We start from the raw sequence: 277,513 nt of genomic DNA, 5'->3' as shown, positions 1-277,513 counted from the left end.
TATTTTCGTGTTTGTCCCTGGGAAGTAGGCAGCCTCAGATACAGCTGTCGCTGCAGCAGATTTATCCTTGTGAAAATTCCTGCTTTGGTTTTGCAAGTGTTTTAATTAACGTAAATTATTTTACTACACTTTACTACTGATAGCATGTAATTATCTCCCCACAGGTATATATTTAGCTAACCAGCAGGCTGATCAAAGACCTACAAAATAAGGTACTCTACAACTGACTCTAGATACAAGGAAAGGCCAACAGGATGGAATCAAAGGAGGAGGGAGGAATTCCACCTCCCCAGTCCTAAACACAGGGCTCAATTTTCTCTACTTGAAAAGATAATCATAACATTAACTTACACATTTTATCAGAGGAGCGAGAAGACACATGGATACTCAAGTGCTGCGAAGGAGAAAAGAACTGTGTACACGCTAAACTATTAATCATCGGTAAGCTATTTCCTTTGTAAAGTGTTTTGAGGTTGACTAAGGAAAATGGCTCTGTAATAACACAGAGCAAGCAATCCGCTTACAATCATAGGTTAATTCTCTCAGCTGGTTTTGCTGGGTCAATCCCTAGGTATTATTATCTGTGCAAGGCAATTCACCATTTTCCTGAGGAAGTCTGGCTATGGAAGAGATTCCAAACTCCACACCCCTTTCTCACCCTGTTCAACTCAGGAGCCTGATTTCCACTGCAAGCACATTTGCAGACACAAGAGGCTGAGATCCATGCTGAGCAGCTGCACTGCTCTCACCACATCAAACCATTCATACAATTCAAAAGTAACAGATAGGATCAAGCTACCTGGGACCATAACTTGTCTCCAAATTACTGGCTGATAAAACAGGCATCTCTCCTTTGAGCTTTTGGAGGTGCTGGCAGCCCATGATTTCTCTTTCTCCATGATGGCTGCAATTGCTTAACCTGTGCTGGTGGAGAGACATCAGATTGAAAGGAGTGTTTAGGAGCTAAGAAGCATCCTATGCCAAACTTCATGTTTCAGAACTGTTATCTGTCCACTTATGTAGGTTTGATCCTTTATTAAAAGCACTGGGTGCTTTGTCATCAGTTTCAGTGGGTGCAGGATCAGTTCAGTAAATCCTCGTCTCTTGACCTTCCTGAAGGCCGCTCTGTGCTACTTTCCACACCTGGAGACACTGGGACTGGATATTGCTGTAGCATCACTGACCTCCAGGCTGGGACACACCCTGAGTTTTCAAAGGGTGGCACAAAGAACAGAAAAAAATTATCCCAGCTTCTAAGAACATACAGTCAGGGGGATGTTGTGCTGTGCTTTTTACTTCTCCCTTTTGGCCACTTTAATGAAGTGTTACTTAACTTTTCAGTCCACAACTGAATCTTTGGTCCAAAAGCCGCAATATTATGTGTTATAGTTGCTACCAGAAAAAGGAAACCTCTTACGTATTTGTTGACATCCTTTGAAAAATACTCTGGGTTTTTTAAATTATGTACTCTCTATTATCTCCATGCCATTACTCATAAACTTCACAGTGTTTTCTAGAGTGGTCTTCAGGAAGGCGAAAACCTCAGGGCAGCACTCCATTAGGCTTTTCTTTTTATAGGTTGGGTTAAACCTTCTTCAGACTGGTAGGTTTAACTGTGTTCCTTTATTTAGGGTAGCGGAAGGAGGCATTAAGTCTATTTGCACCCACAATGCAAGATTGTTCCAGTACCTAAAGGCTCTGGGAGGACAGCTTTGGGTAGAATATTAAAAGGAAAGAAGGTTATGTGTGGATGGACAATTCAGTTCATGTAGAGGAAGAGGAGACAGAAAGACAGCATAAACTGAAACAGGCAGGGAACGGAAACTTCCAACAGCCTGAACAACCACTGATAGAAAACCCGGATGGAATACAAGAAACAGAGGGATTTGGGGTCACGTTGCTGCCTGGAGCAGGTCTGGAGTGATAAGCGAGGAAACAGGCTCTCAACTGCATGATTTCTTCTGTGTTCGGGAAAGAAGGGTGGTGAGCATTCTTGTAAGCAAACAGAAATACTTCTCTTCATCACTCCTCCTCTAATCCAGATCAACCAACAAGGCTCGAATTTTGGCCAGAACCACAGGTCAAAGGGAGGAAATGTGTGCTGCAAAACCTCTGGCACATCCGTACCATTTAACAAATCCTGCTTGCTTCAGAATGAAGGAGGCATAAAGAGAACAGCACGATTCCTCTATTACTCCACCAGAGCCAGCAGTTCGGGTCACTGCTGTCCCTAATTGCGTTGGAGATGTATCTGTGTTATGGACTTCCATTTCTACCCTAACAAACCAGACTTCCCCAGACTTTGCTGTAAGCGTTTTGAGCAACTCTATCTGCTCTTCTGCTCTGCAGGGAACTCCTCAAAATGAGGCACCCTGTAGGTGCTTCATTTTTATCCAGCAGGTGAATTAATCTGCCTTGCAAGAGTAATCCTATTTAAAACAATAGGTTGCCTTGCAAGAATGAGGGAGGCAAGTCTGAAGCATGCTTTTATGCAAGTACTGTAAAAGGGCCATATAGCAGTTCATCAGGGGACACTTCAGCAATAAAATGACAGCTACCGGTAAAGTCCAATAATAAAATAAAGGATAATTTAATAAGGAGATTTTAAACTCATTTAACAGGGACTACATTTGGAACCCTTCCTTCAAGCGATCAGGCACACTATACTGCCCTAATCCTACTTTCTCTTAACAAGTCAAAGAAAAAAAGCAGGCAGTAATCTATTCTTTCTGCTCTTGTTTTATGGCAGTGCACTTTCAATGTGAATAAATTAATTTCAGTAAAACAGTGGCTGAAGCGAGACATGTAGACCAGCTTCTGCATAATATGCATTACAGAGTACCGTATCTCTTGAGACAGCAAAGGTCCTGCACCTTGACTCATTTAACATCAGGTAACACAAACCCTACAGCTATAATGCAAGAGCCCTGCAGTGGCAGGAAGAAGGCTCTGCGATCTATGAGAAGCAAAAGCTGCAGACTTTAGCGTTTATGTAGGAGCTTTGTGGTCCCCCTCCAGCGTCCTTAATTTAGTCTTTATCACCTTTGATCTGTTCTAACAATCCTCTGTGGGACGCAGATTTAATATCCAGGAAATCGGAGGTCCCATCAGCAGCAGTGGACGGCTGCTCCCTGTTTACCACTGCATCACTTTGCTTTTCAGATTCAGCACGATAAACAACAAAAATCTAACACTGTTTTATGAACCTGGATGATACGACTGCAAACCTCTAGAGGTCAGGCTGATGGAGAGCATCTTCCCAGTATATGCATTCCGCTAACTGCGAGTGACACCTGCTGGGTCCCCACCCGTGTCCCACCACCACTGCCTCTCCAGGCGATTCATCTGCCTGGGTGGCCCCTCTAGGGGCTGCGTGCACAGGGTTCCCCACTTGTGAACGTGAAATAAATCTGTGTGGCTCTTCCCTATCACCAGAAGGCAAAAGTGTCCTCCTCTGCCCATCCTCGTTCGTCCCCTCTGACACCACTCTAGTGACGCAGGTTTGCTTCCACCATATACCCCCTCATATTGCCTTTGACATCCTTGCAGAGGAGCTGTAGTAAAACACAGCATATTCCTACGTGGAAAAATCGTGAGCAGGCACTGAAATGGTTCCACATAACACATTATTAATCTGTCGCATAATCCATGTGAAAAACAGCCTCCTCTTGTCTTGGGGCCACCTAAGAAGCTGCAGGAGAGGGCAGGAGACCCCTGGAAGAGGCCTGAGAAGCCCTCATTTCTTACAATATATGACTCCAATATAAAAACCCCCAAGACTGTACCTGTAACTCTTTTTATTTAACAAATTAAGAAAATCAACTATGATCACCTTCACAGCAGTTCCCTCCCAAGCTGACGTGCTGCTGCAAACACTGCTGCCGATGCTCAAAGCTGTTCCATGGATTGTTCTGTCGAGACTGTTGAGGATCTCCCATCACTTTTGCTTTCACATCTTCTGCTGATAAAAAAAAAATGGGTTTGAGTACCAACTGGATCTTTGTGATCACAGGCTCAGGATGGGGAAGTAAGGAAAGGGGCTCCAGGAAAGCTGGGGAAGGGCTTTTGATCAGGGAGTGCAGTGATAGGACGAGGGGGGAGGGTTTTAAGCTTTAAAAGGGGAGACTGAGATGAGACCTTAGTGAGAAAAGTTTTGCTGTGAGGGTGGGGAGGTCCTGGCCCAGGCTGCCCAACGAATTTGTGGCTGCCCCATCCCTGGAGGGGTTCAAGGCCAGACTGGACATCGCTTGGAGCCCCTGGGCCAGTGGGAGGTGTCCCTGCCCATGGCAGGGGGGGGACTGGGTGGGCTTTGAGGTCCCTTGCAACCCAAACCGTTCAAGCCTTTTGGGGAGCGGCTGAGGGAGCTGGGTTTGTTCAGCCTGGAGGAGGCTGAGGGGAGACCTCAGCGGCCTCTGCAGCTGCCTGAAATGAGGGTGCGGCCAGGGACAGGATCTAGTACAGGACAGGGGCAATTGGAATGCCCGATCCCTAAGGTCTTTTCCCACTTTTCGACTCCACGCTTTATACGGGACTCCAGCCAGGGGCTGCCCCGCCCAACATGGCGGCGGCCCCGCCCACATCCGGGTCCCTCCCCTCGCGCCCTCCCTCCCGGCGGCCCCCGCGCCCCTTCCCGGCGGCCCCCGCGGCGCCCCCGCAGCCAAGATGGCGCAGACGCCGGGTGAGTGCGGGGCTGCCAAGGTGACCGCGGCTCCCGGCCTTCCCCTCCCCTCTCCCTGACCGAGCTGCGTCTCTTTCTCTCTCTCTTTTTTCTGTGCCGCAGTTCCCCTCAAGGACATGAAGCTGCTGGACGTGAAGCTGGGCCAGCTGCCCACCTGGGTCGCCATGAGGGACTTCACCCCCGGCGGCATCGTGGGCGCGGTGCGCAGAGGTGAGGGCCGAGGGGGCCGGGGGGCCCGGTGTGAGCCCCTCCGGCGGCACCGGGGCCGCTGCAGGGCGAGGGTAGCTTTCCCCGATTGCAGCCTCCCGTAGCCGCCCCTTCTCCCCGTTGTAAACTTGTTTCTGGCGTGGCTGCATCCGCTAGAGGTTTGTTCTCAGCATTTCTTTTTGCCTAAGGAGAAAATCGGATGAGCTGGCTCCTGAGCCTCTTTGCTGAAAATCTTAAGGTTTTCCAGCATCGCACACAGAATCATAGAATAGTTTGGGTTGGAAGGGACCTTAAAGATCATCCAGTTCCAACCCCCTCGCAGTGGGCAGGAACACCTCCCACTGGACCAGGCTGCCCAAGCCCCATCCAGCGTGGCCTTGAACACCTCCAGGGATGGGGCAGCCACCACTGCTCTGGACAACCTGTTCCAGGGCCTCACCACTCTCATAGTGATGGATTTCCCCCTTATGTCCAGTCTAAATCTGCCCCTCTCCAGTTTATACCCATTGCCCATTGTCCTATCACTCCAAGCCTTTTCAAACAATCCCCCCCCATCTTTCTTGTAGGCCCTTCAGGTACTGGAAGGTCACTATAAGACCTTCTTGGAGCCTTCTGTTCTCCAGACTGAACAAGGCCAACTCTCTCCCATAGCACAACTTGAGGCCATTTTCTGCTGTTGTATTGCTTCTTGCTTGGGAGAAGAGGCCAGCAATCCCTCGCTACACCTTCCTTTGAGGCAGTTATAGAGATCTCCTCTCAGCCTCCTTTTCTCTAAGCTAAACAATCCCAGTTCCCTTGGCCGCTTCTCATAATCCCTGAGCTCCAGACCCTTCAATAGCTCCACTGCATTTCTCTGGATGTGCTTTCATGAGCTCATTAAAGTCACAGTAATGTTAAGGGAAAACTCATAAATGGTGCCTTTTTGCCCCTTTTGGTTTTTTTAAGGCTTAGCAATGTTGCCTTGAGCTCCCTCCCCTTCTTAACTGACAGACAGGTTCCCTCTCTCAGACTTGTTTCCAAGACTCTTGGATGTTTCATTAGAAACAATTTCCTGAGGTTCTGTGGAACGGGGGTGTTTTTTTCTGACACAGAAAAACAGTGCAACTCACTTGGCTGTTATGAAAACTTCTTTCCTGTGCAGGTTATGACAGATACTACAATAAATACATCAATGTCAGGAAAGGAGGCATTGGTGGCATCTCCATGGTGCTTGCAGGTTATGTTCTTATCAGCTACATCTGGAGCTACAGTCACCTGAGTAAGTAGCAACAGCACAGCTCTGTGTGTGTGTAGTGCAGCTTGGAAGGTTGCTTGGGGCAATTAAATCAGTTGATCTGCTGCTGTTATTAAAAATTAAATGAAAGACTGTGCTCGTTCTCTTTGACTCTGAGGCTGTGGGCAAGCAGACTTTTTTAGCCACAGAGAAGTTGGATGCTTTTAGTAAGTTACCAGACAGCCAATATTTTCTTGGTGATGAAGAAAGCTCTGATCTTGTTGCCTCTCTGACCTGATGATAGTACTTAGAAACTATGTACCTAGATATTTTTAGAGTGCTTTCTTTCCTATAATTTCAGGTGTGTGCATTTTACTTGTGACTTCAGTAAAATTAACTTCCTTTACTTTGAATGATGCAGAGCATGACCGCCGCAGGAAGTACCACTGAAGTGTGAATTTCAGAAAGGGAAGGGGCAGCTCTTGATCAGACTTGGCTACTGGAACCGTTATCCTGACAGAAGACATCGGAACTATTCACAGTAACATCTATACTGTTGTGACCAATAATAAAGTGCATTCACTTTACGCTTACTGAGGTGGCACATTCACTGACTCATTAATTTTGCTGTGTGGGTGCGTTTATCGTCTTAAGAGTCCTCAAGGAGTTCATAAACGGGGTTGGGAAGGTGCCTGCTGCTTGGGTTGCATTACAAATCGGGGAAACTGTTAAACTGATTCCTGTTCGATAAAAGTAAACAGCGTTGGGTTGCTTCTTAGCACTCCAAAGGGCTGTTCGGTGCAGGTTGGACAGAGATGGAAGGAGATATATTCTTGACCTGAGAGAAAATCTGAGCTGCAAGTGGCCTGGTGTGGCTTTGTGTTCCCAGTTCTCACCCAGGCTGGCCCCTGGAGACTGGGGTACTTTGGCAGTTTTCCATCACAGCAGAAAACTGCCTCGGATGAGATGGGTTTAGTCTGAAGGGGGCCTGCAACGCATCCCATCACTGGGATTCTAATGTGCCTTGCCTCTGACAACTCTCTATCAAAACACCAACTGTTTGTGTTACTAACAGAAGCTGGAGGGTTATTCTGAACAGGTGTAAGCTTAAAAGAACTCTAAACAAAGTTCCATGAAGCTAAATCAAAAGAAGGCTTTGCTTCATGACTTGAATGCAGTGGTGGGAATTTTAACAGGAGACACTGCAGTGTAAAGGAGCACAGGTGAGCTTGGTCCCCCAGGCACCATACAGACAAAATTCAACCTGCTGCCCCTCCAGCTGCAGGTAGAACCTATTCCTAATACAAGGGAAAACAAAAAAAAAAAAAACTCTTCAAAGGAATTTAAAGAAGCTTTCAGGAGCTTCAATGGGAAGGCTTTCACTTCTGGAAAACACCTGGTCAGGGAGGGAAGCCCATAAACTTCTGAACTATACAGAGAAGCAGCCAGGCAGCAGAGTGTTCTAGTTCCCTTTCCATAAGCCCACTTACACGCAGAGAGCACATCACGTAGTGTGTGTGCTAAAAAAAGAGTGTGTAATGTCTGTACCACAGCTGCTTAGATTTAAAACTTGTGTTTTGACCAACTCTTGACTATCCACAGTCCAATAACCAGGCATCCAGACCAACAGAGGTTCCGGGCACTTCTCTTAATCCAGTCATTACTTTGTTCTTAACAAAAATAAATTCATAGCCAGCTTTTTCCATCAGCACATTTCAATAAAAACAAAGTATAAAGACAGCCAGAAAACAAGAGAGGGGTTGGAAACAATAAGGCTCATACTACAGATGCAATTGTTTTTTAATTCACATTTTGTCATTGGCCCTCTTGAAAGTCGTCTCAGAAACGAATGGGGTTTGGCTTATAAAAACTGCTCTAAGAGGAACGCTCTACCACTTTGAAAAGCAGCGTTCCATGAGAACATACATCTCCACTTCTCAGTCTTCTCAAGGCTATGGAAAAACCTGCTCAGTATGAGCTGGACAACGGAGGGCGGGGGCAGAGACAGGGCTCCTCTATTCCTACATTTCAAGCCGCCTTCGTTTCCCTCCTCACTTTTTGCAAACTGAAAATGAGCACAGATTTCCTACAATCCTCACTGCTCAGCTAAGCACGGGGATGCTAATTTATTCTCCCCTTGATCGGTTCTCACCCAGAATATGTATTTCTAACCTTCAGTATAGCAAGAAAGACAGAAACAAAGCAAACAGATGAGAGTTTTACAGCCTGGTGTATGCACTGCGTTCCGTCAGCCACCAGAACAAGCTTACCAACTACAACAGGCTGCACCCAGGGACACGATTTTGCTTTTCAAGAGCTACAGGGCAGCAGAATCCCTGCTTCCTCACTGAAGGGAAGGCATTTCAAATGCAGTCTTCCTGCTTCCACAGGGAGGGCTGAAACGCTGCAGGTTCTCCAAAGTGGCAGAAGGAAAACACTTTAAAGAAACACTGGAGTAAGATGTGTTTACATAGAGTGCTGCACCGGTGAGGGGTCTGCATATCTATTGGCTTTTAGATCTACCTTTCAGCAGGGCTCAATGAAAACAGGAGGAGACCAAAATCTATTTTAAAAAGGTTAAAACATAAAAAAAAGTTGTGGACAATTACAAAAACGTTGCTTAGCAGCAGCCAGCCTCTGACCAGTTCTTTCAGTAACGGCATTAAAAAACAACCTGATTAATAGTTCCAGACATAGCGCTAGGCAGAACCCTTTTCTCAGTGTTAACAGCTCCCTTGCGCTCTTCCTTCTGCTCTTTCACTGCCCACTGAGAAAGGCCAGATGTCCTTTGGTGCATCTGTTGGCATAATGACCTTTTTCACCACACTGAAAGAGAAAGAGAGACAGGAATTATTATACAGTTACAGCTTTTTTTATCTCTTGCTGCCTTTATTAAGGCAGCTGGCAGCTGTTCCAATTGGGAAGCTTTTCCAGCTTTTCCCTGTATGGAAGATGTGGCATTTAGCAGGTGAAGTGAAACACGGTATCACAAGGGACATGATTTATGGGCTATTTTCTGCTCCTTGGAGCAAAATCTGCTTCTGTGCTGGAAGCAACCTGATGTCCTGTTATTATAACACAATACAAAGGAGAGAGCTCTCAGCGCACCACTACAAACAGCAAATTTCAGTGTTAGAGGTTCCCAAGACTCCTCCATCTGATACGGGGACTCTTCTGATCAGCTGTCCTAAATTAGACAAGGAAAAGCGTATCCGAACAAGAGATTCAAGACTTTGCACCTTGAAGCTCTTCAAACCTGGACAGAAACATCAGTATCTGATGCCACAGCATTCTCCAGGGAGGCAATTCATTTGCGGCTAAAATAACAAGCAGCTCTTCAAGGTTTTCAGTAAAACGGATTCAGCTACTGGATATCCCTGTCCAGTCACAATAATTTTTACCCAAATAGGCACCGATGGCACCGCGGTTGGCAGGTACCACGATATCTGTCCAAGCTGATGGGACAGGAAGATTCTTTGCCCTTTTCTAGTGGCAAGGGCTGGGGCTTTTGTGGAAACACAGAGATGGGAACTCAATTATATCGAAGTTTTACTGGTGCTCCTCAATGAGCAAATCAAGGTGAACAGCTCAAGCCTTGGTTTGAGAGCAGTGGGGTGCATTTACAGCTGAAACACCCAAGAGTCTCTGCATATTTAATTCCTGTTACTTGCAAGGACCTTCCATGCTAACAAAGAAGAAAATCTTTCCATAATTACCAAATATAAACAAATTAACTTGAGACAAAAGAAACGTTAACACTTATTTTGAAATGTATAGTTCAGCAGTCTCTTTCAGCTGCCATTGTGGTAGGCTCTCCTGTTGCATGAGCAGCACAAGCAGGAGCAAAGTCTGTCCCACAGCAGCCAAACCATTTGTGGGCAGGCAAACCATCGACCTAGAGGCCCCTGAACTACATGCCAATTCCCACAGCAGCATCCACATGCAAAACAGTGCGTTGAGTGTGCATTTTGTGAACCTGTTTACCCTGTGAAGAAACCTTTAGCAGAACCAACATCCCACATCCCAATGGTCCGTTCCTCTGTCTGTGACAAGCAGCCAGCAGCACAGCAGCGTGAGGCAGTCGAGAGGACTCTGTACTTCTCAAATCTGACACCCTCTGCTCTCCCTCCTCATCCCTCCCCTCCAAATTACCTTGTAGCAGGTGACCTGCTCCAACGGCCGGGGCCCTCTGTTCCCAGAGTTGTTATTTTGAGACTGCATGACTCCAATGACTTGAGGTGTCCTCTGTTGGTTAGGAGAAGAGTTCTGACTCATTAAGTGCATCGAGGATAAAGACCTTTATGGCTGTTATTTTATTAAGAAAGGAAAAGAGCACCCCATACATCAAATGATCAATTTTCCTCCAAATCTGTGCACGGATGCCCTGCCAGCTGGAGCACCAGAGAGAAAAAACTGAGCACCGAGGTTTACAAAGCCCAGTGATCCTGCTTTTCTCTGGAGAACAGATTTAAAGAGTAGTTCTAGGCTGCTAAAATATCATTGCCATCACCAAGAGATGTCACGCAGATTACAAAAACTGGCAGATAGCTGCACCACCACATATGATGTGCTTCTAGTAATGTGGGTGTGTTCTGTGACTACATCTCCATATAAAGCTGGAGCAATTGTGGGACTTTCATCACTATAATAGCACTCAGGGCTGCTCACTGCTTAATTCTTGCACTGCGCCCTCCGTTCCAGGCAGTGTCCCAAGCAACAGAACTGCCACTGCTGGTCTCTGAGCTGGAGGACAGTACCGACAACTGAGAAGGTCAACCAAGGCGAGGGGAGAAACAGAACAAAGGAAAACACCATGGTCCCAGGACGAAGGCAGCAGCAGTGTGTTGTGGTCAGAGGGTGAACATTAGAGGGCTGGGAGGAGGAGAGAGAAGGGACAGTGCTTGGCGGTTTATTAGGATTTGTTGCCAAGCTTCTAATTACAAAAGAATAACACACTCTGATGTAAAATTGGAAAGGCTTTCCCTCATTCAGTGAGTATGTCCCCAAGGCTTTTCAGGAAGCCAGATCCAAGAGCCCCGCTGTCCAATTCTGACCACTAGACAATACACCCTCTTCTAAAGCACTGTGGGAAATGCTTTTAAAGTGGACGTGTAGGGGAGGCAGGGGAACTGTGTACCTTTTGCTGTGTTTGTGTCGGTTGAGGCAGTGGTGGTTGCTCTGTGGTTCCCATTGGCAGTTCAAACCGAGGACTGGTTTAAATGGAAACAAGAAAATTGATTCTCAAATCACATGCCAACATCTTTCCATCAGCTCACTCAAGTAAGTCCAAACAGCAAAACAAACGTTCAGACAAATAAATTCGTCTGATGGGAATCAGACCTCCTCCTCCCCACTTCTCTTCACATCCTGACGCTCAGGAATTACATATAGAAAAATTACAATCCAGTAGGTATTATATCCTGCTACCTGTGAAGTCTTCTAGACTATAAACTCATCCAATCCCACTGCACTGATGGCAACTGATTGCCACTCCAGAATCTGACTGGTAACTCCCCAAGGAGGCCCTACCCCAGACCCTCAAATCAGTACGAAAAAGTAAACGTTGGCCAGATCTCCAAAGCCATTGGGAAGCACTGGAGCACCCTCATCGAATACAAGGGAAACACAAAATTACAGGACAAGCCTGGAAGCGTACTCACTGCATGAATTTACAGGTAGGCCCCTCTGGACAGAATCCTACCAGGTAATTCACACAAATGACTCTTCGAGTGTGCCGGTGTCTGCAGAGAGGACCTGCAACACAAAGCTCAGTAGTTCACATTCCACATCCACAGACCCCAGCACTCAGTAGCAACAAGTGCACGAGCAGATCATGCGCTGAAAGGATAGCAACACCCTACCCTTGATTTATAGCCAGAGAAGCTGCCGCTGTGCAACATACATACCATGTTTACAGAAGCCTCTGTCATACCAGGGACAGTCTTTGATCTTAGACTCCGGGTCGATGTGCAAGAATGGACATTCTTTGTTACTGCATTCCCCTGTACCAAAGGCAAACACACTTCTAAGTCAATTGTGCAGGTTTGAAATCAAAATGACTCTCAAACCATTACCTGGATGATGTAGCTCCCACAAAGCTGCTACCAACATTTATAAGTTCAGGCACAAGAGTCTTACTGCCTGTCTTAACCTAGATGAACAACACTAAGGACTCACTGGGGGTGAGTAAAGCTCTACCAGACTGGATTATTTATGTGTGCTTTTAAAAACAATGGGGAAACTAAATTGGAAAAAGCAGTCATGATAACAAAAACCAAACATTTAGTGCACCAGAAGAGTGGAGAAACTACAAATTGCGCACTAACCTCAATCCAAGGAAACCTACAAGACTGTAAGTTTCTGACAGCAAGTTGCCTCATTATGTTCAGATCTCCAGAGCTGGAAAGCAAGTGCATAAAAGTTTTGCACTCCCATGCCCTCTGCTGCTCGTTAAGTCCCCAAAATAAGAGTCATGCAAAGACCAACTCAGCTCAGCCTACTCATCTCATACCCAAACCAGAAAATTAGGCCTAACACCCAGTAAAAACTTGAACTTCCTCCCTCGTCCCCCAGGGAATAAGCTCCTGAGAGAGAAGACATCTACAACACGTCACAAATTTAAGGGGACAATAAGGTGAAGGACTAAGCAGATCTGGAAAATTAAGACTCTAATGATATCATCAGACATAGAAGAACTGAAAAGCTCTGAAGACGGATGGGAGGGATGTACCAGGATCCTCTTCACCACACTCCCACGCTAGCAAGAAACACTAAGCAGGAGTTATGACGCCCCTTACCGAATTTGGAGTAGAAGTAACACTCAGGCATCTTGGTCATGTCATACTCGTGCAGAAACTCGCACTGGTCTCCCTTTTTGCACAGTCCTCGTAGCCAGTGTTTGCAAACAACTGTCTTTTCCCCACTGATGTGTCGGAATGGGCACATGCCACCTGCAGAAGGATGGGGCGAGGAGAAGGGAGAAAAGAACAATTCAAATACATGGCGCAAGGTGGCATAGGGCGATGGCAACGCTTTGCTTCCCTCTGCAAGAGGGGTTCAGAATCCCTTTTTCTTATGAATTTAGCCTGTAGTGGCAACAGCAAATTGAGGAGTTCTACACAATCTGGTGTTACTCTCTAACGGGCTAAGCAATGTTGCCTTCAGCTGTTAATCCTGGCAACCACGAACCACAGCAACTAACACAGGCATATCCACAGTCAGGTCTGTGTGTGGCAAATTCAAGCTTTTCTTTACCGATACCTTTGCTTACTCACCCTCCAGCTTCTTACACAAATACCATTATGTCACAATTGCACTGCAATTACTCCAACATCCTTCAGTTTTACCCTCAGTCGAGGTTATCCCCTCGTCTTTAAGAAAACCAAAAGTACTGTAGGCAGTGCTAGAAAACCTGTTTCCCTGCCCCCTGCCCTGCGAGTGGAGCTGCGTTGGCAATACTGCTCACCTTTTCCACAAGCCGCTTTTAAAAAAAATTCACAGACTGCTGCGCCTGATTCTGGGGAGAGAACAAAGAAACAGAATTCATTTTAACAAAGTTCCATGGTAACTTTTAAAACATTTCCTTCTCCAGAAAGACAATCTGGTCCTTGACATCAGAAGAAAAGCAGTGGTTGGCTTTGGGGAATCTACCTTCCCTGCCTAAGTTCCTCATTGGCCCTCACAAATATCTGTGCTCTTCTCAGGGGACACCAAGGGAATTGCAGAGATTTGGTGGTGCTTGTTTTGCTTTTCAGATATTTAAGTTTAGTTGACTGCTTTTTCCTCTCCTGTTAAGTCACTTGTGTCAGCCAACCCTGCACTTGCAGTCCAGGCAATGGCAGCCTTTTATTTTTTTGAACATAACAGTCTGAGATAACCATTAGCATCCAATTTCCTGCTAATTCTGACCAACGGGAACCCCAGCTATTGAGGATTAAAACACAGATTTAGTAGCTTGGCCAGAAAATCTCAGCAAACTACAACTTTCCTGGGACTGCCTGCGTCAGGTTATCAGAATGGAGGAGAAGTTTAGAGACCAGGCCACAAGTACACCTAAGGACTCCATCTTCCTGCCATCAAAATGCCTCATTGCCCAAAGAAAAGAATAAAGTACTGTGCAGGACAGTAAAATTTATTCACAATAATGCCTCAGCTTTCATCTTCCAGCCTGGCTGGGTACTGACTGCAGCTTGCATTAAGTAGAAAAGAAATACACAGAGACAGAGAAATCTTCTAGGGAAAGCAAAAGTTGGGTGGATCTTAGGATGACGTCTGAGTGAGGCGCTCAGACCCCTGGAAACCAATCAACCCTCCCAACCAACTAACCAGCCCCCTTCAAGGCAAGGTTGGATGGGTTTTAATCAACCTGATGCAGTGGGAGGTGTTCCTGCCCATGGCAGGCGGGGTGGAACTGGATGGGCTGCTCTTCCAACCCAAACCATTCTGATTCTATGATTCCACCAACCAAGCCTCTTTCAAGCCCTACCAACTAACCAAGTGCCCCACCAACTAACCAAATCCTTAATCAACTAACCAACTCCTCTACCATCTAACTGAATCCCTAACTGTGTCCCCTGCCATCTATCTGACCCCCCTACCAGGTAACCACATCCCTATCCAACTCTGCTACTAGCTAACCACCCTGCCACCAACTAAACAACTCACCAAACAATTAAACTCCTTATCAATCAATTAACCCCCTAACCACCCCAACTATCTAACCCAATCCCCAACGCGCCCCCTACCATCTATCTGACCCCTACCGGCTAACCAGCCCTCTCCTCTATCAACCCCCTACCCACTACCCTACCAGCTAACCAGACCCCTAATTGATCTTCTAGCAGCTAACCACCCCCTTAAACAGCCCCCAAGCAGCTAACCGGCCCCCTAGCAGCTAATGAGCCCCCTAAGCAGCCCCCTAGCAACTAACCAGCCCTCTAACCGGCCCCCTAGCAGCTAACCAGCCCCCTAAGCGGCCCCCGAGCAGCTAACCAGCCCCCTAAGCGGCCCCCGAGCAGCTAACCAGCCCCCTAAGCGGCCCCCGAGCAGCTAACCAGCCCCCTAAGCGGCCCCCGAGCAGCTAACCAGCCCTCTAACCGGCCCCCTAGCAGCTAACCAGCCCCCTAACCGGCCCCCTAACCGGCCCCCAAGCAGCTAACCGGCCCCCAAGCAGCTAACCGGCCCCCAAGCAGCTAACCGGCCCCCAAGCAGCTAACCGGCCCCCAAGCAGCTAACCGGCACCCTAAGCGGCCCCCTAGCAGCTAACCAGCCCCCTAGCAGCTAACCGGCCCCCTAACTGGCCCCCAAGCAGCTAACCAGCCCCCTAGCAGCTAACCAGCCCCTAACTGGCCCCCTAGCAGCTAACCAGCCCCCTAACTGGCCCCCTAGCAGCTAACCAGCCCCCTAACTGGCCCCCTAGCAGCTAACCAGCCCCCTAGCAGCTAACCGGCCCCCTAACCGGCCCCCTAGCAGCTAACCAGCGCCCTAACCGGCCCCCAAGCAGCTAACCAGCCCCCTAACCGCCCCCCTAGCAGCCAACCGGCCCCCTAACCGCCCCCCCCACGCACTGTCCATGCCGGGGAAGGGCAGCGGCTGCGCCCCCAGCTGCTGCTCCACCGCCAGCTCCAGGTCGAAGGTGATGTGATCCACGCTGGCGATGAGCTCCTGCATGGTGGCGGCCGGGGGCCGGCGGCAGCGGGCGGCGGCCAGGGCGGCGGCGGCGGGGGTTGCTGCGGGCAGCGCGGCGGCGGCGGCGGCGGGCGGGGGGGGGTGCGGGGGCACGGCGGCGGCGGCGGCGGGCGGGCGGGCTCGGGCTGCCCCGGCCCGGCCCGGCCCGCTCCGCGCCGGCAGCGCCTGAGGCGACGGGAGGCGGCGGCGGCGGCAGCTCCCCGCCGCCCCGCGCCGCCCGCCCGCGGAATGCCGGGAGCCGGGCCCACCGCCGCCGCCGCCGCCAGCACCTCCTCCTCCTCCCCCTCCTCCTCCTCCTCCGCCTCCTCCCCGCGCTGCTGCCGCCGCCGCCGCCGCCCCTTCCGCCCGCGCAGGCGCCGCGCCCCGCGCCATGCGCTCCGCCGCGGCCCGGCTGGCCCCGGCCGTGCTGCGGCTCCTCCGCCGCGACTCCTCCGCCGCCGCCGCGCCGCCTCCTCCTCCTCCTCGTCCGCCGCCACGCGCGCCGCCCCGCCGCCCCGCCGGCACTGACGCTGCCGGGGCGGGGGAGGAGGAGGAAGAGGAAGAGGAGGAGGAGGAAGGCGTGGAGCTGGGCACGCTGTCCCGGCAGTTCTCCGGCAGGAAATATTATCGCAAAACCACGTCGCGCCTTCGGGATTTGGAGCTCGGCGAGGACGACGCGGAGCGCGGGCCCCGGCGCGGCCCCCGCAACACCCCGTACTGGTTCTTCCTCCGCTGCAAGGCGCTGCTCGCCCGGGGAGAGGTGCGGGAGGGGGCCCTGCCCACCGCAGGGGCTGGGATTGAGTGAATTTAATGATGCTTAAGGCCCCTTCCAGCCCCAACCCTTCCCTGAGGAGGCTGAGGGGAGACCTCATTGCTCTCTCCAACTCCCTGAGAGGAGGTTGTGGAGAGGAGGGTGCTGGCCTCTTCTCCCAAGTGACAGGGGACAGGACGAGAGGGAATGGCCTCAAGCTCCACCAGGGGAGGTTCAGGCTGGACATCAGGAAAAAATTCTTCACGGAAAGGGTCATTGGGCACTGGCAGAGGCTGCCCAGGGAGGGGGTTGAGTCACCTTCCCTGAGGGGTTTAAGGCACGGGTGGATGAGGCACTGAGGGACATGGTTTAGTATTTGATAGGAATGGTTGGACTCGATGATCCGGTGGGTCTTCTCCAACCTGGTGATTCTATGATTCCATGGTTTTCTTTATGCCAGCCCTGGTTGGGCTCAATGAGCCTGGGGGTCTTTTCCAACCTTGCGATTCTGTGCCCCAAACGTGAGGATTCTCGAGTTGGAAGGTTGGGAATGAAGCTTTGAATAGGGTAGAAGTGGCAGCGAGCTGTGAGAGGAGATGTTTCTCGAGTCCAGTCTGGGGTTCAGGTGCTGGAAACGTTTTCCCCTCTCCCTGTAGCATGGGGTGAGGTGGTTGTTTTGCACAACTACTGTGGTTTTAACGTTTTTAATATTCTGTGTGTTTGGGTATCTCCAGAGAGGAAGATTCCACAGCCTCCCCGGGCAGCCTGTTCCAGTGGTCCATCACCCTCACAGGAAAGAAGTTTTTCCTCAGGTTCCTAGACTCCGGTTTGTGCCCATTGCCCCTTGTCCTCTCACTGGGCACCACCGAAGAGTCTGTGTCATCCCCACCCCTCCCGATTGTTATCCTTCAGATACTCGTTAGCATTGGTGACATTCCCTCTCAATCTGCTCTTCTCCAGACTGAACAGACCCAGGTCACTCAGATGTTCCTCATAAGAGAGATCTTCCAGTCCCCTCATGGCCTCCATTGCCTCTGCTGGGGTCTCCCCAGTAGCTCCTTGTCTCAATATCTTTACGGAAAGAAAGAAATTAAGAATTTGTGAGGAATCCCGTGCTCTGTGGAAGTCCCATCAGGACCTGCCCACAGCTGCATGTGTTAACATCCATTATAATCGATCCTGTTGCTGCCTCATCATGGATTTTTCTCTCCTTGTAGTTGGCAGAGGCTCTGGAGCTGTTTGAGGTGCAGATGCTGAAGGAAGAGCGCGTGCGGCCAGAAGAAAGCAATTACACCGTTCTGATTGGTGGCTGTGGCAGGGCTGGCTACGTGAAAAAGGCATTCAAGCTCTACAATGACGTAGGTTTACGTTCTCTCTTAAACCTTCATCAGGTTTTCTAAGCAGAAACGGTCCCAAATATTCAGTCGCGCTACTGTTTCCAAAGTGCCTTTGAGTTATTTTTTGCATCTTCTTAGCCCGAAACTCTTAAACCAAACTATGAAATTCTAGAAGTGCTTTTGTAAAAAGCCAGTTCTAATTCTTCTCTTCCCTCAGATGAAAAAACGAGGCTTAACTCCCACTGAGGCCACTTACACAGCCCTGTTCAACGCCTGCGCCGAATCTCCATGGAAAGACTCGGGCTTGCAGAGCGCTCTCAAGTTACGGCAGCAGCTGAAGAGCAAAAACATCGAGCTGAACCTGATCACCTACCACGCGCTGCTGAAGGTCTGTGCCCTGTGCTCAGATCTCAGGATGTGCTTTGACGTACTGAAGGTAAAGATGTGACTTTTCTCCTATTCAGCTGGTCACAGCGCCTGAATTTTTCCCTGTTGCACAGAGTTTTTTATTTAATTTCCAGTGATTACAGGCCACAGGTTCATATTTCATTGATCTTTGGTCTTGTACAATTAAATTGTCTCAGCACCTACCGAACACTAAACTTAAGAACATGAGGAGGCTGCAGAGACTAGCTTTAAAATTCTGGCCAGGAGTATTAAAGACTTAACGAACAAAGCTTTTGTGGGGTTCACAGCTACTGTGTCTGCCTCATTTTGTTTTGTAAACCCACATCTTGATGCCTTGTTCCTTTGAGAGCTCTTACAGCAGCTTTCTGCAGAAGGGCCAGCCTGCGAGTAGCTAAAAGGATTGTTCCTGCTCTCAGATTCCTTGTAGCTCCCATCAGGGAGAAGCCAGGATCTGTGCAGGCATTTGGGGACTCTCTTTCTCCTGAAGCGACCGTTCTACTCGCAGCAGTGGGAGTTCACCCTGTGCTTCATTGCTGCTGTGTCCATAGAAGACAACAGCCGTATTTGAGCTTCACAGCCAGCTGGGACAGATGCTTGGGTAACAGAAGTTTAATGCTCTCTCTTCTCTCCTAGGAAATAGTGCACAAGGGCCATGTTCCCACAGTTGAGACCTTCAGCTTCCTTCTCATGAGCTGCATAAAGGACAGTGAAAATGGCTTCCGATATGCCTTACAGGTTTGTGAGTTCATTTACTACGTGGGGAGGAAAAAGCGCTTCTGTGTTGTAACTCATCTCTTGAACACAGAGAAGGCAGCAGGTTGGTCAGAACTGATGAAACAGGAGGAGCTCAGCTCCTCCTAGGACACATCTTGTAAACTAGAGTTCCATCAGGATGGATATAGTGATGGTACACTGATAAATTGCCCTCGATGATCTCACAGGACTGTGCTGGCTCAAGGTGACTCAGTGCCAGGTGGCATTTCACCTCCTTGTGCCATAAACCAGCTTCTTTTCTGCACAGATACTGTAACATTGGGACAGTAGATACGCTTACCACGTACTAGAACTGCTCCTGTTATTCAACATCGCCTACATCTGGTGTTCATCTTTCCCTTTTCAGATTTGGAAGCAAATGGCTAAACTTGGAATAAAGGCCAACAGCCACACTTACAATCTGATGCTGCGTGCTGCGAGGGACTGTGGAATAGGCGATCCAGTCCTGGCTTCTGAGCTCCTGCTCAAACCAAGCCGTGAGAGCTCACCTCAGCTAAGGCTTGCAGCCGGGCAGCAGAAGGAAAAGGTGAAAAGCCGGAAGAAGGAATCACAGAGTGCAGCTGCTGTCCAGCTGGATGTGGAAGCTATGGAAAAGCAGTTATTTCAGGAGAGTTTGGTGCAGCCTGAAGAAATCATCCAGCATCAAAATAAAGGTGTGAATCGGGCTGAAACAGAACCAGCTGGGCTTGACAGCCTCAGTGTGGATTGCAGCAGGACCAGAGCGTTGATGAGGAGAGGCCAGAATGAGCTGGAGCAGGCAGAAGCATGCCTGCACCAGAAGCAGCGTTCCTACAACATGCCCAACTTGCTGGATTCCGGGATGCCTGATGCTGCCATGGTTTCCTTGGGGACAGTGGCCACACCGTCCGACAGACTGGCTTTGATGGGGGACGTGGAGGGCTTCTTGAGGAAAATGAAAGAGGACAGTGCAGAACCCAACGTTAAAACATTTACATTACTGGCTGAGCTGGTGGAACCCCAGAGCCCCTCAGAGTCCTCTTTGCTGGCACTCCTGGATGAGCATAAAGTGAAAGTAGATGTGACCTTCTTTAACACTTTAATGAGGAAGAAGAGTAAACAGGGAGACCTAGAAGGTGCAAAGGTAAGGGAAGACTCAGAACCAGCCCTGTCACCATCTCCTTATCTTCCAGTGTTACCCATGTTTCACTGTGAGAGTGGTTTCTCTATCCGCAGTAGCAACTGGGAATCCCACTGCTCTCCGCAACCCACTTAGTTTCTAAATATTTCTGGATTCTGTTCCAGTATCTTTGGCTCTCTGAAATGCTACAGTGAGGCACTTTAGAACCCAGTGTTAACCCTTGTGTCTTGCAGAGCGTGCTGCCAGCTCTAGTGAGGAGGGGACTGTCGCCAAACCTCCAGACGTTCTGTAGCTTGGCAATTGCTTGCAACCACGAGAAGGATGGGCTGCAGCTACTCTCAGATTTAAAGGTAATAACAAAACCTCTGCTGCATGGGGTTCGCACTGCAGAAAGGGGCAAACTGAAGCGTTAATACTTCTGTAGAGACCTGCTGAGGTTTCTGTGGTGAGCAGTTGTGTTCTCGCTCCAAAACTCTTGAGCAGGCTCAGGGGGACAGGAGAGGAATCACTGGCACTATAGGAGTGGCTGCCTTGTGTAGGAAACGCCTGTGTGCCTTTTCCTTCTAGAAGCCCTGCACTACTCAGCAGATAAAACTCATTTTACTGTGGCATTTGTTGTTTGCAGAGGTCTGGAGTTACTCCCAACAAGTTTATCTACAGCACCCTCATTTCTGCCGCCGTAAAGCAGCTGGATTACAGTTACCTCATAGAGATCCTGCGAGACATGAGGAAAAACCAGGTGCCTCCCAATGAAGTTATCATACGGCAGCTGGAGTTTGCAGCGCAGTACCCTCCGAAATTTGACAGGGTAAGCAGCCACGACTGGTCACACTATGAGGGGATCAGGGAGAGCTCCATCAAGGGTTAGGAAATTCAGGTTCCTCAGTCCTTACTTGACAGCTGTTTGTTTAGCAGCAGCTTGTACCTATCGCATGCTGGTACTGAAGTAAACTGCCCTCTGATAGGAGCTTGTTCTGTTGGATTTCTCTTTGCAGTATAAGTCAAAGAACCCGTATCTGGAGAAAATCGATGGTTTCCGCAGCTACTACTATCGGTGGTTAAAAGTGATGGCAGCAGAGGAGACCCCGCACCCCTGGGCACAGTACAGAACAGTGCGGCGTACGGCAGGTGACAGTGAGGAAGAGGCTGGGCAGGAGCAGCCGGAGCAGAAGTAGCCGTGAGCAGGACGCTGGAGTCCAGCATCTCCCTTCCTTAAACTGTCTTGTAGTAAAGCTGCTTTGCATTTCCATGAATCCAAGTTCTTGTGACAACTACACAATAAAATACTTGTCCTTTGTTTTAAGGAAAAGCAAATATGTTTTCAGGGACTTTACTGTGGAGGATTTGAGAGGCTGTGGTGTAACAAACTCTGTGCTAAACAAGGGAGAAGCACTTCACATGTGACCAGCCAGTCTCTGTACTGCTGGCATTAACTGCATCTATTCACTAATTCCAGGTTACAAGCTAGCAGAGTTCTGGGGAAATTTGGCTTCCTTCTCCACAAAAGCAGGGGAGAGTTTAACTCAGACTGGAGTTTGAGAACGGTACCATTTCCTTTCCACACAGCCTCTTAAATTCAGTTTGTTGAGAGAGAGGGATAAGAGCTGGTTAAAAAGCCACCCACGCGTAGAGCACCTCATGTTCAGTGCCCTACAAGCAAACCGAAGCATATCCAACAGGAGGAGAGGGGCAGAAGATTCCACCATTGTTTCAGGAAGGCAGACTTTAATTTTAAAATAAATGGCTACACAAAAACTTACTCCAATCCAACCATCGTTGGATGTACAATCCAGGTGATTAAGTTGCTGTTGTAATTGCTATACAGAAATAATCAGGCAGAAAGCGGCTGTAACTGCCCCACCAGTCCATTGTGCAGGATGATACCCCTCAGTTCAACAAGCCGTCTTGCAGCTAAAGGCTTCACCCAGAGCAGCCTCTGCATCCACAGTGAGTGCATTCAATGATTCTCCCCTGCAAAAGAAAGAGGAAGAGGGTATTTCGGCCAGGCTATGTTGAGAAGACAGAGCAGGAGGGCCTCAAAGCAGAGAACGGGGCTGCCTGGAGAGGGTTTCTCTCGTCCAGTTTTCTGTTGCTTCCCGTTCTTCAAACAACCACATCACAAAGCAGACAGTAACTTTAGAACCAAGCAGATACCAACACTACCAGCAAAGACAGAAAATGTTAGAGCTAGAGAAAATTACCCAAAACATCAGCACCACCTCCTCTGCTGTTCCTGACCTGGGAGGAGTTAGACTGGGTACCACCAGGGTCCAGGGAAGCAGAGGAACAAGCTAAAAACTCTTACCACTTCCAGCTTGCTTTTGGGGACCCTGCAGATGCAGTTGGTTCCGAAGTTTGTGTCCCGTGTCTGGATACACCGCAGGCAGCAGAGGTTCTCGTAGCCCTGTTTCTTCCACTTTGCAATCAGGTTTTTGTCGGCATATCCTTCCTTGATGCAGTACTCATAGAGCTCTGCAGAGAAGCAAACATCATCACAAATAGCTCCCAGGAAGTGTTGGAAGACTCCGTATCAGGAATTACTCTAGTAATACACATAAAGCCAAGCAGCTGTCAGCCTTCCCTCCATTCCCCCTTCCCAGAAACCAGCCCCTTCCCACCAAAACCCAGTTCAGGCACATACAGAGGCAGACACCTTACTCTGTTCTGTTTTCCCCTGCCCACGGTAAAGCATTTGCATTCCTCACCTCTGCTGATAGCTTTTCTTTTATAGAAGAGATCAAAGATGTAACGTGTTTTCTGGTGATGAATTCTGAAGATAGGCCAAAGGGATTCCACTTTCCTCTTCCCTTCGTGAGGCTCAGTCTCCGCTGGCGGGGAACACAAACACCAGGTTTCAGCTGACCATTTCAAGTGGCTGATTTATTTCCTTAGTCACAGAATCATGGAATGGTTTGGGTTGAAAGTGACCTCAAAGCTCATCCAGTTCCAACTGCCTGCCCTGGGCAGGGACACCTCCCACTGGATCAGGTTGCTCAAAGCCTCATCCAACCTGGCCTCGAACATCTCCCGGGATGGTGCAACCACGACTTCCCTGGGTAACCTGGCCAGGGCCTTCCCCACCCTCACAGGAAAACATTTCTTCCAAAGATCTCATCTCAACCTCCCCTCTTTCAGCCTAAAACCATTCCCCCCTTGTCCTACCCCTGCACTCCCTGATCAAGAGACCCCCTCCAGCTTTCCTGTAGCCCCTTTAAGTACTAGAAAGTGCTCCTGGGAGGCCTTACAGCAACTCTCGAGGCCCAACTCTCTCAGCCTTCCCTCATATGGGAGGTGCTCCAGCCCTCGGATCATCTGTGTGGCCTCCTCTGGATTTGCTCTTTGCGACTTGGTCACGTAGTGATAAACGGTTCCAAGAACACTAATAACTTTAATACATTACAGAAATAAGACTGAGCTTAATGGGAGAAGATTCAAATGAAAGGAACCTGACTTGGAACACCTTCTTTAGGAAACAAAACCAGAATGACAGCAGGGATGACGTGACCCGCACTGCATGGCAGGTGACTTCATGGCTGCCCTGGTTCCTCAGACCAGAGCAACAGCACGGACGAGAACTCCAAGTCCCTCCACGCATGCCAGCAAGCCTCAACTGGGGCTGTGGCCTAGAACAATTGAACCCCAAACCTCTGTGCTCTGCAACCTGGCTACACCCACAGAAAAGCAACCAGTACTGGGCAAGTCCCAGTCACAGCAAGGCAGAGATATAAAAAGATCAATCTTTATTTGTGGGGAAAGCTGTGCTTCCTGAAGTAGTCGGGGATGAGCTTGTTTCAGGGTCACTTCCTTGAGAGTACCAAGCCCTGCCTTTTACCTTCTCTCATCTTCTGATCCAGCTCATCCAGCGTCGGCTCGATCAGCTCCCACCCATCCGGGGGAGGCTTCCTGCTCCTCTTCACCTTGGGCATCGCCTCGGAGAAGACGAACAGCGACCAAACAAAGGATGGGGCTTGCCTGCCCTCAACCACACAGATGCTGCAAATTCCGGAACACCACTGGAAAAAAAACAAAGGGAAAACAGTTAGTAGAGACATTTCTCCTCAGATTTTTGTGTCTTTTTGCTTTTTGATGATAAAATTAAGCTTCTTCAAGCTTGTGAAAGAGGCAAATGTAATGCAGCCTTGGGGACACTAGCAGGCCATGGGGATGTTGTCTGAAATACAGCTCCATTACCCAGTGTGCAATAAGCCAAACTCTTCATCACCGAGGGACACATTGTTTATTCAGAGTTTGCACCAATTCTGAACACTCATGGAGGGGACAGACTCTCTAAACTTGAGTATAAAGCCCCCAGTATAGACCCCACAATTTTATACACTATCAATAGATAAATAGTCATAGAATTACCACAAAAAGTCATACTTATTCATAACTAATCATACTATTCTAATCTTCTACCGCACACACACCCTGAAATCCAAAATGCATCATTCTACAATCTTCATGCAACCTCTAGCAGCTATTCCACAACCCTTCAGTGATGAACTTCCACTCGTTATCTTGCTGGTATTAAGTTAAGCCACTAGCCCTTGGTGTTTCTCAGCTATCACATCCTCGTTTGGCTCACTCTGTTTACCAGACTATTTTTGACCTTAGATTTGCCCCAGGGTGTCCAATTCAGGGTTAGTTTTGCTAAAAATATGTACATTTAATCAAGCACGTCATTTTTTTCATCGCAAACTGGGGAAAGCATCCCTCTCCCCCTTTTCCCATAAAAAACTGGGGAAAGCGCCCCTCCTTTTCCATTACAAATTGGGGAAAACGCCTCTTTTTCCACAACAAATCATGGAAAGCGCCTCCTTTTTCGCAGTTTTATAACTTGATGATTTTACCATCGTTACTTCCCACAGGGATCCCAGCAGGCTCTAGGAGTGAGCGCTGCACCCCCCCTCACCACAATAAACCCTATTTTCACCTCAGGGAAGTGAGGGAACGGCCGCCCCTCCCCCACCACCGGGAAGTAACAACGTCCCTCAGCTCCTACCGGGAGAACCCGCCCGGCCCGGCCCCGCCAGCCCCCCCGCGGCCCTGAGGGGCCGCGGGGGGGGCTGGTGGGGCCAGGCGGAGCGGGGAAAGTCTCATCCTAGCACTTTACTAACCCCCAAGGCCGCTCGGTCCCCTCCACCTTCGTCGCCGCCACCGTCACCGCCTCTGGGTCCTCACCCGCGGGCCGCCGTTTGGTCCCGCCCCTTTGTGGTGCCCTCGGCGGTGCCTGATTAAAATTCCCCACGCCGTGGGCGGATGTGGCGGGGCGGGCAGTAGTGCGGGTAGCCCCTCAGTGTGGGGAGTCCTCAGTGGCGGGGGGCCGCTTCCGGTTCCGGGTCGCCACTCGGGGCCGGGCCGGGGGGGGCCTCGCTGCAGCAGCCGCCATCGCGATGCCGAAAGGAGGTGGGGGCCCAGCTGGGGGGGGAGGGGGGTTCTACCCGGTAAAAGGAGGGGGGTGGGCGCCTTAGGAGCTGCGAGGAGAGTGAGGGGCGCGGGAGGAGCCTCGACTGTGGAGGCTCGAGAGGGGGTGAGCGCTGCCCTCCCCCTCCCTGCGGCTGTGGAGGGGCTGGCGGTGGTGGGGGGGTGGAACAGGCCTCGTTTCCCGCCTCCGGGTGTGAGGGGAGGTCTCTTTTCCTCTCTCCCCGGTGCAGGGTGCTTGGTGAGGGGGTCTCTTTTTTCCCTCTTCTTGGCTGTGGTCTCTTGCCGCCCCTCCCTCCCTGCGGCTGGGAGGGGGAGGGGGCGGGTGGGCCTCGTTTCCCGTTCTCCGGTCTGAGGGAAGGTCTATTTTCTCCTTTCCCTAGTGCAGGGCACTCAGTGGAGGGGGTTCTCCTTTCTCGGCTGTGGAGAGACTGGGAGGGGTCGCCGCCCCTCCCTCCCCGCCTGTGGAGGTGATGGGGGTGGGAGGGGAGGCTCGTTTCTCATTCTGTGGTGTGAAAGGAGGGAGGTCTCTTTCCTCCTCTCCACGGTGCAGAGTACTTGCTGTGGGAGCCTCCTTTTCACCTTCTTGGCCGTAGAGGGGTGGAGGTGTCCCTCCCCACCCCTCTCTCCCCTTCTCGGGGAGGTGGTGGTTTCTTCCCCCAGCCGAGGGCTTCAGGGGGGAACCTCCCCTCCCTAGGTGATGGTGGCTTCTCCTCGCTTCTCTGGGAGCTGCAGCTCCTACTCTGCCCCCCAGCAAATGCCATGGGGTGGCAGCAGCCCCTAGTGCTCCCCACCAAGCTGAAACCAGCAGTTGGTCCCCTGGGCAGAGCTGGGAGCTTACAGGCAGCCAAGGAGGAGCTTTTACAACTTCCAGGGACCCCGGGGCAGGGCTGAATGCCTTCCCCAACCCACGGCTCAGCAGAGGGAACTTGGGTGGTGGGTCCAGACTTGAGAGGTGGAAGTGGGGTGCGGAGGTGGCTTCGCTTCAGGGGCTCCTTTCCTGCAGCTCCAGCAGCTCCACATCTGGGTGTTACAGGGCGGGTACTGACTTGCTTGTATGATTAAGGAGATGTAAGGAGGGACTGACGGGCTTTCAGGGCTGAGCTGGATCCACCCAGAACCTTCGCCAGATGCACCATCTGCATAATTGGCTCTTGTGCGAGCGTCGGTGAAACCCCAGTCAGAGACGTTAATGTAAACCAGCCCTCATCATGCATCTTCTCTGTAGTTTGCTCGAATTTATTTCATCAGCACTTCCCAAGCATTAGTACCAAATCTGCCTCCATATTTAGATTTTCTTTGAGCACCTGATTTTCTTGTCCATTTGTACTGTGTTAGTAGGCAGGGCTGAAGGCTTTCTGTGGTTTTTGTAAAAGCAAAGAGCTGCAGTGGGGTATAGCCCACGTTTAAATGCCCCATAACTTGGGATTTCCTGCTTGGTATTTCATTGAATAGTTTTAAAGGTTGGTTGCAAACCTTTTGCTTCCTGGGAAAAGAGGGATTTTTGCTGCTTCCCCTCCTCCTGTCAGTACGAGTTACAGCATTGGTAGCAGAAAAGAGTATTTTTGCACTCCCTGCTTAATGTGAAATAGAGGGGTTTAACCAGCCAATAATGAACTTGGGTACAGGATTATTTCTGATTATTTTGGTGGAGATTTTTTTAATACTTTGATTTAAAAAAAAAAAAAAGAGTGATTCCTTCAATGTTCTTCTACTCTCTGTGAATTAAATCCCTGAATTATGCTATTAAAACCTGAAAACAAATGTATTTGAAATCCACAGATGCTTCTATTTTCAAAGTGCTTTGCAGATAAGGATAAGAACCATTGTCTCTGTGTTATAGGTGAGGAAACTGAGGTGCAGAGCTGAAGGAGCTGCACAGTAGGAGGCAATATAGGGCAGTGGCAGGTGTAGGACTGGCGCTCCGCTCATCTGAGTTGCAGTTTGATCTCCCTGGTAAGAGCAGAGCTGTGTCCCTGCTCCATGCTGAGCTTCCTGCAGCCTCTCCAGCCCCCAAGCTGGCAGCACTGCTGCTCCCACTCCACGGGGCCTTCTCTGTGTGCAGGCTAGAATGTAAATAAGATTGAATCAGTCTTCCTTTCGCCTCTTTTTAGGCATTTAAAATAAGATAATTTCTCTAGAGGTGCTTCCCTCCCCTTGTTGCTGCTGGTTAGTTGCAGTAGTAAGGTGTCTGTGTTCCTCAGTTCTGAGCCCTGCTGGATGAGAAGGTTGCCTGGCGTCAGCTGAGCGTGGCTTTGGGTTGTGTAGGTTTCCCTGGTGTGAGGCAGCGTGTCGGGGTTGTCACTGCTGTGCCATCTCACGTGATGTCATTTGCTGGGCAGTGTCTCTTGGGCCAGAATGCTCCGTGGCAGATCTCATTCCCAGAGAGGGTCTGTATTGCCATGTGGGATAGCTGGGAGCACAAAACCAGAAACCACGTGTCTTTGGGTGCAGCGAAGCTTTCAGTTTTGCTTATGGTTTGAGTGCCATGAGCTTCCACAGCTGAGTTAAGAAAGAAGGCTCTGATCTCTCTGTGTCCCCACTTCACATGAGAAAATATCTCGGTGTTCTCTGTAAGGCTTTGTGGTGGGTGGGCGTTTTGAGATGATTTATTCCATGGCTCTGCTTTTGCTGGGCTAAAACATGAGCGTTGGCTTCTGCTGAGCCAGGAGGACAGGATTTCAGAAGTGCGTGGCCCATGGGGGCTGCCTGTTCTGCTGCTCCCCGTCCCTGCAAGTCAAGCAGCACAGCCAGGCATGGTGTGTCACAGCAGTGCAGGAGTGACAGGTCTCTCCTACGCATCCTGCACCATCCCAAGGAAGGAGAGATAATTCCCTCGCCCCTCTCTGCCCTATAAGTTGTCAGTTGTCCTCTGCAGGTGAAGTGGGGAGGGAGGGAGAGAGAGTGGGAGTTTCTTGCTCCTTCTGTTGGGCAGCTGAGAGCTCCCTGGCCCAAGTTGTTTGCTTTTTGCCAGTCACGTGCACCACTTGTGCCTCAAGCTCCCCAGCTCAGGGCTAGAGTCTGGCTCTGTTCTCGTAGCTCTTTAAGCTATGAGAACGTAAACAGAATAGTCACCTGCAGGAAGCATTACTGGCCTCATCAATTTGTTAATCAATGGAGTTTTGAACTTGAGAGCAGTTCTTAGCCAGGCAGTCCAGCCAGCCAGGCTGACTCTCTCCTCTTCCTGATTCCTAGAACTTGTTATTGTTTTTCCTTATAAAGCAGCAAAATGTGGAGGCTCCTTTTAGGCGTTCTTCAGCTCTCGTTTTAATTCCCAAAGCTTTTGTCCAATTAGCTTCCTATTTTCTGTTGGCACAGCCTTGTGGAGGGGAGTGGTTAAGGAGGCAAGCTTCTCGGAGAGCTCTTTGTAAGTGTGGCTGCTGCAGGAACACCCTGTGATTCCTTCTGCACAGGAAACGCAGAGAGCGCTGCGGGACTGAGCATCCCTTGCCAGCTCAGGAAGTGCATCAGAGAGGCCACAGGCGTTGGCATGGGTGGACAGGGAAGGATGGTGTCACTGAGAGCCATTTGGAAGCTAGTAGCCTGATAAACAGTGTAACGACTCTACCGTTTCGAGGCATGGAAGTATCCCATTTAGGGACACCTTCCTGGCTTGCTTGGTTTGGAAAATGCTGTACAGCTGATAGGCTGCTCTCGATTCCGGTGTCTCCAAAACCAGCCCAAGGAAAAGAAAGAACTGATTCTTCCAGTGTCTTTCTATGGATCAATAATCCCAATTCTCTATGCAGTCTGTAACTTACCCAAAATCCTTGGAGTGTTTCACAGAGGCTGGTGAGTTCAGTGTGCCCTTTTCTTGTTGTTGTTTAGATTCTATGGTGAGTTCAGTGTGCCCTTTTCTTGTCATTGTTTAGATTCTATCAGAGGAGCTATTCTGGTTTGTCCTGTCTGCACCAAAAATCCAGAGTGGGCTGCAGGAGGAGCAGACCTTTCTGGAAGCTCATCACTAACACATTGATTAATGTTATTTTTTTCGTACAGGTAGAAAAGGAGGCCACAAAGGCCGAGCAAGACAGTACACAAGTCCTGAAGAGATTGATGCCCAGCTCCAAGCAGAAAAGCAAAAGGCAAGGGTATGTGTTTGCCAACATTATGGGCTTGCTGCTCTAAGTCTTGGCCTGTTCAGCACACTTAACGTGCAGTTCATGAGCAGTGGCAGCACACTCAGGAGTTGCAGCTCATCTTGTCAGCGATCGCTGTGTCAGTTCTCTGGCTGGGGAGCCTGCCAGATGTGATCCAATCTGGTTCCTCACAGGAGCGAGGCCAGGTAGACCAGCCAGCTTACAGTTTGAAGGTAAAAGGATAAGGAAGGTGATAACACGGCCAGACATCTTTTTCCCACCCTATTTCATCAGTGTAGTCTACAGTGCAGGTAGTTCTTTGATCCGTGCTCTGCAGGTTGCCTTCAGAAGGAAAGGGCTTACCTCTTAATGGATGTTGAAATTCTTATATATGCCCTATTTCTCCTTCATTTTCTCTAATTTCCTGTGGTTTTGTAGGAAGAAGAGGAGCAAGAAGAAGGAGGTGAAGGGGCAACGGGGGACCCCAAAAAAGAGAAGAAGTCTTTAGATTCAGATGAGAGTGATGAAGATGATGAGGATTATCAGGTACTGTCAGTCTCAGGGCACTTAATGCATTTGCACCAGCCAGATTCATGGGACAGGAGTGATGCACACTCTTGACTTGTGTTCTCTTTAAGAGCTCCCTATAGTAATGTGGGTTTTTTGTGGAAGGAGTATTTTTAGAAGCCAAAACCCCCTTACTTAATTGCCTTTTGTCCTCAGAATGAAAACTTGTGTATTTTTATAAGGGAAATGCAAAAAAGACTGAAGATGCCTGGTATGTAAATCTTATTTCCCAAATGGTTTTGCTGTCTGGTGAAAACATCTTGAATTCCACTCTTGGGGTGTGTTGTAGTGTGTTCGATGAGCTGTGATACAACACGGAGTTGGGTATGAGAAAGCTTCTTAACCTTCCTCTTGTTCTTAAACCTTAGCAAAAGCGCAAAGGAGTGGAAGGGTTGATAGACATAGAGAATCCCAATCGTGTAATTCAGACAACCAAAAAAGTAACTCAGCTGGACCTGGATGGACCTAAGGAACTGTCGCGACGAGAGCGGTGAGTCTTCCCTGCTGCCTCAGCAGGGGCTGGTGCATTCCTGGGATTTCACCTTTGCTGGTGGCAGCAGCTTAACATGGGGAGGTGTTTCGCTGCTGTGTATGGATTGGTGTTTCAGGGAAGCCCTTTAGGTGTGCCGCTCTCTGGAGTGGACACTGAGCAGAAGCAAACTTCAGTCAGGACTTGCTGTGGATCAGAATCTCTCTTCTTACAAACTTTGCAGAGTTTTCTGCTCTCTGGAAATAACTGTGGCCATCCTGGAGCCAGGCAGCTTGGCCAGGTGCGCTGAGAGAGTGAAGTTTGTTGCTGTGAAGTGGATAGAGGCCATTCCTTTTGTTTTAGTCAAAAATGAGACATAACTCAAATCCATTAACCAGAGGTCACCTTGGGGTCCGCTTTAATCTCACTGCAGAAGGTGCCCAGGTGACAGGTAGCAGCTTCCCGAAGGTCACAGTGATTTTTTTTGCCTGAGCAGATGAATATGATGAGAATCAAAGTTTAATCTTCTAGTTTCATTTAGCAATGGAGAGTTTTGGAGTGAAAGGTTTAAGCTTGCTTGTTTGGGATAGATTGCTTCAGCACAAGTACGCCTTTGAGGGTAGGGCTGGGGAAAACATGTTGCAGTGCTGTGCAGTTGGGCTAATTCACTCAACCTCATTGTGTGCCAGTGTCCTTATTTAGCCTAGTGCAGGTAGAAGTAATCTCTCTCATCATCCCTGTTCAGACCCTACAATAGATAAAACTAGTACTTGAAAACTGGTGACAGGGCCTCCTTGTCTGTCCTCGACGTCCCTTCCTCTCAGAAAGCCTCCCCTCTCTGTCTGTGCCTGTGTCCTTACATGGATACCCTGGTGACTGCTGTGTTTCCCTCAGAGAGGAAATAGAGAAGCAAAAGGCAAAAGAAAGATACATGAAAATGCACCTAGCTGGTAAAACAGAACAAGCGAAGGCAGATCTTGCCCGACTAGCCATCATTCGGAAGCAAAGGGAAGAGGCTGCCAGGAAGAAAGAAGAAGAAAGAAAAGGTTAGAGAATAATTAATCATATCTTCTGCTCTTTCCAATGGCTTTACCACCAGGAGGTGTGATTTTTTCCATGGCGTGCACAGTCCTCCCTAATATCCTGACACTGTGTGGTGTTGCTGAGTATCATTACAGCTCCTCCCATTAAAACCAAGTTGAGCTGTTCCATTCCTATAAAGTTCTAGGACATCTGGACAGGGAGCAAGGAAAGAGAAAAGGGAACTGCCCTTAATAATTAATTGTATTGTCTTCCGCCTCCCGGTCAGTGCTTGCTTCACTTTGGGGGTTTAGTGGGTTTCTTGTCCTGGGTTGATTTGTCCACTTGCATGCTGGGGATCCAGACTGCCAGGGGAATTTGCAGCACTCCTGCCTGCACGATCTCTCGGGCTCGGACAGCTGTGAACCACGAGTCTGATGGACTCAGTAGTGTCTGTGTCCTCAGTGCCTTCCACAGAGAAGCTTTTGCATCAGCACCAGAATAATTTGTGAGTGCCTGAAGAGAGACCAGAAGGGAGAGTGCAGGGGGTTGGCTCCTCTTAACTCTGGGATTGGTGGCGAGGGGCAGAATTTTTTCCCATGACCTCACTGGTTAAGACCGGCAGGATTTCAGTCCCTGGGGTCTTCAAGCCACCACCAGCCCCCGATGCATGCTGTGAAATGTTGAAACCTCTCTTTTCCTCCCCCAGCAAAAGACGAAGCGGCTATGGCAGGTAAAAGACTGCAGTCACTATCCCTTAACAAGTAAGCCCAGGACATGCAAGAGGAGGAAACGCCAGGGAACCGTGCCTGGTGCCTGCCGGGAACTCTGTCGTGTTGCGTACCATAGCTGCCACGTAGGGTGTGCTGCGGCATCGAAGTCACCTTCACCTCCAAGAGACACTGACGATGTGTTTGTCCTCATCCTGGCACAGATTTCCATTTGGGGTTAGGGGCAGCTGCTACCTTCGGTGCAGAACTGTGCTGAACAGCGATTCTCTGTAACAGTTTGGAAACCTGAATGTTTTTGCTGGTTTTAGGATTAAGAACTCATAGACGGGGCGGGGGGCAGGGTGGGAGGGAGCTGTGCGGGAGGGGAGATGCTTCAAATATTAGATTGCAAGACAATAGATCGTGGGGTCGTTGTGGGGTGGGGTGGGGCATGGGGCGGGGAGCTTTGACTTGCTAGTGAAAGCCCAAAGGGTAATGGATCCGAGGAATCCTTTGGGCCCATCAAAGTTTGCTGCAGGGTGGTGCAGTGTAATCTGGGAGACTGACTTCATGGACATCCGGAGTGCCGTTCCTTCCTGGCTTCATCCCTCCTTTCTTGCACCCAATCTCCCCTTTTCCCTCCTCTTCATTTTTTTTTTTTCTCCTTCTTCGGGATAGTGCCAGTTTTTAAAAACATCATCCTTTGTTTAAAGGGGAAAAAAAGCCCACATTAATTGGGTCTGACAAAGATGGAAAAAAAACTTGATAAAGCTTAAAAAGAAACAACAACAATCATATATTTGGCTGATTAAAATGTAAGTTATCAGAACTGCTCTGTCCTCCTCTTGCGCGTGTGTGAACGAACACCAGTGTACATGGTGCCATAGCAGTCTGGGCACGTGGCAACTTATGCGCCGGCTGCTTTGCCGCTTCTCTGTGTTTGTGATGTGGGATTTGACTCCAGATTCAGGAGCTCCATCCACAGATGCAGCCTGAAGGCAAAAAGCTTTTCTGGCTGTCTCCCTCTTGGGTTACCAGAGTGGAGGAAGCAGTTACCCTCAAGCTGCTGCCTAACCCCATCACTGTGCCCGGGAGATGGGACTGCTTGGCTCCCATGTCGGAGGTGGAGGTCGGTGGTGCTCTGATCCCCGTTGCCTGGCAGCCTGTGCTTTTAACAAGCTGGAAAGGAGGAGAATTGGTTCGGTAGCCCAGGGATTCCGAGCTGGCTCCCAGTGTGAGGGGTTGCACACATGACAGAACTGGACTGGTGTCCAGGAGGAGCTTATACGGGGAGCAATATGGGAAACCTGCACTGCCACGCCACCTCTGTCCTCTCCCCACCCTTTTCTCCAATCCCCATCCTGCTTTGAAACCGTGCTGAAGCAGAGAACGGGGCAGTGACATTCCCCTTATCCCTATGGCCCCACTTTACCCTCCAAGCTGACAGCAGAGTGGACGTGAGTACTCGTGGTGAGATGCTGCGACGTGCTCTGATCCCACACGTGTTGGCATTGAGCAAATTAAACCAAGAATCATTGCATTTATACAGGAAAATCCTTTATTGTTATTTAAGCGATGTATGACCAGCATCGAGTAGGATGGTAACAAAAATAGTAAAAAAAAAATGGTTTTCTTCATTTGAGAGCAGCTGCCGGGGCTGGCTGGCAGCTGAAGAAGCACGCTGGTGGCCTCGTGGCCGGCTCGTGTGGCACGGGGGCTCGCGGGGGAAAGCAGGCAGGCAGGGCAGGGGCAGGCTGGCAGCTGGGATGCCCTTCCCGGCTGGCTCCTTCATTTGATCTTGAGATCTTTCAGAGCTGACTCCAGGCTCTGAAATGAAACGGGAGGTCATTTGTCATCTGCTTTTTGCTTTCCAAGGCAACTGGAGGTGGTTGGGAAGCTACTGGGGAGCACAGTTTGGGGGGGAAGGTCTGCCCTGGGGTGTTAGTACACCCCACAAGGAGGACATCCTAAATTCAGCTGATTTTAGCTCATCTTTCAAGCCAGGAGAGGGTGCTGGATCCCAGAGCAAGACTGGCATCGACTCCCGCTCTGAGGGTGAGCTGTGAAAGGGCCACCCAGGGGTGTTCCTCCCCCAGCCCTGGGTTCAAAGAGATCCCACCCAGGACTACGGGACTCCCTGTGGGCAGGATGGAGCCCACCACCCCAGCCAAGAGCTGTGCAGCAGCACGAGGGGGGAATTGCAATTAGAACCATGGATAATGAGGATTCAATGCAAGGACACCTCACCTTGACGTCCCAGATGCTCATGCCGCCGTCCATCCCGGTGGTGCAGAACTGCGAGCAGTTGGCCTTCCCACCCTGCAGCACCGAGATCTGGCTGCGGGGCACGAAGAGGCAGGGGGATCAGCCCCAGGCTCCCAACAAGCTTTCGGGGCTGCCTGGGGGTGTGGGGGGCAGCAGGGCCACAACCCTCCCTCTTCCCAGCCACGTGCATGGATGCTCAGGGCTGTCCCAGCTCCTTGGGCTGGACTCCTCCATCTACCCCGGCCACGTGCAGGGATATTTAGAGATACCCTGCGATGCTTCAGGGATGCTCAGGGCTCTCCCAGCTGTCAGGGCTGGACTTCTCCATCTTCCCCACCCACGTATAGGGATGCTCCAGGGTTGTCCCAGTTCCCAAACCAGACAGCAACATAGCCAAGGGATGTTCTGGGCCAGAACCCTGAAGCAGCCCGTGGGTGACCCAACCGAGCCCGTCCCTCCACCGTTCTCCTCCCTCCAGTTCGTGCCTGATGCTGTTCTTGTGCACGGTGTCCAGCGTGGCATTGGCAGTGTCCGAGCTCGCTTTCTTGTCCAGGTTCTGGAAGCGCTCGCGGGCAGTGAGGCCGCGCTGGGAGCTCTGCTTGGGGACGTCCAGCTTCCCCCCAAAGGTCAGCACGCCCTGGCTCTCGTCGTAGGTGAACAGCATCGGGCAGCAGTCATGGCCCTGGGGAAGCACAGCCCTGCTCGGCACCATCCTCGGGCTCCCGGTGCGATGCCCGCCCCGTGTCCCCGGCCCGGACTCACCGCAGCCACCAGGCTGTTTTCGGTGATGAAGGTGACGGCCAGGAGGGGCAGGGTCTCGGTGCACAGGGTGGCCACGCTACGAGAGAGTTCAGAGCGTTAGCGGGAAGCTGAGCTTCAGCCTCTCTGCGCTGAGACTGGCACAGCTCGTGACACAGATGGGAGCCACGAGACCGCAAGGAGAGGACAATTTGCCTCCTCTGACCAAGTCTCCACCTGGATACCTCCATCCCCACATCATTTTGGGAGTGAACCCCCGCCGCCACCCTCAGCACGGCCACCCCCAGCTCCTCCAAGTCCCCTCCATTTCCCAGCCCTGCTTACGCCATCTTCTTGTTGGCGTCGGCGAGGCAGAGGGTGCTGTCGTGGCTCACCCAGGCCACACGGGCGCCGCTGGCTGAGAAGCAGATGCTGTGCACCCACCCGCAGCTGTTGCTCGACTCGAACATCAGCTCCCCGAAGGGCATCTTGGAGCCCCACGGCGTGGGGCTGGGCCGCTGCTCCTCCACCTCCTTGATGTAGGCTGAGAATATCCTGGGCGAGGCAAAAACCCTGCCATGTGTGCCAGGACACAGCACCGGAGCTACCTCCATTCCTCCCACTTCCATGCCTCAGTTTCCCTATCAGAGCCCACAGGGTGTCCCGTCACCTCCTGCTCTCCGCTGGATGCTGTAACACTGAAAGGAGGTTGTGGAGAGGAGGGAGCTGGGCTCTTCTCCCAAGTGACGGGACAGGACGAGAGGGAATGGCCTCAAGCTCCGCCAGGGGAGGTTCTGGCTGAACATCAGGAAAAAATTTTTCATGGAAAAGGTCATTGGGCACTGGCAAAGGCTGCCCAGGGAGGTGGTTGAGTCACCTTCCCTGGAGGTGTTTAAGGCACGGGTGGACGAGGTGCTGAGGGACATGGTTTAGTGATTGATGGGAATGGTTGGACTCGATGATCCAGTGGGTCTTTTCCAACCTGGTGATTTTATGATTCTATGATTGTCCCCAGGGCATCCCCCAGCCCGCCCTGTGCCCCATCCCCGGCTCCCAGCAGCACCCAGAGGGGTGAAGCGTTTCCCATGGCCAAGCCACGGTGCTGTGCCAGAGTGGGACCCCAACCCATCCTTGAGGGGATCCTCCCACATCACCCCCTCCCATTCATTTGCCCCCACCGCTCCCCACCGACACTTGAAGTCGCAGGAGCCGGCGGCCAGGAGGACGTTGTTGGGGTGCCAGTCGAGGCTGAGGACCGTTGAGCGGATGGGCTTCTTGATGTGCTTGCAAACCCACCTGTGGGGAGAGGAGCCAGCGTCAGTGGGGGAGCATCACCCCCCCGGGAACATCCCTGGCCTTTGGGAGAGCTGGCTGAGGGTGCTCGGGGTTACCAGCACCCCAGGAGCTACCCCAGCCTGCAGCAGCAGCCAGGGCTCGGGGACAGCGTGTCCCATCCCCAGCAGTTTGGAGCATCTCTCTCCATCTCCCCATCTGTCTCCTCTTCCACCTCCTTCTCTAGCTCCCATCTGTCACCCCTATCTCCTGTCCTACCTCCAACTCCTCTGGTTTCCTGTCTCCCAGTCTGTGTCCCTTCCACCCATCTCCCCCTTCCTTCCTCCCTCCCTCTTTTCTCCGTTTCCCAATCCACCTCTCCGAGAACAGACCCAGGGAGGCCAGGGCAGAGCCTCACCAGTCGTTCTCCTGCTCAAAGTAGCAGATGGAGATGAGCCGGGAGCCGCTGCCCACGGCAAACTTGTTCTCCTTGGGGGACCACTTGACGCAGCGGGCAGCCCGGTTGATCCGCAGGATGACCAGGGTGGGCTTCCAGACGTTGCCCTTCAGGGTCCAAACGTAGGCGTTGCGGTCGGTCCCGCATGTCACCAGCCGGTTGCTCTCAGGGGCCCAGTCGATGCCTGGAAGGCAAAGGAGGGTAGGGGATGCATCGCTCAGGGATGGAGATCATTCGGATACAGAGATGTTGTGGGTGGTCTCTGCTCCAGAGTCCCTCTTTGACCTACTCCCACGTCTACTCCAAATCATCCCATTCCATCCCAACACATCTCTTCCATCTATCCATCCATCCATCTCATCTTTCCTCATCCATCTCGTCCCACCTCATCCTTTTCCATGCCAACCCCCCCCACCCCATCTCTTCCCTCCATCCATTCCAACCTATCCATCCCACTACATTCTCCTCATCCCACCCACTCCCTCCCTCTTCATCTCTCCCATTCTACCCCTCGGTTCCTTCTGACGTGCTGGATCGGGGTCAGAAGAGACACAACCTGCTCGCTTTCCTCCACCCACTGCTCAACCCCCATCCAGAAGCTTCCAATACCACCAAGTGGGGCCAGGACCTTCTCCGGGGCAGGGCCACCTGCCACCCTCATCCCCGTCCCCTCCATCAGCTGGGACTCACCTGTCACCTGCCCATTGTGCTCCTTCAGCTCATGGATCTTGGTCCACTTGGCCCCATCCTTGCGGTAGATGTGGACCTCGTGGTTGTTGGGGCAGAGGGCAATCTCTGTGGGGTGAGAGCAGCAGGGCAGAGCCCTCCTTGGGTGATGGGCTCTGCTGAGGGGGCGCCGGGCTGGCCAGCATTGATCTGCGCCTTCCAGTGCTCCAGACTTGGTGGGACCTCGCTGCACAGTGGGGTCCCACCGAGCCCCCCAGCCCCGCGCTGCCCCAAAGCTGGGCCAGCTCCTGCAAACTGGCCCTACAGGGAAGCTCCCTCAGACCCTACAGCCTCTCTTCCCCAGCCCATGGTCCTGTGGGGCTGGTTGGATGGGATAAAACGGGATGGGAAGGGATGGGATGCATGGCTCGGGGTGCTCAGCTCCCATCCAGCCCCATCCTGCCAGCCCGGAACGCCAACCCCAGCAGATAAAGCCCTTTTTGTTCTCTCCCACATCCCCCGTGCCGAGGCTCGGAAATGCCATCGGAGGTTCCCCTCTCCTCCCAGTGCTGTGCCCGTCCCTCACCCACCGGCTGCCTCGGGGCTGGGTGCTGTGCTGGCACCGCGGGATGCGGGAGCACGAGCGCTGCCCCCAGCCCCACAATCTCCCTGTGGCAGCACCCGCTTCCCCGGATTCAGCCCCTGATTCAGCCCCAGCCCGGCTCTGTCCCATCCTGAGAGGCATCGCGTGCCACAGGGGCGCTCAGACCTGCTTCACGCCACCCCTGGGGATTTCAGGATGGGGGGTCCTGGCCGTACTTACGGGTCCGGTCCTTGTTCCAAGCGTGGCAGCTGATGGGCTCCAGCAGGAAGCTGTGATAAGCCATGGCTCGCGGGCTGGGGACGGGGAGAGACCCCACGGGCATCAGGACAAACTGCTTTGGCCACGGGGATGAGCTCCCACACTGAACATGCCCTCCCAGCACGTTTCCCCCCTTCAGCAATTTCCCAAAGGGTTTCCAGGCTCAGAGAGTGAGCCCGAGCAAGGCAGAAGAATGCCCTGGCAGGTCCATCTTGGGCAGGTGGAGCTGGAGGAGACACTCTCCACAGCGCTGCCCCACGGCTGGGCAGCCTGCACTGAGCGTTCTGGGTGCCTGTGGCCAGAAGATGCTCATGGTGAGGTATCCCATAGCCAGGTGGGAAGTAGGGACCACTTCCAGACCCTGCTGTCATCCTTCTTCAACTGCCTGGAGCCAACCGGGTGCATGAGGACCACGGTGTCAGCACTGTCAGCCCCACCAGGCATCCTGCAGGTCCAACCACAGGCAGCATCTCCTTGCTCCAGCTGCTCCCACCAGCCCCACAGGGCCAGATTCACTTGCTCCTTCCCTGTCTCTCACTTCGGAAGAACCAAAGCCCCATGAAGGCACCTCCATCCCGTCCCGTCCCGTCCCGTCCCATCCCATCCCTGCTCAGCCCCAGCGAGCGGGTGACTAATCCCTTCCCCTGGCTGAGCTCATCGCCACTCCTGCCAGAGCCTGCCAACCGCTCTGGTGCCGAAGGACACAGCAGCTTCCTGCAAGGCCCCTCTGGGTGCCACGGGAAAGGCTTGTAGCCCCTTGGCTACTCAGCTGAGGTAACACATGGATGCAGGGAAACACCTCACCAGGGTGTGACGGACAGGGATTACTCATAGTTTGCCTCTCAGCTATTTTGGGAACTCCCTGAACACTGCCCGTTTTCTTCGGTGGCTGAAAACGGTGCAGAGGAAAGGGAAAAAAACATCCCTCCTAGCAAACTTCAGGCCTTGGGCTGGTGAAAAGAAAATCCATGGAGCTCCATCACCTGCTTTCACACAGCGAGAAAGCCCAGTGCTGGTGCACAGCTCGACTCCAGCACAAGGACAGGCAGCTAAGGACCCCGATCCTGCTGGAGTTCAGCACCGAGTGACCCACGGGAAGGTACAAAGCCACTCTGGCTGCCAAATAAAACCAGCAGCAAGCAGGGGCACTGCTGGTGCTGTTGCAAAAGATGAGGAGCAGAAAAAATGTGTGAAACTGGCTGAAATGGGGACCCAGCTAAAACGGCTGGTGGGGAAGAGGGAGGGCAGGCAGCACGCTCGGTAATGCTTTCCACCTTCAAGTGTTCTCCAAGAAAACAGCAATATTTTCTTTTTTCACTCTGGTTCGGATGCTCAGAGGCTTGGAGCCTCCTCGCCACGGGTCTTGCTGCTCACCCCTTCAACCCCAGCCCGAAGGGACGGCTCGGCCGCCGCGCTGGGGAGCGGAAGCTGCCCTGTGCCTGCCCCGGGATGCTGGGTAAGAAGCAAGAGCCGTTGATCGCTCCCTGCAGCGGTTGAAGTCTCATTTCCCCAGCAGCTGGGTCAGGGCTAGTTCCCTGCTGCCGCCCCACGGGTGAGGAGCCCAGGGGTGACCCCAGGGAGCTCAGCAGCCCCTTGGCCACCAGTGAAGAGCATTGGAGAGGCTGCGGCTGTCGCCCCACTCGACAGGGAGCCTCTCGAGGGAGGAAAACAGGCATTTTTGAATGGCCAGACAGGGCGCGATTGGGAGCTGAGGCAGCTCCGTTATCTCCTGAGCCAGCCCTGAGGCGCCGAGCAGTTCGGAAATATCCTTGGAGGAGATAACCCAACCTTGGCAGGAGCCGAGCAGTGGGGAATAACCAAACCTTGGCAGGAGCCGAGCACCCGGGGCTCCTCCTGGTCCCAGGGAGGAAGCTGCGTGCTGAAGAACTCTAGTTTTGGTTTTGCTGAGCCTGGCGGGGCGGTGGGAGGTGGGTTTGCAGGAACATGGTGCTGCCCGAAGCCACAGGACCCCATGGAGCTGTGCCCAGCCACCCCGTCCTCTCACGCTGCTGAGACCCCAGCCCCGACCCCCGGGACCCCCCTGCTCCACGTGGGGACCTTAGGGTGTCACTCCCTATGCTCCTGCCAGCCAGGCTTGGGACAGCCAACCTCAGCCCCCAGCATTAGCGTGGGGTCCCCCAGGACCAGTTGGGCCGTGGGGGGACATCGCTGCCCCCAGGCAGATGGAAGGCAGCTCTGACCCTCCTCTTCCCCACGCTGGGTAAAGCAGGAGGCAGCCGATACCCGAGGAGGAGAGGGGAGACGGCAGCCAGCTCTGGCTCTGCCAGCACCAACCCCTGCCAGGGGACCCTTTCCAACACCCTCCAGCTGCCAGGCTTTGGGCAAGAGATTGAAACTCAAAACTTGCTCCCAAAGCTGGTGAAAAAAAAAAACCTGCCTGAAATTGCAGCAACAGCAAAGCCCACGAGCAAGGCACTGTCTGCACCCACCTCACACCCCAGCGCAGCCCCGGTGGGGGGACCCTCGCCTCCCCTCGAGCAGGGGCTGAGCACCAGGAGAGGCGACAGCCCCAGCTCCTCGCCCGGGGTGGCAGAGCTACCTCCTCGCTCCTTACCTTGCTGGGCAGCGCGGGCAGGGCTAGTTCATGGACTCTGGGCAGTCGACACGAACGGCAGCCCAGAGCGAGCGGCGGGAGCTGCTGGCTGCCCCGCCGAGGCAGACCGACTTCCCTTTTCCTCTCTGAGAAATGCAACCACTTCCTTACGTGGGCGTTGGGGGAGCGCAAAGCAGCGAGGCGGCCGCCCTGCCCCTGCGAGCCAGGCCTCTCTCTCTCCGCCATCGCCGCACGTGGATGGGCACCAGCCCCGGGATGCTCCCAGCAGCCCCCGCTGCTCAGCGGGATGCGGGCATCTCACCCTGGGTGCAGCGGGAAGGATGCAGCCAGGAGAGCGGAGATGAAGGAGCCCCCCGTTCTCTCCTTCTGGCTGTGCGAGGGTTGCTTGGCTCCCGCTCCCTGATGCGTTTTGGGGGGATGATGCAGCAGGGAGGCCCTGGCTGCCAGTGCCCACCCGGGGCGAGACGTGCGTCAACAACGCCTCTCGCTGCCAGGGAGATTCGCAGCTTGGCGGGACCTCACGGCGCTTGGATTTGGCCGCCCTGATCAGCAGCTGCTGCTGGTTCCTGCATCCCGCTGAGCCCAGGGTGGCTGCAGCCAGAGCTCTGCACCCTAACACCACCGCACATGTTCCCCCACCTACCAGACACGTACCTCTCTATTTTGTTCCCCCTCAAGCTTCATAGCAACTAATTTTTCTCTCTTTCCAGCCAGCCAGTGTAATTCCCAGGAGCTCAGCACTTGCTGGAAGTGCTGGGAAGGAGAGATGGGCTCCAGCTTCTCACTTCCCTGCTGCAAGCCGGCTGCAGCCACACATAAGGGGGATGCACTCACCCCTTCTTTCTCTGAGAAACATTGCAGAAGCAGGTCAGCAGCACATCAGGGTCTTGTACAGAGCCCCAGTGAGGCTTCTCAACTGCAGGACGCAGACTCAACCCCCAGCATCGCTGCTGCCCCGAGTGCAGCAAGAGGGATGCAGCTCCCAGGCAACTGAAAGTTGCAGCTCTGAAGTTGCTCCTCCTGCCTTCATGTTTTCTCTAGTCCTCCCTTCGCCATGAGCTGTTCTGCCTCTGCTCTTCCCCAGGAGGGTTCAGGCTTTCCAGGTGTCTGACTGCCCCACCAGCCCTGCACCAAGAGCAGCAGCTCTCATCTGTGTGCGATGGGAGGATGCAGGACAGGAGACAATCCCCCTCTGCCCATCTCTTCACAGCAGATCCCTTCCAGGCAGGCACGCGAATGACTGTTGGGTCAGTTCAACTTCTGCAGCAGGAGTCAGGGTACATTACGAACAGAAGGGAGAGGAGAGCATCATAGACAAGCTCACACTAGCAAGCCTGGTGCTACAGATAGCTGGAGGTGCTAGTAGATTCTCACTCACAGTGGACGCAAAGGACAGTGCTAGAGACAGGGGAGGTGATCAAGGAAAGGCAAACCCACCATCTCCTTCCACCAGGATGCACAGACACTGGAGATGGGATGGCAGCAGAACACAAGGTGCAGCTCTCTCCTACCTTTGCACCCACTGCCATTTTGACTTGAACAACACCTTGAGTGACGGCTCTGTGTGTGCTCCTTACTCAGTTCTTTCCTAATAATAGTTCCAGTCTGTTTTTAATCCCAGACCTCCAACATTCACACTTCTGTCACACAGTAACCCTGGACAGCTTCATCAAACCTCACTTTGTTGGCTTTCTGGAGTAAATGGGCTCATTTTACCTTCTCCATCTCTTTAATGGAGAAAAAGAACAAGGCATAAACATATAGAGATCCGTTATCCCCATACTCTCATTAAATGATTCTTTTCCACCCTTTTATGTTACTTGGTCATTATTTTAGAATCCTTTTTTTTTTAAATACTTTTTGGAAACAAACCACTCCACTTTCAAGTGACTTCAGAAACAAAATCATTACTGTCTGTGATATAAAAGCATCTAATAGGACATATCTATGAGATATAACACCTAATAAGAGAAGGCTCCAGATGAACCTTACAGCAGCCTTCCAGTACGGAAACTGGCTCCAGAAAAGCTGGGGAGGGGCTCCTGATCAGGGAGTGCAGGTAGAGGACAAGGGGGGACAGTTTTGTGAGGAGATTGAGATGAGATGTTAGGAAGGAATGTTTTCCTGTGAGGGTGGGGAGGCCCTGGCCCAGGGCTCCTCTGAGAAGCCGTGGCTGCCCCATCCCTGGAGGTGTTCAAGGCCAGATTGGATGAGGCTTTGATCAATCTCATCCAGTGAGAGGTGTCCCTGCCCATGGCAGGGTGTGGAACTAGATGTGCTTTGAGGTCATTTCCAACCCAAACCATTCTAGGATTCTATGAATAGTACATACAGAGATGGACAAAGCAAAAGCTATGGAGCTGGCAGGGTCACATCCATCCAGAAGGCACCTTTAGCAGCCGTGGTCTAGCTGATAAACCCAATCCCACAAGTCATCGCACACATCAGGTCACCAGAGTGCAAGAGGAGAGATTAAACAGTCATTATTTTATGTTTAGAAGGGAGAGGAAATTGCAGAGCCGCACTTGACTACCGGGGAGGAAGGTGGGAGAAATAAGAAAACCAGAAGGAACTGGAAAAAGTTTTCTCTGCATGCAACCAACAATGAACCCGAAAATGACCCAGTTCTGTGACGGACACAGTTCACTTGCAGCAGAACAACAGCAATTGTCAGCTTTGAGAGCTTATCTTCCACCCTCCCTTTTCAATCACTCAGAGCTGAGAAACCAGCAGTATACGAAGCAACTCTGGTTCTAAAGGAAGTGGTAAATTTAGTCATTGGGGCTTTTTAAGACACTTCTGCATTTTCAACAGAAATGACAACATCTTAAACCTTGTAAAGCAATGTTGTGAGCCAGCTAATCCCCTCCAGAGCGCAGCCTGCCTCAGGCCTCAACACAGCAACACAGTTAATCTGAACTAGACCATCTGAATGAAGTACATTATGTGCAGATGCCTCAGTGAGCTACCAAGGCTCAGAACTGAACCTCAAAGATACCCAGAGACAAAGGACCTGCACAGAAGCCTGACCACACCAATACCTCTGATAACTGCGCTTCATTCCTCCACCACTCCCTACAAATGCAGAAATTTATAGGCCGAGCACCTGGTTCTAACACAACACACAGGGCTGTGTAGCTCCATGGAGTTAAAAAGTGACTGGCTTTTAATTTGTTCTCCCATAATTTGGCTCAGCAGATTTTTGCCTCACTTTCTACATGAAGCCTTCCCTGTATTCTAGGTTCTGGGCTGTGAGAAGTCTTTGTACAAAACCTAAAAGGCAACTACAAATAATTCAGGTCGTTTGCCTTTGGAAAACTGTGACCCACCACAGGGACAATAAAAAAAGACATTCAGGTTAATTTGCTATTATTACCCGTTAAACGCCAGGCAGACAGAACTAAGAGTCAGCAGGAGGAATTCCCCATCCTCCAAAATCATTGCCTCAAGGGAACAATTCCCCTGAAAGAAGCCCAGCTGAATCCCCACACCCAGATCAGCAGAACTCCAGGTCTTCATCTGTCAACTTTAAGAAACTCTCAGTTAAGATGAACTCTTTCTGTTTTGAGGCCATAAGACATCAGCAAAGGGATTTCCCACTCTCTCTCTCTCTCAGAGTTAATTCCCTTAATATCCCTTTTTATCCACTGCTAACGAGCACAAAAGCAAATAATCAGTTTTTCTTTTTTTATTATTATTATTATTTCTAGCAGACAATTTACATAAAATTCCCCTTTTTAAGTTAGTGATTCATAACTTCCCGCAATAAACTACTTAAGGAGCAGCTTTGGTAAAGAATGGAATGAAACAACCAACCAAAAACAAATAAAAAAAGAACAATCACAGCTGATTTTGAAACCAACACAATTCACCAAATTTAGATTCAAAAGAAAAACCGCCAAGCTGTATTTTCTCAGTGTTTCCAAATATTCCACTTTCCTCCTCCCTTTTCGGGTTTGTGCAGATGTGGGAGCTGCATTCTGTCAAGCAGTTTGTCCTGCTAGATCACGGAAATCCATCTTTACATGATTCGTAGACCTTGAATAGAGGACTCTAAGGTCTTGAAAGAGAGAAAATCTTAATCACAATCTGCTATGGTATCCTGTGGCAAATAATTCAGTATAAACGCTGATGCTAAAAACAACTAGTGAAAACCCTGAATACCTGTGATTTAACTGCTACCTAGATGCAGAGACCACTACAGTCATTCCTTTCCAACTCCTGCATATACAGACCAAAGATTCCACCCCCATCCTCTGAAAACACATTAAAGCATCTATACATCACCTCAACTTCTTACTTGGTTCCTGTCCCCACTACATCTTTCTGGCATTATAGAGCACAAACTATTCTGCTCTTGAAGGGCAGCACACAGCCCCCGGCACCTTGGGGGGAGGCCAGCAGGGGCCTCTGCTGGCCAATCCTCAACAAAGCAAGCACAGAACTAAACCCTTCTAGGGTTGTCAATACGGTGCTTACTGTGTTTTCTACCTGAAGTGACCTCTTGCTCCTTTCATGAGTTAATTATGAGAGGGCAGGACCCTGTTCTGCAGAAGGACAGTGAGCAGAGTCCAAAGAGATGGAAGCAAGAGGCAGCGAGCCTTGTCCTACCCAATGATCGTTCCAGCCTGATTGTGGCGGCTAAGGTAGAGGTCAGAGGAGGAAAGAATTAGCAGGATTCCTACAGGGACATTAAGTGATTCCATTAAAATATTAAGTCTGGATTAGCACCATCTGCTAAGCAAATTATATCTGCATTTATGCTGAATCTTGGAACCATCTTCCTTAGGGAGTTCACTAATGGTCTTGAATATTCCAGTCTGGATTTCCAACTGCTGATAAAACCTGCCCCAGGGCTGGGTCCCAGGAGTGGATGCTAGAGATCAAAAAAACCCAAAAAAACCCTCCACCACACCCAGTTCACAAAAACATGGTAGTAAAAGCATACCTTGAAATCCCAGATGGTCATTGCTCCATCAATGCCGGTGGTGCAGAATTTACGACAATCTCGTTTGTCTATCTCATAAATAGACACTTGGCTGAAAACAGAGCGTGATAGCTGTAACACAGACACCCATTCCAGAGAGCCAAAAAGCTGGGAAATTTGGGTTGAATTCAACTCCTACTCTCTTAAAGGGAGACATAAGAGTAGTAGAGCTTATGCTCTATTTGGTACAATGCTTCAGAAAAATAAGCAAAGAACGAGGATGCTGAAAACTCTTTTCTCACTTGTTGGCTGTAGCCATGAATAAAGGCAAATTATTTCAGAAGTGTTAACATCCTCTAAGCTCACATATCGTAAGTGTAAGGATATTTTACTTGATTAACTTGAATCCATCCTATCGATGAATAAATACACATGAAAATAACATCTGAAATAGGAAGACAGTACGTGAATTCCTGTTTCAGATGAATTTTGCCAACTAGATCTTGCACAGTAATACCAGCCTCTTGCGAGCTATCCACATCTTTGATAAGATAAAGTGTGTCCAAGTTACAGAACACACTGAACATGAGCAAACAGCAGTAGCATGCCTGCCACGTTAATCATTAACTTTACCAGCTTCCATATAAGTCCCAGAAGTGGACACCTGTTAGTGAAAGACTAAAATGGAAATGGGATACTAAACCCATCTGGTACAGCAAATCTGAGCTCTCCTAAGTTTGCAGTACATCCTGGGAAACCAGAGTGATGTGGAGAGCATTCCTTCCCCTCACACTGGTGGCCAAGACACTCACGTTATACTGTTTTGGTGCAGTGTCTCCAGGGTAGTGTTACGATCTTCCGTAGTGGCTCTTTTATCCATGTTTCGGAAGCGTTCCATAGCGGAAATATTGCGCTGGATGCTCTGTTTTGGAATGTCTAGTTTAGAAACGAAGGTCAACAAGCCACGTTCATCACAGTTAAAGAGCATCGGGCAGCAGTCATGGCCCTGTAAACAGACATCATGAAAGCATGTTAAGAACCAGCACCAACATAACCCCCACTTCGCTTTTCTGCTACTGTTAACTGCAGAAATGAAAGACTCTCACTATGCAAGAGCTTGTTTATTACTAACTTCATAATGAATAGTGTTTCTCTCTCTCCAAAACACTACAAAACTCTACAAGGAGAAAATAATAGACACTTACAGCTGCCACCACACTGTTCTCAGAGACAAATGACACACTCAGGAGTGGGAGGAACTCTGTTTTCAGCTGTGAAACCCTGAACACAAGAACATTTGTTAGAGAACTTAATTGAAACCTCTCATCTTTGCTCCAACAAAAAACAGAGACCATTCCCACATAAAGCTTTATGGAAGTCAGTGCAGCTCAGCCATCCTGAGGTGACACCAAAAGTTTGTAATTCGTAATAAAAACTTTTAACCTAATGGAAGTGACCTAGAAGACAAATGTGAAGTTTTCCAGGCGAAACATTGAAATGATTCAGCATGACGTGTAAACAGGAACAAGTTTAAAGAACACGCCCCAAAAAGGTTCAAATTGATGAAGCCACTAACTTTAATCACAAGTTTTAGTGCTTGACATGATCTCTTCAGGAGGAATAAGCGTGCATGTTAAATTAAGTCAGGTTTTCTGATTTCATAAGAAATGAGAAAGGAATTCTAGAACACTTACTACTCAATTATATCCCCCGCCAGGTCCTTACACAGCTAAAAACTTGCAGGAAAAGCACACTTACATCATATTTTTTGAGGCATCAGCAACTGACACAGTGCTGTCATGACTGACCCAGGCTAGGCGGTTACCGCTGGCAGAAAAACTGACACTGTGCACCCATCCACCACTTCCAGCGCCCCCAAATTCTGACATCAGCTGCCCAAAGGGCATTTTGGAGCCCCATGGTGTACTGGCTGGTTTTTCATCCACTTCTTTAATGTAAGCAGAAAACACCCTGCAAATAAAAGATTTCAGCATGAACACAGACAGAAAAAAAACCTCCTAGGAGCTGCATATACATCTCATATTGGAAAGAACTGGATGCATTATAATTCTACTGAAATAAAATGCTATGGTATCATTAAACAAGGCACAAGCAACAGGGAAGCTTCAGTATAGAGAAAGCAATAGTACAAAGGTTGAATGCACACAGGCTTCTCAAAGACGTCCCGTATTGCCTTTTTCGCCTTTTCTCCAGAAGATGGCACAAAAGCACACGCTGTCATTGTAGCTTCCAATGTGCTAAGATTTCCCTTTCATCCTTTTGCAGTGCTAATAACTCCCAGCGTCAGTTCTTCAGCTAGAGAAAACCCACAAGCTGCACTGTGTAATTAGAAGCTAATACAAACACCTACAGAATTATCCACTTTTGAAGAACATTCACTTTTTAGTAGGATTTTAAAGAGAGAAAATCGATGTCCAAATACCAGCAAACCTCTGAGCCCCCTCATTCTGCTTCATTACTGAAAGAATGCCTTGAAAACCTGAGTTACCACATTGTTTTTCCAGTTTTTTTTTCCTCAGCACTACAATTTTCAAGTTATGTTTAAATAGAAAGCCTCCCCCTTTGATCAAATTCCTTCTGCATGATTCAGATGTGCCGCAATATGGTACTCCTGACTGTTACCATGGAAGTTACCAGGACGTCACACAGGATTTGAGTCCATTGAACAGGAGGAGCGAGTGAGCTACACCACGCTACCACCAGAGAAACATTTCAGTATGAAAGAAAAACTATTGTCAAATATTCACGGTTGCAGTCAAATGCAGAAAGGAATTATTTTATAGTGTATTTAAGGAAATGTTGCTCTCCCCTCATTTTTTAAATCTCTTACATGTGTGGGGTATGCACTTCAAAAGGTACCTACATTCAGCTTATTCAAATAAAGCTGATCATTTGAACAAGAAGGGCTTAACTGCAGCTATATTGGGTACAGATTTTCAGGGAATTAAGTATGAATTTATACTCGGCTCTATCACTTTAAATATAATCTAACAATAATCCTTCAACAAACTTAATTTTAGAGAGACATCTAAAAGGATGGTTCTTAATGTATGGAAATAGGACAAGATGGTTAAAGGAACAGAGTTTGACACAAGGCAGAAAATTTTTTCCTAAGCAGTGAAAGACCTTGAAGATAACTGTTAGTTAAAAAAAAAACCAGTCTTTTCCCTTACTAAAGTCTCCCTTTCTTTTAAAACCAAAACCATCTCAGCTTGAAGGTTTCAGCCTTCAAAGAATATTGGGAAATGACTTTCATTCCCACAGCAATGTTGTTCCAGACAGAATATAAAACTCATGCCTATGCGGTGCCATTAGCTATAAATGTTTCTAAAGACAAATGTAAGAGAAGCTCATCTAGGCCAGCCACCAAAAGACTCTGCTGAATGCCTATCAACTTAGAGCCTCTTCTGCCCTCCATTCCTTTTCCAAGACGCCTCCCACTTAGCCATTTATTACCTGGCAGTGGGTCTGGCAGATCCACCTCATAAATTTCTTCAGAACCACCTATCAGAACAGATGCACACTTCAGGGCTAGATATCTTAATTATCTTTAATATGCAACTAAATGTTCCCTAGAATGGGAATTCTAGAGATTTATGTTAATCCTTTAGCAAAGCGAATATTCTCTCACAGTTTTGGGGAAGAAACAGAAACATAAGCCCAGTACCAATCTTCACTACCTTTTCTTTCCTTTCTTCCTTTAATGTTTCCATGTGGGGGTGTTGGTTGACTGAGAGCAGAACATGAGCCAGCAGTGTGACCAGGTGGCCAAGGCTGCCAACAGCATCCTGGCTTGGATCAGCCATGGCGTGGCCAGCAGGAGTGGGGATGGGATCATCCCCCTGGTGAGGCTGCACCTCGAACCCCAGGTTCAGTTTTGGGCCCCTCATTACAAGAATGACACTGAGGGGCTGGAGCACGTCCGGAGAAGGGGAACAGAACTGGGGAAGGGTCTGGAGCACAGGGGTTACGGGGAGCGGCTGAGGGAACAACAAGCAGTGAATAAAGCCTGGAGACCAAAGAGCTGAAGTCCAGAGTAATGGGTATATGTAACTGTATCTATCAGCCAACCTCATGTCAGAGTCCTGAGATGCTTTATGAACACACATGAAAAAAATTCCACATGTGAAATACAGGTTCCCATTTAATGTCACTCCTTACCAAAAAAAAAAAATCTCAAAGGATCTAATTTAGATGCACGTGTTTCATTCTGAAATAAGGACTTTAATAATTGGGCCCACCTCCCCCTCCTTCTTAGACATTTTTAGTACACACTTTGAAGCTTAAAAATTACCCTATTACATAAAGAATATAAGAAAAGAAGCTTTCATTGTTATTCAAGGTACAAGTGATTAAGTAAAACATGAATTAAAGTCAACCACTCTGCACACAGATCCCCATGCAGATTCCATTGCAGGGACCCCAATAACTCAGCACAGAGCAACTTGCAGGACCTATCCTGCAAGTAACTTCATAAGCAGTCTGAAAGGCTTCCCCATACATCTCATGTGACAAACTCTTTTTACCAGCCTTTTCCTTATTGTTCTTCAAAAACATTACAGTGAGTTTCAGGTGGCTCAATTCCTTGACCCTGCTCACCACAGCACAGGTGAAGGGGAGAGAACAAGCGACTCGGGGAAGAAAAAGATGAGATATCAACGTGCCAAGTTACTCTGAATTTTGGAACCACACCATTAGGATATTGTTTTTTAAACTAGCTGTGCTGGTGTCCTACGACACAGCACCTGCCAGTCTTGTTTCAGCCTAAAAACTAGACCTCAGTGTGCACACAGTCTGTGTACTGCTAGTAAAGCAACCCCTAGTTCATTAAATTCAGGCATGTCCCTCAGCAGGTGAACAGTAGCCGTTCAAAGTCAGTAGCGCCGAAGCCAAAGCCTCTCAAGCTGGATACTTTATTTTGGTAACAAGGACAGCACACAATAAGCCATCTTCTATTCTGATGGCAAACGCGTTATCAACATGCTCATGCCACTGACTAACTTGAACTAGTAATCCAAACTGATTTACAGACATCTTATTTTTTCTCACCTGCACTTGAAGTCACAGGATCCAGCAGCCAGCAAGACATTGTTGGGGTGCCAGTCCAGGCTAAGGACAGTGGAACGAATGGGCTTTTTAATGTGTTTGCTCACCCACCTAAATTGAAACAGAGGTAAAATTTATATGTAAATATTTTACCTGACTCCCCCAAGCCCATGAAATACTCCTCCATGCCAATGATTAAACACCACAGTTTTGCACTACAACTCACATTCTGCCCCAATCTTTCTTATTGCCTCGTACACTCTGCAAACTTCAGATGGTATCTTTACTACAGTTATACAGATTATAAAAAATTCATGTTAAGTATGTATTTCTTCACCTGAATCCCATTCCCTTTCTTTATAATGCATCAGCCTGACCTCCTTAATGTGAATTTTGTACAGTAGCTACCTGGTCCCTTACATCCTATGAACAAAAGCGCAGTTTTACAGTGATTTGAGCTAAGAAGCGCTATTTTCTTGGGTCACGAAGCATGCTTCCTCTCTAGCTCCTTCCAGTGAGTTTTATAGTCATCTCCCTTACCTATCAACTTTTCTACTGATTAATAATACAATAACTACAAAATGCAACAAGTAAATGGGTGAACTGCCAACGATGTGACAAGTGTATACACCCCAGCCACTTGAAGCACAGTGAAAAGTGGTCCTGATGTTGAATGCATCAATATTAGCCTAAATATGCCTCAGCAGATTTAGTTTGTCTGAACTATTTACAAAACAGCGATGCAATCTGTTATTCTCTTGATGGCCTCTGGGATGATGGTGCTTTTTCTTTGAATTTACTTTCATCAGGCACAAGCAGTTTTAAGGATCGCATTAAATTATTTGTCTTCAACATATGGAATTTTGATTCTTCTGCGGACGAGTGGGGCAGAAAAAACATTAATAACAGAGTATGTTGGAAAGTTCAAACTGATATTTAAAAATGTATTTTGCAGATGGTCTCCTTGCTTACCATCTCCACATGGGGACTGCACACAGAATGGCACCTGTGTTTTTATGCCTGTTTATGCAACCCAAAGTAATAGATACTCAACATACTGATTTCACCTACAGATGGTATGGTAAATGTAGCTCAAACATGTACAGCTATAAATGTGGCTCCATTAAAAATCAGAAGCACTCAGTTTAGACCCAAAATATTTAAAAATGTTAATGGTAGAAATATTTGTGATAGCCCTGTCTGAAATCTAGAACTGTGACAAGAACACATGATGGAATAAAGAACAGGGAGGTGACAAGCTTGAACACCTTCTAACGTATGACTGCTTTGGAGATAAGCAAGATTTAATTCTTTAGTGACAAGAAACAGCCCAAAATAACCTGTACAGAAGGAAGACTCAAGCCTAGTTTTCTTCATTCATTCTGGAAGGAGGTGTGGGGGGAAACATTTCTCTTTTTCTAAACATACACTTGTGTGAAAGACATTTTTACTCTGCAGAGTAAATTCTTGCACTTTTACGAAAGCAACATATATTCATGGCAGTCAGCCAGAACACATCCACACCAACACATATAACGCCGAAACAGGCCAAGCCAAAGGCCTTCAGGTGCTACATCAGAGTAAAGAAAAAAAAAAGGGAACCTTTTCTTCAAGATGCAAAAAGCCCTTGAAAGAACTGATGAGGCCTATCCCTCTACAGTTCCTGAAGATTTTAACAATCAGGAAAACAGTAACCCAGTTGCCACCATTAAACTCGAGGCTTTAGCTTTCCTGTGCAGACCTTGGGGTTATAAATGGAAATTAAACTCAAACAGCTCACCAGTCATTTTCAGATTCAAAGTAGCACACAGATATAAGTCGAGCTCCACTTCCCACAGCAAATTTATTCTCCAAGGGAGACCATTTCACAAAGGTGGCCGCACGATTAATTCTCAAGATCACAAGGGTTGGTTTCCACACGCCATCTTTCTGACTCCAGACATAGGCATTACGGTCTGCACCGCAAGTTACAATGCGATCGCTTTTGGGAGCCCAGTCAATACCTGCAATTTAGAGTTCATATTAATAAACTTTTCCCTTTAGACCATTTGTTTTACAGTAAGCCAAACCAGAGAGAGTCTCACAGCCTTCTACTACAGAGACAGTTACGACTGTTATGTCAGTATTCCCCTTTTTCACTTATTCTCTAGGCACCATTTTAAACTGTTAGGGAGATCAGTTTCTCCCACCAACTTTCCTCAAAACCACAGGTCCCAAGTTTCCAGTTCCGCAGAGAATGCGCCTGCCCTGACAGCCGCCCTACAGGAGGAGCTCTGCAGACCGGCCAAGGCCTGTCCGCCCGCAGGCTTCAAACCGCCGGCTCCTGCAGGAGACCCATTTCAACAGCTGAAACCCAGCCCTTCCAAAGCTATGCACAAACCTCTAATGTAGTAATGTGAGTGTGTACTGACACAATCCTTATATTCTCCATGCCAGTTTAAGCTGTGCCAAGAGAAAGAAAAGTTTACCGAGCTAAGTTAACAAATTAAAAGAATAAAAAAAATCCTTCGATAAGTCTGCCATTGCTTCTTTCCCTTAGGATGGAACGAGGGACGTTCTCAACTGGGAAGCCTCACAGCAACGTTATTTTTCATCTTTTCTTTAGCCTCTCTGAGGTGCTGAGTGCAATCCTTAACTCTCTTGCCATGAAAGTGCAATTCAACAGTTTTCCATAATTGTATTCCGTATTAAAAAAATTTCTTAAGCAAACAAACTGGACAAAAAAAGGATAAAAGTCATGGAAAGAATTTGTACTAATTTTACCATATCATCACATATGATCTATTTCAAAACAAGCTTATGCTTAAAAAGTCCAATTTTGAGGAGGCTGGTAGTCTGAAACCACAGTTACATCAGTCAATCCAGCACTGCCTTTGAAAGGGTGACCATTCTGCCTCATTTTGCTTCTCTTCCCCATCACCTCTCTTGCATCACATCATGGGCCACACTCTGGCCCATGGTGAGTGCAGCTTTTAGCAAGGCAGAAAACTAAGCCAGCAAAATAGCCAGTAAATAATGCTCTTCCTGTCAGTGAACAAGAGCAGCTCACCACAAACATCTGAATCAAGACACAGGAAAGCAAAAGAAGAGACCTTGTCCCTTGTGATCCCCGGACCAGCTGAATCACTCCCATTAGAGGCAACAGGTTTTGATCAGTCTGTCTCCTGTTTCTAACCACAGTTTAAGCCTATGCTTTATGGCAATCACAGCATTTAGTATTCCAAAGGTATACATTGTGCAGGAAAGCACTGAGAACTCTTTTCCCAAGTCATGAATATTTGGCTTCTAATGCTAACAGGTACAAGAAAAACACAGAGAAATGTCTTTGGGGAACGGCATGTCATTTGTAAACTCAGCCCAAGTGACTCTTCACAGAAGAGCACATACAGTTGTGCTCTTTGACAGTGAGAATCAGATAAATTGAATAAAGTTCCTGCAAAACGCTGTTGGGCAGATATTTCTGCCCATTAGCGAGAACAGAATAAACAAAATTGCTGTTTTCGGCAAGTGCTTGTATTAATTACTTTTCTTTTCTTAGAGAATAAAGCCCTTATAAAACTATCACCACAATAATAAAGTAATAAAAAGAAATACTGCAGGACAATCACATTTTGAAAATAACACCTTGTGACTCATCATGGCAGCTCTTCATGTATTTTCACTGTGGAGCGACCGATACTCTGAGCCCGCAGTAAAATGCACTCACTGCCATAAGCCCAGGACTGACCACTTCAAGTGTTTATACAGCCCCTAGAAAAGGATAGTTATTGCTGTCTGAAACCACAATGCAACACAGCAGCTGTGCACTTGATGAAGTTTTAATATTAGCAGTTGAAAGGGAGCAGCATGTATCATCAGAGGATTTTGACACATAGCCAGATTGCTTCAGAAAACTGAAAATTTATTGTCACTATGGATGAAAAAAAAAAAAAACAATAGATGAGAAAAAGTTACTCTAACAAAATACCTAGAAACAAAATAGGGCTTTTCCTGCTAACATTGACAGCATGCAGATCAGAAAAATGCTGCAAAGCCCTCTAAATGGGAATGTCAACCTATATAAATATCAACTGAGGAAAACAGGGGGCAGACAAACCTGTCACCTGTCACAGCACAATCTTGTCTTACCTGTAATGTGTCCATTGTGTTCCTTTAGCTCATGAGCCTTTACCCACTGGTTCCCACTTTTCTTGTAGATGTGGACTTCATGATTGTTAGGGCTAATGGCAATCTCTAGAAGAAGAAACAGAACAATCCAATAGTAGAGAGGGCTTTTTAATACCAAATGCTTTACTTGGAAAAGCTTTCCAATCTAAAAAATGTACTGAGCATTTCAGAGCATTACATGGGTTTTGTAAACAAAGGGCCAACATCCATGGATTATCTCAATTACTTACGGTTGTAACAGGGTCATGACTATACCACACAAAGACAACCCATTTGGAACAGAACAATCCTCATCGCAGCAGAGAAGTAGGCAATTAACAGAAAGAGTGGATTTGGGGTATAGAAATAGAGGGTCAAAGAGGGCGAGGCCAGGTCATTCTCAGGAGGTGCAGACTAGGAGGCAAAGCTTTCTGGAACACCAGTAAAACTGGATATGGTCATACACCAGAGTTCCAATAACGGGCTTAGAGAAGTTCAGATTTAGAAGATGCGTGCTTTTGTGGATCAGAAGAGAAACATTTAACAGGTAGCACTATGTATTCAGCCATCCTTTCCCTAACTGTGATCCAGAAGATTACAAGATCATAAACTGACAGCAAAGAGAAAACAGCAATTGAGAAAAAATAAAAATTAAACCGAACATATTACTTACGGGTACGGTCTCTGTTCCATGCATGGCAGGTGATTGGCTCTAGTAAAAACTGATGTAGAGACATTCCGAGTTAAAGATATTCCTATGTTGTAAAAATTGAAAAAGCTGAAAGGTGTAAAATTGAAAATAAAACACTTCAAAATTAGATCACTATTAAAACAAATTAGCATTCAACATTCACCAAGGTTGTTCCGGTCCAGCATTACCATTTAGTTACAGAAAATCACCACTCGGTAGACACGTTAAGGCCACTGAAGAGCTGCTTTTGCCATACGCCCCAGTGTCTTCAGTAGGACAAAGAATTTTAGCTGTCCTGCTTACTACAGCTAATTGCAATTGCCCTAAAAGCTCTATGCACCTGCTTCTTAGCATATCCCCACAGCTGAGCAGGTTCTTGGAAATCTAACAAACCTAGTAATTCTACTCTGGAAACAGAATACTGGAAAAAAAAAATCTAGAGACATAGCTCAGTGAATTGATTAAAAATCCTGACCTGTCTCAAGGCTCACAGGCAGCACTACAACAAAATCTTTTCCTTCTTTTTCAGGCAGTTAAGTTGGTGTGCACAGAACACTGACACATAACCGTAATCTGCCAATGTGTTATTTAAGAAAGCCACCTATATGTATCCTAGGGAAAAATTATTAAGATTAGTAATTAGTTGATTTCTTCAAATTAATTCTAGCACTAAACTGTTTTATAGTTGGGCTATTGGCCCCATGAGATTCAAACATTGAAAGAACAAGCTAAATCCTTTCAGTTTGTAAGTATTATTATTTGTTTAAAAAAAATAGCTAGATACCTCACTTTTTCTGTAACTTAGGGCTGCTACAAGAGACAGAGCTCAACATCTGCACCTGGAGGCACACAAACTGGCAAATACAAAGCTGTTTAAAACATTGTATCTTGTTCTATGTCCTGTACTAACCAAGAGCAGCACAAATGCATGGAAGACAGCATCGTAAAAACTCGGTGCCACCTGTACTAATTAAAATCTGCATAGTTCAATACAGACAACATGGACTAGTCAATTCCTTCCATATGATTTTCATAGCAATTAATCATGGTTGATGGAACAAAGTCTTTTTAACACTACATATGTATCCAAAAAGAAACATCGATGTCATTCCAAGACATCCACACCCATGATAGCCTGAAATTACAACATACCCAATATGGCCATGTTAGCAGAGGGTGGAGACTTCAGGACAAGGTAGGAATTTGGAAGCAAACAGGAAATGAGTGGCAGGCTAACAGAAACTCCGGAGTGAATGAAAGATGAGCACATTCTTAGGGAGCTGAGCAATCACTATCACACCACTAGTTTAACAATACACTGAAAGTGCTGGATCTCAGAGCAGAGATGTAGTGTTTCATCAATGCAAACAGCTGGAGAGGATTTTAATTTTTTCCTTTTTTTTAAAAAAATAAAAAAATCAAGCACTGCTATTTTATTTCAAGTGATACAACTTAGAGTTACATTTCAAATGCACTTCAATATAAATTTTAAGTCCAGTTTATAATTTTAACCATCATCATTTTCACAGTCCTTCTAATAACAATTTTCTATCAATCAAATGAAGCTATTAAATACATGCAGTCCCAAGCAAAACAATTACTTTTTATTCATGTGAAAACATTGACCCAATCCAAGCTACCTTTGACCTTGGACAGCCATGATTTGAGATTCCATGTGTTAACATAAGCAAAACATAATGGCAAATTGCTTTTTCCACGATCTTGCTGTAGTACATGCCAACATTCGGTAGCAGGACATTTCCATATACAGCAAAAGTTGAAGAGCTGTTCTACCAACAAGGAATGCTCAGCCTTTTCTACTCTTTCCGAAATAAAATGTAAAAATATCCCATCTCCCCTCTCCAAGGAACGCAGCTATTTTGAAACAGTTTCTTCACAGACTGGTAACACTCAAAAATGATAAGGTCCCATCCTGACTTCTAGTTCAGAGATCTTTGCTGTCCTACATGCTGGTCCCAAAGACAGCCTAGACAAGAAATATGATCCATTCCTTCCCACTGACTGAGTTTCTTGAGCCCTGTAACTTGCAGCAAGCAACTGTTTTCTGTTCTGGTTTGGTAACAAACTCACAAAACCTAACAGTGATGATAATCTCAAAAAGCATTACATTTCTATCCTTGGATGGGTGCAGAACTATTTTCTTTGGGGAGATAAATCTTAGTGAAGTCTTACAGTTAGATTTATTCCCTCCTAACACACGGAAAAAATCAAGCTCACATTTCACAAGAGAAACCACAACTAGCTTTGTGATACTTGATATAATTCATCTGTAGCAAAGCCCTCAATGCCTTCCTGTCAGCCAACCTCAGAATCTCACCCAGTGCAGATCCTGCTACGATAACTTTGTTAGTAAAGTACTTAGCGCAGCTATCCCTGATCATCTTCTCAAACGCAAAGTAACCATCCTAGAGTCTCAATAAAACTTTAAAAAAGGAGAAAATAAAAGGAAATCTTGCGCCTTTGTATAGCAGAAGTTCTTTCAGTATGTACACTGAAAAGATCAAGGTTGGGAAGTACAGGACCTGGCTGCTGTCATCTCTCAATGGGATGATGTGAGATGAGAAATATGTAGTATAAAGCCATCCCTGGACAAGCAACTAGCAAGGAAACAGGCTCAGAAGCAGAAAGAGCAAACGCGGTGTGAAAGAAAAAGGGATCTTTCTAACCCTTGCCTATTTTCAGAACACCTACATCACTTTCAAACAGCTGGAAAAGAAGTGCCTATAATTAAGGGCTGCCTCCCACACTGTCACTCCCTTCCCTGCTGCCCAGCACAGTTGTCCCGGGAGGATGACTCCTCACAGGGCACCATCAATGTGCCAGTCTGGGATGGATCGCTGGCTGCAACCCCTAACACAGGCGCAGAGTGCTGCTGCAGAGGCCAAGCCAGGGCCCAGGTGCCTCCCCTGCCTCATCCATCGCCTGTGCTGTCCCATTCCTTCAGGGTAAAGAGTCTGAGGCATTCCACCTCCTCACCCTCAGAGAGGTGCCTCCAGCCTCATTGTGCAGCAATGGGGCAGAGCACAGTTTCCCCTCCTCCCTGTGTAGGCAAGGCTGGGGGTTAGGTGACCCACACACACATCCTCTCAGAATCTTAGGGCTGCGGGCTCCCCTGCACCCCACACCCCTCAGCCCTCTGAAGGATGCTCCCTCACCCGAAATTCCCTCAGCTCCCTGGAGGCTCCCACAGTTAGAGCAACAAAGCTGGTGAAGGGGCTGGAGAACAAGTCTTACAAGGAGCGGCTGAGAGAGCTGGGGGTGTTTAGACTGGAGAAGAGGAGGCTGAGGGGAGACCTCATTGCTCTCTACAACTACCTGAAAGGAGGTTGGGGAGAGGAGGGAGCTGGGCTCTTCTCCCAAGGGACAGGGGACAGGACGAGAGGGAAAGGCCTCAAGCTCCGCCAGGGGAGGTTCAGGCTTGACATCAGGAAGAAATATTCCACGGAAAGGGTCACTGGGCACTGGAACAAGCTGCCCAGGGAGGGGGTTGATTCACCTTCCCTAGAGGGGTTTAAACGACGGGTGGACGAGGTGCTGAGGGGCATGGATTAGTGATTGATGGGAACGGTTGGACTCGATGATCCAGTGGGACCTTTCCAACCCAGTGATTCTGTGATCCCCCCAGGTCCCTGCAGGCTCCCCCCGCCCCACAACCCACCCCTCTTGGGGCTGCAGCCTCCCCTCCCCGTCCCACATCCCCTCATCCCCTGCAGCCTCTCCCCTCCGGCTCCCTCCATTCCCCCCCCCCCCAGGCTCGGGCTGGGGCTGGGGCGGGGGGGGCCTCACCTGAGGCGGCGGGGGCGGAGCGGGACTCGCGGACTCTGGTCAGTCAACGCGACTCCGCTCCGGGCGGCGGCGGAGGCCGAGGCGCCGGCGCTGACAAGGGCAGCAGGAAGCGCGCTCTGCGCACGCGCGCCGGACCCGGCGACTGCGCATGCGTTGTGGGGGGGGGGTGTCGGGGGCGCGCACGCGGTCTGCGCGTGCGCACTTAGGGGGCGCGCGCCACTCCCCCCCCCCCACCCCGCCCGCCGCCAGGAGGCGGCGGGCGGGGTGGGGGGGGGAGTGGCGCGCGCCCCCTCGCGGCTGGGTGGGGGGGTGGATGGTGTCATGGAGTCGAGGGGGTGATAGAATCATTAAGGTTGGACCTCTAAGCACATCCAGTCCAAGCATAATCCCACAGCCACAGCCACATGCTTTTCTAAGAATCGTCGAATCACTAGGCTGGAAAAGACCCATCGGATCATCGAGTCCAAACCGTTCCCGTCAGTCAGTAAACCACGTACCTCAGCGCCTGGAGAAGTCTGGAGAAGAGCAGATCGAGAGGGAATGTCACCAATGCTAACGAGTATCTAAAGGATAACAATCGGGAGGGGTGGGGACGACACAGACTCTTCGGTGGTGCCCAGTGAGACGACAAGGGGCAATGGGCACAAACCGGAGTCTAGGAACCTGAGGAAAAACTTCTTTCCTGTGAGGGTGATGGACCACTGGAACAGGCTGCCCGGGGAGGCTGTGGAGTCTTCCTCTCTGGAGATACCCAAACACACAGAATATTAAAAACGTTAAAACCACAGTAGTTGTGCAAAACAACCACCTCACCCCATGCTACAGGGAGAGGGGAAAACGTTTCTAGCACCTGAACCCCAGACTGGACTCGAGAAACATCTCCTCTCACAGCTCGCTGCCACTTCTACCCTATTCAAAGCTTCATTCCCAACCTTCCAACTCGAGAATCCTCACGTTTGGGGCACAGAATCGCAAGGTTGGAAAAAACCCCCAGGCTCATTGAGCCCAACCAGGGCTGGCATGAAGAAAACCATGGAATCATAGAATCACCAGGTTGGAAAAGACCCACTGGATCATCAAGTCCAAGCATTCCCATCAGTCACTAAACCATGTCCCTCAGCACCTCGTCCACCCGTGCCTTAAACCCCTCCAGGGAAGGTGACTCAACCCCCTCCCTGGGCAGCCTCTGCCAGTGACCAATGACCCTTTTCGTGAAAAATTTTTTCCTAATGTTCAGCCTGAACCTCCCCTGGTGGAGCTTGAGGCCATTCCCTCTCGTCCTGTCCCCTGTCACTTGGGAGAAGAGCCCAGCTCCCTCCTCTTCACAACCTCCTTTCAGGTAGTTGTAGAGAGCAATGAGGTCTCCCCTCAGCCTCCTCTTCTCCAGGCTGAACACCCCCAGCTCTCTCAGCCGTTCCTCATAAGGCCTGTTCAAAAAAGTACAAAAAAAAAGGTTTTGCAGGCTCGAGTACAACAAAACACAAGTAGGGGGAGTGGGTAGAGATTAGTGACTCCCAGATATCCTGAGGAGCAATAGAGTGGTGAGTTTAATTTCAAGTCTGAGAGAAAATAAACAATTTATAAGCATCTAGAAGGAAACAAGAAGGTGAATGCAAGCCAGTATGGCTTTGTTGTGAATGAATTGAGTCAATTTAATTTCCTTTTCTAGCAGCACTACAGGGCTTGCAGACAAGGGAGAAGCAGTATAAGTCATATATCTTGATTTTTAGTAGAGCTTCTGATACTTGCTGGATATTCTAATAATAAACTGGGAAACCAGTTGAAATGATACTGCTCTAAGGGAGTTGCAAACCTGGTTGAAGAAAAATGATACCTGTGCTTGTACAGGGAATTACCCTGTAAGAGTGTAATTACTGCATTCGAAGATGAGATCAGATTTGAAAGCAGAATAAACACATAGAACTAGGATTCCAAATGGCAGCTCTATGGAAAAAATGGGATGTGTTTCAGTAGCAGGTGCCCTGCTGTACACATTAATGTAATCAACTTCAGAAATACAGGATTGTGAAGAACCAGGCAGCTGGCTGTGCTGCAGGAAAGGATGGAGGGCTTGTACGCTGATGAGAAGACCATAACATCTTGCTGTAGAAGAGGAGGCAAACACCACACAGGTCCCTATAGGTAAGAAAATAATAATAACACATACACAAGAATCCTGCTTTGCTGTGCTAGAAGAGGACGTCCCATCCTGGGCTCTGCACAAGCGAAATACAGATATTTGGAGAGAAAAAAGGGGGCAATAATGATCAGAGGCTTTGAACACATGACTTCTCCTGAGCCTGTTGAGAGGGCAGAAAACTGAGGAAAGATGTTGTAAGCCTTCAAATAGATAAAAGGCTGCTGCTATGAATAAAGGAACAATTTGTTCTCTCATGTCCTATGGGGGCAGGGCAAGAAGTCATAAGCTAAGATAACAGCAAGGCAGATCTAGGTTATGGTGAAAAAAAATCTCAGTGATTCCTTTGAAGTGGTTGAGCCCTGTGCTGGGCTGGCTCGGCAGGACGTAGGGCTGTTCTTGGAGTGTTTTAAGAATGGATCAGACAAATATTTGTCAGAATGGCAAAAGGGCAATATAGGTTCTTGCATTTGGGAAGGAGACTGGAGTCAATGGTCTCCTAAATCAGTGTTACTATGGTTCTGTAACTGCGAGATATGTAATTATTACAGCCCTTACTGGCTTAACGATAAAACTAGATCAGCTGCACAGATTAAAGAGACACAACTAGGCCAAGTAAAATTATGTAATGGGAATGAAATTACGTTTAAGTATGGGTTTATGTTTACAAAATTATTTGCACCAGATGGGATGAGAGTATCTAAATGAAGAACTCTGCGGAGCTTTTAAGCATTAAAAGCTAAGGCCTTGTCTTCGGTGAAGCTTTCCGGAGAATTTTCCACCTTTGTTCCTGCTGTATTGCTGATACAATTATACTGTGCTAATCCAGAAGGGATGCCAATGTTTTTGAGATTAAGGCCTCAGAAGCAAAGTTGAACTGATCTTGGTGAAAGTAGTTTAGATGCAGTCAAATCTTATGATGTGTATTTAAAAAATTTGAGCTGGAACATCCTTTGGGTTTACTTTTTAAGCAGTAAATGCATTGAGATGGGTAGTAGCTAGTAAGAAAGAGGTGTTTTGGAAGCAGGCTGTTGTATATACAAACAGGTGGTTGACTATGAAAATGCTTGCCTCGAGGAATTCATGATGTGTGGCGTTCACCCTAGTATTTGAAAATGTAGCAGTTCCCTGTCATATCATGCCTGATGCTTACAAGGAAGATGCAGCAGATGTAATTCGTTCCCCCTAATTGTATTCCTTGTTTCCCCAGAAGTCCTATCTAGATCCCAGGAGTTTATCAAAATTGGTTTTCATCAGTAATATTCTTGAATGATCAAGAATATTGCCTTTAGATTAGATGAAGTCACTGATGATCTAAATAACTGCAAATTGGGGCTTTTAAAGTGGGGAAAGATGATGTATCCCAATGTCTTGGTTTTTGCTACTTAACACTGTGTCCCCTTGCCAGCTCCTGTTTTTACTGTAATTGGTAAGTATGCAATGTCATAATACAGCATGAGAAAGAAGGAAGGCTGCTCCCATTGCATGCAGCTTGACCAAACTTTTACTGTGCAGGGTTTTTTTGCACACTGGCTTTCTAGGTAATGATGAGCTTGATACCTACTGCTTTCCCCCTGCCAGAGCAGATCTGAGGCGAAGCAGGTAGAAATCCACATGTTATGGCTGGCAGGACCCTAGGCTAAGGCTCTAAATGGCCACCTTCAGAGCAAAGAGCAGTGTGTGTGACATTTGGCAGCATCTGCACTCTGCCTGCTTTTCAAAGGTTGTGTGCCTAAATGTGTTTGTTTGGGTTGACCAAGCAGGGCTTAGTCGACAGCAGGAGGGTGTTTGGATGACAACAGTGTTTTGCTCTAGCTCCTACAGAAAAGAATCGCTAGAAAAGAAAGAGCAGCAGTGTTTATCACCATTTTTTAGATTATGACAACTTGGCATTGTTAACATTGGCTGATCCAAAGCATTCCCTAGGGCTCAGCCCTCCTGATTCCAGATTAATTCTCCCACAAGAATTTGCATCCATTTTCGAAGCAGAAGGATGCTGCTCTTTCCCCCTTTCTGAACTGTTAGCCATTTCAGAATTTACCTCTGCATGTAAAGATACTTATGGAATATCTCTTCCTTTTTGTAGGGAACTGCATGAGTCATCTGGTGTTGAGAACACACCTATGTTTTCCTCATCTCTATCCCACACCCTTTTCTGCTCTAATAAATTCATGGCAGCTGGGTACAAACATGTGAGCTCCAGCTCTGGTGCCTATTCCTGAGCCACTGACATGGAGGAAGAGGACTGAGATACTTGGATAATCTCCCCAGAAAGCAAGCCCTTTGCTTGCTGAGGCACAATGCCTGGTGTGCAGCTTGTTTAGAAACAATTCAGCCATCTCATCTCCCTCTCCTCTGCATCATCCAGTTCATGTACGGACTTTGTGTACTTGGCCAGGCTTTGGCTAGCCTGTTCCTGTACCAGAAAGGGTTTGTTTGAAGAAGAGAAATCTTTGCACTGGAAGTAAATGGCCTGGAATATGTCTTATGTGTTTCATCAGCATCATGACATCAAGGTGAAGAATACAGTCATGTCCCTAAAGAGTGGTGATTAATAGGTGGGTTTTTAATGGTGTGTTCATATCTATGCGCATATCAGAGCCTGTATTTGAGGGCAGGAAGTGGCTGCAAAGAAGGAAGAGGAGGAGAATCCATTGTAGAGAATGATGTATGATTTGGGATAACTGAGTGAATAAGTGCATGCAAGTCACAGTGGGCCACAATCCTAGGGATACTCTCAGTATACACTGAATATGTGCCGCCTACGGTATCTGGAGAGACAAACTGCCCCTGGTGCACGAGCTGCAGTTGTGTGATGAAGCAGGGAATATGTACTACCTTCTCAATTTGCTTCTTCTAAGTTTTCAGTGTGTTCTGCATCTTCTCCAGCTGTTCCTGCACTTGCTAGTTGATTTTGTGGCCATTGTTTGTGGAAGACTGGCTCTTTTTACAACCTTTTGTTCTTGTGCAGAATTTTTGGTCTCCATGTAGTGTTTTTGTTTGGAGTCCAGCTCTGTTTCCAGTTCCTTAATCTGAAAAGTAAAAGAAAGATAAATCATTATGGAAGGCATTTGAAGTGTTGATGTGGAATTATAAGGATCAGAAAAAGAAATAGGAAGATGGTATCTAGCCCAGGAACTTGAAACTGCTCATGCTGTAGAGTTTTGTAGCAGTTGAAAAATGAACAGCAAGTCATGCTACTGATGACACCTTGCAAATTCTCCTTCATGGGTGTAGATCAGCTGCTGATCCCAGTGGCTCGTTACCGCTGTACTCAAGCACCATAAAGATTCTGATCAATGATTTCTGCACGAGGTGCAAAATGCTGAAGTTCTCTTGTGCTCCAGTGGGCTGAGTGTCCTACATGCATCTTTTCTGCCTAGTCTGCTTTTCCTTAAATTAGTGCATTCCCTTTGGGACATGTTGGCTGTTAAATGAAAATGTTTCTTTTCAGGTATTTGTGCTGAATGTGAAAGCTGAGGTGCAGGAGAGAGTTTCATAGCTGCTCCATGGGAATGATCTTTCTGGTATATTTGTAGATGTTTCCTTGCCCTAGAGTTTCATGATAATGCTCGTTTCTCCTTTCAGGGTTAACTGCTCAGCCTATTCTATCTTGACTGACAGGTCTTTTATTGAATTTAATAGGTCTACTTAGTCTTTTCCAGGTGCACGTAATGATCCTGCTTCTGACACAGGTCTTTTGCCACACAGGAAGCCTGTGAGGAAGGTATGAAACAGATCGACAGCACAGCTATTTCTATGGATCATTGAGAGCTCAGATATCTGTATGTTACCTTCTGAGAAATTGTGCCTTATCTTTATTTTTATTGTGTATCATTGGCTTCCTTTCTAAAGACTGGATCCACAGTTCACTGAAATCAATGGAAGTAATCCCAGCTAACTTAGACAAATCTAGATTGGACCATAAACCAGGTGGTGGTACACTCGCCTAGTACTACCAGACCAGTCAAAAGTACTATCCCCAATTATTATTAAGTCAATAGCTTTAGTTCTAATGACACCCCTGGCCTTGATTTCTCCCCTTCAAAGGAGAAAGGGTGGCTGAGAGTGTGCTGTAGATGGGGGGGGGGGGTGAAGATGCAGTAGCTTAAAGCACAAAGGTGGCAGAAGGCTGAGCTTCACTCTGGGAGGAAATGCTGTGGGTTGAATCCAGAGCTAGCTATGATATTTTCAAAGTGCCAGTTGTCAGCACAGTGCCAAAGGAGCAATCTGCTCAGTGCTGGCAACTTTTCTCCCCTCTGTGCCAATTATGAATGCCATTGACTGGCTAGGGAGGGAAGCCGGCCTACTCTTTGTTGGAGGCTTGATAGGTGTGATGAGTGGAGTTGTGTAATAAGCGAAAGAAAGGACAAATTGAGAGGAAATGGAGGAATTCCTCAGGGTGCCATCTGTGATGTAGATTACCAGAGAGGCAGGGAGGAAGTGGATTTCTTCTTTTGTGGATTAATTTTGCCAGGCTGCAATCAGTGAGCTAACATGCATTCTGCTTTTCAGGGTCATAAAAAGCAATGCAAGCGCTAACATGTATTATTAACTCCATTTTTTTCAAATCGGCCCTGGAGAGAAATTATGGAATATATGCCTTAAGGATTCCAGCAACCAATGCAAAGGGCAGAAAGGTGAGGAGGTGATTTACGTCAGCCACAGCTTTCTTTGCTCTCTCATCAGCTGCTCAGTACTCACTGATTTCCTCATGCTCATTAGTATTGTGTTGAAGGTCAGGCTCCAGCTTTCATTTAATTGTAAGCAGAGTGATTCTAGAGGGTAGAAAGAAGCCTTAGAGACCTGGAATGTCTTATCTGCTGAGCGCTTCCCTTTGGCACACAAAGAAATTATTTGTGCATCGTGGTTTTCTGTAGAATTTGTTTCTCTATAAAATTGTGCACTGTTAAGCCAAGTGGGATTCATCCCTACTGGATCTGTATTACAGAACATTAGGACCTGTGTATTTACTTGCACGCTAAATGAGATTTAAAATGATGATACACCTCTGAGGCAGAAATAGACCCTGTTGTTTATGAATTCCTTGAGTCTGAGTCTGTTTTCTTGAATTTCTGTGCGCGTGCATGTGAGTTTGTATACCAGTATTATTTATTTCAAAGTTATGCTGCAGTAGCAGCAGCTGGCTTTGGACCCAACTGAAACTATTTGACTGCATTCTCAATAAGCAGTGTCTGCTCTGCAGTTTACAGTATGTATGTGTCTCTTTATCTCCTGGAAAATATGAGCCCTACAGCTCATTTAGTACTTACTGTTTACTGATATGAATCATTGGAGGGCTGTTGTTGTTGCTGCTGTAACAATAATAAATAAATAATTTTAAAAAACACTCTAAGGAAGGAGAACTGCAAAGGCTTTAATAGAAAACCTGCGTTCTAGCAACACAATCTGTTCTTCAGAAAAAAAAAAATCACATAAATGTGCATTGTATTCTAGAATGCTGCACAAGTTCTGTGCAATGTTGGCTTTGTATAACAAATAAGTTTAAAATATCAAATTTGTATGGAGATTGCAGTTCACCTGCTGGAAATTTATCCTTTTTATTATCAGTCAATTGGAAGTGAATGTGTTGGCTACATTTTTTAACCTATTTGAATAAAAGCCACATTTACAACTTAGTTTTTATAACTGATGTCCCATAATTGCAGCTGAGAAATGCTTCTTATATTATCAGTCCTTTCCAGAAGTTTTACTCTTCTGCTCAGAGGTGTTAGCGTGTGTGGTCTTTATGGAAAAGAACTGCAGACTGTAATGGCAAATGTTTAAGTAGCTTCTTAAATCTATGCACAAAATGAAGTGGCAGGTATGTTATTTCATACTGCAATCTGTAACGCAGGGATGCTTAAAATGTCACTGAAATGGATTACACTGTGGGTTACAGTCTATGGAAGAAATCTGAGCACCATGGAAACAACCAGTAAAACTATAGCTTCAATGGAGGCAGAATTTTACAGTGTCCCTTTTAAAGTAAGGGGGTCAAAAGCACTCAACGCTGTCTTAACTCTTCCACTAAATTTGCTAAAAGTGTTTTTGTAAGCCTTGCTAGGAGCAAAGCTGGGCCAAGAGGGTGTTTTTTGAAAAAATCCTGCTGTCAGTGTAATATCTCTGAAGACTGAGCTCTTCACGTTCCATGGAGTTACCAGATCTATCCTATAGTGTTATATTTGTCCATCATTGGCCTGATCCTGCACTTCTTACCCAGAGCTAAGATCATGTTAAACCATTTGTGCATAAACTCTCTGTCAAGACAACTGTTGCATAAATAGTTCTACTTTCTCTGGCATGGGTTTCATTTTGTCTTCTCCATGACCTCTGGCGGCTCCAGGAGTTTGTGAGAGTGCTCGCTGCTCTTCGGGCTGGACTGTACTTCTTCCAGCTCTGTGTGTAGCAGGCTGAGGAAGCATGTACTGCTCCAGCAGCTCCTCCTCATGCTGGCAAACATCTTCATCCATTTAGATCTGAAGATGAAAGATTAATGACAGAAAAGGAAGCTGAAAGGTCTAGGAGATCTCTCTGCAAAGCTGTTCTTTAAGGGGATGCCAGATTTAAAAATAATTTAAAAATCAACCTCTCCCAAAAAACCCATCCCTGGATCCCGGTATCATCTGCCTGTCTTACATCATTGTAGCCACACTGACTTTAAGAGAATTATTTCTGACTGAGGCTGATGTAACTGAGGAAAGTTACATTTGAGTGTGTGTGTGTGTGTATATATATATATACACATGTTAGAGAGAAATAATCTTTGCAGTTACTCTTTAAGTTACTAAAACTGGATTTTTGGCAGCAGTTGTATCACTTTATTCCAACAAAGAGATTAGCCTTTTACTTATTTACTTAGTTTTATTTTAGAAATGAAGACCCAAAGGAAGCTCCTTAGTTTTACATTTGCATTAGTTTCTAGTCCATTTCTTGGCTATCCTACTGAAACAGCAATTACAACTTCTCTTAAAAGCAGACCTTTATTGTTTTAATTACAAATAAATAGTTCTCTGGGTTTCTAGTTTGACAAAAGCTAATAGTAATGCTTGTCTTGTATAAGGTTTGCTGGAATTGCTTCAGATTGAAATTAGTATGAGTCGGGGAACCAGGGCTTTGGAATACAATCATAGAATAACCAGATTGGAAGAGACCCACTGGATCATCAAGTCCAACCATTCCTATCAAACACTAAACCATGTCCCTCAGCACCTCATCCACCCATGCCTTAAACCCCTCCAGGGAAGGTGACTCAACCCCCTCCCTGGGTAGCCTGTTCCAGTGCCCAATGACTTTTTCTGTGAAAAATTTTTTCCTAATGTCCAGCCTAAACCTCCCCTGGTGGAGCTTGAGGCCATTCCCTCCTGTCCTGTCCCCTGTCACTTGGGAGAAGAGGCCAGCCCCCTCTTCTCCACAACCTCCTTTCAGGTAGTTGTAGAGAGCAGTGAGTTGTAGAGAGCAATAATGTCTTAGTTTGTTCAAGATGTCTGTCTAAACAAGAGTACATAATCCACTGCTTTGTCGATGTGTTGGGTTTGTGTGACAAGGTTTTGGTAGTGGGGGCCCACAGGCGTGGCTTCTGTGAGAAGATCCTAGAGGCTAGAAAAGCATAAGCTCAGCTCTAATTGAAACTGGCCGGTGATGTCAAAAAATACAAGAAAGGGTTCTTCAGGTATCTAAACAACAGGCAGAAATACAAGGAAAATGTTGGCCTGCTGTGTTAAACAGGAGAGGTGAATTGGTCACCAAATCTCTGAAAAGGCAGAGGTTCTCAATACTTTCTTCACCTGCTTCCCCCCTCTCCAGTTTATTTTGACTTGTTGTGGTAGTTTATTCAGCGTCCTGACAAGCTCATTGTTGTTCTTGGTGTGATCCAGTTGTATTTACGTTCTGGTCAGGTCAGTGTCCGTCTTCTTGAGCCTGAGAGCTTCAGTGCTCTGCTTCAGTCTCCAGACTTGCCTGCAGAGACTCAGTTGCATGCTGGTAATTATTTCTGTAGAGTCCAGTGAAGCATATGATGCAGCATTCTGTTGTGTTGAGTCTGATCCAGCCTTTGTATCAAATGATTGCCCACCAAATAATAAAAATGCAGTAACTTTTCTAACCTGTTTAAAACTGAAATACCAGTATTTTGCACTGAGCTATTCATGAGTGCCTTCTTTTAAAACTTAGGGCCGGGAGAGGCTTTCAAGAGGTCATTTTAAAAATCTACTGTCTAAAATCTGGATCACTTCCTGCCAAAGCAGTCCCACCAGACAACGTGTGACCAGACTGCACTTAACTTCCAGTAATGGAGACTCCACAACCACCAGACAACCTAGTGTAAGGAGTAATTCCCTGTAAGATTATAGAACTTTCCTAGTGTCTAACTTAAAACCTCTGTGCTGCAGCCTTCTCCTGTGACTCAATGTCATATCATTGCTGTACGTGGTTGTTTCAATTGCTTCCTTCTCATCTTCTCCTGGCATCAGCTTTACTTGAGCCATTTTGAATTGAATGCAAATCAGTTTATTTTCTTCAGCCTGCAAGGAGGAGTGCAACAGGTGGACAAATAACTGCATGTAGCTCTCACATCTGTAGCATTGGTACCTCCAGGGAAGACTCCGCTTCCTCCAGTGCCACCTGCAGTTCATCCTTCTCAATCTCCAGTCTGTCTAGTGCAGCTTATGAATGTTCTTCCTTCCCTCCCCCAGCTGATTGATTAGATCCTTAATTTCCTCTAGGGAAGAAAACAGATATTTCATATGATAGGTTTATTTCAGGGCTATGAACTTTACCGAGTGCACCAGACAGATTTGTTGAATGGAAATGGCACAAAATTATTCCAGTCACTTTATATCAGCTGCCCTTTGCTTTTGTTGCTAAATATTATCCTGGATTTCTGAATGAGCCCAGCTCACTGCATGTGTTCATAGAGGTGGAAGAATGAAGCCTATTAAATCAAGAGAAATTTTTTCTAGTTTTTATCCACCCTTCCCCTCTCCCCCTTTCAGATGGTTGCTCTTACAAAATGAAAACAGGATGCTGCATCGTTTCTGTACAGCAGAATGGGGCTCTGTGCCAGCTGATGTGAGCCAGAGCTAAGAGTTGGGGGAGAGAGCCCAGAAAACCATGGGTCTGGGCCAGGGAGTCCATCACCGCTTTCTGTTGGCCGCAAGGGCAGCAGATTGTGGCATCTTCTAAATATTTACGGTGTCATCTTACAGCCTCCTGCAAGAGATCAATTTTTGCAATTTACAGAAGTGTTTTAATAAAAAAAAAAAAGAAGAAACCCAAGGCAAGGAGACCAGGACAGCCAGTGGGGAAAAGTGATGCAGCTCCTGAGCAGGAGTTTAACCAGCTTGCTCTGAAATGATTCCTGGAGATGCCTAATCCTCCCCACCAAGATTAAAGGGAACATCATCTTCCCAGGGTAAAGCTGACCGTTTTAATAGTCCCCTAAATGAACTGCTTAGAGTTAGAGAGGATGCTAGCAGCCAGAGCCGAGGATGCTGGCAGCCAGAGCTGAGGCTGCAGCCTGTGTCTCATTCAAGACCGATGCTGTAACCAATCCATTATCCCTGGATAATGCGATGGTCTAGTGATGATACCTGGCCCAGGCCTGGAGGGATGACCTCAGGGTACGGTAGTGAGTACATCCATGTTGCTATTGCGACTGCATTTTGAGGGTTCAGAAAGGACCTTGGTCCTGAACGTTATCCCCATTATCAGTTTCCTGGAAGCAGTATCCTGGTGCTAGTTACAGCCTTGGGTGATCCAGTAGGGGTGGCATGTGTATGGGTGCAGACCCTGTCCCAGGAGCAGAATCTGACCTGTGACTGCCTCAAATGGGTGTTTCCAGGGAGTGGAAGCACTGCTAGGAATAAGAAAAGTGGAATTGGTGCTGGAAAATGCAACAAGACATCATTTAGTAGGAATCAAAGGGCTTATGATTTGCTGAGATTTTTAACACCAAACCTGAATGGCCTTGTTCTCCTTTATCATAGATTCCAGGTGCTCCAAGAATTCTTCTTTGAGTCTTAAGCTCAAAATTCTCAGTTCTGTACGTTCCTTCTGGGAACTATCCACTTGCACCTGCAATGCTCTGTGGTTTTTGTTGCCATTCTGCCAGCATCTTATCAAAGGCCCTCTGCTTCTTGTCCAGGGCAGCACAAGCAGCATTGGCCTGGAAAGATAAAACCAAGCATTGACCGGACACAAGTTTTCTTTACACTTCACTTCTCTGCGTGTCCTGCCAGCTAAGCAGTTAAATTGGCAGCCAGTCTAATGACTGGCAGAGATTCTCTCGGTCACTCTGAATGGATGATTAAAATGTTTACAGGGCTTTCTTTCCTCACCATTAGGAATTTAACAAGATCACCCAGTTCCCATCAGTGTGATAGTCTTCCTTGCTCCTGCGGTTATAATGATGCTGCTGTGGAGCAAATGTTTTCCACTTCACATATTCCTTGTGCAGATGTGCTGTTAGTAATTGCCTGGGTTGATTAGTGTGACTCTTTCTATTTCAAAGATGGTTCAGTTACAAACAAGATGTTATTCAAGACTATTTTAGACTGTATTTAACTGCTTCTCATAAAGGGAAAGAATAAAGGTACATTTTTCTTTCCTAGGAGCTTTTAATCACAAATATTCTACATATCCTCATGATCCACACATGTGTTCAGATACCATGGTGACAAGCACACCACAGGAACCATAGAATAAAGAACTGCTTCATTAAAGAAAGCAATGGTGAAACAGATTTTCAGCCCAGTAATGTAATGATGTATGTGGGATTTTCAGCTCTTGAGACCCTGCTCTAAAGCCGACTGCAGTTATTGGCAGATACCCAAAGGCTTCAGTGGATTTGGAGCAGCCTTTGTGCCTATTTTAAGTAACATTTTTATTCAAATGTCCCACAGTTGCACTACATTCATGCTCCTAAACTAACACTAGCGAGATAGAAATACTAATTTAAATGAAGGAGCGTTTGTTGCTAGTGTTTAAGCTACATGTTGTTTAGATCTGCTTTGAGTGTGGTTGTTAATAACCAGTGGCCAACCCACTGGTACTGCAACACTGAAAAGTTCAAAGCAGGATATCATTATCCTTAAAAAGAAGATGAATACCTTGCCTTGCAGTAAAGGAGGGCATTTTGCTTTAGCTGTACTCTTGTTTCTGGAAGTCAGCTAATGAGCTTACCAGAAGCATGCATTCCTAGGAATTAGCTGCGGCTCTCATCTGGGTTTTCTCTTGATGTGGTAAATCTTAGCCTTGCTTCTCATGGTGATACAGATTATTTGACATTTAATAGAGAGATCTTAAAATATTAAGAAATAAGAGATCAGTCCCAAGCTGACCTGAGTTAACAGAAAGACTCCCAGGGCTTCCAGTACCAGGTTTTAGATCTTACTGATTAGGCTTGTGCTGGATGCAGTCTTGAATGGCTGCATTTTTTGCCTTCTCAAGGTCAACAGTGAGGTCCTCCACTTCTTTCTGCAGCCTGTGCCTAGTTTTCTCTGTGATGGCAACACAGGCTTGGATTGATTCAGCTGTCTCTTCTGTTGGAGCTTCACAGCCAACTTTTTCCTGAGGGAGGCAGGGCAGAAATATCCTGTAGAGTAAGTCATTCATGGAATGAGGAGTGGTTGGAGTCAGGAGCCCTCATTTTTAGCACCATCACTGTTTTCACCAGTGAAAAGGTGAAATCCTGTCACTAGTCTCAAGAAAGGGACTCTGAAAACATTAGTAGGATACGGCTGGTGCATATGGCATATTTGACTACAGCTCAGCTCTTCATTGCTAATTTGCTGGTGATAGACACTGGTACCTTCCCTATCTCAAGGACTGCAATAATATCTAAGAGCAAAGTAGCCTCCTTCCCTCGTGAACATCCCTGGGACTCAGCACAAAGTCATGCAGAGATGCACTGGCTTCTTCCATTTTTCTCAACTTATTCAGGCACACAGTGGAACCCCCCAGATGCCTTAACTTTTGGGCTATTACGTGAAAGGAGCTTTATGACAGCTCTGTCAGACTGCTACAAAGCTTGGCTCAACTTCTAGCCTGTAATACCAGGTCTCAAGGACCAAATTCTAAGGGGCTTAATCTGATTTGATGCTTGCTTTATTCTTAGGAACTGCTAGTGGCTTTTGTAGGGCTGCTGGAAGAGTAAAGTCCTTGGTGGAATAAAGAAAACTATACAAATTCAAGCCTTTATCAGAAAGGATCAGTGTCGGTTTCTGTTGCCAGCGTAAAAGTGTTAGGTCTCAATAGCCCCTGTTTATTATTGCAAGTATTATCTTCTTTCTTTTGGCTTTCTCTCTGTCTTAACGAATTGAGTCCTAACAGATCGCATCTATAAGCTGTGACTCAGCAGCCAAACTAAATAATGAGTCTGCTGTAAGTCCCATCCCAGACTCCCCGAAAGCTGAGTGCCCACTCGGTTTCTTCCAGCTCTTTGGTTATTTCAATGGCATCAGTCTTGTATTTAGTCCTCCAGATTATGACTTCAGCATTGTGTTTAGAGACCAGACACTGCAGTTCTCTCATGCTCCAGATGCTCCTTCATAGGGTCTAAATCATGCGTGGTGTTGGCCAGGCTCACTACAACAGCAGGATGCGACTAGATACAGCGACTAGATATGTGTCTGTCCTATTGGACCTATGAATACTCTGACCTCACTCCCCAGAGCTGGAGTGCTCCTCTTGAACAACTCAGTTCTGGATCAGCTAGAAACATCTCAGGCTGCAAAATACCTTCCTGGTCAGGGGCCAAGTCCCTGTTCTCTCTACTTGTTTTTTACTGTACTGCAGTGAATTAAATTGAGCTCATACAACTGAAAACAGAACTTGGCTTGTCATCATCACTGTTTTCTCTCAAACAGTGTTACAAAGGGATTATGACAGTACACCCATTTGGCGATTGTTCTGAACACAGAGAGAATTCCTGCCAGCATTTTGATATGCAGGTGCAGCACTGGAATTACTCTTCGGAGATAAGCAGAAATTTCCTAGACAGATGTGTCAGACAGAGACCTGAAATACTGGTATATTTTGAGCCAAACATGTGCGATCTGTGGAAATAAATTGCTCTACAGAATGGACAGTAGACTGAGAATTAAGAGGGGTGTGTTTTGCTCTTTGCTGCTGACTCATGGGAGATTCTATATCTTATTTTCATCTCCATACAAGGCTCACATCCCCCACACCACCACCAAGATCAGCTGGTAACAAACCCAGAGATTAATTTGGATGAGAAAGTTTTCATTTGTGAAAACTAGTACAGATTTGTTACTCCAAAGTGGACAGCGTGCAAAAGAGCAGGCGCTGCACGTTCCGTGACAGCAGCAACCTCTGTAGGCAGTTGGTGGTCTCCAGTACGTTGGACTCTTCACCCAGCTGGCCTTTGATGTCTGCTCACAAGTGGAGAGAAATCTTTATGTAGCCAATCTGGCTAAGCCTGCTCTGAGCTTCTTCCCGCTCCCAGTTCTGCTGGCTGTTTTCGGCTGTGGGAAAACTGCATAAAGAAGCAGGAAAGGAACTAATTCAATCTGACTGGAAGGAAAGAGCAGTGAAGGCTAGAAGGCTTGGGCAGATTTGCTAGAGGAGACAGGGCAGGGCTGCCAGGGTTAGATGAAATGTAGGGAAAGAGGAGGATCACAGGGAGGTAACATTGCACAAAGCTGTCAAGGAATTTACGTTGGAGCCTGACGGCATTAATTTCAGCTTGGCTCTTCTCCACTTCAGCCAGCTGGGCATTGGCTTCAGACAGGTTGCCTTCCAGCTTGTGAACATGAGCATCTGAGTTCAGCTGTAAGAGAGAAGTCAGTCATATGATGCCGAGTAAGGCTTGAAGGGCCAAACTATTCTCCCTCTCTTGCAAACCCAGTTCATTTTGGTTTATTGTAATTACAGTGGGATGACTGTAATAGCCAGTAGGAGTGGAGAGTGTCCTGATCTTTAGCAAGGGAGATGCCCAATCCATCAGCCAGGGCAGGCAATGTCCAGCACTACCTGCAAACGGGTGCATTGTGGTATCAGTTAACTCCCACTTTAGAGGGCTGAATTCTGCCTGGTACTGATGGCTGCGCCTGTGGCCGTGTTTGTTGAGGAATTCCCTGCTGGTCTCTTACCTTGGATTTCAGCGGAGAATCTATGCTTGCACTGAGGTCATCCATCTCTGCTTCCATGTTTGTCTGTCTCCACCTTTGCTTTCACTCCTTCTCCACAAGCTCTTCCTTCTCAGCCACAGCAGCCACGTGCTTCCTGCACAGGACAGAGCCTCGCTCTGCAGGGCTGCCTCCCCCAGCACAAGGAGAAGCTTCAGCAGCCCAGCAATTCCTTACAAATCTGTTAGATCTGAGAAGGGGCCAATACGTGTTGTCAGCTGGGATCTGGCAGCTTTGGAGTCTCAGTAAGACCCTCAGGGGTGCTTTATAAGAAAGGCTCCTAGAAGCCTTTTATTTAGCTTTAACAGTATCTTTATCTGCGACAAATCCCATCTTTGGTGTTCATCCATTTGAAGGTCAGTGGCTGGTATCTTCCAGAAAGATTAACCAACTCTAAACTTGCTTCCTAAGCTCAGAGTAATTCTCTGGACTGCAAGCTGTGTATTTTCCTTGCAAAGAAATAGAAAATACACCTGACAGTCCTGTCTCTTTTTTTTTTTTTTTTTTGGCTTCCTGCTTCTGAATTATCAGCTTTCTGATGAATCTCTGATCACCTTCCACTCCAACTGTGTAGAAACAACAAAACTATATATAGGTTTATATATATATATTCCAACTGTATAGGAATAAAAATTCACACTGAATTTTGTGGAGCCTGGAGTCTTTACCCTTTCCAAGGTCTGCTGTGTGAGGGGAAAGCTGGGTAAGGTCTGCAGGATCTGGCCTGCTTAAGAGCTCAGAGAAGCTGCTGAAGAAGCTTCTCCTTTGAAGGGTCCCAGTGACATTTCTCATTCTCCAAGGAAAGAGACACGATGCTCAGATGCGGGGAAGATGTCTGACCTGAGTAGTTGTTCCAACTTCTTCCAACCAATCTTTCTCCATCTAATAGGAAAGAAGGGAAGAAATTCTTATTTCATGCCAAAGCAACTGTATATGCTTAGAAGCATAACCATTTTGGAAACAACAGTAGCAAGTGTGAGGCATAATCAGAGAAGGAACAGGAATTCCCAAGTGCTGTGCTCAGCTTTAACTGACATAGATGCTTTTTGTGTCTCTGGACAAGTTTCTTTACTTCTGTTTTACAACCTGTGCAAGGTATCTAGCAATGCTGACCTGATATGATTGAGAATTAATTAGTTAGCATTTCTAAAGTGAATTGAAATGGAAATATTACTTATTGTTGATGCTATCAATTTGTATTAGTCATTAGAACGTGTTCAGAGCATTCTATTAAAATATAACCTTTTTGGGACTAAATTATCTTCAGGCTTTTCCATTATTAATGAATCTGACTATATATTTAACAACCACATCCTAGCAATTTACGTAAGATTTATTAGAATAGATCTATCCATCACTACAGAACTGAAACAAGTGGATGGGGGGATTTGGTAGCTGAAGCAGAGGACAGAGGATTGCTCATTTTCTCCAGCCTAGTACCATGTTGCTCCATGGGGGACTGCCCCAGCAGTAACTGGCTTTGTCAGAGGTTTCTATGAAAGCAGTGACACATGCAGTTTGCTTAGGCTAACACTAGAGTTCAAGGCTGTTGTCCATCTTATTAATGATGAATTTTGTTTTTTAAATTATTAGTTTAATGCCTTTAGGTCTTTTCAGAGGTGTAATCACTCCCCTGGGGAGTTTCATTCCTCCTTAGATACCGTTACCTGTGTTCTTACAGTGTGCTTGCCTTCCAGGCTTCTTCCAGTTCTTCAATATCCAGGCCTGGAGGGCACACATGAGCGCAGCAGTGTCAGTGAGCAAGAGATGTGAGAGAAGTGTGTGGAAATACAAACAAGAACCTTAATTTCTTCAGTCCTTTCTCTATAGATCTGTCAAGCTCTACTGGATTTTCTTTCCTAGGAGAGAACTACAGCTGGGAATGCTGAGCCAACAAAGCAGGAAAGACCCAGCCAGATGTGTCAGTAGATGACTGATACTGTCTGCAGCTGAGTCCTCCTTTACAGCTCTGAAGATCTAACACCAGCACTTAATTTTTCTCCTGTAACTTAAACATCCCAGTGGCCTTACTTGGAAGCACAAGTATCTTGTACTCCCTGCAGAGTGCTGTGTTAAAAGTTGAATTAGCAAAGCTTGGCGGTGTTTATTAACGATTGCACACATTGTCTTATACACTTAGCCCCTTAACTAGGTAAATTAGTGGTTTGGATAATATAGAGTTGGAAATTTACATTCTGGGAAGTTAATTTCTAAGTGGAGGTTTGTCACAGAAGTGCTGGCAGACCCATCAGTAAAGTAGTCAATAGTGATACTAAAATAATGTTCTAATTTGTGATAATATTTTGCATTTCTAAAACAGTTTTTATGTGAGGATCATAAGGCCTTACATAAATATGAATCATTTAAGCCTCCTATCTTCCCGGTGATTGTATACATTTTATATGTGGGTGAGTGTGGAAGATGAATTACAAATATCAGACAATGAGTCAGAGAAAGACGTAGGAAACAAAATCCTGTATTTCTTCAGATTCTCCTTGCCTGAACTACTGAACTGTACTTCTGCCTGCTATTAGGTCAATACTGAAGAGATCAGGGTACGGCTGTGGATTTTCCCAGTGACTTCATGATCAAGTGACTTTTCAGGTGTAGCTGATGCTGTCAGAGCTATGATTTAGCACGGCTGCACCCAGTAGGATCCTGTATGCTGGGAAATCCTGTTACAATTGGTACCTACTCACAACCTTGTCCAAGTTTGGCTCATTTCATCTCACTGACGTTAGCAGTTGTCATTTTGAGGTCACTGTCTCCTTTATGATGAGCCTTTCCCACCTTGCATGGGTCTTCTTTTCTTGTTCCCACTTGTCCTCCAGCTAGTTGAAAAAACTGGAATTGGTGTGAAAAAGAACTTTGTAACCCACATAGAGGTGGTGGTTATCAAAAGGGCCCTCGATATTGAAGACACACCAATGAGCTCCATCTAAAATACAGACTATACAACTGCACCTCAGCTCCTGCGACTGAGTGGTAGATTGGCTGTTGTTGACTTTTTAGCAAGGCCTGTTATGACAGGACAAGGAGTAATGGTTTTAAACTAAGGGAGGGAAAGTTTAGGCTGGATATAAGGAGGGATTTTTTTACAATGAGGGCGGTGAAACACTGGAACAGGTTGCCCAGGGAGGTAGTGAAGGCCCCATCCCTGGAAATGTTCAAGGTCAGGTTGGATGGGGCTCTGAGAAACCTGATTGAATCAGAGATGTCCCTGCTTCTGCAGGGAGGGTGGACTGGCTGACCTGTTAAGGTCCCTTCCAGCCCAAAGCATTCTGTGATTCTATGATTTTGTGTTCTTAGCGAGGTGGTTCACCTTGTTCTCCTCATCTTGCAATTTTCTAGGAAGGGAGGTGAGAAACTACCTACCCTGACCTGGCAACAGACTGCAAACCCAAAGAATAGACTTGTCTGAGGTGCTTCCTGAAAGCAGTATGCACTTTGTGGTTGCATTTTCAATAGGCCCACAGGAACTTGGTCCAGCATTGACTCTTACAGAAGGATCCTGTTCACCCTCAGCAATTCATGTAGCTCCTCTGGGCAGTAGCACAAATTGGCAACACTCCCCTGTGCTGCCATGAGTTAATATCTAGAAAAACACGGCCCCCTTCCTGTTTGTGCAGTGAACTGTGGTCTCACAGTCTTTAAGCAAGCAGACAATGGGTTTTTTCTCTCCTTTCTCCAGACTGGGAGAATGAAAATAGAAGAAAGCAAAAAAAAAAAAAAAAAAAGTAGCAGTTATTTCTGCCTGATGAACTTCCTCCAAAGCCCCCTTCTCCTTTTGGAATTTAGTGACTGAGTCATTCTGAGCGGAGAGATCTAAAGTCAGAGCTCGAACTCTGTGGTCTAATGCCTGTAGACAGAAAAGGGAACATCACACAGGTTTTGTGGATCACACAAGCCGTTAGCAGCACCAGGACAAAATGTCACTGGGAGCTTCTATTTCTTTAGAAGGAATCTGAGATTCAGTTAATAAATTCTGAGACATATGAAGCATCTGTGAGTTTAACATCCTGTGGATGTTAGCATTGCCTTCAGAAGAAGTAGCAAACAGCCACATGGCTGCTACAGTACAGATTTAAAACTTCTCCAATTATATTAAATAAAAAACAGTTGAGGTGCAGAAGAGGGAGAAGTATTCACCAAGACTAGGTGGAAAGGAGTTACATGTCTATGGAGGGGGGTATTTCGTAAGTGGAAGCCTACAAGCATTGCCATGTAAAAGTGGGTATAATTAATAAAGAATGTAGAAGACATGCAGATGTTCTTATGTAGAGAGAACCCTAGGAGTTGCTGTGAAATGACTATTACTGAATTAAATTACAGAATTAAATCATGAGATGCTGGAAGACAACTTTTGGAGCCCTGGGGAAGATCACCGGAGTGAATCTGAGCATGCCAAAGGGTGCTCTGACTGGACAAGCTGCAGTAGTTGTCGGGTTCATTTCCCTGAAGAATGAAGTAGAAAAAAATATCTCTCTCATGCTTCATACCTGCTTTTCCTTCTCAGTTTTATCCAAGGTAGTCTTCAGCCCTTTTAAGTCAAATTTCAAATCACTGAGCTAATGTCCACTTGTTGGCACTTTATGTCAGCTCCTTCATATCCAGGATCTGGCTCAGTAGGTCCATCTTTGTTTTCATCAAGTGGTCTGGCAATCCTCAGCATCCAAGAAGTTGTCTTGTTCCTAATGAAAGGGTAGGAATCCAGTGCTCATCCTATGACAGGCTGCTAGGACTCCTGCCTCTTACAGCAGCAAATTTCCATTAGCTAGAAATGCGAGATTTTGCCTTTCCTGCATAGATTGTTAGGATTTCTTTAACATACTTATTGTTATAGTTGATCTGAATCTCTATTTTTCAGACCATAACTTCTTAAAGTCAAGCATCAAAAAAGCTGTTTATTTATACACGCATAGATCCTTAGGAGTTTACATTTTAAAAACATGCCACCCTGATTTACTGTAGAATGTGCTGAGCATCAGTGGTTGACCAGGAGGACAATCTCGGACTTGTGACAACAGCTCCTTTTCTTTAGCTGTGAGGCCTCTCAGTCTTCTCTGTTTTCTAAGGACTTAACTGTATTTAAGATACAGCCAGGCTGTCTAAGAATCTCATGCATAATCCCCATATGCTCTTTAGTCATTCCATATTGTGAAAAGAAGCCTCATGAGTCATTTGAGAAAGCTGATGCCCTACCTAAAGAATACTAAACCTTTAACCATCCCCTGTTGTTAATGCTCAGCCTGCAGCTGGATGGGGAGTTTAACCTTCTCCTGGCTGAGGGTGGCTATCTGCTCCTCTGCTCTTTTGTGTGTCCTTTGAGTTCCCAAGTCTTTGGCACAATGCTTTGCAGTTCCTTCAGTTACATTTTCTTCTCCTGTTGGGCCACATTCAGCAAAGACTTCGCTAGGAAGCAAAGAGTTCAAGCAGTGAGGTTCCCAAAACAAGTTTTTTCTGTTATAATGGTCCTCAAGTGCCCTGAGGTCATCCTTTTACTATCAGATCCTAGTATTTTTTTCATTCCAGTGGGAGACTTGGTGTTTCCCCAAATGCCTGTTTAGAGCAGAGAGTTTCATATCTATAGTGTGAGTAATACAGCTGCTGGAAAAGGTTGTTATGGTGCAAAGCAGCAGATCTGTGTGCCAGCATAGAAAACAGGACTGTATTCCAGATTCTGATCTGATATAAATGCAGAATGAGTCTTATAATGATCTAGATTCATACCAGTCCAAATGGGACCAGAACCTTTTGAAAGCTCTTCCCTTCCAAGGCTATGGAAGTTGGTTTGGTTTACCCTGAGTTGGGAAGGCGTGTCCCTGGGTAAAAGGGCAGATTTTGTTTCCCCTATACATGAAAAATGGTTAGTTTTCTTTCACGTAAGCCTGAGTATCTTGGTCAACACTTTTTTCCTCTCTTACCAGAAAACCAACTGAATTCCTGGGACTAAATGAAGGGAATCTGAGATGGAACTGTCCCTGCATCCCAACGTCGTGGTCCTGCTTCAGAAAAGTCAACCAGGCAGCTTTGGTTTGGCTTTCCTGTGTTAATGAATAGTGAAATCCTGTACCCAGTGCTCAGAACCTCACCACTCCTCTCTGTTCTAGTTTAGAAATGTGAAGCCCAAGTCTTGAATTTTCAAGGCCCCGTATTTCTACTCCCCGAAGGTAGCAGGCTGAAACTCAGATTGCAAGACTTTCTCTGTTTACTAACTTTTCTGGCACTGATTTAGAAAGAAATCATTCAGACCTGTTGCCCTATTAATAATTAACAAGAAAGTCACTAGCATTCTCAGTGTCTTTACTTAAGTGAACATGGCTGTTGTTTTCTCTCCCAGCCCTTATCTTCTCTGCCCAGACGTCCCAAGCTTCTCAGTGCCTGTAATTGCCACAGATTAATTCTGCACAACAGGACAACCTCAGAGTGTTTTCTTCATCCTGCTGTACGATTTCCTCCCTCCCCAGAAAAGCAGCTGCAGAGACTTTGGGCATTCCTCTGAGTTGCCATCAAGCCTAGCATGTAACAAACAGAACACATGTGGCTTGGAAAGAATTCTGGTTCTGCGCAACATATGGAGAGAGACTCAGAAGTGTCCATGCACAATTGTACACATCAATATGCTGCAATCGGTATATCATCTCAGTCATGTGGGGTAGGCTCTGATGCCCCGTAATTTTTTGGCATGCAAGAAGAGTCATAGCAGTTTGCTGGCAGGACAAAGAATAATATAATTGAATTTGTTTTAAAAACGGTACTGTGAATGTAGAAATTGAAGTTTTCACGAACTGGAAGAAACAAATACTACTAATAAAATAGAAACTAATCAAAATGGTGGCTTTTGCCTCTCGTCTTTCCTCTCCTGTATCCTGCAGCTGCAGATGCCATAGGCAGTGACAGAAAAAGCAGACAGAATCGAACCCAAAATCTTGTGACTCTTAAATGTGTGCATTGTGGTTGGGTTCCAGGGACTCACAGCATCACCCAGTGACTTAGGGTTTCTTGGCAGGGATAACACTCACTGCCAAAATACAGAGATCCTCCAACTGTCAGTCTTTGGAGGGGATGCACAGGAGGTAATTGTCTAATTGCAATATTGTTCTACTGCACAAAGCCATATGGAAAAAGCAGGAAAGCTTTATTGCTTTGCTGTGTACTGAGATGTAGAACTTGGAAGTCCCAGATTCATTTTATGATTCTTGCTGGTAAATTAATTGCCTTCATGGTTGGTTTCTAATGCCACCTTGGATTCACAGAATAGTTTCTAGTTTCTTTCCCAAGGATACCTTCTTTCCAGTATCTTTTTGTACGCAATCCACATCAGGAAGCCATGACCATGACATTACAGCATGGTCATGATCTCTGTCAGAGGTTCATCTCTTGTGTCTTCCAGTGTGAATAGGATCCCAATGCAGAAAAATATGCTGGAAAACAGGAGATTGTTAGAACTTGGATTTCGAGGTAGCCTTTGGGACTATGAAACTCTGGACTCCTTGTGTATTAACACTCAGAAATGAGGATATATTTCTTCTTTGGTTGAGCTTTTTGATCTTTACATGTGATCTTGTCTGTTTCTCTGCTTACATTTACAAAAAGGATAAAGTTTAGCAACATTATGGGAATGAAAAACTAATATTTACTAATTGGGTTCCATTTACCTTTAGCATGGATTTGCCTGGAGTTCTCCTGCCTCTTCTGTGCCCAAGGTTTCTAGCTATAAGAAGTAACAGCAGGATCATCATCAGATCTAACTCAGTGGCATATAGTAAAGCAGGAGTGGAAGCCTTTTCCTTGATGAAACCCAAATATACGTTGTGCTTTCCTGTGCCAGGAAACATGCTAAGTAGTCTCACTGATGATTAAAAAATAATAGTCATAATCTTGTCTTTAAATTAAGATTGGGGCAGTAACCGGCCCACTTTAACCTCCATCTGTAAGTTGAAATTTAAGGGTAGAATAGGCTGGAGGAGTGATGAATATTGTGTAATTATGATAAAAGTTGGGAAACGCAGATTTTACATTTCATGCAAAGAACAGACTGCTCCCTTTTGCATGGCTGTTACACTAGATACTTTCATTATGTTGTGTCAAAAACATATGTGCACAATTAATGATATATGCTTCTAATATTAGACAGCTACAACTGTCTCTCTCCATTTTCCTTTCCAGTCTTAAACTGGATAAATGATCAGTTAGTAGGATTTTCGCCTGACTAAGGAGTACTAAAGAGCAAGTGAGATTTATTGCATAGCTTAAGGTGCACTTCATTTGCATTATATTAACTGAACTGTCTGATTAAAAGTCAGGTTTGGGAGCATGTGTAAGAGAGAACATTATATGCATGAGGAAGTGGGTTGCTGTAGAAACCCTAACTCTGCAGCTACATTTACACCAAAGGCATGCTGAGTCATAACTGCCATCAATTTATTTAGCTCAATTTGGTAGGAATAAACAGTACCTTGTTATATCCAATTCTGTACTTTTTCTCTCCCGGGTCAGTAGAGCCAAGCACCAACTCTGCTGCCTTCTTATTGTCCACAGACCCTGGAGGGATTATGCTGGGATTCAGGCTTTGGTATCAAAAATGAGAAAGACAGGTATAATGATGAACTTACAGATAGCAGTAGTGCAGAAAGGCTAATCACTGCTTAAGATCTTTGATTTAGCTTCCTAGCCCCACAGGCATGGCATCTTAATACTGGAGGTGAGGAAGCTTGTGGGCATTTCTATCTGTCTGTGCAATGTGGAAATTCTTGGAGAGAAGTGCAGAAGCATTGGAAGTAGGCATTCCTACTCACTTCCTCTGACCTCTCATGGACAGGATCGCTGCACGGGATGCTTACCTCCTCACCTGGAACTGGAATTAAAACAACATGAGTAACTGCCTATTTGTAACAGATTTGTTTGCTGTTCACCGCTTTCTGTTACTTGCCTTTCCATTTTATTATATACCATAGGTGAAAACTTGCGTTGCTTTTCAGCTCTGCAATTCACCTTTCCACTGCAGAGTCACGGGCTGGGCTGCTGACAGTCCTGGTAGGCAGCAAGTTTTTCTGGTTGATTGAAACCTGACATTTGTCTGGGCAGCAGAAGGCCAGTGACTGCCAGGAGGGGATTCTGTAGCCTGTCATTAAGCCTGGGCTGTGCTCACATTTCCATCTGTGCAAGCACATTTCTGCAGCGGTGCTTGGTAGCGCCTTCACTGAGCAAAGTGAACACGGTGCGGACCGTCTGCCTCTCAGGCACAGTTTTCAAGGATAAAGTTAGATTGTCTTTCAGAACAGCAGAGAGGTAAGTAGAGGCAGACACAGGCTGTTACCTGGATGAAGGGTGTGTTACAATGATGGCTTAATCCTTTCCACAAAAGAATGAGAGGGAAGCACTGGGCACCAGAACCAATGACATTTGCTTGCCGATGCATTGGGCTGACAGTATTGATTGTACTGGACGATGTTGACCCTACCTGCAGCCTCCTCCCCTTTAAAGAGGACCCACAGCAGGGGTGTGCTGGACTTCTGGAGCAAGCCCTCCACTGTGTCATTCAAAGGGTCCTCATTCTTCTGTAGCCACCCCATGATGCTGTGTCACAGCTGGAGAGAAGCCGGGGAGAAAAGGCATGATCGGTTCAGATACAGCAAGAGAAAAGCCCAGTAGCAGTGCATGAGAAAGCAGGTTTCTGATTGTTGACCTGTGCAGAGACAGGGAGAAAGCCTCTGTGGGTACAGGGAAAGGAGACGAATTAATGCTGGCAGGGAGTAGCATTAATGCACTCCGTGGAGTCCCAGGACTCGTGGGGGGCCTTTTCCATGGAAAGCCCATTTGCCCTGAATAAACTATTCTGCCAAAGGAAAGGATATTGTGGGAAGATTGTACTTTTACCTTTTAGGCTCATACTTTGATATGCTGACAGTGGGGACGATGTAGCTTATAACCAAGCACAATCAGAACATATTTTGGCACAGTCAAATGTCGCTTTCAAAAACCTGCTTGGTGGCAAAGAAAGGAAATAGTTGCTGAGTGTAAAAAAGATAGAGCAAAGGGCCTGTGATTCATGCTCTGATCATGTTCTGTCAGTATGTCTGTGCAGTGGAGTATGTGAATAACTGGTGGAGTTTGATAATATGCTTAAATACTGTTCCTGCTGCTAAGCATTAGCATGGCTGCTTGACAACACAGCAGAGAGGCGAGTCACATGCACCAGGAAAGGCGAGACAAGCTGCAGTGAGCTGCAGGACTCTGGCTGTTCCAGCAACATGTCAGCAACAGAAGCAAAAATGAATTTAATCCTTTGGCTGGTGTGCCTTTTGGGTAGCTTTCCTGCAGCTTTGTGTCAATAAAGACAAGCCTTGGCTTGAGTTTTGGGGGATTTGTTTCTTTTCAGAGTATCTGTAAGGATTGTATTGTTAATCAAGGCCAGTGGCAACATGTTGAAGAGTGATGAAACAGCCTTGCTGTTATTTGTACGTTAAAAAGCTCAACTGTTGCATCACTGGTCAGACGTTTGCACAATCAATGTTTCCAGTTAATTGTTCCTGAAAAGGATCTCTGAGATGCACACTTCTGTGTGGCAGGGCCGATCGGCTGCAGTACTTCTTTAAGGGAACAGAGACATGTGGATTTGCACCAATAAAGCACTATTCCCAGAGTTGCTGTACATTAAAGCCTATAGAAGTTTGATGTGATCTGTTCATGCAGAGGGCTTGGCTTCGGTGGCTTGGCCTCACATCTGACCCTGTTAAGTGCAGGAAAATGGTCACAGGCTCTGCTTCCACAGGCAGGCAAGCTCCCCAGCCCTGCTGGGAGCTCACTGGGAAGGACAGAAGGGATGCAGGCGTTGTCTCTGTCCCTGCACACACAAACCATGCAGCAGAGCTTGCCGGATGGAGCAGAGGCAATAACACACACCTCAAACAAGGTGTCTGGGCTCCCATATGCTCTGGGAGGTATGGGCTTGTGTGCTCCACCATGGTTCCAAACACCTGCAAGGCAGGGCTGTTCAACAAAGCAGGATCAAGTCCTCAGCTGACAGCTCGGCCATCTGGCTACCCTGCTGCCCTGTGGCAGCTCTGGATGCCAGCTCTGACTCTCAATAGCACATCTGTTCGTTTAAAAATAAAACAACAGTGTATAGTTTAAGGTTATTTTATACTGTCTTGAAACAAGAGTCTGTTTTTAGCAGTCCTTTCAATCTTAACAAACTGGCTGAGCTCTTAACACGCTGGTTTATCCTGGTTTATCACCAAGTGTAAGATCTTGACCTACCTCGGCTTTGTCCACCTCTGCCGGCTCCTCTCTTGGCTTCTGCTTGAAATCTGTGGTGCCCGAGTGCTTGATACCCCCCAGTCAGCTTGTAAACACAGATCTTCTTTTCTGGACCGGAGCCTAGGACATCAAAGGCCACCTGGCAGAAGGGACACAGAGCCTCGCAAGGGAATTCCTAATCTGCACCCTAAACTGGAAGGCAGCCCATAGTGCTAAACATCTAAAATAATGTTCCAGCCCATTGAAATTTGACCAGCTAGGTCCCTTCAGACTAGCACAGGACAGAGTAGCTTAGTCTTGCTATAAACCAGCACTCTGTTTTTCTCTCATATGCTCACTTATGCTATGTCAAACCATGTGCTTTGACAGCAGTTGTTCTAAAGGTCTCTGATACCATGAGGAAAATGCAACGGATCGTCAGGGTTATCAACTCATTCCACACTTCGCTATGCTTTTTAAAATCAGCAGGACGTGAGCAGCAACATCCCCTTATAGGAATTATCCCATCTCTCTGCTAGCACAGATACGGAGGCAATGGGGCTCCGCTGGGAACGTTGTGCTTTGCTCTCACAGCACGCCTGGAGAAGGGAGAGTGCGTGATGCTGAGCCTGCTGGAGAATCTTATAGACAGGGTATTACTTGTGAGCCATGATTTGGGACTGCCTGTCTTAGTGGCTATGAAAATCATATCTGCTTTGTACAAAAGGCTTGTTTGCAGTGTACAAATCCTGGAAGCCATAAAATACCAACAGCTGCTAGAAAGGGCATTGTGAGTTCAGCAGCTGGAGACTGTTTGATCTCTCTGTAGCTCAAGTCTTGCTCATAATAATAGTTTCAGGAGCCAGCAGATATTCCAAATAAGCTCTTGTCAGTAACAGATACTCTTCAAAATGATATTAAAAAAGAAAATGTGTGTCAAAACCAGACAAAGGGTCAAGTCTTCCTCCTACAGAAGCTGCTCCTTGAGATTACATATGTATGTGAGATGAGCAGGTTTTAACCCACGGTCTCTGCCACAGCTTTCAGGTATGTCAGTTTTCAGGCTTCAAACAAACCCTGTAACCAGCTCATTTGAAGTCCTGCAAACCCCAGGCCATTGAAAGTTAACCAGAAACTCCTGCATCAAGCTCATTTGCTCTGGAGCAGATCTTTTACGTTCAGGCTTCAGCTCTCATACAATTGAACAAATCTTTCGCTTATCCCTAGCTGCTCTTCCAGTGGCTTATTTATCCTTAGGTTGAAGAAGCTGAATTTTATTTTTATGGGAATCTTAGGCCTGGACAGCAGCATCCTGTTTACTGCATTTTCAGTTTCAGTGATGTTTCTCCTTACTTCAGTGAGAAGTGGTTCTTCTCATCATTTGTATTTTGCGCTGTAATCACACCTTGATGCACCCAGTGATAATGATTAGGATTGGGCACAAGAAGCAGCAAGAGACAGACCAAGAGGTGCTTACACTGATTGTCATCAGTACAGTCAAGGCATAACATGAGCGTTTTGACTGGAGATTGAGGGTTCTTCTAGGTTTCCATTCCTGAGCACATTTTGAGCCTATCACCTAAAAGAAGAGCCTTTTGTGGGTTGAGTTGCTTAGGCTACCTAGGAGATTTTCACATAGCAGCCGCATCCAAGTAAGCAGGATTGAACACCCAAACCTTTTCAGAAGTATTGAACAACTTATCCTGGCTGTCTTTCCTGTCTTGAGGAGATGGAAGCAATTGCCATGAAGCAGCTCAACACTTCAGTTTGATAATGATCATTTTTTCCTTCGTGGCAGCCCTGCCAGATCAAGCAGGACCTAACCAGGCATTGATCAAGATAGGGGAAGACAGCTTTCTTTTCTTACTCTGTCCGGCCTAAGGAAAAGTCACTTGCAATCCTCTTCTTCCTGGATAATTAGTAACAACCCCCCACTGCAGAGAACCTATTTCAGTCTCTAGCCAAGAACAGTTCTGGTGAGTAAGTTTCTTATTGTAGAAGCAGAGGATCATGCAGGGATGTGTGCATTAAAGGGAGTGAATGACACACAGCAAGTGCCATAGCAGCATTTTCAAATGTCTTTGGAGAGAATGTGGTGGAAGTATCTTCTCTGGTGGAGGATAATCTCTCTCAGCTCCTTCCTAGGAAATGACAAATGATTTCTCTAGCCCAGAAGGAAACACATCCAGGTGTAGGGAGCAGCCAGAGATTGAAAAATCATGACTCTCTGGATGTCAGTGAGGATTTTGCTTTTGATAACAATCAAACCCACATTTCAGCTGTGTCCTCTGAAAGTTCTGTGAGTGCGGCAAGAACCCTAGTGGTGCTCTAAGTTGCTTTCAGTGATATTCTCAGACCATGCTTTTAAGCTTCCCAACGTTCCCACTGGCATAAGTTTTAGTACAGCTATTTTGGCAGCTAGTGAAACGGAGGCTTGTCCAGTTCTGCCAGTGTTGGGTTCAGGAACAGATCTCCAGACTAACTCATCCTACTTCTAAGCATCCTCATCCTCTGAATTGCCAGGGTATGGTTTCTAAGGATGACCTGTGAAACATGTCCTTATACTACGTTTTCTTTTGAGCTATGGAAAAGATGTTTTGTACCTTGCAATCTCTGTGTCCATACCATCTGTCAGGCACTAACTTGCTTAATTTGGCTTCTGGTCTCCACAAAAAACATTCCCCTCTAGACCTCACTGTACCAATTCGCTCAGCTACACCAAATCACCAGTTCTTGGTGGCAGTGCAGGCTGGGTGTATTCATCCTTCCCTCTCAGCTGAAGTCTTCTGTCCATACAGCTCTGCTGGTGACCAGTGTCATGGGAGTTCTTGAGACAAATTTAGGTTGACTCAAACCACCTTTATTGTCACTTTTAGTTAGTCCGAGTGACTTCAGGGACCACTCACGCAATCCCGTCTATCAGCAGAGCTCCAGTGAGGGTGCAGAAAGACCTTGCACCAGTGCTGCTGTTCACACCGTGAAGTTCTGCTAATCCCTTGCTCTCTAGCCCAGGCTGGAAGAAGCTGCAGCCTGCCAGTAAACAACCTGGACTCGCCTTGGCCCGCTGTCCAGAGAGGCAAATCCAACATATGGTCTCTGTGTGTGAGGCAGACCTGGGATGAGTTGAAAGTAGGAGGGATGCAGACAATCCCACATTAAAGAATAACCGGTCCATATGTTTCCTCTCTCCTGCTGCTGCACGCTGAAGGGCTTTGGTCAGGAAACGTGGTGGGTCTCCACCTTGAGAGCTGGGAGTTGCGGTTCTCAATTTAGTCCTGGATGCAGGTGTGCAAACAAAGAACAATGCACCTTCCCTGGATAACTGTTTTAGGGTCTTGGTTGCAAGACAATTACAGTGTTGTACTGATGAATGTGAGTAATGGTTGCGATATAATTGTAGAATGAAAAGTGAACAGCTTTGAGGGAGGCATTGTATCTTTTACTGCTCACACAGTCTCATAGGCAACTCAAGAAAGATGAAATAACTTTGTCATCATTTAAAGCACGTAACATCACTGAGGAAGCAGGGGCAGATTGTGGTTTCATTTACAGCAGTGCAGATCCCTCAGGTTAACAGAATTCATTTCAGATTTGCACATGTCTGATGTAATCAGAACAGGGTCCATTCGAGACAAGAAAAAACCCAAAGCAAAATTAATATAGAGAATTACGTGCTTACTTACAGCTCTTATTGTTAGCCCCAGACAGTTTGCCTGTGCTACCAAAGTGAATTCAGATAAATTTGCTCTGGGTGAGAAAATAAAAGGTGAGTCTGTTAATCAAGATTGCAATATCTGTAAGAAAACAGAGAGTAGCTGAAAGGTTTGGAGCGTTCATCAGGGACAGACAGCATTGCCTGCAGGGGCAAATTTGCAAGTCAGTGAGAGGAAATTTAATCTTTTCAAAGATCAGATCTATAAAAAACCTCTTTCTTCTTGGATTCCGTATTAGAGCTTAAAGAAATCCTCCTTTCTCTGCAGCATATGGCAGAAGAATGTGGCACACAGAAACAGAGGAATGAGATGTCAGTTGGAAACCCCAATGTTTTACATTTTCACTGACAATTTCAAAATGAAAAATAATCTGCAAAAAATAAAAGCATTTTGAGTCTTTGCAGAAAGAAACTGTTGAAGGGACATTGATTGGGGGTTGGTCAAAATGATTTTTTTCTTTTGGCATGTAAAAAATTGAAGTCAAACAAAATCAGCTGGCAGTTTTAGTTCAAGAGATTGGAAATAATGCCTCATGTGAAACATTAGTAAATATAAACTGTGGTGTTTGGGGAAGCATTTAGAAATAATTTTTAGTTTTATTCCTTCTGAAGGGTTCTTTGCATGACCTACCAGTGGTTTATCACCAGCGAAGGGCTGGTTCTAAGAAAATGGGAGGAATTGTTTTCCCTCATAGTTTTAGCATTATCAAGGGTCTCCAGAACAGGATTCACCTGGATTATTTGACCTTCCAGGGATTCCTACAAAAAGAAGATAAAAGTCAGCGTCAGTGGGATGCTCAACACTGAATCATAGAATCATAAATTGGTTTGGGTTGGAAAAGACCTTTAAGATCATCGAGTCCAACTGTCTTTCCAGCCCTGCTAAATTAGCACAATTCCTCCTCACCATCCAAAGCCAGTTAAATACATTTGCTGTCAGTCGGCTCCCACAGAAAGCTGAATTACTGCTCTCAGCAGCAGTTCCTGTTGAGGTTCAGCCCTCCACAGAGGTCCAGCCACTCCTGGGCTGATGCCCCCGGTTCCAAGAAGTAACACCAAATGCAAGGTGTAATGCAGTTTTCAGTGCTCAATACTTCAGTCTTCCAGAAAAGAGTTTTGGGATGTTTCAGGATTGAGAGACCCACAGGGGAACAGCAAGACAATGCTCAGATGTGCAGGCAGAAAACGAGGAAAGAGGAGTGGGGTTTATTGCTTATGGGAAGAGGAAGGTTATGCCAAGGATAGAGGGCAGCATAAGACAAGCTGGGAGTGTGTAGGGATGGCCTCTGGGAGAGAAGTTGTGGAGGAGGAAACAGACACAGAGCTACAAGCTGGGACATGATAATCCCGAGCTCTAGTGGTGAGGAAGCTGGAAGGAGAAATAGGAAGCCTCTGAAGGAATGGAATCCTACAAGGCTGGAATAACAGGATTTTTGCTGCAAGGCCAAATGTAGCTGCTATTTATGTCTTTAAATTCTGAATTGTTTTACTGACCCTCATAGTAGAGTCAAAGGGGAGAGGAAAGGAAGAAAGGAAGAATGGAGAAGAGAAGAGAAGAGAAGAGAAGAGAAGAGAAGAGAAGAGAAGAGAAGAGAAGAGAAGAGAAGAGAAGAGAAGAGAAGAGAAGAGAAGAGAAGAGAAGAGAAGAGAAGAGAAGAGAAGAGAAGAGAAGAGAAGAGAAGAGAAGAGAAGAGAAGAGAAACCCACTGCTCAGCCGTAGAAGCTGCAATGCCTCCGCATGCTGAAGCAGCTGTTAGCATGGAGGGCTTCTCTCTATTTGCTACCAAAGAGCAGACTTCTTTCTATCATGAGAAAAAACACCAGGTCCCCCTCCCTGATTATTGATGCTTACATCTCTTTTATTCTTTGAATAACCTGCTCTTCACAATGTTTTACCCTGACAAACACTTTTTCCTATGTTTTGTTTTTGCAGGTGGCAGGAAATAAAGTGCAGGGAAATCCCACCTTGCTGAGGATCCCCGAGGCTGCTTTACAGCACTGTTCTCTCAGGAATCTCTATGCTGTCTGCAAACTCTATGATTATTCCTCCCACTGCTATTTATTTCAGTTTCCAGACCACCTGCAAGCCCCCAGAGCTCTGCGTGAGGCTGGGTTCATTGCAGCCGCAGATGAGTATCACCCTCTGTTTTATGAATGAGAAAAAAGAAATGCAGGGAATTCATTTGAAGAGAGGACAGAGCAAAGCAGAGAGTTCAAATGTTCTTGTGCTTTGCCATTTGCCTTTAACAAGTGAGACACAGGCAGGGAAAAGGGGCTTGGACGTGAGGTGACGCTGGAAGATTTAAGTCACACATGCTGTTTGCAGTGGCACAGGTTGGCCATCTAAGTCTGGACCGGTTCCTGTCCTGCCGTTGCCCCATGCTGCTTCGCTGTTCCTCTCTGCCCTTTCAAATCATGGATCCTCATGTGGATGTAGTGCCAACAGAGGTTGTCCAGGACACTGGTCTTGTTCAGGAAGGTCATATTTGCCATGCCATCAGTCTGATTGAACTTGGGTGGGTTCATCATCCGCTCTTGCATCACCTGCTGGACATTGTTCACTATGATGGTCTGCAGTGTTTGGGAAGAGGAAGTAGGTGATGTTATCCCAGACAAGTCTTCATGGGAAGACACTTTCTTGGACATGGTTCCACTTTGGATCTTGTTCTAGCTGCCATTGCTCCTGGCCGATGGCCTGGGGAAAGGAAACCTGGCTGACCCGCAGAGAAGATAGGTCTGGACTCAGTAGGCTACTGCTTTCCTGTTGAACCCATGAAGTAGAGCTTAGCTGGTTGGTTATGCATGACTTTGTCATGCTTTTCAGACTGCATCTCCCTAGCAAGGAAACTTCATTGCTCATCCTTCACCCAGCAAGGTGTCTTGATGTTCACATTCTCTGTTTTCACTTGCTCAGGCGGAGCCAGGAACTGCATGGGTCAGCGTCATCCACACACTCTTCCTAATAATTGGACATCTTGGCTTCTCTCAGGCAGAAGACAAAACTAGAAGGGAAGGGCAAGGGGAACAGTGCTTCCCACATTACTGAGAAAGCAGAGATTCATTAAGCCTGGAATTTCCCATGGTGCTGTCCTGTTCGCATCAGCAATACCTTCCAGTTCAATAGGAACCTGCAGCAGAAGGAACAGGCAAGTCGACATCCCAAACCTGGGTGGTAGTTTTCTGTGGTTCCCAGAGAAACCCGTGAAGTAGCTGTAAGTCAGCACAGCCACAGAGCGTCCCCCTCCCTCCCTGGGGTTAGGCAGCCCCCATGCAGGTGCCTCCTGTGCAGTGTGGGCGTAGACCCTCTGAGTGTGAAAGGCTAAAGCAGTGCACAAAACAGCACAGATGCAGGCACAGCTGTATGAAAGGGCTCAGAGGAACGTGGAAGGGAGCACCCGGTTCATCAGCTCCTGTCCTCAGCCATCAAAACCCACCAAGGTCATCCAGGAGAGTCCATGGCACATCCACGCCACATACCCCTTGGTGGTTTTCATCCTTGTCACAACCTGAGACCGTACCTGTGGCAAAGCCATTCCAGAGAAGGGAGCAGGGGAATTCATGGCCGTGATTCATGTCCCAGGGCTTTGCATTTTTTGTGACCTGTTCTGTGTTGGGAGCAGATTATGGCCCACACTCCCAGCAGTTTTCTTCCCCCACACGCGCATCTGAACTGGCTGTAATGTTGTCAAGGCAACAGTCAAACTGCTGGTGGTGAGTGGTCTTTGTTAGTGTCCAGATATCTAAAGACGTACCTCCTGGGGACCTACAATACCCGCTCGACTTGTTGCTCCCTGCAGAGGCAAAGCTGATTTCATCACTACTACGCATTACTTAGATTAAAGGGAACACAGGCTATGCTGTGGCTTTGTTTCGCTATGCGGACACACTGCCCAAGCCAAGGGCTGTTCTCTCCACCTCTGCAGCCCCGTGATGACAGCCCCGAGCAGTGCTTTGCGCCAGCCGTGTGAGTCACACAGGAGTTGGAGCAGTCGGTCTGGGTGAGAGGGAGAAGCCCCTGGGGTGGGTGGAGGACTCTGCCAGCAGGGTCTGGATTTAGAGGCTACTGCTGAAGTCAGAACAGCTTGGCACTGGTTAGAGCTTGTGATGGTGCTGACCCTTCTGGTGATCTCATTTTCGCCGCCATCCTCCTGAAAACCTTGGTAGTCTAAAAATATATGCATGCAAGGACTCCAGGGCAGCAGTGCTGCACCTTTGGAAACCAGTTTCAGGGCTCAAGAAGGTCCTGGGGTAACACTATCAACTGCAGCCTGCTGCTCTGGGATGAATTTCACCCACAAGGCAGGACAAAGAAACTTTCCCCTGTTTCCGCGTCTGATCAGGCAGAGAAAAGGAGCAGTAACATCCCAGCAATCATTTCTCCCCACAATCCATATGGTTAAATCTGTAGACTTGCTGGTTTTAGATGCCCATATTTGCACTTTATTTTTGTGACTCGGCTCTGTGGCCCCTTTCCACAGGAGGCTCAGGACTACCCTGTGTCTGTCATTGCTCTGCAAGACCTGGACTAGCGAGCTCCCTCAAACAGATCAATAGATGTTAACCCAAACACCTACAGAAGATAAATGCATGCAACTAAAACCAGTTCATATTTGCATCAAAGTTCCTTGGGTGCAGGTTTCAGACCTTTAAGGAACTTTAAATTCTTTACACCTCACCATCCTTTTGCAGCTGGGGAAACTGAGGCACAGCATGACTACAACTAGAATCTTCAGAGTTGTCCACCCATTGTCAGCCTGGTCTTTGGCAGATAAAGTACCTGCAAAAAGTCTGGTTTATTCTGGCCTCTCAGTCTGAATCAGTAGGAGTGACTTGGCACTTGGCAGCCCTCAGCTGTGTTCTTTAGGTACCCAAAGAAAATAGATGTTTTTAAAAGCTTAGGCTTACAAGTAGTCCCCAAAGCTGTAGGTCAAGGTAGCAAGGGAGGAGGGAAAATTCTGAAATTTAATTTCCCTGAAATCACGTGGAATTTAATAAACTTAGAGCTAAAATACCATGAGTTCGAGTCTACCTGTTATAAAACCCAGTGAATATAGATCCAAGCGGGCTTCATACAAACCTGCAGGCACCGTGTTTTTCTCTTTCTGCCTCTGCTTGCAATTTCTGCTACGCAGTCCTTCCTGATCCCCACCCCACACCTCCTCACAGCAATCACGCAGCGCGAGTACCTCCCAGGCTAAACCCACGGTCCCAGATGATGCGTGTTTACAAGGGCTGGCCAGGCTCTTTCATAGCTCTCCAAAGGGCCTGGGCCAGCACGCACTTAAAAGAGACAACACATTCCTTATCCATAAGTTCAGTGGGTGGTAGCGCTGGGAGCCGGATTGGGAAAGCTTTGGTCCTTCAGGAGAGATCAGATAGTGCTTCGTTTCGTGGGGATTCCTCCTGGTCTTTCCTTATCGGGTGTTTTATGCTGGAGGCTGGGGACAAGAGGCAGAAACAGAGAGACTGTCTAATGAAGGCTCTGTTCAAAGTCCTACCTTGGGCTGTGCCCTTCCTGCCGAGGGGGACTGGAGGATTTCATTGGTGAGAGGAGCTGATCTTCGGCAGCCAAACCTCACCCTGAATCCTTGGCAGGAGCAGCCACATGGGTGACCTCACTAGCTCTTGTTTTTTTCATTGCATTTTATGATAATTTCTAGGTCGTATGTTTATGGTTAATAAATTCCATGTTTGCCACAAGCAGGGGATAGAAGCTCTTGCTCTGTTGCAGCCTTGATCATTTTAGTTGCTTGGTGGGTATGAACTGCCCTGAAAGGCAACCCTTTCTGTATCAGGTTTGAGCATTTCTCTGCTTTATTTGCCTCAGCTGGAGTGTCTGGGATGTGGTTACTCTCCAAGTGTTGCCGCTGTGGGTGTTTCGGGTGAATACGCTTGGGGTAGAGTTTCCAAGCAGGAAGATTCAGATAAACAGCTGCTTTGAGGTGAAAATTAGAGAGTTCATTTTACACCCACCTCTTGAATTTGTAACTGACTATTCACCCTGAAAATCTGATTCTAAGAGCTCAGCATGTCCTGTCAGGAGCAGAATAATACCACAGAAACCGTGGCCACCTTCAGACTTGAATATTGAGAACTGTGATTAACTTCTCAGGAACGTGTCCGGAGCAAGTCATATTTTCTAGGTTTTTTAGGTCATTATTTCAAGCCTTAAATTTGTGAATGAAGTTTGTAAACAGTTCTCAGGCAAACAGCTCAGAGAAAGGCTGAAATGCATCAAACAGATAATGGGTTCTGTCCTGTTCACTCATGTGTAACATGCACAAACGTCTGTTCTGACCGCATAGGAGGAATAAGCCACAAAGGGAGCAATCAGATCTCTCCATGAAGTGACACAGGTCAAAATGGCAAACTTTAAATAGCTACAAGCCACTCGGCCCATGGACCGATCAGCAGCGGCTAGAACTCAGCCAAATTGCTCCCTGAGTAGCTAGGATGCCTCTTGCTGGGTTTAATGAAATGTCATTACAGTTTCCATAGCACAGGACCTGTCCTGATTCGTTGCTGGCCACGCTGTTCTCCTGCACATCACCGCGCTCCGTAAATCCCACTGCGACAGCTCAGCTTGGGCTGCAGCTGGTTCCCGCAGCCACATCCCGGCACACCGAGAGGAGGATTTTGAAGGTTCTTTTAGAAAATGAAGGAGACATTCTGCAGTGGCATGTCCTGGTAGCACTGCCCAGTGAGCTTTGGAGGCAATGGAGCATGGGGAGGGACTTGTCTGCTAAGCTGGTTGTTTGCCTTTGGTGTGGGTTCAATTTCTCACTCTGACACAGATTTCTTCATCACCTTAAAGTGAGACAAAGAGTCCAGCTTTCCTGCCTGAAGGGGCAATGGGGAGCATAACTATGTTTCAGATTGGAAAATGGTCTTCAGGTAAGAGTAAATCAGCTCATATAATACAGATCATACAGAAGAAAGGCTGTGATGCTCCTCTCAGCACTGCTGGGGATCTGAAGCATTGGAACAGGCTGCACAGCGAAGTGGTGGAGTCTCCATCACTGGAGATGTTCAAAATGCGTGTAGATGTGGCATTTCATTACATGTTTTAGGAGGCACAGTGGTGTTGGGCTGACAGTTGGATTTGATGGTCTTAGAGGCCTTTTCCAACCTTAATGATTCTGTGATTCTAAGATCCCAGGACAAACATGGTAGCCCGGGTGTCCATAATGACATTCCCAATTACAAAGCAGGAGGTTGTAAGTGGAGGAAGGCAGGGAGAAGAACAGGGAGTACAAAACCACTCGTGACATCTTGCTGCTGAGCCTCAGCCTTTGCGCTGTAGTGGTGAGGCTTAGAGTAACAAGGAACTCGGTTCAGATGCTACGGTTCAGGGTTGTGTTTCGGTGGCAGGAGCAGCAAACTGATCTCTGGTGGTTAGCGGGGTGAGCGGTACCCAGATCAGAAAGCCCTGCTGAAGGATCACGGGGTTATATAAAGACCTGACCCAGGCAAGATGTTTTGGCATTTATCAGTCCTTTAAAAAATAATGCGGGTTCTTTCCTGAAAGCTATATCTTCATTCCCAGCTGTTGTCTGTTCCTTGCTTGGGGAGGATCAGTGTATTCCTGCGAGGGCTGCACGGAGACACGACCGGGTTCTAACCAAACAAGGGCAGATCGCTGCTCAGGAGGCACAGAGGGGCTCGCAGGGAAGGTGCCAAGTGCTTTTGAATGCCACTAGGTGCCTGGTGAGTCACGGGCCCTGCAGGAGACAGTCTGCACTGTTACACAATCAAAAACTCCAAGTGTAGGCACACGGAAGCAAAGTTAAAGTCTTTCTAGCACCTGTCTCTTCAGTGCTCAGCTTTCCAGCTCTTATATGGATTCCATATGGACAGGTTGCCCAGGGAAGCTGTGGCTGCCCCATCCCTGGAGGTGTTCAAGGCCAGGTTGGATGGGGCTTGGGCAGCCTGATCTAGTGGGATGTGTCCCTGCCCATGGCAGGGGGGTTGGAACTGGATGATCTTTAAGGTCCCTTCCAACCCAAACTATTCTATGATTCTATAATTCTATTATTTTCTGGCATTCTCGTGGGATTTCTCTTCCATAAGTGATTTACTCCACTCCTTTAGAACGTAACATACCCTTTCACCTGCTAAGCGCCATGGAGCAAGGTCACACAGGATTCATGCAAAATTATGCATTTTTTTCAGTAATTCCAAGGTTTCTCCATCACTCTGCCGTGTCTTATCCACAAATTCACTGTAGATTTCTCTGCTTTGGTTCCTTGAGTTGCAGATTCAGGGACTAAAGGAATAATTATTACTGTGCCCCATTAGGAAAAAAAAAGTAAGATTATTGGCCATAGGTGATTATAGTCCCTGCAGCAGAATAAATCAGTGTCCCATAACTGACAGAGGATAATGGATTTAATAAATAGCTATGATTAAGTCTGATGTTATTTTTAAATAATTTCGAAAACTCTTCCTCTAATCCCTCCGTGGCTGGCAGAAAGGATGCGTTTAGAAGTTAAAATTAGTGCCTTCATGTTCAGCCTGGTGTGGAGTTACAGACTCACCAGGGCTCTGCTGGTTTTCTGGGACATCCACTTACACCGCCGGCAGAATGGACTTTAACAGCTGCATTTGGGCAGTGGGACAGGCTCTCACAGCTCACATTTAGCTGCTCTCCTTGCTGAGACTCTGTTACCTCGAAAGCAGCTCCCACCGACTCCAGCCCAGCTGAAGGGATAATCAGTGTTACACAGTGTTATCCACTTCACAAGCCATCTCCTCACACAGCAATTCCCTTCTCCTTAATTCCCAGTGAATTCCCAGCCATGCCAGGTCTCTCTATCAATAAATACAGATCTTTTCTGTATAATAGCAATGTGAGTTTGGTTTTGTTTTGTTTTGGTTTTTTTTCAGTGCCTGTATTTCTGAGTGAGTGATTCCATTTCTTGGAAAAAGGCATGGAAGAACACCTTATCTTGGAAAGCACTGCAGAGAGAGATAGGAATTCTGGTCCATATTACCTCATGGATGTGTTAGGCATGAACAATCTATTCATCAAACCAAATAAAAACTCCTAGCAAACTTGACCCAGGATCGTGGGAATAGAAATGATCCACAGTGCGACCACGGTACTTATCAAACCCTTTTTAATGGGCCAAATTCCCAGGTATTTGGGAGAAAATTAATCTGCCTTTAAGACAGGCTCCCCTCTTCCTGGTGCCATCCCAAACGCAAGGATGAGGCACTGGACTGGGGAGCTGTTTGCTCCGACCTGTCCTTACTGCTGGTAACACAAGATGCTGCTGCCCGTCCTTGGCGACACCTCTGCTCCCTGTCTACCAGCTCTAGTGATTGCGTGGCCACAGCAGGAGTTGTTTCAACCAACCTGGTGGAAAACCATCCTTCTTTCTCTATTTTCATGGATTGCTTTCCCTTCGAATGAGCTGTCTGAACTGACGCATCCCCGTGGTTTCCTGGCTGCAGAGGAGCAGAGGGAGAAAAGCAGAGAAGCGGGAGAAGAGCAGAGGATGGGAGAAAAGTGGGACCACTTTTTTTGAGGCTGCTACAGTAAATTAGGGGAAACAACAAGCTGCACCTTGAGCCTTGGAAAATCCAGCTGCGGTGCTCGGCTTTGCCTCTGGCTCAGCAGTGAGACAGGGATAACGCTAAATCCCTTCTCCCCCCTTCTGCATGTCCTGATTAGATAGACTGTAATGGAGGGGGGCTGCCACTTATTATGTGCTTGTTTAGCGCCTGGCACAATGCAGCTCTGATCTTGGCTCACACCCACAGCTGCTGCACGAACAATAGGACTGAGATGAAGCTCATGGCTGGTGGTGGGGAGGTCGCTGGCTGCCTGATGTCTGCCTTGTTGGAAGGACCCAATGCAGCCTGCAGAGCCAGCGCTGCCTCCCTCCGGGATCGTGCACTGGGAGGATGCATCCCAACTGAAAAAGGAGGAATTTGCATGCTCCATCCCTGCCACACTTGAGAATTGCCCCACGTGCACCTGCATTTACCTCAGCATCTTGTCCAAGAACCTACACGGGGAATTTCTTGGTGTTACAGTAACTAATAAGTAAAATTAATTTATTGATGTTAGCTTAATGGACTACATTAGAGCTGATGGAGAAAATCTGCTGGCTGAGAGCAGACGTTCACAGGGTTGGCAGGAATCCCTGCCTTTGCTCACTCTCTGCCAGGTGAGGTTCTCCTTTCACAGAAGGATTGCTCAGACCAGCTGCCGTGGCCACGCAACCTCCCGCAATGGAGCCCGGGCTGTTCCTGCCTCGTCTAGCCCTGCCGCGGAGACGCCACATGCTGACATTGCTCCTGGCCAGTGCCTTTCTCCACATACAGTGAGGGCAAACCTGCTAAATAAATATGAAAAAAAAATACATGAGGAGGAAAAATCCATGCTTTTGTCTCTGAGCTTAAAACTGGTATTTTCAAATCTGCCACCAGTCGTGGTCCAGGTCACCAGCAGTGCCCCGGCAAGAGCGGGGCGAAGGGCAGCAGGGTGAGAGCAGCCACATAAATGGGAACCACAGCTTTTCATACCTGTCACGATGTGGATTCTTCAGCCCGAGCGCACCCGGCTGAGCACAGGGGACACTGTCATGTAGATTTAGGGGTTTCTCTCCTTTCCTCTCCATTAGTTGTGATACCCTCTTCTCGTGCTGAAAACTGAAACATTTTCCCCCGCAGCAGTTGTCTGTCCCCTTTCCCATTCGGCAAATATCGATCTGCCCGTGTCCTCAGCACGGGGTCGAAACCAGCCGCACTCATCCTCACCCGCTCGTGGTGACACCTCTCCTGCCATCAGTGACTGAAGTGAAGGCTGGGAGAGGGGTTGCTAATCAATTGGCACGTGTTTTTCTCTCCCCATCCTCGCAGTGACAGCACATCTGAACAGGATGGGTCTGATTGCGCTTGGCAGGTGGGGAGGGGATGGAAAGGGAAGAAAGAGAAAGAGCAACCCAGGAGAACGATCAACTTCTCGCAGCCTGGCTGCACATCCGTGTCCTGCGGCACCTCGGGCGAGAGCGCTCTCCAGGCAGAGGAGCAGCTCCAGGGGACTGGCCTGTGCAGGAGGCTGCCCCCACTTATCTTGGGGCGTGATTTTAAGCCAATTTAATTAAATTGCTTGGCAAGGTTGCAAGGACTCATCTATTTCAGCTTGAGCCAGGCCTGGTTTGATTTAGTGTTGGCTGATTAGGAATTAGCTGCAACAAACCGCTCGGAAAACAAAATTAGAGGGTGCACGCTAACTTTTGCACCAGAGTAAGTTGAATTAAAAAGCAATTGAAATGTAATTTTCCTGTCTCAAGCAGCCGAGAAACAAGATAATGCGACCGGTGGCACTTGAAGCTTAAAAATATTTAATAGCATCTAGGATTAGCACAACCGGCTTCTTAATGCCCACAAACTACAGATTTATCTGAAGGTCTTCACTCAAACCTCCCCGCATCACCTTCTGCACAAAGGTTCGTACAACTCATTTCATTTGCCTTGAGAGGAGCATTGATGTGACCCTTGGGAGCTGAATCCATGTCTGAAAGCACCCTGGGTATTCCACAGTGGATTCCACACTGGAAACAGCCACACAGTGGACTCCTCCTTCTCTGGAACTCCTATAATTTAGTTTGCGATGGCTCCTGTGTGTGCGGCTGGCAGGGTCCAAAGGGCCAGGCTGTGCTCCTGGGGGCAGAGGGTGCAGATCCCAGCAGTGGATGCTGCTTCCACCTTACAGCAGCAGCCCCAGTGCCCGCTCTGAGCCCCTGTGCTCTCCATCTCCCTCATAGAAAAAGATGTCAAGTAATTTAAAATCAGGTTTTAATTAAATATTTTACTAGCTGCTCTCCCTATCTGTTTGGCCCAGACTCTTTCTCCCCCACCCCATCAGCTGGACTGTGCTGGCACTGCTGCACATGGGGGATTTACGAGGCATGGATAAAAAGGGTGATGCCTTGGAAGGCTTGCAAAGCCACGACGCCTTCAGCACTTCAGGGTCCCCAAAAGCACCCACAGTGCTGTAGCCAAGCCCTGCTGTGAGAGATTATTTTACAGACAGGGATGCTGGAGTGTCTGCTGGCCGGAGCAGGGGCAGGGGCAGGAGAAGCTGTTCAAGCAACTCAAGCATCAGTATGTAAGTGGTGCTGGGGAACCTTAAATACAAATGGTCTCTTAACCAAAGCTGCTGGGGACCGTGATAGGCACACCATGTAGTGTGATAAGAGCTGCCCAGCAGCCTCTGGCCAAAATGTAAAGGACTCACGAAGATAATTGGTTCCTGCAGGTTTTCTTTCCTCCCACTGCTGCTGCTCCAAGTTTCTTAATCCTGTCTCAGCTCAACTGCAGCCTCTGCGTGGCTGATTCCCTTCAGTTGACACCTGGCTCCATGGTCCTGGTCCCTGCTAACTGAAGGTAGCTGCTCTCCTGACCTGAACCCCCATCCGCAAGGACCTTCTAGCTGCCTGGACAAAAAGGGGACATCCCCAGGTGCCCAAGCCCTGGCCTTCCTCTCACCCAAACAGCAACAGGGAGGCAGGACCTAGACTGTCCCCTGCGTTACGGGACATTGTACAGGCTGTACCCCTCGTCTCCCGTGAGGGGTCTGGCCACAAACCAAGCTGAAGTGGGAAAAGCATAAATGTATGGAAGAGGCATGGGAGGAGGAGCAGGGTGGCCCAGGAGGAGGGTGGCTCAGGAGGGAGGGCATCACCATCCAAACACCTGCAGGTGCAACCAGGTGGCCATGGCAAAGGATCTGCTGGAGATAACGAGGAGGCTGACCCCTGAGGAGCCAATCGTGGAGGGGATACCTGGCTCCTGGGGGCAATAAAAGAGGCAGTTGAGGGTAATGGGATATTGAGGGAGTGGAGGTGAGTGGTCTTCCTTCTCTTTGTAGTGGTGGGGGTCTGGCTGTTTCCCCCTCTCTGTGTGATGAGTGTGGGGCTGCTGGCTGGACTCTGCTGGCTGGCTAGGTCTCCTGCTTGGCTGGTGTTGGTGTGTAGGTTGTGGAGAGCCTCTGCTGAGATGGGGTGGAAGAAGCTGCCCAAAAATAAGGGACTTTTTGAGGTGTTAGTGTGGCCCCTCTTGAAGGGTAAAGAGAGGAAGGGATGTTGAGATTTAAGTGTAGAGCTTAAAGTTATGGGCTATAATTGGCTTGAGCCAAAAGGTGGCTCATCCTGGCCCCTCTGTGAGCTGGGGGAGCTCTGTAGCTTGGTGGTTTGCTGCTGTGTGGGGGTAAAGAGCTGATGCTGCTGGCATTCAGACTTGGATATTACGGCAGGAAAAGGGGTGAGAGGACCAAAAAAACCCACCAAATACCTTAAACTTAGAAAGCTGAAATAAGGAGGGCTCTTGAGTGTGATGTGAGCCACAGCTGTTGGCTGTAAGGCTGGAGGGAAGGTGAGGATGCACCACCAGTGTGTGATCAGCCCCTGAGGGTCTTCATGCACAGCCCAGCTGTAGGTGCTGCTCTGAAAGCACCTGCCCTTCTGCTAGGTGGAAAGCTAGACTTGTCTTACAAAAGCTGTCTGGAGGCCTGCTCTTTGTCTCACTTTTATGTCTGTGGCTTTTACCAGGCAAGGCTTAAATTACTTTGTCCCTGTTTAATGTTTTTACCTGGCCATCCTCACTAGAAGTTGGGCTCCCGGGAGAGCTTTTTGCTTAGTTGGGCTTGGTCACATCCTCCCACAGTGTGTGACCTCGTGTTGCTCCCGCAGGGGAGGGTCTGTGGTGCGGGAAACCAATCTGGGCTGTGTGGTGGGCTGAAAGGGTGGGCTTGGGTATGGCTACTTGTCCTTAAATCAGGCCTTAAGTTGATCCTTTTGGAGGCAAGAGGCCTTGCCAGGCTTGGGCTGCATCTCCAAGTAAAGCTAAAAGCCCTGGGATCAGAACCAGAGGAAGGTGGTGTTACTGTAACCATGGGAAGTGGTATCTGGCTTCCTCGTGAGATTCCAGCAGCAGCTATAATTTTTTAGCCTGGTGTTAAGTAGTAGTTTGTGCTTGCATTTAGTTCAGAGGCTCAGCTGCAGAATGTGAGGATCCTACTGAGCTCTGCTTAGGGCAAGAGACGTCCAGCATCTGGCTTCATGGGGTTGGTGGGGGCAGAAAATGTGGATTAGGCTGCTGGGAGTGCGGGAGGTTCCAGACCCTTCTGCGGATGGAAGTGGATGTTGCTGGAGCAGTTGTGCACTGATGCTGCTCTGTCCTGAACCCCCAAAGCACGTGAAGGCTTTCGTCTGACACTCCTCTCAAACCTGCTGAGATGCCAGCTATGGACAAGGGTGATGAGCGGATGAAGAAGTTCAAGAACAAGGGCAAGGATGCAGCTGTGAGTACCCACCTGCCTGTGCCATCCCACCTTGGAAAATGGGCCCCACTGGGGCTTTGCCTGTTGGCAGGAGATGGTCTAAAGGCTTCTGAAGGCAACTGGCCCCAAACCTCCCTGTATGGTAGCAATAGGTGGTGAGGAAGGGGGATGTCTCTGCAAGCAGGGATGATCAACTTTTGAATGTGGTGTGGGGCTGACTGGGCTGTGAAGAGTGTGTAGGATGGGAGTTTTGGGTGGGTGACTTAGCTGCTCTGCTGAAGGTGCTGGGGAAGGGAGATGATCCAGCCTCTCCTGCTGAGCTTTCTGCCGGGGTTAGCCCTGCAGAGAGGGGGCTGGTATGGGATGTCAGACCATGGGATCTGTCAGATGGCTTTAAGCCAGTGGAAGAGATGGTTTGCCTTTCAGATTCAGCAAATCAACTTTTTAAAACAGCCACTGGTTGCCAGTCCATCCAGCAGCCCATGTCTTTAGGAAGCACTAAGGGAGAAGCTTTACTCTGTTTATCTCTTGCCTCTCTGAGCTACAGCAAGGAGCTGCCCGAGAGCAGATGCTGGCTCAACGCTCCTTGTCTATGAAACTTGGGGTAGAGGCTTATAGAGCTGAAATGAGCTTAGAGAATTGGGTGATGCAGACACTGACAAGGTGGTGCCCTTCTCCTCCTACCCAGGCCCGGCGGAGGCAGAGAGCGGAGGTGAGTGTTGAGCTGCGAAAGGCCAAGAAGGATGAGCATATCCTGAAGCGCAGAAGCATTGCAATCAGTTTCTTGGATAAGAATCTCAAGGTGGGAGGAAAGACAAGAAATGAGGTGAGTGCTGGGTGCTTCACACCTGGACAGGATCAGTGCTGCGGCACGAATTGTGCAGTAGGTACCACCTGCTACTTGGAGCACTAGAAGTCCAGTTTGGGTGGTGGAGGGTAAATAGCCAGTGTCATTCCTGGTTGCTGTGCCCCATGCTGGGTTGTGTTTTAGATTGCCTAGCCCTTTTCTGTGTTATTTTGCCTGGAGATGACAACCTGTGTGGCTTCCCTCGATGGCAGGTAGAACTGGCTGGTGCTCCAGCTAGCTGGGAGCTGGCAAAGCTCCTGTCTGGCTCCTTGCACAGCGAGGGGTAATTACTGAGCTTGTAGGCCCATTATGGTGTGTCAGTGACTCTTTCTGTGCTTGATTATAAGGATTAGTTGCCTTGAAGGCTTTTGTGGATTCTGTTCCTCTGCCTCATCTCGAAACTGCATTGCATAAGGAACAGACATTGCTTAGATATGGAGTGGTGACTGACTTGGGTCTAGACAGCTGATTGACTGCAGAGATTAAACCGGAGGGAGTCCTGGCTTGCTGTCTGACTCTGAATCATCCCCTGTGACACAGATTATTGAGCTGTCCTTGGAGGAAATTGTTGAAGCTGTGAATGGGAATGATGCTGAGCTGCAGCTGCAGGCCACGCAGGCCACCAGGTATGCTGCTTGGCTGCTCCACACTGGGAGGGAGGTGGCTGTGGAGCTGCGGTGGGACATGTCAGCAGGAGGCATTTCTTCCTGTTTGTCATCTCTTCAGAGAGCTCCTCAAATGAGGAAGGAACCTGCTGACCTGAACTGCCCTGAGGAACCTCAAGTGGTGCCTTTTTTGTGCTCTGTGTGTGTTGCGTGGCTCTGTCACGGTCCTGAGCAGCAGAGTTGTGTGCTTGGACCCAACCAGAGGCTTGGCTGTGGCTCCTGGAGGTGCCCCCCTTGCTGTGTCTGGGCTGGGGCAGAGATCGCACTGGGCCCAACAAGAAATTGGCTGCTGAGGGCTTGGGCAGGACAAGAGCTGGAGAGCCCTTGGGTTGATGCTGAGCAGGGCTGTTTCCCATTTGAGGGAGGAAGGAGGGATCACAGGGTGCTGCCATCACCCAGCTGGCAGCAGGCAAGTCTTTGAGGGTCCAGGAGAGGCTTCTATAGCTGCTGGCTCTTCCTTGGTGAGCTTGAGCTACCAGATCAGGGATCTGGTTGTGTGTCAGAGGGCCAGTGCTGTTCCCCATGTCTGTGAGGGTGTCTGCTCACGGTGAGCAGGTCAAAAGCTCTGCTCCCCAGGTGTTAACTGAGGGCTGGCCAGAGTAGACCCTTCCTAAAGGAGCAAGTCATGACTAGCTCCCTGCTCTTCTGTGCAGCTTTGAGTTGACTTTCTGCTGCCCCAAGCAAGCCTGCCTGCTCCTGGGGTGGTCTGACAGGACATGGTGCCATGGTGGGGCAGCCCTATCCTCTGCCAGCACTCATGAACCAGGCTGGGAAGCAGATCTGGCTGGAAATGTGTTTTTTTTCTGGCCTTCTCTGAGTCAATCAATGCCCTGATCCCATCTCCCTGGAAGCTCTGCATGCTCCTGCACTGCTATGAGGCAGGAAAAAGCAGGAAGGGATTGGTGATTCTGTTATTTAGCTGGAAATGCTGTCTGAAAACTCATTTTAAAATGTGAGCTCTGGTCTGTGCAGGGCTGACCACTGCTCCTGGGTTGGGGAGCAGCAGAGGCGGGCCTGCAGGCTGTAGGGAGAACAAATTGCAGACTGATTTTTCACTGTCCCAGACCCCTGCAAGGTGGGGAGCATGGAGTTATGTCCTCAGAGTCTAATAGGGGTGTGTGAAGTCACACACAAACACACACCCTGCTGTTGCTTCAGTATGTTTTCAAATATCTTCTGCAGAAGCCTCTCTATGGCAACTCTTCTGCTAGAGGGTTTGCTGAAGTAGCTTCTCTTACAGATGGTTCTTCCCTTGAAGCCACAAGCTTCTACCTGGCCACTGTGTTATGGTCTATCAAAGCACCACATGGGATTTCTCATGGCAGGCTGTGCTGTGTCCTCTTACAGGAAAATGCTGTCCAAGCAGAAGGACCCCCCTTTCAACCAGATCATTGAGCTGGGGATCATCCCCAGGCTGGTTGAATTCCTGGTCCGTGCTGACAATCCTCCTCTGCAGTTTGAGGCAGCCTGGGCACTGACAAACATCGCCTCGGGCACCTCTGAACACACCAGGGCTGTTGTGGAGGGAAATGCCATCCCAGCCCTCATCTCTCTGCTGTCCTCCCCGCACATACACATCTGTGAGCAGTCTGTGTGGGCTCTAGGCAACATCGCAGGTGAGTAGAGGTCTCCAGGGCTGGGCTTGGGCAGTGACCCTCTGCATGTGCTTAAGCCAGTGCTGGGCAGCTAAAAATATTGGTGCTCCTCAATAGCCTTGTCTCCCTGCAGCTTTGTCTCCAGTCTGCTGCCCCTGTTTGAAATCCTTTACCCTTCAGTCCCTCCATGTGCCCTGGCAGCCTTTCAGACCCTGTGTTAGTTCTGCAAGAGGATTTTGGCCAAAGCGAAGCACAAGACTCCATCCTGTTGGGATGCTCTAACCCACGAGAGTGGTCAGTAGGGAGACCAGAATGGCAAGCGAACCAGACATGACCTGCAAATTAGCCGTGATGGCATGCCAGTCTACCTGGCACATCCTCCCCACCTGGGAATGCCTCATGGTGTGGGACTGAGTGAGCCCAGCCCTGACTGGTGCCTGCAGGTCTGATTGCTATTTGATGTTGACCATGTTGAGACTTGGGCAGAGGCAGTAAACAACCCTTTTTCCATCTGTACAGGCGATGGTCCTCTATTCAGAGATGCTCTTATCAAATGCAATGCGATTCCTCCCTTGCTGGCGCTGGTGTCCCCTGCAACTCCAGTAAATAACCTTCATTTTCTTGCCTTACCAGCTCTTAATCACTTGGGTGCTGGGTCAGTGGTGGTCTGTCATCTGCCTTATCAACAACAAGCTATTTGTATAATTGAATGAGACCTGTCCTGGACTGCCTTTAATGACTGCCTCTTGGCTATATACAAAGCTGATGCCAAGCAGTCTTCAAGCCAATGTGGTATCTTCTAGTCTTCACTTTCCTATCCAGCTTTGACTCTATCAGGCTAGGAATAAGATGCGACTAGTGTAAGGTAGACTTGCATATGCACGTGGAAGGGTGGGACTTGCCTTTCAAGCTCTTTTCTGCAACTTTTTGGATAGCTCTAAGCTGCTGGGCTTGTATTTTTATATCTGCCCTTCTGCAGTGATGCCTTCCCTCCTGGCTTGCCTGGTGTCTCAGGGAAAAGGACCCTCTGAGAAGTGTAAGATGGACTAAAACTCTTGGGTGGCTGTAACAGCAGTAGCAATGCATTCAGGTTTCCCATCCCTGGCTGTGGTGGAAGCTGTGTACTTTCTGTAGGCATAACTATGGTCTTACAGGTTAATGTTCAGAAAACATCCTCTAGATGCTCCGAGTTCATATTTCAAGTTTTTTGAAACAAGTAGGTTTTCTTGCTGCTCTGTCCCCAGCCCAGCTCACCCCCTCCTAGGGAGCCCTGTGGAGGAAACATGACAAGACACCAGTTCATATATATATGAATGCACCTTGGCAGCTGTGATAGTTTGAATGTAGCTCTACTGCTTCTCTGGGAACATCCATGCTGGGACAGACTGTCTGAATGATGCAATGTAATCAAATGAATGAGGAAACTTACTCTAGAACAGTGAGCTGCCAATACTTATTAATGCTAATATTAAAACCCCAAATTCCTGCTCTTGTCCAAAGAATGCTCTGTAATTTGTCCCAAGGACCTAAAATAAGCTGTTTGGCGCCTTTGTTAGTCATTGTAGCTTGTCACACCATCAGACCTGAAGTTATTGAAACTTAATGTTGGGGAGGGAGAGAGTGTATCTACTGTTTCAGTCACTTACCTGTTTCATCTCCCTTCTTCAAATAAGCCTCAGGCCAAAGAAGGCTGCTTCTGGCTACTGGATAACATCTCTGAGCTGTAGGGGCCCAAAGCAGAGTCCTTCCTCCCTTGTTACTGCAGTGAGGATCTTAAACCTGCCTTGTGTTTCAGGTTGGCTTCCTGAGGAATATCACGTGGACACTGTCAAACCTCTGTAGGAACAAGAACCCCTACCCTCCCCTGGATGCAGTGAGGAAGATGCTGCCAGTGCTCATCTGCCTGATAAAACATGAGGACAAGGAAATAATTTCTGACTCCTGCTGGGCCATTTCTTATCTGACCGACGGCTCCAATGATCGCATCCAAATTGTGGTGGATACAGGGATTCTACCAAGGCTGGTAGAACTCATGGCCAGCCCGGAGTTGCCTGTTATGGTAGGAAACAATTGGCAATCCCCAGCCTCTCTCCTTCTAATGTAGGAACACCTGAGGAAAGGGGTGCTAGCGTTGTCTGTTGTATCCCCAGACTGCAGTATTGCTTGGTTGTTGGTCAAGCTTGCTGTGGCTGGCAGGCTGGATAGGGACTGGAGAAGCTGCTGAGAGCACAATAGGAGGGTGATGAGTCTATAAATACAGCAGTAATCGTGCACAATGTTTTCCTTATTTGAAGAATCAAGTGCTCAAGGGAAGGATCTTGCTGGACTTTCTGGCATGAACCCTTGAGGTAAGGATTCTCCTCATCTCCTTTAATCTCTGTCTAGACTCCAGCTCTCCGTGCCATTGGGAATGTGGTCACAGGGACTGATGAGCAGACCCAGGCAGCTATTGATGCTGGTGTCTTGGCTGTCCTGCCCAGTCTCCTGCGACATGGAAAACCAACTATAGAGAAGGAAGCTGCGTGGACTCTCAGTAACATTGCAGCAGGACCTTGCCAGCAGATCCAGCAACTCATCACCTGCGGGTTATTGCCACCTCTGGTGGAGCTGCTTGATAAGGTAAGGGATAGGTGCAGTGTTGCACATGCGGCTGCAGCAGAAGTAGTGCTGAGGTTCACAAACCTCACTTGTGAAGCATTTGGCACGTGCCCAAAAGCCACCTGAGCCATCTGCTTCAAAGCTGTTGATCCTGAGAACAGCCTGGGTGCTCCAACTTGCATGAGAATGTGGCTTGGTGTCCACCCAGCACTCAAAGCGCTAGGGGAAGAGGGGCAGTGGCCAGCTGAGTGTAAAAGAAATAGCTGTTTGGCCTCACACAGATCTAGGAGGGATGCTAAAGCTTGGGAGTGCCTTCACCATGCTGCTTTTCCAGGGGGACTTCAGAGCTCAGAAAGAAGCTGTGTGGGCAGTGGCCAACTTCACGACGGGAGGCACTGTGGAGCAAGTGGTGGAGCTTGTCCGGTCTGGGGTTCTCAAACCTCTGCTCAACCTGCTCTTGGCCAAAGACAGCAAAACCGTCCTGGTCATCCTGGACACAATCTCAAATCTCTTCCTGGTAAGATCCTCTGCTGTGTCTTGCATTCCTTTCCTGAAAGCAGCAAGGTGTGAGTCACTGTGTGGCTCAAACAGCTCCTTCTACAGCACCTACTGGTCTTGCAGGAGTAAGAGGTAGACTTCATGTTGTCTAACTTGTTCTTGGGTTGTCCGAAGGGCTTAATAAGATTAAGTTCCCAAAGTGTTCCTCTTCACCTCCTGTAACTTTAGTGTTCTGGAAAGGAAAATGTTGTGTTAATCCCCAAACTGGACAAAGGTGAAGGTCTTGCAGAAATACAGTTGTAGAGAAATCAAGTTGGTCCTGGGGCATTTTGGCTCAGCTTCCTGCCAGCTGATGTCTACTTGCCTCTCATTTGAAAGCCTGGCTTTTGTAGCACCCTTGAACCCATGAAATGGCTTTTGCAAATGAAACAGTGGGTGGCAGGTCATGCTTGCTGCTTTTCAGTGTGTGAATGTAACCTGGCTAGAGTGCGGCTGGCCCGTCTGCTTGGCAGTCAAGCCACTGTCCAGTAATTGCAGCAGGGACTGTTTCATGTAGTAATCCCTGGGATCTCTGCTAAACACAGAACAGGCAGGGACTGTAGATGCAGGACTGTGAGTGCTTGACTTGTGCACTGACTGAGGGTGAAGACCACCTCAGACCTGCTACTTACATTTACCTCCTCTCGTATCTGATGTCACAGGCAGCTGAGAAGTTGGGAGAAATGGAAAGGTTGTGTCTGCTAGTGGAAGAGCTTGATGGTCTGGAGAAAATTGAAGCCTTGCAAACCCATGACAACAACATGGTCTACAAAGCTGCGCTGAATATCATAGAGAAATACTTTTCTGGTGAGGTATGTGAGCTCTTGCTGTTTCTCTTGTGAAAGTGAAGCCACTCTGGAATGAAGCATAGTCTTTAAGGATGCTGAAATAGGCTTTTGGAAGAGACTTCTATATGAATAGAGTAGCCCTTGCAGCTTGTTCCAGTTGCTTCTAAAGGTCTGTAAAAGCTGAGTTGTCAGCTGATGAGTTGCACAAGAGATATAGATGCCTTGATAGTGTGTTGCTGCTGGAATTTAAACTGGCATCAGCTGGAGGTACTGCAGTTGCTGATTTGAATACCAAATGTGGAGAACTTTCCTCCTTCAGAGCTGAGCTAGCTTGTCACTATGAATGGAAGCCTCCTACTCAGCTGATAACCATGCTCAGATTACGTTTGGATTACTTGACCCTTTTCATGCTAATGATTTTTATGTATAAAAAGGATAGGACACGGCTAGCAGTTGCAAGAGTCCAATGACTGTCACAGATGCCACGCTTGGTCCTAGCCTTAGTCTCACAGATGGGGGAAACATCAGGGAAGAGGCTTAGCAGTCTGGCAGCTCTTGGAGCTGAGGCTTGATCTAGATGTGAACTGCAGCAGCAGGGAGCAAATGCCTGGTAGTCTCCTGCCCAGAAGAGCGTCTGCAGGATGTCTCTGCAAGAGGGTGGGGAGGAAGTTCTCCTACTCCCCAGCACCTGCCTTAGGTGCTGGATGCCAGTGGGAATGGCTCTTGAGTAGTGCTGGCTTGTCCTTGTTTCAAGCAGGCAGTTTCATGTGTGTGATTCCTGCCACTCCAGCTGCTCTTTACCACCTTTGGTGTCTGAGCCTGTAGACTGGGCTGCTTTTTGTGTGAGGTGCAGGGACACCGCAGCCTGAGTGTGCAGTGAAGAACAGGAGGACTTGGTCCGGCCTCCAAGGGTCCTGGTAGACTCAAGCTGATCTTAATAGCGTATTACAGCAGCAGGCTTGTTGAAACCAAGAAGAAAACACTAAGTAAGCTTCTGTAAAAAGTTGCAGCTGAACTCTGGGGCAAAACAGCTTAGGTTTACTGAGATGCAGAACTCGACTGATGGCTGTTACCTTCCTTCTAGGAAGAAACAGGTTTGCAGCCTGGGACTAGCCAAGATGGGCTGTATGATTTCTCAGTGGAGAAGGAGGACTTTGACTTCTGAAGATGAAGTGCTACACAGCTCTGAGCTGGTGGGTGAAGGTCTCTTGGTGTAGAGCTCAGACATCCAAATCAAAAGGAGGAAAGATGCTGAGTCTTTTTACTTTTGGAACTTGTCAATAAATTGCACTTCTGGCTTTGTACTTCTTTCCTTTTTGTTGTTCTCCTACCCTTTAAGCTGCTGTTGCAAACAGCATAGACTTTCTGTAGTGTTCTAAAGCTTTGAAAAAAAGGTATTGGAGCTCCTGGGCAAGTTTTCTCAATGGCAAGTACAGTTAGAAGCCTTCTAACTGCATTAAGCTGCTAGAGAGCAGTGTGTTACACCAAATCCAGTTGAGTCTTGAGGCTTGTGCTGAAAGGTCTGTGCTTTACTGGGAGTGGCTGAAGCAGCTCTGAAAAGCCATGAAGAGGTCTAGCCTTTCCGCAGGTGAAACCACCTGCATGCTTGGGGAGATGCTCCTAGCAGAGAAGGAAATCAGCTGGGGGAGGTGGGTCACTTGTGTGCTATTCCACATGGAAGTATCAGGAGTAAAGTGCTGGTCCTTTGGCAACAAGGCTGTTGGATGCAGCTATTGCTGTGGGAGCTGATTCACCTCCCACTGCAGCTCTGCCTTGAGCTGACTTTCCATACTGAGGACCTGTATTTCAGGTTTCCTTTGCATGTCACTCTCCCTTGCTGAGAGGAGTCATCCCTCTCCAAGCCCTTCAACTTGGGTCTCTAGCTGCAGGCTGAGCAGAAGGTGAGGATGGTGTTGATGCAGGGCTGAGTCCAGCTTGCAGCAGTTACTGGTTCTGTGTCCAGCAACTGTGTGTACTGCCCTGCTAGCTGGTGCGTGGCACAAATGTGATGTGCCACACCTTCATGGCATGATGCTGGATGCTACTCCATCCTTTGTAGCACTGATGGAGCGTGGAAGGTTCTACCTAGTACCTCTTAATCACAAGCGATTGAAACCATCACAATGGCTTTGCTCCATGCAGGATGGGGGTGGCAGCTACCTCTTCCCTGCTCTGGGGGGGCTGATGCTCTAGAGTGACCTTGGGGTGACTTCAGGGCTTTCTTCTGTATGTATAGTGGGCGGTGATGTGACAAATTCAAGCTGAAAAGAAAAATCTCTCCCTCCACCCTGGATCTGCTCCTGGGAGTGTTTATGCATTTCTCCCACAGATTACCTAGGGGGAAAAAAAGGGAGCTGGTGCTTAAAGCCTAGTTGTGCTCCATGCCCTGCAGCCCTGATTGTTGGTGCTGGAGCTGGATATTGATTAATAAAATGCTGGAGCTGATGAATTGCAAAGTGCTCCTTGTTTTTTGTTTCTTGAATCCAAAGTTCTGTACTTAACCCTGTGATACAGCGATGCCTGAACATGCAGCTGAACCAAGTGTCTGAGAATCCTTTGTTTGTGCCTGTGTTCACACAAAGGGCTCTGGCTTGGCTGTGCGCACCATCTCATTGCTGACAAGGCTGATACAGCATCTGGAAATGGTCAGATTTCACCAGGTAAAATGAATCTGAGGCAGGTGCTTCCTCAGTGTAAATGGAGATGCAGACCGGAGCTGGTGTCTGCGCAGCTACCCTGACTTTGGACTGTGGGGCATCCCGTGCTTGGGCAGCAGGGTTGCTGTTTGCTGATGCTCTGCTGACTAAAAGCAAGGTAAGAAGAGAAAGCATAGAGCTATGGGATGCTTTTCCTGCTTTCCTGCATGTTCTGGACATAAACCAGGGACCAAAGCTGCTTGTTTCCACCATTGTAACATTAAGTTGCGATAAAATAGCATCCCTGTAGCCCTGAAGGTGATGGAGAGTAAAATGTATCTTATCTAAAGAGTACTGGTATGTGTCTACTGTGCTGTGCCACACGGCAAGCAAAGCTTGAGGGGGTGTTTGATGTGGCGTGGCTGGAGAACTGGGACCTGTGCCTGCTGGAAGGTCGAGGCTGCTGGGCTGTACCTGCCTGCTGCAGCGCCGGGGGCGTGTGAGCAACCTACAGGCATCTGCTTGCCCAGTTAATTGGAGCTGCTCTCTGATTGCTGCCAGCCCCAGCTCTCCTGCCCAGGGCACAAGCAGCAGCTACTGTGGCAATTTTGGCTTTGGTGCCCTTGGGGGGGTTGGAGGCACCAACTTCTCCCACTGGGATGGGGCATCCATGGGGACCAGCAAGGGGGAGATGCTGCTGCTTCCCCAGAGCAGCTCCATGTCTCTCAAGAGAGGCACAAAACAGTAGTTTTTCTAATTAAAGCCTTCTGCATCCTGGCCCCAAAGGAGCACAGAGACTGTTGCTTGGTCTCCATGTCCCTGGAGGGCTGGAAAAGATGTTTCAGTGCCCATGGTGGCCTGTTTGTCCCAAATTAGGACCCAATTAACTCATGCATATGAAGCAGGGTCTCTTCTAAAGTTCTTTTTCTGCCTAGTTGTTCATTTTCTATTGCCATAGGTGCACCCTGTAGCTGCTTTGGCTTTGTGGATGCAGCTGAAGGGGGTTTTGCAGATGTCCCAGAGGCTGCAAACCTGGAGCCTGCAGGAGTTGGTTTGGGGAGCTACAGGGGCTGAAAACCGATGGTTGGTGAGGAGTGGGGAGAGATGGCTTTGGGCAAGTTCAGCTGGGCAGAAGGCAGGGGTCTGCCTGAGGCAGGCAGCATCCAGGGTGGGGATTGAGCTGAGTTAGTGCTGCAGGGCAGGGGAACGCCTGGGAGGGGGATTTTAAGGAAGAATTTGGAAGGTGAAATGACCAAGCTTCCAGGTCTGCTGCTACACCTGATACTTGGCTGTAAATCACTGAGGCTTTTTCCTCTTCTCCGTTGTTAGTTTGCCTTTCCCCTGGAATCTCTTCACCCCTATACACCCTCAATGGCACCTCCATGCACCCCCTGCACCCCTTTATACCCTCAATTAAAGCCCCCTGCACCCCTATACAGACTCAATTAAAGCCCCACGCACCCCTAAACACCTATTTACACCCTCAATTCCACCCCTTGCACCCCCCTATACCCATTTACACACTCGGGTCCCCCCTGCACCCCTATATACCCATTTACACTCTCAACTCCATGCTGTGCAACCCTACACACCCATTTACACCCTCAACTAAAGCCCCATGCACCCCTAAATGCCCATTTACACCCTTGATTCCACACTTTGCAATCCTATACACACATTTAAACCCTCAATTCCACCCCCTGCACCCCTATACACCCGTTTACACCCTCAATTAAAGACCCCTTGCACCCCTATACACCCATTTACACCCTCACTTCCACCTCCTGCGCCCCATACACCCTCAATTCCACCCCCTGCACCCCTATACACCCATTTACACCCTCAATTCCACCCCTTGCACCCCTATACACCGATTTACACCCTCACTTCCACCCCCTGCGCCCCATATGCCCTCAATTCCAACCCTTGCACCCCTATACACCCATTTACACCCTCACTTCCACCCCCTGCACCCCATACACCCTCAATTCCACCCTTATACACCCATTTACACCCCCAGCTGCCCCCTGCACCCCGCTATCCCCGCCCCCTCGCCAGGGGGCGCTGCCCCGCCCCACGCTCCCTCCTGCGCATGCGCCACGCGCCTCCCCCGACCTTCCCCTCATGGTCCCCACCCCTCCCTTCTTCACGCCGCGCGCGCGCCGCCCGCCGACCTTCTCATCGTGGCGGCTCGGCGCGGCCGCGACGCACGGCGCGCTGACGTCACGGGCCTCCGCCGTGCGGGCGGGGCGGGGCCGCGGCGGGGGCGGGGCCGGGCGCGCGCTCCGCGACCGGCGGGGGCTGAGGCGGGAGGCGCCGCCGCGGAGCGGGCGGGGAGGGCCCGTATGGCGGGGCGGCGTGGGAACGCCGGGTGAGCGAGCTCCCGCTCTCTCGCTCCGTTTTCCCCTCCGCTCCGACGCGATGTCGAATCCCGGGACTCGCCGGAACGGCTCCAGCATCAAGATCCGCCTCACAGGTAACGGGGCCCCCACGCGCCGCGGGGCCCGGCCTCCCCTCCCGTCAGGCCGCCGGGGGCTGAGGCGACAGAGACCGTGGAGCCGAGCTCCCGATCGCTGCTGAACTTTTATCCGCCGTTGTTCAGTGCCGTTTCCGCCTCCGTGGCTCGGGGGAGCCTCTCTTGATTCTCGTTTATTCTGCCTTGCTCCCTGCGCCCGCTGCGATGTGGACCTCGATGGATGCTTGGGGGTAAAAACTGAATGGGGGTTGTCCCTGTCTACCGCTCGCTTTCCAGCAGAGCGGGGCACCCTGCTGCTTCCGTGAGATCTCTTCTGCGCCTTCTGTTTGAGGAATCCCCGTGACACCCCCTCTCCTGACACCCAGCCTCTTCCTGGGGTCTCTTCTGCGCTCTGTCTTTGGGGGTTCCCTTTCTGATGTCTCCCCTCCATCCTCCCTTTGGAGGAGTCCTTTTGTCCCCTCCTTCCAGGAGCTCGGGCTACGCTGCTGCTTTCTGGAGTCTTTTCTGCCCCTTCCCTTTTAGGAGGGATCTCTCTGACAAACCTACCCTAGCACCTTATCCCTTCTGGGGTCTTTTCCTGGGTTCCTGCCCCGTAGGGATGGTCGTTGTGTCCCCCCTTTTCAGAAGAATGGGACACCCTGCTCCTTCCTGGGATCTCTTCTGCACCTTCCCTTTTGAGGGCTTCCTGTAGCACCCCCCAGTACCCTTCCGCTTCCTGACATCTCCCCTCCACCTTCTCTTTGGAAGCGTTCTTTTGTCTCCCGCTTCCAGCTTCCAGCGGGCATGGGCACCCTGCCCCTTCCTGAGGGCTTTTCTGCACCCTCCCGATGGGGATGATCTGTGTGTCCCCCCCATTCCAGCAGGAGAGTAACCCACTCATTCCTGGAGTCTTTTCTGCACCTTCCTCATGGGGATGATGGCCTGTGTGTCCCCCGTTTGCCAGCAGACCAGGGGACCCAGCCCCTTCCTGGGGTCTCTGCTGCACGTTCTTTGTAGAGGGGGTCCCTGCGACTCTCCGCTCTGGCACCATGCTGCTTTCTGGGTTTGCTTCTTCACCTTCGCTTTAGGGGATCCCTGTGACACGCACACCCCTGGCACCCTGCCATTTCTGGTGTCTCCCCTGCACCTTCCCTGGAAAGATTTCTGGGGCCACCTCTCTCGCAGACTGGCTTTCAGCAGATCCTTTCATGATTTACGTTAGTTGATAAACCCCCCCACCAGCCTCCGGTGTGCCGAGGAGGAGAACTCAGTTGCTAATGGAAGAAGGTGCATTTAGTTGCTTTTAGCTTCTTTTTTTAGTGCTTTTTTTTCCCCTCCTTTCTCACAACTTGCTCTCAAATCACACATTCAGCTCTGAAGTTCCCTTCCTGAGTGAGAGGTGACCCAAAAGCAAGGTGTGTTGTGCCTCCTTACGAGGCCTCTGCGAGGGCGCATGGGTGGATAAGCCAACTTCTGTTGCACCCTGAAAGATCTGGATTAAGTCTTGTGGAAGCTGTGCCAGTTGATGCCGAGCCTACTTCTTTAATGGAAAGAGACATGGTTTCTGCTTCTTGAGGCTGCTGTGTGAATTATTGATAAATAAGGCCCAGTCCAGGCTTTCAAAGGCAACAGGTGGATGCATGGAGATCTCGATGCTGCACCGAGTCCCTGGCATTGAGCTGTATGGAGCTGGTTCTGTGGGTGCATAAAACATTGTCAAACAATGAGAAAACAGCACTAGTTAAACTCCTGTTACAGGTTAACTTGCTTCAGGCGCATAAGGCAATCAATCAGCAGCAGGTCTTCCAAAAACATCCTCATCGTCTTTTAATCCTTTTCTTGATTCTGCACTGCTCGTGACAGGACCAGAGTTTGTGAGGATAATATAACTCTGACGATCCTTTTCTTGGGCGTGAGGGAGCTGAAAATATTTTTAGGGTATATGGCTGATGTTTGATCTGAAATTAGTTTTGTGGTGGTGTATCCTAAATGTCAGCGCAGTCATTAATGTGGCTTATTCTTATGCAAGTAAGTCAATAAAACTGTTGGGAACTCAGTTACTTACGCTGTGGTTGAAAGTCCTGAGCTGGAGGATGTAATTTGAATAACAGACAGAAGCTGGTGGTTTTAATTTTAAAGGATGAATGCTGCATCAAAATGCTTTCTTACATTTAGCATGCACTGTCTCTCTCCCAGCCAAGAATGTTTTCTGGAAGAGACTGGAGTTTCGGTTTATTCAACAACTTGGTGAATGATTTTTTTTTTTTGCTTTTTTATTTTCTTGTTTTTATTTATATTGAAGAAACCTCCTGCTCGCTCAAACACATCATCTGTTCTTACAAGCAGGCAGCCTGGGTGGTGTGACAGAAATCGTTGTATTTAATAAAAAAATAAATTGCTTTGGGAGAGGTTGAGCTTTGGGATCATTGGGCAAGGCAGCGTTCTTGGCTTTGATGCTGACTTACCTGTTTCAAAGAGCTGTAGCCAGCATGGCTCTTGTTTTCTCATCTGTTTTGCTGTTGGGAGATCTGAGCAGATTCAAATCAAGACAGAGGACCTTTTCTGTTATGATTTACTGCCTGCATTGTGTTTCCTATGATTAGAGACCGTTTATGTTTTGTACTACTGAAAATAGCTGTGTAAATACCACTTAGTCTGAAGGGGCCTGTGAGTGGTGCTTTGTAAATTGGAGGTGAACAGGGGTTGAATCTTTCATGCCTAAAGACATTTTTTTTCTTGTATATTGGAAGGGTATATCTAATTAAGATTACTTAATTTACATTAATATATGTAAAAGTTCTGGAACCTCTGATAACTCTCAGAAACTATCTGCCAGCTTATGCAGAATGGTGTCAGTCCTATCCCAGTACAATTCCTAATGAAGTAAAATGGGAAATAACACATCGTGTTTAGAACTATAAACATTCCCCAGTGTCAGCAAATAAGTTGGATGACAGGTTAAAATGACTTTGTGACCTATGCCTCGCAGATGTGCCAATCTCCTCTTGTGTCTTGGTTTCTCAAAAAACCTGTGCCTCCTATTTCCATCAGAGCTTTCACCACTGCTGGTGATGTAGGAGCCAGAATTATTCGTGGCCTTATCTCTTGCCTCTTGGAGCAGTTCTAGGTGAAATAAGGTAAAACTTATTGTTAAGCTTGTGGTCTCTCTGTATCTGTATTGTCATCAGGGCAGAGCAGCAGTAGCAAACTATCAAAGCAGGGATGGAAATAATGAAGTGATATAGTGAGCGCATGTTCTTGAAATGTCCGCTCAGGACCAGCAGGGTCAGGGGACCTTCACGGAGCACACATTTCTCTTCCACTCGTGCTTCTCTGAAACTGTTGTTTGCTGCTACAGTCACTGCTCCCTGGGGAAGTTCCAAAGGGTTCATCATCTCCAAGGCTTACATGCGTCTTGCTCATACTGTTATATCACCCAGAAGGACCCGTGAAAACTGCAGTCTCATTGTGCTGGGTTTCGGAGATGTTCCTGTTCCAGGTAGCTTGCAGGCAAAGGTTGCTGATGGAATTGGAAAGACTGTGAAAAAGTGGACTAAACATGTAACTTTCTTACCAAAAAAAAAGCTACAAGTTGTCTTCTGGCTTTTTCAGCAGGGAGGTGTTAAAAGCTGTCTGGCTCCTGGTACCATTGTGGAACTGAGGAAAGACTGGGAAGGAAAAGGCATTAGTTTAAACTTTATGGATCACTTCATATGTGGAGCAGGAAGAGGGTAAGATCTCACACATAAGGTCAGGTGGCCATGTGGAGGGCTGAGGGCAAAACTGGTTTCTTTAACAAAAAAGAGGAGTTGGTGTAACAGAGAATAAGAAATAATTGTCTCTAAGCATCACACTTAGCGAAGTTCAGAATAGTCAGGTGTGTAAAAAATGTGTTCCCCTTTGGCTGGAAGTTGTGGGCAAGAGCCCTCCCAGGTGTGAGGGACAGGAAGGTTCAGTGTTGGAAGCATCAGGGAAGAGTGAGGAGAAGGAGTATGAGGAAGCAAGTGGTTTCTGTGAGATGAGAGGAAGAGTCAGAGGAGATTTGTAGGTGAATCATTTGATTCCTTAGGCAAGGTGACAAAGAAAGGGAGAGGGGGAAAAGGCAGTGTAGATGAGTATTGTGAACACCACTTTCAGTTCACTGTGGTCAGCACGGTTTAGGGAAGTCCCAGCTACAAAAGCTGATGAGCTGGTAGCTTTTTGCAGATATGCCTTTCTAATTTAAGGACTACAAAAAAGAATACAGTGACTTCAAGCAGAAAACAAATTATTACATTACCTTAAGAGCAGCATTCGTGTGGGGTTGTTATGAAGGCACAGGCTAAAGTGTGTCACAAATGTCAGTACGTTTTGCTTCCCTTTCGTGACTGATGTGGTACTGATCAGTGCAGCAAAGTTAACGCAGTGCTCACTGGCAGCACTGATATTGGTGACCTGGACAGTTTTATGTCCCCTGCTCAGAAACAATGAATGTCAATGTAGCGATTTTTATATTAGACATAGTAAATACTCCATAGTTGGCTGTAGCTTTATGGTCATATATTATCAGGACTGGACTATGGGTTACAGGCAAAGAACGCTGGTGTGGGAAGGCAAGAACAGCCAGTGGGTCAATCCAGCCTCCCTTGGTGCTTGGAATTTAACATTGAGCCAGTTTTGTGCAATGAGGAACACAGTTGGGAAGCAGCAGTTCAGTAGCTCCAGATTTAATAATCTGGGAGTATGTCGAAATCTGTCTGGTTATTTTCTTCTTATAAGGATTTTCTCTGCTCTGTGTCTTCTGGGAGCAGGTTGGTTGGTTGTGGTCAGAGCACTGGGCTGGAACGCGACGCTGAGCTTTGCCGCGGGTTTCCTGTGTGATGCTGAGTGAGGCACTCAGTGTCTTTCTGTCTCGCTTCCCCATTTGTGATCTGAAGTAGTTGTGTTTTTGTGAAGGTACGTTCGTGGCTGTTCAGAGGCCCATGGATGTGGATGGCAAAGAGGCTTGGGGCTCATAACTGTGTGACTTTGTCAAAACTCATAACATCTTGCTTTCATGGGAGAAGTGCAGAGAGCAGCCTTTGCAGGCAGCCAACTGGCATCTTTGGTGCTGCCGGAGAGGGAATCCAAAGAGCAGCAGAGGCCATGGGTAGCCAGGCTCCCTTTTTTCTTTCTCCCAGTAAGTCAAAGCTGTGCCAGCATCATTGTCCTGGTGGAAGTAAATTACATCTCCAAAAGAATTTGGTTTGAATATCGCCCTCAGGAAGGGAAAGGAGAAACAATAACTACTTTATTCCTAATTCGAAACTTTCTTTTCTCTAACTGAATATCTTCATATAAAGAAATGCAATTTGGGATGTGGTTGTGCAGTTACATAACAATTTCTTCTTTTCTTTCCATGCTACTCATCAGTCTATGAACAGTTTTCTCATCTGTTTCCTTCAAGGGCTTTATCTCATTTCTAACATGTTGTAGGATCATGCTTTCTCTTTGTGTTGCAAAATTAATCATCAGTTCTGGGGTAACACCAACAGAGCTTCCATTTTCTTGGCAAGGAAGTTTATTTTACACCGCAATGTTACATGTGCTGCGTAGATGACCTCTTACTGGCGGCAACTCCAAGACTGCTGAAACTGCCACTGTAAATAAAGATAAACGAGAGCCCTCGGTGGTTTCTGTGGCTGGGTACAGCGTAAAGTAGTACAGTATGGAAATGCCGCCTGTGTGTTTGCGGGTTTTGGAGGTTTACCTGGATTGTTGCCCAACTTGAAGCAAGTCCAGTTGACAAGCTTACTGTTGGATTAATCTGGTTAGATTACTTGCTGCTATTTATGGTTCCAGAGTGAACAACTCTGGATCACTCAGCTGCCTGGTTGGTTTTGGCCATGTTGGCTGAGGTGGCATGGTGGGGCTGTGTGGTTTGGAAGACGTGGTTAAATCAGTCTGAGTAGTAAACTCATGAAGTTTAGGTACATACACAGCAGACCAACTCCTTGAGTGAGACTTGAGTGAGGGGAATATTAAAACAGAAATGGCTAGAGGAGACTGATCCACCTGCTATGTTTTTCCCTAAATTAGGAGTTTAATCATTTTTGTTATGTTTTTCTATTGAGGTTCCTCTGGAAATAGTCAAAATATGACTGTGGAAAGGCCCAAATTCTGCAATAATTACTGGAGGCTTTTACCAGTTTTACTTCTTCAATATTTTGCATGAAAACTGATGCTGATTTGTTCTCCTGGAGTGAAACAAGATTGTATTACTCTGTTACTGCATATGGTTTGTTCTTTTCCACACCAGCAGCTGGGGTTGGAAAGGAGTTGGTGAGATCTTGAGTCTCAAGGTTGACAACCACTGCATTTTGTCCTGTGGGTCTGTCTAGATTTTGGGGTATGATTGGTGTTGAGGTCTTACCTTTAGTCCTCAACACACTTGCTAGCACCAGCATGCCACCTCTCTTGGCAGTGAGGACAGCACTTAGAGCTGATCGACTTCCAGCATTTCCACCTCGATACCATCTCAGCTTCTCTAGCATGTGTTTTGGAAAGCCTGGAGTTGAGCATGCAGGTAGAGTGAGTGCTCGTGTTACGGCTGGTAGTGAGAAAGCTGTGCTCGTACTTCAGTTGCTTCTGTGCCGATTCAGCTTCTCCACAAAAGTCTAGCTCAACAAATTAAACCGAGACACTGGGCTTTGAGAAGCTGAGGTGTGTGCATGTGTTGCCTTCTGTTATGAGGAGTTGGCTTTGGGAGGGAAAACCAGAAGAGAGTAGTGATTCCTTAAACAAAGCAGCAAGCTTTGTTAGAGCTTGTTTAGTAGCATGTATCAATTTATAAAACATTTATTAAAGTATTACTGTAATATAGGAAGAAACCTGCACCTATGTTTGCTAAAGAAGAGTCAGTAGGTCCATAACAGGTAAAGATGCCACAGGTCTATAACTGTTTCACATGTCTTTGAAGGGAAATTCAGCAATTTCAGAGAGGAGATCGCTGGGGATATTCTTCTATCTCTACCCTTCTTTGTGAAAGCTGTAAAAAACAATGGGAGGACAGAGCGAAAATGTTGAAAGTTTTTCTTTCAAATATTCCTTTATGAACTGACAGCTGCATTGGGAATATTTGGGGGTGTAGGAGCTGGGTGATAAATGTGACCATCCTCTAGTTGAATTGGCAGGATAAGCATGCATGCTGTTTTAGAAAGAATCTCTCTACGGGGCTGTAATAGTGTGATGCCTTCCCCTTCAGTAAGTCATTTTTGTCAAGTTAAAGGCCAAAATTCGAACTGGCTTGTTGTCAAGGACACTAAGCACGGCAGGCAAAAATCCCCAAGGCTACCCAATTCACAGCATCGATGGATAAAGCTGGCAGAGCATGGTTTACTCTTCCTCCCCTCCCCCAGGAAAAATCCTTTTCCCTGTCTGGGTGTTTTGAGGATATGCACACTATTATGCATACTAATACAATTTAACAGAAAGTATTTAAATGGAAGGTTTGTTCTTCTGTTTGTGGGTAAAACAATCCGTTATTGTTTGGGAGTAATGCTAAAATAATGCACAATTTCCCCCGGGACGACGTGGTGCTGCAGGCTGCTGCACTGTTCCAGCTGTGCTCACCTCCGCCACAGCTGCAGGGGGTTGTCACTGGCAAAGGGCCGTCCCCAGCAGCGCGTCCCGGGGAGCACCGGCTCTCTGCGCTGGCTGGTGTGTGATGAGGCAGTTCACATGGGTTAAGCTCATAATCCAAAATCGCGCTGTTATGACCATAAGAAATGATAGCAAATCCTGTGGAATTAGGTGTTTGTAATAGCTCTGTTTTACACTTTGATTCCTGATTCACTTGTAATAATATACAGCAGCCCATTTGGGAACCAAGGGCAATGTTAAACCACACTATTAACTTCAAGTGTTATTGACCACTCAAATACTCCAGGAATATTATGCGTCCCTGAATGTCCTCACTAATGTGCAGTTTTAGCCACGGTTGATTTTTCTGAGCGGTAGATGTTTCTTTCCCAGTTGATGATGAAGAAGCCCTGCTGAAGAAAATAGAATTTGATTCTCTTGCTTTCATAGATAACACAGTATTATCTTTCTCTTGCAGTAGTTTTTGCTTTTACTGGTAAACCAGTAGTAGGGAAAGAAATATTTTTTTTATAGGATGGAGTCTTTTTTCCTTGGGTTGATGCATTCTTTCTCAATGGATTTTATTATTTGGATTAAAATGGCACTTTTTGTGTGAGGGAATTGGGAGGAGTTGAGTTTTCTTTGACCTTTTCATATGGCTGCAGTTTTGTCTTCCATAAAAATTGGCCTATTTCCTCTAATGCTTAGACTGAAATAACATGCACATTTTCTTATCAATTTAAAGTTTCCATCTCTTGTTTACTTCACATAATGACAAATTAAATTTCATATGTTAAAATCTGTTCTTCTCACTGATCTCCGCACCTTCCAGGACACTGTATCAAAAGCTCTCCTTTGTATTTTTTCCCTTCAATGGATTTTTAACCTTTATTTTAAGATAATTGCCTTTTTATTTCTTGTGCGTTCAAGGCATCTGCAAACATCAGTCTGACCTCTCTTTTTTCATGGTCTTGGCTTTTCTCCCTCACACTCCCATCGTGGTCAGTGTTGTATCCCCAAAGAAAACCAAACATCACAGCAGAACATCCAGCCCCTGTGGTTAATGCTTTATCAGTACACAGGGTCTGTGGCCTAAAAGGTTTCCTGAAAGGCAAACATCTATTGAAATGCGAGTGCTCTATTTCACTGAAGAGCAAAAGCAGGAAAACAGAAGTCCAGACTGGAGATGAAAATTATGTATGTGTACAGATTGTGCTGCTGCTTTAACAGCTTTCTTTTTGACTACACAAGCACAGGATTTAGAAAAGCAAGGGATTTCAGTTTGATTCACACTCACTGTGATTGATGTACTTCCAGGGGCAGCCTTGTTCTTTATCCTGACAGCCACTGTGTTGTGGTGTTTTACCTGTGCAGAACTTTGGTGCAAACTCAGAATTAAAATACAAGGTGTTGTATTCTGCAAGAGTAATTCTAGTTGGACTCAGAATTGAGTTGATAATTTAATGTAAGGTAAAAGTCCGCTGTCAGCCTTTCAAAGGATTTTCTGGGCTCTTGAGATGACAGTTACTGTACTGTTGGGTAGGTGTAGTGATTCCCAGCACTGTTGCTTGTATCTCTTAAAAACATCTGCAGACAGGTAAGTATCAAGCTCGTACTACGATGGGCATGTTAAAGTTTCACGTGTCTGTAAATACCCTGTTAAACAGCAGAGCAGAGAGAACGGAAATGGCTTGGAGCGAAGGATAAATGCCTGAAGTGTTGGGACTTTCAGAACTTGCAGAGATCTTCTGCCTATTTAACTTCCCATCTCCCACCTATTCCTTATGTGAAGTGTTTTTGTGGTCTGATCTGCTAACGCATTTAACCCACTCCTGAAATTGTTTTTAACTGGAGTGAAAATATAATGCTTCTGTTTGGGTTCCCCTTTCACATATGAGGTAAGGTTAAAAGGCATAAGTGATGTTAGGGTGCTAGTAGGTGCCAGCAAGTGGGTCAAGTTGGAAACACAGCACGGCCTACCAACCCATGAACATAACAGAGTTGGAAAAGGGCTCCAAATTGTGAACTTACTCTTAGTGGCTTTGTTCAACTTGGTAGTTGTGTGATATAACCAGGTTAAACTCCAGTTTCAGTCTCTGCCCTTGTGTCTTTTCCCAGAGAGCCCTTTAAGTCATTAAATAATCCAACATTAAATTTGCTACTGTAAGAGCCCAGACTGTTGGAACAAATGTCTGGCTCTTTTTAAGACTAACTTCTGCATATTTTGCAATAATTACCTAAAATACAGCATGCTGCAGGTATAGCTAATATGCCATAAGACGAGCACCTACATCTTATTCCTTCTTTCCAAGATCTTAGGGTACTGAACATTAATAGATTTTTTTCAAGATGTATTAATTAGCTGTGTCTGTTACAGCCCAGTAAACTGGCACAGGTATGAGAGCCAGTCGACCAGACTGACACCAGCATGCAGCCTCTCGATCTGCTTAGGGTAATGTGATCAGTGCCAATAATTCCACTGTCACCAGCTCTTATTAGCAGTGATTTTACCTGGACTCGTAGGAGACTTAAGCAAACAAAAGAAAAATGTAAATGAGTGCTTTTGTGTTGTGTTCTTCAGTTTAAAATTAAATACCATTTCCAAGTTAGAAGAAAGGTCTGTCTGATAACAGGATAAATAATATTCAGTGTAATAAAACTGCTTGGCTTGGACTTAGAGTCACAAATGATTTCTATGTTTTTTGGTTCAATCACAGAAGTAATTTGACTTGTCTACAAGTAGTGTTTTGATAAAATTCAATAGAAATTAGCAAAACAGCCGTCAAATGACATTTATAAAAAGTTGCTTGGGAAAATGTATTGTAAGGAGTCTGCAATTCGAGGCATTTCCTTTGCAGGACGCTTATCAAGTCTGCATGTGCTACTTCCAAACTGAACTGGAGCATGGATGAGAACTGTTTTTGATAGAAGGCGGGGGGAATAAAGCCCGGTTGGAAAGCAGCACCAGTCTTTCTTTTTATATCATTGCCTGAGGATGTAAATCCTACAAGTGTGCGGGGAGAAAACAGTCTTTGAAACACCAGAAGGAATCAGATTAATCTGTGATGTCTGAGATGATGCTGGTAGCGTAAACATGATCAAAATAGTCATTGTAGGAGTGATGAGTAAATACACAAGAAACCTTTGGATAAACTGACTTCTCTTGGATAGTCTATATACCATGGAAAGGCAAAATGTCGTGCTTGTTTCCTTGATGTTCCTTCACCAGGGAGGCTGTATCAGGCAGAGCAGCTGCTGGTTGTAAGGATGGTCATGCTCCTAGATGCCGATGTAAAGAGTTGGGGGTTTTTTTGTGATATCAGCAACCAAAGCCACGTGCAGGAGGGCCCAGTCAGAGTTGTCAGCCTCTTCTGAAGAGGTGGAATCAAGATGTTGAAAGACAAAGGGAAAAGGATCCAGCAAATGTTTTTGCAGGGATTTCTTCTAGATTGGAAAGCTGATACTAATCGGTTTTTTAGGCTTCTGGTGGTTTCACAAATCAGCAGTGAACTCTGGCACACAGAAGCTGTCTATTTTAGGATTTGGGGAGACAGTGCTGCCTTAGCTTACCATCAGGCTGATGGATAAACTTATGGGACAAGCTTAATCTTCTTTCCAGACTGAAAAATTACCAGGCTGAAAAAAGGATCACACCTGTCATTCTGCTCTTAACTAATTTTTGGCTCCTATTCTGATTTCAGTCAAATTTGATAAGGGCAGAGGAGTTACTCATACTGTGCCTCCAAGACTCGTGGAGATAAGTAGCGTAGCAAGATGAATCCCTCTTCGCTTGCCCTACTGATGTGGCTGCAGAGGACGAGGAGGGGTGCCCAGTCCTGGACGTGTGGACAGGAGGTGTTGAAGGAGCAACCTGGGAGAGTGGGAGAGGAGCTCTGAGGTAGAAAGGGGAGAAAAATAAAGTCCACTACCCCTCTACAGGTAAATAAAGCTTCATGAATTAAACTCCTAATTGCAGGACCAGACTGGGAGTGTTTAGGGGTTTTGATGGGTTCTGTTTTCTCCCAGAACTTATCAACATTCTCTGAGGAAAACATCCAGATGACTTTATCCCACACCTGCAATAACACTCCCTATATGTTTGTTTGACTTAGGGAGTTGTTTTTCTTTTTAACCCAGATGAAATCGTGCATCAGTTCCTTACACAAAGATTCAGCTGTGTCCTGTGAGCACATCGCTTACAGCATCAGCCAATACATCAACCTCCTGCTGGCATTTTTTAATTAAAAGAACAGCGCTATCACTTCAAATTAGTGCCACGTAGCTAATTTTAGTAAGGAGCAGAATGGTGTTTAAGGGGTTTTCTCTTATGAAAATTGTTTATTAACTTTTGCTCTCTTTTGGTTGTATGTAGTAGTTCATCATTCAGTGCTTGGACAGTATGAGATTTCAAGGTATGTGAGTGATAGGTATGCAAATAAATATTTCCTTTTTAATATCTCAACTGTTTGATAAATAGGACTCACCTTCTTAAAAAACAATGCAACAAAGCATTCTATTACTTTATGGTTCTCACAAAGCCTGCATTGGCCTCTTTCCAAGTGCTCTCCCTTTGTTGAGAAGGTAGGGAAGAAACAGATATTTCTGGGAGCTTCTGTGTCACGAACTGTGACGAGATGTTTTCTGTAATCCTGTTCAGTGAAATAGTCAGGCCTTCATTGTACTAAATTACTGTGAGAGTGGGACATATATCCAGTGAGAGCAGAGAATATCTCCAGTGAGAGCTTGCCCTGGTGAGAATTTTCCTCCTACAGCATTTTCATTTTATCTCGAATATTAGCACCGTTAACCATCCGTGCGAAATGTAATGTATTGAATCTGTTTAATCAATTTTAAATGGAAAGCAAACATCTTAGGCTGTGACTGAACCAGCTGCCCTCGTGTATTATTTTTTTAGACATTAAATTTTGGGTCTTGGATGTGTTAGTATAGTAGTTTAATAAAGAACTTTTTGTTTAGGAGAACTTTCTTCATATTTTTTGTTGCAGGATCCTGCAGCCAAGTGGTGTCACTTGTATAAAATCTTATGTCTGAATGTGAAACGCATACATTAAGGTTGTACTGGAAGAGGCAAGACATCTTTTCATTTCAGCCCTGGTTTATTTATATAATACCTTTGATTGTGGTATTGTGAAGCAGTAGTGCTGTTATCACTGGAGTGGACACTAACATTTTGTACAAGGAAAATCGCACACAGTCACTGTCACAGGCAAAGCAGTGAATTTATAATGGTGAGAAAACTGTAACCAAGCATCCTGGGCAGAATAACACACTAAATATTTTCATCAAGATCCTAGCCTCTGTGACTGCGGATTCACTTGGGATTAGAAAGGGGGTTTCCTTTATTGAGGAGCTTTGAAATTGTTCTTAAAAACATTGCAGGAGCAGGGGAGGTCCATGTATGTTGCTGTTAAGCCTCTGTTGAGAAACTGACTTTGCGATGCGAGTGTTTATTTCTTTAACTTAAAAATAATCTTTGCTAGAATGCTACATGCCCACTGTATGGTATCTGTTTTCATTCTAAACTCTGTTTTTATTTTGCTCTCTGAAGCCAGCCTGGAACTAAAACATTCCTAGCATCTTTTGGCTGGAGATTTAGTCAAGGACATTTTTCATCCTTCTCTCAAGATGGTTCCAGCCTTTCATGAAGCTGCTCCACAGAAAATTTCCTTCCGTGGCGAGGACATTGAGGAAAGTTGCTGCTTATGGTCCAAAGGCTTAGTGAGGTCCTCTTGCATTGTCTTGTCCTTAATCTGGATACAAAAGGAAATATTTAACATGGCTAGATGATATAAGGAAAGGGTTGGAATTACTGTATATGTTAGTTCTGCTTGATCTCACTCAGCTCACGAGTTGGTTGTTAGCAGAATATTAGCAGAATAACATGGATAAATGTTTTATGGGGACAAAGGAAAGGGCCGGTGTCAATCTCCATAGGTGACAGACCTCCCTCCTGACTAAATCAAAGGATTGTTTTTTCTTACTTTCATAACAGTTCGTCACGGATTGGTTTTTCTTAGTCAACCGTAGATTTGCTCTAACCAGTCTGTTAGTTTTGTTGTTCGTCCCTGGTGACTGTCAGTAGCACTGGGCTGAATAAACAGAGACTATTGATCAAAATTGAAGTCATTAACTTGGCAGTTTAAATAGACGCTGCCCTATATAATTAGAACAAGGGAGTAACACATAGGCTGATACGGCTTTATTCTGAATAAAAGCCTTCTTTTCATGAAATCTTGTTTGCTGCTATTCAGCTCTCGGGTTTGTGCCTGCCGTGGGTCAGAATTAGAAGTTTTGTTTAAAATACCTAAAGTGAACAGGATGGCTTTGCTTGTATGAGAGGGATGACACTGATACAATGTGGATCTGCTGAACTTTGATACTAATTGGACATGGTGTTTTGAAGAAGAGGGCGCAAACGTGAGGTTACTGGTTAACCACGTCCAGACAGAGTGTGCCTTGGGGAGAAACACTGCAGTGTAGAATCATTAAGGTTGGAAAAGACCTCTAAGATCATAAAGTCCAACCCTCAGCCCAACACCACCATGCCTACTAACTATGTGTGACCTTCCATCTCTAAGCAAGCAGCATTGCTTCCAGCTCGGAAGCAGCAGAGGGTTTCGATTGTCCATCTTGCTGCTGCTCAGGAGAAACACACGCCCGTTAGGTCTGGATGTTTATATTCAAACACAATGGGTGATTAATTGTTTCTGAAGGAAGATGTTTCCTTTTAATAGCTACTGTCACGTGACGTGCCTGTCAGCCTTGTGAATCATTTTAGCATTTTAGATGGAGCACGACTGTAAGAGTTGCAGTGAATTTCACTGCATGTGCTCTGGACTCCTGAAAGATCCGTTACAGATGACTGGCAGGGAAGTGTGAACTCACCGGCAAGGAGCAGTGATAATCTCATTAATAGATGTGCAGCGTGTGCCTGCAGACAGCCTAGTGCTCCTGAGTCACACTGCTGCAAGTCCCTAGAGAGCCTGTGAATTCAGCAGTAGGATGCACGCATGTTGACCCACATTTCCTGGGGCAGAGCAGCAAGTCACGTGCATCTCATTGCTTGGAAATCAGATGAGAACTGATGTAACTTGGTTCATCCAGCATTTACATGACCCGAGCCAAAGTGCTTTTAGGGATTTACCACGTATGTGACTAATACGTGATTAGGTAGATTGTGGAGAGTTCTGTGTAGGTTCTTCCTGTAGACAAGAAGTGTAAGACAATGGCAGCGTTAATAAAGTCTCTTGTGCATCATTCTCTTATTTTAACTTTTAAATCATGGGTTGAGTTGAAAGGGACCGTAAAGATCATCCAGTTTCAAACAGTTTCCTAAGTGACAGGGGACAGGACAAGAGGAAATGGCCTCAAGCTCCGCCAGGGGAGATTTAGGCTGGACATTAGGAAAAAATTTTTCACAGAAAGGGTCATTGGGCCCTGGAACAGGCTGCCCAGGGAGGGGGTTGAGCCACCTTCCCTGGAGGTGTTTAAGGCACGGGTGGACGAGGTGCTGAGGGACATGGTTTAGTGTTTGATAGGAATGGTTGGACTCGATGATCCGGTGGGTCTCTTCCAACCTGGTTATTCTGTGATTCTATTAAACCCCTAGCATGGGCAGGGACACCTTCCACTGGATCAAGCTGCTCAAAGGCCTCATGCAGCTGGTTATTAAATGAGGGTTTTTTTCTCTACGTAAAAGCTTTCCTAGTAATTCCTAGGGAAGTGTTACGTAGGGATATTTTCCCTGCAACAGATGGACAAATGTCCTGTAGAAGAAATTAGTGATTCTGTCCTGGCTTTAATAGGAAGAACAGAAGAAGGTGAATGAATGATAAAAATATAGCTTCCGAAAGCTATTAATATCTCTGTAATTGCAACCTTTTTTTGGAACCAGCCTCATTTCTGTCCCCTTCTCCTTTCCCGTCTGCCACAGCTTCCTTATTCCTGCATGTACACACACATCCTGCTCCTCCTCGTGAACTGGTGCCACCACCGTCACCTCTGCTCCCCACGCGCCCCTGTGAGTTCAGCAGTGCTGGCGTGGGGCCCAGGCATCTAAGCTCAGAGGAGCTGATGGGCAGGCAGGTATCCAGTGTCGCTACTCACCGTCCGGCACCTGTGCCCTTCAAAAACACCATCCTGCGTTGGGGGCCTCCTGTGCTTTTTCATTTGTAAACAAGGAGTGTTTGAGCTGAACAGATCAAAAAACCTGCTTAAAGTGGAGAGCAGTTTGTAGCGTCTTGAGCCAATGTTGAAAGGGATTGTAACAGGCTGAATAATTAAGAAACCAACTACTGAAGATTTTAGAGCTGCAAATTTCCAGGAATTGAAAACAATATGCAAAAACAGCTGATGTGCTTTATTCAAAAGCAGAAGTGATGCCAAGAATTTAATTTGGGCAAACACAGTTTTCCTTTCCTCTTCTTGAATTTAAAATTTGCACTTTTATTTTAGCTTTTGGCTTGGAAATTACTGAAGTAATTTTCCCTTTTTTGTAGTACTTCATCAGTCTGAATTATTTTTTAAACTTTACCTGGACAGTCACGGTGTTATTTTTCCAGTTTTTTGCGTGCACTTCTTGAATAGTCTGGTGAATATAATGTGAATATGAAATGGTAATGAAGACAAAAGCAGATGTGTTGCTGTGTTTTGCCCAGTGTCAGTATACAGAGCTGCTGAAAAAGGCTCGTGGTTAGTGTTCCTGCCTCTGCCAGGGCGATCTTCCTCCATGCTGACGTGGGGTGGCTGTGCCGGTACCATTGACAAAGCTCTGCTCAGCCTGGTTGAATGGACTTGGAAAAAGCACTAAAAGCATTTATACCTCGGTCCTAAGAGCCAAGTTAGGATCAAAATTTCATTTATTATGGGCTATTAGGCTACACCGCTTCCTTTGCAGCACCAGCTCAGTCTTGATGATCCATGTGTTTGTTATCCTCAGGTTGATAACGACAGCCCGGGGAGCTATGGGAAGAAAGAAGTATCTGAATGGACTCCAGCTGGTTCAGGTTTTGGCTGTCCATTCGCTAAGTAGCCTAGAACAAAATTGACTCATTGCTCTAGGCTTTTGTTCACTGTTAACTCTTCCCTGAACGCTGACTTCCGCCACCCCAGTTTTTAAATCCGAGCTGGCTCTAGATCTGTTCTCCATCTCGGCTGTTTGTCACTGTGCTCACTGCAAAACGAACAACAGATTTGCAAAAACGGAAGGCAAAAGCTGTAAGAGTATGAAAAGGTTTCTCTGGCAGTGAGGCCCATAGCTCTGAAAAGCTTTATAGGACGAGACTTGAGGCTTTTTATGTTTCTATCCAAACATGCCAAAAAGCACTCAGCATTCCTCAGTTAAAGCACAAGCCTGGAAAACAACTAAATCCACTAGAAATTAGGGAAGGTTTGTAAGTAATTAGTCAATCCAAGGTATATGGTTTAAGGCAGTGACATGGTACCAATGTCTTGCTTGAAAAAAAGAATGCTTTTCATTTACTTGCAAAAAACATTTGGAGTGTTGACTGTGCTCCTTGAAAAGTCATCCAGTACCCTTTGGAATTTATTCTGGTAGCAGTTACTGAAGTTGTTACTGATGCCAGAAGAGGTATTTCTAACTGTTTCTCTTTGTGCTGGGTTTCTAGCAACTTTGGGGTTGGACTGGATGACCTGTGAAGGTCCTTTCCAACCCAAAGAATTCTATGATTCTATGGCTATAAGTTTGTCTGGTTATTAAAGAATGCAAAAAGTGTGTAAAGATATTTTTTCCCCCATTTTGCTGGCAGTTGATTTGAATATCAGCAGCATCCTAAGTCACTGAAGCAATTCTCCTGCCACCTTCTTGTTCTTGGTTCATGGGGCAGCTTTAGTTGAATGCTGAGTTGAGCAGTCCTGCTTTGACCAGAGCCAAACCTGTATATTTAGTTTTAAAGCTATGTTCCACGTGAATTGTTTAACTTAAACTCTTCTCCTGATACATTTAAGCCCTCATGGGATGAACTAATAGTTTACATAGTTTAGAACTTACACGTAACGCCATTCATTTTTTAAATAACAATGTTCTTCCTCTTGAGCTATCTACTTAGTGCTTGATGAAAACCAGACATTTAATTTTGTACTGTTTATTAAAATACCCCATTGGAAAACTTGGTTCCTATAGTTGATTTTGTACCTTATTTAACTGCAGTAAGATACCAACAAAGCTGAATAATGGTTCTGTCTCAAAAAACAAATTTCAGTTCTCAAATTGAGATTGAGGATGTGTTAAAATGCATTGTTTTTTTCCTCCTTCACGCTAGTGTTTAGCGTTCAAATTGTTTTGTTGAGATACTGATGCTACCTGTATGTGAAGGGCTGTAAATGCCAACCACTCTTTGGAGATACAAAACATATGGTTTAGGCTTTAAACTGAAAAATATGCTTCATTTTAGCTTGGAAGTTTTAGACCTTTTACTGTTTGACAGGAATTCAGTGTTTCTGTTGAAACTGCTTGGCTCTATCAGTCAAAGTTTGCCAAGGTTTCTGCTTTCCCAGATTTCATGTATTTTGCAGAGAAAGCTCAGGCTTTTTTTATGCTTTCCACAAAACAGGTAGGTACTTTGAGGCAAGATGCTGTGTGTATGAAGAGAGCTGGAGAGAATAACAGGTTAGAAGGTACAAAAGCTGTGTTCTGTCCCTGTCATTTCAAAGCCATTTTGCTCCATGGACAGGACCCCAAGGCTGGATCTGGTTCAATTGGTTTAATTGCTTGGATTACTGCTGATTCTTAGGGGTATGGTGAGCACCCACAAATGTGTTGCTTCTGAGTTTGGTCTCTTGTTTTGTAGTAGTTCCTCCTTTGTCAAGCAGCAGAGAGCAGCTGCACAAGTTTTCCTCCTGAACTTAGGAAATTAATGTCTTGTAAAAGCTCTGTGCCCATTAATTGGATGGTGTTTTGTGGGGAAAAGCAAGCTGCTGTCATACAGAAGTGTACCTGTACCTCGAGTCTCACAAACTGGTTATAGAACATACAGCTGTAGTGCTGGCATGTGGACCCGACAGGAAATATCAGGGGAGATGGGGGGAATCTAAATTTCTGCATTTTCGAGTGAATATAATATTTAGTGGGAAAGCCTTTTGTGTACTGAATTAGGAAGCAAATGATCAGCTGCACGGGAGAGTCTTTATAAGCTTTTTGGTAATGAAATTAAGGTGTTTAACACTTCATACGTTTAACTTATAAAAGTGGAGATCAGAGGAGTGTTAAATTAAACACACCTACACTAACTGCTGGCTGAGCAGCAGACTGTGCTGCACAGGGGCTCTCATTCCCTCTTTGAGGAGTGTAAGCTATTTAATATGTAATTTCTACCAAAGTAATATCTGGAGTGTGCAACTTTTTTCTTTATTTGACTAGTAATTCACTGTTGTTTGTCTAGCATTTCCCAGGGAAACAAATCCACACGGCTGAAGATACCGACAGTATTTCTCAAAAGGACCTTTTGTTTCCTGGGAGTAGGGCTGGATTTGAGTTGATCCCTAGCTCTGCCTGGTACCTGTTGTGGGCAACACAAGATTGAGTAGATGGTCCTGTGAGGTACTGATGTCTGTAGAGATTTGAAAATGGTGCTTTGAAAACTCCAAGTGTTAAAAGAGCAAAATATTTTTGGCAATCTTAATAAAATTCAGTTTGGAATCTGAGTTATGAGCGCATGTGGGTGGAGGAACATGTTTTTCATGCTTTAGGAATTTTTTTCCAGATGCTTTCTCAGTGCTTGGGTAACTGTAAAAGCTAAGTATTAAGACTTCAGCATGGATTTATTCCTTAGTTTTAATGCAATTTAAGAAAATTAAGCCAAACAGTTTTGTGGCGTGTTTTTAACTTTGTTATGGCGATGATGTCGCGCAGAGCATGTTGGCGTCTGCCTCGAAATGTGAGCCCAAGTATGTGTGAGCTGTGCAGATGAGCCCATCTTGACAGACACTACTAGCTTGAGAAGATGAATTATTCAATGCAAGTGTGTGTAGTTGGAGATATAAGAGATGTAAGGAAAGAAATCCGGAGTTGCATTGATCCCAGTGAATACAACTTGCACAATGAAGCGTGGAGTAAATGTAAAATGCCATTTTGTATTTCCAGCAGGAATTTTGTCATTGGAATTGTTTTGTTTAGCTGTCAGTTAAAAGACTATTTTCTCTGAGAACAGGATATTATTCTGTGTGGTTTTAACAGAAATTCTTCTGTTATAGTCTGTATTTCTTTTTCTTCTGGAAAAGAGTATATACAGAAGCCGACGGTATAGCTGAAGCCTGAGCATGTACTTTGTTTTCAGAGGTTGTTTGTGGACACTTTAACAAAGTAAAAACTTCACTGAATTTGGGAATCTCTCTACAAAATTATTATTCTGCTTGGTTTTGGTTCTGGCAGAGGTGTTGGTGGGGACTGAGTTTTAAAACCATGCAGTGGATATAAATGACTTTGTTCTGTTAACGTTTTCTCTGGTAAAACTGTAATTGGTAGGCTGGTTTTTTGAGGATGGCTGTAAAACAGAGATAGGAATAACTGACTCACCTCTAGAATTCCAGTTCTCTAAGGAAGCGGTTGTGCTTCGAATGTGTTGGCGGACAGTCTGCAGAGAAAGGGTATGGGGATTTGAGAGAAGACAGTGCTCGAGGGCATCCTCTCAATGACAGAGGAGGCTTCACCAGTTATAGTCTTGCTCTTGCCCCAGTGTCTCTGGCTGAGCAGTCACTGTAGAAGAATAGTTAGCGGAAGGTGGTGAAGCAGCAGTTTATGAAAGGTTTGAGTAATAAACAAATAAACAAAAAAACCCAAAAAGTCCCTGGAAGTACAGTTTCAGTGAGAAACAGGAACTTGGAGTAGCTGGAATTTGCCCCATGGTACATGAGGCAATGAAGTTCCATGGGCAGCTTCTGCTTTTGGAGCTGAGGCTGGGCTTGAGGACATGTCTGTATGACTCAAGCAGTCAGGGATGCTTGGGGTTTATGCCTCTGTAGGAAACAGGAGGCTGTGTAGGGTGTATGAGAAAGTTCTTGGCCTGGATTAGAGGAAGGCATAGGAAAGTCATAAGAAAACAAATGTAATAGCTAGGGGTTAATGAAAGATTTAATCTGGGAGATAGCCTTTATATCAGGCATTTGTTACAGGTGAGCAGAGGGGGAAGAAGGAAAAGAAAAGTTAGTATGACAGGTAATTGGATATGCTTCTTTCCACCTCTCTGATTTTTGTGTTGTTCTCTGGTTCTGTACATCAGCATTCATTCCACTTCCTATTGCTCTCTCCTTTTTATCCCTGCAAGGTTCTTCAGCTAATTCCATTACTTTTAATGCTTCTACAGGTCTTACGTCTCGGTCAGCTCATTCTTAACCTTGCTTTACTGGTCTCAGTTAACTGGGAATATAATGAGTCTTGTTCTTCCAATAGTCCTGTTTTGGCTTTTAATGATTTCTGTTATTGAGGGCTAAATCAGCCCCTCTTGGTCATTATCTGTGTATATGAAGACTGTTAGTCAGTGCCTAGGAGGATTTTTCACTTTGAGTAATTCTTAGGAACTTGATATTGTTTGTGCTGCAAGAACCAGCTCTTGTTCGTGACAGGTTTCTGCTTAGGTAGGGTGGAATTTCGATTCCTGGCTAAGCAGATACTTTAATGACATGTTAATGGACTAATAAAAATGCCTTTTTCTGGGTGTGTGGTTTTTTGAAGATCTCTTCAAAGTTGTCTAGTGTTTGCAACTGGCTGCATGAAGCCAAGTTCCAACCCACGAGGAGAGCGTGCCTTGAAAAGAGGCTTTGATTTTTACTGCAGCCTACACAAAAGGGCCACAAAAAGGCTTCGTGTATCACATCTAGCAACTCCTTGAGAATTGAGGTTTTTAATGAAGTACTGCTTTAATCTGGTAGTCAGAGTCGCTTTTAGTGTGAGTTCAGGCAGAGTCTTCCAGTGTCAGGCGTGATGTGTGCTGGTCCTGAGTTTGAAGGGTCTCAGGGTTTTTTTGGTTGGCTTACATGTCAGATGGCAAATCTCACTGGCACCACAATGCCAAGATCATTAGTGAAGGCCACTCTCTTGACACATCTGTATAAAATCAGTTCTGTACAGCAAATTGGTTTATTTGGCAAAGGTAATGGAAGACTTCAGTTCTGTTTATCTTTTTCGGCATGCTCAGCACTGCAGTGATTCGGATTCGGTTACGGAGAAGTTAAAGCACTCCATGGGTTTATGCATTTCAGTCTCAAGCAGACAGAGAGAAAGACCAAAAGTATTCCTAAAGCAAACAAAGAACAGAATAGGAAACAAAACTAGAATAGAAACCTTGGCCTTTGTGGTGACAATTTAAACTCCAGTTGGTGAATCAAGTGCTACGTTTCAGTTCAGTGATGTGGCCAGCTATGAAGAAACAGCGTTTTTGCACACTTGGTACCTTCAGCCATCTTCCTCTTTAAACTCTTTCTCTTTTACCCTACCGAGCATAAATGATTGTCACCCTTTAAAAAAGCAGAACACTTAAAATCTACACAGGTTGCCTAGTAATAGAAACAAATACAGACATTTATCTGCAGCAAAGTCTCATTTAAAGTTATGTTCAGAGAACAGAACGGTAATAGGAGTCTTTCGTAAATGGGGCTTGGAAGGGGCAGCTTGTGGTGTTCAGAACCGTTTGGACAAGACGTGATTTCACGTAACACATTCAGCAACAATTTTAATTGTGGACCATGGTGCTCTGGGGCATTAGAGCAGCATGTGGTAAATAGATGATGGTTGCTTTTGGGTTTTGGAGGCTTTTTTTCACTTCAAGCGCATTATTTTTGCTGTGCAGGCTTCTGTTTTTCTGATTGGCAGGGGTTTTGCTGGGCTAAAAAGTCTGTTAGGCAGCACCCGGGGGTCTGTCCTGCTGTCCGACGGCATGGCTGGAGCAGTCCTCACCTCACATGGGCTGCCAGCTTCGCAAGGCCAGAGCTGGGCAGGTTCTGAAGCTGTAGCAGGAATGTCCCCATTACTTGGATGCGTTGAATTTGACCTGCTTTGCAGCCTTTTTTTGTCAGTGGTATGCAGTAATTTCAGTTTTGTTTTATGTCAAGATCTTTATTCCTGTCTCCTCCAAAGCCTCATTGTTCTTCTTTGCTTCTTGCTTATATCTTAAAACAAACCAATCAACCTGTGATGCTTTTAATGATTATGCTACATATCTGCATGATTAAAGATGGCCTACCCAGAAGTAAATATTAAGCTAAGTCCTTTCTACGTCATCAGCCTGCTGGCCTGTGTTTATCTTCTGTCAGAAAGGAAAACGAATGTATCCCGGAATCTCACTGCCTGTTTGCACAAGCACAAATGATTAACGTGGAATATCAAATGGACGGCCAAACACGGCTGGAAGGTGTATTTGCTAGTGTTTTTCAGGATGACCTTCCCCCCCTTTCCTGAGGAAGTGTGGACACACCACTGGTTTGTCTTGTCTTCATCTGAATCGAATGCATCAATAGCTCAGATCCTACCTGCGTGTAGAAGTCCTTAATGAAAGCAAGGAGGCTCTCGCTTTTAACGCACAAAGTGTGAATTAATGCAGTGCCAGGTGCAAATTTACCTGCTGTTTTGCACTGGTGCAGGATGGGAACTATGGAATCTTTTCATAGCTTACCTTTTTCTCTTTTTTCTTGTGTCCCAAACCACAACTCCCTGGTTCTTACACTGAGCTGCTGAAAACAGTCTTGGCACCATGCTATGGGCTGGGGCATCTTGTATGTGAATAAACCCAGTGTAGATGCAGAGACAGCGATGTGAAGACTCTTGCGGGCCAGCAGCCATCCGCTGAGCACTGACAGGAGGAGCTTGCACACGAAGGTTTTGATTTTGTAGGCTGGGTCTGTTTTCTTGGGGATGTTTGAAATGGTTCCTCACCCAGCCTGTCTTTCTCTGCCGCCGCTCTGAAGTGCTGGCCGTGCTGCAGAGGTGGGTGCTTGGGTGGTGAAGCAGCACTTTTCTGATGCAATTCTCGGCCGGGTTGTTCAGACATGGGTGCCACTTTGTGCTTTCCTTACTACACCCGTCTGTAGCTCGCTCCTGCGGCACCTCCGGAACCACAGCAGATGATTCATTCCTGCTTTGGAAGCAGAATGGACAACCAGGAGCTGGCAGTGGAACCGCTCCACTTGTTCAAATTGCATCTGCATTGAAGACATCCCCGGGGTGAATACTGACTTTGTATAAGGCTCATCCTTTCTTCACCTCCTGCCAAATATGCTTTCACACTAGTACTTCACCCAGCCGGCTAATTTGGCCTTTGAAATTATCTCAATAACGTCAGGTACTTATAAAAACATTCCCATCCCTTTATAAATATTATAATCTAGATGTAAAGACATTGTTTCGATGTTGTTTGGGATCTGTTGTATTAAAGAAATTGTTCTTGAGTGCTGTGCAGCGATCCAGAGCGGAGTGTAAACAAATACTGTGTCAAGCTGAAACAAGTTGGTTGACTTTGAGAAGGCAGAATGTAAATGCCCTGTCAGGAGAAATAGTACCTTTTGTAACATTGCAGCAAATGCGGGGAGATTGCTCCTGCTGACAAACCCTAAACCTTCCCTGTTTAAAAGAAAAAAGAAATGAAAGGAAAAAGCTCTTTGGAGAGATGGGAAGTAGGCAAAGACGAGGTTTGTGCAAAGTGCATCTCGGGTGCCTGGTTTGCGGATAAGTATCTATCCTGTTCTCCTATGCTGCCTCTGATGCAGGGATAAAATTAATAATTTTTTAAGCCTTTGTAGCTAAATCTGCCCGAGTTCACAGGTTTGGAGCTTGCAGTAGCAGCAGTCAGATCCTGCTTCCAGTCTCACTGAAGTCCTGCTGGAGGGAATGCATTTAAAATGCAAATCTGGCATATGCCCAGCTTTACAGAGCAGGGAGGGGCTGTCTGCTCCGCTGCTGGCATGGATTCATGCCCAAGTCTCCCATTGCTGACCTTTGTCACCTGTTCCCTTACTGGAATTTAGAAATCTGTGGCTTTTAAGCAATAGAGCACTTGAAAGTATTTTTTTCTCTAGTGGGTTTAATATGCAAATAGTGGAGCAGAGCCAATGGTCCATCTTGGGCAGCCTGATTCCGGAGATTGCTCCATAAAGGTTTATTCCAGCTATTAGCTGTTGTGCCAATATTTTTCTTACAAGAAAGAGTAATGATTTTTGCAACTTAAAATTGAGGGTTTCACAGGCTGCAACTGAAAGTTGGCAGCCGTGCTCCTCTGCTGTAAAGTGAAAGCCTGTGGCAGAGGGAAAAAGAGTTAAATGAACAAATATAATTCTTCAATAACAGCTTTAGAAACCAGCACTGCTGGTTCGCTCCAGAAAGTACACATGAAATATAGAATAAAGGTAATAATTACCTAGTCGTTAGTTGCAGATGTCACACTTCTCCAGCTCAATAATGTATTCTTGAAATTGGGGACGGAAAAGTAAAATGAGTTGTTTGATTTAAAAAAAAAAGCTCCATCACTCACAGGAACTTTAAAATTCCTTTTGGCTAGTGCTAAAACAGCCAAGTTCTGATTTTACTTGTACTTCTTTTCTGGTTTTCTCATATTTTTTACTCTGAAGCACATGCAACAGGAAGAGGAAATTAAGGGTTGCTTTGTTGTGCTTCCATAGAGCGGTGAACGGTGATTCCATAATCCTGTTTTGTTTCAAACTGAATTCCCATGGTCCTGCAGACTTCTCATTTTTGGTCAGTTGTTAAAAAAAGAAATCCAAGAGAAGCGTTCTGTGATTATGCAGTTTGCCAGTGTAAGAAATAAGTAACTTTTAATCCATTCTAAAAATAGTTTCCCAGTGCAGCTGCTGTAATTATTCTTAAGACGGAGGATTTGTGTATTTTTTTCCATGAGCATCTGGGTTAAATAGTGGATTTCTTTGGTCTGTTTGCTTGATGTGTGAAGTGAGGCGGTTTTTAATCCGCTGGCACTGTTAGGTGGGGAATGCTGCTCTGGAGCGGACAGGTGGGATTCTGGTAGAAGTGTAAACAAACCTAAAGATAAATATTTGTTCCCGTATTGTTGCTGCCTTGCCTTTCCCCAAGATGGATTTAAGGAGAGAGTGAGTGGAAGACGGGAGCAAGGCAAGGTAGAGATGGGAAGGAGAAATGGTCCATACCCAGGGAAACAGCCGTCTGAGCATCTTCTGAGCATTCATTCTGCTGAAAGATAAGAACTGGGAGGGAAAGAGGCTGCCTCAAACCTAGTTAGGTCTTTTACAGCGATCTTCCTCTCTTGGATGCTGGTTTTAGATAATTTGGAGCTCTAATATTTTCATCTTTGGCTCTGTAGTTATTTTTCCTGGTCTGTTGTAAGAATGACTTGAATTGCAGGGATCGTACTGAGCAGGCCTTATTGAAAAGTGAAATTAGGCTTGTGGCTGGTAATGGACCTCGTAGAGATGGAGAGTGTTGAGAGCTTCCTGATCTAATTTTTGATAGGACTGGTTGGACTCGATGATCCAGTGGGTCTCTTCCAACCTGGTTGTTCTATGATTCTATGATAATTTTTGTTTAAACTACTGTGGTGTTTAGTGGAATTGGAGAGAGAGAAATGATGTCTTATTTGTGACCCTTTCAACGGAAAATACATGGAAGTAGGGTTTTTTCCCTATTTTTTTTCTGCCAAATGAGGTCCTGTTATACCACAAACCCACTTTGTATTTGCAAATGGCTTACCCTGTTACAACACATCTCCTCTGTTTTGTTTTATGTACCAGTTGTGTGCAAAGAGCAGGGTTTGCATGGTGTTTGATGGGACTCAGCTTAGAGGTCTCCTCTAGGAGTCCCAGAACCATTCCTGGCTCAGAAACTGTTCACTCCTGCTTCCAAATGGGTGGATTCTGGAACAACGTGACAGAATTGTGCTTTAGCATTTGTATAAGCACACAGTACAGAAAATGAGGAGATTTTAACACAAAGGGACTTTAATTAAATCTTTTTTTATTTTGTTGCAACAGAAAAAAAGCAAAGGGATTGTTTTCTTTAAGTAAATACGTATTCTAGTCACAGACAAAGAAAACAATTGCTCCCGTTTACTATTTGGGTGGGTTTATATGAATTACAGTCAGGTAGCATTGTAGCAGGGATGATTGCCAGAAAGCTTTTTTGTAATGGTTTTAAGATTTCTTTATCTGATATTTTCTTTTGCAGTGTTATGTGCCAAGAACCTTGCAAAGAAAGATTTCTTCAGTAAGTATGCCCTGATCATATAACTTTCTGCCTCTGATTAATCAGATTTCTTTGTAGATTGTGCATTACTGTCATGGCTCATCTAGGGAAGTTTTGTTCTGTGGTTCCATTCTTTCAATAACATTGCATTTTGACACAAGTACACGTTACCCTGTATTGTATTTAGTTAGTGAAGACTCTTGGTTTGGAAAGACAGAGGACTCACAAATTCTAGTTGAGAGTCTGGCTGATGAGGTCACAGGGAAAGGGGGCACCAAGAGCATCCATCTCAGACACCTCTGTTTGTAAAGCATGCCAGGGGGATGAGTGAAATATCCCAGAGCTGCACACTCTGTATTACATTAAAGACCGAATAAAATCGACTGCTCATCAATATGCACGTGTCACTTGAGCACCGGTAAATTAAGCATCTTTTGTTTTCTATAAACTTACACCATTTATGGAAGATAGCAGTCCATACCACCTTCTAATTAGGAGCTTGATTCTCTATTTTGGGTTTACTAAAATAGTTTTAAGATAACAGCAACTTTCCTTGCTTGGGTGGGAGGAACAAGCAGCTCATGACAGCATTATCCTGGAAGAAGCAAACCAAAGAATATTATATTTAATAGCATTTTCCCCTCCACAGGACTTCCTGACCCGTTTGCAAAAATAGTTGTTGATGGGTCGGGTCAGTGCCATTCAACTGACACTGTGAAGAACACGTTGGACCCCAAATGGAACCAGCATTACGATCTGTGAGTTGTTCATCAAGTCATAAGTAAAAATTACTCCAGGGATTTATACAGTAAACGGAATGCAAGAGCTGCCACTGCAGCTTCGTTTTGTGCTTGCAGAAAGAGTCACATTTGCTGAGGAGGACTGATTTTTTGCAACAAGAGATTACCTGTTAATAACAGGAGTGGTGTTTATCTTCTAGGTGTTTGAATTTGGAACCAGTTGTGTGTCAGCTACACAGCCTAACTACATAGAATAAACTCTACCGGATTAGTGCAGTCTGTCTTTTCCAGAAGATTGTCCTTGTTGTAGTGATTTATTTTCTTCACATTATTAGAAACATAAATTGTAAAGTTTTGTATGTTAATCAGCTTGTTGCGTAGCTCTTAATGAGGTTATCTGTAGTTAAATTAGAGCTGCAGCGATATCAATTTAACACGCTGTGTGAAATCAGAGTGCAGTAATTCATTAATAATACTATTTCAGGCTTAAGCACTTCTGTATTGATAATAAAGCAGCATGACCAATGTACTAAAAAGTATTAGTTTGTACCAAATAATGCACAAATCCTGTGGAGTAAAAAGGTATTTTTCTAAAATTACTCTTCTAATATGTGGTTTTTTCCTAGATATGTTGGAAAGACAGATTCCATAACAATCAGTGTATGGAACCATAAAAAAATCCACAAGAAGCAGGGAGCTGGCTTCCTGGGGTGTGTCCGACTCCTCTCCAATGCCATCAGCAGGCTAAAAGATACTGGATGTAAGAGCAATCCCTAACTGGTGCAATCGAGAACCTTCCCTGCCTTATAGTCAGGGTAGTGAATGGCATTCCCACCTCCCCAGTGTTTTGTTGATCTTTCCAATTCTCGTTTGCAGACCAGCGTTTGGATCTATGCAAACTAAATCCCACAGATACCGATGCTGTGCGAGGCCAAATAGTGGGTAAGAAAACTCTTGGCTAGAGTTTCATCGTCTTGGGTAAATACACCATATGGACAAGTGTTGTATTAAAATAGAAACCTGTAGTCATTATTGCTTCCGTGCCTTTCCTGTGTTGTTTCTTTTGACTTTAATCAGATTAAATTACAGAACCTGAAAATTGTCTTTGTACTCCTATGTAGGAGTTTGTTTTCTCTCAACTGGTAATGTGAAACACTATTAAGATGAGAAACCTTACATCTGGCAAGGTTTCTGATGCAGCTCTGGAGGGCTGGATGTCACCACAAAACTGATTGTGCTTGGACCAAGGTGACAAGCAAAGAGAATCTTAAGTGGAAAAGAGGATCCGGAGGAGTTTAATTTTGCAAATTGCAGTTATAATACCTTTGACTCATGTAACCAATTTCCAAATTTCAACAAGGCAGCACTAGTTTTAAGACTAATTTACCCCATCTCACCAGGTTTTGCAGCCTCCCAACCCAAGCTATTCATTGATGCATAAATGTCTTTGGCAAAACCTAAATTCTCACTGTAATGATGACATCTAGTGGTAATTTCTGTCCAGCTTAACTTTCTGGGTCCTCATGAAACACAGATGTAGAACTTAATATTTGATACTTAAAGAAACAGACTCAGCTGAAGTTTTCATGTGGTCATACGTCTGGTTTCCCTTCTCCATTTTTAAAAATCAATAATACTTTAGAGTTATAGAAAGAGTTTTGGTAAGTGTTGTGTCCTCATGCGCAGGGTATAGCTTTCCTAATATTTTACCCTGCATAAATGTGGGTTGTTTGACTTTATGTTGGTTTTAAGGGAGAAGTTGTTATTTTATTATTAACTTGTGTTTGTTTTTCAGTCAGTTTACAGACACGGGACAGAATAGGCACGGGAGGTTCTGTAGTGGACTGTAGAGGGCTTCTGGAGAATGAAGGGTAAGGATTGTTTTCATTACACGTAATTAGAAAAGTGATGTGTGTGGAAAGAATATAATTAACGCTCAAAATCTGAAATATCAGTGTGACTGATAGCATCTGGGAATAATTAACAGGTAGTAAGTCATAGCTGAACACTTAGTTGAAGAAAATAAACTAACCTGATTAGGACTTGGTATTTTTTACTGGTGCTTCTGGTACTTCAGTGAGAAATATGGGATATAAAAGCACTAAGGGAGTGACATATCTTGGGTTAAAAAAGTAATGGAGAGATAGGTAGAAACAGTTATTTCTGCATTCACTTCTCTGTGATGGAAACTCTTGAAGTTTCCCCATTTTCAGAACGGTTTATGAAGATTCCGGACCGGGAAGGCCGCTGAGCTGTTTTATGGAAGAACCAGCGCCGTATACAGACACTACGGGGGCTGCTGGTGGAGGCAACTGTCGCTTTGTAGAGTCCCCCAGTCAAGATCAGAGGCTTCAGGCACAGCGACTTCGGACACCTGAAGTCCGAGGGCATGCACAGACACCTCAAAACAGGCCACATGGTCACCAGTCGCCTGACCTACCGGAAGGCTATGGTAAGGGTTTCCTAGAACTATAAATCTGAAGTTTTTTTCATAAGACTTCAGAGAAGAATTCTCCCATTTTAATATAAAGATGTGGTTTACTCGTTAGAACATGCAGCATCCACGTGGATCTAATGGTCTGTGTTTTGGAAAAGGAACTGTACGGTGCAGATGGAAGTTTGAGATTGGCTAATTAGCAGTTGGCTATGCCAGGATACACTGAGGGGCTGATGGTAAATTAAACATGAGTTTGTGATATGATGCTGTTACAGAAAATTCACTGCTAATCTTGGCTGTGTATCTAGGGAGAACAACTGTAAAAGCTCTTTAAACTAGAGCAGTCATGCTATTTTTGCCTTCCCCCTTGGCATGTTGTGTAGGTTTGAGCCCACATTTGAGAACAGATCAGGAAAATATAAAAGCAACAAAGAAGCCAGTAGTACAGAAGGTTAGGGAGGATAAGATTAAGGAGAATTTAAATCTTGGAAAAGAGCACAACAAATCTAGGAGTAAAGAAATCCAGTTTAGGGATTCAGGTTGTCTCACAATCTAAAAATAAAAATACAGACTAAAACATACTGGTGCATGGGTCTGAATTGCAAAATAACACTGAAATATGTAGTCAGGTAAATTTGTAAAAACAGTGTTTAAGGACAAAACAGTTGATGCTGCAAGAGATCGGGAGATGCCGCAAGTACTTTCTCCCAGCTCTGACGGAGAGAGAATATGCAGATGGCTTTGAACAAACTTTTTATTCTGTTTTTTTTCAGATTTGTAATTGAGAATAATCTTTCTTCCCTTTTCACAGAACAAAGAACAACGGTACAGGGACAGGTTTATTTTTTGCACACACAGACTGGAGTTAGCACATGGCATGACCCAAGGATACCAAGGTACCTGCGTAAAGTTATCAAGTCAGGGGATTTTGGAGTGGGTGGGTGTCTGTGGCAGTAAGCTGAATCTTCAAGAGCAAAAATCTATTAAATGGCCTGTCTAGAGGAATTCTGTATCTTCATAGTTACCTTTTCACCAAACATCAAAGATTGCTCTTTTGAAAGAAGGAGTCATCTACTTGTGAGTCATAGGGGGAAGACATAGGTAATCCTTCAGGGCTTCTGTTTTGACAAACTCTTCTAAAATATTGATGTGACTTTGTTTCTTACCCAAACTTTTTTTGTACTAATACAACTAGGACTTCAAATTAAATGAAAAATTGTTTCTTGAGTACTGAACTTGTAAGTTCTGCTCAAACAGAGCTCACTTGTGCAGAGATTTCTCATCATCTTTAAACTTGAAGTGGTGTTGGGGGTTTTTTTATGTGTTAGGCCAACGGTTTGCAGCTAGAAAACTTGAATCCTCCACATGATTAATTTATTAAAGCCTCTTTAAACCTTAACCTGTAGTTAATCCAGGTCTTTGTGACTAAGGTCTGGTGCTCTTCTTTGAGGAGCATTGAATCTGGGCCATTTTGCTGCACCACCTGCACACCAGATTCAGGAGTGGAACACAGAGTTCATAACTTCTTCAGCTGCTGTGCTGGCTGGATAATACATGGATGTGATACAGGATATTAGAAAAATGATATCAAGTAGTGTAGACAAGAGTGTTGATAAAACCACAGCATATGGAAGGATATGAAAAATAAAGTTGAGAGAGAAAATAGCTGATCTTAGATTAGCTGGTATGGTCAGAAGAAGAAATGACAACGCTCATTCATTCACATCACTTGTGTCAGACTTGTGTGCCCAAAGCCTCGTCTCATCTTCAGTGATGCTGGTGGGACTAGTGAAGGGCATTGCTGCTTCTCTCAACAAATCTTAGAGCCAGGTTTTCAGGACCAGCAATGTAAGTGGACACAACAATGTCTTACAAGTTGCAGGTCACTCTTGTTTTGGCTAAAAGCAGCTTTCTTAGTACCAAGTTGCAGTGCCAGACCCTAACCTGGGCATTTAGCACAGATGTAGGTTAAAACTTAATGTAAGCAGATCTCTAAAGTACTTTCAGATGCCCAGCTGATTGAGACAAATGGTTACAACCATAATCTTCTTTAAGGAGCCTAACAAAGGCTTGTCTGTCTCCCTGTACTCCTTCCTGGCTTAGACTCACTCTGACACTAATGAAGCCTTTGGTGTACAAAGTGTTTCTACCTTTTCTAAAGCCTCTTGGTTTACTCATTTGTACTGACATTGCATGGTTGGATTTAGGTAAGGAAATTGAGTGGTGCCTTCTGCCTTGGATAACAGATGAATCCACGCCAGCTGCCTGTGATAAAAGGGGTGAATGTGTTGATAAAGCCTTGCTCTCAGTGATTTATAAGTCATATAGTTAGGATTCCAGCTGTATCTGATTAAAGAAGTGATTTGTTTTAAGGTGATTTTAGCATTTGGCAGCCTGAGCCTGTTGACTTACTGAGTCTTTGGAGACAGTGGTTGGTGTGGAAGCCATTGTTTAATTATTTAGTTTTCTACACATGGATCACATTAGTGATAAAGAGAATCTTTATGTGAATTTTTTGCTATGAAAACATGTCTCTTCTTCCTCATACAGCCCGTCGGAAGCCCTGCCATCACCTAAATGATGATGCATATATTGAAGTTACTTTTAGGCTTGTATGGATTTGTTATTTTCTAGATGTTTTGCTGAATTTGCCTTCCTATCTGTGTACCATAGGGAGTTGCACTGCTTAGATTGAGGACTCTAAAATCACAGCATTAAAACAGCTATTCTGACCTCTCTAAGGCTTCCATAGCCTAGAATCACTGTGCACCAAAATAATATCCCTCTCTCCCCTGAACATGATTTGATTTCATCTTGACTTCAGGAGCGCTTTAACTTTTTGTTTGCTTTTCTCCTTAGAGACCTTAACAGTGTGAATTGTGATGAACTAGGACCTTTGCCTCCAGGTTGGGAAGTTAGAAGTACAGTTTCAGGAAGAATATATTTTGTAGATCATAACAACAGAACCACACAATTCACAGATCCACGACTACATCACATCATGAAGTAAGAATCTTGCCTGTTAAATAATTCATCTCGAGTTTGGATTCCTAAACCTTTTATTTTTGTCCAATTTCAGCCACAGTCTGGGAGTCATGAGGGACTGAAAAGCTGCATGATGATGTTATTGGGGAACAGATGCAGCCGATGCTCTAGTCAAGGTCTGAGCATTGGTTCTTAGTGCTGGTTTTATCTAACCTTTTTGCAGAGACTCTTAAAAAATGTATTTACTATGCTTCTCAGTCCTCAGGTTTAAGGGAGAGTTTGCTTATTTCAGCACTTATCTCTCTGAGCTAGTTTGAGAAAATTGCACTAAGTTGTGCTGGGGTGACCATGCAGCTCTGGAAGCGCTTGGGTGTGGGACAGAGAGTCAGCTAGGTGGTTCCATAGCAACCAGCTTATACCTCTCTTGCTTAGCAGTTCGAGCTATGCTAGACCTGACTTGGCTTTGTGCTCCCTTGAGCTTCAGACAACAGAAATATAAAGCCAGTCTGGCTGCCTGGTGCTGTGCCCATCCAGCTCAGGTTTAGCAGAGTTTAATAAGCTTAAGCTCTGCATCATGCAAAGACAGCTGAACTGTTAGAGAATTGGCCCTGGAAGCAGCCTGGCAGTGCTTGTTGTGCCCAAGATCAGACTTTGTCTTGGATCTGAGTTGTTTGTGCTTGAAGCCAGCTGGGGAATCTGCATCTAAAACATAATTGTTCTTCAAGCCAGATAAAGCACTCATGGATAAGGATACTTGAATGTATGAAGCTGCAGCTGTTGGGACAAGTACATCTTTCTCTTTTAATAACCGTAAATGCAGTGCTTTTACTGTATGAAGAATCTTCAGCCTTATTTAGCATGGAGCTGGAATAAAACTCATTTCAGTTGTTAGATGGTTCCACTTATAAAGCTGTTGTTTGTTTCACTAGAGGTCTCTGTGTCATGCACTTGAAAGTTGTCTCCATATGGGAGAAATACCACGCTAACTTTTTAATTGCTGCTCAGTCAGCAGTCAGTGATCACGCTCCACAGCCCTCCACAACATATTGCCATGTAAAAACTGAGCTGAAAAATGCTGAAACTCTTTGTAAATAAATATCTGCATTCCGTACATCCTTGAATGTAGGGTAATTCTCCTATAGAAGTTACCCAGCTGAATGTACATTTTGCTCCAGGTTCCTCTTAGAGAAGTTTAATCAGTTCTTCCATTGTTATTTCACATATTCCTTTTTATTATGCTTCTAGAATAAATATTTCACTTTTCTTTCAAAGCCATCAATGCCAGCTAAAAGAGCCCAGCCAGCAGCCTCTGACAGCTCCAAATGAGGGGTCACTAGAAGATGGTGAGGAGTTACCTGCACAAAGATATGAAAGAGACTTGGTACAAAAGTTGAAAGGTCTTAGACATGAGCTCTCTCTTCAGCAACCACAGGCTGGTCACTGCCGCATCGAAGTATCCAGGGAGGAAATATTTGAGGTATTTGACTTTTTACTACTGTCAACAGCTTTTGTAACTGGAGAGTTAATTAAAACTGGTCTTCAATTGTAGCAAGTCTGCTTCATGAAAGAGGTGGTGAATACCACCAAGTGTTGGCATTGGAATTCGCTTCAGATTAGCACTTTAACAGAATAATGTTTTCTGTAGTTGAGTAACAGTCTATATAATAGTATTGCATCTAAGTAGACTTATTTATAAGAAGGAAATGTCTGTTTTTCTTAATTCCTACAGGAATCTTACCGTCAGATAATGAAGATGAGGCCAAAGGACTTGAAAAAGAGACTTATGGTGAAATTTCGAGGAGAGGAAGGCCTGGATTATGGAGGAGTAGCAAGGTGAGATTTGGGGGTTTGTCTGGCACTTGCTTAACTGTAAAATTGTCCTTGAAGTGACCTGTGACTCATATAATTCCCTTTTGAATTATCTGTTAATGGTATATTTAAGTTATTTGTGATCTAGTTTATAGGTAGGGGTCATAGGTTCAGTCTTCATTTCATGGTAGGTTGGAAAGTGGAAGCATGTGATTTAACTGTTGTCCCACAGCCCTCCTGGTGTCAAAGGCTTGCACTAAATTATTTGATTTGCTTTGGATTTGGGAACGTTACTGAACTTTCTGCTGACAGCAGAGATTCTCTAGTCATCAAGCATTTGCAGGAAAACAGCATTTCTAAAGACCTGCAGTCATGGAGGTGGTCCTAAACATTTGAATATTTTCTTGTGCTGTACAGGTTGCAGAGGAAGTCAATCCTGTAGTCTCCCAATATCTGAACTCTGTACAAAGTCATGGATTTTTTTGGAAGTGGGTCTTATTCAGACTCAGTTTGCTGATGGCGTTGTCTGACAGCGTGTGATAGCTACTCTAATTGATGTTAATCCCTTCAGCACTTCTAAACTGAGACAAGTTTGCCTGTGAGGGGAGTAAGGCACTTTATGGGGTTTTAAGCATCCCTTTTAGGTTTGCAAGCCGAGGGCAGTACGAGGTGATCTGACTTTGAAATCAGTGTTTCTTAACTGGTGAGTGGTTTGATGGTTCACAATAATTGTGTTGTCTGAAACTGAAGTGGAAGTTGCACCCTTCTAAAATACATTTATTTTTTTTTCCCAGAGAATGGTTGTATTTACTGTGCCATGAAATGTTAAATCCCTACTATGGACTCTTCCAGTACTCCACGGATAATATATACATGCTGCAAATCAACCCAGACTCTTCTATCAATCCTGTAAGTATTGACCTCAGAGTGACACACCTACTTTAACAGATGTCCCCTGCAATTTTATTTATATCTGCTCTTCCATGGCAAGAGTGTAAACTGAGGGGTAAAGCAGAATAAGAATGTGTTAATGAGTCTTATATTGATATAGGATGGAGCAGAGGGGTTTTGTTCAGAGATTAAAAGCATGAGAGAGGAGGTATTCTTTGATAATTATTTGATTTTGAGTTTCCTGGACACTGACTGGGGTGCACGATCATTCTGAGAAGATACACAAGGGTGAAATTCATCTTCACTGTGAATGCAGACGGTTGTGTAAGCAACGTTGCATCCTAAGCAGTGTTCATCCTGTGGCTGCAGGGGTTTGTCTGCTTTGCTTTCCCTTTCTCAGCGAGCTGCTGCGCTAGCTTTTTTTTTCTTACTAGATGATTTGTATTGATGCAGACCCTAAAAGGAGCCACCATTCTGTATTGCTACAAGGGAAATCTTCCTGACATAACATTTCCTGACATTTGCCCTTTAAGATGGGAGAGACAGATTGGAAGAATGTCAACCATAGGACTTATGTTTCAGTTTTCAAAAGTCAGTTCATAAGCAACATGAAAGACATGAAGGAGACAAGCAGATGACCTGCTTCCCCAAGAGCAAAAGGATTTTGATGATTAAACAGTGAATAAAGTAATTTGTTTGGAATTGTCACATTCTGGGGAAAAAAATTTTCCCGCAAGTTTTGCTCTTTGAGAAGTCTAGAGGGCTTGCATCCAGTTTACTCGTCAGGTAATGCACAGAGACTTGTTTGAGGCATTTAATCATTAAATGCTGCTGATTTTGGTTATGTTATGAGGAAAAGTGGTGGCTCCTTTTGTCCAGAGGTTTGCATTTAACCTGCACTGAAGATACAAGGGAGGGCACAGATATAACCACAAGATGTCAGTGTCTTCCCACTCCCTGAGTTTTCTCTCCTCTCCCTGCAGGACCATTTGTCTTATTTCCATTTTGTTGGTCGGATAATGGGTTTGGCTGTGTTCCATGGACACTATATCAATGGCGGTTTCACAGTGCCCTTTTACAAACAGCTTCTGGGGAAGCCCATTCAGCTCTCCGATCTGGAATCTGTTGACCCAGAACTACATAAAAGTTTAGTCTGGATCTTGTAAGTACTGTATTTATCAATTGTCTGGCTGTAGAGAAGATGCGTTAGAGTATGTTTGCAATAGAGAAATTATGCTTTATGGGAAACGTTTGCAAAAGTCTTGTAGTGGGGGAGTTCTGTACAAAATTATTGAACTACTGTTTCTATGTCAAAAAGCTCAAGGTACTTGAGAAATTCTCGCTGCAGAGTCTGTGTTAGCTCTCATTGCAGCAAAGTAGATACTGAGTTGTTAAGTGTTGCATGGGTGTGATAGAATACCACAGTATCAGAACCCAAACTCTGGACAGAGTTCTGATAAGTAGAGTCTTATTCAAAAGAAAAACAACTGATTAAAATGGGAATAAATGGAAGTAGTTTTGGGATCTCTACACTTACTATTTAGAACAAAATCCAACATTCATTGTGGCTTTGGGGCTCTTCATCACTGCCTTGCATTACCTTGATTTCTTTACCTAAATGCTGTTTTGAGGTTACTGATGATGTTGAAGCTCCCTGCGTGTGATCTGTTCCATGCTTCACAGTCATGCATGCCAGCAGATCAGATTATTGCTGTGTGTATATGTGTGTGTTTGTGTATATATTATTTTATTCATCATCCGGAGTTCTGCCACAACTAGATGTATGATGCAAATCTGGTCAGGCTCTTTAACATGCATTAAGCTACACAGAAATGGGTGATGGTGGCAATATTCCTCTACTGGTGTGTAATGCAGATGGCTGGTTACTAGGTTTATCCTGAAGACTAGGCATTCAAATACCAAACTGTCAGCATCACCGCTGAGAGTTATCAAAATATGAAAAATACTCAGTTAGCCTTTTGTGTTTCCATCGTCAGAGAGAACGATATCACCCCAGTTCTGGACCATACTTTTTGTGTGGAACACAATGCTTTTGGGCGGATTTTACAGCATGAGCTCAAACCAAATGGCAGGAATATTCCAGTGACAGAAGAGAACAAGAAAGAATATGTCAGGTATTGTAGAACAAAAATATATCCCATAAGTGTAATGGAAAGAAAGTAGTAAGCAGATTAATTATTTTATGTAGTGAAACCTAAGGAAATGGGTATTTTGGGGGGAAATACCTGAGTCTTAAATGTCACAAGCATTCTCACACAATGCCCAGTTGTAAGACCTGGGAAGATGAAGCTGTGAATTGTACTTTGGTTTTTCTGTTGATGGTGCAGTAATTAATAATTGATGGTAAAAGGAACTGATAAGCACTTCTTTTATAATACAGAATGTGTATTAGAACAAGTCCCTCTGTAGAGCAATCGTTTTCCAGCTCTGCTATAAAAAGCCCAGTCGTATCTAGCTCATCATCCCTGATTTTTTTTCCCCCCACAGGCTGTATGTAAACTGGCGATTTATGAGAGGCATTGAGGCACAGTTCCTCGCTCTGCAGAAAGGTTTTAATGAACTTATTCCTCAACATCTACTTAAGCCTTTTGACCAGAAGGAACTTGAGGTATATGTTTTATCCACATACAATATTGTTTTGTAGTCTTTTTGATCCACAATCAAGCACTGATTTAAAAAAAAAAAGCCAACAAAGCTACAAAACTGATTGTAATTTTCATACCAGAAAGCTGAGTATTTGTTTCACCAAACACTTTTTGGTTTATTCTAGACATTCCTTGGGTCAATGTTGTAGAGTGGGATACTTAAACAGGGAAAGACAAATACATCATGCTGTCTAACCAAGGACTAATGCTCAAAGCAGGTGGTCTGGGCACGGAGGGAGTACTGCACTTCTGAGGAATTGTTGGCAAGACCTAACTTGCCATCTACACGAGAACTTGTTTTCTTCAGTAACTGTTTTCATACGTGGCTGTTCCTGTATGTGTGTAGGGCATGGATTACAGAGACTAAAATAAAAGTGTAGAGCGCACAGAAAACAAATGAATTTGTCTTGTTACTTAACCCTGAGGTGCAGAATGCACCCCTTAAAGTAATTCCCATTATAGCAGTTTTTCCTCTGGGTCTACCTTTGTGAAAAAAATAAAGCAACTTAGAGAATATGGACCATTTGTGGTATTGGAAGCACTAGCTTCATGCCAGTTGTTCATGCATTCTGATTAATCCCATGAATCTATTGCATTCCATTTGCTGGCTGCTTGAAAAGACAGATTAAAAATCCATTAAATATTTCGATACTGCCTGCGCCAGAACAGTCACAACTGTCCTAATAATATAAGTGGGTGCAAGTGGGTGCTGTCTTGATGGCACAAAACGGCAGCTGCTAAATGGTAGTTCTTGGAAATGTGAGCCTCAGTGTGGAATATTACAGAGTACGATGTGCAGTTTGTTTTGAGTGACGAAGTTTTCTCTTTGCCATTTATTTATGGTTGCCAGGGGAGGTAACTAGATTCATGGCCAGTAGAGACTTCCTTTTTCAGGATCTTGCAACCTGGTGTCATGGAAAAGACTGAAGTAATTTGTCTGGTCTGTGTTAGAGTCTCTAAGAAACAACATCAGAAAACAAATGGGAAGTTTCTGTATGTTATCATAAACCGAGCAGGATTCTGTCGTAGTTGGTGTTGGCAACTGTAGGACAAACCTGCATCAGAACAACATTGTGTTGTGCAGTAGAGGGCATACCAAGTCCATGCTGCACCCCCATAAAGATAAACTGTACTTTTCAGTCAGATTTTAAAAAATCAGGTCTTGAATGGGCTTCTGACTCTAGTTTTGTGAAAACTCTGGTTCTGGTAAGCATGCTCCTTGGCCTCAGTTTCATTGCAATTGAACTGGAGAGATTTACTGCCTGTTCTGACTGCTTTGGAGCATTTACCTTACACCAAGAAGGTGGTTCAAGCGCATAAAGCGTGCTAGGCTTCTTGAAATGGTTGAATGTATGTTCTCATAGCTGCAAACCTGAAATTACTCTGGATGTTGAAGCATTCTCTGATCCTTTAACAGCTAATCATAGGAGGCCTGGATAAGATAGACCTGAACGACTGGAAGTCAAACACACGTCTAAAGCACTGCATGGCAGACAGCAATATTGTGAAGTGGTTCTGGCAAGCGGTGGAAACATTTGATGAAGAAAGAAGAGCAAGGCTGCTGCAGTTTGTGACGGGTTCAACACGTGTCCCACTTCAAGGTTTCAAGGCTTTACAAGGTGACTGATGTGGAGGCCGAGTTAATCTGTGATGGGAGACAGAGATAAAATCATGTGCTATTTACTAGCCCCTTGTAGAGTATCAGCCTGTTACTGGGTAGCTGAAGCACTTATAAACTTTAGATCCCAAGAGCAGTTTTTCATTTGTCAGAAGCTCTGCTGATGGCGAACACTGGAGCCATTGCTGATAGAAGCTGGTAAATCTGTCATTGCGCAGCACATTGACCTGTGTCAATATTAGCTTATCAGTCTCCTTCAACTCTGTGGACTGATGTTAAAATCATTGCATGTAAGCACGCATATGATTATAGAGGTGATGGAACAACTTTTTCACATGAAAATTGTATTCCTTCACGGTTTGGTAACAAACCATTAGACTTCAAAAGAAATTCCTGAAGGCTATGATTTTTTTCATTGGAAAAGGTGGCAGTGTTCTCAGCTGTTGTGATTCTCATGGTAAAGTTCCATCTGTTGCTGACAGTAAACTGATGTTCCAAATTAAAATACATAGTCCTCTTTTACAAGGAAAACCTTTTTGCACCTCAGTATTTTCATTTTTGAAGGTGAAACTTTGCTAATATAAAATTTAGCAGCTTTCCAAAATACCCGTTTGCAGATTCATTGTCCTGAACAGCCCTATTGCTTCTGCCATCCCTTCAGCAGCTACAGATCTGACCTGCAGCTTCAGCCTATGATATACCGATGTTTGCAGGGGGAACTGCAGGAGTTTTTCTTGCGTTTTTATAAGCAGCAAAATCTGTGTGCCTGAGTGCTGTTTCCTTGAAGTGCATTAACTAGAATGTCTGTCTAAGGTTCTACAGGCGCTGCAGGACCCAGACTGTTTACCATCCATTTAATAGATGCAAACACAGACAACCTTCCAAAAGCCCACACTTGGTAAGATGAAAACATCTTGCATGTCAGCATTTGCTTTCCCTTTGTATTGGTTTAGAGGAGTCATCTCTGTTTGTCCTGGGTATGGATTAGCCATGTGATATGCATAGATGACTCCCAAGTGTGCTTTGCTAGCTTGGAAGTATCTGTACTCTGCAGCCAGCAAAATAATCAGCGTCTCTTGTTGCAGCTTGATTTGTCTTCTGTGCTATCTGGTTTTCATTTATCGCAGAGTTGATTGATCTGCATAGCAAGATGTCTGTAAGTTTATTTGCATGTTCAGCTAAAGCTCAATGAGAAATGACTCACGACAGTGAGTCCTCAAGCAGGATTGCAAGTAGTTTTTCAGGTGTTCAGTGTAGGAAAAGTGCTTTTGGTGCGGTGTAGGCACAGCACTGAGCTCTTGTACAGAAGTCTTACTCTGCCAGAAACAGGAAATCATTTCAGCGGAGGCACAGGTTGTCTGCAGGCAGAGCAGGAGCAGCCCTGCCCAGTGTCTTGCTTTATTCACAAGTCTCCTGCATCTGCTACCTCCTCCCAAACGTTGCCCTATTAAGTCTTGCATTCCTGCTGCAGAAATACAATTGTTTTTTATCTTGTCTCCTTTGGATACTGAGGTGGCTGAGGCTTTCTTTGATTTTTACAAACTCTATCTGTATGAAGCTGTTCTAGAAATCTTTTTCCAATTAATATTTTAGATTCATACGCTGCAATGTGTTGTTATTTTACCTCTAGCTTTAATCGGATTGACATTCCGCCTTATGAGTCATATGAGAAGCTTTATGAGAAGCTGTTGACAGCTGTGGAAGAGACATGTGGGTTTGCTGTGGAGTGAGAGAGCAACCAAAGGAATCAGATGCTAGCTCATGGACCACCAAATAAAAGCTAGAAGAAGCTTGCTGTGAACTTCCTGCTAAGCTGTCTGAAGCATCGGGACTCTGGACAACTTAGAGATGGGGCTGTTTCCCTTCTGCCACTGGTGGATGAGGCGGGGGGGTGGGGGCTTTTGTTGGTGGTTTCCAACTCTTTTTTTTTTTTTTTTTTTTCCCCACACACACCCTTTGTTACAATAACCCATTCCCTCTTCTTCCATCCCCCTGAAAACAAAATGCAGCCAAGTTCAGCATTTGGCTTTGGTTACACAGGATATTCTGCTAGATTTGTAACACATATTGTGATAGGGTCATTGACTTGTGGGGTTTTTTTAATAGGAGAATCAAAGTGTAATTAAGAATGAGCTTAATTTGCTGAGGACTTGCAACTGGTAGGTGTACCTGGTTAGTTTGTCTTAAATCAAGCTTGAGCCCTTGTAGAGTCTGGCGGGCGCAGAGTGTCCGATTGGCACTAGGATTCGCATTGCACATTTTAAACGCCTGTTGAAAAAGTAAACTTCTAGCAGAAAATACCTCCATATGAACACTGAACTGAAAGGCAAAGAAATCCAAGTTCTGCCTTAGCAGGAAGCTCCCAGTGGAAGCTGTGGCTCACCGTGAGAAAAGTGAAGGAATCTGGGACAGCTTAAATGGTGTTGTATGATTTCTTTTCGGTTGTCCTGGCTGAAATCTAATTGTTTTGCACATGAAAACAATTATTTCCTCCTGCAGAAGTACTTTCCATAGTTCGTTCAGATGTAAGTACCTTGCAGAGAAGCCTTGTAAGGAGGAGACAGAGGATAAAAATCCATTCAGTCCCGAAGCTGTAATTCGTGTGCCGTTGTTTTACCCGAGATGTGTTTTTGTGACTTCAAATTCTAAGACTCACTTGGAAATACCTGAAAAGCTAAGTTAACAGAGCTGACTTCTGTTCCAAAGTTTTTGGCCTTGGGAAGGTTTTATTTGGAAGTTGAGGTAAAGAGGTAACGATATAGTGGGTACATTTTAAATGTTACGGAAAGCTATTGGAAGGATTTATGACTTCAGTTGTATAGGGATAAAGATTTCTCCAGAGAGCCATATAAGGCTATTTTTTCCAATATCTGAAACTAATATTGAAAGGTTTGTTCTCTAACACACGGCTAAAATGACTTCCCAGGGGAAAAAAAAGTAAATCAAATACCTGAATCACTAACAGTTTTTCCAGTTTGCACACCAAGAGGAGACAGTATTTTAACAAATAACACAGCTTCATAAAGACCCAGTTATCTATCAGACTTGTCTAAACGTAAGTAAAGCAGACTTGCTTATATAGGATTTTTTTTCTTTGGCAAGCCTGATTTTTAGAGAGACTCTTTACTGAAATATTTAACAGATGTTATGTTTATGGCATAGTGCATTGAAATTCAGCTGTGGGTACGAGATCGCTCTTAGATGTCTACTGGAATACTTCTATTTTGCCTTTTTTTAATTGAATTTGATAATAGCTTTAAACTGTGATGGGACAGAAAGAAGCACTTGTCAAAACCCTGATATCTTTCTCTGTTTGTGAGAGTGTTTTTCCCATTGACCAAAATTCTTGTGATTTGTCATTGGGAGCAAGGATTGCATTGGAGGTGTAAAATTGTACAATGTTGAGATTTGCACAGAGTGGGCCAAAGATGCTTATCCTGCAAGGCTGTACAGGAGAGGCGTGTTTAGACCCATGTTCTGTAGGAATCTTTTGGCACTTGGGGACCAGTTTCTGCCGTACTGGTTGTTGGGACTTCGATGAAACTATGTGACTCATGCAGAAAAGAGAGGAAATGCAACTGTCTGCATAGGAGCATCTGTACGGGCTTGGGCTGAGTAGCAGGGATCCCCACAGCCTTGGCTTTTCAGAACGGCCATGAAGTTCGTACTTGTTCATTGAGTGTATTTAATCCTTTCAGTATGTTTGAATGTGCAATAAACCAGTCAGCTAGGAAAAACGCAAAATGGATTCTTGCCCAAAAGCTTTGCATGCAGTCTCATGTGGATTTTTCACTAAAAGAGTTTAAAAAAACCCAGATACTAAAGCCCACCACTAACAAATCCTGTCACGCAAGCTCTACCTGCAGCACAACTGGCTCAGAAAAAGCAAGTAAGGTGAAGGTGAAGGCCCTTGATTTGGAGATCTGTAGGTCAAGTAGCTCTATGTCAATGACACAGTTGGCATACGATAGTTCCTAATGTCTTTGCTAGGTCCATGTTTTATTGAATGCACAAAATAAGAATAGGCAAGGATTGTTGTTTGGAAAAGTCCGTCTGTTTTTTGCTGTATTTAAAAGCCCTTGTCGAGGTACCTCCTCCATGCTGACAGTAACGAGAACAGGGCACTATCTTTTTAATTATTTCAGTTCTCTTTTAAACAGCTTCACCACCTCTCCCATCGTGTTGTCTTTGAAATTTTATGCCACTTCAGTGATGAAGACATTTTTCGTCTTGTTCTGTACACGCATTTGAGGCAGGCCTTAAAGCTGGCTGGGTGGATGAAGGGAAGTAAAGAAGTGAGGCAGAATGGGTTTTAAGCGGTGGCTTGTTCTTCCTGTGGGCTGCTCTCAAGGCCAGGGAAGGATGAAACGCAAACAAGAGTTTGCATGGCCTGAACCACTGCCTCTCCGAGGTCTCGGGAGCTGCTCGGATAACCTCAGCTGTCTGAATTTGTGTGTTCATTCCCACTTGGTCTGCCAGCACTTGAACTGGTTGTTACTTCTCAAACTTGCCCAAAGAATAACATCAAGTCTGGTGTTCATTTTGTCATTACACGTTCCGCCTTGTCCATGGATACTCTTGGATCTGACCTGAAGGAAATGCAAGGTACAGTGTGTCTTTTGTTCCTGTCCTAAAGGCAAACCTAAAAGCTGGTCCACTGGCACAGACCTGCAGTGCTTGCCCTGATACTGCTCATCAGCCTATACACTATGCTCAGGGATGTAGGAAACCACCACTTCGCTCGTGTTTTAAACCGGGAAGAAACGAGACTGTTTTATGAATGTTAGCGTTCACTTGGGCATTACGTTAGACAAGACCCTGCTTCAGAAAGGCTGCTCAAAACTCCAGATGGTGAAACCGGCGTTCGCTCTGCAGTACATACGTAGCTCAAGTCGAGCTGGGTATGAAATCTAAAAGGTTTTGTAAATCCGGGATCCAGCCGCCAGGCCCTCTGGAGCCAGTGCCCAGGTTCAGGGCCGTGTGGCACAGCAAGTTCCCAGAAACACAGTATGGATCTGGTTTTAATTTGTTAATTTTTTTTGTTCCTCAACCACTTTATAATGTATTTTTTTAATTTATTATTTTGTAATGTCATGTTTAAGTATTGCTGCTATCCTTGTTATTCTTCCCACTGTTTTTATTGCAGATTTATTTTGTGAAAGTTGTACACTAATGTTTCATTTTATGTCTAAATCAAAGTATTTAAAGAAATACTAGTTCTATTTAATGTGGTTATGGAACCAGCTGGAATAAACAGTGATTGTATAGTAGGCTGGACCCAGGAGGTCATGTTCATTTTTGTTACATATGCAATAAACTCACAACTTTAAACTCTCGGTATCCACCATTCTGTTTCTTTAAATATTTACACAAGTCACAAGAAAATCAATGTGCTTGTAATTAAAGAGTGTGGTAGAGCTGTACTTGGCTTGCCACAGCGTTGTTGCATTGCTTATACCCCTCTAGAGAACAAGAGCCTGTGACATGGGATCAGGCAGCTGCGTTGTAAGAGAAAATCTGCCTGGAGGGCTCATGGCTGGGTGTGAGATGTATTGAGAAGGAGGTTGGGCACAAGCAGGCTGGGAAGGATGGATGTTTTCTTGCACCACAACCTGGCTTTTATGGGGTGTTTGTGTTTCAGGGGTGAGGAAGCGTGGCTCCACAGGTGGCTGCGGGAGAGTCCTGCCAAGTTTGCTCATCTGTGTCCCGGATCAGCAGCAGCTGGCACCCGCAGCGGAGGTCAGGCTGAGCCTGGGAACCATATGGCTGAGCCACAGTCATCCCTGTGCCGGGAGCAGGGAGAGGCTGGTTCCTGGAGGGCCAGGGAGATGCTGGCACTTGTGATATTTGGCCAGGTTTTAGAAGATCTGCAAGAAAAACCTGGGCATGGGGGTTGAGTCACCTTCCCTGGAGGTGGATGAGGTGCTGAGGGGCATGGTTTAGTATTCGATAGGAACAGTTGGACTCAATGATCTGATGGGTCTTTTCCAACCTGGTGATTCTATGATTCTATGAGGGGGAAAAGATAAGCAAGTAGTTATGAGTCCTGCTGATTGAATCCAGTCTCTTCTGCAGAGGTAACCCCGCTCAGAGACCTATGACACGTTGAATCTTCCCAGGCTGGTGTAAAGTGTTTGCTTTGGGAGATTTTGAAATTAAGTTTTAATTGGATGCTGATTAAGTGAGCCTGGCTGCCTCCCCTGATTCCCGTTTGGACGTGGCCAGGCAAGATCTGCCATTGAAGTCCCACGAGGTCCGAACTGAGAGCGTGACCATAAGGGGAGGGTGGGCAGCGATGCCTGGGCAGCTTTTCCTGAGTGTGCTGAGGACACACGAGGCTGGTGCTTTGTATCTGGGTACGGATCTGGCAGGGACAGGGGTGCTGACAGCGCTTGCACGGTGCAGGTCTGCACTGGATGCTTCAGTGAGTAGATGAATTTGGTGTGGAGAGTTCCCAGAGAACACCCTCTGACCGAAGGACCAGTCCCTGCTGTCTGACACAGGCTGCATTGACTGTCCCTCGGTACCTGTACTGTCCTTTGACTCAGCCTCATGACTGGGCTTTGGGAGGGCCAGGGCTGAGCCCCTGCCACCTCCTGGCACTGCCCCAATGCCAAGAAGGCCAACAGCATCCTGGCTTGGGTCAAATACGCCAGCAGGAGCAGGTGTGAGAATTAATTGATAAGTTTTGCTGCAGCTGGTTTGTATGTTTAATTATCTCCTCATATAAACGTGTATAAAGAGACAACAGGCAGACAATCTCCAGACATTGATAAATAACCTGAAAGAATAAGCACTCTCTTAGAGTTGCAAGAATTTATTGATCTGCTTAATTGTCTTGTAAGATGTAGTTGTCTTAAGAGAGAACCTGAAGGGAGTCTCCAGACACGGTTGGATAACCTGAAAAAAAATAAACATTCTTTGGGGATTTACAGGGTTCTTTGTCTAAAACTAGAGTGGTGAGGCACTGGAACAGGTTGCCCAGAGCAGTGGTGGCTGCCCCATCCCTGGAGGTGTTCAGGACCAGGTTGGATGGGGCTTGGAGCCCCCAATCCAGTGGGAGGTGTCCCTGCCCATGGCAGGGGTGGAACTGGATGATCTTTAAGGTCCCTTCCAACCCAAGCTATTCTATGATTCTACTGCTTTTGTACGATGGGATGCCTTATTTAGAAGGGCATCCAATTCAGGGCTGAATTATAAAATAAAAATATAATTGACTTTGCTTCAAAGACTTCACCTCTTTTCAGTATTTTACTAGTGAATGAGTGTTCCTCACACAGGGAAACGATCACCTCACTGGACTTAGTGCTGGTGAGGCTGCACCTTGAATCCTGTGTTCAGTTTTCATAGAATCGTAGAATAACCAGGTTGGAAGAGACCCACTGGATCATTGAGTCCAACCATTCCTATCAAACACTAAACCATGCCCCTTAGCACCTCATCCACCTGTGCCTTAAACACCTCCAGGGAAGGTGACTCAACCACCTCCCTGGGCAGCCTGTTCCAGTGCCCAATGACCCTTTCTGTAAAGAATTTCTTCCTAATGCCCAGCCTAAAGCTCCCCTGGCAGGGCTTGAGGCCATTCCCTCTCGTCCTGTCCCCTGTCACTTGGGAGAAGAGGCCAGCACCCTCCTCTCTACAACCTCCTTTCAGGGAGTTGTAGAGAGCAATGAGGTCTCCCCTCAGCCTCCTCTTCTCCAGGCCCCTTAGGACAAGAAAGACATCGAGGGGCTGGAAGCGTGTCCGGAAGAGGGGAAAGGAGCTGGGGAAGGGGCTGGAAAACAGGAATGGGGAGCAGCTGGGGGGCCCGGGGCTGTTTATCCTGGAGGAGGCTGAGCGGAGACCTCACAGCTCTCTTCAACTGCCTGAAAAGAGGGTGCAGCGAGGCAAGGCGGCTGGTCCCTTCTCCCAAATAACGAGCAGCAGGACGAGAAGAAACGGCCTCAAGTGGCACCAGGGGAGGTTTAGACTGGATATTAGGGAAAACCTCTTTCCTGACAGAGCGGGGAAGCCCTGGCAGAGGCTGCGCAAGGCAGCGGGGGAGTGCGCACCCCTGGAGGGGTTCAAAAGCCGTGCAGAGGGGGCACTTTGTGACACGGTTCAGCGGGCGCTGTGAGGCTGGGCTGAGGGACGGGCTGAGGGCTCCCTCGCGGCCCCCGGAGGCCGCGCCTCTATGGTAGGCGCGCCGAGACGGGACGTCGGGGCGGCCGGTCTATCCCCCTGCCGCCCGCGGCCGCCCGCGCGCCGCTCTATGGTGCGGGCGGGGCGGTCACGTGGGGCGCGCAGCCGGAAGCGGCGGGGCGGCCGCGGTTAAATGAAGCGGGGCCGGCGGGCGGCGCGGGGCGCGGCGGCGCGGTGAGTGCGGGGCGGGGACCCCCCCCCCACCCCCGGCCGCGGCTCGGGCCCTGCCCGGTGTGGGGCTCTCTCGGGGCCGGGACCTGCCTCCCCGTTCGCCTTGGGGCTGCTCCTTTCTCCCCTTTTCCCCTCGGAGCCGGGTTCTTCCCCCCCCCCAGCGCCCCCGTTCTCCTCGGGGCCAGGTCCCCGCTCTCTTCCCCCCCCCCCCCGCTTCCCCTCAGGGCCGCGTTTTTTCCGCTCCGCCCCCTTCCCCTCAGCACTGGCTCTTCTCCTCCTCTCGCCCCCTCACCCCCCAGGGCCAGGTCCCTGCTCCCTTCCTTTCAGTGCTGGGTCCTTCCCTCCTCTCTGCTTCCCTCAGGGCAGGGTCCCTGCTTCCCCTGAGGGCCGAGGTCCCCTGCCCGGTGCCAACCCCGCTCCCTTCTCCCCTGGTGCCAGTGGCTGGCCCTGGTGAGGGCCTCGTTTCCCTCCCAGCCCTGGGGTCCTGCAGAAGTTCCCTCCGTCCCCCGATAGGCAGGTGAAGGGGGGCACCCAGGTGCAACCTCTCAGCACTTCTCTCTGTGGGTTCTTCACCAGCTTGTTTCAGGTATCCCGGGCTGTGTGTTTGTGCTTAGGAAGAAGAATAGCACTGGCTCTGGAGCTGGTGGAGAAAGGCAGATAAAAGCTCTTTCTTCTGACCACTGTCTTGTGGACATCCAACTCTATGCCCTTTGGATGTTTGGCATTGCAGGCATCTACTGTGGGAGCTACTGCAGAAAAGAAACTAAAAACACAGCTGACTTCCGAGTTGAGGGGTTTAAGAGATACAACTCCTCCTTTTTTCTCTATTGATCCGAGTGCTGGCTCAGCTTGATGGGAGAGGGCCAGTGCTGCAAGTGTTAACGTACATAATGTTTATGTGACAGAGGTGTCTGATGAGTGTTTCTGCCTCTGGAGCTGCACTCATTTCCCCAAACCGCTGGAGGAATGTTGGGGTTTCACCAAAGTCTTCTGACACCGAAGAGCATGTGTGTGAGGAGAGGAGTGTGGGCTCACCCCAGCAGCGCTCCCGCACTGTGGTTTGGGACAGGTGAAAAGTAGGTTGGCTTAAAAAGTCACCATCATCCCATGGATCCACTGCACTTGCTGGAGCCCCTGCACAGGTGCTTGTGCCTGCAAGTCTGGCCTAGGAAGTTTTTATTTTCGTTTCACCTTCACTTTATGACCTGAAGTGTTGTCTTCAGATGCCTCCAATGCCTCATGTTAGAGTCTTATTGTAAAACGCTTCTACTGGAAGTGTAGTTTTCATATGAATAAGTTCAGTTTTCAATGTTTCTATTCAGCTTCTGGTGTGAAGTGTTACAGTTTGGTCACCAGTTTGGGGCCTCTGATGTTTTATAAAAAAGAACAGCTGATGTTACCACTGTGCACTTGTTTCCATTACCAAGGTGTAATGCTGAGGGACCAAAGCTTTGTTGCTGTGTGCTTTTCGCAGCGTTTCTCGTGTTTCTTTACGAGCTTACTGAGTGCTATGCCAAACAGCAGACTCTTCAGGTTTTGTTTCAGGCAGCTGTCCTAAAAGCCATAGCCACTTGCCTTAGTGGCTGAAAGGCACGGGCAGTGTTTGTGTCAAGGCCTGCAAGGCCTAGTGCCTCTGTTCTAGTCTGAGGTGGTTGGCTCCTCTTCCTTACAGTTTCTGCTATCTCAAGCAACATATTTGGGAGCTGTTGCAGGTTTCCAGTGGTAGCAATGGGGGAGAAGACAAGTATATAGACTGGACTTTGCATGCTCAGTTATAAAGTGGCCTCCTCCCGCTTCCGGAGAGGATGGTATAGGAGTTCTTCTCCTCCAACAACCTGTTTGGAAGGTGAGAGACCCATCGTTCTGCAGGCCAAGTCCTGAGCAGGTGCTGTGCAGCACAAACCTGGTGGGACCCTTGTTCTCTAGGACTGGTAGAATCGTGGGGATGGTTAACTACAGAGCTATGGGATTTGCGGCTTTAATCTGAGTTTTTTGTTTCTAGAATGAATGCCGTGCAAAAATTCCACTGCCTTACATCAGGTCTTTTGCTATTGTAAACATGTTAATAGATTTCATGTGCTTCGTGTCTGCGTGGATATTAAAAAGGAGTCATCTTGACAGGAGTTTGAGCCTGGAATAGCAGGACTTGGGAAAAGACTCAGACCCACTTCCTGAAGATCTGTAGAGATGCTCAGCCCGCTGGGTAATGTTGGGTTTTGGTAATGGGCTTTCTTCAGTCTCTTTTTTAACTTTCCTTCCTAGGATGTTTTCCAGTTGCCCTGGCTGCTGGCATCTTTCTTGTGCAACTGCATAAGTCAGGGCATGAATACCAGTTCCTGGAAGAGGAGTTGGGGCAGGCTTTGCTGATGATAAGATACATTCTGGTTTCCAGCAGTGTGCTGGCAGCCTGTTCCTGGGCTTGTGTTTCGGAAGCTGCCTCTAAAATCCGAATTCCTGGGTAGACCAGTGCTTTTCCAGTCTGAGAATGTAGTGGGCGTTACTGTTGCTGGAGAGCTACGACTGCTGGCAGCGTGAATTGTGCTTTGAAATTGGACTCAAATCACTAAAAAGTCCTGTGGCAAAAACAGGTGGAGCAAGCATCCATTCAGCACAGCTGGAGGGAGGCAGGAAGCATATCTTGGGGGCCAGGAGACGATGAGCGAGCCGGAGTCACACAAACCCAAGTGTGAGAGGTGTGGAGCCCTGTGGTTGCTTTTAGTGCCTTCTGGAAGAAGCTTCCATTCATTAACTTGGAATGGGTGTCTTATTTTCATTTATTTCTTTTTAAAGCCATTGTGAGTGGTTTAGTGTCATAGCACCGGCAGCTCGGCGCAGCAATGGGCGTCAAGGCTTGCTGCCGGCTGCATTCTTTTTGGGACAGTCAGAATTAATTCCTCTCATAAGAAGGTTGGGGTTTTTTTGCATGTGGATTTGGTCTGGAGATAGTTTAGGTCTCCATTTAAATTATTGAATTCAGACATCTTAACTGCTTGAAGGAGAGGCAGTAAAAGCCTCAGAAGTTTGTGCGCGCTACAATAACGGCATTTTGCATGGCTGTTGGTTGGTGACTGGGCTCTTCAAGCGGCTACGTGTAACCTCAGTTACTCAGTAGAATCTGTCCCCTCTGGGGTAGGCGCCTTTCTTTAGTGCAGAGAGCAATGGAATGTGTGAAACAGGCAGCTGTTCGGGACACCAGCTATCTTCCAGAAGCAGCCCAGGAGATAGGGTTATCTGTGTACTGACATGGTTGTTCCTGCGTCTGAACTTGAGCTGAACAACATCCTGATCAGCACTGCTCTGAAGAGTAGAGCAGTTCTGGTTTAAGCAGGTTACTGGGACAGGGAAATCTGGGAGGATTAGGCAAGGAGAAGAAGGGGGAAAAAGGTAAAAAGGCCGTTTGGCAGTGTCTTAGTGGCGTGAATAAGTTACCCTTGCCAAAGCACTGAGATATGTGATAATAATGAATGTTTTAGTGAGCTGGGGTAATCTCGCTCTCAGCAGCCTTCATGTCACTTTTATGGAATTTCAGGTTTATTTTGGCGAATCTCAGGAGAGACGCTTTTCCTCTGGGTCAGTGCTGAAGAGCTTGCTGTGTTTTTAAATTCATAATGATCCTCTCAAAGTTTAATTCCTGAGGACTGGAAATCTTGTTCCTGCTGAATATCACCTTTCTCTTATTTACTAGCACTGCTGTGTTTCCTTCCTGCGTTTGTGAAGGGAGCTGTTGGTGTCTGATTAAGTGGGAAAAGCATTGGGCTTTAGGGGAAAGATCTCTGCACGGGGCAGCTGCTGCCCCGAGTCACAATGCTGCCTTGTAGGTTTTCTGAGCCAGGTTGGAGGGAGTTTAAATTCAAAGCATGCCTTTCTTGCTGGCTTTGGGGGAGCCCAGTTCCTTTGCTGGTGCCGACAGTGCCTCTCTGTACAGGGTGACTTTTGGAGGCTGTTGTCCTCACTCGTAATGAGAAGCGAAAGTCAATGAGCTGAAATAAATCTGGGCGTGTACGTAGGTGTCAGGGTGACCTGACATGTTTTCAGTTGGCTGCAGAGGATGAGGGCTGGATTGCTCACACTCTGTAGGGAGGCCAAGCTACTCCTTTCATGGTTTAGATAAACATTGGACAGGATCTGAGGAAGCAGATCTATACTAAGCTATAGTGTAAAGTGATCAGGGTTTGTACTGGCCCAAATCTTCATTTGGGGAACGTGAGGATAGAAAATGGCCTCAAGGAATATATTTTGTCTAAAACACTTATTGCACAAGGCTCTTCTGCTGCTTTATCAATGCTGACAGGCTCTTATCAAGCTGTGGGCGCTGCTATTGCTGTTTCTCAGTTGGAGCAAGGAAGACAGTGGTTGGCTTTTTGCAGCCTTTGCAAAACCAGATACCGGAACAGATTTACACTTCTGCTTCCAAATACCATCCCAAAGATGTGATGAGTTTTTATGTTTGATTGGAGAGAGGACGGAAACCTTGCTTGTAGACTGTTTTTGCTTGAAGGTACCCGAAGGCTGGTAACGGAAGGCGCGCATACCTATGTACCAGTGGCAAGTACAAAATGTTGGATAAACACATTACGGGGCGATAGCAGAGTGGAACAGGCAGTGATGTTGACAGCTGCCTGCAGCTGAGTGGCGATGCTGCCTACGAGACTTCTCTTCCTGCTTTCACTGTAATGCAATTTGAGGAACACGATGGCAGCCGCAGAATAGGGAGTCAGGAAAAGAAGCTTTTTGTCCATTGCAGGAAACCAGCAGCGCAGGATGTTCTGTGCCTCCCCTGCTGCCAGGATTTGCAGCTACAGATGACCAAGACTGGCAAGAACCACGAGCAGTAACTTGGCTAGCATAAAGAATTCATGCCCTCTCTATATATTATTAGACCAGAGTCCTATTGTAGTGGAGTGGGCTTCGTTGTGTGCAAGCTGGGGGGTGCCCTTGGTTCAGCCACAACTCACACAGGCCAACTTGCAATAGCTGGAGCGCCTCCGACCTGAACACAGTGTCTGAAGGGTGCTCCTCAGCTTAATGTTTTTGTTTATTTAGCAGTTTGTGGCTGCTTTTACTGACCCTGCGTCCCAGATGGTTAAATAATCTGTTTGATGTTGTAGTGTTGCAACACCCAGGGAAAGAATTTATATTCTGCTCTGTGAAGGCTTAAACAGTGTTGGACGCTTGACTGTGATGACTAAGGGGTAGGCACGCAAATGTGCAGCCTGGAAACAGCGATGTCCTTAACAAGCAGTCTGGCTGCAGCCAGTGTAACCTCTTAGCTGTGGCATGCAGTATTCTTTCATATGCAAAATATTTATTCCCTTGGGGAGGAGTTGTTAGGTACTTTGCAGTCTCCTAAATCTGCGTGGCTGTGGACCTGGAGAATTAATGTGCAGTGCTGCTTTCCTTGCTCTTTAACTGCTAGCTGATAACTCATATATCTGTGAACTTCAGTAGGCTCAGAAGAGAATAACGCTGGATGTGGAGCCTCTCTAAATCTGGCTGTGATCTGATTTCGCTGTTCTGATGTAGTGGTATATTTACCTAAAATACAACCTCTTTGGATTTCTGCTATTTTAACCTACCCTGCTTAAACCCTGTGCTGGCCACTACCACACAGTGCAGATGAAGTCAGACTGGACAACTGTCATGAACCTGGAAGGCTGCCTTCAGTTTCTGCTGCCAGGAGCCTGCTTGCTGGGCTGGAATCGGTTTGCCACAAGGCTAACACGTGGCTGCAAACTAAACTAAACCCAGTTTTACAAAAATAATTGCTGGCTGGCTTGAGAATTTTGTAACAACTGGTCACCTGTGGTGCTTGAGCAGTAAGGGCATAGTTACCGTTCTTCAGGTAGGCTGGTGGCAATCCTTGTGCAGCAGTTGCTGGGTGCAATAGGCAGCTTTATTCTTTCCAGGAGGAATCGGTGCACAGCGTGGACTTGCACAAGCCTTACATGGCTTCTATTGATATTTTACTCTTGTACATGAGGCAGTTGACTCAATGCAATGCAAAATGGACTTGCCTGTTGGTTCAGTGTGGCTCTGAGCTGGCTATTGTACGTATTTAAGCCTTTCAATTGAATGTTTAAAAGCATCTTTCAAAGGCAGTGCCTGATCTTGGACTAGAAGTGTGTACAGTTTAGGTGCTCATTAGCTATCGGCTGTGGTTGCATAGTGTCAACTGTTAGGTTGCAGTTTAGGATCGTCCTCCTTGCAGTTTACTTTAGCATCTTTGTTCTGCTTTCCCACTTATGCCATGGTGGATGTGTGAGGAGAGAAGGGATCTGATCTGAATCCTACAGAAAAGTTTTCCAGAATCTTTGTTTTCAAAGCTGTAATAGGTGCTGATGGAGGTCAGTGTGAGGAAGCCACAAGCTGTGGTGTGGCAATGTGACCATCTTAAGCAGATATTGTGGTGAAACCCTTCTTCTCTACATGAAGCTATGGCTCCTGGACACTGACCTTTGAAATTATGGCAAGTGCAGATGCTTAATGTGGCTCAAGAAAAGGGTACAGCTGTAATAACCTCAATACGTGACCTGTGAAGTCATGCTTTATGGAAGTTGCTAATTCTGGGATGTTTGACACCTAGAATGGCTGGTGGCAAGCTTTTAAGTTGATGTTTCTTGAAGTGCTGTGCAGATTGACACAGAAACCTTTCTTTCTGCTAAGGTGGGCTGCTGCAGTAAATCCAGGGGTTTTTTTCCCACCTCAAGGTCAAGTTTTAGCTTTTAGATTGTTGGCAGCTTTGTGACATGAGGTGAGGTGAGCTTTGCAGACAGCAGCCATCCTTGAAAGCAAAGTTTCTTGTCATAGGTTCAGGTCACTTTTAAAATAAAAGAACACCCCTTTCCTTTCCACCTTTGCTCCTGGTGGTGCTTTATGTGTTTTTCAAGCACACGGCTTCCCAAGTAGAGCTTAGGTGCCTGTTTGAGAGCTGGTCCGCTGGGCAGCAGCTTAACATCCAAGATGCTATTGCAACCTGTCAGTCCTCTGTGATTTTAAAGTCCTCTGGCTGTTACTGCAGCTAAACCTGACTATGTGCTTTCTAGCCCTCTTAGCTTTGGTCTGCTTACTCCCTTGCTGCCGCCTTTAATAGTGGTTTGCTGGCTGTGTGCAGCCTGTCTCTGTCTTTCCCTGCCCCTGGTGCCCCCTGCAAACAGAGCTGCAAGCAGAGCAGGCTGCTGGTTGCTCGTCTCTGTAAATGTCAAAGCCACAGCCCGTGAGGGTTACTCTAACCAGCAACCTTAAACACCTTTATTTCTCTGTCTCCTCTCCAGTGAAAAACAGTGCCAAGATGGTAACCTGAAGGCTCCTGAAGATGTGCATCCTACTTGCTAAATAACTACTTGAAAGGTTGTGCTTGGTTTCCTTTGTTCTGTTCTACCTTTTAAAGATGGCATTCAGATCCCTTTAAAAAAGGAAATAAAAAAGGGAAAAAGCTGCTAGGGATTTGGAGAGGGAATGCTGTGTCCTTTCCCCTGGAGAGCCCTGCGAAGTGCCAGTAATGGAGGAGTGCTCTCGTGTATATCCTGGGGCACAGAGGGCATGTCTCTTGTTCTTTTCTGTGTGGCTGCTGGGTTGATGGGAAGAGAAGGCACTTTCAGTTAATGCTGTGTGGAGCCCTGGCAGGTATGTGCATTGCCTGGCAGCCCAGGTGGGTTTTGTAACAATGCTGCTTAGAGAAGGAAACCTCTGCCCCCTTCCCTTGGGATACACGTGAGTCCAGGGCAAGAAAACTGGAGGTAAAACTTGCTCTGGAAGTGGCAAAGCTGCAGATCACATGGTTTCCTGTGCTCTTCCATTCGTCCCCGCCCTTATACCGCAAAACTGGAACAAAACAGTTCTTTAAAGTGATGCTTTGGGAGATAGGCTGGGAGCCCAGAGAGGCCGATGTGTGGGTGTGCAGCCACAGCCAAGGGCTGAGCTGCTAAGGTCTGAATTGTTGCTTGAGCATGAAATGCCAAACTGGCACCTGTGTTTGTGATGTGGGAGGGAAGTTTTGGATTTCGGGGGTTATACTGTGTGAGCTTGCACGTGCCAGAAGCCTGAGGCAGGCAAAGTTGTACCCTTTCCAGGAGCTTCCTGCGGAGACACCTTGTCCTCCCTCAAAGCCTTCAATTTTTACTTTGCTCTTAAAATAAGCTGCTCAAGGCAATGGCATTAACTCTCCTTTCTAAACAGACTTTGTAAGTTTAACTTTGTTGTAGGTCTCAATTTGATAGGGGACAAAAATGACAGATCCAGAGCTCCCCACCTCTTGTGCAGGTTTTGAATACATCAACATTAGCAATGGGGTGCTAATCAGAGAGATGTGACAATAAGGAGCCGTGTTATTCAGCAGCAGGACTGACAGGGGTCGTGGGAAGGCCCTGTGATGTCCAGCAGTTGACCTTGATGCCAGTCATCAGGGAATAGCTTGGAGGCATCAGGAACTTTCAGTTGAGTTGAATTAGCAGTTGCCTGGTTTGGGTGAGGAATGGGGAGCTGCCATGAGATAACTAGAAGTTGTGATTCCTGCCAGAGAAACCTGAAGACTCCCTTGTCCCTCTTAACAATGTTCTAGCCTGGAGTGCTGCTTCTGAAGCCAGTGATGATGCTGATGTGGCTGCAGAAATAATGACCGCTCTTCTGAGATATTTTTTGAACAACGTGTGAGTTGGCTGTCTTGTTTGTGTGGGGAGGTCGTTGTTCAGTTTTTAATTACTTGCCACAGAATGTTTCTGGTGTTGTGTTTTCTTACATTTTGGTGTGGCAAAATCAATTCTCTGGCTTTCTGCAGTAGAGCTGTTTGCCTGGTTCTTGCTGGAGACAACATTGTCTGCTTCAGCTTCTGTTCCTCATTTTTCTCAGATCTCAGGGATCTTGTCATCCTGTTCTTGGAGGGTGTACATGTCTGTCTAAAATCCTTTGGTAAACCACATCAGCTGCTCGTGTCTTGTGAAACACCTGGAGAGTGTTTTAAAACTCAGAAGCCAGTTCTGTTATTTAATAATCTTCTGGAATGTTGTTCTTCAGCACAAGCTACGGGCCCAAAAATTGATGGCAGATTGACATGGGTGTAATCGTCATAAGTTTCCCCCTGTTCTGTGCTCCTGAGGGGAGCTTTTGTGGTATAGTGGTGGCCTCTTGGGCTGTTTTCTTCGCAGCAAACCAAGCTGCTGCTGGAAACCAGGTGGCCCTGCCCGCAAGCCACTGCCCACATGCTCCAATCTTCAGGAGGTTGGGTTAAGGCTTTGGGGCTGGAGCTGGTGTTTTTGTTTTGCCGTGGTTTCCTGCTTTTGCCTGTGCTGTGGGCAGGCCCCTCTGCAAACCCGCTCAGCAGATGCCCTGCTGCAGGTCCATATTTTAACCTCTGGCTTTATTTCTTTGCAAGGTGTGATGGAATGGCCGGAGATGCCTTGTGCTAGCAAACAGGACTTATTTATGCACAGCTGTTCTTATGATCAGGGGATTTTTAATTTTCAGTCAGGATGATGCCATTTAACACCATCAACCACTGTTAAACTCACCATGCTTTTCCTAAGCGACTTCTACAAGGAGCAGCCCCCAACAAATCTTGAACCCTTTGAAACGTCTCCATTAAATGCCTGACAGTCAGTTGGACAGGCTTGTTTCCATTCTGTTGTGCTTTTTTTTTTTTAAGGGCTGAATTTTTAGCTTTTCATTTTGCTGGTTGTCACAAGCCATGCATTATTTAAGTAGCTTCTCTTTGGTTTAGCAGCTTGAAACGAGCCAAAAATTCACCTTGCTCGCAGGCTACCAGCAGATACGTTTGCTGCCCGCAGGCTGAGAGTAGGAGTTGATGCTCTTCTGTCAATGTAGGTGAGCAACAGTGGTGTTGCAGTATGGGGGAGAGGCTAAATCACACAATGATTTGATGTTGCTGACATCTCTTTCAAGTTGCTCTTTTTCTTTTCTTCCCCCACCCCATTCGGTTGGGATTTCAATTCCTGCCTCCCCTGCAGGGCTTTCTGTCTATTCCTGTTGCCTTGAGCTAGAGCCAGAAAAGAGCACTTTGAGTCTAGTCCCAGCTCGGGTACGTGGGAGTTCAAGATTTCAAATGCTGTAAGTGTGGGGGGAAAATACATTACACTGTCTAGGAGGGGGTCTCCCCTCGACTGTCGCTTTAAATTCCGGCACTGGCTGAAGATGCTCATTTCAGCACAAATGCAAGGTGGAGGAAGTGGAAATGAGTTCTGCTCCAATTACTGCAACCCAGAAATGCCTGCAGATACTGAGAGTTTAAATATATGCACAGTACCGATGCTTGCTATTTTTAGGTTAAGCTAAAAATACGTGATGTGGTGTTCACAGGGATTTTGAATGGGATTTGGAAATCCCTGTGTAAGTTTTCTGTGCATGCCCAAGACCTGCTTCACTTCTTAGCAGCTGAGCTGTCAACTCGTAGTGGCTGGGACCAGTGGTTTTGTCGATTATATTTTTGCGTGTATGAGAAGCTTGTTCAGGAAGTACGTGTGACTTCAAGAGTCAGTCCAAGACCCGAGAACCGTTCAGAGAACAGGTCTGTGTAAAGCCCTGATAGTTTCTGATTTTTATGCTCCCAGTAGCTGTTCTGTGAATGGATTCTTTCCTCTCAAGTTACCGTAGGAAAAAATGGGGAAGATTTTACTGCCTGTGCAATGAAACAACTTGGATGTGCAGAGCCATGAATATATGGAATAATGCAGAAAACAGAACAGATTTGGTAGAACCACATATTCACCATGGTAGTCTTCATTGTGGTGTTGATGGTGACCTCAAGGTCATGACACGTTTTGTCACCCTGATACCATTTAGATATTCAAGTCCAGGACTTTTTTGAGTAAAAGTTGGGGCAGAAGGCTTCCAAAGCATGTATCTGCCTGCTGTCAGGTCTTTTTGTTTTAAAACGATTCCAGCATCCTCTCCTTGACTGTACTGCAAAAAAGCTGTGGTCATGTTAGAGCTTGGTTATAGGTAGCCTTATTCTTTATCTTTAAATAGGCACTGAAATCGTGGAGATAGTGTGGAACTGCTTCTTTCTGTCTGTCTTGCTTGCTTTTTATTATTTTGTTTGTGTAGGGCAAGACCCTAGGGTGGCTTTGATCTTGGTACTTCACATTCTTGGCGGCCTAGTGCTATAAACATGAATAAACTTCTTATTCATGCCACTAGATGGAACTGGCCTGTGCTTATAGATATTTGTTTAAACTTGAGTTCCGTATTGAGTATTGACAAAATGAATTGCTAGCTCTTAGTGGAAGCTTGGCTTTACCCTCAAAGCAGTGCTTTATTAAGCTGCTTGGGGTTTTATGCAGTCTGTTTTGAAACAGAAACATGTTGCCCGTTCTTTCCAGGCTTGGCCCTTTTTTTTTTTGTTGTTGCCTTGACTGTATTACAGTTAACACTGTTCTTTATATTCCTGCTTCTAAACCACCATAAGTCTTCTGGTGATGTGTGTACAAGGTGGGTAGACAGTCTGTTATCCCAAATTTCATTTTGGATTATTTCCTGTACCTCTTTCTTGATGTTCAAGGTTGAAGTGTGCAAGCTCCTGTCTTTGAGAGTCAGATTTGTACATAGAGAATACAGTCTTAACGTTCATCTTGTGGCTTAGCCCTTGTTCTTGGATATTAACAGCTCTGTTTTAGCTAGTGTTGGACAAAGCACCGTTTCAATGATTTGGGAGATTTTTCTGGTGACTGTCAGGCATTTGCAGTGTCAACCCACCCCCGCGTGCACACATACCAAACCCTCCTCACGCATGGCATTTCCCTGTAGGAGAGAAATATCCCAGCCACTTAGCTTTGCTCGCAGCAGATCCGAGCAGACACCTCCCTTGTCTCTGTCTGCACCGCTTGGTGCTGCAAGGGCTGACTTGTGGCTTTCACGAACATTCTTGCTTCAGGTGAGTGTGGCTGTTTGGAGCCAAGCTGTGAAGGAACCTTTATGGTGAAGGTTTTCTCCAGAGAAGGAAGGCTGTTTCAGTCACTGAGCTGTGCTGGCACTCTTTGTGCGTGTTAAACAAGCCTCCTGCCCTGCAAACAGGCAAATACTGCTGCCTTGCTCGTTTATCCCGCTGCCTACGGTACGAGGCTTTGGATCGTGGCTCTGCAGAAGGAGGGTGGACTCCTGCTCAAAGCTGACTGACTTGCAGTGCTGCCACGCAGCATGTTCTTTCTGTGAAATGTGGCAGGGGTTTTGGCTTTTTAAAGTGCTAAATTATACCTTTATTTTTGTTATTTTATCCTGTATTAAAATATTTTGAAAGTAGTAAAGCCCGGTTCCTGGAAGACTATAGATATGAGTACGTAGTGTGTATCTGAACTGATCTCTTAATTTTGCTGCCCTAGCTGCAAATCCTGTTCCCTGCAGAGCAGGTTAAGTAGAATTACTGAGGAGGAATTTATACTGCTCGTATGCTGGCAAACAGGGTTTTATAGCAGATCCACCATTTTCTTCCAACTTATGCATCAGTGAATATTTAGTAATACAGATTCCTCCATACTCTTAATAATGAGGTGAATATTTCTCAACAAAAAGACCACCTCATTCCAGTGATCAAACTGTGCTTAGAGTTCCCATATGTATTCAGCTGCTCTGTGACAGTGGGAATTAAGAGCTATAAGCTGACAGAGCATAAAATGGAAACCTACTGTTCAGGTTGCAGTGATTTCTCTGACCTCCTAATCCTGTTTGGGAGCCTCCAGCCAGCTCATTGTGCCTCTCTGAGAACAGGTGGGGCCAGCAAATTCTAGTCCCAAAAGCTCCGTCCTGTGAAGAACCTGATCCCTGTCGTGTTCTCTTTTCGTTTGAGAGCAAGTGGCGTATCCTGGAATTTGTACCAAGCCCTCATTGAGGAGGGAGTGTGTTGTAAATCGGGGAAGTCTTTTCATTGAAATAACAGGTGGTGGCAAGAAAGCGAGCTCTGTAGATGTGACTTGTTCCATGCGGGTTCACACTGCATGCACAAAACATGCACTTGCATGTGGACCTACCAGGGGTGCAGCTTCCTTCTGACGTGCCAGCAACATGGGCACTGTGGAGGTGAGCTCAAAGCCTCTCTGGCCCCTCTGAAGCTTTACCTCAGCTTGGTGGCATGGAAGGGAATTCAGGCTGTGATGCTGGTGTCTCCGTTTCAGCTGTGTGCTTGTCCACTCTGACCCGTAATATTGGCTGTTCAGCTTGTTGCTAACAGTCCCGCAGCACTTGTGTGTGTGGTGTGACTTTGTGGCTTTGAGTACGAGAGGGGCTGGTGTAATGACATCAGCTGGAAGGTTTGAGGTGCAGGCTCATGTAGTGCTGCCCCGTGGCAGCCCAGGCAAATAGCTTTTGCTCCTCTCGCCAGTAGGTGGTGGCAGAAACTCCTCTGTGTGAAATGGTGCATCGTGTTTTTGACTTCTTGGAAACAGGAAAGAATAAATATATGGGGAGTGTTTGAGTCCTGGCTGGACAGAGTTACATCTCCCCCTGCTTTCTGTGACTGTGTCACTGTAAGCATCTTGGTGTCCTCTCCAGAGAGGCTTCTCAGGTCTGATGGCAGTCTTCAGTTGGCTGTCTTAACTCTGCGAACAGAACATAACAGGAACATGTCCACTTTGATGTGCTGAGAAGGTGGTACAGTAGGATATCCTCATGGAGAGATTGTGTGGGGAGAGCCAGGAGAACCCCCAAAGCGATGTAGAAGCTTCAGCCTGGGAAAGCTTGATTAGGGTGGTGTTGAGTTTGCCTTATTCTCTCCTGGTTTTGTCTTCTAGTTCCTCTGGTGAGCCTGACTGCCATGCCTGGATGTTGATGGTTTTGGGTACAGCTGTTTAAGATGGCAGAGAGAGGTGGGAATGAAGAAGCAATTAACTTGAACAGTTTCTGCAGTCACAGAGGGAAAGGTGAGTACTGATTTGTGCATATTTCCAAAACTTTCTTTGTAAACCTGTTACAAGCAGTGGGATTCAGCTGTTAATGGAAACCTGCTAGAGGTCTATTTTGCGGTGTCCTACGCTTCTCTGTTACATTTGCTTCACAGCCACCTACAGAAAACTCAATTTGTGTTGACATGCAAAATATTTGGCTCTTGTCTTTCTCATGTTGTATTGCCTCCAGGCAGATTGCTAACTTCTTGGGAATGCTATTTCAGCAGATCTGAGTGGCTCATGGTGCTCCACCTTTCTGAGGACCTCATAGGCAAGAGGCTGGCTCTGCATTTGTATCCTCACAGGGCTGTAGGCGTTGGCACCTGTTCCTCCCTGAGTGGAATTCAAAAGGATGCTCTCTGTGTATGCCTGGAAGGTGATAAATGAATAGTTATGAATACTGATGCTAAAGCACAAGCCAAAACATTGTGTCAGATCACAGAGAAAGCACGGTTGTGTTCTGTCTTTGCTGTACAGAAGCCCTCTGTTTCTGACCTGAGTGTGTCTCCTGCATCCCAGCAGCTGTGTTTCGGTAGCACCTCTGTTCCACTCTTCACGAGCCTTGAAGGATGAGGTTGCCATCTAATAGCAGGATATCTTTTGCACCCACAGCCAGGGCCATTGTGGTCTCTTGAGCCGTAGTTCCTGCAAGTGTTTCACTTTGGAGGGTGAGGAAGGCAGTGGCTGTAACACTAACCTGCAGAGGAACCAGTGACCTTTGAGCGCTTCTTCCCTGTTGCTGCAATGCAGATGTGAAGATTGCTTTTTTCAGATGTTTTGGTGCTCGTGTCCTTTAAATTTCAGTTTCTCACCTGTAACAAATACTAACTTTACTTACTTTACTACAGACCGGATAAACCGTAGGGATGAAAATCTTATCACGATATCAGATTCCTCAGATGAAGAGTTACCATTGTTGCTGGAAGCACCAGCAGAGCAGCAGCATGAGGAAGATGACGATGACATAATCATCTTGGCAGAGGTAGTTTTTCATTCTTGTACTTGTCCTGCTGTGTTTATGGCATTTATAGCCAGCTCTTGTGTGAATATCTGATGTGTTCCTTTGAGAGTCCTGCCGGTTACAGTAATTGACTTAAGGTGTCTGAAATGAACATTGAAACTATGGCATTTTTCTGGCTGTAAGTGTTTAATCATATTTTGGGAACAGGAGAGGAGAACTAGACTGTTAAACTGCATTGTATTGCAAGTTCTACTTGACAAAGGCTGTAGCTTTCGTGAAGTTATTTATCTAAATCCAGAAAGGTGGAGTGTTTTGTGCAAGGAGTTTAAGTTCCTTAGAAAACATGTTTTCAAAACATGACTTGTTTGACCTTGTACACTTTCTGTACCTCTATGCTGTTTGGGTTCTTGTTGAGCTGCTGCAGGCACTTTCATTTTTGCAGTTTTATGAAGCCAGCCTACCTGGTAAATCTCTTTCTACGGGCACAGGCAGTCACCCAGAGGAGGCCAGGGGCTTTAGCTTACCCTGATTATTTTAAGTGTCTAATTTCCTGTCTAAGCTGTATTAAGAATATATTCCACTTGTATGCTAAATTAACCAGAGGCATTGGGAACATGGACTGTGAAGCTGACTTCTCTGTTTCTTAGTTGGAAAGAGTAGCGGAGAATATTCAGACTGTGTTGGCATCCAGCAGTCTGTCTGCCAGAGGCAAGAACAAGGCCAGAGATTAATGTTTTGAGCTTTGGTTCCAGCCTGTTTAAATAAACTGGTGAGAATGTAAATGTGCCATCAGTTAGTTCCTCCTTCCCAGCCTGTTTTGCTGGGAAGGAAGTGGGTACTGAGGTGAGCTTAGGAAGTTATTCCACTCTGAAAGTCCTGTGCATCTCCAGTTCTGCCAAATGTTCTCTTAGCACCTGGGGACAGACTGAGGATGAAGTTCAGTGAAACAAGGGTTGTAGTTTTCTGCTTTATTAAGCATCTTGCTAAACAGAGTTTTAATCTGTTTCACATTGGAGATTTGATTACATGCAAAAGATCATCTGGAGCAAGGATTCTGGCATGCAGATGAGAATTCCTACTTACTCTTGTCTGTCCTCTTTTTAGGCCCCAAAGCATCAGCAGCTTCTGCGTCCCAATGTCATCAGACCTGCTGCTCAATGGCAGGGTGCAAACAATCTGGCACAAGGAGGGTCTAAAAGTGCTGTCAAGCCCTTGGGGGGCATATATCTGCAAGATAAGAAATCGGCTCTTCTGTGCCAGGGAGACCAGCGTGATGACATGGGGGAGAGCAGTGCTGGACCAAGCAGCGATGAGAATGTGAACTTTGCCATGCAGCAGCCTGGACCATCTGAGCTTAATGGCCTCAGGTCTGAACTTACAAGTAACCAGGAGCCTGGCCCAAGTTTGCTTCCAGCAATAAAGACGAGTCCACAGCCTGTCGTTAATAGAGAAATCATTAGTCTGGAGAATGCAGACCTTCCACCACAACAAGAAGAAAAAGTGGAAGCCAAGGGATGGCAAGGAGAGGACTTGGAGCCAGAGCAAAACCTCAGAAGAGCAGCTACTGCAACTAGCACAGGCGGGGAGATCCGTGAGAAGAGCCAGCTGGATCACCCATGCTTCCAGCCACTGGAAGGCGAGCCACAAGCTCTGTTAAGTGGTTGTGCTCCTCAGCAAGGGCAGCCTGAAACAGATGCAGGATCTCTGAGGGCTTATGGAGAGGAGGCTCCTGGGCCGGCCTTCCCCCGGCCCGAACCACAGCAGGATGGGATTCCAGGTCCTGCTTCACCCCAGCCAGCGCATCCACCAGAAGAAACAGGTCAGCAGGCAGCAGTAGACAATGAGCAGCCAGGTCCAGTGTTCCCCACACAGGGCTCTCACGAGCTTGGCTCTGGTGATGTGCCAGAACAAGGTGCTGCTGGGCAAGAGCAAGACCTTGCTGCGCTTCTCATCAGAGAGACAGTAAGTATTCCCAGGACTTGTTTGCCTTCAGTATGCATGTTATTTCTGGACAGGTTTTTCAAGGTATGTAGTGTTTCACGTGCTCCAAGCACAGCCTTGTTGACTTCCGCTGCAAATCCTCTTTGTTTTGGCTGAGGCTCAGCTCTGCACCAGGTGAGGAGCATGCAGTGAACTGTCTGGCTGAACCTGGATTGGAAAGACTGCCTCCAGCACTGTGGCAGAATTGGTGAGAGGACGTGAATCTTGAGGCCACTGTTTACTTTGGGGTGGGCTTTTGGCCAGAGAGATTTAACAGAACTGGTTGCAGGGACTCAAGGGCACAGTGAGGTGAGATAGCATGGGTCTGTTCCCTCAAAGGCTGCTGCCCGGTTCTGCTAGTTTAATTTCATATGTCTGATTCCTAACTCAAGTCTTTAGAGCTGGTTTAAGAATGAATATAGGGCTAAACGAGCAAAACTGAGGCACTAAACAGTGACAAAGGCATAGAGAAGGCTGAGAGACACATGGCTGTGAGCCATGGCAGTTTTGTCTATGGCCATGTTAAGGCTTCCAGAGTGGTCTGAAGTAATGGCTGCTTTTGCGGTGAGGATTTCCAAGCAGTAGCACTGAGGGATTGCTGGATAAGCAGCATGAAGACTCATGTATGTTAACTCCTCCAGTGCATGCTCCTCTCCTTGATTGCTGGTGAGGAAGGGTCTCTCTTAACGCCTTATGGAATACCTTTTTGCAAACAAGCGTTATTTAACTACATCTGTATCTTAACACCACCGCCCCTGTCCCCTCCAGGTCTTCCCTCTGCATCCCATATCTGATTCAATTTGAGAGAACTGGGGTTAAGTGAAATATTCGTTAAGTAGCAGTCCAAAAAAAGGTCTTTCTTTGAGTAAGGCTTTGTTGATCAGTGATTTGTTTTGAGATGGGCAGGTAGATACTCTGGCATTGTTAGGGTTGCTTGACAACCCTGACCCGTTCAGTCTTGCAAAGCAAAATATCATGGTGCAATCACTTGCAATGCCTGTGCAGAAACCCAGCATGAGACAGCAGCCAAGGGTGCTCTTTGCTACATGGTTAATGCTGGGAGAGCTTTTGCAGAAACACCAGTAAAGCTTTGTTGTCTGTTCCAGTCTCGTTGCTGGTGTGTCTGGGTGCTTTGGGTGGGTATACATATTGTTGGGTTTTTAGCTTTTGCTTTGGAATGCTGTATTTCAGCACACAGCCTGGAACTCCTTAATCTTCCATCTGAAGGTAAATATTAGTTTTTCTTGTGTTGTAGATCATACCTAAATGCTTCCCTTTCCATCCAACCTGAATCACTTGTTAGCCCAGCTGCTTTTGGCCATTCACATCACTACCCATACTCCTCTTGTGAGAAAGAGCTGTTAGCAATCATCCTGTGGAGCAAAGGAAAGCCAGCAGCTTGCAGTATCTGGGTGTGATGGGTATAACTGGTCTCAGGAGTGTGCTAGATAATTACTTATAAATCTCTGTCTTTGGTGCTGTTGCTAGGTTGTGATACACAGCTCCTCTAATACCTATGTAACCCTTAGCTTTTCCTACTGTAGGAAGCAAGATTCCCAGATGTGACGAAGGAATATATCGAAGAGCTAATCAGCATCAAGAACTGCTATGACTTAAATGTGTAAGTACAGAGCCAAGAGCCAAGGTGTGTCATACAGCTGTCTGGCTGCAGTCATGTTTCCATTTCTCCACCTGCTAATGATGCTGTTCCAGAGCATATTCAGGCTGGGAGTCAGCACTGTGTAACAATGCCAAAGAGCAGAAAAGTTTTTTTTCCTCCCAATAGAGCTTTTCTTAAATTCTCTCCAATTCTGACGTTGTGCGCTAGCTTCTCTGCTTTTAAGATCATTTACTTATTTAAAGATCTTACCTATATATAATTTCCTCTCAACTGTTACTAGGGTTCTTAAAAAGGATGTGTGTCAGGATTATGGTGTTAACATGACTTCTATAAAACGTAATACAAAGGTGGATTGGTGAGTTTTGAGCTGGCTTTTGGCTTTTTCCAGGTAAAGCTGACACTGTTTTGGACTCCTTTATTTAGTATCATGATGTTGGCTTTTATCCTGTCTTCTTAATGAAATAGCAGTGGTACTGTTTGAGTTCTTTTGCATCTGCATCACTTTTTGCAGATGGAATAGAACAACCACTTTTAAGGGCTGGTAGGAGTGATCCTACATATCTGTTGAGGGACTGATTTTGGTCAAACTGAGCAGAAATGTGAGGCAAGAAGGGAAATAAAAGGAGTGGAATGTCAGCATGAGGACTGTTGCTTTTCGGATTGTGTGAGCAGCTCAAGAATGCCTTGGTGCTCATCATGCTTGGTATCCCTGGGAGTAACGTTAGAATCAAAAGTTTAAAAGACGTCATTAACCTTATCGACAAGTTGCATCATCTCCCTGTGCTTGAGTAAAGCACAGCTGAAGAGTGAAGAGCTGCCAGTGTTGGCACCAGCAACACAGAAAGCAGAGTCGTTTGAAGGAGATGACTGAGTTGTGCCTGATGTTGTGTGGCCCCTATCTCTTCTCTCTCTGCGGTGTCACTGCTATCACAGACATGTTGAAACTAGTTATTATGTTATACAAGAATGAACAATAGATGTTGCTTGCCAGAGTATTCATTCTTGCATGAATCCCATGCCCTTTCCAGTTAACTGGAGCACTAATTAAGCAGTGTTCAGTTGCGTGAAGCTTAACACTAGTTATTGTAAGTTAAGTATAAATATATTATGAGTACGTTAACTGGCGAGGAGCTAAGGATTATCCCTTCCATTTGGCATAGATTTCCTAGTCAGCCTGTGCCTGTGTTGTGAAGTCATTTCTCCAAAGTAGTACTTCTTGGTTAGAAAGCCATCAGACTGTGACTTGTCTTTTGGAAGTGCTTTCCCTACAGTAGTGGCATGATCAGCGTAAGAGAAGCTTTCAGGTGCCTGCACATGTACTCTCTGAGGATGGTTGCACTGGGATGTAGAAGGCCAGTAGCGCCATTCCTCTGGGCGATTCGGCTGTCAGAGGGAGGCATCTGGCTGCAGGACCCTCTCACAGGTTGTGTGAAAAAACTCGTTATTGTGTCCTGTGGGGATTTAGTGAAGCCTGATAGAATTAAATCCCAGTATCGGCTTCTATCAGTCTTAATGTGTTCCTTCCCTTTTTGCTCCCGAAATCTCTTCTCTCCTATTGTGTGTCACGAGCCCAGTGAGATGAAAAGGTGCTTACAGGCTTCCCTGTAGGCCATCTACAGTGTCTGCTCAGCGGTGCGTTACCCACTTACTGGATGATAAAGATTTCTCCTCCATATTTTTATTCCTTTAACCAAACTATCTTTTGAGTTGTCACTGCATCTTTTGTACAAGAACAAATGGGTCAAAGCACTGGTCAGCCTCGCTGGCAGGGTCTCTTTGATCTCCATGGTACGTCAAGCTGAATCAGGCTTGAAATATAATAAATAAGGGTGGCTGGGTTTGGGCAGGGATGAGGCTTTTAACTGGCTCTGTGTCCTGTGGTGCAGATATTAATGAACAGTGCCGCAAGTGTGCGTGCGTTGCGTGCTGGGACCCACTTAACTAATTGTCAGACAGCGAAGGTTAACATCGCCGAAAATCCTCAGCACTGAAATGGCAACATGCAGAATAGTTCAAATGTATTCTGCTGAAGTCCTTGTGTTTGAGCTGCAGTGATTTGAGCTCCTTGAAGTTTCTGTTTTGTTGGATTAAAACAGTTATCTTTAGGAGAGGGATAAGAGGGAGGGTGCTGGAAGCTATTAAATGCTCAGTGCTGAGATATTTAGTTGTTTTCCAAAATGACCGCCCTAAAACTTTCAACTGATGCGAAAGATAAGATGTGGGAGCTCCTCTTAGCAGGGTATCATCTATTCAGCTTTTGTGTGCAGAAGCATTCACACTCAGTCAAAAGCTTCTGGCTCAATATGTCAATACCTGATTAAACAAAAAGAAATGCCTCTGCTTTGAATGTGAAAGCAGGGCTAAAGTAATCATGCCTTGATAGTGGGTTAATGCTTCAAGCCAGTTCAGATTTCTTAATTAAGGAGTGATTTCTGACATCAGGAATGTAAATTAGCTGCAATTATGTCTTTGCTGCAACCTAGCACCTTCTCATTCAAAAGGTTTTACAAATGGTAATTGCTTGTCCTAGCTCTTTTCAGAAGGATATTATTCTACAGCTGAGGAAATTGAGGAACAGCTTGTGTTACTTGACCCAGCTAGCACAGCTGGTTAGTGATGGTTCAGAGTGAGCTGTGAAAGTCTCATTCAGACAGCTTACAGCAAGCTTCCCTTTCAAGAGGGCTTCTAAGTATTTGTGGATCCCCAGCAATGGCATATTCTGAAACTCTTTGCTAGAGTCTTTTCTAAGCCGAGATACTTGGTTAAACTGACTTTACCTGAGAAGGTTATGATTGATTGTGATAGAACCTCAGGTATGCTGCGTTTAGAAGCTAGCAAGCAATGTTTTCAGCAGTTTTTAATGACACTCTTCTAAATGCTGAACTCGCTAGACCAGTTTATAGTGAGTGTTGGACGATGCTAGTGTGATTTTGAACTTTATTACAATGAAGCCTGTATTCAGAGAAAATATTGTATGTAAGCAGTTTAAACTTGTTTCTCTGCTCTAAAGCAAAAGCAGATAGAGACTGGAGGTTTTACTTCAAATTTGAGTCCATGTTCTTCTGTCAGGGAAGACAACAACCTTTCATGGGTTTTGCAGAGGTTCATATGCTTTTTCTGTGGATGCTTTTGTGTTCACCGCAGTAGATGGCAGCAAGGATTCAATTAATCTGCTAATGCTGTGACTGTTCTTTCCTGTATACTCTTAACAATGTTAATTCCAGAACAGCAGAAACTTAGTACACCTTGTCTCTTAGTCATGCAGGATTTGAACCGTGTGCTCAAAGAAGGTACCACTTTACAGGGTTTTACCCATGGATGTGAGTGGAGAAGCCTGATAGCTCAACTCTGGCATGGAGAGGCGTTAGTTCCTTAGTACCTCACCCATACAAGCTTCTCTTGTGTAAATGTGATTGTTGAAAGACAAATCTGTTTGCTTTTCTTTCTGCAGTCGTACAGACAATCATTCTTTACTTAATTCTCAGTCATGTACTTGCAGTTTGCTCTGGTCCAGGACCTCCCTTGGTTCTTACAGGGCAGGCTGTGACTTGCCTGCCCAGCTTCACAGTTATAGCTACTGAAAACTGGACGAGCCAGGAATGAACCTGAGCTCCTACCCTGAAGTAACTATGTTTATCTTTTCAGACTTTGTAACTTTCTTCTGGAAAATCCAGATTACCCAAAGAAGGAAGGCAGAGTGGTTTTAAACCCCAGCAGCAGCAGCCTGCTTGCCAGCCAAGATGAGACAAAGGCAAGTCAGAGTATCCTCATCTACAGTGTGCCTCCCATCCAGTCTGTTCTACCCGAGCAGATCTTGGGATGTCTGGTTCTATTAGCGCGTACTTGTCAGATGCCTGGTTACACCATACTTTCACAGGAGGCCTCTGGGTGCGTTTAAGATGCTATTAAATAGCAATAGTTAATTGCTTGCAAGATGTCTTTGAGACTTTCTGGTTTTGCTGTTGTGTAGCTGCACCGTGTCTGCTTTCTTGCTTTCAGCAAGACCCTCTTCCCTGCCTGCCTGTCAGCCACCCTGTCTCAAGTGTTCATTTTGAAAACTGAAATAAAAATTCCTGTCACATGAAGTAGACTTGGCCCTCAAGTATCTTTTGTGTGGCCTTTAGGCTTTGCCTTTTTTCAGCCTTCTGACTGCAAAGCTCTTTAAAGCTTCTTGACTTTATTTTTTCCAATTCCATTTGACAAAAATTCCCTGAGCCACTTGGAGTATGTTGAAATAGCTGTGTGTGGCCTGAGAGGGAGAAATGTCAAATACCTCTTTCTCCTCTTGGAAGCATCTCTCAGCCTCAAGTCAATAAAGTTTTTCACCCTTTATAGTAACCTAAATGTATCCTGTCCTTGCCGTCTTGTGCACTGCACACAGTGGTGAACTGTGTGGCGTGGGTCCTGCCAGGCGCAGAGCTGCGACGCAGCATGGCTCGGGGTAGGCTGCCCGCACAAGTGCACACCAGTGGGCTTCGGGCCCATGCTGCCCTCTAAGCTGAGGGTTAGATGTGTCCTCAGAACTGGGTGCCTTGTATCCTGAATTTTTTGTGGTCTTGCAGAAGGTCCTGATCACTGGAAGAGTGGTTTGGGGTGTTCTTGTGTGTGTTTGCAGCAACCTTTTTGTATCTTTTGCATTTTCTCCTTAGGTGCCTAAAGTGGACTACTTTGACTTCTCCAAACTCACCCCACTTGACCAGCGGTGCTTTATTCAGGCGGCTGACCTCCTGATGGCAGACTTCAAAATGCTTAGCAGCCAAGACATTAAATGGGCACTACATGAACTCAAGGGACACTATGCAATCACACGAAAGGTCCTCCAGCTCGAGTCTGTTTTCTTTCCTCCCATATCTATGGAGAGCAGCGCCATCTCTTTTGCCTTACTGTACCATCTACTAGTGTGTAGTTATGGGTTTTTTAATAATCTCCCTTTCCTCTTAAGAAGTATTAATCCATGTAGTAGAGACTTGCAGAATTTATTGGCCAGAGAGAATGCTGCAGGAAGTTTTTACTTTTCCCTAATTGAAGAACTAGGAAAACGCTAGTTGGCTGATGGTAGGTGATGCATTAAACTGAGAAGTGTTCCTGTACATCGCTGCTGAAGTGCAGTGTAATTGCCAATAAAGCCTAGACACTTACCTAAATCTTAAAACATTTAACTGCTGCCATTAGTTAACTCTCTGCATGTAATTGAAAAGAAGCCCAAGTCTCACTGCCCTGTTCCGTCTTATTATGACTTATGGAATGAGCCCTATATTCCTTGTAAGAGAGTTTCACTGTAATGGAGCTGCAAAGGCATTTAAGTATCAACAAACTTGAATATAAATGTGGCTTCCAGCTTTTGACTTGAATCTATTCCTCTGATATGCTCCTCTTGCTTGAGCTTCTTTCTCTACTCTTCCAGGACTTAAGTAAAACAAAAACTTTTGTTTCTTCAATTGCTGTGTTTCAGCTTCATATTTTTAAAAATGAAAACCCAAACCCCAGAATACAAAAAGCCAAACAAGCTCTGTTTCATCATAGTGGATCCCAACTGCATCAGAATTAATAGCCGAGGTGTTGTGGAGTATCATTCAACTATTTTGTTTTTATGAAACAGTTGCTTTATGAGTACTTAAAGCAATGAGGTGAGAAGAGGAAAGAGGTAGACTTCTCTCTCTATATGAGGTGTCAGGCTTTCCAGTTTTGGATTAGTCTTATGCGCATGTTTGCACTGTGCTTCATTTTGAAACATTTCTGTTTGCTTCCAGGGAACAGGCAGGATTTAAGTCTGTGTGTTGTTTTCTAGGCCTTTTCAGATGCTATCAAAAAATGGCAGGAGCTGTCTCCCGAAACCAGTGGGAAACGAAAGAGGAGGAAAGAAATGAATCAGTATTCATATATAGACTTCAAATTTGAGCAAGGTAAATACCAAGCTGTAGGTTTTGTGCTCTCTGCATCGTTACTGTAAGCAGAACTGTCTTGCAGCAAAAAATGCTGTTCTTGAAAAGGGATGTGATCCCAAAGCAGCTGTGTTTCTGTCACTGGTATCTATTTCGGAGATATTCTTCATTAGTACTTCTGCTTGGTACAGTGCTGTTTGAGATGCTGAAGTTCTGCAGCTGGTGGTGTGTGGAGGAAGAAAGATTTAAGCTTTGTTCTGGCTGCTCCATCCCGTTTCATTTCACCTTTAACCCTGCTTTAGGGGATGTGAAAATTGAGAGGCGCATGTTCTTCCTGGAGAACAAGAGACGGCACTGGAGGTCCTATGACAAGTGCTCTCTGCTCCCGCCGGTGCTACTAGAGCAGGAATTCTATGAGCAGAAAGTTAAAGAGATGGCAGAGGTGAGTGGTAGGAACTGCTTTAATCTTGTGGTGCAAACTATTTCAGCTGCTGTCGAGGTCTCAGCCCTAAACATGGGAATCTTCCTCGAGGAGAAATTCAAACACTGAACAAAATATTGAATAACTGACTACCTTTGCCCCTTTTCTACCTGTTAACGTGTATGATTTTCCCTGAGTAACTCATTTTTGAAGGAAAAAAGAGAGTCAAGCACAAAGTTAGGTATTTCCTTAAATATATAGCTGCTTCTTTTGCAAACACTGTTCAGAACCTATTTTGCTATAAAACAGTAAAAGCTCTACTAATTAATTTTTTCCTCTAATTATTAGCAGGCTTATAATTGCAGCGCAGTGTTGCTGGTGAGTAATGACTAGGCCCAAGGCAGTCTGTCCAGTCACTCTGCCTTCCGCAAGCTGACAGTCCTGTGTCTCCAGAGCATCTTGTCCCATGCTGAGGACCATGTGTTCTGAAGCAGAACCCTGCAACACCCACTGGCACGTTATCTTCCCTGGTAGTCTGAGGAAAGACTGAATCCACAGCTCTGCACCTACAGTTCTTTATAAAGTAGCTTTGTAAAGATCCGTGTCTCTTAAGCAGATGGATAGTGTCTTCTTTTAAACACAAAGCTAATGTTCCTTGGGGCTTTCTCTGGAGGGGCACATGGGGTGAGATCATCTCTGCCCATGGAAACCCGAACCAGCAGCTCTCCATAATGCAGAATTCGAGTCTTTGTTCTTGCTGTCTTTGCTTCTCCCATCTGTTTTAGCTGAATCATAAATAGCCTAATGGATTGGAAGGATGGGCTGAGTGATGTTGTAAGCAGACAGTGAGCCTTTTATGGTGGCTTGTAATTCCTGAGTTAATGGAAAAGAGCGTAGCGGCTGGAAAATTGCTTTATCTATTCTGTAAATACAGATGCACATGTCTCTCTTACAGCATGCAGACTTCCTCCTTGCTCTACAGATGAACGAGGAGCAGTATCAGAAGGTCGGTACCTATAATGTGCTCTGAGTTCAGCTGATGCGTAAATGCTGTTTTGCGCCTACTACTTCACAGACTCTCTTTGACTTCTGGAATGGAGCTTTGTGAAGCTGCATTTGCACTGTTCTGCTTTTGCTGAGCTGGCAAAACCTGCGTAGTGTGTGTTGACTGGCTCTTAGAAAAGGCAGACGAGCCGAGTCCAGCAAGACAGTATTGATATGTGTAATGATCTGTAGTAATTCAGTCAGCTGCTGCTTGTTTCTCTGTTGGCCAGAACAAACATTGCAATAGAATAGTACCAGGTTTGCTCTTGCTGCCACCGTTACGGCTGTTTGAAACAGATTTGCTGCTGTTGGAGCTCTGCCAGTGGAAAGGCCTTCCCCACCTGCAGGACTCTAAAAATGTGAAAATTGTGTCTCTCCTTTTAAACAATGAGAGAAAAGTTAAAGATCAGTTCAGCAGCTGTGGATTATGTTTGTTCTCAATGCTCATTTCTCTTCAAACCTTGGAGAAGGTGTTGGACCTTTGGAGAAGTGGACATAATTAGTTTTAAGTGGCAAGCGTCTCTACCCCTGCAATGAAGAGGCCAAGGCAAGGGCTCTGTAAGCAAATTGGTAAATGTCCCTTTAGCAGATTTGGAACTTGGGTTTCCCCCATATGAATGGTGTGCATTCTCTGCTGCAGTTGCAGCCTCCTGAACCCAAGACACTTCTCTGCCAAAGAACCAAGAATTGCTAAATACCATGTGTTCTGTAGCTTTCTGGAATATGCCAAGCAGGACTTGCACATATTAAGTTACTTAAAACTGATTTTCTGGTTGTGCTTAGTGAGTTTTGACCACCAAAGAAGATATCTAAGCGAATGTTGTATATCCATTGTTTTGTTTTTTAGAGTTAATGCTGGCATTGTTTATGGCTTGCAGTTGTATATCTGCCTGTTGCTATTAGCCATTGATGTTTTGATGATGATGATGCTAATACCTCTGTTTATGGCTGCAGGATGGTCAGATGATAGAGTGCCGCTGTTGTTATGGGGAGTTTGCGTTCGAAGAGCTAACTCAGTGTGCAGATGGTCACTTGTTCTGCAAGGAGTGCCTAATTAAATACGCTCAGGAGGCTGTCTTTGGCTCTGGAAAGGTAAGAATTTCCCAACTAGGAAATTTGCTCGATTGGGGAATTTCCCATGGGGAAAAATAGATTAACTGCTATTGGGAGATCATATGGCTGTTTGCAGTGTTCCCAGGAAATTCGGGATGGATTTGTGTGCTGAAGTCCAAGTCCAACAAGTCAGTCTCACCATTAAGTGAAGCCAACAGCTTCACAATGGGATCTTTGCTGAAAAGGATTTCAGTTTTGCAAACCTCCATCATTTGTGCTTTATGCTTGGCAACTTAAATAATTAGGAAGTCTTTCCATAGCATTCCTAGTAGCAATGGTAACTTCTGCTTGTCTGGCTTTATTTTGTGCTTAATATAACAATAGTATCTGCATGGAGAGTGCACACTTATCTCTGACTTGGCCAGCCTCCTCCTAGCTAAGAGTCTTTGTCCTTCATAGTTTCACTGGGATCCCAACTTAATTTAGGGGTTGGTTCCTTTATGATACTACTGACCTTCTCAGTCTCCAGTTTAGCTGGCAATTATCTTGGCTCTTAGCGGAGCTACAAACAAGTCATTAACTTGCTCTGAGATGTGCATGTTCCTCTGCCTTGGGATATGATGATAAACTGTGAGAATGCTTTTGTACTTTGGGATCTATATTTCATGTAAATGTATAAACTGGTGGCTGTATTTTACATGACCATATTGACAAGAATGCAACAGCTGTCTGTGAGCAGAGACCATACCATAATAAGGGGCTGCTGTGTGCTCACAGTGGACTTGGAGTGAGTGAACTGTGATCCCAGCTATGAACAGCATCTTCATGCCCAGTGTTTGTTTGAGGCCTGATCTGTTTGATTAACTCTTCTTCTTTCCATAGCAAACCCATTCTCTGGCAGTCATCTGCTGGCTTAAGCTCTGGTCTCTCTGAGCAAGGCTCTGCACTGGTTTATTTGGAAATGTTCTGGATGCTAAGTCTTGCTTTTTGCTAGTATCGTACTGAACCTGAGCTCTCTCCTTCCAACCCTAGTCAGAGCTCAGCTGCATGGAAGGTAGTTGCACGTGTTCATTCCCCACCAGCGAGCTGGAAAAAGTGCTTCCAGAGAACATCCTCTGTAAATACTATGAGAGGAAAGCTGAGGAGGAGGTGGCTGCTGCCTGTGCAGATGAGCTTGTCAGGTAAGTGTTCAGCAGAGGATGCAGATTACGCTTTTAGTGTGTATAAAGTTGTTCCCTGAAACCCTAAATGTGTGCTGACTATGAGATAGGTCGCTTTCGAAGAGCTATATTATAAATTCAGGCTTCTGCCTTCCCGGGTCTGTTTTTATTCAGGTTGGTCTGCCTTTGACTAGGAACAGATTAAAATTCAATAGACTTGTCTCCCCCAAGACATGCTTGCCAGCTCTGTGCTGATCCTCTAAATTATATGGTCAAAAGTAGTGCTGAGCATATAATATTTTGATTGCAAACAGTGAAGTGATCGAAGAAATATGAGCAAAAAGGCAGTAGTCAGCACATCCTGGCGGCAGGCATTTGGTTGGCAGCCTTATTAACTACCACAGAGCTGCTTGACTAAATCCGCTTTCAGCAAAGATATGTTTGGCACGGCAGTAATGGCATCTTATTTTGGGCTGCAGGTGTCCATTCTGTAACTTCCCAGCTCTACTGGACAGCGATGTGAAGCGGTTCAGCTGCCCTAATCCCCGCTGCAGAAAGGTAATTAGGGGATACTTGCCATTTGATCTCTTCTGGAGTGTTGGGCAGGAGAGCTTGGAGGACAACTCATGCTTCCTAGTAGCAGGTGAATGAACATCTAATGTGGCTGCACGGGGCAGCAGTCAAAGTATTTGCTGGATACTGCTGATGTTCTGTAAAACTGTGTGGCCTAGCAGATGAATTTCAGAGCACTATTGATAAAGACAACAGTATTCCTTTCTTTCTTTGGAATATCTTGGCTAAAAGAAGCTACTTAGATTGCTGCCTTGCATACAGAGAAATGTTTGAAGTGAGCTGGGAGCTGTGTGTTTAAAAGGCATCAAACCAAAATGTAATCCTTTATCTAATGAAACTTGTGGAGAATGAGCTGCAACAACCATACCTGCTGTCCTTAAGAGAATTAGCATCTGCATTCTTCTATGCTATTGCCTGAATACAGATTCAGTTTGAAGTGACAAAAATTTGTTTGAAGCGCTCGTTTAAAAGTGTCCATTCAAAGGGCAGGACATCTTTGTTCTTCTCTCAAAGTTTGCTGATAGCCATAACGGGAGAATCATCAGGCCCAGTGGGGGAATGGAGTGGGGAAAACTTGCTGCTTCTGCACCATCTGTTCTGGGGAAAAATAGCAGCACAGAAATGTTTCCCAGTCTCCTGAATGTACACAGAGCTCTACTTACATCTGGTGCCAGTGAGCCGAGCCCAGCAGCGTCAGTGTGGAGCACTGAAACTGCAAGGCATCTTGCTTAACTTTAGCCACAACAATGAATTCTTGTGCAGTATTCAGGGAACTGCCAGTCACGTTATTTCTGCTATCACTGAGATTCCTCTTGAGGGCATTAACCTTACGCTTGTAGCCACCAGAGCTTTGGGTTCTCTTGATGTGATGCCACCATTTCCCGGTATTGAGAAAGTAATAGGAAGTCAAATTCTGTTGTTGGGGGAAATAGAAGTTGCCAGCAGTGAACTTTGCATTCTGTAGTGAAAACTGAACTTGCCGACAGGAGAAGGCTGCTTAGGAAAGGTGCACAATTTCATTTCAGATCATTAATCTCCAGATATGTCTTGCTAACATCCACTTCTGGCATTTGGGAAAGAAACGCGATTGTGATGGATCATCCGTCTCGTGAGCAGGGCAGTTTTCTGGTCAGTAGGTGGCAATGTTGATTCACGTTTAAATCAATTTTTTCATTCTTTTTCTCAAAACCAGAATTGTTTTCAAAATGTACGTATGTCAGCGCCAAAAAAAAAAAATCAGGCTTGAAGAACATGAATGCTTCAATGTGCAAAACAAATTGCAGTTGCTTTTTTTTTCCTAAAACATGTGATGCGGTACAGTAACAGTGGTAAAAGGGGTCAGTGCTGAATGTTCCTTTCCTTCTGGTTTGCTGTTTCATTTCCTTCCTAGCGTACTGCCTGTCCCTCTTCCCTGGGGTTGCAGCATTCCAGCGGGCTGGATTTCTGGTTTCCTGGACAGCTTGTGTTGATTCATTAGCTGAAAATCTGCTGAGTAGCTTTGTGTTCTTCTTAGAAGTCTTGAACGACTTTGGGATTTGAAGTCGAGGGTGAGGAATTTGGATAGCAGGATGTGGTCTTGCCTCACAGCATCAACTGCAGTGGTTCTTCATATTCCTGCTATCTCTTCTCTCTCCAGAATTAAGAATTTTGGATAACGCTGCTGCTTACAGGAAACTGTTGCCCATAGGGAGGAAAGGACTAATCTAGGGAACTCTGTAGAGGCTGGAGAGGATGCACTGGCTTTGCTAGCAGTGCCTCTGGCAGACTGTGCAGGTGATGACTGATCCTGGATGTAGTCCCTCTCTGGGTGGAAGGTCTGCACTTGCACAGCTGGACCCAAAGTGAGGGGAACTGTGGAAAGGGAAAGGTCAAAATGTGCCTCTCCTGAAACCTCAAGACTCCTTAAGGATGGGGAGAGGAGGACCAGATGGTGGTCTTGTTGTATTTCTGTGCTCCATCACCTGGATCCTTTGTCTTGCTTTGAGAGCTCATGTTGATACTCTCAGGCTTTATTTTAAATCTGGCAGAGAGGATGATTCATATTTGGGCCAGCTATGGATTTATTGTAAAGTAAGTGATGGGAACCAGCTGGAAGCCTTCATTTTGGCTGAATATATGTATGTTGGGCTCAATAATAAGAGCAGCTCTAGGCAGGTCACTGCTTGTGCATCTCACCTGTAATCCCAGACATTTGCACCTTGCAGAGACCAAATCATGGCTAATTGTAACCTCAGCAACGGGCAGAGCTGCCGGTTGCCTTCTATGACTGAACGGGTGCACGGAGAGCATGCAGATGAGCGTGCACCATCTGCCAGGGCCGCTGTGTCTCCAGCTGTGTGGCTTGAAGTTTGACTCCTAGTTAGGTGGCCAGGGCTTGAATCTTAATATGACAAACTGCAGGGTGGAGAAAAAGCTTAATTAGTCAAGGAAAACACATCTATGGATGCGTTCTGTGTTTGTGTGTGCAGTCTTGGCTGGTGCAGGGAGAGAGGCAGCTTTCGCTCAGACCTCTGAGTTTTGAGGCTTTCCTCTGTAACGGGTTGCTGGCTGCATGTGGAGCCAGAGTTCCCAGCCACGAGAGGGTTTGCCAACCCCACTCAGTCAACCTCCATTTTGTTCTACGCAGGGATCCCTGCGTGGAAGCGATGCTGGAATTTCTCATCTCTAATGATGTGGGTTTCTCCTCCCAGTACTCTGACACAGCAAACCTAAGGTGGCAATGCTGGTAAAACTAGGAAAAGGCGCATATTAGATGTTGGCTTGTGCAGCACTGGGAAGTGAGTGTGCACTTTTGCACGTTGGGGGAAGTAGTTTCCCACCAGAAAAGGAAGTTCATCCTTTATGCTCTGCCTCCCTCTTCCCAAGACCCCATGTTGCTGGTGAAGACAAGGCTTTTGTTCCCAGGCTGCTTGCTTGCTTGCTATCCTCTGTGCTGTTGTGGGTGGGGGAGATGACTCCCCTCTTTGCAGTCTCGGCACAAAGCACTGCAGGGCTTTCAGCCAGCGAAGAGATGAGGAGGTGAAAGCTGCCGTTGCCATGGAAATAATGCATGCACGGAGCAGCGCTGTCCTTCTAGTGCTGGAGAGCTTGAAACCCTCAACACTCGTTTTATAGCCAGCCCCTATTGCAGGGACTAGCATTTCCAAGAATTTTCTTTAAAAACTCCTTTGCGTAGCTTAAATTTGTTGTTACTTTGTGCCAAGTTATCTGGATGTGGCAAGGTGGTGGCAAATGGCTGCATGGTACTAAGTTGCATCACCCTGGGACTGGGCAGCTGCCACTCTTGTACAGGGCTCTATAGAGCATCTTGTTAATGAGGCTGGGCTTGGGGAGTGGGATTGCTTGCTGGGCGTCTGAACTGTCACGCTGGAAAGATTAGCACTGATGAGCCTCTGTCAGATGGATAAAATCTTTACTCCTGTCTTTCGGTCTCTGAGTTTGGCTTTCACACCACAGTGATTCCTGTGTGCACTTTTAATTTGCAGGACTGAGGTGTGGTATTTTAGCAGACTTCTTTTTAAGCTGCTAGGATGTCTCAGGATTGATTTTTCAAGGTGCTGGCTAGGAACAGATGCACCCAGCTGCTTTTAACCTTCATTTTCTGTTGGAAGTGAGACAGGTTTAAGCTTGTACAGAGCTCTGCCTGGCAAGCTGTGTGTGAACACGGCTTCTCTTAGCAGGGTGCTAGCACTGCATCCGCAGATGATGTTAATAAGCTTAAGTTGTGTTGTACAATTTGCAACAACTTTGATGTGAGTGGCCTTCCTTGCTGAAATAACCAAGTATTGTGTGATCAGCAAGACTGAAAGTCACAGAAGCAGCTAAGGAGTGGACGGCAGTGCCTGGGATCCCTGTACCTAGTGTGGTGATGGGGCAGCACGTGGCTGCTTGTGATTCAGAGGGAGGCGAGGAGGCAGCCCCAGCCACCTGTGAACCAGTCACAAGAGTTTTAGGGGGTGCAAGTGGAAATGTTTGTGTAATCAAGTACCCAGCTGCAGGGGATGTGTTTGGAATGCCATAGCCTTCCAAGGACATCATCCAACACATACCACAAGGCCCACTGCTTCTGTCCTAGAGGCTGGTCCATTGCTGCCCGGAGCTGCCTAGCTGACTCCTGATGGGCTGTGGTTTTAGGCTTGAACTGTGTCAGGGTTTGTCACTGGCAGGGCATGCCTGAACATGGAAAAAGAAATAGTTCTGGTTGGAGAAACTGAGCTTGTCCAAAATGCCTCAGAATAGGATGTGCATATGGAGAATTACTTAATTCTCCTTGTTTTGCAACATGTTTTCCCAGCTGCTGAAGGCTGCCGTCTCATTCAGCTTCCTGACAGTAGTGCAAACAGTTTGAAGGTCCCGTGGCCCCATCTTGTTCTCGGTTCAGCTATTCTTATTGCTGTTCTCTGGGTGCTTTTCCTTGAGTGTATCTATTTGAATTTGTTATTTAGAGCTTAGCCCTACCGCTTTAGTGGAGAGCAGAGCTGAAGGTGGCACTCGCTTATGGTCAACTCCTGTAATTTCTTTGATAGCAATGACCTCAGGGCCCAACTCCCAGGTTTCAATTCCCATCCTCCTGTGCCTGTGTGAACGTGGCTTAGCAGAATTTGTTCAGATGAGGAAGAAGGGGAAATGCAGTATGGGGTACCTGGCTTCTTGTCTTACTGGGGAGTCTGGGGAAGGAGCACTTGTGCCTGTGTGTGCTTTTGTCCAGAGGCATGTCTGGGCCAGCAGAATGGTATAAGCCATCTTTTTATGACTCTGCCCTCTTCCTCCTCAGCGCTGCATCCCTTGAAACCTCCTACTCCTGAGCCCTCAGCTTTCTCCTCCAGCCCAGAGTCTTTGCTGCACCCTTTTAAAATGTGGTGCGCATGGGAACATGCTCCACTCTCTTACTGCCAAAACCACAACAAATGGCAAGTTTCCGTCTGTCAGCTCGGAGGCACTCCGTGACTGGGCAGGCAATTTTCATTTTTCTTCCATAAAAGGACATTGAAACTCGTCTGCAGCAGCAGTGCTTCGAGCTGCAGGCAGGGCGAGCGGCGATGCTATCAATGGCAGCGCTGGCAGCACTGCAGCAGGAGCACCGGTGATTGCCGTATCACTCCTCAAAGGGATGGGCAGGAGGGAGGGACCAAGGCCGAAGGTGGAGTTGAGGTGATTGTAGGCAGCAGATAACACCCCAATAAGTTTTATTGCCAAATCCTAAAGGAGGAAAGATAACAGGAGAATGCTCCTGGTACAGCAAAGCCTTAAAATTGCAATCCAATGTAGGAGAAGTACATGTGTGCTAAACCACGTGGTCCGTGTGATTGAGGCACATGAGGTCGAAGTCGCATGGGCAGCGCTGAGAGTCGGGAGATCTCCTGTCCAGCTTTATGCTGGGCAAGACACTTACCTTTGCTGGGAGGCTGCAAGGGGAACAAGGGAAAGCCACGTGCCAGGGACTCCCCTTGCTTCCCTGGGTGCTGGACAATGCATGCTCACGGCTTGCTCCCTGGCTGAGAGGGTGCAACTAGGAGAGTCAGTGAATTGTTCCCCTGATGAAACTCTTGTACCGTCTCTGTTTTGTGTGCTTGGTCTGGGCCAGGAGCAGCTACAAGAACTGAGCAGTATCGAGAGTAGCTTGCTCCTAAATGTTCCTTTCCAGGGAGGAGGCACAATGGTCAGCCCAGAATCACTCTTTGCCTTGTCTGTATACCTGCCCCCCTTACTTGGGACACGCAGAGAGGGGCTGTGGGAGCTCCAAGAATGCCTTACCTGGAGGAGAGGGTAGGAGTGGGCTGGGTATGTTGCTGTAGTGGGTTGGAGAGACTCCATCAGTGGGAGCTCAGGTGCTGCTGCATTTACAAGATCAAGTCTGTTTATGCAGTGGAATGTGGAAGAGCTTCACTTGAGAAATTAGTCTGACAGAGGATGAGAGGGTGAAGCCCAGCCTGGAAATGGAACTGAGGAAAGAGGTCAGCTTAGATGGGGTATCTGTCTCTTAGAGGGGAAGTAAAAGCTGCTGAAAAGCAAGAACTCAAACAAGCCTCTTTAAAAATTGACCTTGTGAGTCAGTGCGATTTCAGCCGACAAAGCTTACTTCTGTGCTTACTTTCTGCCTTATATAGCAATATCCATTCAGTGAAAAGGCAATTCTCCCACTGTTTACTGACCACTGAATACCTCTTTGTCAGGTCCGTAAGTGGCAGGAGCGCTATCTTCCCTTTGTAGCTTTGTCCTTTGCGGAGGAAAGGTCCAGAGGTAAATAAGCTGAACACAACTTCATGTGGGGATGGAAACTTCAGCCTTGGTTGGCAGCCTTATATCACCTTGTCTCTCTGAGCACTGGCAGGGCCACTGTTTGGGCAAAAGAGCCACTGAGACAGGCTGCAAACCTGTGGTGTTCAGCGCAGAGGTGTGAGGAGAATGTCTTTGGAGATAAGCTGGTGGACTCCAAGAGGGCTTGGATGAGAGTAGCCTGGGTTGGGTGGTGCTGGGGTGTGTAAAGTCCTCCACTGCAGGCAAGTTGAATGTGGCAAAGTCCTTGAATGTGTGGCAAGCTGCTGGGGTAGTCCTGCAGCCAAACTGCTGTGTCTGGAAGGACCCTGAGGGCTGCCGTTGTGCTGGGGTTTGAGCAGAGGCTGAGACCCACTGCAAGCTGACATGAGCTATAAGCCTTGCTTTTTCCTCCTAGGTCCCTTTGAAAAAGAAAGGGAGTGGGGTTCTTCCATTTCATGCAGGAAACTAGAGAGGAACTAATGTAATGTGATTGTGCTAACGTTGAGGAGAAATGCTAAACCACTGTATGGACTAGAGTGTTCAGACTGCTGGATTTGATTTTTTGAACAGTGGAGTAACTTTGCTTCCATCACTCATCTGTTCTCACAACAGGCATCCTGGGAGCTCAGCACAGATACCCTTCATGGCAGCAGGGGTGAGTTTGAGGCTAAACTCTGCCCGGTGCTACTTGTATTTGCAGAGCATCGCAGCAGGGTTATCCTTCTGCTGCTGCAGTGGAAATGGAGGTTGGAGAGCATGGAAAAAGGCTGTTCCCAAGGCAAATTAAAAACATAGTCCTGACCTTAGTCAAGAAGCTACATCTTCCCTCTCTCTTTCCTCCCCCTCACATTCCTGTCATAGTAATCACTGATCTCTAACCTCAGCTTCATCTGCCACAGCTAACCACTTAAAAGCCTCTTAGAAACCCCCAACTCTCTGCACGCACCTCTTCTTTCTGTACCTTAGTGCTTCCAGGGCAGAGTTATCTTTGGAGGGGCATGAGTCAGCAGTGGAGGTTTTAAATAGTATTGTGTCAGGGCAGCTGATGATTGTCTTCTCCTTAGGGCCACAGCGCTGAGGCTGCCTAACCTGGCCTGTGTAGTGCAAGGAGGTGTTTTGCTTCTCCTTTCTATTTGCACATAAACAGATTTCAGCAGATGACACAGTCATCAGACTTCCTGAGCTAATACAAGGCTGCTGCAGATGATGTCCATTTTGGAGGCTGTCAGTAGAGTTTGTTTCCTAATTTGGTCACAGTGTGCTCAGGGCTGGCCTGCTTTCCTTTCTTCTTTTTTTTCTTTTTAAAAACACCCATCCTTTTATACCATTGTCGTGGAGGGGAAGCTGTTTGTATCGGAGAACCTCCAGCTCCTCTCACTTCCTCTCTGTAGAGGAAGTGATACTTGAAAGGTCTCTTTGAAAAAGCAATGCAGTTCTGAAGCTGATCTTTCCAGCTTTTTTTCCTTTGCCACTCTTTCATGAGCTCAACTCAATGAGCCTGCTGGCTTTTTATCCCTTCTGGGTGGTCAGCTGTGCCCTTTGTGGTGGAGGACTTTGGAATAGTTCTCGTAAGTGACAGTGAGAGCAGTTAATAACATTGATAATCTGAGATATTGGAAGACATATTGCAGCAGAGGGGAGAGATGTGTGTGATTTCAGCTACTGGAAAGAGCATGTGCTTTGTTTTGTTTCATACATCACCATTGATGAGAGGCCTGGCACCATGTAAGAAGCTATAAATGCCAAACATAGGGAGAAGAAATTGTGTGAATGATTGGTTCTGCTAAATGACCTTGAAAAGTAAGCTCCTGTGTCTTGCAAATCCTCAAGAAAACCAGGGAATGATAGCCCCTTAAGAAGACACCAGCTTTTTGGTGTTGGACCAGAGTCAGCCCCAAACAAGCTGCCTTCCTGGCATGCAAGAAACTGCTTCCATGGTCAGTTGAAGTTTTCATTCAGCAACAGGAACAGCTGAGGAACCAGCACCAAACCAGTAGCCTCCTTTTGTTTTTTTTCTTCTATCTCTGTGCTGGACTTAGCAGGAAAAGAAAGAGAGGGAGGCAAAAAAAGTGTTTCCAGGTTAAGGATGTGGCTCCAGCACTATTTTAGGTCCAGAGTACATGTCATGAACAGCTTCTGCAGAGCCTCAGGTTAAGGTGCATCAGGAGCAACTTGATTACTGATGTTAAAGGTTTGACTGTAGATGGGCAGGTACGGGCTGGTCTCTGCAGAAGTTTCTCTGAAGAGAGGAGACGTCAGTGTGCATCATGTGTTGGATGCCAGGGCACCATTGACCTCCGGAACATGAGTAACAGAGAAATGGGAGCGTGAAGTGGTGAGGCAGCAAGTTTAGAAGGGGAAAGGGAAGATTAAACAGAAGTTTTCTTCTAATTTAGTAAAAATCCCCTCTGTGTGTCATTCTTATTTGCATATTATCTTCTAATTAGCCATGACTGACTCAACCACCACTTCCACCTGAAAGGAGTGATATGTTTTGAAGTATATGGTTTATAATCTCAGTAGGCCTGCGTTTATTCTCCTGCTTCTCCCCTTCCAGTGCCCGCAAAATGCATTTTCTTATTGCTTTTAACCTTCAAGCCTCTCTCCTCCTGCTCTCACTCTGTTACTACTCTTGCATTATTAATGGGACTGTAGCAATCCAGCCAGAACACCAGCAGTACTAATTAGTGCTTGTAGCAGAGGAATGAGGAGCAAGGTAGAAAATGGATCAGGAAATGTCGTCATAAAATGATGGTATCGGAACTGGGAAGCAGAACCCTTTGTACAAGCAGGTTTGCATTGCAAACAGCCTCCTTCACCCAGTAGCGCATTTACCGTCCATGTTCTCCTTGATTATTTGCTGCGTATGAGTGGGAAGACAGTCTTATACACACACAAAAAGGTTAATGGACCTGTAATTTCCAGGAGGAGAGAGATGGAGTGATATGTTGTGTTCTGCCTGGTTGCGTTTCAAGCATCACAAAATTCATGTGCTCTGAGTTGCTGGTGCTGTAGGATGAAGCCCCTTCCCTTGTTGGTGTCAAAGGCTGAAGAAACGCAAATGGCTGCATTTATTTTTGCATTCAGTGTAGAGCCTGTCACACTCGATGTGTTCAGGTTGTCCTTGGTAGTACCAAGGGCATCCTACAGAAGCAAACAGCTCTCTGTGCTCCACATAAAAGAATACAGCTGCGATGAAATCGGAACGAGAATATTATATTGGGGATGTGGCGATTAACCGGTGAATCCTGGGCTGCTGTAAGCAGAAGGAATTGCCTGTCTATCCTAATTCTAGTTAATGGAACTGTGCCTCTTCACTCAATTTTGCAGAGCAGCCCCTTACGAATGGCATCCTTTGGAGGCCTTGCATGAACAGTTGTGCTGCTGCCTTAGCTTCTTCCTGGAGAGAGGAGCAAGTGTGAATAGGGAACGTGTTGGCTCTTATGGTGAGTGGCAGTGAGAGAAAGTAATGTCTTTAAATGAGTGCTGGCATTGTTGTCCTCTTTGAAATACAGCTGAAATACATAGGTGAGCAATAAAACAAATACTAAATTGGTCAGTGTGTGCTGGTGAAAGACTGAAGTCCATCCCAAAACGATGTTTTAAAATAAAAAAGCCAAACTGAAGCCTCGTTTCTACCAGAGTCGCCACACAGTGTCCCCACTTACAAGCTGGGATGTTCGTATAAATTTGCTTACTAGTGATGACAGGACAAGAGGACGTCTCTTGGTGAGGTGACTGGCCCAAGGTGCAGACTTCTAGGTCTCTTGGAGACAGGGGAAGGGACTGTGTTTCTGCCCTCTCCATTGCTGGTGCCAATCTGTGTGACTGCCTGTGTGTGCATCAGTTGGGTGATGCTGCTTTTGGATGAATATGAGGAAGCATCCAGGCCATTTGTGCTCAGTCCCTGCTAGGCAGCCGTGCATCCAGATAAATCAGTAGCGTGCTTCGTTTATATTCCCAACAAAGCCAGGAGGCCAGCACACGAGCAGCATGACTTCTCGCAAGTCGGATGGTAACTCACACAAAGCGAGCTGGATATTGAGGCTGGGCAGACTTGACAATATCCTCTTTCAAAGATTATCCTTTAAACTGTCCTAGTCGCACACCGCCTTTGGCGCCCGCCTGAGCCTTTTGTAAGGATGAACAGTATTTAAAAGAGAGGCTGGCTACTCTAATCCCTTTTCCGTGGGCTGAAAAATCTATCCTGCTGTAGCTAGACAACCTTATTTCTCTGACTGATCGTGGTAAGTGTAGGGCTTTTAAATCCTGGCTCATATTTTATCCATGGTGTTGGTGGGGCTGCCAGTAATCTCGAAGTAAGCTCAAAGCAGAGCTTTGCTAGCACAGCTTAGGGTGCTTGAGGGAGAGCAGGCATTGCCGCTAAGTGGGAGCTGATAGGCAGGAATTTCTACCATGTATTTAATAAAGTCATTGTGGAGCTGGAAAGGTCTGGAGTTTACGACCCCAGTATCCTTTTTTTTTTCCTTTTTTGCCATTAAAACTGAACATTGTTAGTAACGCAAATGCTTTCTCTATCCAAAATTTCATGTGCACATATTTAATTAAAAGGCGACAGGGTTAATGAAGCTTTGAGTGCATAAGGCCTTACTCCCTGAATTTAATTTTCTTTAATTGCTCCAGAGATTGAAATTCCCAGCTGTGGTTGTCCCCTAACATGTGAATTAAGGAACTGGAAAGGGATAATTTGAATTGTCTCACTCAGCGCTAGCTTCTTCTACTGATTTTTCATCTCTGGCTGAAAGAGGATTAGATAAAAATGCTCTAAGTCAGTGTTTTACCTTTGTGGTCAAATTGGCAAAGCTGGGAGCTACAGACACCTTGGGCACTGGGACTGAGGTGAGAAATGGAGAATGTTTGTGCAAATCGTGTCACTTTTCCCTAATGTATTACAGAAGACCAAGAGCAAATATGGTTTTTATTGTGTTCCCACCCTAGTAACTGCCATCACATTCAGTGTCACTGGGGTTGGGTTGACTCAATTGCTTGCCACAGCCCAAAGCAAACCCGCCTTCACTGCTATGCAGTTTAAACAAAAGCAAAAGGTGTTTTGGGGATGGTTTTCTGGCTTGCTTACAGGCCTGTTTGAATAGTGGGTCTAGTGCCTAACACCTCTGTGAGAATCAAGGTCTTTTTGTGGTCCTCTCTTGTTTTAAGCTCTTCGCAAGCTCATAGTCCAAGCTCTGCAAAGCTCTGTAAAAGGGCAAAAATCTAAAATGCAGCAAATCTGCATCCCAGTGAAGTGATTGGTGGTGGAAGGAGCCGATCGTGTTCCTGACTTGGTTATAATAAAAACTTACAACCCTTGCTGAATGCCCCTGTATGCGGTGTGCTCTGTCTCAATTTGTGGCAGATGCTGTCGGATATTCCAAAGCTACCGTATGTTTTTATATGTCCTGATGGGCTTGTTAGCGATTACAGCCTTGACTAGATGCTTAATAGAAAAGAAAGCTTCCAGCAGCAACCGAAGACGTCAGGGGTTAATTTAATGCACATCTAGCATTGCAACAATGGGAGCAAAAAGCGTTTTAGGCTTTTCTCATTGATTTGACTCCTTTCCGAGGTCTTGGCTGTCAAAAATCCTTGGGAAAATATGTAGTAGCATCCCCTTGATTTGGTAGAGGCTTGCCATAACCAGCTGGCATGTGGGATTGATAAATCAGCAGCCCCTACTGAAGAGGTGTTTCAGAGCTGTCAGGCTTTCCCAGTAAGAAGGTGGTGGCTGCTGGGAAGCTGTGGTTGATAAGGTGGTGCCTGGGCTGGGGGGAGGGAATTGCTTTGGCTGAGCTGTGCTTTGCTTTCAGGAAGGTAGCCTGTCTTTTCCCGTTGCTGCAGGAAGAAGCGCCGTGCAGCTGCCTCCTCCCTGGCTGTGGATGCGGAGGGGTCGGTTTGGCACCCAGCACCCTGGTGGGCCGTGTCTGGGGAGGTGCCAGAGGTGCCCTCTGCGTGTGAGCTCTAACTTGCATGAGTCAGCAGTGTCCATTGGATCTCTGCCTGAGCGTATGAATCCGTAAAACCATTGGGGTTAAAAAAAAATATTTCCTAGCATTATTTAATCCTTCCTTGTTTCCAATCCGCCTGTTCACTTTCATCTGGAGTCAGCACAAATACCCCTCTCAAGCTTGCACTTCTGGCCTGAAGGAAACTGCCTTCTTTGCTACCGTATAACACCTCTCCTGTGCCTTGATGGTTTAAGTGACCTCTGCCCTGGTGAATAACTGATGGCCAAGTCGTGATGCTGGGGGCCAAGAGGTCCAGGGCCTGCCCCGTGTGCCGCTGCTCCTCCTGCCACGGGCTCAGGGAGCAGAGGTGAGACTTAAGTGGTCTCTGTGCTGCTACCAGTGTAAACAGAGCAGATGTTTCCCCGAGTCGGGGGAGCATTAATGGAATGTATTGGCCCCGGTTGATGTAAAACATTGCTGCAAGTTTTGGGGATGAGGTCAGCGGTACTGAAAGCTGATGGGAGTTTAATGTCGAGTCTGCCTCTCTGAGCCCAGAGGTCAACTGAGAAAGCCGTGGCTAATGGAAACGCAAGTACACTTGTCATAAATCAGTGCCAAAATACTGAACAGGCATAGCTGCTGCTGGATCCCATTTCTGTAACCACCCATTAGCTATTGGGTGGCTGCTTTCCCTGCTGGGTGCTCTTGGTGTTAGTGTTTGACTTTAGAAGGGGCGAATAGAGGCTGAAAACAGAGTGTTTGGGGAAAGCTTTACCTCCATGTGTTGGGAAAGTCCTGCCTGCTTCACCACCTTCCCCATGGTGTTTGTGGGGTCCCAGGGTTACTGCATCCCACCCGTTTTGGGAATGGCAGGAAAAGGCAGCTGGGATCTTGTTTTAAACAAGTCGTCCTTCTGGTAAAAGGAGGTCGATCGTGTTTCTGCCACGAGGTTGCTAGGAAATCTCGAGGCGTCCAGGAAAAGAGTCGAGAGGCAGGAGGCAAAGCAGGCTTGGCACTGCTTAGAGATCATGGTTTTCTTAAAAACAAACAAATCTTGTAAAAAGTAAAGAGCAGCATTTTTCTAGACAATGAAAAGTCAGTTTGCTCTCCAGACCAACCAACATATTTCCTGTAAAGCTGGACACTCGCGTACCGTTTGCCAACAAGATAAGATGGTTGTATTTGTTCAGTGATTTATCCCCTGTGAAGCAAATCTGAAAGAGAGCTTTATTGCTGTGTTTATTTTTTCAAAAGAAGCTGCTTTGACCTCATTTTTTGTGTTGGGAGCATGCATGGCTTTAGGCTAAATCTCAAAGCCCAGTCGAAATTGAGGTCTGTCTTCAGGGTTACTGCTTAAAACACAATATCCATGCTCTGTTCATGGTGGAGATGGCATTCAGAAGCCAAGGGGCGAGCGTCTCTCGCCAAGGCCTTTCTGTATTGTAAAGCCTTGCCATGACATCCATCCTCATACAAACCAACAAAGCCGCTCTGCAGCTGGAAGGTTGGGTTGTGAGGTTGGGATTTTTCCCCCCTTTCTGAGCCCTCCTTAAAGGGCAGAGGTTAAAACAAAACAGATGCTCTTGGATGGTGGCTCTGCTCTGCAAAGATGCAGTTGCTGTAAAAGGCCTTGCTTTGGCTCTTGGTATGTGAAACGAGGATGCTACCTCCCATTTGCAAGCGGATGTCAGGCTTAATAAAAAAAACAATCTGAAGAGCCAGACAATCCCCTCGAGTTGTGCAAGAGGGAGGTATCAGCGTTGTTATTGCATTACCTCCAACCTAAAGTTTGTGTATGCAATTATCCCCGTAAGTAAAACCTGAAAATGTCTCCTAATGGTATGTTCTCCCCAAACAAGGGAAAGGATTGCAGCTATCAGCCTGTGAAGACAGGGATGGATCTTTCAGGTAGCTGGATGTCGTGCCAGTTTAGTGTGTTTGCTGGTAGCCTTTTACTATATTTAGTTTCTCTTGGCATCCCGGAAGGAACGCGTTGAACCTTTCTAGATATGGAGATAGGCACAACACCAACCAGCTTGCCAGGTTCTTGGCTTTAGAGTTGTTTTCAGCCTTGGTCCTTGCTGTTCATGTGTTTGGGGTAGAGGATAGATAAGGTTATGGGAATGAAGGTTGATTTTGTTCACTCCTGAAACCTGGGGTATTTCTTAAGACAAGCTGCTTCTTGGAGTATTTTGTATGACTTTAACCCTTTGTGCCATATTTCAGGCGTGCAGAGCCAAGAACAGGTACTTTGTGGGATTTGTTAGGTAACTTTTCCAGTTCCATACCACAAATGAGCACACAGATACTTTCAGAGGCAAATTTCTTTTACTGTACAATATCCCTGTCTTGAATAATTCCGACCTACCTATACAATTAAATGGAGCATTTTTTTCCTCCTGGAACTCGATTCTGGTTGCAGCTGTTGTACAAGCCATAGATGTCTAGATTTGTGTCAGAAAATCATGACTTCAGACCACTGGGATTTTTGTGGGTGGGTGAAAGTGATAACAGATTAATGTGTTTTACTTAGCATCTCCATCTGCCAGACTAAACCATGTTCTGCATAGGAGACTTAACACAGCTGTTTTGAGCTGATCCTCTAAAGGCAAAGCACCCTTTACCTAGTCAAAGCTGACCCCTGGTCTAAAAAAATAAGCATTACTCTTAAGGTGGCCTTTTGAAAGGCAGTGCTTATATATAGTTATATTTACTTTCCTTTTCCTGATCCAAGCACTGTGATGAGCTCAGAGCTTGCAGATGAGGAAAAGCGATAGTGTGGAGAAATGCAGGTGATCCCCGAAGGACAGGGTACAGGGCCCGGGTATTCACCAAACACGTGGATCAGGTTCCGTGTTTGAAAATTGAACTCTTAATGTAACACTTGCAGTTGCCTTCCTTATACTTTACTTCCATAAGTAGATAAATTAAAATGTGTATTATAAAATAAGTTATCTTGCTCCAGTGTGGGCAACTGGTACTGGAGGAAAAATGACTGGCAAATGAGAGCTGTGCATGGCCGTGAGTGTAGAAGTGTACGTGCTCGCTCAAATCTGTGTCGCTGTGAGGGGCAGCCTCAAAGTCCAGCTGTGCGCAGAGCCAGGGTGAGTAATGAGATGACCCGATGAGGCAAGAGCTGCTGTGCATTAGTGGTAGCTGTTAGCTTTTCTGTTCCCTCCTGTGAGCTTTGAAAGTTGAATGGGAGTGAAGCAGCTACTGAATAAGAGGCATGTTATCCTTCGCCTGCATCCTGTTGTATGTAGCAAGTTGTCATGGTGAAAACATCCATCAATTACGTTATTTTGAAAGTGAGTGTTATTCTTCAGCTTTTTTATTATAGAAATGGATATCCCATCACCTCTAGTGCCCAGAACGTACCTGCAAAAGCAAGTGTTGATGGTAGTGCACGTGGGGTGTGTGTGCCTGCACATACTCGCTCCCTTGCTGTTCCTGTACACCTTATCTCTAATGTTTTCATCGCCTGTGAGACTGGATGAACAGCCCTGACCCTGAGGAACACAAAGGCCCTGGGGAGCTGAAGGGTGTGGGGGCAAGGCTGGCTTGGTTGATTTGGCTGTGCAAGACTGAAAGGTATTTATTCAGTGAGCTGGGTGGACTGTATGTAATGAGTTGTGCAATGGGACAGCTGTTCCAAAACAAACCGAGGCCCTCTGACTTGTCTCCCACATGGACTCATTACAACTGCTTGTCAGGGAGATGCAAAATTCCCGTGATCTGTTTGCATGTGTTATCCCAAACTCCTTTCTGTTCAGAGTGCCTCTCTGTTTTGTGCCTGGAGTGCTGGTGGCCCTTCTCATTGCTTTCTGCAGGCTTGATGACAGATGCTGTCCTTAAAATTTGGACTGGCTATTTCCTCTGAAGTCCCTCACATCACCATGGAGTGAAAGCAAGCAGTGCAGTTACCAGAAAAGCTGCTGTAGTCCTTCGACTCGCATACTGGGGTGTGTAGAGTCAGAGGAAGATCTTACTGTCTTATGTTATGGCGTTAGTGACACCAAGGGTTTTGTTCTTAGTCAAGAATGACAGGAAGCTAGAAGACCCTTAGAAAACAGTTTAAAAGTATTCTCTGCAGTCTAGAAATCCTACCTTACTGTAAGATGTTAAAGCGAACTCTTTAAAGATAAATGTTATAAGATCACCTGATGAATCTGCAGATGTACACCTTCAGAGATGTATGTAACATCTTAAACGTAATAGGTAATGACAAGATAGTATTAAAAGCCTAAAAGGCAAAGCTGGTTGAAAAACCCATGCTTTGAGTTAACGTGGAGCTTTTACATCGAGTTGGATATCTTGATTGAGAAGGAGGAAGGGGAGATTTTAGTCTTAGTTGTAAATGGAATTTTTGATATAGGGAACAGATGCCTTTATAAGACTTGCTACTTCAATGGTCACTTTTGGCTGCTTTCTGGGTTGAAGTCTATTGCTTTAATGTCATTACAATCTGTAGCCCCACCATTTCAAGCTCTGATTCAGCTGGATTGTCCAGGCTAAGCTAGACGAGGTGTGCGCAGAAATAAGCTCCTCTTGGCAGCACACTAACTCCTGATTCATGTTTTAAGACTGTTCTTTCGTAGCACTTTTCCAAGTGGATTAGCGCAGGTCACCAAGGCATCCACATCAGTAAAACACAGCGAGAGGTTACTGTCATCTCCTGAAACGCCCTAACACTCCACCCCATTGCTTATCAGCCCACACTCCAGTAATCCTAATAGCTATGTCATAGCAAGATTAACAGAAAATCCAGGCAATTATTTATGGTTCCCTTCAAGGTATGTATTAATCTGAAAATGTGAAGTGGGGTAAATGCTTTATGAGGCGAGCTTGGAAACCTTGCTCACGTGGGCTGAGAAGGGAGTTCTGCCAGGCTGGGTAAGCGGCTGCTGCTGGTTTGGGGATGAGGCACGGGGCAGCCGGTGCTGCTGTGGTGTTAGTGAGGGTGCAGGGGGGACACGGGCCAGGCAGCCTCCGTGTGTAGCTGGGGAGAGGGGAAGCTGCAGTTTGGAATGGAGAAAAAGGAGACAAAGGCCAGTGTCTCGGTTGCCCTTGGTGCTATAGCAGCATCATCCAGCAACTTGATAATGAGAGAAAGGAGAAGAAACACAAAGGCAAAGCAGAGGAGGAGCAGCTTGAGGCTGGAAGAAAGAAATGGAAGAGCTATACAGCAAGGTGGTGTCTCATAAATGCCTGAGCAGGCAGTGTTGGTTGAGAGGTGGTAGTTTTAATCATGGTGAAGACTGGATCTTTTTGTCAGTGGGGCTGTGCAGGTTTCTGGAGACTGGGGAAGGACACAAGAGGGCTGAGAAGGTATGGCTTTGTTCTCGGAGTACAGCTAGTCCCATGGTGATCGGGTGCCAAACTCCAGTCTAGCAAATGACGAGAATACTCCCATTTTTAAATCCCCATGCTCATAAAAATGTGTAAACTAATATTTTAACAGCAGCACGTCGACACTGACCAGAACCATGCACTTGGGGCTGCTGCAAGGAAAGACCTAGTGAGGAGCGTGGTCGATTTTGCAGTTCAGCTAAAATTGGGCAGAGACCAGTTTCCAAAGGGGAAAGCTGAAAAGAGAGAGTCCTTCTGGCTGTAGCTCTAAACTCCAGGAGATCTTTGTAACGCCATTAGTGTGCTATAGTCAGAGAATACTTTTTACCTGGCAAGGCCATGGTTATCGCTAATGCTTATAAATCTAGCCTCCTTTTTCCCAGAGTTGGGGGGAAACAAGGCAGGATTCCTTGTGTTTTGTGTGGGTTTGGGGAGTGGTTTTATTCGGAATCAGCTTCAGGGCTGTGACAGCAGAGGGAGCAGGTGAGCCTGAAATAGCTGCTTTCAACAAAAACCAGCAGCAAATAATCACAGCCTTTGCAAGAGGTATATTAAAACCATTTCCAGCCTGGGAAACATGCACAGCTCAGCATCTTTCCCCCATAAATATTTCCCCGCTGTTGGATCTTTGTAACCCCTTCAGAGCCCAGCAGCTGTGCTCTTCCCTGCTTGCAGTGAGCCACCTCCTCATCGTGTGCTCCCTGAGTGGCTGCTTGTCGATAACTGAGCTCCATCAGACCTTACTGGCCTGGAGAAGCCAAGAAAAGGGGTTGATGTGAAACCAGTCCTGCATGGCACTGGGCAGCCTGGCATCCCTATGGAGCAGTTAGTAGTACTGGAGCAGTAGACTCGGGCATTTCCTTAGCACCCCTCATACATTTCTATAGCTTAAAGTATCATTTCAGTTTTGGGGGAGATTGCTGTCACTGTCTTCTGTCACCCCCTCTAAACAAGGGGCTTGTCTAGTCCTTGCACATACTTCAAGAGCCATCGAGTGACTGAAGTGTGGGGCTTTAACCTTTGTGCCTGCTATCAAAACTCAGTCTCAGCCAGACGATGTGCATTCCCACGCTATCTCAATGCCCTTGCGTCCTTGCCTACGCAGGGATGCTACACTCGGGCATATGTGGGATTTTGCTCCAAGGGAGCTGCTAGCAAGCTGCCGTAAGAGGGCTCCAGAGCCCTGCTCTTGAGTACACTCCTTTGTGGAGCAGTCTTTCCCTTTTTCTTTACCGGGGTGTGCAAGCAGCCTTAGCAAAACCCTCTGACACCTGTTCTAAAGCTTTTTTTCCCTTTTCATTGCTTAGAGTGGTTCTGAGCTTGGTCTTTTTACTTTGACCAGGATAGCTGTACATACTACAAAAATGCCTTGTACCTATAAAGCTTATTTCTTTGTCTTCAACAGAGAAATATGACTTAGTAAGACTCCCTCCCTTCTACTGTTGTGACTATACCCTGCAGCAGGAGCTGTGTCAGTACAGCTGCAGGAGAAGGAGGCCCGAGGGCACTTTGCGAGGCGCCGTTCATCTGTATGCAGCCTGCTGCGTGCCTGTCTGGTAACCAACACAATGAGACTTGGGGTTTGGGGCAGGGGAGGGAGCTGCGTTGCCATGACAATACAAGTTGCAATGGATGACTCTTCAGATAAAAGCATCACTGTTTTCAAAGGAGGAAAAAAAAAAAAAAAAAAGTTCTGTAAAATAATAGGAGTTGAAATATGATGTGAATTCTAGCTTCTGTGGCTTGCTAGGAAGACATGGGGCTGTAGGTGTTACTTCTGGAAATGTTGTTCCCCTTGGGTTCTTGAGGAAACATTAAGAAAAGCGTGTAGGAGGCAGGCATGCTATGAGTAAACGTCCAGCAAGTTTTCCATGCAAATACTTGGCTGTGCAGTAATGAGTTCCAGTAATAGTTGGCTGCTGACTTGCACCGTGGGAGATGCTGGGAGAGCAGGGGCTGTGCCCCGATAGCGTGCGTGATCACCAGTGTAGGTACAGCTGCCAGTCTGGTACGTCAGGCACAGTGCAGATGGCCAACTATTTATATTTCTGTTGTGCCTAGAGCAGATTCCTTCGCGTTACCACTGTCTGGGGAAAAGTAAATGCCCTCTGGATGCCAGAAGCAGTAAGGATGCATTTACAGGAAAGATAGTGAAGTCAGTAGACCTAGTCTTGCTCTAGGGGCTTTTTAGGAATCTCCTTGTTGATCCTGTTTAGGTGGAACATTTCTAATCCTGCTGTAAATCCCTGTTAGACACCAGCTTGTTTTCAAGCATTTGCCAGTTTAAGATGTCTTTCTGCTGTGATCTGACACCTGCCTGTAAGCTTGTCCCCTTTTAACACAGACTCCAAAGACCACAGCAAAACAGGCTTTTTTTAAAACTATCATTCTCCCAAAATTGCTCCCAAGAAGAAACTAAACTTATCCAGCTGCCTGTAATTCAAGATGTGCAATGATTGCACTGGTGTCACAGCCTGTTGTGTCTTGTTAAGCACAAATAGAAATTCCAAGGAAGGATGGGTAATTAGAAGCAATCCAGTGATTCTTGTGACTGTATAAAAATAACAGGACTTTTTAAGGGTGTATTATTTTTAGCCTCCTTGTGTCAAAAAAGTTTTGCATTGGGAAACAGTAAAACAAGGTGTTATAGCTGCTTTTTTTTATTATTATTCTTTTCTCTGTGTATGATATGTTGAGGTTCTTGCTTGATGGATTGAATTGGCTTTGGCTGTTGTTTGGGTAGCTAACACAGCCCACTGGTTTAGCAGCAGGACCTATAACCAGTCAAACCCATAATGGGATCTGATTTAAGAATAAAGTGGTGCCATCAATGAACCCAAAGAAACCTTGCAGCCCAAAACTGTCTGATGTCTGCCTGACCTGTAGTTAGTTTGGGTATTTCTGCAGAGTCCAACCTGCCCCACCAAACCATTTCACAGAGATGCTCGGTTGTCATTTGTATGTTAGGATTAAGCTTCTGCACCTGAACAAGCCTAAATGAAAGTCAGGATAAATACTGGAAGTGCTCCCAGTGCTGTGCTGGTGAGATTTCTGTTGGAGAGCAATTGGTGACGTTCAGAGCTGCGTGGAGTGAGGTTGCTGATCCTAAGGTCTAGCATGGGACAATATCCCCTTTGGTATGAACAGGAAGGACTCAGATCCTGCCTGTCTCCCTTCTTGCTGAAAGTCTTCTAGTCGATACTGGGGAGCAGGAATGCACCGGTCGTGTGGGGGAACTGCAGTGGGGATGAAACTTGGAGATGTTGCAAATGCAAAGTAGTGATGCTTTCACTTTCTCCAAAACGCCTTTTTAACATAGAACTCCAAGGAGGTCTTTCTCTCAGCAATAGTATCCTCCTGTCAGAAAGCTACGATAGATGATGTGTTGGTGTCTTAATGTGCCCTACAAGCATTACACTGACTTTTCTCCCCAGATGCTGTTGTGCAGGCATCATCCTTAATGGGACCCGATAGACTGAAGCTCAGGTTCATTTTTAAATCTGGAGTCATAATCAGATTTATGGTTTCCACCCAATCCTGCTGCCTTGTTTTATGTGATTCTGAAAGTGAAACTAGAGCCAAACAAAAAATGAAATTGTCCCATCACCCTTTGTTGTTGTTGAAGCATTTGAAATGCAAGGTATATGGTGCTCATGGCAATCAGCAGATGATTTTAAGTGCTAGGCCATTTGGCCTTTGTCTTGGTTTGCGTGGGTTTGCGTGGGTTTGCGTGCAGCTGTGTATATGATATAAAGGTAAGAGACTTTTTTTTTTATTATTTTAAAAAGACATAAAAGCAAAGTTATTGTTCCTGAATAAAATCTCTTCTCACTGCTCTTATTTTGCAATTGAGCATCTGCATTTAAATTCAAGAATTCGGAATACTATACAATCGTAGAATAATTTGAGTTGGAAGGGGACCTTAAAGATCATCCAGTTCCAAGCCCCCTGCCATGGGCTGGGACACCTCCCACTGGATCAGGCTGCCTAAGGCTCATCCAGCCTGGCCTTGAACACCTCCAGGGATGAGGCAGCCACAGCTTCCCTGGGCAACCTGTTCCAGTGCCTCACCACTCCCACCATGAAGAAATTCCTCTTTATGTCTAGTCTAAATCTGCTCCTCTCCAGTTTATACCCATTTCCTACTTGTCCTATCACTACAAGCCTTCATAAACAGTCCCTCACCAGCTTTCTTGTAGCCCCTTCAGGTACTGGAAGGTCACTATAAGGCCTCCTCAGAGCCTTTTCTTCTCCAGGCTGAAAGACCCCAACTCTTTCAGCCCGTCAATATTGGATGGAATAAGCAGTGGGGTTTGTTAAGCAAACATAGATGTGCCCTATCTGAAAGGCCAAATGCGTACCTGATTGAAATGAAGTTCTCAAGTGATTAAACAGCATTTTCCCATGGATGTGTGGAAAGGAGCATTGTGCCTCCAAAATCCCCTTCCAGAGGCTTCCTAGACCTCACACTGGAGCCCAGGGCAGAGCTCCCCCAATGCTGCCCCACTCGGCCTGTTTGCTCCCATCTTTTATTTATTTCCCTCCCCTTTTGTCTCCCTTTAAACTGGGACGTCTGTGCTCATCCACTGTCTGGTGTAGTCTCTCACGTGCATTCCTGATGGCAGTGAGAGAAAAACCCTTTAATCCTCATGAGGGGCGCACACGCGGTGGCCTCTGGTGTTTCCGGAGTTTTAAGGAAGTCACTGAAGTTCCTCCTCGTTGACTCCCCTCCACAGAAATGTGACGGATGGGTCTTTTCCTTTTATGGCCAATAATGCTGGTTTTCCTTTGCAGTAAAATCCTGGGTCAGAAGTGGAAGCGAGAAGTCAGGCAGAGGGAAGGGCCTGGTCATACCAGCTCCCCATGGGTGGGGATGTGATTTGCGACATGGTTTATTTTAGTCTAGTATTTACTAACTTACAACATCTACCCCGAGGTGCTGCTTTTGTTTGCTTGAGGGGTGCCTTAGATTTCCAGTCCTGTTGCTTAAGATAGCAATTGGGAATTGTGACTCTTCTTAATTTCCTGGGGAGAAGTTTATCTGGTCCAAACCCAGGGTGGTTTTCAGATAGTCTGGTAGAGCCTGGATAACTCTGATTGAATCTAGATAAGCATATTGGGACAATACCTGCTTCTTTTTGACAGTCACGTTCAATTCTTTACACCAAGCAAAATGTCTTGGCCCCTCGTGGAGTACTTTTTCATCCTGGACGCTGGAAGAGCCTTTTTTGCAGCAGTTAATGTGATCTTTGTGCCTGACGCTTGGCACTGGTTTCACTCATTAGATGAGAACAGGTAATGTGCCCCCTGGGTGGTGATTGCCAACAGTGCTGGTAAGCCAAAAGCCAGCGTTGTCAGCCAGCAACGTCTTTTACAAATCATCCGTGGCTGCAAATGGTTCGATAAATTTGACTCTTAAAAGTATTTTTCTAATAAAGTGACTCTTCTGTTTCTTGCTACGAAGTGCTTCATATCCTGTTTCAGGCCATGAATACAACTGGCTCATTTGGCCATCAGTTAAGCTGCTCCATTTTTAAGGGGTACAGCTCGTGTTTCTTCCCTGCAAAACCTGTTGGCTTGTGCTTGAGTTTGGGTTCTTACTGAGCACTTGAACTCTGAAATTAGTAGGGGGGAATAAAATAGAGTAACTGGTTAGGAGTCAGTTGTCAAGTTCCGGGGCTGTCCATGAGCTTCCATTGCTTCTTGCCCTGTTCCAACTGCTTGTTATTTCCCTGCCTTTGAACAAATGAACTGGACATTGGGAGTGAGTGATGGACATGGGTTCGTGCAACCATCTTGGTATGTTAAGGATCTGTTTAATTCCAGCCACCCCTTGCTACATTGCCGCCTCCAGTTGCTGGTGTGTGGCTGGGGCTTCTCTTTTGGAGAAAGGTGGTTGGCAGCAGGCAGGTTTTGCTGACAGGGAAAGCTTCTTTCTGGAGCTTACAAACAGGTCAGTAGGAGCTAAACACTTCTGCATGTGTTGGTGAAGCAGTTTGGAAAAGGTTTTCAGTAGCATCCGCATATTCTTCCACTCTGTTTTAATGATGGTGTGTTTGTGACCACATTTTTTTTTTTTTTTGTTCCTTCATCTCCTTGTCTTTACAATAGAGGTCCTATGAAAATGAGAACGTGGTCTGTAAGCTGCTCTGGGGCTGAGGAAAGGCCTGAAACCAGCCCTCTTTCTAAATACTTTATTTATGCTGCCAAAATTGTTGATTTAATCTTTCAGTGTTGCACACACTGCATTTTTGTAGTTCGTACCCCACTGAGGATATCATACGTATCCTTTCAGAGAAACAGGATTTACAGCATAACTGAATAATCCATGCTTGTGATAAGATGACCCCAAAGCACCAATCTTGATCCTTACCCACGTTCAGCCATCGCAAAGCCTGCCCTGCTTGCAGTTCTTGTAATTTTTTTTCTAACCATACAAGTGTAGGAGGAGGGAAATGATCTGTGTGTGGTGATGGTGAGCCCCTGTAGAATCATAGAATGCTTTGGGTTGGAAGGGACCTTTACAGGTTATCTAGTCCAACCCTACTGCAGGAGGAGGGACATCTCTAACTAGGTCTGGTTGCTCAGAGCTCCATCCAACATGGACTTCAATGTTACTGGGGATGGAGCATCAACCATAACCTGGACAACTTGTTCCAGTGTTTCACCGCCCTCGTTGTCCACCCAGTGGACCCCCATCTTGCAACAACAGCAGCATTCCTCGGTGGCCGAGGGTTCTTCCCTCAAAACTGTATTTACAACAGTGATATGATGTGAAATATTCCATTTTGGTTTGCTCCTGTGATTGTATTGAGGCAGAAATGCCTGCTGCTGCTTGGGAACAATCGCTGTGTCTCAAATGGATCCCTGGAGATTAAGTGGCTTAGCTTTTTTTCTTGACTTTTACAGAAAACAAGCTTGCAACATCTCTGGTCCATGAATAGGTCATGCTATGCAAATAGTTGAACAGTGCACTTTAATTAAACTTGTTGGGCCCTCTACTGAAGCAAAAGGGAAGAGGGGAACCAGTCTTTCTGATCAGTGTTTGTAGGCATAACAGAAAGGGAACTGCTTGCCTTGGGATTTCACAACAGCGAGGGTTGCAGTGCGCTCTTCCCATCTCACTTCTGTTGCGATGGGCCGTCTTCTGCACAGCACTGGAACCTCAACAAAGGTCTTGGGGTTTGAGGTGTTGTTTTCAGTCTTGTTTTCCATGCTTCTTGCCTGGTTTCGTGTGATGGTGCGGAAGCGAGCCGCTGGATTGCCGGCTTTTGGTTCAGAGCTGGTACAGGTGGAGAGGGTCCCCTTGGATTTGCTAATCGCTTAGATGTCTGCAGATCCGCAATGGTCTTCCGCTTACTCCAAAGTGTTTCCAAGCCCCACATTTTTCTGTAGCTGTGTATGCCTGGCATGAGTTAAAGTTGGTGTTTTCCCCACATTGCAAGACATGCTTTGGGTAAGAGACGCTTTCAATTGCTGCAGCCTCTGCCCAGTAGTTTTGGACATCGCTTTTCTTACTGGTTCTCCTTCCCAGTGTCCTTGTCCCTCCCTGCTGTCCTGGGGAGGTGGGACACTGCATTTGCTGAAACGGCGAGGCCATCAGCCTTAGTGGGGCTTGAAAAACTGCCCTCAAGTTGCAATTTTGAGGCTTCCTTGCCTTTCAGCTGGTGTTAGGCTGGGCTTGTGGGTGCTTTAAGTACAGGAGGGAATGGAAACATCATCTGGGGGCTCAGAAAGAGGAATCGATTAGTCGCTGGCACATCTGTTTCCCTCATTAATTTTCAGTACTTTCCTTTATTTTGGTGCATACTCATTTGCATGATATCTTTATTATTATTTTGAACAGGCAACTGAATAGCTTTTGTGGGGCGAAAGGAAATCTAGGGCATGTCTGCACTGGAGCTTCAGGTATAAACTCTTCCACCAGACTGCACTTCACAGTGGTTTTGGCTTTTGAAAAATCTCACGTGACGCTCTTTCTCACTGGATGTTTCAGAAGGCTGCCCATACGGACCATGGGTTTTGGTTTTACAGCTAGCAGCAAATTTTTAGTGCAGCAAATGAGCTGCAGATGACTCACTGTCACGTCGGTGAATTTGGAAGGTGGAGGTTAGCAGTTGAGAGGGCCGTTTTCAGTTTATCTGCCATAAATCTATTACTATAAATACATGGTATGGCTGCTGCAGCTTGTGTGCGCTGCGGCTCAGCTCAGGGACTGCAAAGCTGTCCTCTTACTGTCTGCACAGAGCTCTTGTCAGGAGTAGCAGTTAAGAGGTAACTGTACCACATAGGCAACAATAAGTCATCTTAACTTCTGAGATTCAAGAAGGCCAGGTATCACTTTGCTTTTGTTTTATTTTGCTACTTCCCCAACATTTCATTTTATTTTATTATATGGCCCATCTAAAGGTAGGAGCTCCTTACTTGTGGGGTATCCCCTGGTTCAGATTTCATTTTCCTACCAAAGCAAAGTGTGTTTGCTCAGTTTGTGTGGGTGTGTTTGGGCTCAGGCTAAAGCTGTTCATCAACATGGCTGCTCTTCTCGCACAGTTTGCCTTTTCTCACCCCTTGCTGGTGTAAACACCTGGAGTTTTAACTTCTGCTGTAGTTAGAGCTCAGTTAAAAAGGCTCTAAATTAGAAACTGAGTGTGTTAATGCTGCCAAATAACAATCAGAACTGCCATATTGCAGAGACTCATTAAAAGCAGCTGTAGGTGTGTTACGTAAACCTGGATCTCCATGCAACTGTTGATGGAGGAGAGGACATCTGTAACAGGTTCCTTGTGCCATCCTTTCACGCTTCAGTAAAATCTGGGAGACGGTAGGGGGAGAGAGAACCACGAGCAAATAGGACAGGGCTGGAGGAGGGTTTCTTCAGCTCCCAGCGCCCAAGTCCCCAGGTAGGGATTTGTGTCTGAGGTGACAGGGGATTTATCATGTGGTGGCGTAAGAGGGAAGTTTCAAAATCAACTTTAGTAATTGTTCCTTTTCTCAGTCTTACAGTGGATTGTTAGCAGGTACCTCTACAAATAAGATACCCTGATTTTATTACACCTTAACCTCCTTGATGTCATGGGGTGCAACCCCTTGAGTGACCTTCCAGAGTTATCCTTTAAAAATCAGGTAGCTTGTCTTGAAATCTAAATCTGTTTCTTTCCAATGGTCCCTATTGTTTCTCTCAGTCCCAAAGTTGCTGCCCCTGTTGTTTAGCCCTGCTAGATTTCATCACGTAGAGTTCCTGCTAGTGGAAGCAGTATCCCTTTTTGTGCGAGGTTGTGTGTAGGATTAAATGGATAATCCCTTCGCTCTCCTCCACTGAATGGGGTAAGGCAATTGCATTGGGGAGATGCAAGAGGGTCAGCTGCTGAGCGCTTTGAACCAGTCTGCTGGTATTTCAGTGTTTACCTTGGCTAGGAAGGCGTGACGCCGTTATCTACAATCAGTCCAGCAGATCTAGAAACCACTTAACAGCTACAGATGTGTTTCCAGTAGCATGTACTGAATTTCTCCTAACTTTCTGCCCTAGGAAGGAGCAGTATGGCCTCAGGTACGCTGATTTAGACACAGTCTTTGGTGTGGGGTCACAGGCTATATTTACCCTGCCTTTATAGAGTGACCAAGCGGATGCCCCAAAGCCAATTCTCACCGGCCATATCTGAACTTCCCCATGGGCTGAGTTGGAGCAATGCTGTGTGCGGTATCAGCCTGCTCAGGGCAGGGAGCTAACTTCTGAAAAAGGTTATTTGAGAAGGGGGAAACCTTATCCTTATGAGAAACACTTGTTTCTTAGTTTAGGGATGCTGGAGAGATGAGCGTGTGATGCCAATACTTCAGCACTCATTTGTGCAGCTGATTGCTGCCTGCAGCTTCTGATACCTTCCTCGTGCCTCTGGAGGTTGTGAGGAAGCAGCTTTGAAACAAAACCTTTCAAAAAAAATATTTTTTTTTCACAGAAAGGGTCATTGGGCACTGGAACAGGCTACACAAGGAGGTGGTTGATTCACCTTCCCTGGAGGTGTTTAAGGGACGGGTGGATGAGGTGCTAAGGGGCATGGTTTAGTGATTGATAGGGATGGTTGGACTCGATGATCCGGTGGGTCTCTTCCAACCTGGTTATTCTATGATTCTATGATTGTATCCCAAATAATGAAATTATTTTAAAGTTTTGTATAAGTTCAAATTAAAGCATGGTCCTTCTCAGTGAAAGACCTATTCTCTTTCTCCAAGTAAGCAAGCATGAGATCAGTGAACAATTTCTTGTGCTAGCACAGTTTTGGCCTCTGAGCTGCAATAGGGTGATCTTGATGCTGAGCAGCACTTCTTGTGTGAAGCTGCAGATATTTTTGCTCTGTAGGTCTCTAACCACTGTACCTAAAACAGCAGTCGATCTGACCTGTTACAGTCAAGCTCTGGGGAGGGGGAAAGCTTGCTGTGGTTTGGTATATATGTTTTGGTAACTTTTGAATTACAAATATAGAATAGGCCTACTGACTTAGGCACGTGTGGGGTAGGAGTTTCCACGTGTTTCTGGTTATTGATTCTGACACAGGTGACCCAAACCTCCCTGGGACCCAGGCTGCTGGTGCGTTTCTGGTAGCAAAAGGGCACTGCTTGTCTCTGCTCTCTTAAAGATGGGGAGGGACTACAATATGCTCAATTTAACATGCAAAACAGGAGGCATTGGTTTGCATTGTTGTTTTTGATAATGGAGTTTAATATACGGCCATAAAAGCATTAACCAGCTCTCATGGTGGATGTTGGATATATGTGCATATTTTCCTTATCCAGTTTTTAACTCCTCGTCACTTGTAGGTCTCTGTGTTTACACCCAGGCATGTTCTTGCAGCCTAGTCCAAGGCTTGTGCCTTTGCTTTATTTCTTCCTGCAGCCTCTCCCCTCCCATTATAAATCATGGCCATGCTAAGGAGAGGAGCCTTCTGTTTTTCCTGGATTTCTCTTTGCTGCTCTCTCCTCCTCTCTGTCCCAGGGCCCGAGCTGCGGTGTGGCTGGCAGCCGCTGAGCGGCAGCGCTGCCTGGGGAACAGTCCTGCTCAGGGACCTGGGGGAGCCCCAAACCACTCAGCATCCGCATTCTCCCAGCCGCTTGCTCCTTGCCTCCTCGCCCATCTGAGGCACAGAGTTCATCTCTCCACGCCATGTGGATTTTGTGCATTGGGGTTGGTACCTGCTGCCCGTCTCTCCCGCTACACGCAGCGATGCAGGCAGCCCCAGGACCAGAGAGAGCTGCAGCAGTTTGTGCTGGAAGGAGCACTTCTCTGGACAGAGCAGTTGGGTACCTACGGACTTTGGGTCCCTCTTCCCTGTGCTGGGCGTTTGTACACCTCTAAAGAGGGTCCCTCATACAAATGGATTGTCTTGGGTTGGATTAAAACCTCTTTATCCTAGCTTAACGTATAGGAAATCCCAGAAAGAGCCCTGAAGGAGTTTGCTCATCAGAGCTTATCTGTGCTTAAAGGTTGCATTCATTTAGCTACTTCTGCATCCTTTTTTAGTTAAGGTCAGTGCAGCCTTGTGGACAGTGGAGACTTTGTGGGGAGGAAGACTGTGTGGCTCTTTGTTTTCCCATTAACGCGTCTGGTTGGGAATTGCAACCCTTTAATTAAACCCGTGCAGTATGGACTGGCCCTGAGGTGCTATTCTAAGACTATTGCATTCACATCTGCTTTTGGGTAAAACTTGGCTTCTTTGAGGTTGGCCTGCGCTATTGTGAGTCTGAAAGCTGGAAGAAGCAGAGAGTAAATCACCAGGGCTCTGTCCCAGTGAGCTTCAAAAGGATACACGGTATGTTTTATGTCCCTCTCACTCCTAGCAGGGAACTCGGCAGCAAATGTCACCATGCATGCAATCGACAGGGACCGCTGGAGCATACAACTTGCCCTTCCTGGGGGATGCAGGGAGTCACACGGCGCAGCGGCAGAAGGATTTAATTAACCAGCATATGGAGAGCTAGGGCCGGTGCTGGACTCCACTCAGAGCCGCCACTGAGAGGTTGGAGGGCAGTGATGACAGCCTAGTCCATCGCCTGCTGTTGTTTAAGTTGAGCTTCCCCTCCTCCCTTTGCATTTTGCTCAGTCAATACATGGCTTCGAGTAAACTCCTCCAGAAGAAGCAGGTGCACAGGAATGCCGTGGGCAGTCGGTCTGTGATCTGTGCGTATCATCTGATGTTTTTGTCCATGTGGCATTTGTTTGGGTTGGAAGCAGGAAAGCTGGTCCATCTACATTGCTGGCAGTGCGTACAACAGCCTGACTGGAGCCAAAAGGACCTGGAGACTGGCAGGGAGAAGTTGAGTATTTGAGTTTTTTTCCTTCCCTACCCCACTATGTGAGCTGCACCCTAGAGTTATTTGTAGTAGATAGAGGAGTTGAAGTTTAGGCTGCGTTTTAAAACTGTAGCATCTGTTGCAAGAACCGTTAGAAGCGCTGAGGAAGGCAGTAGGTTCGCATGAAATTCTCTTCTGCCTTCATTAGGTGCTGGGACAATTAACAAGGACGTTTAAGGATTGTGATGAGCGAGCTAAAAGCAAACTGGCCACCCATAGCCAGACTGGCCCTGAGCACAGAAAGCTGCGTATCCGCACTGCTGACCCTGGAAACAAAGGATCCTCCTGAACCCAAACATGTTTGTGTTAATCCCGGCTGCTTCCTGGCGGCCAGCAAGAGGAAACAGAGCCACTACCTCTAACAGATGTACAGTGAGAAGATTACAGTGTGCGATTAAGCACCCTCTCCATCACATCCTCCTCTCTGCTGTCCCAGCCTGGCACATTAATGGACTGTCCCAGGCTGCCTGCCAAGCTCAGGCAGATGTAACAGGCAGCAGATACTTAATCTCTTGTCTCTGTGCCTGGTTTGGAGCCCTTTGCTAATTCCAAGGTTTATGCCAATGCTCTCCCCCTCGCACCAAAAGCATGAGCTGTGTTAGCTGTACCTGTCTGTGAGGAGTGGGCTGGGGAAAGGTGGAAGAAATGCATAGAATCGATGCCATCCAGGAAGGACAAATTTAACCTAGAAGCTGTTAAAACTAAACCAAAACATGCTTCCCACATCAGATATCCTTACACGAGTAGTCCAGGGTTTGCGAACAGACGAGGTGCTGAAGAAGTTGGGCAGGGTCTTTATTTTGATAGATTGATTTGCTTTTTGGTTGCTATACTTGGAGTAGAAGATTTCAGGGCTGGGAAGGACTCATTCCCTCTTTGTGTGGGTTTCGATGCTGCCTTATGTTGCTGTAGCCGGTCTTTGTGCCAATGCTGCTCTTACAATTCAAACAATCAAAGCTGGTTGCAAAAAAACCAGCCATCCTACTGTGTGTTTAGGTTAATTAATATGATAATGGCAGAGGATGTTTCCTTATCATACAAAAAGGTGTTTCTAAAATAAAAGAACCCCTTGTGGAAACTGTAGAGATCAAAATTGTCATCACGTGAGACGTGCAAAGCCCTCATCAGCCGAGCAGGTTGGGTTTTGACTAGGAGTGAAAATTAAAGGTCACTTTTCTTGTCTCAGTCAAGGGCTGTGACCTCAGTTACAGCGTTGGAGCAGTCACCTTTGTCTGAACTGTGGGGTTTCTCCCTGCTTTTGTATGAAGGGGTCCAACACAGCTTCCTGTGGCTGTCAACAATGTGCCATTGTCTTGGGTAGAACGAGGGGAGATGTTGCATCGAGTTCTGCTAATGGCACGTGTTGTCCGTTTTCCTCTGCCTCTGTTTTGGAGAGGAGATGGCTCAGTCGGAGGCAGCACCAGGTGTCACTCGGAGGTAGGAAGCCACAGGGACACCTCCTTCCCAGGGTGCAGTGAAACAGGCAGGTGGAACTGCCCATGGCTTTGCAGCCCCTCATGGCCAACACGTTTTGGGAGGCATCCCAGAAATGCACACAGCTGCGAAGGCACTCGCTGCGCAGCGGTCACGGTAATACGGGGAACCGGATACCTCCTATCTCATGCCATCCCAGGGTGTTTGGGAACCTACATTGCCATGCCTCTTCCCTTTCTCCTCGCCTGCACTGAAATCCCTTTTCCTGAGTGTAGGAGACAACTGTTTGGCAAAGAACAGCGGCCTCGGCTAAGGGAGAGCATTGTTTTTAAATAGCAGAGTGAGGAGGGTGGCAGTAGCAAAAGGCAAAGGGAATGACTTGGTATGAAAGTATAAGCGGCACCATCTGCTCCAGAAGGGCATCGTTTCTAATTCGGCGGCAAAGGAGGCTCCTGGAGTTAAGTAATTGGGAATAGTAGGCTCCTGGCTGAAAAGTGTGCCAACCCTTCTGGCAGAAAGCTGTTAAATCTTTGTTGCTGGCATGTGAAAGTGGTGCTGTGTAGCAGGGCTCCAAGGACTGGTTTTAACCCTTGGTGTATGTCAAAAAAACCTTCAGCGATTCTGATCTTGGAACGGCATGTAGCTGGGTGTCGAGAATAAATGGGGGAGGTGGTTCCTCGTCAAAGTTTGTGAAGGGCTCCAAGTCTGACCCTCCTGTGCCGATGACAGCTGGACGTGGCCTGCCAACAAATGCACACAAAATGGTGCCTGGTTTAACAGCTTTAGCAGGCAAATGTGGATATGATGAATGATTCAGGAGAATGAATAGAACTGAGGCATTTACTGTGCCTTAAAACTAGTGTCTGCCTGCCAAAGGGTGCATTTGCAAGGGGAGCGATCACAAAACCCTCTGCTAAGCTTTTGGGACACAGTCATGTGCTTGGCTCTCCTCTTACTACAGCCTTACCCTGCAGTCTGCAAACACGTCTGGCTTACCAGCCAGGATGAGGAGCCTTTAATTCTCTAGATGAAAGCACATGCTGTTATTCATCCTCCAGCAAGCCACAAATACAAACAAGCCCATATTTTGCACCCCCTCCTAGAGGTGGCTTCCTTGGAAGCTTTGGTCTTCATCCTGTTTGTTTGATTTGCAGTCAAACGGATGTTGCTGCCTACGTGTGTCTTTAAGTAGTTGCTTCTATATGAATGTCTGATTTCCTCATAAAAATGAAATTAAGGTAATGCAGTAGGAAAAGATCTGTCCCTGCAGTTGTTGCCGTTCACTAATAGTGCAACCAGAGCTGGGCAAAGCTCTTTTGGGACCTTTGTAGAGGGGAAGAGGAAGCTTCACCGTGGGATGGGTTTTCCTGCCAAGGGGGAGAAAGTTGGATTTAAAAGGCTGAGCCCCAGCCATCCTGAAGATGAAACAGTTGGATTATAAAATGTGTGCTTTTTTCCAAGTTTGATTTGGGTGTTTTTTAATCTTCCTCAAATTAAAGGAAAATCTCTTGTTTGACCCAAAACAAGATGATATTTTCTTTGGCCAGCCAACCAACAAAATCAACTCTGTTCTCGGTGTTAGTCCAAGTTCCCTTGCCAGTAGTGCCTCCAGACATCTTTACCAGTCCCGGATCAGAGCCATGTTGCTGAAGAGTTTACAACAACAGGAGAGTTCAGTCACTTGCTCTAAGTTTAGTTCAGCTCTTCTGGTTAAACTCATAAATATTTGTTCATATTCCACCTCTGGTTTATGGACATTTGTCCACATCCTGACATTTCAAGCTGTTCACTCATGTGAACTGCTTTAAGTTTATTTTTGTAAGGTTTTACAAAGCATAATATAGATTTGCTTGCATCTATGGTGAGGCAGAGATTTTGATGCAGCTGCAAGATTTCCATCCATGTGAACTAGGAGCCCTTTATATGAGGGTGAAGGATTTTCATCGGGGAACAGATGACCTTGATGTCCTTTAGCACCATATTTTCATCTCTGCAGTCTCCTCCAGGAAGGAACTGGTGAACCTGGTAGCTGTTCCACGAGTTTTAGGCGAACTGGGAGTAGTGGACTCATTTTGTACCTGGGTTCTTGTGCCTTGGAAAAACTCTTGCTTCCCATTATTTGATGGACTTATTCTTGTTTCCATTGGAGGACAGACCTGCAGATCTCTTACACCTTATGGCTAGCCCCATTCTTAGCCAAGAATTTGCAGTGTGGTGAGGGAAGAGATGGGAATTTTCTCCAATTTCTAATGCTGTAGTGTTGTGCTGAGTCTTCTCTTCCTTTAATGCTTGTTCTCCTCCTCAGGAAACTTGTCGGCAGTGCCAGGGCCTGTGGAAGGAGCACATGAACCTCACGTGCGAGCAGCTGGCTGAGAAGGATGACATCAAATACCGGACATCCATGTAAGTAAACCCCACAACCAGGCAAAAGTGAGGGGGTGGATGAATTCGTAACAGCAATGCACTCTGGTGTGGAGGAGGGGAGAAACCTCTCTGTTCTTGTGACTGGCAGAGACCCTGAAGTTCTGCTGGGTGTCACTGCCTCCTTTCAGGGAGGTCTTTGTAATGTCAAAGCTGAGGCGGCAGAAGGCTCCCAGGATAGGATTTCTTTCTGTGAAAGATACTTGGCAGCGGATCCACCTGGTAATTTGAGAACGTGGGAGAGTTGTCACCAGCCCAGCCGGTTCCTCTGGCTAGCCTGATGTCTGCAGGCTGGCACCTGGTTCTTCTTAGAGGTGCGAAACCCCCATTAGTGCTGCTGTGGGGGAGAAGGGAGGTGTTTTGCAGAGGCAAATAAGTGTATTAAGTCACAGTAAATCATTATTACCCTTTGCATATCGTCTCCACTCTAGATTTGCAGTTTGCGCAGCTACTGCTTTCTGACTTTGTGGAAGGGGATGTGTTTTCTTACAGAAGCTTGTCTATCTCTAACCAGTTTGAAGGAATTGTTATTGACTGGAGTCTTAGTTGCAATCACACAAGTGTAAATCCTGAGTTTCTCCCTAAAATCTTGTGAAGCTTGATCTGTCTCGTTGCTACAGTAAATGACGAAATCCTCTGCCTTTAGGAAATGAGAGAAGGCTCATCCATGGAGCTGCATGTCTTATGCAGTCAACTGGGACTTGCCCACATGGTCCAATCCCTTCCCCTCTGATTTACAGTCTGTCTGGCATGAGTAGAGACTAGAAAGCTCCACCGCTGGGAGGCTGAATGACTCTTGCTTGCTCATCCTGCAGTCCCTAATTCAGAACAAAATCTTCACAGATGTGATATGACTTTTCCCTGCCACTCCTCTTCCTGTAGGAAAGAGGGGTGAGAGGCAGGAGGAACGAGTTGTCATGTCCCTAATAAGGAAAAGAATCAGTCTCAAAACCCTTGGCAGGAACGTTTCTGAGGGTAGATGAGTCTTACTGCCCGATACAATCAAAGCTTCCTTTTGAAGCCCTGTGTAAGGAAAGGGAAGCACAGCTGGAGTTCAGGCCAAGCTTCCTGCCTTGCTCAAAGTTTCCAAAAAAAACTCTGCATCAGCAGCATCCTGTGGAGCGGCGTCGGGAAGAGCAGCTGCAGCTAGGAGGAAAGTCAATCTCAAGTTGGTTTTTTCCCCTCTATTTTTAGCATATCTCCAAGCTTCTGGGTGCAGGTCATACCAGGGATAATGGTGTGAGAGCGTTGATTAGCTGCAAGGCAGCTGAAATTCCCACCTTGCCATTCCCTGCCCCTCTGGTTGCACTGATGGTTTGTGGGCCTGTGCTAGAGCCCAGTTTGCTGCTGTGATCCTCCTCAGAAATCCCTCCCTGTCATCTCCCAAAGAGACTTTGCAGGTCCTCTAAAGTAGTTGGGTGGAGATGCCTGGCTAAGGACAATTGTTCCCCACTGTCAGATCGGTACAGCCAGAGAGCTCTGCTTCCCTCAATGAAAACACAGCCTCTTTACTTCTCTGTCATCAGATTTCACTTCTAGGTTGTGAATTAAATTGCAATGTGATCTCCAGTGGTCAGAAAATTGGCCCTTAGGATGACAACTTAGGAATATAAGTCTTTTAATTAAATGACTGAGCTTTTCCTCCATTTCTGTGCCAAAATAGTATTGCCGCGAGCTTAGCCTTTGCACTGGAGCACGTGTCACTGCCAGGATGTCTCTCGGGGACAGGGACTATGCTTTGTCCTGGATTCCATTTGTGCTCAGTTAAAATAAAACCAGTCTCTTGAACCTTAAGCAATAAACGCTGGAAAATGTATGTGGGGAATATTAAGAGGAGAAAAGCCCAGTCTGTGGGGAAAGATGTGATTATTTTTCAGTTACTGATTTAAATTTAACAAAACCCAAATAAATTTGGAGAGTAGCACCCAGGGTTGGAAAAAAAAAAATGCACGTAATTATGGCAACTTTGTAGCTGGAGCAACAGACAAACATAAAACCAGAGAGAAAATGACAGCCAAGGGTTTGCTTTCCCTGAACTTTATCTCCAGGCTGTATTTCTCCACAGCCAAGTCAAGCATCCACGTGCCCTTTGCCCCTTCAACTCACAGCTTAAATTCCTCCCAAGCTGGAGCCTGTTGCTGTGGTAATTTGGCTCGCCTGGAAACCAGGAGCGGCTCTGCAGCATGCAGCCAGGGATTGACTTTTTCACTTAATTTGTTTTTGAGTTGTTGTGGGTTGGCTCCAGGGGGAGCTGAGCCCAAACCTCCTTGGAACAGCTGTGGACCATGGGGGTGGTGTGAGAGGAAAGAGGAGGGGGAGAAGTGCACTGGGAAAGGGGCATTAAAGCATCACTGGGATAGCATGATGGTAATTTTACCACAGGCTGGTGACTGCAAACATCCCTTCTCTAATTATTCTTCCTCCTTATGTGTTGCAGAGAAGAGAAAATGACAGCTGCCCGAATTAGAAAATGCCACAAGTGTGGGACTGGCCTAATTAAATCGGAGGGTTGCAACCGCATGTCCTGCCGTTGCGGTGCTCAGATGTGCTACCTCTGCCGAGCTGCCATTAACGGGTACGACCACTTCTGCCAACACCCTCGGTCGCCCGGGGCGCCCTGCCAGGACTGCGCAAAGTGCTCTCTGTGGACAGATCCCACAGTAAGTAACGAAAGACTTTTGTAAATGGTTCGCACTCTGATTTTAATTACCGTTCAGTGCCAGCGTGTTGAAATCCGTGCCTTCCACCCAAGGAAGGCGGCTGGTTTTAGACAGCACAGCTTTTTTCCTTTCCCAAGGCAGCTAAAAAACACACTGGAAGCCTACATCAGCACAGTCACATCTGACCACAGCTTAGAAGGAACTGGTGTTGCTTTAAGGAAAATCGGCTCCTGTGAGATGAGGGCTTTGGCTGGAAGCACTCTGAGTGTTGATCTGTGGAGTGGGACTTGAGGAAAGAGCTGGTGGGGAGTGTGGGCTGGCACCAGGCATGGTAGCCAGTGATGGGATTACTGGGACTCGTTCCTAGTTTTGCAGCTGAGATGCTGTGTGGTACAGCTTTGCATCTGGAGGCAAGGGGAGTTGTGTCGCTCTGGTTCCTGGATGATCTGCTGGCTCTGCAAGTCCCATCACAGAGACCGAGAAAAATGCCTGTGATCCAGCGGCCCAGAGTTTCAGTTGGATCTGTTCTCACAGTTGTTGTCACCAGCTGCAAAGGGAGGACTGAGCTGTAAGGGAAGCTGTAGTAACTTAATACAGCTTGTAGCTGTGACAAGCCTGGGAAAACTTAGTGCAGCATCTCTGCTAACAGAGGTCTTCAGTACCAGAAATCTGGAAGGAGCGTAGGAGCGTAGGTAGGAGCAGGAGTTGAATTTCCTGACTTCAGCAAAGCAGTAAAGCAGTGTGGATGTGGATCTGCCTTCCCAGGGCTTGTCTGAGCTTTGAGTTTCCCAACACTTCTTTGTCTTGAGCTGCTGCAACTTGCCAGACAGCCAGAAGCCCCTCTTTCTGCAGGGGATGTGCACAATCCTGCATTTGTGTGGAGCCAACCGCTCTAAATCTCTCCTTTCCACCTGAAAGCTCTTGGGGATCTCCCAGCAGGGCCCCAGCCATCTAAACTTCCTAGTCCTCTGCTTGCCTGCCTTTATTCCCCGCATTATCTTATCAATGCGAGGTGCTAAACTAAACACAGACACCTTCTAGGCACCCCTGTAGTATTTCTAACACCTGGTTATGTGTTCCCTGGATTCCTGTCCTGCTCCTCCCTGCTTTCCACCGAGATGCGATTCAGTGATTCAGTGTTCGGTAGCACTGGTGTCCTTTGTTCCCATCAGGCTGCTGATTGTGCTGGGTGATGGCATTTGTTCAGAGCCAGAGAAAACATGAGGCCTCTCAAAAAAGCTTGTACTGTACTTAAAGATAAATAAATAAATAAGCAGTACAAAGAGGGCACTGTCACCGGGCCCTTCCCAGCTCTCTAATTAACCAATGTTGTGGCAAAGAAAAATTTCCCACCGTCAGCAAAGAGCTGGCACCACTTGCTCTTTTTTTTGGGGGGTGATGGGGCACTGGTGAGCTGAGGAGTTGAAGCTGGGTGACTGTCCTCACTGCAGTGCAAAGATCAATGTGAAACTGCTGCTGGCTTCTGAGACTGAAGTAATGATTCCTGTGTGCATTGTGCTTTTGTAAGGTGGCTTAGTGACACTAACCCAGTCCCATCTGGGTGATCTGCACTCATATGGGGCATGTAAACAGGAGTTAACGTGGTAGATGTGAAGGGGGGATGGCAAATTTCAGTCTTGATGTGCGGATATGAAAGAGCAAAGTGCCACTGTATCAGTAGTGTCTTGTGCTTTGTTAGAGATGATGTCTATCCAAGGGATTACTCCTCCCGACTGCACTAGCATCTTTTCATGCCTTTCTCAGCTCCTCTGTTTCTTCTTTTGGCTCAATTTCTTCTATTCTCTTGAAGTCAGGAGACAGCTAATGCTGCACCTATAGGAAAGGAGCATCTGTTGTGGGCTTGCACACGTTTGCAGCCACACTCTGTGTACGTGCAAGTGCAGAGAAGACAAGACTGAGTCTTCTTGTCACTTGTGGAACTTGCAGCCTTTGTTTAGGTGCTGCTGCTCCTCTCCCTGCATTAGGAGGGAGATAGGATGGCTTTGTTCTGATTTCCAATATACTCATGTACGGCCTTGGAACTATCTTCACAGCAGACCGGTGACATGGTCACAGTGCCATAGTCTTGTCCATCTGCAGTTCACGGATGTAGACTTCATCTTTTTGCCAGACCCGGATGATTTCATACCTTTGTGGAGGGTATGTTTGGGTCTAACTCATTATTCACAGCAGAGTTCAGATTTCTTTAAAATAAGGAGCCTTTGTTCTTTTCCAAATATTTAATTTTTTCTGAGTTTGAAATAATTCTTGCGAAACTATAAGTAAACCTATTCATTAGCTTGGGTTAAAAACAAATTAAAGACAGTCCTCTAGGAACTGCAGCATCTGTTAGTCTTTGTCTCAAATGATCTTGAGAGAGTAAAGCAGATGCTTCAAAATTTCCCATAATAAAAGGTTAGTTAAAATCTTGTCCCTGTGCTGTAATCAGCCTGGAGTCTAATTTAAAAGTACTGGTGCAGTATTTGCTGGCTCGGAGACAAACTGCAACCAGGCTGTGGTCAGCAGCTTCCAGGGTAGCAGGCAGTAATGGCTTAATCACTGCATTTCTCCTAGAGCTAATCGGTGCCCTGCACTCCTGTGGGATATGAACATGGGCCAAGCGCTCTTGTCAGTAAGCTGCTTGGCCAAAAGTCCTCGTGTGCCTGTTCTGCAGCCCGTGTTGGCTTTGGCTCCGCTCGCCCAGAGCCGCTGGCTGCAGGAGGGGCTGATGCAATATTGCCAGAGACAAAGCTTGGGATGGAGCAGTGAGAACTGGATCTGCAAACAAGAGGCTCTGCGACTCAGGGGCTGTATTTGCCCTGATTTCAAAGGATCTGTAGCAAACCTGAGGCCGATGTGTGTGTTTTAGCTGGTTTGTACAAATCCAGTAATGCTCTTTGACCAGTGCACTCTGATTCTTTTGATAAGCGAGGTTCTGTTCTCATATGTGTTATTGTTAAGTTAGTACTCATCTTTGGGCTATCAGTAATATCGCATAGCAGCTTTTTTGGCTTTAAAGTTCAAGATGTTTTCAGTAAACTCTTAAAACACTCCCAAACGCTCAACAGTAAAGTTCAAAGCAGGAGACTGATCATTATAGGGTGTTTGCAGTTATCCCTCCTTTTAGCGTTATAAACGGAAGATGCTGAGCAAAGGCTGTGTAAAACATCAAATGCATTAAGGAAATGCATGAAGCACTCAGCGCTGCCTTTAGGGTTTGGAGAGGGGAAGCACCCCTAAATTTAGGGTGTGGGTTTTTCTTTGTAACCACGCTATAAAATGCCGTAATCGCAAGCATACGGTTAATGCAGGGTGTTCACAGAAAGCAATCCATATGGAATGCGTGTTGCTAAAATAACTCCGCAGTTCTCGAACGCCGGCATTTGCTTCATCCCCATCCTGGCCCCCCTTTTCCTGCAGCACTGCGGATGCCCTGTTCCACTTACAACACAGCCTGCTTTTATCCCCTGCTTCCTGCTGCATGGAGGAACACGCCAGAGACAGCCGATGCCTGTTCTTGCTCAGGCTCCGCACAGCTGAGCTGGGAATGATTTGAAACAAAACGCCTCAGTCCTTTGGAAGCCTCCATCGTGAAAAATCATTTCAAGTTTATTAATAACGGCTGCGGCCACACATACGTGGAAAAAGCAAGCAGTAAAAAGCCAGGAAGGGGGAGGCAATGGTGGCAAAGGCACTCTGTAAAGATAGGGGAGGGGTTGTGCAGCCCAAAAATAGTTGCCAGGTCTCTTTGTTTTCCCTCGTTCAGGAGGCAGGCAGCAGCCATTTTCCCATGACACTTAATAAAGATAATGAGAAGCGCGGGAGATCAAAACACAGCTTTCAAAAGCTTTGTGGATGGTGCTTTTGTTCTGGGCAGAGGAGGTTTTATTTGGGGGCAGGTTGTCTCTGTGTGGCTTGTGGAGCTTTTATCTCATTTTTGCTATATTTTCTTGTTCCTGATGGCCTGTTGGTTCTTTCTGTGGGTGTGCAGGGCCTTGCGTGGGTGCTGGCTGTCGCTTCTCTGTACCAGCATTCTTGAAACAAGCCTCCCCGCCATGAAAAGGTGCCTCGCTTAGCAACCCTGCCCAGCTCTTTAGTTAATCCATCCACGGACCGAGCCATCCCTTCTGCTGCGATTGGCTCCATGCTCACCGCACTCCCTGCATTCAGTGGGAGAGGGCTGAAAGGAAAAGCCTCCTCCGTGCTGAGACTCTTCTCAAGCCTGCCTGGGATGTGTTTTTGCTGTGGGACTGGGGATGGTTCCTGCAAAGAGCATCCTGCTGTTTGGGTTTGGAGTGAATCTCGGTCCTGTTTTGCCGCTTAAAAATGCAGCTGCTGGTAATAACCACATTTGCTTTCTGCAGTGTTTGCAGATGGGAAGGGTGAATACATCTCATCGATCCTTTGCATTTTCCTCTTGACCACCTCCCTTCTCCCGTGATGCAGCGAGCTATAGCTATAGCATTGCCCTGCATTTTCTCTCTCAGGAGGGGAGCCAAGTTACAGCCTTGCTCAAAAAACAGGCAGGATGGCCAGTGCCGAGACCCTCCCCCAGGGTCTGGTGGGTTTTTTTTTTTCCTTTTTTCTTTTCTCCTGCAGGCAAGGCAGCTGACAGGAAGATGACTGTTAACTTGACAAGATAAATCCCTTCAATCCACACAGCCTGTGAACAGGCTATTAAAATTATAATCTAATCCTTTATTAAGGGGCTTGAACCCGCTCAGGAAAACGGACACAAGAGGCTTTTGAAATTGTGCTGCAGCCTCCATCCCATGTGACATTGACTGGTTTCTTACCACAACAGCCAGCCATGAGTGCCCTAATGAAAACTTAATTTCTGGTGTGGGTGCTTTACCCCAAGATGAATCCTCCACCTCTCCAATTAACTGTGCATTCAAAAAAAACAGGCTTTGTTTCTCAAAGTATTAGTGGATTTTTGCAAAAATTGCTGTTTACATGGTGAATATTTGCAGGACTGAGACCTGGGTTTTAATTCCGACTTGTACCAGTGCCGTATGCAATAGCCAGAACTTGTGGCATCAGCTTTCCTTTACGAGTATCCTAAAATTATCTTGCTGTGCACATATCAGGGTTTTTTGTTCCAGCTGGGACATGGATCTTTCCTAAATACTGCAGGGATTGAAGTGTTCTTTGTATTCATCACTTGCCAAATTTTTATGTGAGTTCCGTAAGTAGGAAGGTGCATATTGTGTATTTTTGTTCTTTCTGTACCAATGGATACCAGGTTCTCAGAAATATTGATGCAAAAAAAATTCGAAGCTAAGACTTGGTATGTGGGATTAAGTATAAATACTCTTAAGCATCCAATGTGGGAATACATTTTTATCAGCAGAGGAGCAACAAAGATGATAAATTCTCTTCTTGGAGCTGTGGTTTATTGTGCCCCTGCTGTGATTTGCAGTCGCAGAAGTTGTCAGGACCTCGTCATCCTGATCCAGGTCTGTTCTTGGCAGTTTCTGTGCATCCAGGGCGTGCTGCAAGGTTTGCCCCCTCTTGAAGACCAAGGGGCAATGGGGTTGAGGCAGGATCTGTGGCTGTTGCGTTTGAGGGGATGTGTTTTAAGTTGTCCTTGTGAGATAGATGTCCGTTTGGAGACCTGGCAGATGGGGTTTGCTGTTAAGCGTTTCCCTGGTGCTCTGGGAGCTGCAGTAATTGAAGCCAGCATCACCTTGGCTGTGCGTGCAGCTGGCTCGCCAGCCCCAGGGGCAGATGGCTTTGTTGATCCATCATTAGCGTGGAGGTCAGCTGCAGTTTAAACTGGGGGTCGAGTAGCCCTCACTGCAGGAGGATCGTGTAAAGTTTCGGTTTTGATGTGTCCGCTTCCCTGTACTTCAGTATCAACAGCGAGATGTGGAGGAGCTTCAGAGTCACGAGTGGTGAGGGACCTGGAAAGCACTGTTTCGGAGGATTCGTCGCAGATTTAGACTAAAGTGAAAGCTTTTTTGAAGTTAGAAGGGACTTCTACCTGGTTCTAGGCTTAAGGTGAGGTTTGTGCCCTTGTGTGAGGGAAGGAGATAGGGTAGTCTTGTTCAGTTGAGCTTAAAATGTGTTTCTTACTTGTCATATAGCTAAAAAAGCCCTTCAGGAGCATCTTTTCCAGAATTCAGCAATAAGATGAGAGAGGTGGGTACCTCCATTTTCAACAGCATTGCAAAAAAATATTCTGTGAAGAGCTCAACAATTGAAATCTTGAAGCTTTGGGGCTGCCCTTTGAAAGTGCTACTAGGGCAGAAAAGGAGCATAGAACGTTTGGCTGCCGGTTGCAGAGCATGCCCAGGCTGTTTTCCAGCCAGAGAACGTGGCTATCTGATACTTGGAGGATGATGAGAAGTTCTGTAGAGGCTCAGAAGAGCCATTCTTCAGCAGTTTTTATGGAGATGGATAGGCTGTAGTTAACAGCCCATGGAAGCAGCCTGCTTGGAGGAAAGAAAAGAACAAGCATGTGCTGGAAAGTCTTAATTTTAACCATTGACTCGCAGAGTAATGAAACGGAGGGAAGGATTGAGTTTGACTTTCTGCGGATTAAGATAACTTCAGTCTCCCAGGGAAACCTTATCTGGTGCTGAAGGAGGGCACATCTTAGCAAGCCTCCCAGGCGTTGCTGCTAGACACGTGCAGGACGGTGAGATTGGAACTGGGAAGCTGGCTAGACTTAAAATAATTTCAATGTAGCTGCACACATGAAGCACATTTTGAATGTAGAGCCAGAACACTCTCCAAAATAGTGGATATTTTCCACATTAAGAGTGCTCAGGAAGAAATGGATGGGTTTTGGCAGTACTGGAATGAGGGTGAATAAAATAAAGCAGGGTCTTGCATATTGTGGGGTACATGGGGCTTGGGGTTTCCCTCCTGCTCCACCCTTCGCACTTGCAGATGAGCTGCTGAAGCAAACCAAATGCTGCTCCGTGTGCAGGTAGAGCCAGAGATGCTGATGCCTGACGCAGGTGGTGTGTGTCATCCAACAGCTCCTGTTCTTGGCTGCCTTCCCTAATAAATAACACCAAGAGTACAAACACTGTCTAGGAGGTTTAGTGATTCTCATTTGTTTTCCGAAAGTGCCAGGTAGTGTTTCATCCCAATGGATGTGAAGCAGCAGCAGATGCAGCCCTGCAGAGACCAGGAGGACCTCTGCAGCCATCGCTGCACATATGGCCAGCAGAAGCATCTGCTGCCGGGCACGGAAAGGGAGTTGTCTCTTCAGTTGTTTACCCTGAGAGCTGTTGCATGCTGTGGTGCAGTGAAGAGACTCATTTTTCACAGCCATCCTTGGGAGTGGAGAGCTGGTGCTGACGCATGGATCAGGGTGATTCTCTGCTTTCATACCAGCGCTAGCACGGCCTTGCATAAAGCCTGACAGCTGCCTGGACCCCCTGGGCTCCTGGTGCCCATGGCCAATCCTTCCAGACAAGAGTCTCCTAGCTGAGGACTTTCATAGTCACCTTCCAGGGCTTTGTCCATCGTGCTCCCCTAACGTAATAATACGTGGTGGAAATGCCAGCTCTGTAGATACCTGCAGCCACGTGAGGCTTCTCTGTGTCCTTTGGTCTCCCTGTTCCTACTTTGGGTTGAGAAAACTGAAAATGATTAGAGGCAGGAGGCTTTCAGTTTCTGGCTTGCTCTTAACATTCTTGTTGAGCAATGGGTCTGAATATTCTTGCTATAACCTCTAGATAGACATTAAAGAAACATATTGTGATTTAAGCCCTCCTCAGCGTTACAGATAAGATCTAAATGGCCTCGTCATCTAAATGGCCTTGTCTTGTCACAGCACCGTTTAGCTACTAGAGCTACAGTATTTAAGTTGTGTTAATTCCGGCTGTTGGGCCAAAAACTCTAGAAGTGCTAGCATAATGTAAATATTTAATAGACTGTTGCCATTTAAAAGATTAACAGCTCTCCAGCAACTCTTCAGAAGGGAGGAGCTGGGTTGCAGTTCTCTGGTTTCCATCAAGTCAATGAATTTTAGCCCTGATCTCCCTGGAAATCTGATCCAAGCCTCTTTGTCATACTCCATAGAATAGATTTGGCTCCATGCAAGTGGCTCGTGCTGCAGTTCCCCATCGCGGCCTCGCTTTGGGCTGAACCCAGGTCAGCCCCAAATGAGAGCAATTCAGCCAAATTTACCTTCTCATTCCTGTGCAAACACATGCTGAAAAGAAAAGCATTGAGAGAATGGGAGGCTGCTGCAGCAGGATTTGGCCTGCTGACTCTTGGTACTCCTGTGATTTCTAGGAAGATGACGAGAAGATAATTCAGGAGATTCAGAAAGAGGCTGAAGAGGAGCAAAGGAAGAAAAATGGAGGTAAGGCACAGTCTTCTGCTTTGTGATCAGCCTGAGGACAACTGGAGAGCACAGGGATCGCAGATATACTAGCAAGGCTCTGGATCTTCCTTGACTTTGTCCCACGGCCTGGCTGCTTGCAGGCTTCTCTGTGCATTGTTGTGCTGCACTGGGCATCAGCCAGGTCTTGCTCTGGGGAGGAGTGCAAGCTCATCACACTATTTGTTCTTCCCAGGAACTGAGCTAGCTTTAAAGTGCTGTTGTTTTCAGGCTTTAGCTGGGACTGAGGGGAGAGACAAGGCTTGTGTCCAGCTCTCCCTTGGTGCTGGGATGTCATGGATGCACAGAGAGGTCTCCTTTCCACTTGGCAAAGAAGCTGAAGGGCAGCATAACGTCTGTGTTCTGTAGTGGGGGGCACAGGGGCATGCAAGGGGCTGTTTCGCATCCCTGTGAAAGGAGGTGTTCCCCTTTTGTGGTGTGGTATTGATGGAAGGAAAGCTAGTGCCGTGCTCCACAGGGCCTGGAGCATGGAACGGGGAGCAAGCAGTGATGGAGAGAGCATGCTTAAAGAACATGCTGGGAACAGAGGATTGCAAATATAAGACCATGCACCAAGCTTGGAGAGCTTTTGTTTGTGGGATGACTGGTTCTTTTCTCTCCTGTCTCTGCAGAAAACAGCTTCAAGCGGATCGGCCCTCCGGCAGAAAAGCCTGTGGAGAAAATCCAGAGAATCGAAGTCATCCCCAGACCTGTTCCTCAGAACCTTCATCAACCCCGGATACCCCCTTACCCGTTCGTGCACCCTCCCTTCCCACTCCCTCCTGTCCGCCCCCTGTACAACAACATCCCTCTCAACATCGGTCCCATCCCTGCCCCTTATGTCCCCCCGTTGCCCAACATGAGGGTGAATTATGATTTTCCCCAGATCAATGTTCAGCTGGAGCACAACTTGCCTATGCACTTTGGCCCTCAGCCTCGACACCGGTTCTGACCCGGTTCAAACAGCACTTGGTGTAGAGTCACTTGCAGGACAAAGCCACCCCAGTAACATAACCCCCTTCCTACTCCAAGCGCTCTGGGTTTAGGCAGCTGCAAGGGGATCCAGTCTGACTCGTGCCTACCTGCATTTCATCCCTCTCTAGAGCTTCTCTGAACATTTGCTGTGAGGCGTTTCAGCCTTGGTGTCGTTATTTCCAAGGGTCTCTCCCTGTGTTGGCCTTCCATATATTTTGATTTGGCAAAGTCCGTTCAGGCAAGTGTTGGGAGGGAAAGTGAGACTTCATGGAGTGCAGGGATGTAGCTGTTCCTCGGGGAGTTTCCAAAAATCCTGCCTTCCTGCCCGCCAGAGCAGCTGCTGCACAATTAAATGAGTCTTGGGGGAGGGAGGAGAGACTTGGCATCTGAGTAAGACCTTCAGGAACAAGATAAGAGTAGTCAGCTGTTCTAGCCGCCTGCTTGTGGAGAGGCACGAGGCTGGGGTTCCCATGTTTCCCGGTATCCCTGTAACCTGCCAGCATCTCTCAGCAAAAAAAAAAAAATCATTCAAAATCTAGTCCATCTAATGGTTTTAGCTTTTCTCACTCTGCAAGTGGAGAGGGGTTGCAGCAGCCGTCTCATTGTTGAGATCTTGGTAGGAAGCCCAGAGGTACATTCTGTCTTGGGGCTTTAGCAAGTAGCACCCTGATCTTTAACTGAACTTATTCTCTTTGAAGGGCTCAGGTTCTTTTCCCTTAGAGGTGGGTGCCTCTCAGCTTCCAGAACGTGGCCTTCGCTTTGCAGTTCTCATCCACCATCCCGAATCTCCCCCTGCTTCTGGCAGCAGCCCTCAAACAGCTGGAAGGAGCGCACAGAGCCTAAGCCACAGCCTTCATTGCAGACACTCCCTGGGCCAATACCCCCTTAGGTGTGTAGGCAGTGGTGTGCGACGTGTGCTGTAGCAGAAGAATTAGCAACTACCAGTGCAGTTGTGTGTGTGGTGAGCCAGGAGCCTCCTTAGCCACCCCCCTGCCACCGAGCAGGCAGCTGCAGCCTCCTGCTGCAGGAAGCGAGCTGCTTCCGCAGCGCTGAACTTCTGAAAAGATGTGCTTCGACTGAATTGGCTTCAGAAAAGTGTGTGAAAAGGTAAACACGAATATTGCTGGGCTTAGGAAGTGAGGATTTGGGAAAAGCAAAACTTCCTTTTGAGGAGCAGGAGGTGCAGTTGCTGGGCTTCAGGAGGAGCCTTGGCACAAAGCCCTTTCCCCACAGCTCTTGGTCCCCTTTAGAAAATGGTTGGAGAAGTGGACTCCTCCCAGAAAGACTTGACTAGGTTTTAGCAGCCCACTTGTGCTGTTGTTCCCCGAGTGGTTTGGTCTGGGCCGCATCCTGCTTTGTCCTGCTGGGAACCCACTGGGTGCCCTTCCCCTCCCACTCTTCCCCCTGTGTTTGAGCATTCAGGTGTCTCTTGGTTTGATTTGCTTTTCAGGTAAAATTCCCTGCCTCCACCTCACGGCTTCGGGCTTGCAGCTCTCCATAACCGCTCTCGGCACAGCATCTCCTCAGGCATGCAGCGAGCAGTGGGTGCAGAGCAGTCGGTGGGATGCTTCTGGAGAGAGGAAGCTGCCACCAAGGTCTGGGACAGCACTATTGTCCCTAGGAAGGTCTCCCAGGGGAAACTTCCATGCCTTGTGGAGCTCAGTCAGCAATTTATTCCCTCTTGGGCATTGCCTGTGGGCTGACCATACCCTGCGGAGTGCTCTGCTCCAGCTCCTTGGTGCCATGGTCTCTCCAGCATCGGTAACCACATGGTTTTCTCTCGCTGCTAGCATTTCCTTTCTCTATTTTAATTTATTTCTGGAAGTAGTCTGGGGCTGCAGGGACTTCTGTTGCTTGCTGTTTGACTGGGTTTAGCCAGGTTTAAATCCTACATTGCACCGTGTGATTCCTGCGGTAGCCAGGCTGTCCCGTTGGTTTTGGGGAGCAAGGGCCGTGTTCACAGCATAGTGAGTGGTGAGAAAGTGGACCCAGGGCAGGAGAGGCACGGGTGGCTTCGCATTGCAGGCAGGGAATCCTGGGGTTTTAGTAGCTGAGATCTTGTGGGCTCCAGGACTGGCTTGGATGAGCTTTCCAGGCTTTCTGGAGCAAGTGCTTCCCCCCAGCTCCCGCTTGGGCAGCCGGGACCCAGCTCAGCTGCCAAACCTGTGGCCCAAATGACAACGCAGACGTGGCATGACGGCTGCCAGTGTCCGTGACGCCGCATAGCTGGGAGCTCTGGCAAAAAGGATGGTCCGGTCCCGTCTTCTGGTGTGTGTCTGGAGGTGTGCGGGCACCTAGAACAGCCTTGGCAGAGAGAAGTGCAGAGATGGAGCGAGAGATGGAGCAGCGTCAGGCAGAGGTGACAAGGGGAGGTCGGTGTCTGTGATTCATCTTTGTGGTTAGGATGTGAGGGTCCTGCAGTGGCGCAACAGTTGTAGAGGAGGTTGGAAGATGCAGAGGGGGAGAGATCACCGTCTCCATGTCCCCTGCAAAACCACAGGCTTTTTTGTCTCTGCGATGCCCAGCGCCCTGAGTGATGAGCTTAGCTCTGCATGCAGCCCGGGGGCAACGTGGGGCTCCCAGCGCTGCTTCTCTCCCTGAGGAAAGGGGCATTTCACTGCAGCCACAGCATGTGCTGCTCCTCCCCTCTAACCCCAGAGACCTCGAGCAGCTGTGGTTTCCGATGGAGCCATCCATGGTCTGCCCCGATCCCTGCATCCCCTTTTCCCTCTCGCCCTGCTGCTCTTGAAACCCTTTGCCCTGTCAAAGGCAGCGGGGAGGTCGCTGTGCCCAGGCTGATCCGTAACAGGTACTCGGTGTGGTTGATTGCAGCATCCCGTTCTACTTGCCTTAAAGGTGGAGAGAGAAACTTAGTATTTGCACTTAGCAAAACGTTGTATTAAAAGAAAGAAACCCTGTAAAGATGTGCATGTTCTGCGACTTTGTATAACGATAGCTGAAAAGAAATAGGTGGTTTATTAAAAAAAAAAAACAAAACAAAACACAACAACAAACTAAAACAAAAATATTTTTCTTTACCTTCTGGTAGTAACCTGTTCTAATATTCTGTGTGTAAAAAGTTCCTGTATTATATTGTAATTTGAATTTTTGTAAATAAATTTGTGCACTCTGGCTTTTACCTCTGTGCTTTCGTTACAGCTGAAACATCGTCCTTCCAGCCCAACCGAGCCGGCTCGCTGCTGGGATGATGCTGGGCGGCAGGAGTGAACAGGCAGGAGCGGTGCCAGATTTCAGCCCGCGCGGTTGAAAACTGCGAGTTTTAAGGCAAAATCCATTTGACCCTCCTGGAAAAGCTTTAATGTGTTCCACATGCTCCCGAGGAAAACTGGACGGGAGAGAAAATGGTTTCCAGTCGCTCCTTTAAATGGAAACCAGGATGTGTGTGTTGTCGGGGGGGAAAGGCTGGGGGACCTTCCCCTTGCAGGAGGGATGGTAAACACAGAATCTGGACTAGAAAGCAAAAGGGGATGGGGGAGAGGGTGAGGGTCCTCACTGCTGCAGTGCAGCCCCAGCCGAGCTCCCTCCCCCCACAGACCCCTCGGTGGTGCCCGTGAACCCCTCTCCCTGCTGCTTGTTGCCGAGAGGTGAGGGCGAGCGCGTGGCAATCGGAGCTGCTCAGCGTTTCCTGCGCAGCCTGGATTTCTCCCTGTTTAGAGGAAGCGATGAACATCCTCCCTTCCATCTGGCTCTCGCTGCGGTGCTTTTAAACCTGTGTCTGCAGCTGAAGGTCCCTCCCGGCAGTGCCCTCCTCCATCCCACCCAGGAGCTGGGTTTGTGGGGGATGCTGTGCAGCCCCTCGTTCCCAAACTTTGCTTTTCGCAGAGCAGCTCTAGGTTTTAAGGCCAACAGGAGCCCGTGGGTGCCCCACAGGGCTGGGGGAGGCGAAGGGGCTGGCTGCTCGCTGCCAGGAGCACGTGCTGCAGCTTGTCCTTGTAGCTGAAACCACAGTTGGCCCCAGCATCAAACCTGTGGGGGCTGGTTGAGTTTTAGGCTGGGTCTTGCTGCCTTAGGAGGGCTTAGGGGCACATCCCCGACGTCCCCTTTCCTCCACGGCACGTGCTGGGTTGCAGCAAATGGGCTTCGCCCTTCCTTCTGTCTTTGGCTTCTTTATTTTCCCCTTCTCACTGAGCAGAGGGGGAGGAGGAGACCTTAATGCTGATCCAAACCAACAACCCATTGCTCTCCCCTCTCGACGGGCGCCTTCCCCCTCCGGGCTGTTGGATTTGGGAGGAAATATCTGGGCCAGGTGGTGAAAAAGCAGCCCCAGGCTGAAGGTGGGTTCAGCTCCTCTCCCAGCTGCCAGGGCTGGAGGTTTGCAGAAGAGGATGGTCTGCAGGGAAGGTGGGTGCTGGCACATCTCCCTGCCCTGCGTGTGCTCACCCAGCCCTGAGGATGCCCGTGGGCTCAGTGGCTTCGGGCTGCTCGGAGCAGATCAAGATGTGACCCAGCCTCCAGCCAACTTTGGCTTTAAGCCTGCTTACTGGGGATCATAGAAACATGGAATGGTTTGCGTTGGAAGGGACCTTCAAGATCATCCAGTTCCACCCCCCAGTGATGGGCAGGGGCACCTCCCACTGGATCAGGGGCTCCAAGCCCCATCCAACCTGGCCTTGAACACCTCTAGGGATGGGGCAGCCACCACTGCTCTGGGCAACCTGTTCCAGGGCCTCCCCGCTCTCATTGGGAAGAAATCCTCCTTATGTCTAGTCTAAATCTATCCCTTTCCAGTTTATACCCAGTGCCTCTTGTCCTATCACCCCAAGCCTTTGTGAACAGTCCCTCCCCAGCTCTCTTATGGCCCCTTCAGGTACTGGGATGACCCTGATGATCACCATTCCCTTCCCACCAAATCATCCGTGATTTCTGGAGCCAGCGGGATCCTTGGGAAGCTCTTGAGCCCCAAATGCTCCGTGCTGACACTCATGCCTCTCAGTAAAACGCTGTTGGAGCCCTCGCCGCCCCAACAGACCTCACGCCACGGCTCGTATCCGAATGCAGGTTTTATTTTTTATTCATCTTTCTCCATTTGAAGCTATTTTTTTAAGTTATACAAATGGCACTTACAAAAAATAATAATAAAAAAAAAACCCAAAACAAAACAAAAAAAAAACCAACAAACCCAAAACTTAAATTTTCAGGGTGAGATGTTTTCAGAGTCACGACACCCGAGGAGAGGAGACAGGAGAGATGTTGACCTAACGTCACACGGAAGAAGCCGGAGCGGGAGTTACATGGTTCGGAGGGGGAGGAGGCGACACGGGGCAGGGGGGTGAAGGCCAGCGAGAAGCGTGTGCCGAGTCGCGGGGTCACGCAGGGCTTCATCAAGACACTGGGGCCTTCAAGGGGCGTCGCGGTGCCCTGGATGGGAGCGCAGAGCCGAGGTAGAGGCCCAGCCGGGCTCCCCGGTGCCGGAGAGGGACCCCAGCCTGGAGCAGCCCCCCTGGCAGGGGACGGACGGGTCGCTCGCCCTCCCGGCTGAGAGTTTAGCACCAAGCTCTGACGGAGGGCGAGCCCTTCCCTCCACATGGCTTTAAGGCTGACGAGCCCCCGGCGACGGGGACCGGCCCTGTTTTGGCACAGCAGCGATGCCACGAGCACCCTTGGCGTGGGGTGGGACCCACGGGGGGAAAAGGCTCCTCGGTGTGTTTGCAGGGAGCGAATCCCGGCCCTAGGAAGGCCCCGAAGGATAAAGTGCCTTTCAACACCCTAATGAACACGTCAGCATCACCCGTTACAAACAGCGTTATACTCTAATGCAGACCTAGGACAGACAACAGCTGGTAACACGGTGCCATGGAGAGCGTATATAAATAGAGACTAACAAAAATACTGTTTTGGTCTTTTTTTTTCTTTTCTTTCTTTTTTTCCAGTAGGTTGGCGATGTCATGAGGGCCGAGCCCAGGTGCCCTGGGGCGGTGGGACCAGGAGCTGCCCTCCTCGGGGGAGCCCGCGGGATCGGGCGCTTCCTAATTCCACGTTAGGTGTTCAGTGATCGCTTCACTGTTCCAGTATTTTATGAGAGAAGGAAACAAAAAAAAAAAAAAGGAAAATACCCACACCAAACCCACAAAGGTACTGAGCAAATCTTACTGTGCAAAGTTTGCTAAGGATCTTTTCTATCCTGTAAACCAAAATCTGCAGTTTATGCTTCCAGCTACCACCCAGGGGAGGTTGCATCAGCCCAGGCTCCTGTGGGGACCAAAGCCCCTGGCACTGGAGGTGGGATGGGTGGATGAAGCTCGCGCTGCGTCCCCCCACACCACCTCCTCCCGGGCCCAGCAGCGAGCGCCTGCCAGGCTGGAGCCACCATCGGGGTCTTCGCTGCCCCTCTGCTCCTCCAGAGCCAGAGGCACGAGGAGGGGCAGAGGAACATAAAGAGCACAGGGCTCCGTGAGATGAAAGGCTGAGGCTTTCCAGACAGGATCACCCTAAAAAAAAAAAATAAATCATTTCCAGGTGCACAGAGGGTGTGGGGTGGGAGCAGTCAGCTTGCTGGCCCTTCCTCGAGGCCGTGTGCCGGCAACACGCCAGCCCCAGGGATGCTGTGATATGTAAGGTCACCTCTGATGGCTCAGCTGGGGTTCATTCCTGCCCCGAAAGCCGGGAGTGGAGAGAAGCTGCTGGGGGAGCCGTTGAGGAACCAGCCAAGCCCAGCACCATCGCTCGGCCCCTGGCTGGAGGAGGATGGGACGGGACAGGGGCTCCAGGGGACTCTGGCAGCACAGACCGAGGCGGCACCAGCGCTGATATGGCAGAAGCGAGCACAGAGGTGATCTCATTCCCTTTTCGTAAATCAAGGAGAGGAAAATAACCTACCTAAGGTGATGCTCGGGGCCAGGGGCGGGGTACGGCAGTTTCCAAGCCCAGCAAAGCTGGAGGGAGGCAGAGGCGGGGAGGAGATAGAGACAGATCCCTCTACAAAGCTACAGGCAGGCTGCCCCATCGCTTTTCCAGTTCTTACAGGGGTTTATGGAGAGCCACCTCCCCCAAAACGCACCGACTCTACGGCGGGAGGGAAGGGCAAGCCGGTCTGAAAATCCTTGTACAGAGAGGAGAAACAAAACCCAAAGGAAAAATAAGGACGGAGGAGGGGAAAGAAAAGTTGGCAATGGGAGGTACGCTAAAGTGCATTAATATTCCCAGAGGGTGGAGGCGTCAATGGTGTCGGCAGAGGCCTTGAGGACCCCGGCATGGTCACCCTTCAGATATTTGCCATTGATTTTGATGGCCACTTTGTTGTAGTCGCAGAACTCAAAAAAGAAGTCCACGGGGGTGTCGCTGCTACTGGTGACGGACGACTCGCTCCCCACCATCCAGTACTTCCCGGTGGCATCTGGCGGGCATAGGGAGAAGGGACAAGGTGACCCTGTGAGCCACCACAGGGACCCCAATGGTCATCACCCCCTGGCCCCCACCCATCCCAGGAGGCTCACCCTTGATGTTGTAGGCTCCATCATTGAACTCCAGCTGGAAAACGTCGTAGGAGGAGCGGTTGGAGTCCAGGGTACCAGTCACCTTCCGGCATCCGATGAAGCCGTGCTCGCCGCGGAGGACGATGATGGGCCTGTTGATCAGCTTCATCACAAAATACTCCGTCTCGCCTGTGTCGGAGCAGAGAGGGGCTGTGAGAGTGACCGGGGGGCACAGAGCCCAGACCCCACAGCCAGCAGGCAGCGGCGAGGAGGGTGAGTTGCGCCCCTGCCCATTTCTCACCATCTGTCCCCCCCCATCTCACAGCTCTTGAAACCATCATTAAGAAAACTCAGCGTCTCTACCCCTGCGCATCGCTTGGAAGAGGAGCCTGGCTTGTTTGTCCATCCCCTGCTGCCCAGGGTCGGGGTCCCTAGGGGGTCCCTTACCTGCTGTCTCCATGGAGGCTGCCAGCTGCCCGTTCTTCTTTGCCGTCACGTACTTGCCGTTGGCAGCTTTCAGGGTGATGCGCTTGTCACACCACTCGATGTCAAAATAGCAGCTCGCGTTCCTGTGGGAGCAGAGAAGGTGGTCAGGGGGATGTGCCGGACATGGACCCCACGGCCACCACCCTGCTGGCTTGGAGAGGGCCACAGCTGGATCAGGGGCCCCGATTCCATCCGTTTTTGCAAGATGAGCCACATGGTGGTTTCTGTCCCGATGGGAAGCTCTTGCCTCACAGGCAGGAGGCGACCACAGGCACTTTTGGGGTTTCCACCTGGCTCTCAGCTAGCGTAGGGCTGAACTGCAGGGTAAAGCGTTCGACAGCCCCAGCGGACAGAAAAGATTACGTGGCCTGAGGGACTTCCCGAGCATCGTGGGTGGCGAGCCCCAACCCAGCCTCGGCTCTCTGCAGAATTCACCATCTTCACTGTTTTGAGGCAAATGTTTAAGCTGGAAACTCCCGCTTTGGATTCCCCTGGGAGACACAGAGGGGTCCCTGGAGCCAGGACCCTCTCAGAGCCACCGGGAAAAGGGACTCACTTTGTGGAGGCGGTGGACTGGATGCCCCCGTTGGAGGTGAGGGTCCAGTACTTCCCAGTGTAGGTCCTGAAGGCGCATTTCTTGGTGTCCTTGTTGATCTCCAGCTGGTAGGTCTCCTGGTCACCCTCTTCATCTTGGTTGGCAGAGAGATCCATCCCTGAGGGCAGAGGCAGATGGAGGTGAGGGATGCCGGGGGGAACCTCAACCCACCTCCAGCAGGTCTGAGGAGCCCCAGAAACCCAGCTGAGAGGGGCTCCTGTTCCCTTGTGTGAGTTTGGTGACCTCCAAATCTCTTGTGCATGGCCTCCCCTCGGGCATTTTGGGTGCAAATCCAGGTTTTCATTTGGCTACTCAAGTATTAAGGCCAGAAAGAAGCGTCGGATTGAGCTGAGGCAGCCAACGAGCTTCAGCTCAGGACTCCCCAGCTTCATCACACTGAAGCACCAAGCAAAACCCAACATAGATATTTCACACAGAAGAACGCTGTAGTTTTTTGCCCAGAGCTGACAGCCAGGTTATTCAATCCATTAACAGAGGCCTCTGCACCACCTATGAATCCCCAGCTCGTGGCGTGTTTAAGGACCGTGGCACCGTTTTTCATCTATAAATTTGTCACAGCCCATCGGGGCAGCGAGGCTGGCCGGGAGAGGAGGCTTGGGAAACCTTGGGGTAGCCAAGCCCTTCCCTGGCTCCCAAAATACCATCAGCACCAGCCTGTCCGCTGGGCTCTGCCCTGTCCCTGCACCAAATGGGCGTCACCGTGGCCACAACCCAGCAGCCGATGGCCGTTCCCACCCCGGCACCGGCCTTGGAGGAGGATGCTGCCAGCCCTGGGGCCACCACCAGCCCCTGCTGGGCACCGAGCCCAGGCAAACCTGCTTAGTCAGGGCTAGCGGGGCCAAACCCCCTGCAGAGCTCTCCAGCTTGGTGGATTTCTGCCTAAAAATACTTCAGGGATGCGAGTCACAAGCTGGAGCCAAAGCGTGCTCAGCCCTGCTCTTCCCCGCGAACCCACAGCCGGGATGAGCCGAGATGCGCCCCAGAACCACCCGTGGGGCACGGGTCCAGAACCAGAGAGCAGCCCAGGAGGGGACACGGAGACTGTGGCTTAGAGGAACTGTATGAGTGTTTCAGAGCAGAAAGCACCCACGTTCCCATCCTGCCGTGTGGGTGCTGCCGGCTCGAGTCTGACCGCGCAGCCAGTCCTTGGAAGGATGCAAAAGCTTGTGTCCAACCTTCCCAACCAAATCTGCCTCTCCTGGAGCCCAGAGCCTGTTCAGCCTTGTTGCCTCCCAGTTTCTTGGCTGCTGGGATTTCGAGCACGATGATCCACAGCCACTGGGAAGGTTTGGGGCGCTGCAGCCTTGGTGGTTCTTCTGCACAGGAAAGCCACCAGCAGGTCCCACCAGCTGCACCCACCTGGGAGGGGACCACCAACCACCACACGCCAGCTATCGACCTTGGAAATGGAGACGCCTTCCCCTCCATCCCATCTGGGCAGCTTCCCATCACCCACCCCCAGCTCCAAACAGGCGCCGGCACCCAGTGCCCCTGGGGAGCAGCCTCTGCTTTGCCTATCAGCCTCCCACCTTTCCCAAAGGGATCAGGCTTTGCTTTGTTGGCTGTAATCTTATCTCCCACACCCCAGCCGTCCCTAGGCTGCCTCTTCCCAGCATCCCCTCTCCCCAAGCCCTCAGCCTGTGTGGTTGCTTCACTCTCGCTGCCTCCTAGGGTTGCTGGGGGCCGAGCCAGCCGCCAGTGGCCACATTTGGCTTTGATTTTGCACCCCTGCCAGGAAAGCAGCGTGGCCACAGGCTGCTCCAGCCCTTCTTGAGAGCCGTACGATCGCCCGCTGATGGGAGCCAAGCAAGAGGGGCTCTGCAGGGGCTCACAGAGCAGGGAGCACAGCAAACCCACCCCACCCTGCTCATCGAATCATCGAATCACTAGGTTGGAAAGGACCCACTGGTCATCCAGTCCAACCATTGCCATCAGTGACACTACAGCCCCAACAGCCCCAGAGGTCTGGCTGGCAGGAGGGTCTCCCAGCACCCCCTCCCCGACCGCAGCGCTGGGTTGGGTTACATCGCCTCAGCAGAAAGGAATGTAATTATAGCTGGGGCAGAAGGCAGCTTCAAAGGGTTGTAGAGCTGCAGCTTGAGTTGGGGGTGCGGAGGCAGGTGGGATGGGAGAAACACTGGAGGATGGACGGGCTGAGAGGTGGTAGGACGGTGGCAGCTCATGGGGGAGGACAGAGGCCACCCCTCCAGCCACCTCCTCCCACCACATCAGCTTTTCGCAGCCCAGGGCGGTGGGAGAGAGACGGCATCTCCCGCAGCGCCCGACCGAGCCGCTGCCGCTCCAATCACACTTTAATTACCGCTCTTGGTAAATTTACAGTCTGGAGCCTGCATGATTCTGCCTGACCTTGATGAAGCTGCTAATTACAGCTGGAAGGGGGTGGGTGAGCCCGCTGCAGCAGCACAGCGCCTGGGGAGGGGTGGGAGCACAGACGTGCCTGTGACCCCCAAATTTCCAGTGTGCGATGGCCTCCAGCTCTGCTGGAACACGGCTCTGCTGGAGGGGTCTCCGGAACAACGGAGAGACCAGAGATAGGAGCTGGAGGGCTGAGGCCTGTGTCCCCCCTGGGCTCCTTAACACTAAGCCCCTTCAAACAAAGCCCCTGGGCTGGAGATCGCTGGAGAGGAGAGCTGGGGAAGGGGAGGAGAGCCAAGACTGGGGCAGGAAAGGGCTTCTCAAGGTCTCAGATGCCCTCAAGTTTGCAGGATTGATGCCCCAGTCCCCTCTGCTCTCCAGGCCAGGGCGGCAGATGCACACATCGCACAACACCCACGCGCCTTCCCACTCCTCCCAAAGAGACAAACTTCTCCATCCGAAGCAGCCGTTTGCCGTGCCCGTGCCAACCTCCGTGCCACGAGGGCATTCCCAGCACACAGAAGCCTTTCCCTCCCCATTAAGTTCACACAGAAGGCGTCCTACGAGCCACCCCAGGATGCTGGTGAGAACACAGTGAAGTGGTGGGACAAGCCAGCTGGAGCAGCCCTTGTGCAGGGGGAGCAGACAGACACACAAGGAGCGTGCACGGGCTCCGCTCCCTGCTTTCCTACGTCTGGGAGCCGGCAGAGCCCGCGGGCAGCTGCCAGCCCTGCCCAGCGCCGGAGCAGACCGGAGGCTGCACCTCTCCCATCCTCCAGCTCCCCAGAGGCCAAGAGGCTCCCTTCCAAAAAAGCAATGGCTGTGCCTTAAAAACCCAAACCCCTTTCCCTGTGAGGGAGCGCCAGCAGCACCCCACAAAGCCTCGGAGCCCTCGTGGGAGGCACAGCAGGATTGCGGGTGCTTGTGCCTCAGCGGCTGGGGTGCCTGCCCCCAGCTCTGCCCGCACAGGTCGGGTCCCCGCAGGGCTCTGGCATCCTCCACCCCCCGCTGCAGCCGCACACGCACCCCAAGACTTGTCTTGTCCCCTCCCTGCCCTTTGGCCAGGCTTGTGCTGCACCCACACATAAATCCAAGCGTGTTTTTGTCTAAAAGCAAAGCCTGGAGCATCCAAGGACCGTGCAGCTCTGCAAGGGGTCAAACCTGAATTTCCTGGAATATCCACCCCCCTCCTTCCCTGGGGATTTCCTGCGGCTTCGTGGTATCTCCAAGCGCCAACATCCCCCTTGGCACCTCTCTGGCTGAAAACCTGCAGCCGAGCCCACGTGAGTCCGAGCTGCACGTCCCCATCTCACCGTGGCACCAAGAGGAACCGGGGGCAGATGTGCCACAGCTGCAGTGGGCACCGACCCACCCTGCACCGAGAGGCCCCAGAGCAGAGCTCCCCAGACACCCTCCCACCCCTGCACACCCCCCTCTTCCCAAGAAACCTCTCTCCCCAGGCAGCCCCCCCTCTCCCCGACCAGGTGGGGAGGCAGGCGGCACACCTTGGCCGGGCAGGGGGCTGGCAGGGACCCAGCAGAGCGGGGAGGACGCCAGCGCTCGGCCCCCAGGGACCCTGGCGCCCACAAAGGGCTCTTTGTCGCTCAGCCAGAGCTAGAAAGGAGCCATTGAGTTTGGGAGGTGGCTGCTTGCTGCTGGCAGCACCCCGACTCAGCTCTGTTTGAAGGTGAAATGGGGAGATGGGGGCTCTCGGAGCTCTGGGCTCCTCAGGGTCCCTGTCCTTCTGCAGATAGAAGGAGGGGAGAGGCGCCAGGGCCACCACGAGCCCCAGCACTGGTGCAGAAGCGGGGCTGGCACCCACCTCATGCTCCCTCAGGGACTGCGAGCATCATGGTCCCCAGAGCCCTGTGTTCAGGGGATGGCGACGCCAGCCCTGCCAGGGACCGAGGAGAGGCTGACAGCCAGGAGCTGACTCGGCACTCGTGGCACAGCCGTCTCCAAGGCTGGAGCAGCTCCAGCTCCCAGCCAAGGAAGCCACAAAAGCGCCGTGGTCCCATCCCCTCTCCTCCCTGGGCACTGGGGGGAGAAGCCACCAGAGCCAGGCTCCCTCCCTAACTCCACGCGGGTACAAGATCCCTTTTCCCACGAGCCTGCGCTGAGCTGCAGACGCTCCCTGCCCGCATCCCACATCCCCCATCCCTGGTGGCCTCCAGTGCACGGCGCTTATCAGCTGGACGAGGGAAAAGGACTGTCTGTAACCACCTCCTCCGGCTGCATCTCGCCTGCCTTCTCCGTAACCTTGGGACAAAGCGCCTTCCCAACAGGAGAAGGGAGGGCAAGCCCTGGGTAGCAACAGCTCCCAGCCTTTCCGTGCTACCAGGCAGGATAAACCGCGTGGAAATGGTTTCCCTGGCCAAAAAGAGACTCGAGTGAGGATGTGCAGCCCCAGCACACCCCTCTCCGCTCTATTTTGCTTGGCAAGGGGCCGGGCACAGCCCCAGAGCCCCCTGTTGCTGGGGAGATTTGTGGGGCCCCCCTCCCCTTCTTTATCGCCTCTGCCCATGGCGAATCGCACAAAGCTGGTGGGTCCACCGGCAGCGTCCTCACCCGCCGCAGAGGGTCCCCACCAGCATCCCACCCCACCATGGGGGAGCAGGCACAGCTCCCCTCCACATCTGGCTTTCCCATCTCCGCTGACAAAGGGCTGCAGCAGCCCTTCCCCCACGGCGCTGCGGCAGCCTCCCCGCCATCGCCATCCTCCCCGCCATCGAATCATGGAATGGTTTGGCTGGAAGGGACCATCCTCCCCAAACCCTCGTGCCTGGGCAAACAGACCCCCCTGCCCATCCCTGCAGGCATTGTTCTCTTCCAAGAGGCTGCTCTGCAGCAAAGGAGAAAGGCAGCGAGCTCCTTGCAAGGAGCCGCCCGGGCACGGATCAGGGCGAAGCTGCAACCTTGAAATTTTATCTATACACACAAAAAAAATTTCCCGGTGCTTATTCCTCCAGGCTTTGCTGCAGCGAGACGTGCTCGCACCCGTCCTTCACCCAGCGTGTGCCGGCCTGACTTGGCGATGTGCCGCGGGGCTCCCACGCTGAGCTGGCCACGCCGGCAACCGCGCAGCTCCCATGCAGTGGGGACCCCTGTCCCCCAGCGGGGACCCCTCCAGCTGTGCTGGGGTGGGATACATGCAGGATCCTCGAAGGCGAGCGGGTGGCCGCGTGCCCCGGGAGCTGTGCCGTGTGGCCGCGACGCTGGAGGCAGGCGGCGCGATGCCCTCTCGGGCGAGCGGAGGCGATAGGGGCAGGTGTGGATGTAGCTCACGGCTCGATGTTTCGGCAAAGCCATTTGGCAAAGCCATTTTTGTGATGCTCACCAGACCGGGGGCGCGGGTGGCACCCACGCCACCACCCAGCAGGGAGCACAGCCCCATGGGGGGAGCGCAGCCCCCCAAGGTCCCGCTCTGCAGGGCGTGTGGCTTCGCACAAGGCGGGTTTGGTGGAGGCTTTGTTGGGTGAACAATAAGCTCCGCAGGTAGGAAGGCGCAAGCAGCAGCCCTGCCTCCTTCATGATAGGGAAGACCCCATCCACCCCCCCGCAGCCCCCCCCCAGCACCCCAAGGGTGGCCCCTCACCATTCCTTCCCACGCAGGGTGGAGGTGATGCTGCAGAGGGGGGGCTGGAGGAGCGGGGCCCCCAGGCAGAAGCTGGAGGGGGAAGGGAGATGTAGGAGGGATGGAGGGGGGGATGGTGATGCAGGGACTGGCGGGGACCGCAGGCAGCCAGGCTGGGGGGTGCAGGGGGTACCCTGGAGAGACGGTGCCTTTAGGGCAGGGGTGTAGGATGTGCGAGGGAGAAGGGGCTTAATCGAGGGGGGAGAGACCCTAAAGGGGTGATGGCAGAGGGGTGCAGGGGGCACCCCGTGGGGTTACTGCTGCAGGGAGGCAGGAGATGCTGGAGGGACGTGGGGAGCTGCCAGGGGAAGGGGCTGCAGGGGGTGGATCTGGAGGAGTCGATGCCAGAGGGGGTGCGGGGGGGGATCTGGAGGAGGTGATTCCAGAAAGGTTGCAGAGAGGAGGATCTGGAGGAGGCTGCAGGGGGGGAGGGGGGATCTGGAGGAGTCGATGCCAGAGGGGGTGCAGGGGGGGAATGTGGAGGAGCTTGCAGGGTGGATCTGGAGGAGGTGATGCCAGAGAGGGCGCAGGGTGGGATCTGGAGGAGTGGATGCTAGAGGGGGTGCAGGAGGGGATCTGGAGGAGCTTGCGGGAGGGGGGAATCTGGAGGAGTGGATGCTAGAGGGGATGCAGGAGGGAATCTAGAGGAGCTTGCAGGGTGGGATCTGGAGGAGCCAATGTTAGAGGGGGTGCAGGGGGGCATCTGGAGAAGCTTGTGGGGGAGGATCTGGAGGAGTCGATGCTAGATGGGGTGCAGGAGGGGATCTGGAGGAGTCAATGCTAGAGGGGATGCAGGAGGGCATCTGGAGGAGCTTGTAGGGAGTGGATCAGGAGGAGGTGATGCCAGAAGGGATGCAGGGGGGGATCTGGAGGAGTCGATGCCAGAAGGGATGCAGAGGGGGGATCTGGAGGAGCTTGCACGGGGGGGATCTGTCGAAGATGATGACGCTGGAGGGGACACAAGGGCGCCGACACCGCAGGGACTTCGGGTCTGCCGACCCGCGGGTCCCCCCCCGCCTCCCCATCCCCATCCCCATCCCCATCCCCTCGTACCTTGCCGGGTGGAGACGTTCCTGTCGTTGCCGGCCCTCAGCACGACCTGCGGGCAGCTCTGCTCGAGGGCGAAGAGCTCGTCCTTGCCCACCTTGGCGCTCTTGCCGGCCTTGAGGGTCCCGCTGGGCCCCGACGGGGCGAGGTAGCGGCCGTCGCCGTCGCGGAAGGCGACCTTCCCGCAGCGAAACTCGAGGGTGAAGGCGGTGCCGGGCTCGGCCGAGGGCACCAAGCGGCCGTCGCTGCGCAGCAGGCGGTGGTCGCAGCTCTGCAGGCTGTAGCGCTGCTCCACGAAGAGGAGCGTGATGAGCGCGTCCACCCCCCAGGGCACGTCCCGGTCCACGGCCAGCTCGTCCCGCCGGGGGCCCAGGTGCGCGTAGCGCTTGCGGGCCAGGCTGTACAGGTTGGCCTGGGGGTGCATGGCCAGGTGCACGCTCCACTTCTCGGCGGGGGACACGGACGGGGCGAAGCAGGACAGGCGGTCCTCGGTGCCGCCGAAGAAGCGGCGATGGGGCTCGGATTGCAGCGACCAGCGCCCGTCGCCGTGAGCCACCACCAAGAAGCGGCAGTCGGGGCCCGGCTCCTCGCTGTCGCAGCTCACCCCGCCCGTCCTTGTCGGCCGCCAGGTAGCGGCCCAGGTGGCTCTTGAGCAGCACGGCGCTGGAGTCCTCCCCGTCCTGCTCCAGCGTCCAGATCTGCTTCTTCTTCATGCTGGCGGCCGAGGCGTTCACCTTGAAGCCGAAAGCCTCCGCCGTCAGGTACTTGTTGCCGCAGTTGATCAGCCCGAACTGGATCTGCACCGGCTCCGCCGTCCCGTTCGCCGTCATCGCTGCCGCTACAGCCGCCGACACCGAGCGCCGAGCCCGCCCCGCCGACGGCTTTATAGCGCCCGGCACCGCCCCCCGACCGCCCCCCCCGAGCGGCCCCCCGCCTCCCCGGCCGCCCCCTGCCCCCCTGCCTCCCCCCAGCCCCGACCCCCGGCTCCCCCCCAGCCTCCCGCCGCCCCCCATCCTCGACCCCCACCTCTCCCCAGCCTCCCACCACCCCCTATCTTTGACCCCCACCAGCCCCTGCCCCTCTGCCTCCCCCCTTCAGCGATCCCCGTCTGCCCCCAGACTCTCACCGCCCCCCAACCACCCCCCATCCCAGACCCCCGACTCCCCCCCAGCCTCCTGTCGCCCCCCACCCTCGACCCTTGCCTCCCCCCAGCCTCCCGTCGCCCCCCAGCCGCGATTCCCACCACCCCTGCCCCTCTGCCTCCCCCCTTCGGTGATCCCCACCTCCCCCCAGATTCCCACCGCCCCCCAACCACCCCCATCCCAGACCCCCGGCTCCCCCCCAGCCTCCCGCCGCCCCCCATCCTCGACCCCCACCCCCCCCCGCCCCTCTGCCTCCCCCCATCGGTGACCCCAGCCCCCCCCAGATTCCCACCGCCCCTCAGCCACCCCCCATGCCCCCAGCCGTCCCTGCCCTTCTGCCTCACCCCATCCTCGACCCCCGATTCCCCCCAGACTCCCATCGCCCCCCATCTGCAACTCCCACCATTCCCTGAAGAGCCCCCTTGAATTGCAAGACACCTCACCACATTTCAAGGCCCCCCCACTGCATGGCAGACCCTCTGTGCATTGCAGGAGCCTCCTGGAATTGCATGACACCCCCCACACACACACTTTGCAAGACCCCACTGCATGGCAAGACCCCTCCTTGCATTGCAAGAGCCCCATTGAATTGCAGGCCACGCACTGTGAGACCCCACCACACGGCAGGTCCCCTCCCTGCATTTCGAGGCCACCCCACGCACGTTTCAAAATCCCACTGCCCCCATCGCAAGACCACTCCCTGCACTGCAAGACATCCCTTGAACTGCGAGTCCCCCTCCTGCACTGCAAGCGTCCCCTCTGCACTGCAAGACCCCATCCCGTTGCGAGACTCCTCCTTCATTGCCAGACCCCCCAACACCCCCTGTCCCTCCCAGGCTGATGGACACGCTGCAGGGCAGAAGGGGAAGAGGGTCACTAGGTTGGAAAAGACCCCTAGGATCAACGAGTCCAACCATTCCTACCAACCACTAACCCATGTCCCTCAGCACCTCGTTCATCCGCCCCTTAAACCCCTCTAGGGGTGGGGACTCAACCCCCTCCCTGGGCAGCCTCTGCCAGTGCCCAATGACCCTTTCTGTGAAAAAATTTTTTCTGATGCCCAGCCTGACCCTCCCCTGGTGGAGCTTGAGGCCATTGCCCCTTGTTCTGTCCCCTGTCATTTGGGAGAAGAGCACACAGCCCCCACGCTTGCTGCGGGGATTTGGCTGGAGAAGAGGAGCTGTTTGCTGAGGAAATCATCGAATCATAGAATAACCAGGCTGGAAGAGACCCACCGGATCATCGAGTCCAACCATTCCTATCAAACACTAAACCATGTCCCTCAGCACCTCGTCCACCCGTGCCTTAAACCCCTCCAGGGAAGGTGAATCAACCCCCTCCCTGGGCAGCCTCTGCCAGTGCCCAGTGACCCTTTCTGTAAGAATTTTTTCCTAATGTCCAGCCTGAACCTCCCTTGGCGGAGCTTGAGGCCATTCCCTCTTGTCCTGTCCCCTGTCACTTGGGAGAAGAGCCCAGCTCCCTCCTCTCTACAACGTCCTTTCAGGTAGTTACAGAGAGCAATGAGGTCAATAGAGAGCAAAATGTGCAGAAGCGAGGAAAAGAGATGGGAGGGACATGGGGGATGGTTTTCAGCCGGATCAGGGGGCCGAACCAACCACCCCGGCTGAAGCGGGACGAGGGAAGGGCAGGAGAACAACAAGGTGTGACAGGGCAGTCGGGGCTGGCACAAAGACCCCTCGCAGGCTCGTCCAACCCGAGCAGGATCACATCATCCAGCCCTGACCTCCTGAGGGCCCTCCCGGCTCCACTGGTTCTGCACTGGCCATACTGGTTAGAGCCACCTCTCCACCTCTGGCTGCACCACAGCCACTGCCCCAGCCCCGGGGGTCCCTGGCACCACCACCCCGGGGCCAAACCCGAGGGCTCGGGGTGGCGTTCGCTCTCCTGGACGCCGTGCGCTCAGCCTTGCCGCACAGCCCTCGAAATCCAGACAGACCAAGAGACCATTTGCAACCAGAACCAACCCCGCAGCCTCTCAGCTGGGTTGGAAACCAAGCCCTCCCAGCTCCAGCGAGGCAGAGCCACGTTTGTCTCTCAAACTCCTTGTTTTGCTCCTCTTGCTAAAAGCACTCGGGCATTAGGACCCGGCCGCGAGGTCGAGCAGCTGCCCAGGCCCACAGCTGCTGGGATCTGCCTTCTCCTGCCGCAGCAGGCAGATGGTGGTGAGGCTGAGAAAGAAGCGGCTTTTCTGCTTGACAACAAAAAAAAAAAAGCAAAAAAAAAAAAAAGCAATTATGCAGGGGAAAAAAAAAATCCCACTCTGTTTCCTCCCCGCGGCCCAGCATGGCTGGCACTGCCTGGCTCAGCAGCGCCTGCCGTCGCGGGGTGGGGGACGGGAGAGCTCCCAGTGCTGCTTGAGATCATAGAATCATGGAATGGTTTGAGTAGGAAGGGACATTAAAGATCATCTCATCCCATCCCCCTGCTGTGGGCAGAGAGACCTCACCCCGGATGGAGCTGCTTGAGGTCCCATCCAGGCTGGATGTCCCCACGTGTCGCTGTGGTGGCAGAGGGTGCCCCCGTGCCCCCCACCCCAGCCTGGGGACGCAGTGGCCAAACCCCATCCCTTGAGTGCATCCGTGCACGCCGGAGCAGTAAGGAAGACGCTGGGTTTCCCTCTCTATATATATTGCATGTCCCGTTGTCTTTGCAAGACACCATGACTAACCGCTTCGGAGGTCACCCTACCCCCACAGCCGCCCCTGCAGGAGACCCAAGCCCCAGCCATGACAAGAGCTTTCCGGAGCGCGGCCGTGTCCCCTCCGAGGGGCTGCGTGACTCACCCGCTGGGACTCCAAATAAACCCCAGCTCAAAAAAAAATAAGAAAAGCGAAGAGAAAAGGAGCCCTGGTCATGGAGTGACCCTTGTCTTGCCTGCCTCAGGCGCAGAAACGCCCTCGGATTTTCATGCTTGCCTGGGTGCTTTTTGTTGCAGCTCAGCTTTGTTTGCAAGTGGTCTCGGAGGTTTTAGTGGAGCTCGTGAAATTGGGGTTGAATGCGGAGCTGGTGGCTGGGGCCACCGCAGGGCACACTGCACGGGGGCTTGGGCAGGGGCAGGGGTGGCAAACACAGAGTGTGGCAGTGTCTGGTGAAGCATTATGGGGTGCAATGGATTGTTTCATCCCGATGCCCTTTGGGAGGGAAGAGGAGCTGTCCCAGGGCAGCGGGAGATGTCTCCGGGGCAGCGTGGAGGGAGAAGCACCAGCCTGAGGCACAACAGCCAGGGGATGCTTTGGGCTGTGCGTCCACCCCTTCTCCTCTCCTCCACACACACACAACCCCTGTGTCACGGGGCATCCGGAGCCGATGCCAACAGATCATCCCTTGGAGCGCTGCTGTCCTCTGGCTTCAAGCCACATGTCAGCTGCCAGCCTTTCCCAAGCCCTCCTCATCCTTTGTGGAGCGACTCCGGGGCTGGGTGCGTTTTCATCCTAGTGGCACCGCGCTGGCACGGGGAACATGGGCTGTCTCACAGCCACCTGCTCCCACAGGGACCCCCCGTGTGCTGCGAACCCCAGCTCAGCATCGCTGGCACATGCAGACAGACAGCTCAGGAGTGTCCGTGTCCCTTGTGGTGGTGGCAATGGCAGTGGGATGGTCAAGGCTGGCCTGAGACGCCCCAGCAGCACGGGTGTCCCCCTCGCCCCACCGAGTGGCTTGGCAGAGGTTGCACTGCCAGGTGGCCACCATCTCTCCAGCCACCTCTGTCCCCATGTGGGACAGGGCTTGGTGACTACAGGAGCCCCTGTGTGGGACAGGGAGACCTTGCACAGCCCAGTGAGACATCCTCCCGTGGGATAAAGGGCTTTGCCAAAGCGACCTGGCAATCAGGGGCCACTGGACTGGGAACAATCCCCAGGCACAGACACCCTGGTTGGAGGCTGCATCTCCCTGGAGTCCCTGATGTGTTCCTTGCTGCTGCGAGGGGCCACGGGGACACCCCGAGGTGCCCCAGACTCGCTGCCATATGCCACCGGGCCACTCAGCAGAGGTTCTCTGACGGCTACACTGACAGTTGGCAGGCGCCCTGGCCTCATTAAAATTGTATTAAGCAGTACTTAAAAAAAAAAAAAAAAAAGAAAGCAGCAGCACCAGGGAAAACAAAGAGCAGCCTTAAGAGAGCTGGATTGTGCGTGGGGGGGAGATTTCCCATGGGATGCTGTCCCGAGGGGGCTTGCTCAGCCCCGCACAACCTGGGGAACAAGGGATGGCGGTGGAGAATTGTCAGGGTTCACATGTGTCCCTGTATCTCGCAGCCATCAGGAGTGGTCATACAACCAGCCCTGGCATTTGCTCGGTGCTTTATTAGCCAGGTTTATCCTGTTATCCGAACTTAATTGCATCCAGAGTGTAATAAGGGAGGGAGGTGCTTGAAGTGCACTGTTTAAAAAGGTTGGGTGATGGGCATAGGGAAGCCTCAAACAAATGAAGGAAGAAAGCGGCCAGGAAAGCCTGTACAGCTGGGCAGTGCTGGGCCTGAGCTGTGGGCTTTGTCCCTCTCTTCCTGCTCCACCTTGTTTTCTGGTCTGTTTTTCACATTATTCGCAGCTAAGGCAAAAACCTGCCCCTTCCTCCACCTCCCCCTGAGGACCCCACGGAGATGGGATGAAGGCAGGAGTCTGGTTCATCCAGCAGGAGAATTAATTGTACCAGGAAATCTTAAAAGACCTTTTCTGTAGCAGTTATTAACCTTGGTGGCAGGGACGATGCTCTTTGTCCTGGACTGAACACCCTGCCTGGTCCTCAGGGGTTCTGCTGGGGAACAAGGTGCTTGTATCATAGAATCACCAGGTTGGAAAAGACCCATCGGATCATCGAGTCCAACCATTCCTATCAAACAGTAAACCATGGAAGCACCCAGGAACAGCAAGCAAGACGCGCAGGGTACTTTATGGACCAAAATAACCAGGCAGCAGGGGATGCTTTCCAGCCTTTAGAAAAAAAAAGACCTAAAAAATGGGAAAAAAAGCCCCAAAAATAGGGACTGGTCCACTCTTTACTGCCCGTCTTGCAGGGAACTGCAGCACATTTTGTGAGCAGAGGGAGCAGGAGTCCTGGGGGGGGTTTGTCATCCTTCAGCGGGAAAAATAAGCCACATCCATGCGCTGGTGGCAGGTCCCCATGGTGGCTCCTCAGCCCGTGGTTGACGTGGCGGCAGCCCTGCTGTGACAGGCAGTGGGGGAGGCTCTCGCTTTGCCGTCACAGCACGTTTGCCTCTTGCTGGCTGCCCACGCGCAGCCCAGCAGTGAATTTTGGCCATCAAACCCCTTCAGAGGAGCCTCCAGCAGCAGGATATCCTCCTCTGGGCTGCTCTGGCATGGAGGGTTCAGCTGGGGCTGGGTTGGTCCATGGCACCGGGAGGGTGATGCTGGGGAAGCTGTGGTGATGCCGCTGCCCAGAGGTGCAACGAGCAGGCGCGTGCTCATCTCTCGCCTGCAGTTGCACCCGTCATCGCAGACGACGCAGCCGTGAGGCGATGCAGGGAGCAAAGAGGCAGACTTCAGCGCCAGCCCCATCACCCCCACACATCTCCGCATTTAATTCCTCGCTGCAGCACGGAGTCAGCGTGGAAGAATTTGCAGGGAAGAAGAAAGTGTGTTATCAGCATCTGCCCACACAGCTCTCCAAAATAACGCAGTCCCAGCCGCTCAGCAGCACCAGGCAGAGCAGGTGACTCAGCTTGCCGACAGCAGCTCCTCTCCGCTCTGATTTTCTTGCTCAGTCATGCCCAGATCCATCTTTCCTGCTGTGACCAGCGCTCCATGCCTGGTGCACGGCCACAGCGCCGCCCGCCTCCACCTGTGGCCTCGTCCAGGGCTACAGGAGGGGTTGGTGGGCAGGGCAGTGGCACTGCCCGGATCCGCAGGGCACAGCTGCTCTCTCCAGATCTGCAGCCTGCCAAAAAGCTGGTTTGAGCATGGCTAGGACGGCGGTCCTCATCCCTGCACGACACCACTGCGATCAGACACAGCTCAGTGGCTCCATCCTCACCTTGGGATTGTGCAAGGCACATCCCAAGGACTTTTAGGGGGATGGAGAGGCTGGAAATGCGAGGGTGACAAAGAAGGATGTCAGGAGTGGGGGACAAAGTAAGTCGGCCAGGAGGAAGCCAGCAAGGATGGGAGTTGAGGAGGAGGAGGCAGCTTGTGTTTGCCATCACCCCAGCATCTCGCTGCGGGCTCAAAGCGCAGCTCTGGGTATTGCAAACCGCTGCACGAGGATCCCTGTCCCCTCAGGGGCTGCTCCCTGGGGGTATGTGAGTTTGTGTGTAAACCCCTCTGGTGGGGTGAGAGAACTGAGGCTCAGCCTGGAGAGGAGCCGAGCCCAAGCCCCAATAGGACCAGAAGGTGTCCCCCCGAGAAGCCCCTAGAGCAGGGGCCCATCTCTTTAAGGACAAGGCAGCAGAAATAGAGTCAGTAAAAGGAGCCAGCTGGGAAGCCTTGGAGGATCCTATAAAAGGCTCAGAGGGGCAAGGGGAGAGCTTCTACAGCCTAGGGCTTGGAGGTGAGGGGGTTATTTGATTCCCTGGTGGAGGTATGAGGGCACCCGGGGCGGGGGGGATGCAGGGCAGCTGCGGTGCCTGCACCCAGGAGAATGGGGGAGGTGGGGGTGGGATTTGGGTCCAGGGAAGGGGCTGGAGGCAGTGGTTTGAGGATGGAGGGTTTCAAACCAGCTGTGCCTTCTGGGGCCTAGAAATCCCCTTCCAGATGGATAACTCCATTGTCGGTGGTGAAAAGAGTCCATTAGTCAGGATAAGGAACGGGCCCTTGGGGATTAGACCCTGCACCTCCCACCCAGCCCTCCTCTGCCTCCTTGGGGCACCATCCACCCCCTCTGGCCCTGTATGGTTGGGGTTCTAGGTTTGGGGTTTGCATTGAGCAGTGAGGCTGAGAAATAGGGGACCTAGCAGGAAGAGGTGAATTTGCATCCTGATGTGACTTGATACTCTGCTCCTAATCGTGTTTTCTCCTGGCGTTGCAATGCACTTACACCCCCAGCACCCTTGGGTGGGAGGTCTGCAGTCCATGATGCTGCTTCTTCTGGCTGACACAGCTGCTGGAAGGCAGGAAGAAGCCTTTAGGGCAAGCAGAGATGTCCCTGTCCTCTCCTGGGGCAGGTTGTGCTTTTGTAGGGTCAGAGGCAGCTGCAGACCTGGGGTCCTCAGGGCTGCAGAAGGGAAGGGAGTTACCCCAAACCAGGATTCTGGCTCTTGGACAGCACAGGAGTCCTTGCAGCCTCTCGTTTCTCTTAGGGACATTCATGCCCTTTGTAATTTAGGGTTCTTGTGCGTTCTTATAAGGCCCTGGTGAAGATGGAGGGAGCTCTGCGCGTGGGGAAACTGAGGCAGAGGAGCCTAGCTGTGCTTGCCATCTGGCACGTGGAAAACCACATCTGGGATGAAAAGAGAAGCCATCCTTCCCATGAGGTCCGTGAGGAGGAGCAGTAAAGCTGGAATAAGGTGGGGGGCCACAAAAATCTGGAGCCGCTTCTTGAATTGAGCACGACTATCCAACCTCTGGCTCAGCAAATCCAGGGATTCCTGGGGTGAAACCAGTGGCAAGGGAAACTGGGGGGGCTTTTGCCTCTTCCACCCCACCGCTGCCTTCTCTTCCCATCAGCAGGGCTGTCACGCTGGCTTTATCCGCAGGCGAAGGGCGGTGGGGAGGGAGCGCGGGGGGCTTCTCGGCAGGGCTGCGGCTGGGCTGGCTGCAGGGAGGCCCCCGGGAAGGCAGGAATGTGTGTGTTGGGGGGGCAGCTGCTGAAACCCAAAACCTCAGCGCAGGGGCCCTGGGTCTCGGCATCCGGCCCAGCAGCGGCTGCAGCCGAGAGGCCCCTCGCTTCAGGCTGGGAAGGGGATGCTGCACACCCTGCTCCGGGTCCTGCGCCCACGGGGATGTTGGGGATGAGGGGCTGGTCTGGCTCACCTGTGCAACCCCCCCATTAGTGAAGGTGTCGGTCACCCCTTCCTCAGTCACCTCTGCTGCCCTCGTTAGCCGGGGCTAAGCTGTGCAAGAGCTTCCCTGCTGGACACGGAGGCGAGAAGGAGAATAAACCATGGATGATGTGGGGCTGGGGGGTCAAGGGGGAGCAGAGCGGTTCCTCCGTCCCGGGCATGGGTGTATGGCCAAGAAGCAGGGCTGGGGACTGGGTTCTCTGCACCCATGGGAAGGCCCTGGGTCCCCCTGCAGAGCCAGCCTGCGGGTAAGCGGAGGGAGAGGGGTTGGGACAGGGACTGCTGTGCCTGGCAGGACAAAGCAAAGGGCTTCACTGGGCAGCAGGGGCCATATGGTGGTGGGGAGGGGCTGGAGCTTGATGGGCTTTGGGTCAGTGCATGGTCCTTGGTGGAGCGCGCACCTTGTTGTGCGCATTCCCTTGTGCCACGCGCGCGTTGGTGCAATCCCACGTGTGGTGTGACCCCACGTGCAGCATGCACCTTGCCCACGTGCAATTCCTTGTGCCATGTGCGAGCTGGTGGGCACGATTCCGTGTGCTGGTACTTCGTGTGTGTTGGGATCGCACGCACCAAGATGCATGCGTGCAGTCTGCGCTTCAGGGCGTGCATGTGTGCTGCGTGTGATGGTGTGCAGCGTGGCGTGCACGATCCCGCATTCCACGCGCGAGGAGAAAGATTTAGACTAGATAGAAGGAGGAAATCCTTTGCAGTAAGAGTGGGGAGGTGCTGGCACAGGTTACCCAGAGAAGCTGTGGCTGCCCCATCCCTGGAGGTGCTCAAGGCCAGGTTGGATGGGGCTTGGAGCAACCTGATCCAGTGGGAGGGGGAGATGGAGCCGGATGCTCTTGAAGGTCCTTTCCAACTCCAACCACTCGGATTCCACCCTGCTGATCCCTGGTGCCCGCTGGCTCTCAGCTCGGCGCGGTCAGCATCCCAACACTGCCACCCAGCAGCCCTGCCGAGCTCTGCAGCGGCTCCGAGGGGGTTTGCAGCCTCTGGAAACGCTTGGAGAGGCGGACAACGTGGAGAAGACAGCAAAGCTGCCAAGGGGAGGGAGAGCGGAGGCTTTGCTGGGTCCCCTCCAGCTTCTCCAGTGCCGCGGGGGCACAGGGTATCTCTGCGCCCATGTGGTTGCGTCTCTCTGGGATCAGGTCCTTTGCTTGTGTGCATCGTTTGCAAGCACAAAACAAGGCTTCGCAGCAGTCTGGCTGCTGGTGCTGCAGGATTTGAGATCGGGGTGGGAGTGAGCAGCACAGCAAGGGGAACCGGGTGCCCCAGCACCAGCTGATTCCCTACTGGTGATGCTGGAGGCTCGGTACTGCTGACAGCAGGTTCCAACCTGAGCGCTTGGACTGGTTCGTCTTGAGATGTGAGTTCACACAGGGCTGTAACTGTTCGTGCCATCGCAGCCTGATCCAGATCGTGGTACCCCGTGCGGGGATAAGAAAGGCAATAGGTCCGCCAGTATCCCACCCCACACGATGTGCTCAGCATCATCCCCACCGCTGCTCTCCGGCTGGGGGGATCTGGGAAGGAACCTGGCCCCAGCACTAACCTGCTCACCCTTCACCAAAGCATGCAGGAAAACTGCACTAGAAAAGCACAAACTACTCCAAAGAAGCCCAGGGGCGCCTTTCACCGCCAGGGTGTCACGGCTTTGGTGCTGCAGGATGTCACCAGACCATTTCCCCAGTCTTTATCACTGGGGTGAATCATTTACCAGGGTGAGCAGGCTGCCTGCAGAAGACTCATTGCAGCTGGTGCCAGCTGTGTGGGGGGGATCTTGCTTCCCAAGTGAAGCTGCCAGCTGAGGGTTCAGTGTTGGGTCCTCTGCCCTGCACAGGGAAGCAGCTGCAAAAGGGGGATTTAGGGGATGGGGTGGACAGTGTGTGCATGGCCAAGATAACTGCCTCCTTGGGGTGAGGCTGCCTGTCCGGGGTGGTGTGTTTAGCCAGGATCTGGGAAAGCTCTGAAGCGAGAGCCCTGCTGAGATCCCCCTGCTGGGGCAATTGCAGGGCTGGTTGTTGCCCCTTTGCTGCTTTGGCCTCCCCATCAGTGTTTCGGGGCGCTTGCTCTGTCGCACAGGCAGAGATGCCACCACCCCTCTTCCTTCCCAGATCCTCGGTCAGGGGGAAGGGTCTGAACTCCAGGGCATTTTGCTCTGTCCCTGTGGTGAGGTAGGAAGGGATGTGTGGGTGGTGTGGCCACCTGGACCAGCACCCAGGCTGCCTTCTGGGGGGACGGAAGGAAATGCTGCTTCCTCTCTCATATCCTGGGGCATTTGCTCCTGTGTGATGTAATCCTGGGCAAATCCATCGTGCGAGCAATCCCTGGCAGAGAGGAGGCGAGTCCCTTCTCCAGGGTGTGTTAAACCACCCTGGGGTGGAGCAGGTGATCCGCCCCACTTCCTCCATGGTGAAACTGAGGCAGAGACAGGGCTGGAGGGAGCAGCCCAGGGGAGACCCAGGGATGCTGCACATCCCACCTCCAGCATGGCTGGGGAAGGACAGGCCGGCTCAGAGGTCACCCTTGGTGCCAACCCAGCACCAGTTTGGAACCAGTATCTGGTCCCTGTGCTCTGGATGGGCTGGAGGTCTTTCATATTAATGACGGGCCCCGTGATGCTCTGTCCCACAAGTGGCAAACAAGCCTTGCCCACCAAACTCCAGGTGCTTCAGGATGCTCCCAGGTGCATTTACACTTCCGTGCCTCTAGACCAAATTCTTTGCAGAAATGAGATTTTTGGTGCCTCACTGACTGTGGTGCTGCTCCACCGGGTGCAAAGCTTTCTGCTTTCCCCAGGGTGTGCATTTCCCTCCTGGATCTCGTGTGGGACCATGGCAGCATCTCCCCAAGGCCCGCGAGTCCCGCAGCAGCCCTGGGCCAAGCCCAGCACGTCGTGGCCAACGCAGGGTGCTTTCGGCAGGGTGTTTGCTGAGACAGAACCGCTCCTCCCTGTCCCCCCCGCACCGAGGGGAACGCAGGGAGGAAATTGCTGCTGACGGAGCTGCGAGCGCTGCCGGACTGGGGATGACTAAGTTTGGCAGTGCTACCTGCCGGCTGTTTTTCCTTTTATGGAGGATTTGAGTGAGCCACTGGAGCAATTCTGCGAGAGAACCCAAAGGGATCCACCCTGACCTTGGGGCTGGGCACCGCCAGCTTGGGGACAGGGTGGGTGGCGAGACGCCAGGATGGCGTGTGGCTGGGGAAGGCGGAGATGGAGCCCCCTTTCCCTGTCCAGATGGGGCACACAAAGGTTTTCACTTTCTATTTTAAGGAGCTGGACTCTGGCCCCGAGCAGAGGCTTGGCTCGTGGTGCTGGCCAAAGCCACGGCTGCTGGCATCCTCTGTGCCACCCGCCTTCGATGCCACCTCTCTGTCCCATGTCCATCCCAGCGTGACTTTCCAGCAGGTTGGGGGTCCTGCGGGCACTGGGGTGAAGGGGAGAAGGGATGCAGGGGGACGTGTCTGTGCAGGGCGACATGTCTCTGCAAGGGGACACTTTGGTTTGAAGGCACACTGATGCGCAGGGGAGGGGTATCATCTGCACAGGGACACATTGCAGGTGATGGTTTCGCAGGGGACACCTGCAAAGGGGCACCCTTGGGTAGGGACAGGCACCGCTCTGTGCCCTGGGGCTGCTCCACGGGGCCGAGGTGGAAATAGGGCAGCGCAGCCTTGGAAAGCCCCCAGCTGGTGAGAAATGCAGAGAAACAAAAATAGCACCTTGCCTGCCAGTGGCCAGGGTGGCTTAGGAGGCTGGGACCTGCCACCCAGGGCAGCCCCCCAGCCCTGGCTGGGACTGGGCTCCCTCCATGTGTCCTGCATTCTTGGCATTATTCTCCTTTTTTCTCCTCCTCCTCCACCCCGGGGACGGGCTCTCAAACCTCTCCATTTATGGCCAGGAGGTGAGGTCAAGTGGGAGGGTGAAGGGACGCCTGGGTCCCTGGGGAGGGACAGGGGCCACAGCCACCCCAGGGGTCACAGCGGTGATGGGGGGCTGGGGGACACCCAGTCCTTGCCCCCGTGGTGATGCCCACCGGGCCCCCTGCCCAGGGTGGCGAGTGGGGGTCACCCCTGGTCCCCCCACAGGAGCAGCTGGAGCTGCTGCAAGCGCTGGGGAGAAAACAGCCCCTGCAGGCGGGGAGGGTTTTTCCTCTTGTTTTATCACTTGATTCTGAAGTCAAATGCTGCCAGTTTGGGGGTGAGGCTGCAGCAACCACCCCTCCTCCCGGCGAAGAGGCTGGATGTGTCCCCAGCCCCAGGCCACCGAGGAGTCACTAGGGCAGGGTGAGATGACTCCGAAGCAGCTCCGGATGATGAAATGTCCTGATTCATTCGAATCATTAATATTAAAAGAAGAAAAAAAAAAAAAAAGACAACCGAAGATGTGACTCATGCAGTGGTACCCTGCCATTTGGTGCTGACGGAGCAGCTGCTTGGGGTTAGGCTTTTGGGGTGGATTTTCCCCTGGTCTGTAATAACACCTCAGGGTGTTGCTGCAGGCAGCGAGCTGGGGCAGAGGCGAATACCCAGGGGGATGTGCTGCTGGGCACAGCCCTCCAGCTCTGCCATGCAAGGGAGCTTGAAAGGGGAGTGAGCCCCCCCCACCAGCCATGGGATGTGCTGGGTTGTCACCAGGGTGGAGAAGGACCTCGTTGGGAAGGGCAAGGTGGATGAGCCTTGGCTGTCCTTTGGTGTCTTAGCAAGCCCTGCCACCCACCTGGCCAAAACCCCATCCCTGTGGGCTGGGTGGCAGAGGGGAGGATCCTGGGACCTGGCCCCCACTGTCCCCCTCCTGGCTGACTCAGCTGGATGGGATTCCCACAGTTTCCATCAGGTGCTGCCTGGAGTAAATGGGGAAGAGGTTTCACAAGCCCCAGTAATTAATGCTAATTACAGAGCAGCAACATGAGAATCATTTCTTCCCCAGGTGTCCTTCCAAAAATGGCTTTCTACAGGTGTGGCACCATCCTTTGCTTGTCATTAGGCACTGCTCCACCTTGGAGAAGGTGAAGCCTTCGAAGGCTGGAACTGTGGGAACAGTGTGACGGAGGATGGTCCCTGCGGGTGCCCAGCCCAACTGTGGCTTCTGGCAGCCAGGTTTGGCTGGAGGGCAGGGCTCACTCAACCTTGGGTCAAGACAACCCATGGGGAAAAAATACTGTCTGACCTCCCTGAGCTATGTGACTGTTCCAGCACCTGCCAGCAGAAGAAAACCATGGAGAAGGGTCTCAAATTCCCTTTTTTTAGTGGCTTGGTTCTGCTGCCTGTGTTGGAGAGGCAGTGAGGGCCTCCCATGACCAGAAGCTAACATCAAGAAGGGCTGAGCTTTTCTGAGGCTTGAAAAAGACAGGGTGAGGCATTCTAAAAAATCATTTTCATCTTGATTTTTCTCTCCTTGCTGAGCTGGTCATGCTCAACCATGCTGCATGTGAAATACTAGAAATCAAGCAGGTAGAAGCGGGCTCCAGAGCCTTGAGCTTAAGAGTCTCACCTGCCTTAGAAATGTGCTGAGAAGCCCCAGAGCTTGGGCTGCAGGCAATCTTCCCCTTCCCCTTATCTGTCCAGAGGAAAGGAGTCAGAGGAGATGCAGCTGGGAAAGAGACCTCCTGGTCCTCTGTGGCCACAGCGAGCAATGGCAGAAATCCTGAGCTGAAGGGTCTGTTGCAGGGATGCAGGCTAAAAGTGAGGGAACATTTTCCATGCAGACTATGGGGGTCTTCATCCTCAGAGCATAACTTTATGTGATTTTTCTGCAAGACTGAGCAATGCGAAGCAGCTCAGAGCTGACTCTCAGATGCAGGACAACAGCCAACTGCTGGTGGTGGCATCACCTTCCATGGGGAAAATAATACCCTGACCCCAAAGTGCTGGATGACTGCAAGGACTGATTGATCTGCTGGTCTCCTGCAGCCCCATTTTGTTGTTTAAAGTTGGGTTTAGAATTACGGGATTTAGGTCTCTACCCAACACAGGTGGTTGTGTCCTATTTAACTTCAGCCTTGAGAGAGGGAGATGAAGGGGCTGGTGCTTCCCTACCCGACAAAGAAGAGAGTGTCCCAGGCTGGAAACATCTCTTATTATTTAAGAGTGGAAACAGTTTCAAAAGACTTGGTTGAAGCTCACAGAAAAGGAAGTCAGACTGGATTAAATCCACCCAGAGCAAGTTTCCAGGTCGTTTCCATACTCCTTCTCCAGGAGGAAACACTCCCATGTCCAGGGGCTGCGGGTGCTGCGACTCCCCATCCCCTGGCCAGCCAGGGTGGGGGCTCTAACAGAGCGGGGCTGGCAGGCAAAGCTTCATCTCCACTGGGCTGGCGAGCTCAGAAACCAGTCCTGGCAGAGAAGAAACCCATCTCCTCTGCAGGCTGAGTGTGAGCTGCATAGAGGCGACAGTCTGCGTGGTTTTTTAATAATCGTGACTTTGCTGAGCTTATTTCTTTTTGATGTGTGCAGACTTCTCCCTGAGACTTTCTTTTTGCAGATTTTCCCTTGCAGCAAGGGGAGTTGCTGCGTTTATCCCAATGGATGGGTCTTGTCCCAGCGCTTGGTCCTTGCTCTCGTCTGAAGGTGGGGAGGAAAAGGGCGACGCCAAAACCAGCATTCATCTGTGTGAGCCAGTTCCCCCAAGGACGGTTCCTTTAATGAGATGTCACAGCTAACGAGTCTGCTGGCAGAGCGCTTGTGGAGAAACGTGCTGGGAAATGGTAACGCAGCAAGTCTTGGCGTTGGCATCGTGTAGCTTTCTGATCTGTCTGCTCCATCCCTGATGTGAATCCGTGGGAGCAGCTGGGTGAAGGAGCTTGCTGTGCACCCCAGCATCAGCCAGGAGCGTCTTGCTGACAGTCGCTGCATGCTCTCTATAAGGACAGGATGAGGCCAAGTGCAAGAATTGTGCTCAACAAAGAAAGAAAAGGAATGGCAAATAAACTGTCCAGAACAAATATTGGGAGCTCCTGACATGCTGGGCAGCAGCGCAGGGTTCATTAGGTTGGACTGGTGATTTATGGAAGGAAATTAATGATCCTGGTGGGCTTGTCCCATACTGCAAAACCCACCCTGCCCACCTCTCTCTGGACAACCCAACAGAGAGCATCAACCCCAGAGAAGGGCTCAGGCTGCCAGCAGATCCATGGCTCCCCTTTATGTGTGGGACTCAAGGAGGTACCTCAAAATCCCTTGGAGAGAAGTGAGCATCAAGCTCCTTTCCATCCTAGTACCTAGAGCCTTTGGAAGCTCCGAAAAGTTTTCACTGTTGAGCACAAGGAGTTATCTTGGAAGGAAGTATAGTCCTGCAACACTATGGCAACTGGTGCCCTGGCATCTGCTGGATGCTAACGTGCAAAAACAGCAACCAGAGCTTGTAAGGGCTCTTGTCCATTGTTACTCCTTGAGCTGATGTGCAAGGGAGGGGGAACACAGAGATCTTTTACCTGCCTGTGCCTGCCCCAGGATCATCTGGGGTGCAGGATGATCCAGGATGCAGGATGATCCAGGGCGCCCATGAGGGCAGCCCATGCTGCTCGGTCCAGGTAGAGGAGGGAAAGGAGAGGAGCATCCCCTAAGAGGTATTCCTGCAGAATTTAGGGTTTGTGAAGTGATAGAGAGGCGGATGCAGGCCTCAGCTGCTCTCTGGTTTCCTGTTTCTGCTGCCTCTTTCTCTGGCTGGTTACGCGGAGACGGGGCCAGGTTTTGCCATTTAAGGCTCACTTCCCCGGGCTAGTGGCTGTGCTGAGAGCTGCTGGGTAGGTCAGTCCCTCAGCCACTCTGCATTCACTAAAATATGTGCCCAGAGAGGGGTGGGTGCCCGTCAGTGAGGAAGCGTGACCCTCACCATCCCAACCAACCTCCTTCCCACGTCTCCTCCTTTCGCCAACCTCTACAGCAGAGGAAGGAGTCAAGAAAAAAGGAGCTGGTTTTGCTGTGGAGCAACGTGCCCTGTGTTGGATGGGCAAGAGAAAACCGTTCCTGGTCCCAGAGGCTGCAGCCCCGAGCAGGGACTGATCTGGACCAGGTGATGCAGACTCCCCTCTGCCCTGCCAGGCTGTGCCGGGGCTGGAGCTGCCCTAGGCTTGGAGCTTCCTCATTCCCAGCACCGTGGTTGGGTGCTGCATCTTCCTCTTTCTTGTCCCCTGATGTTTTCCCCTGAGCCCCTGCAAAACAAGAACAAGGGCTCTCAGAGAGTGGAAGGTGCTGTGCAGCCATCTCACAGCTACAGAGCTGGTATTCGGACCAAGGAGGGCCAGGCTGGGGTTTTCTCCTGCAAAGTCCATGTAGGAATATCACCCTCTGGTTTTCTGTGTGCTAGCTTGCCTCTCCCTGGGCTGAAAAGCTGTAGAAGCCACCATTCGTGGCTCAGCCCATTTGCTATCTGAGCCCCACTGTGGCCATGGTGTCCCCTATATCTCCTTGGCTTCCTCTGCTGCCTGTGGTGCAGCCACAGAGGAGGTCTGGAAGCCACCTCTGCAACCCAGCATGGCTCTGGTGTGAGGAAGGGAAAAGACCAGGAATGTGGATGCCTTAACCCCATTTACTGTTAAGGACTGGAGGAGGGAGGGATGCGTTCATACACCATCCTGCCTGTGCCAGCGCTGGGTCCCCTGGGGACGCCTGGGCCAGGGCAGGTGGGGATTCCCTAGGGCAGTGCCATTGCTCCCATGAGTGCCACCTGCAAGCTGTGAGCCCTCCCCGTGAAAATGGGACTTAAGTGCATTTTTCAAATATTCTCAGAGCTGATAACACCTCCACCACCCCAAAAAGGCTCAACGCAGCAGAGGTCACCCAAAGGAGGCAAAGGCACACAAGTGCCGGGAGCGAGCAGGGTCTGCTGTCCTCCTCCTCAGAACAGGACAGACTTGAAAACTCACAAACCCATCAAAGTCCCATCACGTTCTCCCCTTTCAGGTCTCCCAGGGACCAGCCCCGGTGGGATGTCAGGGTGTCCTCGCTAGTCCCAAGTAAGAGCTGGTGCAGAGCAGGAACAGTACCTTAATGCGTCAGGGGAGTGAGCACATAGCACCCACAGCTTTTGTTTGTCTTTCTTATGAGATCTTATCTCCTGCCGGCAGGAACGTGTGAAATGCGCCAAACAAAGCACACGCAGAAATCCTGTCTGGGATGAGGGACGGAAACTTAGGGAGCAATGGGTTGAGAGGGGAATAAAATGCATCGTGGTTCAGTGCCTCTGCACACAGGCTTCATGGCAGTGGTTTCCTTTCGTCCCTAGGTTGTATGCAGAGCAGCCTTCGGATGATATCGGAGAGGTGATATTGTTGCAAGCTCACCAGTTTGCCCCCAGGTCTGCTGCAGATCTGGGTGAGAGCTGGACTAGAGGGGCTGGTTGGGAGCGGCATCGCGATGCAGAGAGCATGGGCTCTCTCCTTCCCCTGCTGACTGCCCATCATGAGTGGCATCACCCTGCCCTGCTGTTGTTCCTGCCATGGGGACCAGAAACAAGCCTGCTCTGCCTGGCACCAGGTGACAACCTCCTGGTCCTCCTTCCCTGCACCGGCTCTCCATCAAGGAGCAAGGAGCGGGGAGACGGAGAGTAGTTGGGTTTCATTTCTAGTGGCTCTTTTGAAAGGGCTGAGTGCTCCATACAGGCTGAATCACCCCTGAGGGTTTATTTTAACCCAGAGGAGAATGGGGAGTGGACGGGATGTTGATAACAGCGAGTCCCACTCCTCCATCATCGACTCCCTGCCTGGGGCGAGCCTTTTGCGTCAGGGCTCGGCACCGGCTGCGCAAACAGAGCTGGGGACCAGCCCAGGTTGGGATGTGGCTGGAACCTGTGCCTCCACATCCCTCCTTCTAGGAATGAACAAACCTCACCATCCCATAAGCATCTCTGTGCCCACAGGTGGAGGAGCTGGGAGCGGGTCTGAGACTACCGAAGAGATTGAGGGTCCCCAACTGCAGGCACTCAGTGCTGTCCCAGCCACAGCAACACTGCACAGTTGTCTCAGACCCCTCTCTTCCATTTATACATTGGGTCAATGTATTCCCTGCTGCTGGAGAGGAACAGGGATTACACCCCTAAACCCCTTGCACAGGTGAGAGAGCCATCCCGACTGGGGACACTGGGCATCCCCACTCTCTGCTCCTCCGTTTCCCACACTGAGAGCAAAGGCAGCGCTCTTCCCCCACTCTCTGAGGTGAGATAGGTCACCTCTGCCGAAGGCTTGAAGGCCCCAGATGGAAAGTGCCATTAGCCCAGCAGAGATCAAAGCGAATTTCCCAGCATGCTTGGGTAGCCCAGGATCTGTTTCGTTTCCTAGGTAGTGTATGAGCAGAAACCCCCATCCAGCTGCCTCCCTGCCTTTATTGTCAGCAACCGAGAAAAATCAGTTCTCAAAGTAATTAAGAAGCAGTTGAATATAGACCGTATGGCTCAGTACAGCACTGTCTAACACGTGTCGGAGCCTTTTGGCAGGACAGGTGACCAAACCCAGGGGAAAATGCTTGCAGGGAAGCCCTCCCCAGGGCTGCAACACGGCAGAGGGGCATTCGGAAGGCGATGCGCGTGGGGTGAGCAGAGCCAGAGGGCTGAGACTTGCAGAGAAAGCCCAGGGAGTATCAGCTTTTTCTCTTCCCCTTCTGTTTTTAGCTGGAGGAAATATCCCCTAAAGCTGAAGCTGGGCTTGGGTGGAGGGGCAGGGCTGCTCCACTGCCCTCAATCATTTCTGGGAAGCTCTTTGCCCTGAGGAAGAGGCCAGCGTAGGGCTCAGCTTCTACCTGTCCCATCGCCGTGGGAGAAGTGGACTCCAAAGATGCCCAGGGTAGCCAGGAGGGCTGAGGCTGGGAGCCCGCCCTGGGGGTCTGGCTGTGCCTGTGTCATTGTGCTGTGCTAGCAATGACATTGAGGTGAAAACAATTCAGCGCTTGGGCCTCACCAGCTCTTGCTGTCAAGGTCAACCAAGACAACATCAGCAGCACATTTAACCGATGGGGGAAGGGAGGGCTTTGCTCTGCTCCGACCGAGACAGCTCAGCCTAGAGAGGATGGAGGGCAGTTCTGGGGGCCAGGATGGAGCTGGGCAGAGCGTGCCCATCCCAGGCACTGCTGGTTCCCTCCGGTGAAGTGCCCAGCTGCTTTGTCAGCCTCCTGCAAGGCTAGGAACGAAGCATCGGTCTCCTGCTACCAGCACGGCGGTCCCTGCGTGGGTGGGAGACCTGGAGCCAGCATCATGATCTAGAAATTTTGGCACAGGGATCAGCTCAGGGCTGTGCAATAAGGGGGCTATGGAAGGCACGAGAGCACGGAGATGGGGCTGGAGGCAGTGAGGACAGGCATGGCTGGGGAAATGTGTGGAAAAAACACAGCTCAAGGCCTCAACTCCTCCAGCAAAGTCTTGTTACCTGGGACGTCAGGCTGCAAACCAGGCACATGTCCTCGGCTACCTGGGCAGGGCCCCAGCAGAACTATCGGATGACTATCGGTGGCCGAAAGACAGAAAACGATGAAATAATACAGTTTTCCATTGTGATACAATATCATAATTTACCTTCGTTGTGGGTGGAAGAGATGCTTGGTGCACTGTTAGCCCATCCATGTGGATGCAGCAGAGCGGGGAGAGTGGTCCCTTACGCATGGAGGACTGCAGAGGGAAAGGCTTGTGTCTCTCTCTGCAAAAGGCACTGATAAATCACAGGGAGCTTGAGGATCAATACAAAGGAGCAGGAACTTCGGGGAGGGATGTATGAGAGTAGGGAGTGATGCTTAAAGGGGGAGAGGAGAGTCTGCAGCTCGGTGCATCGGGGATGCAATGTGAGGAGTCGGGAAGATGTTAGGGGCTGTTTCGCCTCAGGTTTTAATGCTGAACCTGTCCCCGTAAAGAGAGAGGTGAAGCCTGTGCTGAGGCCCCCAAACATTTCCAAGGGGGAAGATGGGCCTGGTATTCTTGCTTAGATTTTACCTCCTGCAAATCCCTGTTGGAGCTGATGCTGCAGGGAGTGAATTGACAAAGAGGAAGGCACTGGGATGGCTCCTGTCCCTGCTTAATAGGGCATGTGGCAAGTGCCTTTCCCTCTTCCCCTTAAGGAGCAGGAAGGGAGGGAAAAAGGCAGTGCTCAAAAAAACCTCTGTGATTTTTACGGGAGGGTGATTTAAAGCCACTGGGCTGGTTTCAGAAGTTTCCACCTTTTTTCTCATTGTCATGACAGCAAGAGGGAGAAAGTGGAGGCCCGAGTGCATGGCAAGGGCAGCAAGGAAGGAGCTGAAAGGGATGTGCGGGAGTTCAAGCCAGCCCCTAAAACTGCTGGGAATATTTCCTCTCCCTAAATGTGCAGCAGACACTATACCTGCGTGGCCAAAGGGCTCATCTAGTGTAAGGACTGGAAGAAGCGAGAGGAAAGGAGAGCTCACGTGTTGTCCCACAAGTGCAGAAATTCAAGCCTGGCTGTATCAGCCAGTGAAGGCCAGAAGGATCCTCCCCCAGATGGTTTTGTCCAGAGCTGAGGCCAGTCGAGCACCAAGGACAAGCAGGAAGAAGTGAAGCAAAACAGCAAAACTCGAGAGCTTGGTATGTCTGTTCAAGGGTAACGTGATGGCTGGGGACCTCTTTGCTCGGTTCCCCTTTCTCTCCTCTCTGCTCTTGCAACACCCCAGGAGCAAATGGGAGGAGATCTCCGAGCCACGGCCAGCGGAGCCAGCTTGGTCCG

The 277,513-nt window shown here is 48.0% G+C and overlaps 11 protein-coding genes and 2 pseudogenes across 15 annotated transcripts; 6 read left to right on the top strand and 7 right to left on the bottom strand.

The window, feature by feature from the left end:
• The first annotated feature begins 4,611 nt into the window (after positions 1-4,611).
• On the top strand, positions 4,612-6,691 carry ATP5MF (ATP synthase membrane subunit f). The gene is made up of 4 exons (XM_069870433.1): positions 4,612-4,678; positions 4,781-4,888; positions 6,027-6,143; positions 6,520-6,691. Exons 1-4 carry the CDS (start codon positions 4,663-4,665, stop codon positions 6,546-6,548), a joined length of 270 nt encoding a protein of 89 aa, XP_069726534.1. The 5' UTR covers positions 4,612-4,662; the 3' UTR covers positions 6,549-6,691.
• Positions 6,692-8,587: 1,896 nt separating this feature from the next.
• On the bottom strand, positions 8,588-15,827 carry CPSF4 (cleavage and polyadenylation specific factor 4). Its single transcript, XM_069870424.1, has 8 exons — positions 15,665-15,827; positions 13,564-13,614; positions 12,896-13,048; positions 12,005-12,100; positions 11,759-11,852; positions 11,236-11,308; positions 10,251-10,343; positions 8,588-8,924 (listed from the first exon to the last, which is right to left on the bottom strand). The coding sequence occupies exons 1-8, from the start codon at positions 15,765-15,767 to the stop codon at positions 8,856-8,858; spliced, it is 732 nt and encodes a 243-aa protein (XP_069726525.1). The 5' UTR covers positions 15,768-15,827; the 3' UTR covers positions 8,588-8,855.
• Positions 15,828-16,151: 324 nt separating this feature from the next.
• On the top strand, positions 16,152-21,447 carry PTCD1 (pentatricopeptide repeat domain 1). Its single transcript, XM_069870399.1, has 8 exons — positions 16,152-16,524; positions 17,733-17,873; positions 18,070-18,288; positions 18,894-18,995; positions 19,381-20,136; positions 20,367-20,483; positions 20,759-20,941; positions 21,129-21,447. Exons 1-8 carry the CDS (start codon positions 16,156-16,158, stop codon positions 21,306-21,308), a joined length of 2,067 nt encoding a protein of 688 aa, XP_069726500.1. The 5' UTR covers positions 16,152-16,155; the 3' UTR covers positions 21,309-21,447.
• A 391-nt stretch (positions 21,448-21,838) lies between these two features.
• On the bottom strand, positions 21,839-25,345 carry BUD31 (BUD31 homolog). The gene is made up of 5 exons (XM_069870431.1): positions 25,251-25,345; positions 23,966-24,146; positions 22,839-22,961; positions 22,439-22,605; positions 21,839-22,104 (listed from the first exon to the last, which is right to left on the bottom strand). Exons 2-5 carry the CDS (start codon positions 24,057-24,059, stop codon positions 22,054-22,056), a joined length of 435 nt encoding a protein of 144 aa, XP_069726532.1. The 5' UTR covers positions 24,060-24,146; positions 25,251-25,345; the 3' UTR covers positions 21,839-22,053.
• A 109-nt stretch (positions 25,346-25,454) lies between these two features.
• On the top strand, positions 25,455-33,228 carry PDAP1 (PDGFA associated protein 1). Its single transcript, XM_069869742.1, has 6 exons — positions 25,455-25,539; positions 29,554-29,645; positions 30,072-30,179; positions 30,569-30,690; positions 31,564-31,715; positions 32,399-33,228. Exons 1-6 carry the CDS (start codon positions 25,527-25,529, stop codon positions 32,455-32,457), a joined length of 546 nt encoding a protein of 181 aa, XP_069725843.1. The 5' UTR covers positions 25,455-25,526; the 3' UTR covers positions 32,458-33,228.
• A 706-nt stretch (positions 33,229-33,934) lies between these two features.
• Positions 33,935-41,421, bottom strand: ARPC1B (actin related protein 2/3 complex subunit 1B). Its single transcript, XM_069869741.1, has 10 exons — positions 41,235-41,421; positions 38,621-38,694; positions 37,822-37,926; positions 37,093-37,315; positions 36,591-36,698; positions 35,748-35,957; positions 35,427-35,502; positions 35,150-35,346; positions 34,647-34,737; positions 33,935-34,226 (listed from the first exon to the last, which is right to left on the bottom strand). Exons 2-10 carry the CDS (start codon positions 38,682-38,684, stop codon positions 34,188-34,190), a joined length of 1,113 nt encoding a protein of 370 aa, XP_069725842.1. The 5' UTR covers positions 38,685-38,694; positions 41,235-41,421; the 3' UTR covers positions 33,935-34,187.
• Positions 41,422-44,907: 3,486 nt separating this feature from the next.
• Positions 44,908-60,019, bottom strand: ARPC1A (actin related protein 2/3 complex subunit 1A). 2 transcript variants are annotated; one of them, XM_069869738.1, is made up of 10 exons: positions 59,873-60,019; positions 56,048-56,152; positions 55,357-55,461; positions 53,009-53,231; positions 51,232-51,339; positions 47,920-48,132; positions 47,367-47,442; positions 46,974-47,167; positions 46,183-46,273; positions 44,908-45,294 (listed from the first exon to the last, which is right to left on the bottom strand). In XM_069869738.1, the coding sequence occupies exons 2-10, from the start codon at positions 56,109-56,111 to the stop codon at positions 45,256-45,258; spliced, it is 1,113 nt and encodes a 370-aa protein (XP_069725839.1). In that variant the 5' UTR covers positions 56,112-56,152; positions 59,873-60,019; the 3' UTR covers positions 44,908-45,255. The 2 variants fall into 2 exon arrangements, with proteins under 2 accessions (XP_069725839.1, XP_069725840.1); XM_069869739.1 differs by having other exon boundaries at positions 56,048-56,129.
• A 4,202-nt stretch (positions 60,020-64,221) lies between these two features.
• Positions 64,222-76,180, bottom strand: LOC138727768 (putative uncharacterized protein MYH16; annotated as a pseudogene).
• Positions 76,181-79,448: 3,268 nt separating this feature from the next.
• Positions 79,449-93,758, bottom strand: LOC138727766 (putative uncharacterized protein MYH16; annotated as a pseudogene).
• A 10,143-nt stretch (positions 93,759-103,901) lies between these two features.
• On the top strand, positions 103,902-113,727 carry KPNA7 (karyopherin subunit alpha 7). Its single transcript, XM_069869743.1, has 11 exons — positions 103,902-103,969; positions 105,318-105,426; positions 106,094-106,231; positions 106,793-106,878; positions 108,265-108,533; positions 109,032-109,114; positions 110,308-110,571; positions 110,898-111,131; positions 111,445-111,627; positions 112,310-112,459; positions 113,520-113,727. Exons 2-11 carry the CDS (start codon positions 105,361-105,363, stop codon positions 113,598-113,600), a joined length of 1,554 nt encoding a protein of 517 aa, XP_069725844.1. The 5' UTR covers positions 103,902-103,969; positions 105,318-105,360; the 3' UTR covers positions 113,601-113,727.
• Positions 113,728-117,415: 3,688 nt separating this feature from the next.
• On the top strand, positions 117,416-162,797 carry SMURF1 (SMAD specific E3 ubiquitin protein ligase 1). Of its 4 annotated transcripts, none has more exons than XM_069870563.1 (18): positions 117,416-117,547; positions 144,303-144,341; positions 144,970-145,078; positions 145,687-145,820; positions 145,937-146,002; positions 146,856-146,931; positions 147,259-147,512; positions 148,309-148,393; positions 150,357-150,503; positions 151,755-151,959; positions 152,212-152,315; positions 153,086-153,200; positions 154,166-154,344; positions 155,180-155,317; positions 155,691-155,811; positions 157,266-157,467; positions 158,289-158,364; positions 159,097-162,797. In XM_069870563.1, the coding sequence occupies exons 1-18, from the start codon at positions 117,493-117,495 to the stop codon at positions 159,194-159,196; spliced, it is 2,205 nt and encodes a 734-aa protein (XP_069726664.1). In that variant the 5' UTR covers positions 117,416-117,492; the 3' UTR covers positions 159,197-162,797. The 4 variants fall into 4 exon arrangements, with proteins under 4 accessions (XP_069726664.1, XP_069726666.1, XP_069726663.1 ...); XM_069870565.1 differs by having other exon boundaries at positions 117,417-117,547; positions 147,274-147,512; XM_069870562.1 differs by having other exon boundaries at positions 117,417-117,547; positions 158,280-158,364.
• A 2,931-nt stretch (positions 162,798-165,728) lies between these two features.
• On the top strand, positions 165,729-243,271 carry RNF216 (ring finger protein 216). The gene is made up of 17 exons (XM_069870397.1): positions 165,729-165,821; positions 179,549-179,677; positions 180,550-180,683; positions 181,767-182,624; positions 184,187-184,263; positions 187,909-188,014; positions 188,913-189,077; positions 190,052-190,166; positions 190,448-190,587; positions 191,522-191,572; positions 192,565-192,702; positions 193,696-193,844; positions 194,303-194,381; positions 228,048-228,145; positions 230,601-230,823; positions 239,080-239,149; positions 239,800-243,271. Exons 2-17 carry the CDS (start codon positions 179,611-179,613, stop codon positions 240,117-240,119), a joined length of 2,790 nt encoding a protein of 929 aa, XP_069726498.1. The 5' UTR covers positions 165,729-165,821; positions 179,549-179,610; the 3' UTR covers positions 240,120-243,271.
• A 1,879-nt stretch (positions 243,272-245,150) lies between these two features.
• Positions 245,151-256,609, bottom strand: FSCN1 (fascin actin-bundling protein 1). The gene is given in 6 exon segments (XM_069870408.1): positions 245,151-247,496; positions 247,597-247,764; positions 248,023-248,144; positions 248,618-248,774; positions 255,741-256,338; positions 256,340-256,609. Coding segments are annotated over 6 exon segments (1,473 nt in total). The 5' UTR covers positions 256,565-256,609; the 3' UTR covers positions 245,151-247,293.
• Positions 256,610-277,513: the final 20,904 nt, after the last annotated feature.

The sequence above is a fragment of the Phaenicophaeus curvirostris genome, chromosome 16, assembly GCF_032191515.1.
Source record: "Phaenicophaeus curvirostris isolate KB17595 chromosome 16, BPBGC_Pcur_1.0, whole genome shotgun sequence".
NCBI lineage: Eukaryota > Metazoa > Chordata > Aves > Cuculiformes > Cuculidae > Phaenicophaeus > Phaenicophaeus curvirostris.
Note: the sequence above shows the minus strand (reverse complement) of the source record. Positions and strands in the feature narration are given on the sequence as shown.

Bases quoted from the DNA above. Each gene is read 5' to 3' on its own strand.
- ATP5MF (XM_069870433.1), top strand. The intron at 4,889-6,026 runs GTGAGGGCCGAG...TTTCCTGTGCAG, and splicing joins CGTGGGCGCGGTGCGCAGAG to GTTATGACAGATACTACAAT. The intron at 6,144-6,519 runs GTAAGTAGCAAC...TGAATGATGCAG, and splicing joins CTGGAGCTACAGTCACCTGA to AGCATGACCGCCGCAGGAAG.
- CPSF4 (XM_069870424.1), bottom strand. From the start codon at position 15,767: ATGCAGGAGCTCATCGCCAGCGTGGATCACATCACCTTCGACCTGGAG. The intron at 11,853-12,004 runs GTATGTATGTTG...TTTGTGTTGCAG, and splicing joins CAGAGGCTTCTGTAAACATG to GTCCTCTCTGCAGACACCGG. The intron at 11,309-11,758 runs GTGAGTACGCTT...CATTTAAACCAG, and splicing joins CCTACCTGTAAATTCATGCA to TCCTCGGTTTGAACTGCCAA.
- PTCD1 (XM_069870399.1), top strand. From the start codon at position 16,156: ATGCGCTCCGCCGCGGCCCGGCTGGCCCCGGCCGTGCTGCGGCTCCTC. The intron at 16,525-17,732 runs GTGCGGGAGGGG...CTCTCCTTGTAG, and splicing joins CGCTGCTCGCCCGGGGAGAG to TTGGCAGAGGCTCTGGAGCT. The intron at 18,996-19,380 runs GTTTGTGAGTTC...TTCCCTTTTCAG, and splicing joins GCTTCCGATATGCCTTACAG to ATTTGGAAGCAAATGGCTAA.
- BUD31 (XM_069870431.1), bottom strand. From the start codon at position 24,059: ATGCCCAAGGTGAAGAGGAGCAGGAAGCCTCCCCCGGATGGGTGGGAG. The intron at 22,962-23,965 runs GTAAAAGGCAGG...GTTCCCCGCCAG, and splicing joins GGATCAGAAGATGAGAGAAG to CGGAGACTGAGCCTCACGAA. The intron at 22,606-22,838 runs GTGAGGAATGCA...GCTTCTCTGCAG, and splicing joins AAGAAAAGCTATCAGCAGAG to AGCTCTATGAGTACTGCATC.
- PDAP1 (XM_069869742.1), top strand. The intron at 29,646-30,071 runs GTATGTGTTTGC...GTGGTTTTGTAG, and splicing joins CAGAAAAGCAAAAGGCAAGG to GAAGAAGAGGAGCAAGAAGA. The intron at 30,180-30,568 runs GTACTGTCAGTC...CTTAAACCTTAG, and splicing joins AAGATGATGAGGATTATCAG to CAAAAGCGCAAAGGAGTGGA.
- ARPC1B (XM_069869741.1), bottom strand. From the start codon at position 38,684: ATGGCTTATCACAGCTTCCTGCTGGAGCCCATCAGCTGCCACGCTTGG. The intron at 35,958-36,590 runs GTGGGGAGCGGT...TGCCTCGCCCAG, and splicing joins TCCTGCGACTTCAAGTGTCG to GATATTCTCAGCCTACATCA. The intron at 35,347-35,426 runs GTGAGTCCGGGC...GTGCTTCCCCAG, and splicing joins AAAACAGCCTGGTGGCTGCG to GGCCATGACTGCTGCCCGAT.
- ARPC1A (XM_069869738.1), bottom strand. From the start codon at position 56,111: ATGTCTCTACATCAGTTTTTACTAGAGCCAATCACCTGCCATGCATGG. The intron at 53,232-55,356 runs GTAAGACAAGAT...TCTAAATTGCAG, and splicing joins ACACAATGGACACATTACAG to GTATTGACTGGGCTCCCAAA. The intron at 47,443-47,919 runs GTAAGTGTGCTT...TCTTGTGTTCAG, and splicing joins GATGCCTCAAAAAATATGAT to GGTTTCACAGCTGAAAACAG.
- KPNA7 (XM_069869743.1), top strand. From the start codon at position 105,361: ATGCCAGCTATGGACAAGGGTGATGAGCGGATGAAGAAGTTCAAGAAC. The intron at 109,115-110,307 runs GTAAATAACCTT...CTTGTGTTTCAG, and splicing joins TGGTGTCCCCTGCAACTCCA to GTTGGCTTCCTGAGGAATAT. The intron at 111,628-112,309 runs GTAAGATCCTCT...CTGATGTCACAG, and splicing joins CAATCTCAAATCTCTTCCTG to GCAGCTGAGAAGTTGGGAGA.
- SMURF1 (XM_069870562.1), top strand. From the start codon at position 117,493: ATGTCGAATCCCGGGACTCGCCGGAACGGCTCCAGCATCAAGATCCGC. The intron at 146,003-146,855 runs GTAAGAAAACTC...TTTGTTTTTCAG, and splicing joins TGTGCGAGGCCAAATAGTGG to TCAGTTTACAGACACGGGAC. The intron at 147,513-148,308 runs GTAAGGGTTTCC...CCCTTTTCACAG, and splicing joins TGACCTACCGGAAGGCTATG to AACAAAGAACAACGGTACAG.
- RNF216 (XM_069870397.1), top strand. From the start codon at position 179,611: ATGGCAGAGAGAGGTGGGAATGAAGAAGCAATTAACTTGAACAGTTTC. The intron at 184,264-187,908 runs GTAAGTACAGAG...TTATCTTTTCAG, and splicing joins AACTGCTATGACTTAAATGT to ACTTTGTAACTTTCTTCTGG. The intron at 190,167-190,447 runs GTAAATACCAAG...ACCCTGCTTTAG, and splicing joins AGACTTCAAATTTGAGCAAG to GGGATGTGAAAATTGAGAGG.